Source organism: Anthonomus grandis, chromosome 1, assembly GCF_022605725.1.
Source record: "Anthonomus grandis grandis chromosome 1, icAntGran1.3, whole genome shotgun sequence".
In the NCBI taxonomy this organism is placed as follows: Eukaryota; Metazoa; Arthropoda; class Insecta; order Coleoptera; family Curculionidae; genus Anthonomus; species Anthonomus grandis.
The window spans coordinates 44809774-45047344 of record NC_065546.1 but is presented as its reverse complement, the minus strand read 5'-3'; the positions used below and the strand labels follow the sequence as shown (position 1 = coordinate 45047344).

Below are 237571 nucleotides of genomic sequence, written 5' to 3'. Positions count from 1 at the left end.
AAACAGTCAATAAAAAATTACTAATTTACCAAAAAAGCGTATTGGTCTACGCTGTGGACTGTTACACATCACAATGCCAACCTGCCCCTTATGTCAAATATCCACGGTCTCCAAAAATTAAACATTAATCGTTTTTTAATGAATTATTCATCATAAGAAATGTAAAAACTAACCAGACAGATTTTAAAAAAAAAATCAAAATTCCGAGTACAATTTTTCCTTCGCAAAATCTAATAATAATCTAAATTTGTTAAATTTAAAAAAATTAAAAAAATAAAACATGGATACATTTATCCACAAGGCGTAATGATCATTTTCGCAGTGGGCACACATTTCGTACTACACCCATAGTTTACCTTTCGTACCCTCGACAAATTCATCATCTCGTTTTTACCGAAATGGATTTTTTGAGTCGAAAACGATGCTGATGTCATACCCTTTTTGAGATCATTCTGATTCTTCTTTCTTTTTTGATCTACTCTTTGTAGGACTTTTTTGTTCAATCTTGCTTATCCAAACTAGGTATATAACACAAACGAAATATTAAGGTTAAATTATTAACAATAATTTAATATTAAAGTTTTGTTTACTTAAATCCTGCTTTGTGTCATCTTTCTACAATTTTTTCTGCGTTACTGGAGCCCTTCTTAGTGAGCCTTTTTTTAAAGTTTGGTTTTCTTTTTGTCACTTTAAAATTCTAGATTTGATATCTAAAATGAATATTGAAAATTATTCGGTGTATAATAAATTCTTAATTTCTAGAAAATGTTCATCAATAATAATAGGGCTTTTTTACTTATAATTATTTATATAAATAGATACTTACCAAATCTTTATAATGAAATTTTCAAATTTCGTTAATTCATTTAAGATTTCTAGCAGGAATCTCATTTGAACTACTTGTAAAATGTTAAGATTTTGGATTTTTATGGGGTAATTTTTTCATTGAATTCTCATTGGGACGTACTATGATTACACTAGCACTGCGTTTGTTAAAGGTGTATCCAAGAAATACTTACTATTCAAATAGTAGGCATGCAATTTTTATTTGCTTTATGATATAAACATTTATTCTTAGTGATGCGATCTTATATTTATTTTTAATAAGGCAGCTGGTCTCTTAAGTTTGTTATTGTAGTTAATAAAAAAGTTCTTTAGAAGCTTTACAAATGTCAAATTTTTGTTTAACAAAAAAACTCTACTATTACTATTATTGCTCATATAAGATAAACTAGAGGGTAAAAATGTAAATCTTTCAAGTTTTTAGATAGTTTTGATACACTATTAGAAAATATAATGAAAATGGTTTGTATATATTGTAAGATAAATATATAATTTGTATTTTTACATATCAAAGATATATTATGCTAACTACTTTTGCGCAGCCATATTTATTAGGAGATTAATATATAAGAAAAAATTATTTTTGGAAGTGTCAGTGTGTAGGTGACTGTTTCAAACTACAACAGTTGTTTTATTGATTATTGTTAATGTATCATTTGGATCGATTGTTAAATGATTAATTTTTATCCGATCAAATAGTCGTACTTATAATTTCTCAATTAAACTTGATGTAAAAATATTGTTATATTGAATCAAAACAAACATTTTAAAAAATAACTATTTTGGTAGTGGCAGTGTAGTTAGACGAATTTGTATATAAACTATAATTTAATAGATGTTAAAAGTATTAGTTAAATTGTAAAGAAAAATAAATGGAATATTTTATTATGTTCATACTTAATTTTTATTTGTTGAAGTTTTAAATAAAACCACATAATTTACTAATAAACGTGTGTTTATTATCCAGTTTTTAAGGCATCACATTACATAATGAGAGGGTTATATTATATTGAGGCTAAAATGTTTAAAAATATGTATATAAGAAAACTGATTATTGATGTTCGTACGTATAACGCTGTAGTAGAAGTGAACAGTCCTAAGCCATAAAAAATTAAACATTGGCCGCTATTTACACTATAGAAGCATACTTATCACATAGGTTTTAGCTTAGTTTTAGATCCTTTGTATTATGCTATTGAACATTCTAACTTGACATGCAATTTTGTAACTCGGCTACCATACACTTTAGGCTGAGGACTTCTTCATCGAATGAATATTAGTGGTGTAATTTTTGTATTAATGTTGATTTTTCGCTTGTATTGCATATATAAATTTGGGATCAGTTGCTAAAAGTCCTAAACCTCCTGAAGCCGAATTCTAGGTTCAAAAAGTTTTTTTTTAACTCGCACATACATTTTAAACTATTTCAAGACATAATAATGCGAAATTATATCTACGTATTATTTCCTATAAATTTGCAAAAAAAAACAGGCTTACAAAATACAAAAGAAAATTTAAATAATGGATTTCTCAAAACAGTTAGTTGGTAGGATAGAACCATTCACTTCTACGATATGCTAAAAAGCTGTTTTATTAGTGCAAATAAAGCAGAGATTAGAAAATATAATTTTTCTGAATAAACTGGGCTATTTTTCAAAATTTTTGGTTGATACCAGTTGGGTTGGGATACCACAGGTTGAAAACAGTTCAACCACATTTCTTCACGACAGCCAAACCACTTGCCATGTAGTTGCTATTCTTCAGTTTAAAATTTATGGAATTTGTATAGTCTTAAGTCCAGGCATCTGACAGAACACCTTACTTTCTTTGATTCTGGATGAATTTATTGAATTAAAAAAAAAATCTTATTCTACAATCATTAAGTAATTAAGTCTGTTGGTCTTATTCGGACCAATGACTTGCAAGCCCTCTGATTTTTACTCTCTGGACTTTTCTCTCCGGCACTAACTTAAATTGTATTTTCGAATGTTAGGTTAATCGAATTTATCATCATGAACTTTTACCCTAATACACAGGCTACTTCGGTTGTTGCTTCACCACTACTAAATTAAAGTTTAAACTATTGTTTTCCACATTTTTGAACAGCATGTATATCCTATCTAATCGCAACAAAAAAGTCCTAATTTTCCTTCTAAAAACTAGCTAAACTTTGAGCTACCATAAGATACATCTTTATAAGGCATCAGTTTTATACAGTGCGTTTTAAAAAGTTCGATTTCTATTTTAGGAACGTCATCAATATATTTTGATAAATTTGAATCTTTAGAGCTGTCGTTGAATGCAACTTTTTGTAACACACTGGACTAATAACATTTAATGTACGTATAGTCCATAAGTCATTATAAATTACACAATTAGTGACTTAAAAAGGATATTTTTTTACCTCTATCGTATCGATTAACCATTATAGTGACTAAAATTATGACATTATTAATTCCACTATAACTTAAACAGTAAAATCATAATTTTTTGACTGATAAATTTTTTTTTTGTTAGATATTGCAATTATTTCTAAAAATATGAAAAAATACATTAATCTTAAACAATACAGTACAGTGGCACATATAGAACTAACTTATATCAAAACCCCAATTCAAATAATACTATCACAATAATTCTTCTTTCTTTAAGACTAGCAATATTAACTCTAACAATCCTGTAGTTACGTGAACGTTTATGCGCAATAGACTTATTAATACGTAAAAGTTGAGTGCGATTTAATATTGCGAAGTAATTATTTCCATTTAACAAGATTAATACCCAGTCACCAGCATCGTAGTGGATAATTTGCTAACGAGGTTTTCATGAGTTATTCTGTCGAACGCGATTTATTTTGTCAAACGAATTCGAGAAACCACCTGACTATAATATCTAAGAAAATTAACTATGGCGGATATACCAGCAATAAACTCGTGACTAACAAAGAATTTTGGAACTTCGGACTGAATACTTATAAATAAATATTGTTTATTCATAAAACACAAAGATACGATATTGAAGAAATAAAAAATTATTCACTAATGCTGTTTTACTAAACTAGCCGTTCATATATCCCTAAAGACACGTTGTGCGAAAACGAGCCATGGAATACTTTGTCTTATTATCTTTGATCAGGATTAGCTAAAAATATGTGGATGAAACTGTAATGCCATTTCAAATCCATAATTTTTTGAGATCAAACAAGCATTCTGCATAATAGGTATCATATTTTTATGATGGATATCAAGCCAAGGATAGGATATTAAATTACATTAATTAGACTATAAGGCTTATAATAAGCAAATTATTAACTTCGTCACTGTCTATTAGCTTAAAAAAGAATGTATTAGTTGAAAAAGATGAGCGAAATATGTGTTGATCAGGATCGGAAAGCTCATGGCGCAAATTCGTTTTTGTCAAATCTGAAGCATAGATATTTAAATTGCGAAGTGTAGACCATGGTTAACGACTATTGGTGTAAGAAAAATTAAAATTTAAACAATTTTGCTTCTACCTTGCTAATTATAGTAGCTGTTAGGTTTCTAAGGTGTTTATGATTGTGCCAACCATTGAGATTTTTTGAAGATTTATATCTTTGTAGTACTCTCTCTTGGTCATCAATTAACACTCACAGATTAGGTGTAAGCCATTTATCTTTTGGTTTTGTCATTTTACATGTTTATTAAGTAGTTTGATAATGCAGTTATTTAAAATATTTTAATATCCATATTATTTCTATTTATGACGGAATGTCAATCTACCGATTCATGATCATTGTAATTACATATATGAGTTTACAGCGGTAGCGTAACGCTATATAAGCCCCTACGTCACAAAGTGTTAATCTATGATCATGAATTAGATCAGCGTGTGTCTAGTGATTTAGAAATAAATATGGGATCTACCAAAGTACTCGAGGTGGTTGTAATTCATTAATTATTTATGATAAATTATTGGTTTCCAAGCAGGTTAAAAGTGGATTTGGAATATTAAAAAAGTTAATGTTAAAGTCGCTTAATCCATTAGCGTCCAGCCTTCTATTTATAGGACAGTGTTCTATATTTTTTTAAACCGCTTTACCGTATACTGTTTTTAAGCTTGGTTTGGCATATTAGTTGTTGTCACTTCCGTGTTTGCCGATAAACCTGGGTGGTCGCATAATTGTTGTCAAAAATTTCCATGAAAAACATCATGCTGCTAAATCATTTTTGTCTCCCCTGTAAAATTAGGTAAAATGGATTTAACATGTTAACAGCTTAAGGCAACGATATTTATAATTACTACAAGGAATTTGTTAATTATCAATCCAAATATACCGTAAAGAAGCAAAAAAAAAACAGAAACACATCTTACGGAGTATCCCGACAAACTCCGACAACGACAAATCCTTTTCTTAATAAATATACGGACCTCTATTTGACCTCTCGGGATTACTTCAACCTCATACCTCAATACATATCCGGACGTAAAATTTTCCGCTCTTTCAGAATCCGGTGTCAAAAATAGGGGTTCCCATTTTAAAAAATCGCTTTGACCTTCAAATAACCTTGAAGCTCAAGCTCAAGGTCAAGTTTACGGTCACCATCAGATGCACCGATTGATTCCCCAAAATTGTATTTAAAGATTTTTTCTAGCGCCCATATTTCCCAAGATTTTTGGGTGTGTCCATACTTTTGGGACACCCTGTATATAATATTTATTATTAAAGGCATATTTCAAAATACCAATCCAGCAAAAAAAAATGATTTTATAGGTGTCTACTGTATAGTTAATATCGATAGTTCAGTTATTCGTCGCTACACAATATTATAATGAATACTACAAATATTTTGAACACAACATTTAGTGAACACTCATTCTCGATAAAAAACGGTTTCAATCATTGATGACAAAAATTATAAAGAGTTTACTTAAATTTGAATAAAAATCGATTATCGTGTTTACTATGCTATTAATATGAAAAAAATAGCAATTACCTATTTGCGATTGACTTCAAATCCAAGTAAACTTTTTACACCCTATTTTATGCTGTTTAAATTGAGCCTTAACATTCATCCAAGCAAAAAAATCATTTTACACCAAATAATTTATAGCGGTATTAAATATTCGACTCATGTAATTTAAAGTTAGCAAAAATGACCAAAACTTTCACACTTTGGTATTCTTAGAGGGTGAATCCCGGAAATTTCGCATTCAAGGGGTCCTGGATGTCCAACAAAAGGTACATGGGCCCCGAAATCCCTTCGAATAAAGACATCGGGGTGTCTGGCACCTGATCTTCACGTTCTTTGGTGTAATCCATGCAGTATTCGGCAAACTTTATTGCCCTATACAAGTGTTTTTGTTGCTGAAAAAAAATTATTCAAATAAAATTTAATAACTAATAATGATTGACTTCTCGCAATTACTTTGGTGGTCTGGAACATTTCAAGGAAACAATAAGCATTTCCGGCCACTCCGTGACATAAGCTGTAACCTTTTTTTACTAAACCTCGGAACCAGATTACGTCAGCGCATTTCTCCGCAGCATAAAGGTAGTGGTTATCCCCAAAAGTCTGAAAGTATTTTAAAAAAATTGCTAATGTTGCCCTGATAATAGTTTGATTTAAACATCCTATATTATGCAGTAAGTACGCGCAGGTTGGCACAAATTAATTTAAAATTCAGGGGTGTGTTCGAAAAAAAATGCGATTTTTTTGATGATGAATTCATGTATATAGGGTGAACCAAAAAGCAACGACCATTAACTTCAATTTTTTAAATGGAAACACTATTTTTTATTCAATTTTTGAATTCTGCATAGAATTTTTAGTATATTTTGTATACCATGTCTTATACCTAATACTGACATTATTAATAAATTTGCGACTGTTTGGGTCATTTGAGCGGATTCAAACATGTTTTTTCGTAGTTTTTTAACAGGTATATTTGATTGTTGACTTCTTGTCACCATTTAATCGCATGGAACCAGTATTTATTACTTTACGTAAATGTCAGTAAGTGTCAAGTGCAAAGTTTAAAAGTATAGCGCGTTTAACTGAAAAACAAAGAATTGAAATTTTGATGATGGCCGAAGCTTGCAATATGTTTAACAATAAATACCCGGAGAGACCTAATACACGTTTGGTAGTAAGCAAAATTGAAAAAAAGTTTAGAAATTTAGGTCATGTTAGAGACAAATACGCTTCCAGAAAACAGACAATTAATTAATTAAATATTACAACTCGACAAGTTCCTACAGATCAGTCAGTCAGTAAATCATGTGTTCTAAAATATTTGCATAGCAATAAATGGCATCCGCATAAAATTCATTTAAATCAGAACCTTATTGGAAACGATCCCATCCGCAGAATAGAGTTTTGCGAAATAATGATAAATAAATGTAATGCAAACCCACAATTTTTAAGTAAGATTGTTTTTTCCGTCGAGGCAAGTTTTTTTTTTTTTAATGGTTGTGTAAATAGGCAAAATTTTCGTTATTGGGCCCCAGAAAATCCACACTGGAGTATGTCAACACACAATTTTCCAAGAAGTTAAACGTATGGGTACAATTCAATACGATTCCTGAATTGTGGGCACGTCAATTGTGGGTCCCTATTTTAGTGAGGGCACACTTACCTCTGGAAAATATTTAGAGTTGCTTCAAAATAAGATAGTACCTAGTTTAATTGCACTTTATCCAAATGGTGAAAACCCATTTATGCCGGCAGATTCGATATGGTTTCAACAGGATGGCGCCCCCCAGACTATTCGCGAACAGTACGAGATTACCTTACCAACATTTTCCCAAATAGATGGATTGGAGGAGTTTTATTGAATCGCCAGCAAGTTACCCAGATTTAACCCCATTGCATTTTCATCTATGAGGTTATGTAAAATCTAGTTAAAAAGTTTATTTTGAAAAACATGAAAGTTTAGAAGAATTAAAAAATAAAATTAGATTCAATTGACATTCAAAGAGGCAGGGTTCACGGTCTTGCATCTTATAACGAGTATAGAAAATTATGCGGACTTCCTAAAGCCTCTACTTTTTTAGGTTTTCTTGACCATATCTCATTATTAGTAAGTTTCAATTATAGCTTACTTCTGACAATTTTAAGAAATTGTTTTTAGAATGTTCTAAAACTAAAATATCTTTACAATAGTCCTGATGATGTTGATCTAATGGTTGGTGCTACTTTAGAAGATCTTGTACCAGGAGCACTTGCTGCGGAAAAAGAAAGAATAAAACTAAAAACGGATTTTTAAAATATAATCTCCGAACATTCCACTGAAAATTAGCGTATTATATACAGATGCATATCTTATGTTACATGTTACTATTTCTTGTATTATGTTATTATTACGCATTGTTATATTTTATATATCACCCTACTTGAATTAATTGGCAATTCTTTGCTCCATAAGTAGCTTAGATTTTATTTGACCAGAGAAAGCTCCCAGGGGCATTTGCTTTATGTCATTGTTTAAGCCATTCCACATTTGAACAGCTACATACTTAAAGGAACGTTGAAATGCTGCGCTTCTATGCAATGGTACGATAAAAACGTTGTTATTTCGTGTGGTATGCGCATGTTCGAATTCTTGAAACTGACTTCTTAAATTAAATGGTTGATTATTATTTACTATGCGATATACAAAATTATACATATGTAGGTTTCTTCTATTGTTCATATTTAATATTTTATTATTATTGAGATAAGGCGATATGTGGTTTCTGTAGGGGATACCATAAGAGAATCTCATACAGGAATTTTGGACTTTTTCTATAATTTTTTTATTTTGTGAAGATAAAGAATTTCCATAGACTACGACACCATAATCAAACAATGACAAAATAAGACTATCGCACAATAAGTACTTTTGTTTTGCCGATAAATTTCGCTTAAATTTAAAAAGTTTTTTTAAACGTAAATAAGCAATTTTCGTTTTATTTTTTATGTGTAATTCAAAAGAGAGGGAGCTGTCAAATATAACGCCTACATTTTTTGCCTCGGAAACAACAGGAATTGAAGTATTATCAATAGATATAGGATTTAAGAATAAGTTGTGTTCGAGCCTTTGCCTTATATTAAAGTTGGAGCACATAATAAGAATTTTAGATTTTGTGGCATTAAGACTAATTAAATCACTATTAAAATTTTGATAGAATAGATTTATATTATTAATGCGAATTGGAATATAAACTTGAGAATCATCGGCATATTGTTGCAAAGTGGCGTGTTTTATTACTTTGTACATATCAGCCACGTAAATAGAGAAAAGTAACGGCGATACTATAGAGCCTTGAGGAACTCCCTGCTTAAAAGGTGTAAATTCTGAGTAATGCTTTTCAGACTGCCGAACCACCATTACACAACTTTCTCTATTACGCAAATAATCCTTGAAAAAATTTATACCGCTCTCTGAAATACCAATATATTTTAATTTCGCCAATAACATATCATGGTTAATGGTGTTAAAAGCCCAACTAAAGTCCAATAAGGCCATACATGTTGGCTGACCATTCTCCTCATTTACACTAATATCATTTAAAATACCCACCAAACTTGTAGACGTGCTAAAGTTTTTCCTGAAACCGGATTGACAATCGGGGATAATTTTATAAATATCAACAAAATTTGAAATTTGATTAAAAATATGTTTTTCCAGAATTTTAGATGATGCTGGTAGAATACTAATTGGTCTAAGATTTTTAAGCTCTTTTGGATTTGAATTTTTTGGAATGGGTTTAATAATTGCCATTTTCCACACATTTGGAGACTTTTGTTGAAGAATACATTCGTTAATAAGTTAAAAGAATTTGTTCCAACTTGCGCATCCGCCCTGTATATCAAATGGGTGGCAAATTGAAGGAGAATAATTTTTAACATAACCTTTGGCTCAAATTACCTATTTTTACAAAAAATATCTTCTATTATAAAATTATTCCTGTAGAATTAAATATCATACAATATTTATCAAGTACCTAGACGTGGACATACGTATGTGCAGTGTCAAATCATGTCCCTTAAATATAAACTAAGTAGTTTTTTTTTGAGACAGCCTGTATATTAAAATTATTTTTCCAAAAAATCACTGGGCCTGGTGTCTTACCTACTTAAATAGGTTAAATAGGCATGTTTCGATATTTAATAATGTCTAAAAAACGCTTTTTAAATTTTTAATTGCTTAATTTGAGAAATATCAAACGCAGAAAAAATGGTGGCCTACATACAAAACAAATACATTTGAATATCTAACCATTTAATAATAATAATAAATGTCTTATATTACAGAAAAACTGTTTTGGACATTCACTTATGAATTATGTATACTCTACTGAACCACCTGAATATACCATAGAGTACAATAACATTTATAAAGGTCTAATAATATTAACAATAATAGTACATATGTAACTACAAAAGCATTATAAAAGGAAAAGCAATATAGAAAGGTAAAAGTAAACATTATAGTGATATAATGTTCCTATACCCACACAAAAAAATATCAAAAAAGCATACAAAACAACTTATAAACTAATTAAATAACTTAAAGAGTATTAGATGAAAGGTAGGGTAAATTTTTTTAATAAATATATGAATAAAAATAAGAAAAACAGAACATATAACAGCTTCGGTCAGAATATCAACAGGGAAAAAAAGCACTATTTCTCGGTAAATTTTAAAAATTAACATTAAAACTTAAAAATTTGTGACGCTATTGCAGTTATTATTTAAAATTTATGCCAAAAGTAGCATCTTATTAATTAGGTTATTGGGTTTTTTTTTTAGTTTTTAAATATTAAACTTACTGGTAATTTTTCAGGTTATTTTGAAGCATTTTATTTTTCTTTATGGAGGCCAAAAACCATTGAGTGCTGAAATAATATGAAAACGAAGAACAAGATACGCAAAAAAATCAAGCGACAAAAAGTGACATTTTTATTTGGGCAAAATGGAGCAATTTTTTGGGCTAAATGTGAGAATTCCAAGAGATACCTTATAATAATAATTAACAAACTATAAAAATTTCAACATATTTGATAAACGCGTTTTTTAGAAGTTAATAAAAAATAAAAAATCGATTTAAAAAAAAAGTTTAACACTCTGTATCTCGAAAACGAAGAGTCTCCGGGTATACGCTTATATGAACTTTTTTACTTAAAAAATTACAAGGTCTTACAAATCTTTTACAATTAAAATCATCACTTATGTTACACCCTGTATATATTTTTATGCTATTAAAAGCAGGGAACAAATCAGAACCGATTGGTAAAAACCGCATTCAGATATCACTACTCAAACTAAAGTTATTAAAAAATTAAAATTACAAAAATCGTAAATTCCCATTGCCTTAGTCAAGGTGAGAAAACTTGTGTTTAAATGAATATTTGTTTAAAGAAAGAAACTTAAAATTCTAGTTTTTCGAAAATCCGCGAGGCGGCGTTCTTTTATATATTTATTTAGGCGGGACGTTTCACCGGGAATCATCTGATCGATCTAATATGGGAAAATGTATGCACAAGAGTGTTTTAAAAATTAAAACACTTTCAGTAATGTCAATGTAAAGTTCTGTGGATTGCAACCAATACCAAAGAAAACTTCCGAATTACTGCCCGTCTTTCAAGAATTAGGAAAACCCTAACGAATTATAGCTGATAGAGGAGCCGCTTTTACTTGAATGTTTAAAAACATTTTGAATGAAACATCACCATATTGCAACAGGCGTACCTAGAGAAAACGGAAAAGTTGAACGTGTAATAAGGACAGTTTATAATTTATTAAGAGCCACCATTACTGATAAAAAGCAGAATACGTGGACTGCCACTACTCATTCAGTGACCGGTTACGCACCCTCTGTACTTCACCAAGATTAACAGCCACTCAACAATTTTTAAGAGACATTCCAAATAATAGTCTCATCGACCCTGACAAGATCGTCTTACAAGCCAGAGACCGAATTCAAGAAAACGTAAACAAACAAGCTCACAAATTTTTCATCTCGATATTCTGCTTGTTTGGTTACTATTGGTGGTGTGGCTGTTGAGGATTAATTAAGAATTAAGTTAATTAAGCCTAATTCTTAATTAATCTTCAAAAAGGCTAATTAAGAATTAAAATCGAAATACATGGGCCTCCATACTATAAAAGTGGTCCTTCCCAATGAGAGGTATGTGCTACAGAAGAAGGGGCAGCGGAGTATGGTAGCTGCAGTATTGGCCATAATAGTTGGAACTTTTGAAAATTTATTATATTTTCTGTGCCTTTTAATTAGCATTTTATTTTATAAAGTTGTTGTACACGAAAAACTAGTGTTAATTAATTTAAATGTTGACAAAAATTCAGCACCAGTAGCAGTTCGGAATAAAAATTTAAAAAAAGCTGGACAAAATACTTGGAACTAAATGATTTTTATTCAAAAACGACATAAAACATAACTTATTGAAACCATAATATTATAATTAATATTTGGTATGGTAACCCTTAGCATTAATTACTGCCTGCATTCTTCTGGCCATTGATTCAATCAAATTTTCAATTATTTGTCTGTCAATATGAGTCCAGGCTTCAACAAGCTTATGAAATAGTTCATCAGCATTTTTGACTGTTCCAGATGCCCGAATTTTGCGATCCAGATGTTCCCATAAATTTTCAATCGGGTTGAAGTCTGGACTCTGGGCCGGCCACTTTAAAACTGTGATTTTTCTTGGTCCAACCATTCTTTTACCAATTTTGACGAATGTTTTGGATCGTTATCATGCTGGAATACAAAATTTACTGGCATAGACTCAAATGTGTAAGGCTCCATTATATTTCGCAAAATATCCCGATACATAAATCGATCCATTTTCCCCACAATTTTATGTATTGGCCCAGTACCATACCAAGAAAAGCAAGCATCCCCACACTATCACATTACCACCTCCATGTTTAACCGTAGGTCGGATAAACTTTTTCTTGAGTCTTTCACCTTTCGGTCGTCTTACATGAAGTATTCCATCACTGGAAAATAGATTGAACTTAGATTCGTCACTGAATAATACTTTTTCCAATCTTGTACAGTCCAGTTAAGATGATCCATTGCAAATTGTAGGCGTAACTTGACATTTTTCTTCCGCAGCAAAGGTTTTTTAGCAGGTCTGTAGCTGTTAAGTCCACCAGAACACAATCGCCTTCTTACCGTTCTTGCAGAGATATTGGAAGGCTCACCTTCATTTAATTTTTGTAAAATTTTGAGGGTGACAAAAGTGGGTCATTCTGGGAAATATTTAAAATTCGCCTATCTACACGGACAGTCGTGGCTTTAGGTTTTCCAGTGCTTTTACCTGGTACCACATTTCCAAATATACGATATTTCTTAATTATCCGTGACACGATGTTCTTAGGAATGTTTAGTCTTTGAGCAATATTACGCTGCCTCTGTAAAAACACCCTGATTGTAAAAATCTAAAATTCTTTGGCGAATGTCGCTGGAATAGGCCTTGCCTTTTCCCATGGTAACACAAAATAATATAAATAAGAAGAACCCACTTGCACACTGGTGTGTCAAAGACTGCCTGTAAAATACATCTTTTATAAAAAGTTCCAAGCATTTTGTCCAGCACAAAAATTTAAAGTATTTCTTATTGTCTGAAACAAGTTAATAAGGTTGAAATTCTGGTATGCTTTTTTGATACTTATAATAAATATGTTTATTGATAGTATAAAAATAAAATATAAATTTAAAACATTGGAAAAATGTTAAATTTTTAAAAGTTCCAACTTTTATAGCCAATACTGTATACATGACCAGCTAAGAACTTAAAAAAAAGTAAGTTATTTTCAGTTTATTTACTGTTTGAAACTTGTGTTATATAAATTATAGTTAGAGGTAGTGGCATTCCCATTACCCCACCTCATCAAGCACAGTAAAAGAAAAATGAAATAGAGTGGCAGCCCCACTAGGTTTAAAAGAAGGCATTCCCCATCTAGGTCAAAATTTAAAAAAAAAAGATAAAATACTGACATACCCACAATGCAATAAAATTAAAAGAGAAGTTATAAAGGTCCTATTGTTGTTCCTTTTCTGTGACTTATTTAGGGTCTAAACCTTAATTTACCCCTGTGGAGTTAACATTTATTAGCTTTGTTTTGGTTCCTGTTAGAATCGTCCTAGAATTGTTTTGCACATGCGCAGATTGTTTTATGCGTTTTAATTAAATTATAATTGATTCCGAATTGAAAGTTTGGTGTTTTGGTTTTTTTTTGGACCGGTTCAGAATTGTCCTAGAATCGTCCAAAAATCCCTGCTCGAGAGTAGGGATCAATTCAGAATCAGGCAGTTCGTACATGCGCAAAAAATATATCCTTACAATTTTACTCGACTTTACCAAATTTGAGAAGAAGAAGAGGAAGAAGAAGAAGAAGTAAATAAGTATTTTTTTATGCTTTGTTAATGTTTATTGTTTTTCTTGTAGATAGATTTCACTTAACCTAAGAATTATCTATTGATTTTTTTTTTAAATCTATTGACATTTTTATTCCAGTCCTAATGTTTAAAAAAATATAAAAGTCCAAAACCAAAGCAATAAGCAATATTCAAAATTTCAAAACAAGTTGTGTAGTAAATAAACAATCAGAATCAGCTGTTTACTGTCAGCGCGTCAAGCGTTCGGGTTCCATACCATGCAGAATTGAAACGGGAGCGATTCCGGATTTTACTTTATGGCGCAACGAGTTCTGCGCAGTTCTAGAATCATCCCAAAATCGGAACCAAAACAAAGCTTAAATCTATTTATCGGTTTACTACTAAGTTTTAATAAAATTAATAAATATTTTTCCTTATTTTTTGACTTACCCTGAATGCCTCACAGTACATATACAAGAACCCAGGCGCTCCATGACACCACTGAACGTATTTATCCCGATTGCCTGGTCCCAAAGACGATGGAAAATTACCTGTAGGAAACCTGTAATAAATATTTGCCTGTGAGTTTCTTCCCCTCTTTAAAGCAGTTTCTAGTCATTGATATTATGATATTAGAACATAATTTAAACGCACCTTAAGGTGGATAAAAACGCGATAGTGGGCTTAATAAAAGTGTTCAATTCATCTTCTGTTAAGTATTCTCTAGCTTGAAGTAATAAATAAATGATTCCGGACACTCCATGAGCGGCTCCCAAATATTTACTGCCGTGCCATTCGTACATCAACGGACAGGCATCGTCAATTTTCAAGTGTTTCGCTAGTTTTTCTCCAAAATACAGTATTGCCTCAATAATCTGAATAAAAAACATAATTTTTTCACAATACATTCAAATTCACTCAAAAAAATCTTACACTTCTCACAACCGACTGTGAAAATGGTGGAGGTGAAACGTTTTTGTTCACATAGAGTAATGCATACAAAAATCCTGCTCGACCATAAAGATATTCATTAGCCATCTCAGAACCGGTATTTTTTACAACCTTTACAAAAGCCATTAATCTGCAATTCAAATATTAACATACATTGGAAAAAAAAATTTAATCCATACTTTCTAATACAAAAATCAAAAATTTTCTTGTCTTCCAATTTGTGCGACACCACTGCTGCAATGGATAGTGGGCCGGAGTCTCCCAGTAGGAATGAAACCTTTCTGTTTTTTAACTGCTCGAGCTGCAGGTAATTTTTTCTAATTCTCTAAAAAAGTTTATAAGATAAGATACTGGATTGAAGTTATCATTCTGACTTACTCTAAGATTATTGGAATCATTAGGGTCTTTTCTGAGAAATAATAGGCCAACTCCTGCAGTGCCTGTGTATACAGTATAGTCCTGTGAAGTCCAATTTTTTAAGTCTTCTAATACAGATTCCCATTTTGCCGCTAGTTTTGCTGTAATTTTACTTGTTGCTTTCACCTAAAAAATACAGGATTTCTCATCAGTAGAAAAATCCTAAAATATGCCGCATAATTTTAGTAGTCCTATGGTTGGAACCTTTAATGTGACACTCAGATCATGAGACAGTTCTACCACTAATCAAAAATCTTTATTTTACTCTCGACATGTGTTTCCCTAACGATGTTAGCATCTTCGGGAGAAGATTAAAATAAAACTAAACTAAAACTTGGTAGAAGTACTCAAAATTGCAAATCAGAATGGTTATGTAACTGACTTCACTCTAGTTCAAAAAAGGAGTATAAAGAAGAGAAATCTAGGCACAGGTGAAAAATATCCTAAATGTGAAAAATGATAATGTATTTTGAATTATTCGTTTTCTAATAAACGCTAAACACTAACATAGGACCAAGATCTTCAACATGTTATTCTTTTAAAGTTTGGACCCTGATATTTCCAAAACAGCTTAATTAAAGTAGCTAAACTATATATATTTGAAATCAGAAAATTCGGCTCTTTTTAACTATGAGGTCATATATAGGGTATTCCCTAAGAAAAAAATTGACATTTCTAAAAGAAAAGAAAAATTTGACATCGGATTTAAAAATTTAAAGTCAAATCCCAAAAGTTTTGTATAAAATTTTTTTGTTTTCTTTTCATTTAAGTCCTGTAGGGTGGGGATCAATATATGGGAAAAGACCCTGTACATGTTTACATGTACATGTACAGAATGCTGCCTGAATGCTGAAATAAGTGCTGCAGCATGAACAATTTTACTTATTTGGGGCAAGTGAAACATGGTAGTATAAACACATTGTATAGAGCTGATAAAGAATCAAGGGGTGTGTGCTTGTATGTGGCTCAGCGTTTGAAAAGTACAGTGTTGAATTAAAGTCTCTTATAGCAAGAACAACTATCGGTAGATATAAAATATAAGAATAAATCTTTTCTGGTAAGAACATTGTATAAACCCCCACAGGTTAGCTACACTTTTTTGAATAGTATAGAAACCTTCTTGTCTAATATGTCTACTTCATATGACTACATAATCTTAATGGGCAATTTTAATATAAATTTTTTTGTAAAATCTGTTGAAAGTGATTATATCATCATTGCTTGAACTTTTTAACTTAAAAAACCAGTTGTCTCTAATCCCACAAGGATTAGTAGAACTAGTTCAACTTTAATTGATGTATGTGGTGATAAGCAAGTAAATGTCCCACAGGGCTCGAACCTGGGTCCGCTCCTGTTTAGTTTTTTTATAAATGACTTGATTAAGTCACTCACTTGTCATAGGCTGGCTTTTGCTGATGATTTGAAGCTATATTTAAATGTATATGGATTGGAGGATTGTGTTTTTCTTCAGAACTGTCTAAATACATTGGAGGTATGGTGCGCTGTTAACAGGTTAGGCTTGAATGCGGCTAAGTGTAGTGTGGTCAGTTATTAATTAATTAGTTAATTACTTTATTAATGATACTATTTTGAGTAGATTAGAGCAAATTACTGATCTTGGTATAACCTTTGACTCTGAATTTACATTCGTTCCACACTTCAATAACATAGTCAAGTCAGCCCTGAGAAGGCTTGGGTTCATAATTAGAAGTTCTCAGAGTTTTACTTTGGAGTCTACATTAAAACTGCTTTTCTGTTGCTTTGTGAGATCAAAACTGGAGTTTGGCTGCATTATATGGAACCCGCTCTATCAGAATCATGTTGGTCTCCTTGAATCTGTTCAGCGTAGATTTGCTAAGTTTTTGGCCTTCAGGCAGGATGGCATATATCCGGTAAGAGGGTTTGATCATCGGCAACTATTGGAACGCTTCAATCTACATCCATTACATCTCAGAAGAATGATCTTGTAAATGATCTCGTAAAATTCCTGCATGGGTTACTGAATGGATTCATTGATAGTCCTGTACTTCTTTCTGGTGTACGTTTCATGGTGCCTAGGCTTAATGCTAGACATCCCCTAACATTCTTTCTGCCAAGGCCTCATACTAACATCCTGTTGAAATCGCCACTATATACAATATGCGCTATATTTAATCGGATCTGTCACATGTGCGATATAAATTTCTCTCCGGTTCATGTGATTATCGATATCTTGGTGGATCATTACTCTTGGGATTAGGGCCCATGTGTTTAAGTTATAGTTAGTAGGTATATTGCAGTTAATTTAATTTAATTTTGTTGAACATGTGATTATCTTGTTAAATTTTTATAATTGGGTTTTTATATCATATTAATAGTTATTTGTTCTAATTTTTTGGATAACTTTTGAGAATGTGACTTTACTCTTTTTCTTTTCTTTTCATTCTTTTAGGTTTGTTTGTGTGTGTTTTTTTTTAACTATATTTTTCATTGTTTTGCAACTGTTTCCTGTTATTGGGCAAGTTGCCTGTTGGAAATAAAGGCTTATTATTATTATTATTATTATAAATGTCATTAAATCAGGTACTTTAGATATGCTCAATTTGACGGATCATAGATTCCTGTACTCAGTAGAAACAGAAATAGTATCTATAGAAATTTAAAAAACTTTGATAAGAGGACACAGATTGTGGAACTAACTGGAGCAAGATCTGAACCTATTTTTACTGGTTATGGAGTTCCCCAGGTTAGTATCCTTGGACCGTTATTATTTAGCATCTATACACTAGCGATCTTCCAGAGCAGATTCAGTTTTGTTCCGAAAATCTTTATGCAGATGACACATAACTGTTATCCGGATTTCCTCCTCATAATGCATGTCAATGTATGCAGCAAACTAATAAGGACTTAAACTCAATACTGAAATGGTCAAGACAGCATGGGATGATTTTGAATGCTAACAAGAAAACATACTTACTCATATAGGTTCTAATGAAAAAAAACAATTTCTTCAATTAAATTTCACTACTTTGCATGTAAATAACAGTGTTCTTCCTTGGTCAGCAGCAGCAAAAAATCTTGGTGTCATTTTTATTGTTGTTGTCCTAAACATTCATGTACATGTCAATAAAAAATGATCCTGCATGTATGCTTTACTTAAAAGTTTGTATTAATTAAAATATTATTTGCGCAAAAATATCAAATTAATGCTTGTGGAGGCTTTTGTTTGGTCACAGCAAGATTACTCCAATGTTGTTTTTTACATCATTCTTGAAATGAAGAACAAAATTCAGTTAGCTCAAAATTCCTCTATAAGATTTGTTGACATACAGTAATGGCCAAAAGTAGATAGACAAATGGTTTTTTAAAAAAATCAAAGGAAATAAAAATTCTATAATAAAGATATTTAAGTATATTATGGGCAACATAAACATGTATGAAAATAATAAAACATTCTTTAGGAACAATCACCTAATTTGGTAAATAATAAGAAATAACTAAATATACACTGGACAAAAGTAGATAGACAAATTTAAAAAATAACCAATACTCTTTTTTTTTTGAAGTATTTTTTTTTAATTACAAACTAAACCATCTACAATATTAGTATTTTGTAAAATACCCATTATTGTCTATTACAGCCTGACATCTACATGGCATTGATTCAATAAGATTGTCTATGAGTTTAAAACCAATATTTTTCCATTTCTGTTGCAACCGTTCGAATAATTTACCTTTATTTGAATAGTTTGTATCCCTAATATCACGATCTACAATTTCCCATAAATTTTCGATGGGATTAAGATCGGGTGACTGGGATGGCTATTTTAAAACTGATATTTTTTCTTCTTCGAAAAATTGCTTCATAATTTTGGAGGAATGCTTTGGGTCATTATCTTGCTGGAATTGGAATCTTAATGGTAAATTGTCTTCGACATAGGGCAATATAAAATCTCAAATCCCTGTACATAAACCTGTCCATTATGCCCTCTATGCGATGTAACAGGCCCATTCCATAAGCTGAGAAGCAACCCCAAACCATCACTGATCCACCTCCATGCTTAACTCTGGGTTTTGTGTACTTGGATTCAAATGCTGGCCAGAAGGACGTCTAACATATTGAATTCCATCGGAATTAAACAAATTAAACTTCGGTTCGTCGCCCCAGCAAACACGTTTCCATTCATGCTTTGTCCAGTGTATATGCTGACTGGCAAATTCCAATCGAGCTAAGAGATTCTTTTCTAAAGCAATGGTTTTTTTGCTGGCCTACGTGCAAATAGATTCTCTTCTACCAACCTTCGTCTTACAGTCCTTGAGAACGCATTACAAAGCCCTAGAACCTGTAATTCTATCTGAATTTGATGAGACATCATGAAAGGGTTATTCTGGCTAATTTGTTTAAATTTGCGTACAGCTCTAATGTCCATTTTTTTGGTCGACCAGATTTATTTTTTGGCTCTAATGATTTTGTCCTTTCATATCTTTTGATAACTTTTCTTTTAACATCAAATCTACAAACAATATCAATTTGACGATCACCCATGCGCGATATGCATTAATAATGCGTTGTCTTAAATCAAGCGAGAATCTAATTCCGCGTGGCATGTTGCACCTTGAGTTAAAGAGAAGCAATACTATACTAATTTTATTTTATAAATATCTAGACAAAAAAATTATTCCAAAATTGTTTTTGTCTATCTACTTTTGACCAGCTATATTTATATTATTGCTTTATCTGATAGCAAGCACAATATTTAACTGAAATTTATTGGTATCTTTTTATACACCGCCTTACAAATAACAATAATTTAAAATATAGGGGACCTGTGGCTAAATCTTTAAACAATTATATGAAAATAATACTTTGTCTATCTACTTTTGGCCACTACTGTATATTGACCATAAAATACTCAAATTCAAATTCAATAGTTTATGTTAATAACTACAAGAGTAATGTACATACATCAAAAATATAATACAAAAATCAGTTAAGACTAAAAACATAAGAAACTAAAAACAGGAAATGTTAGTTATACATATTACACTGTTACATTTTAAAATAGGTCCACTTGCCACTCACACACATATTAGAATTAAAACGTTAATATTAGATTAAAAAATATTTTAAAATATTCAGCATTTGAATAACATACATTATTTATCAGAAAGTGTTTTATTTTTTCCTATTTCCTTCTAAGAGTTTTATTTCATTTGGCAAGGAATTAAAATATTTGATTGCCCAGAAACCATATTAAAATATGAAGAGAGAGCAGCTTTACATTTTGGTCAGTTTGTTTATAGAATTTACAAGTCAAGGTACCCTAAATATCATTCAGATTATTTCAATATTATTTACATATTCACAGCCTAAGAAACATTATAAGGTTTCAAATATCAATGCATAGAACTAAAGGTTTTAAAACCTGATTTGCCATCATTGCCTATTTTAGTTAAACTCTGAAGTATACAACTTCATAAGGTTATGCTGACTTTTCACTTTCAAGAAATACAGTGCTTTTCTGTTAGATTTGCATATACCTTTATTGTGCTGTTAAATAATTTTAAGAAATGAGTTTAGCATAAAGTAGTGTTGTATTGAAACTGCCCACTAATACTGCATTTTTCAGGTAGCATGAAAGAACACATTATGTGAATGTTACCTTTTATCTAAGATTTTGTTGTTGCATAATAAAAGGTTATTTATCTATTGATATGTGATTCAAAACCATATGAACTCACTGTTGAACTGTAATTTACAACATTTAAGTCAGTAGTACTTAAGAGGTTAATATTGATGTCAGTGGCGGCTCCTTCTTAGGGTCAATTGGTCAATGACCCCCCTAAAATAATCTCATAAAAATACCAATTTTATTAAAAATATCTTTTATGTAAAACTTCATTGTGAATTATAAAATTCTCTAAGCAGTCTGCATTGGCAAAACAAATAATTATATTACTAACGTCGCGCCTCGCGCTCATCACACAAGCCCGTGGCTGGGCCGTATTTTAAATTGTCCCTATACAGTTCTTATGGCTTATGGAGAAATGCATGTAAAATAGAACAAAGAGGGCAGATTCGCATTTCGTGAGCGGGAGTGAGAGTCACCTTTCAGTCCTATCTCGCTAACGTAGTCGACGGCCCGACCGGATGAATGTTTTGTTTTAGTTAGTTACTGTATATTTTAAACAAACTAATCGTCCGTGTAAAATTTTGCGGAGTTTTCGAAATTGCATTGCGCGGTCATGACGAAAGTAACAGCTCCAATAATCCTGGAATTTTTCTGGGCCTTATTGATTTTGTTTCTGAACTGGATTTAATGTTTAAAGAACATATTGAAAAAAGTACAGTATTTAAAGGAACATCAAAAACAATTCAGAACGACATTTTAGAATCAATGTTAGCCATTGTACATACTCATATAATTAAGGAGATTGGCCAGATAAATTTTGTGGCAATTCAAGTAGATGAGACTACAGACAGCTCCAATAAAACGCAGATGATTGTCATATTGCAATATGTATTAACTGGTATTGTACATGAAAGATTTTCGAAATTTGTTAACCCTCCAGCTACCACAACACAACATTTAACTAATGTAATATTGGAAGAACTTCAATTATTAAAAATTAATGAAGCACCTGAAAAATTGATTGCCCAAAGTTACGTTTAAGTTAAGAAATATACCCAAATGCACACTTTATTCACTGCTATGCCCATCAACTTAATCTTATCCTGCAAAAAGCGGCGGGTCAACATAAACCGATAAAAATATTTTTTGCAAATTTACACGCATTTTCGTCCTTTTTCGGCCAATCTTTAAAACGTACGATGGTTCTGGATAGAGTGGTTAAAGTAAGGCTACCTAAAGCTGCACCCACTCGATGGGCTTTCAATACAAAATGTGTTGAAATTGTATATACTTATAAAGATGATTTAAAATCTTGCTTAGAGGAAATTATTGATGAGGAGCATGATGGTAACAATATAAATCAAGCAACTGGCTTAAAAAGACATTTGGAAGATGAGCTTTTTTTATTTTGCATAAATTTTTTCCATAAAATAATGCCCCATGTTGATATATTGTTTAAACAATTGCAAGTGCGAGATATTGATGTCATATCTATCAAAAATTATATACTGTCTTTTAACAACAATATCCAAATAATTAGAAATACTATATTGGAATCAGAAGAACCAAGCACATCAACAGCAAAAAAAAGAAAAAGTACTACAGCTACAGAGGATCCAAAGCGACGAACTGCACTGGAAATTTGTGATATTATTATATCTGAAATAAATCACAGGTTTGGTTTCAATGATCATCTCATGATTTCACAGTTATTCTACGCAGAGAAATTTGAAGCATACACTACCAACTTTCCGCAAAATATTTTAAATATGGTGAAGGCTCATTATCCCACAGTAAATATTTCCAAACTAAGATCGGAACTTGAAGTCATATTATATTGTCGTGAGGATTTTCGCAATAGTATCGGTACAGTAGCCATACTTCAGCTTTTTTATTAACATGAATTTGTCTGAAACATTTTCTGAAGTAGTGAAATTTTTAAATATTTTGTGCACACTCCCTATGACAACCGTGGAAAGTAAGAGATGTTTTTTTACTTTAAAAAGAGTAAAAACATTCCTGCGTAATACGATGGGACAATCTAGACTTAGTGCCTTATCTATGTCGAGCATCGAGAAAATACTTGTCAAAAGCATTCCAAATTTCAATGATAAGGTCATAGACTATTTTGCAGAACTAAAGGATAGGAGAATTCACTTAAAATATAAAAATATTTAAGGTAAATTTCATCTTAATAAATTTACAATTTATTATATAAATATTCCTTTATATCAGTCGATAACCTGTTTATACCCTTTTTCTTATATTTTTATTTAAAATATTTACTCTAATAAAAAGGCAAAGTTAATTTTCGGAAAACGATTTAAGCATTTAAAGTTATTTTTACCCGTTTAATAGGATAAAAATCTCGGTAAATATTATTGAGTTTTATCCAAGTCTGTATTTTTTATCTAAAATATAAATGCTAAAAGATCTTTCAAATACTTTAAAAAATCAATAGTTTGATTTGTTTTTTTTTTTATTAACTATAAGTTTTTTTTGTAAACTATAAGTTTTCAAAACGAAATGACCCCCTGAAGATTGACCCACGAGCCGCCACTGATTGATGTCCCTAAGCATTATTTCAATATTACTTGACTTGTTTTCTGTAAAATATACATTAAGATCCTGTATAAAACTTTCGATGGATGAGTGATGAGATCAGTAGATGCAAGAGATTTCATAGTGCACATTTTTAGGTTCCAGAGTTATGTGACCCACCTTTATTTTAGTGAAATCAAGTTTGAATTTGAATCATATTAATAAAATACTAAACATAATAACAAAATAACTATGCATTATGCTTCGCCCAAAGTTTTCTCCCTTATAAAATGCTTCTGGTAAAAAACTTTGAGGGGAGGGTAGTGATTGCCAAAAGCTTTGAGGGCTATAAGAGCATAAGCATACCAACCAACAGATTAATTATTATAAGGTACTATTCAAATATTACCGTGTTATTTTCGATATGTGGCTTGGCACCATTCTCTGTATAATCGTCATATTGATTTTTAAAGCAGTATTTTTCCTGTGTGGGGGAGAAAGGTTGCGGGGACTGGGGGCTTTGCATTTTTGCCAAATATCGCTTCGAATTATTCCAAATAAAGGCACCGAACGTTGTATTATTATACCGGAATGCCGGTCTTAATATGAAATACAAAATATTCACCATCAACAATCTTTGACAACAAAAACAATCAAAATGTCAATAGTGACAAGTAGGACTGCCAACAGAAGGACGTTTTCATACAGAAAAATAAAATACGATTTGGAATTAACATGTGGTGGTTAAAAGAAATTGTATTCTCATTTTGGGCTAAATAGAAAGCACAAATTGTTATTTACGATTCACAATTTTTGACAACAAAAATAATCAATAATATATTGTGACAAGCAGGATCACCAACAGCTACAGAAAGAAGTTTAGTTATCTACCGTTCAAGCACTCTAGTTTCCTACTTATTTATTGTTTATGTGATAAACAATAAACTTATGTGATAAATGATGACCCTTCAGTTCAGAAGTTTCAGAAGTTTAAAAGAAGTTAAGTCAAATATTGTCTAAAGTACAGTAGGCTCGCGTTAATGTGAAATCAAAAAATTTCGACTTAGTTCGCATTACTGAAAAAATGTTCACATTATGGAGATTATATTAAAAATAGCTAAAATTAAAATAAAAGGGAACTACATTGTACTTTATTTATGTTTGTATTTATTTATAAATTTATTTATTACAGTTTTAAGCATTATACAAAAGTTTTATTAAAAAAAAGATGTAATTTTTGTTTGCACTTTTTTTTGCGACAGGTTTAAGGCTACAGCCTTTTCTTCTAAACCTTTTAGTGTAATAATGTCCTTTATGTCGACATAGTTTTGATTGGCCCATTGTGTGATAATTTTCAAGGCTGCAAGAGCCTCCAAATACGTAACTTTTTTTTCTTCAAAAATTAATATCTCGCAGTCACTATCTTCTGAATCATTGCTATCGAGATTTTCCTCCACTGCGTCTGTATTCCATTCCTCAATGTCTTTGGGATTATAATCAATCTAAAAACAATCATATCTCAATGAAATTCTAAAACTATTACAGACTTTCTTCTTTTAATTTCCAAAAATCGGAAAATTTAAAGGAGTAACTAGCACTAAATAATACCTGTTCAATTGTTTAAAGCAATGTAATGGTTTCATTAACTGCAGCTGCTCTAACATCATTTTCCCACATCTCTTTTAGTCGAGCTAAAGGTAGGTCATCCTCCTCCAAATTTTTTCTCAAAATATTATTCCAACATTTTGAACTTACTGAAGGCTCTATTTTTTGCCAGGCCATTTGCATTGCATAATAGCATCTCTTAAAGTTATAACTTTTAGGGCCTCAGCTACTCCTTGACCCTTTGATACAATTGAACTTAATAGGCCTTTTCTGTAAAATAGTTTGGTTATTCGCAAAACATTTTGGTCTAATGGTTGAATTAATGGTGTAACATTTAGGGGCATGTAGACAACAAAAATGTGTTAAAGGAAGGTTTTTGCTTTGTAAAAATGATTTAACCTAAAAACCCAATTTAGTCTGAAAAAAATTAAAAAGCAAACAAAACTTTCACTTACCTCTGGAACAAAATGCTTAAAAAAACAATTTTAAAAAATTTCCTGCGTCATCCAGGCATTTTTAGTGCTTTTATAGATGACTGGATTATCAAATCCTTTAAAACATCTGGGTGATTTTGCTTTTCCTAGTACTAAAGGCGTTAGTTTGTGTGATCCTGTAGCATTTGTGCACCCCAAAAGAGTTATTCTTTGTTTAGCTAATCTTAGACCAGGCGCCGTTTTTTCAAAAATTGCAATATAGGTTTTATCTGGCAATAACTTTCAATATAAACCCGTCTCATCTGCATTATAAATTTGATCTTCACTAAGATTAAGCTGCTTCATCTTTTTTCTTAAGCCTTCAATAAAGGGATTTACAAGGTGAGGCTGCGAGGACAACTTTTCACCTGCAATTTTAAGCAGCCTTATACCATATCGCCATTAAAATTTTTAAAGCCATCCATCGCTTGCATTAAATTTATCGTTGAGTTTTAATTTTCTATGTAAATCTAGAGCCTTTTCTTTAAGCATATCCCCGTAAACCATTTATACAGCAAAGTTTCCATATTGGTGTTTTCTGCACTTTTTTTATTTTATTAGGTCTTAAACTCTCTCCAACAACTTTTAGAATTTTTTCTTCTTTATTTTTAATTGCACAAATAGTTGATTTTGCTATTTGATATTTCTTTGCTAGTGCAGTAACATTCATACCATTTTTGTGCTCTTCCTAAATTTTTGATTTCTCATAAAGAGTTAAACACTTCTTATTAATTTTAACCATTTTAAAAGGCCACTGCGCAAGATGCGACACTCTCTCTTATCTAATAAACATCAACTAAATAACCAAACAACGTTTCAAATGCGTAAACCCAATATCCACTAACAAGCCTAGACAAGTCTACACAGGATTACTAAAGATTTCTGAAAATTCACATTATCGAAATATGGGTTTGTTCACACTATAGAATTAACATAGAAGAATATTGGTGTTCACAATGAGTTGTTCATAAAATCGTAAGTTCACGTTACCGCGAGTATACTGTAGTACGAGCACAGAACACAAATATATAGTAAAGTACGAGTAAGAAGGTAATAACTCTCTGTTATGCAAGAAGGGTACTGTGAAATTGTTTTTCTACTACCGTCCGTAAAGTACTCACTTTACACACCTCCGCCTCCGAGGGTTTATAAAGTTTCACTTTTTAGGCACTAGTGCCTACAAAAGTCTTTTTACGCAATAGTGCGCAAACTAATTAATAAATATTACATTCAGGATGCAAAGTGTGTTTTTTTATAAGTAAAACTTGTGTACTTTACACGCATAAGATATAGACAGCTAGATGATTTTTATTGTAAAAATTTATTTTAAAAAATATACTTCCACTTTTCTGACTACATAATTACTTTTTATCCAAAGATGTTGGTACTAAATATAGAGATAGGGTTTTCATGAGTATGGTATTATAATATTATATCATAACAGGTATTAATTTAAAAAAAACAATAATAAAGGACATTGAATGTGGCAGCCAAAATCCCCGTTAATAATAATCACCAAATAATAAATGTCAATACCCAAATAAAGAAAATATATAAAATTTGAAGACAAATCAAAACATTTTACCCTTTTGTATCAAAAAGTAAATCTTTAATGCCTGAAGCCTAAAACACCCCACTGATGGCGCTAAAAACTAAACTTATTAAATTAAAATTTTTGGTTAAACTGATTTTACGTACTTAAATCTTATCTTTAAATTAAATATTATCTTGCTATCAACTATCCTGAATTTCTAACTTAATAACACTAAACTAATAAAATTTTAAATACAAATAAATTTTAAGGCCGGACCTGTGCAACTTTTTACGCTTGAGTGGCTGTGACTAGGGTCAGACGTCTAACAAAATAATACGTGGTCGTATGTAGTCAAATTTTACGAATCAAATTTAAAACATTTATTTACTTAATGGAATGATTAAATATCACTTAGAATATTACTTTATGACTTTCCACATAAAATTTTGCGATTTGAACATGCATGTCATGTGACAATACAAGCAACACCGGCACACGGACTATTCGCGGCACATCAAAGAATCTATTAGATCTCTGAGCTGGACCTATTTTATTTACTGATTACCATTTTTTGTATTTTTTTCAACTAATAAATATGAGTTGATCCTTTCTTATTGGTAATAATTTTACATAAAACAGTAAAAATACTTGGGCTTGAAGGTGCTAACTCTATTTTTGTCTTTAAATAGTGAAAAAAACACATTTAAAATCTATAAAAATTAAGCAAACAGACCCATATTTTTAAAATTTCGTTTATTTTTTGTGTAATTACGCAATTTAATTTTAATTTTGTTTGATACACAAAAAGCTCCAACAAGAAAATTTAACTCTTAATTTCTCAAACTTATTAAAAAATTAGTTAACAGCTTTATTCACTAAATTTTATTAAATCAGTTAGTGTTCAATGTTTTCTGAATCAGGGTGTTACTTGACAAGGATTTTTCTATGCAGGACTATGCCCTTTTGAATGAACAAAACTTAGCAGGTTTTCATTTTCATCATTATGTATTTTCACTATTTAATACTTAAATCTTATCTAAACAGCATGCCCTTTTTATCTATGTATACATGGTTTCCCGGAAAATGTGGGAAATCTAATAGTAATAATTTAACTTGATCAACACTAACTAAGGACCTCTTAAAACGGAGTCCTTAAAACACTTGTTTATTTAACCAGGAGCGGACTAGTTGTACATTATAATGCCTAAATTTTTAACACCCAGTATGATACAGACTCTGAAATAAAAAATATGTATAGCTTGAACCTTAAACTAAAGAAAAGGCATTTTTGTTCATTATCGATAAGGTAAACCGTTTTGGAAAAAAAAAAGTTAAGGAATCACTGTTTTATTTTAATTAAAAAGAACCATGATATGTTCTTTTTGCAGCGATGACAGTTATTCAAACAACAGAGAAGTTCCATTTTAAGTTGATTAATTAAGAGTACATGTTTTTAACAATGTGGTGTGGTTCTTAAAAAACAACCTGAAAGAGAATGTAAACGAAAATGTTTTTGCATCTTTCTATCGGCACGTTTCTACTGGTACACAATAAACAAATACCTATCTTTCAAAACTTGCCATCTTTCACGTTGTTATTACATTGATCCTTTATTTTTATAAAAATCTATTGATTTTTAGATTTCTTGGTAAATTTAATTTAATTTACATCAAAATATGGAATTCACGTTTATTGAGTATACAGATATGTATCTTATGTATGGTCTTGCGTGTTGCAATGCATTGGAAGCAAAAGGGTTGTATGAAGAAAGATTTCCTAATCGCACTATTCCAAATCAAAAGACATTTCAACGAATTGACAAAGGTTTAATATTACTTATTAAGGTAATATTATTGACTTTCCTTATTGTAATCTTAGAAAGTTTTGAAGAAAAAAGTACTTATGCTGGTCAGAGAAGAACAGTACCTACGGTACAATTGGAGGAAAATGTTTTGGATGCTGTGGCTGATACTTCTTTAACGAGCACTCGAAAATTAGCCGCTCAGCTTAATACATCAAAAACAATAATACATGAAGTACTTTAAGAACAGCTGTTACATAATACTTATAACATCTACAAAAAGTGCATGAACTAACTCCTGAAGATACATACCTCCTCGTAGAATACAGTTCGTGAACTGATGGCTATTAGATCAGCAACGAACTAATCCAAACTTCATTAGCATTATTCTTTTTACCGATGAAGCAGGGTTTACCAAAAATGGTATTGTGAACTTTTGTAACTTATTTAACTATAAAATCCTCATGGCGCTGTTGTTTCTCACCATCAAAGTCAGTTCTAAGCAATTAATATCTAGAAAGGAATCATTGGCAATTTTTTGATTGGGCCATTCCTATTACCCCCACGATTAAATGGAGAACTTTATTTGGAGTTTCTTCAGAACAAAATAGAGCATTTATCACTTGGGATCCGCCGAAACATGTATTTTATGCATGATGGAGCCTTACCTCATTTCAGCGTTGCTGTAAGAAATTACCTGAATAACGTTTTTCCAAACCGTTGGATAGGTAGAGGAGGGTACATTGCCTTGCCTCCTCGGTCTCCCGATCTAACGCAATTGTATTTTTACCTATTACCTCAAAATCTTGGTGTATTTAACTCCTGTCGAAACTCGGAAATAACTTTTACAGAGAATCAGGATTCATTGTGATCACGTAAAACTTATATTAAGTTATACCAAGTATTTCAAAAGTAATTATTCAAGAAAATCCGATTTCCAGCGGCGCCACAGTGGTAAATTTTTGGAAATTAGCAAGAAAAATAGAATGGTGAGGATTATTTGGCACAAAATAATAATACATGATTGCAACCGATTTTGTACGATAACTTAGTGAAAATGAACTATCCAAATAATTTAAAAAAATCCTAATGAATTAAAAAGTCAATTGAATGACGCGATTTCAAGTGTTCTTTTTTGTAATTTCTCTTTTGCTATTATTTTGCATTTTGATAAGTTATTTTTGACATTTTGGTATGCAAACTCTATATATTTTAAATCAGGAATAATTTGCAGGAATAACTGCATAATGTATTTTTAATCAAAAGATTAAAAATACATTATGCAGGATATTCCATTAAAAAAACTTCATACTTTAATATATTGAAATCGCAACGTTCAATTGTTTTTTACGAGATTTTTAATAAAAACAAATGAAAAAACTTTTTAATTTAAACCAAAGGTCTATCTTTTTAAACAAAATAGATAGCTATTTTAATAAATATAACGAATCACCCGTGTACATTTGAAACAAAATAATAAAGGTTGGTAATACTTAGAATAGGAGTTGTCAGTACATATACGTAAGTTTATAAATACATAGAAAAATAATCAACTAAGTATTTTTAAGAAAGTACACTAAATTTCTTTAATTTATAATATTGTACTAACATTAATTTACTTGACAATAATTATAAATTAAAATCGGTATCACAAAGGAGAAGCCTAATAAAAACTTATAATTTCGTCAAAACTGTAAATACGTATCAAATTTTAGAACAATCGGACAACTATAACTCATACTTAAAATTCATATTCAAATATAAAATGCATCCATTTTCAATGCGCCATATTGATTTTTTTAAATCTAATTAAAAATTCAAATTTATCATCCTCCAAAACCCCTATATACCAATTTTTAATAAAATCTAACCAAGTTAAGAAGTACCCCCTACCCTTAAAATGTAATATTATATTTTAAGGTATCGAAACATTTTTCAATATCCTTCCTAAACATTTTAAAAGAATTTCCAATTTCTTCAATGGAAATTGAATTACAAGCATCTCTAATTATTTGTTTTATTAATTCCCTGTCATTTGGTAATGGCTCGGAATAAACAATTTGCTTGAGCCGCTAGCCGGCCCCATAAATAGGAATCAGAAATGGTTAAATCAGGCGACCTTAGTGGCCACTCAATTGGGCCGCGTCTTCCAATCCATTGATTCGGAAAAGTTCTAGTCAACCATTCTGCTACTCGAATAGTGGAGTGCGCTGGACAGCCGTCGTGTTGAAAATAAAGATTTATTCTTTGATCAACTGGTAAAGGTTCTAAGTATTCTTCAAAAAATCTTTACAAAATTTGAAGATACGTTTCTTGATTAAGAGATCGTTCAATAAAGTATGGTCCAATAATACCTAAATGGTAAGATATGGCGCACCATACGTTGACTTTTTGAAAATATTGCCTCTTGCCATGGATTACAAAGTTTGGCGTTTCATTGGACCAAAACCGACAATTTTGAGATGAAATTATACCATATGTCGTGAAAGAAGATTCGTCCGAGAATACAATTTTCTTATGAAAATCCCTGTTCTCTAAAATTTTATGACCTAACCAATCAGAAAATAATAAACGGCGCGCTTCATCCCCCTCTTCTAAAGTCTGCAAGTACCTTGGTTTGAATGCTTTAATATTGTTGGCATGATAAATTCTTTGCAATTCAGATTTGTTGTTTATGTTCAGCACCGCCGACCTAGCTTTCAATGACATTCGAGGTTCTCAGTAATTGACTCCAAAGTAAGTACAATCCTTGCTTGCAGCATCGTTGTCATCGTATCTCTTTTTCTGCTTTTTTTTCATCTCAACACTACCCGTGGCCTCAAAAAGTTTAATTAGTCATCTCGCAGAAGATATTGTTACTTTACGATTTGCGGATATTATGCACGAAAAAGATTCAAAACGTGTGCACAACGTAACGATTGCACAAATCAAATATGCCTCATTATTTAGGTGTTCATATTCAAAATGAATTAATTTTCCTTCTGGGAGAGGAAATAAGACATGACATTATATCTATGTTAAATGCTAGTAAATATTTTTCAATTATTTTGGATACGACTCCTGACGTGAGTTATCAAGACCAACTAACTATTGTAATAAGGTTTGTTTTATTAAATAATACATCAAAGCAAATCGAAATTAGAGAGCATTTTTTGGGATTCATTTCAATATGAGATTCGACAGGCCAAGGCTTAACTAATGTTTTATTGGATTTGTTGGAGACTCACAACATTTGTTTAGGCGATTTAAGGGGTCAGGGATATGATAATGAAGCGAATATGAAGGATCGCAATAATGGTTTACAAAAAAAAATTATTGAATTGAACCCTAGAGCTTTTTACGTGCCTTGTGCAGCCCATAGAAATTACAAGTTTCTTTGCTATTGTGCAGGAACTTTACGTTTTTTTCTCCGCATTAACTAAACGTTGGCAAGTTTTAAAAGATGAAATCCCAACGTTAACACTAAAACCTCTTTCTAGTACTAGATGGGAAAGCAGAATAGATGCTCTGAAAGTTCTTAGACATAATTTAGGAAAAATATACGACGCTTTATTTGCACTTTACTCTGATAATAACAGGGACTCCGATACCAAAACTATGGCTAATTCATTACTCTTAAACATTTAGTCGTTTAAATGTATTTGTTTCATTATTATATGGTATAATGTGTTTAAATAAAATTAATATTGCAAGTAAAGTGATGCAGGAATCCGATGTTGCCCTACCTAATATTATTTTAATCTTAAAACAGACTAAAACATATATAACTAGTATTAGATCAGATGAAGGTTTCACTGATATTTTAGAGAGGCCAAAAAAGTTGCCGATGATATTGATTGCGACCCTTCGTTTCCTCCGATTAATATTGTTAGACCCCGAACAAAAAAGCGTTTATTTGACTATGAGTGTGTAGACGAGGCCCCTAAAAATCCAGTTGATCAGTTTAAAATTAATTTTTATTTTGTTTATTAGATACTACATTATTAAAATTGGAAGAAAGATTCGAGCAAATGAAGCAACATGATACGTTGTTTAATTTTCTTAACAACCTACATAGCTTTCTCCAAACAGAAAAATCAATTAGGTTTGCAAAATGTGAAGCTCTTGAGAAAATTTTATATGATCGATCAAAAAATGAAAAATATATTTTAGCTCAAGATTTATCTGATGAAATTGATAATGTTGCACCCTATATTTCCCCTGAAATGAATGCCTTAAATGTTCTTACCTACCTATTTGTAAATAACCTCATCTATGTTTTTCCCAATTTAGTAATTTCCATTAGAATTTTCTTATAACATTACCTGTCACAGTAGCTAGTGGAGAAAGAAGCTTTTCTAAACTCAAAATAATAAAAAATTATATACGATCCACGATGGGTCAAGAGAGGCTTTCTGACTTATCAATAATTAGTATTGAAAAAGAAATTGCAGAAAATATAGATGTGTCTAACATTGTTAAAACATTTGCATTAAAAAAAGCGAGAAAAGCAAACTTTGTATAATCATTGGATATGTTAGCTACCTGTCCCTTTATGTATACATATACATATTATAAAGTGCATGTTGCGTATGTAAATAATATGTATGTATGTATTTAATTACAACTTATTTGTAAATATACATTACATTACAAATAAATTGTAAATAAAATTATGATTTAATATAAAATAAAGTGTTTATGTTTCTAAAATGTTGTTTTTTTTTAACGTTAAATTATTTTAAGTTATTTATTTACAAATGTTTATCAAAAGCCGGATTCGGTGGGGTAAAGGAGGGGCGGCAAAATTTTTTTCGCAGATACCCTAGGAACGGCCCTGTGCACAATGACAATTTTCTGCTCCAAATTTAACATTTTTCTCTAAATTTTGATAATATTATTAATAACTTTTATAAACTTTACAATAAGATAATGACATAAGTACGTTTTTTTGTGCATAACTTTGACAGTGACAATGTTTTGCCCCATTTAATTGAGAATGTTTACATTTAAAAAGTTCGACAAAAACTCTAAATGCAGCAAAAAAATAACCCAATATAATAAGCGGCATGCATTCCACGAGCAAAAAATTCCTACCGACCGAAAAAAGTATTTATTTGGTTTTTGTTAATCAATAAATAATTTAAACGTAAAAATCAAAGTAGGCCTATGGTTATGAAATTCAGTATTCGGGGATAATTTAGTATTCTAAACACCTTTTTCTTAAAAACTTTTTTTATATCTTGCCTAGAAATACTACTTTACCTACTCATAAAATTTAAAAAATGCTCCTAACAAGGCATGATTGATTAAAAAAAAATAAAAATATGCTGAATTTTATTTTTTAACCAAGCAGGGCTGGATGCCAAACGGTCAAATTTCAACTACAAATTTTTTTGTAATTTTGACGTATAAATTCGCTCATCCTGGGACACACTGTATGCTATTAGGGTAGCAACGGCACCATGGAATTACAACATTTCCCTTCAATACGGTACACGGCGATTATTGCGAATAATTATCTAGACTGATAATTTAATTTAGATAATTCTCAAAATCCAGTAGATCATCTTTATCAATAAATCAAGATCAACCAAATTCCTTTATCAATATCAACACCGTTTTTTATAATAAAACATTACAAAACACACCTATAGCAATAGTTTCTGAAGTATCAAAAGATGCATTAGTTTCTTTAGGAAATATTGATGTAGTTTCATTACAATTTATTAAATTACCTACTTAGAATCTTGTCATCGGCGCACCGCCCGCCTTCCTCATCTTTCGGTTTCGTTCAATGCAATAAAAAGTCCAGCCAGCAGTCTCTATCAGTCGTTTGTCGAGTGAGCCGACGAGTCGACGGCGTTTCGTTTGTGTGCTATTCATTTATCAGTGTTTACTATATACTTATTTAAAACGATACAAATTGCATTTCCTAAAACATTTTTATTAGTTCGGATTGGTTCTTGATCAGATTTACTGACCGAATCATTACAAGACCGAAATGAATCACCGTCAGATGCCGATGCAGCTTTTATTGAATCTCTGATTGATGATTAATGGAAAACTAAATTGCTAGAATAAATTTCATAAGGCAACAACACTTTAACATGGAAAATCAATCCAGTTCATCAGGTAAAATGGTGGACTTAAATGCGATTTGTCGCCTCTGCCTCTCGCATCAACCAGATACATTAAAGTCGATTTACGAGGAGATACTGACGAAAAATCAAGTGCATCAGAAGATCGAGCTGCTGCTTCAAGTGAAGGTAAGAACTTTTATCGGAAATTTAGTTTTTTCCATCCAGATTTAATAAAACCTGGTATTGTTCAGTTGCAATTCTTGCAAGTGATCGTAAAGGCGAGATTCGCGGGACCGCTCAAGCGATACTCGACCTTCTCGACTCGACTTCGATTCTCATTTTGATGAGGAACAACGGGCAACCGTGTCTCTCTGTGTGTGTGTTTCATCGGGTAAAATGGCTGATGGAATAACACCGCTGGCGTACGTTGGGCACGGATAATGGCATCATTTACGTTTAACCGTTTGATTTTGATAGAAATATTGTTGTTTATAGGTGGAAAATTAGGATTTCTATTGGAATTTTCATGTTTTTGTTAAGTTTTACGTTGGACCGGCACTTAAATGAGGACTGATAATTTGTGTCATTATCAAGGTTTCTTTCACTATTACTTTTAATGCTATAATATAACACTTTCATTAAGTCTACCTGGAAGTATATCTTTCTTACTGGTACTGGTACCTAAGGCAGGTAATTTAAAAACCATAAGACTGATGCCATATACTTGTCCATTGATCACCATCAGTTTTTTTTGTTCATATGGCCTATTTCTTGAAGATGACTTGCCTCCATATTGAGCCAGCATTCAAATTCTTTATTAATATAAACAATGTTTATTTCAGAAAAAAATACAACAATAATGCTACACATAGCCTGTCTGGATTCTACTTAATTATTATAATATAATTAATTTTATCAATATATAATTATATTTATAAAAGATAAAGTACAAAATACAAATTTAAATGGAATTATTATACTATCAACTAAATTTAAAATAAAAGAAAAGAAAAAAAATGCATAAGATAAAGTTCTGAAAATACAAACCAAATTAACATAAAAGTAATGTACTGGTGAAAAAATGTACAAAAGTCCATGCCGAGTTTCCCCGAATTTCTTGGACTGATAAATTGCCTAGAACTTCCTAAAGTATATAATATCCTGAATTTTTAAAATTTAATTTCTTAAGAATATATATTTCTTTTATTATATGCATCAGTAAAACCCAATTTTAATCTTTACCTAAATCTCTCAGAGGGACGAAGAACGAATCACATAAGATAATGAGTCAGTAAATTCTATATGCTTTAATAATATCTTGCATCAACATAAAATGAAGGGTTTTGTAAAAAAGAATAAATATGCTGTAATTTCAAAATGCTAAAGTATCCATATTAGCTGGTGATTCCAATACTAAAGAAAATAAATTAGAGACATTTCTAAAATATATTTTTCGAATTGCTCTAAACAATCGTTTATTCTATATTAAATTTATCAATGAAGAGAATTGAATAGATTATAGAACAATTTAAAGAACCGTTAAAAAGGTTTTTTTTTTAAATTATTTTTGATACCTAAAGATAGTGTAACAGTCACAGTAGTCTTTCTCAGTTGGTTTTCTTCCAGAAATTGTATAGAATATACGTTTCGCTTAATGGGTTTTAATACCTTTCCAATATACCATTGATTGTCATAAAATGTGGCATAGAAATTTCCTTTTTTCATTTCTCATTGTGGATGTTCCAGGTAAAGCTTCTAAATCATCTTCAAACTGGTCGTAGATATTCATTTGATTATCGCTATTATCGTCTAGCTAGTTCAGGCTCGTCGTGTGTCTCACCTGTAGTGTCACCCGATTTATTTTAATTTTCTGATAGACGAGGCCTTTTATATTTTATTGTTGTTACATTTCTTTTTAGAGTCGGATCGTGGGGTCTTCATAATAAACCGTATAAGGCGATCGTTGCTTACTTTTCCGTTTGCTTCATCCAAAAGTGAAATAAATTGTTTGCTGGTTGACGCAGGCTTAAATACGGTAGAAGATTTTAAATTATTGCTAGCATCACAGCTAGTTTTTGATGCTAGGCTATTAAATTTGTTAGAACTCGGTCGACCAAAAAAACCAATATTCTTGACTTTCCTCAAAACTCGCATCTCCTTTTTTATCTTTTATATCATACGTATAAGCCTCGTTGTTAAAAATTTCATTTTCGTAATCGTTATCTCTATACTGCTTATATCCACAATTTCTCCCCAAAACTCGTTATTATATTGCAAACCCAATTTGTCGCATTATAATAATACATCTTTAAGTAGTTTTTAACCGTACTCTTAATTTCGCTTTGTTCCAGATAATCATCAGTTTCAATTTGACCACTGTCCTCTATTTTTTTGGCCTCTTTCTTTGGGAAATATAAAAGTACCTTGCATATCATGTATAATAATAATAATCGTCCTTATTGTTGTTCTTATTCGAAATAAAATATCTTTTTGACTAAAATTAATTACGGTTGAGAAGGTAGATGTCCTGAACGAACAATTCTAAAAAGTTTTTCGCAACTTTGACTACTATAAATCCAATGAAAAAACATTTTGTTCATTTTATACAGGGTGTCCCAGCGAAAACGAAACAGAGGTATTTTTGGTATAAAAAAAAAATTTTTTTTACAAAAATCTCGAACACGTCGATTTTATTTTCGAGGGGGACAACTTTTCCTTACCAAGGCATCCTGTTGTAAGAAAGGGTTTTAGGCATAAAGGTTTATTTAAAGCATTTTTCCAGAATTTTATTTGGCTTTCATATCCAGAAGAAATCCATCAGTCACTCAGAAGTCACCATTTAAATTTAAAGTGAAAACGCTTTCAACACAGGGTATAACACGATCCCTCTTTCTATTTAAGATTTAAGGGGTGCTTTCAACCCCTCGTAAAGGATTCTAGGTATTAGGGTGGCCTCTTAATTAATAAGTGACCCCTTTGAAATTAGGACTTCCTTATTCTTTTAAAAATATTATCCAAAAAAGAGTCCATAATACCGTTTTCATTTTCGCTGTTTCCGCAATTTTGACAAGCTGTTTTATCCAGAGAAATAATTTTAGCCACTTCAAATTTGGCAGTTATATTCAGAATTAAAAGACCTTTAAAATAAGGTATCATACGACCCCTCTTTCCATTTAGGATTTTAGGGTTGATTCCACCCCCTCGAAGGGGGTTGCTGGTATGAGGGTGCCTTGGTAAGGAAAAGTTGTCCCCCTCAAAAATAAAATCGACGAGTCCGAGATTTTTGAAAAAAAATTTTTTTTCATACCGAAAATAGCTCTGTTTCGTTTTCGCTGGGACACCCTGTATATTACTGTGAAATGCGTGAAATCATTTGTACTTTGCCACCAGAAGTCGTAATGCTATACGCATAAAAAAATATTGTCTTCGGATTGTTTAGTGCAATTTTTCTATAGGACGTAAAACAAAAAATCTGGTAGATACTTTTTTTAGTCAGTATTAAGGATTTTCTGTCTGATTTTGATAGAAATGCTATAACATATTTTTAATGATTTCTAAATTAACTTATCAATTTCACTCATATGTTTATTTCATCTTTAATGTTTCTACTTATTTCTTTTAACTTTTCTTTTTTGGATATCTGCAGAGCTTAAAATTGTGAGCATTTGACTCTATTAAGACATAACAGTTGTCAGTAATAAAATTATCCTTTACTCATATCATTTATATCATTATGATTATTTATATCATATCACAACACCAATAATTAATAAATAATCACCTTAATTGTACTTCCTGAAAAGCCGCCAATTAACTGTATTATCTTCTTATAACAATATGAGGTTAGGAAAATTAAAAATGTAAAGTTGTAATCGTCTCAATATTAGGGTAAATTTACATTGCGCGCGCAATTGTACATATAAGCTAGGATATCCACGGACCTTAGATTTCCCTGAAAACTTTCAAGACTAACATCGTAACATTGGAAGAATTGAAAATATTTGCTGATCTTTTATCCAGGTAGAAATTTTATTTAAATAACTAGAATTTAGTCTAGGAAAATTTTTTAATTGTAAGTGGTTGTAGATTTTTGGCCCAATGAACATTATATGTCTTGAAGTACGCTAGTTACCCCTCGAGTTGCGACACGATCAGCTGATCGTGTCGCAACTACATGAGGAGCAGACTTGCAAAATGCGGTTTGTCCAAAATTGTAAATTTTCAGGAAACATCAAGAACTGGTGCTACGAATCGGTCTTACTTACCGAGTTAGGACTTACTTACCAAAAAATTAGGAAAATTTAGGATAAGTAAATACTAGAATGACATACTAGAAGAAGCAAAAGTAACTTTTATTTTAGAAAAACATATGGACAAAATGCTATTTACATGCCTATAGTGGACAAAATGCATTTTGATTGTTATTTGGAAAAACTTTTTGGGTAAAATTACCACCAAAAAATAAAGAACCATTTTCTTTAAGCAGTATTTTTATTTTTTAACAAACTCAAATGAAATTAACATCTTCCGTATGGTTACAGTCACAATCCTCAGTTTCTTCAACATTGGTTTCAACCTCACACTGGTCTTCTAAAATTGGAACTAACCATTCCTGGATCCTGATTCCAGTTTTTTTCAGATAATGATGCCAATAATTTTTTTAAACTATCTACTTTTTTCCCTTTATTTTATCACCCAAACCTAATTCCTGTAATTCTATTTGATCGAATCTTGCTCGTGGTTTTAGGAGTGATTGAAACTTTTTTGTCTCATCTGTTTTGCGATATAGTAACTCAGTTTTCAGCAAAATATTATGGCTTGAACTTTTTTTCTTTAACAAAAATCTTCGACAAGAATGAATGCCAGTCACTTTTTTCAGATGCAGCAAAAGTTTTTTTATGTCAAGTAAATGCCAGTCAGTTCCAAGTTTTTGTACACCGCCCACTTTGGTGTAGTTATCCCAATATTGATCTGGAGTTTTTATAATACTATGAGACCTCTAATTGGAAATATAATTTCTATGTCCCTAATCTGCTCATATGAAAACGTTTGAACCTAAAACATTAAAGCATGCACAACATGATTATTGTTATTTTGTCCTCCACACCCATCTGCAAAAAAACAGATTTTCGTCGCATTGCCTGGAAGTGTAAGTTTTTTCAAAAAATCGATAAGAGCGGAAGATATCTCAGTCGCTCCTCTATCTGTTTGGTGCTCCATCCTTGTATAGAATACTGGGTCTTTACAATTAAGTTTGGTAATGCAAAAAAAGTATATTGACAGCTGTTGGGCGTAAAATGCCTCCTGAATAGGGACCTTGGGTAATACCTGAACTTGTTCCAGATCCAAGCAATATGAAATGGTATTGGGATCTTCAACTTTCATTAATTTATGAAATTGCGATTCACGGAATTTATGCACTTTTAGTTCAATAGATAACTTTTGTTTTTGTGTAGCAATTTGAGACATACCAATTTTGGTTTGTGTTCTAACGAGGTAGCTACAGACATCAGTAGCGGGACTACCGAATCCTATATTAAAGTATTTACTAAACACCCGGCTAAAATATTTGTAATTTACTTTCAGATTATTTGGTGCTTTTTTGTTATGTAATTGCCAAAGTATAGAAATGTTTTTTTTAAATAAAAATAAATGTATATAACAGCGTGGGGATTTGAGCACTTTTATTCCCGAAGTTTAAATACATCTTCTCGACTCACTTGCTGACATTTTAAATTTGAATTATTTTTATAGTTGCAAGCTATATCAAATTGCTCTAAATCGGGATCATGGTTTGAATACCTTAAAATAGTATAAAGTCGTAACAAAAAGAAATAAGTATTAAAAAATAAATTCATACCTCACTCGTTTTTTTCTTTTCCTAGTTGTTAAATTAATTTGTCGCTTTCGGCTATCCCGGTCACAATCACCAACAATGTGCTCACCATCTACAGACTCCATTGTGATTTAAACTTCACGAAAAAATTATGAAACAAACACAAAATACTTGTACATAAACTAAAACCACACCGACAGAAATTAGGTTATGAAACAAACATGTTTACATCTGGACCAAACGCGATTTGTTTGTCTTGTGGACAAAATACTTTTTGTTTGTGTAAAGGTGATGGACTAAATGCATTTTGCATGTCTAGGGGATTTTCGCAATATATTTTAAATGATACAAAATTCGATTTGAACGTCCAAAGTGATGTGAAATGATAGAAATTCGGTTAAATAATGTTTGCGCCACCTTTAGTTCAAAATGTTAAAATTTGGACAAACTGCGTTTTGCAACTCTGCTCCTCACATGTAAAATTGATTGTTGATATATTTCTCTCTTTTTCATATATCGAAAAACATTTTTAATATATGGTTTGTTGATTTATACAGTAAGTCTGATAGAAATCTTTTAGGTTTAGGTTGTTAAATTTTGATAATATATTGTTGAGAGATGTTTAAATGTTGAATACCCCATAGGCTAAGGCCATACATTAAAATTGTCTCAATTAGTGATCATTTTTAATAATTTCAAAGATAGAGCTTCAAACATCCAAATATCTGACATATGATTTCTGGCCAATATGATATGATACGATCACATTTATACTGAATAGTTTTAGTGTAACAGGTATACTTATCTACTTTAAGACCCGGAAAATTGCTATTTTGGTTATTATATATATATACTCTTTTTCTCACGTTCATTGTAAGAATATGTTGATTCATCCACAGTATACAAGTTGGAAATCTATATCGGAGATGGCAGGGAAAAGGTCGTTTATATACAAACAGAAAAGCGTAGTAGTATATTGTAGGATTTGCTGTATACATCTTTTATTTTTACCTTTTATGTTCTTTTATTTATTGTTCTACGATTAAAAATAATGATATCCCAATGTTTTCAATTTTGTTGAGTAAATTTATATGAAGTACAGTGTCAAATACAAGGCATAAGTCGACAAAAATTCCAACAGTCTTAAGTTTGTTATTAAAATTGGTTCCTATATAATCTGTAACATGCAACATAGCGTCTTCTGCATTTAGTCCCGCTGAAAATCCACAAAATTTCATTTTCCTTTTAAAATTTATCCAATATCAATTTTATAGCCTTTTCAAAAATTCTAGAAATACAACTAGTAATTAAAACCGGTATTTAATTTTCTTTGTTCAGTATATGTCCTGATTTGAAAACAGGGATGACAATAGAATTTTTTAATACAAGTGGAGAGTGACCTTTCCCAAACATTAAATTTATTAGGTACTTTAAAGGCATCAATAAATTTTTACGATTGTCTTTTATTATTTTTGGTATAATATTTTCATCTCCCATCAGTGATGAGCTATTTTTTAAGAAACTACCTAAACATTCCAATTCAATATTAGTTATATGTTCCAGAAATAGCGAGTTTCCATTTTCTTTGAATCTTTAAGTCTATATATTTCAAATAAGTTAAATTATTGTTGCTAATTTTACCTGCAAAATCTTTTCCAATAGTTTTAAATTAGTCAATCAAATATTTGCTATGTGACCTCCATTATAGACAATACTTTCCCCTTCATTAATCGTTTAAGTATGTTTTTTGGTGTTATTTTCATTTGGTATGCCTTCTATTACAAATTTTGTGTACATTATTATTACACATTATTAAATAAGATAATTTAATAATTTAATTAAATATCTTTAACTAAATAATCTCTCTCTTTTATGGAAGTCACTATCCGTGATGTGATCCAATCATTCTTTTTTTTAACGTTAAGGACGGTTTGCGACTTTGTGCAGTCTGCCGATGTTGTCCTTAAAATATTAATAAATCTTTTTGTACCCTCATTAATGTCATGGTCATAAAAAAGGCCTACTTCTTGATTTCATTTTGTAATTTAACATAGTCTATCTTGGTATATGTATGCAGAACATCATTTCTAAAAACCGGACCATCTTTTGGTAAAGTTAAGATACTGATACAATGAGAAATAGTTTGGTAATTTTGAATTTATTAGATACCAAGAAAAAGGGTTTCATTTATTGCTCCAAAAGTGGTGTGTTACTAATGGATTTATTTATGCTCATTTAGGAACAACCCTAATGAGAAACATTAAAAGTTTTACTATTTATATCCTCATTAACCTTTGAATCGAAATTCTTCATTTTTAACCACACAAAAGAAAAATAAGGTTAAACAATATTCCTTTTACTATTAATTACAGGTTATGACATGTTCTAATGTCCTTAATTAGAACTGTCTGAAAGAAATACAAAATTAATCAACATTGCTTTTATTATTATTCCTGGCAGTTCTGTCTAAATTTCAATTAATTAAACATTCTAGTATAAAATTATTTAGTAAAAAACTATCCTTTGTAAAAATATTATCAAGAATAGTGAAAAATTGTTGGGAATATGATTAAAGAATAATACCCTAACCAAAAGTGTCCTCACTACCGAAATCCTTAACCCAGAATGACGTGTTACCGTCAAATTCGTCCTCAAGAACTGTTTTATACTATAGTGAAATTTTAGACGCAATATCTTTTTCTGTATTTACCAGTAATAGTATATTAGTTATACAGGGTGTCCGGAAAAAGAAGGCCAATCCGCCGGCCACATATAGGCGGCACCAAAATAATGCGACTTTTGTTATGCCACTTTTTAATTGGGCGCTCGGTATTCAATATACAGGGCGTTAAAATGAGAAATATAAAATCGTTTTTTCTTAATAAGTCGAGTGTTTCATAAGATATTAAATTAAAATTTGGTGTGAGGGGTTTTTTTGAAACGAGAAATTGAAATCCGTTCACGGATTCGCTATACCTCGCAGAGGGCGCCACCTGCGGTATATTGTATGTGTTAAAAATGCTAAAACTTTTTTGTACCCCTGTATAATAAAGTTCTAGTAAAAAATTCTAATTATCCAATCTTTTCTTGTAAAAAAAGGATTCTTTGTAAATGTCGGCCTGAGAATCCGTTTATTAGATATCTTAATTTTAAAATCTAGATACATTTTAACAAGTTAACAAAATAAACGTAAATTAATTTTTCTAAATTAATGCTAAATTACTTATTATAATAAAAATCATAGAATAATCACCCTAAATTATTTCTCTACGTGACCTCCATTTCTTTGTATACATATACGAGCCCTCTTTATTAATGAAAATCTAAGGCTTTGAAAAATATTCGGTTTCAACCTGAAATACTCTTTAGCTGCAATGATTCTTTCCCTTAAATTATCATGAAGTCTTTCATACATCCCCAGACTGAAAAATCCAAAGGTATAAGGTCGGACGAATGGGGTGGCCACGGAACAGGAGTATCTCGACCCCTACCAATCCAGCGGTTAGAAAATACTTGATGTAAATAGTTCCTAACATTTATAGCAAAATGAGCCGGAGCACCATCGAGTTGAAACCAAAGATTTTGTCTTAAATTTAGAGACAGATCATCAAGCAAATCGGGCAGTATTTCTTGTAGAAACAACAGAAATTAATCACCAGTCAAATTACTTGGTAAAATGACAGGTCCTAAAAGAAAGTTATCCAGAACACCTGCCCACTTGATGATGTGTCTCAACTATGGCCCTAGGATTTTCTTCAGCTAATATGTGTGCGTTATGGATATTTGTCATGCCGTTTCTAGTGAACGTGGCCTCTTCAGTAAACAGAATCGCCCTTATAAAATGCACATTTCTATTATTCATTTCACATAACCATGTACAAAAAGTAAGTCTTGCCTCAGGATCGTCGGGTATTCGGGTGAAGATGAAATGGGTAAAGTTGTTGAACTCCGTAAAATATTATGTGTCTCGGTTTTCTCACCCGTTCAGCCAAAACCCTAGTACTATTATTTGGTGATTCTTCGACAATTCTTAAAGTTTCTTCCTCTTGCCCTAATTGCACCGCATGAGGTCCGCCGCAATTACCCTTCTGTCTTTCGCTGAAACTTCCAGTCTCCCTTAGGCAGTTAATCAAATTTAAAAAATATTTTCTTTTGGGATGAAATCGATTTGGGAATGTCTGGGTATAGCGTCTAGTGGCTAAACTAGCATTGGAGTCACATTTTCCTAGTTAAGAATTGACCGATATTTACCCTTTATAATAATATTTAAAACTTGCCAAACATCAAAAACATATCCACCATTTCGGAAAAGGGTACATTTCTTGGTCTATGAGTCATTATGGTTTTATAAGTTGTAACAAAACACACCAAATACAAATATGTAATTAAAAAACGTAGATTTATTTTAGGAGTAATTGAGAAGGTTGTAAAGAGCGTCAGAAGCGTTTAAATTTGTTACTTTGACAGTACGTAAAAAGTTACTGGATCCCGAGGTCAGCTAATTTGTTTAGAAAGAAGTATCTAGATTTTAAAATTAAGATATCTAATAAACGGATTCTCAGGCCGACATTTACACCGACAATACTTTTTTTACAAGAAAAGATTGGATAATTAGAATTCTTTACTAGAACTTTATTATACATGGCAACAAAAAAGTTTTGGTACTTTTAACACATGCAATATACCGCAGGTGGCGCCCTCTGCAAGGTATAGCAAATCCGTGAACGTATTTCAATTTCTCGTTCCAAAAAACCCCCTCATACCAAATTTTAATTTAATATCTTATGAAACACTCGACTTATTTAAAAAAACGATTCTATATTTCTTATTTTGACTCCCTGTACATTGAATACCGAGCGCCCAATTGAAAAACGTCATAACAAAAGTCGCATTATTTTGGTCCACCCCATATGTGGCCGGCGGATTGGCCTCCTTTTTCCGGACACCCTGTATATTATTTACTTATTATTATTAATACGAGGGCGGGTTAATAATTCCGGGACTTTTTGAATTTCTTGCCCTTTAATGGAAATGGCAACTCTGCTCCTGTCAACAGAGAACTATCAGTTGACGCCTGTCAAAATTTGAACAAGCTGCGTCATTTAGTTTGTGTTTGACAGCTGTTGATAGCAGACTACCATTCGTTTTGAGAAGAAAATGGAAAAAAGTGAATTTCGTGTGCTCATAAGCATTATTTTTTACGGAAAAAAACCATCACTCAAACCAAGGCTAAGCTTGATAAATATTATGGGGACTCTGCACTATCCATTTCCATGGTAAAGAAGTGGTTTACTGAATTTCGATGTGGCCGTACAAGCACGGAAGATGCCGAACGTTCTGGACGCCCAGTCGAGGTCTCCACATCCAAAACAATCGAAAAAATTTACGATATGGTTTTAGCCGATCGGAGATTGAAAGTGAGAGAGATTGTGGAAGCCATAGGCATCTCACATGGTTCAGTAGTTTCAATTTTGAATGATCATTTGGGTATGAGAAAGCTTTCCGCAAGATGGGTGCCGCGTTTGCTCACAATCGACCACAAACGCAACCGTGTGACAATTTCCCAGGAGTGTTTGGCGTTATTCAACCGCAATATGGACGAATTTTTGCGTCGTTTCGTCACCGTGGTCGAAACGTGGATCCACCACAACACGCCGGAGACTAAACAGCAGTCAAAACAGTGGATTTCTCGGGGTGAATCGGCGCCCAAGACGTTACCGTCTGGTAACGTCTTGGGCGCGTTACCAGACGTGTTACCAGTAGGTGGGCTTGTCAGCCAGTAAAGTCATGGCGACCGTTTTTTGGGATGCACGCGGTATAATCCACATTGACTATCTTCAAAAGGGGAAAACAATCAATGGAGAATATTATACCAACTTATTGGATAGATTCAATGAGGAACTGAAAGAAAAAAGACCACATTTGGCCAAAAAAAAAAATCTTTTCCACCAGGACAATGCAAGGGTCCACACATGTGCAGTTTCCATGGCAAAAATCCATGAATTAGGTTACGAACTACTTCCTCATCCGCCCTATTCTTCAGATTTAGCCCCCAGTGACTATTTTCTATTCCCAAACTTAAAGAAATGGTTCGGCGGAAAGAGATTTGACTCCAACGACGAAATCATCTCTCAAACAAATGCCTATTTTGATGACCTCGACAAATCATATTTTTCCGAAGGGATAAAAAAATTGGAGAAACGTTGGACTAAGTGTATAGAACTCAAAGGAGACTATGTTGAAAAATAAAATAACTTTTTATATAAAAACCTGTCTTTTATCCAAAAAGTCACGGACTTATTGACCCGCCCTCGTATATTTCTTATGTATCGCGTAAATAAATAATAATAGTATACATGTATGTATGTACGTACCTATCTTTTTAGAAATAGAAAATTGGGAAATAAAAAATAAATCAATTATCTAGAAAAAATAAATATTCTCACAATATTATCTAAAAAAACAAAAAAAAATCTCAAAAAACAACCTATTTTTGGAAACTGGAATTAAACTCAACTGCCTGGAAAAATATTTAATTTAATTATATGATTAATATACCATAAGAAAAATGTATTTCTATCTTTTGAGAAATAGAAAATAACTGATAGTTTAATAACTTCTCTTCTGTTGAAGATACAACTATGAATCAAAGGTTGTAGGGTAAACCCAAGCATTGAATAATACATTTTTATCCATAAAAACACTGCTTTTAGGACATTGAAAATAACTTTAACTGCCTGGAAAAAAATAAATGATGACACTCTTATCTAGAAAATAAGAAAAATTGATTTTCTAGAAAAAGCTGCTCGGAAATTGAGCGGAAATACAAAGTAACTTAACTGCATAAAAAGAAAATTCATTATTAACAAAAAAAAAACATTTTTGCTATTTTCATGCTGTTTTACAAGAAGTTTGATAAATTCTTTACTGTTAAAGATAGATCCATGAATCAAAGACAGCGATGTAAACCCAATCATTGAGTACGTTTTCTTTAAGAATGTAAATATTATTAAGGTACTGAGAAAATTGCTTGTAAAAATCCAAAGGAAACAGCTCCATTTTATTGATTCGCATAATGGAAACAATAATTTTGCATACTAATTTAACACAACAAAAACCCCTCAAACTTTAATAGAAGCCTTATATACCCAACACTTATTTTCTAGCTCAAGATGTTTCTCAAAAGAGTCAGTCTATTGCGCCGTATCGTCGTCATATTCCTTGTTCCTTCTCATCTAATCGGCCAATGCCGATCGACAAATTCAGTCCGAGTCCAGCAGTATATGAACGAAATCAGCGAAAGCTTCAGGCTTTTGCTTTTAATAAACATTATGACCTCGACACATTCATCAACTATTTAGTTGTTGCGGTGTTCGTTATCAGTTTTCTGTACTGCTAACTAGTTTAGAATTTGTGGCTTTATCGACACTCTCCTTATTCACCTTCTGGTTTGAATCAGTGGATTGGTGGATGTATTGATCGCAGGCATGAGTGGACGACTTATTGATCTTAAAACGTTATGTAGACTGTGTTTCAGTGATAAATCAGCTGATTTGAGGTCTGCTTTTGCTGAGGATTTACGGTCTGCTTGTTTACCACAGAAAGTATCTTTATTGCTACAGATACAGGTACGGAAAACTTAGTAAAAAGTAGTTTTCAGTTGTAGTTTTTAGGGTCTTGATGCGTTTATTAGCATTAAAAGTTCATGCATTTTAAAACTTTTGTGATGTTCTCATAACACGTACATTTTTATATCTATAAGTCTTGATTGGTTTTAATAAGTTAGCTTATCTTTAATTATTTTTATTAAGCCTTTAAATAATATTGGCAGTGCACATACTTTTGTTGAATGTTTTTTAATAAGGTTTTGCTGGTATAAATATAGATGTTAATCAAAAGCTGTGAAGCAGAAATATCGCTTTAACGAAAGATGAAGAGAATAACCTTTGAAAGCAAAAATATGCAGGCAGTTAGTATCATAACTCGGTTTGGCCAGGCAGTCGAATTAAGTTTCTTATTTATTCTAGGCACTTAATTTAAAATTAAATTTTTATATTCTCTTAAAGCATCACTTTTACTCCCTCAAAAATGAAGAAAATCTCATTTGAAAACAAATATATTTTTTATCGTAATACAGGATTTTCATGCATTTGAAATAGTTTTCATATTTCGTTTTGAAATACAAAATTAAAATATTTATGTATTTCAAACAAGTTTACAATAATTCAAAAGATATCAAAATAGGTACACAATGAATTCTTTGCATTTTTAGCCAAAATGAATTAACCTAAGTTAGATTTTCTAAGAAGGATATGGTAGTTTTATGGCTAAGTTTAACTTAAATATCTCTATGTCATTATATGATCAGACTAATATTTTTGTTATGACAGGTTTACCAAACTTTTCACAACAATAATATTGACTTAAATAAAATAATTCAATGTAATTATGGAAAATCATTACGATTATGACCTGGCTGATCTATTACTCTTGCACATAAATAAATATTTTAAGAATTCTTCTAATAATTTGATTGAGTTTCAAAATACTTCTTAACTTTCAGTCAAAAACTGTGATTCCTTATATGTGAAGGTCGTAAATGTGACAATAGTAAAAGTGCGACAATAGTACAGTAGAAAAAACTCTTTGTATGGAGGTCCTGGTATTTTGGTAAAGCACTCTATTTATATGCAGCAGCGGGATTCTGTGTCGTATAGAATTCCACTGATTGATTCGATTCCACACGTCCAGAACTCTGTCTGTGCTTGATAAATGCCGCCAAAACGCGACTTTTTTGATCGCTTTGAAGCGATACGTCGAGACCGTCTGGTTTTAGGTTAGGTACATGTTTCTAAACTACATGCACCAAAGATCAAACTAAAACATGTAAAAGTAAAATAAATCTAAATTTTGATATATTTATCATATAATTTCTTTGTTTAGTCTAAATAGCCGTTTAAATCGTGTGTCCTTGATAGAGAAAGGATTACTTTCTACCCTCGGTTGACGTCTCCCAATTTGCTGCTCTTAAGTTGTCCAACCGCTCCTCCTCTTCAGCAACTAATATGTTATCTACATTTATGGGCAACATGGAAGAAAAATACCATAAAAAAATAAGCACTGCAAATAATATACAAGCAAGGTTCTCTCTCTATACAAGGAAAAACAATTATCGAAATAATAAAATATAGTAATAAGGTATACCTACCTAGGTCAATTAAAACAGATAGTATAGCTAATAATAATAATAAAAAGTTTAATTAGTTTTTAAAGAAAACAAATGTCTATCTGTTTAAAAATATAAAATAGATAAGATTCCTAGTCGAATATCCGAATATATCCGAACGGCTGTCGACTGTGACACAGAGTACAAACCACAGAATAAACGATCTCATCATGAGATCGTTTATTCTGTGGTACAAACCCACTGAACTGTCGCCAAAAAATACTGATCGCGACTATCGAAAGCAAGGGGTTGATATCCACTTAGCACGTAGTCCTGCTGCTGTATTGTTGATAAATTTAATAGTTTTTTAGTGTAGAGTTTTTGAGTTTTCAGTGTGTTTTTGTAGCCTTTCTAGAATTTACGTTATTTGTGGTTATCGCCCTCCATCCGGTGATGTTGGTGTATTTTTAGACATGTAGGACTCTTCGATATATTTCTAAATCACGCAAACTTATAGACAATTATGATATACCTATCATTAGAATTATAGAAGATTATATAGAAAACTAATTAAAGTCGCCAAGGAAAAATACTACACAGACCATTTAAGGTCATCTAGAAATAAACAGAGAGTTGGTTAACTATGAACCATTTCAAGTGCGCGCGTCGCCATTTTGTTGAACTTTAGTTGGAACCTAAGATGTTCAATAATTCTTTTTGTAAAAAAATGTAGCAACAAGGACCTAACGGATTATCTTCAACATGCAAATGTCTTCTGGGTCTGATGGAATATTTAGTGCGGTTGTTGTTGGGTTTACTTGCAAGTGACTTGGATGCTTTGCTATTTGCTATAAATGATTCTTGTTAAAAAGAGCCTATCGTCATTCCACTTTAGATGGGTGGGGACTTAGATCAGCCTTCTAACTTTAGGCTAATATCGATCTTGTCTACTCTTGCCAAAGTTCTTGACGAAGGGCTTTCAGGACGGAAAGAGGACACGCGATGCCATTTTTGGGTTCCTAGAGAGTATTTATCTGTCCTGAATGATAGGGAGGCGACGGTGGCAGCATTCTGCCATCTATTCAAGGCCTTTCATTGTGTAGGTCATCGTAAGCTTATTGTCTCATTTATTGTACTTAAAGTGTTGCTACTCCCGGGTTATTTTCGGAGACCATTAATCTCGAATGTGGTGTTGTTTTATACGAATGACTTGTGCTCCTTACAACTCTTCATTCTAATTAATTTGTGGATGATACTAAGCCTCTTTGAACCTAAACTACTTTAGATCTGTTATGGTTCAGTATCTTTCTGTAGTATTCAATGTGGACTGGTGCAATGTTCATGGTCTTTTATTTAATGACTTCAGCCCTTTACATAATAAAGAAAAATGTCAATTTTTAGGTCTTGTTATTGACGGAAATCTAAAATTTGAAAACGAGTTCTTGACTCTTGCGTCCAAACTCTCCTCGAAATGTTTTAAAGTTAGTGTATACAGAAACTGGGAAGGCTGATTACGCGCTCAGTGTTTTTGCTCTGACTGAGTCGAATTCCCGGTATGGACTGCCCTTTTAAGGTCTGTGTACAGTGTTGTTCTTTATATTTAGATAGAGCCTAGCTCGGTTATTATACGGAAAGAAAAAAAACTTAAAATATATACGTTGTAGAGTTTACCATAAATTGCCAGGAAATGTGCCAACGTATAATACAGGGGTATCGCAAAGTTAATAAAAAATACAAAGATTGTATTTTTTAAATGGAACAGCTTGTATATTTGTGTATTAAATGAAAGATCTTTTTCTTCTGATTTCAAAAATATATGTCAACGATTGGTTTAGCCGTTCTCTAAATATTTACATTTTAGAAAAAAAAAATAATAAAAAATATTGTTTCAACTAAATCCCTGTTATACTATGATGTTAATCGTTAATAATAAAGTAAATAAAGTTATTTGTCAGGCTGTCACTGTTAATATTTTATCTATATCTTTTAAATATGGGTTATATGAAAAAAGAAAAGGTACCACCACATTCATTTCGAAATGGGAATTCATGGTAGGTCCCCTCTTTTATTAAACTGATAAGAGTATGAGAAACCACCAAAATCTACAGATAAAAAACCGGACAGTTTTAGCTAACACGGATGAAGAACTGACAAACAAATGTCATTATATTTTGAAGAGAAAAGATAATATAATTAAAAATCCTATTTATTAGATTTTACTTTCATGTTCATGTAATTTTATCCCAGTACAGGATGTATAATGGTAGAAATAATTTTCAATTATTATAATTACAATGCATCGGTCAATATTCCAACGAGGCAAGTTTGCATTTTATCATAAGACTGTAAGAATCGACTAGCTTTTAACAACTTATATCAGTACGCCATGTAACCAAAATTTTGCGGTAATCTCCCCTACTAAAAAGTTGCCGAGGGGTAGAACTCGAGTCATCGAACCCGAATGACTCTTTATTATGAAAATCACAGCAGCAAAGAAATTTGAGCTGCGGAAAATTCAATCAGAGTTATTTGTCCTATCATTCTAATGGCGGAAAGAGTCCGTACGGCGTGACCTGTGAAGTGCAGCAAAACCTGTTTACTGCCCAGTATGTTCTGGCACATTGTGTGGTTAAGGATTTACAAGTATCTAGATAAATATCTGAGGTTTTCCATAAAAAGCTCGGGAAAATCAAAGTGCTATTTTGGTTAAATCCTATAGAGTCAAGCAAACATTCAAGATAACCGAGAAAGAGGCTAAGAAAAAGATTTTTTACCTGGCTTACAAAGAGGCTTCACATCAGAAACCATCTTATAAGGACGATTGGGACGCTCTGTGTTCTCTAAAAGATGAGTTGCTTGCAGAGGATCTGAGAAGCGTAACAATTCTCAAACTTGCATATGAACTTTCCAGTTGCAAGAGAGGAACCTTCTACCGATATCGACATCTATCATCTTTGGAATCATTTCGGGACGAACTTAGCTAAGGAAATGAAGGTCGAACTGAGCTGAGGTAGTGCACCAATACTGGTCACACCTCTAAAACCGCCTGTTCTTCGTCATTCCGAAATCACAGCCAGGACATCGCACGACATCTCTACAGACGCATGGAATGTTAGCGAATCTTCCAGACAGCGTTTTGCTGTAAAATAATAGTACAAAACAAGACAAACACGACATAAATAATAGTAAATAAATACCGTGAAAATAAATATATTTAGTAAGTGAGCGTGTTTAGTAGTGAATGTGTGTAAATTAATCGCTTGATTATTTTCGTGCTTATCGAATGTTTTAATTTATATCTAACGAAAGGAAAAACCCTTATAACATTGAATGCACTAACATAAACATTGGCTGCTTTGGATTCAGCACCAACATCTACACAGGAGGTAGGGGGGATATTTTGTTGATAAACATGCTTAGAATTCCATGTTACCAGTGATTAGTCAATTTTAACAGAAGAAAATAAAGCGATATAATAGATTATTATAATTAGCAGAAACTGAATTGCATTCTTTATTATAAAGCAAAAGAAAGAATGAAATTCGTTTAATAACCAAAATTATTTTGTAATATATTTACACTAATGACTAATCATAACTAATATTTTAAATTTGTATTCTTTAAATTGCTAAATTTTAATGCAGAATGGCAACGCTGTAAATTTCGCCCAGAAATATTCTCGCGATAAAGGTATTTGGCAACTGCGCTCGTTGTTTACTTTTAAATGGTGCAGCTTTCGTAGTACGAAGTAGTGATACGAAACTCTCGATAGTTGAGACTGTCGATACTTGTCGGTAGTTCACTCAGAAACCATCGATAATTATCGATAGTTATCGAGAGTTAAATATTTTTTATTACTTGTAATTTTTATAAGGTTTACTATAATTTTTATAATACTATGTAATTTTTGTAATTATTATCTTTTATTTTTATAATTTAATATTTATTTATATAAATTTATATGAAGTCTAAAGAACTATTCTGTCTTTAAGGCGGAGGCATTTTTATTCAGAAAAATCAGCATATCTACATATTTTGCTTTGATCCTAGATCTTCTGTCGCTTATTAAAAGTCCAACTGAGCTGAAATTTCTCTCCGACTCAACGGAAGAGCCTGGTATGCAAAAATACTTCAATGCTAATTCAAGCATTGGATTTAATTCACAATTTTTTACCTAAAAATAAGAAGTGTGTATATTTATTATAGGTATCACCAAAATAAAATTAAAAATTACCTTCCAGAATAATAATGGGTCACTTTCTTCTGACAGATTTTGTCTTTCTGATTGAGTATTGACATATTGAAGTATTGGCTTTTGATAATAATTGCATCAGCAATATGATTTCGTGTCTTTTGTTGTATTTTTTCAGCCATAAATCCAAAGAGGCCAGAATTTGGAGAACTCTTTGGCACAATAGACATTGCTGTTTCACTGTCACTTCCTCCAGCTGCTTGGTTTGCTTTTGTACTCTTGATCCATAGACTTATTTCCTGCTCCAGAAAACAAGAAGCCTGATTAGCATTCTCTAAGCTTCGGAACCCCTTCTTTTTAAATCTTGGGTCCAGTATAGTGCTAATCCTGGTGACCGTTCTAGACTCGTATGGAAATAGTCGAGTTCTTGTGGAATTAATCAATCCTTCGCAGAACATTTTCCCTGGGTCCGTACACATATCAGCAGAATGTAAATAATTATAAATTCCAAATGTTATAGGAATAATTAATGATACAGTCACATACTTGTTTCCTGAGATTTTTTCTGTAGCATTATTAAATATAGTGAGGCATTTTTCCGAATCTTTCAATATATCAATGTCTTCAGCAGTCAGTGGGGCAGGGTGTAGCATTGAGCGCATTAGCTGTTAGTAATATTCTTTTAATCATTTGATAACAGCTATTCCATCTTGTGGGAACTTCCTGTATTAATTTATATGGAATTTTATTTTCGTCAGCAGTTCCTCTCCATAAAAGACGCTGTTCTTCTTTAAATTAAGTAGTGGCTAGACAACTACTTTTAAAAAATGTGATAATTTCTTTAAAATTTCACAAGCCTTTACCATATTCGGTGCATTATCTGTGACTATGCATGATATTTTGTCAAATATACCCCATTTCACACAAATTTCCTTTATTACTTTAGCAATATTTTCTGCAGTGTGGGATTTATCCATTTGTGTAGTTGCTAAAATTGCCCGACCCACAGTGAAACTCAAGTGAATGAAGTGACAGAATACATATATAGGATTCAATATAACGATAATCAATATAACGCCCGTATTGTCTAGAATCTCAAAGAAGTTTTAGTAATTTTTTATCTAGATATTAATAATGAATAACTAAATCGAGTTATAGTGGTTACAAACCTCGACAAACTAAGGTTTTTTTGTGAAAATTAATTAAAAAGTTAACGTCCAACGGATTTGAATTAAACCTTTTTCTGTAATATTATAATAAATATCTAAACGGATTTGAGATGGTTGCAAACCGCCAAAAAACCAAAGTTTTTTAACCATTTTTTAAATAATTTTTAACCAAAAAACTTTGGTTTTAAAAATGATTGAGTTGTTAGATGTTATAAACGGCTATAACTGCTAAAGCATTTGTAAAACATTTATTTATAGCCGTTAGGACTAATAGCCCGTTCTATTTGTTAGCATCTAACAATTCAATATTTTTTACTTATTGATTATTAATATGAGGACAAAAAATTATTAAAATTCCTCGGGAATTTTTATAATAGACTATAAATAGGTTGCTGGCAAATGACATAGTTTTTTGGTTAAAAATGATTGAGTTGTTGGATGTTATAAACGGCTCTAACTACTAAAGAATATTTGTAAAACTTTTCTTTATATCCGTTAGGAGTTATAGCCCTTTCTATTTTTTAGCATCTAAAAATTCAATATTTTTTACTTATTCATTATTAATATCAGGACAAAAAATTATTAAAATTCCTCGGGAATTTTTATAATAGACTATAAATAGGTTGCTGGCAAATGACATATGCTGCGTTATAGATTTTGATTGCTGGATATCGATAGGACGCCAGCTTCACACATATGCAAAAATATCTAAAAAAAAAACACAAAGTGGCAACATCAAATACATGCCTGGTAAGCATAGAGGCGTTGCCAAGCTGCTCTTTTTTTCATTAACTTTTTTGTTAAGAATCTTTTTTTTTTATTCTAAAAAAAAATTGTTGATTACTCTTAAAGTATATATAATTCGTTAGCAAATAAAGGAAACTTTTAAAACTTTTGTAAAGAAACTTTTATAAGATCCTTTGAAAGCAAACATCTAAGCATGTCATAAGTTAGTTTCTACAGGTAGTTGAATTCATTTTCATATTTTTTCCAGACAGTTGAAAGTATGTTTTTATTTCTACCAGGGAATTCTACTATCTTCTTTGAAAGAAAAAATCCAGGCAATTATTCTTATATTTAGTTTTTCCAGGCAGAAATATCGAAGCAGCTTTTGTCATCATTTAGTTTTTTAGGCAGTGGAAGTATCTATTTTTTCCCAGGTAGTAAAAAAAGTCTGTTGTTCTTGCTTAGAAACTGCTTTGAAGAAATAGTACAACATAAGTCCAACTGTCTGCAAAAAATTAAAAATTATTTCAACTACTTTAAATGGCTGAAACTTATTTCTCATTCATTGGAACAAGAAAAAAAATAAGAAAGAAGTTAAAAAAGAAATTCTCTGACTTTTGAATTAACTGTATGTGGGAAATAAAAGAGAAGTCAACTCCATGGAAAACACTAAATAATGATGAAGTTTTATCATTTTTAATTTTTGATGTTGAATATGGAAACATGAATCAAATACGGGTTTTTATCACGGGTTTTTATGAAACATGAAAATGTTCTGGAATTTTTTTCATTTCATGCGAGATAGTGCCGTGAATCTAAGACCTTTATATAAACTTAAAACACCATTATATTTAAAACAACTGCAAAGGTTCAAAAAAGTATGTACAAAATACTTGCTTCAATCAGTTCTATTACATTTAGGAGCGTGCCCTTCCATAACAATGTATATCGATCCAGTACGCCAATAAGAGGGTGATTCTTGCCTTTGAAAAGGATCGTAATTACGGGTAAATGTAAACGTAAAGAATAATTTGTTGAAATAAGATTGACTTTAAGACGAACTATGTTAAAATTACACCCATTTCTGTAGGATCATATTATGAATAATGATTTATTGACTTTCAGATAAGCCGACATGACAAGCTCTCTCATATGGTGTGTAACGAATGCATAGACAGATTAGACAATTGGTTTGTTTACAAGAAACAGTGCCATAAGAACCAAGTTAAGCTCACTGAGTGGCTGAAGATTAGCGAAGCAGACCAAGGAGATTTGAAAGATGGACTTGTAAGTTCTTCATTGTCTCTTACTATTAAAAATATGGAAGTATAAAGATAATTCTGTTAATATTATACTCTATTTCAGAAGTGTGTAGAGCAATAAAACCTCATTAGGTATGCAAAAGTGGTACCTGGTGATCCACCAATATTTTATGCCACTACCTTAGTTGGGTATTAGTTTCAATGTAAAATTCTTTCTTTTCGTTGATTGCAGGTAGTGCCACCCGGTTTTGGGTCAATTTATGAGTTTTGCCCATTGTTACCCACTGATAAACATTGAAAACGGTTCGCCAAAGGCGTGCCACTGGGACTTGTTTTTTACCTTATAATTAATGTACTTAAATGCTATTTTATTTTAGAAAGTTACTTTTGTTTAAATGGAATAATATATTTTTTTCACAAATTTATTGAACATAATATGTAGAGTAAAACAGTTGAAAATGTCACTTTTGGATCTGGCACTTTTTGAACAGTGTATAACAATTTTAAATTATAATAGATTGTAGTCTTCTTCATCATCTGACGAACTGTCATCACCTCTTGACATTATAATTAAAGGATCGACTGTCTGATCGATGAGGTTGTCAAGATCCCACATTTTGTCCTCTTGCTTAATTACATGCTGGACTGCTTTTCGCCAATTCTCCGGTGTCGCTTCCGTAATGGCTTGATCAAACAGTAGCTTAACATCTTTCATTTTAAAAGTCGTGTTTTGTCTTGCTACAAATCCTTTTACCTGCGCCCATATCAGTTCTATAGGATTTAGTTCGCAATGATATGGCGGTAAGCGCAGTACAGTTATATTATATTTTTCGGCTATATCTTCCACGGCGTATTTCATGAAACGAGTTTTGTGTAAGTTTGCTATTGCCAGCAGTTCTTTTTTTATCAAATTTGCTTCAAACGCAATACCTTTTGCAGTCAGCCAATCAATAATTTCTTGCTTTCTTCAACTTGAAGTTGGCGTCTTCTCTATTCGCCGTGAATGATAGCTTGCGTTATCCATAACCACCACCGAATTAGCCGGAAGAAATTTTATCATTTCACCAAAATAGTCCTCGAAAACGTCTGAGTTCATGTCTTCATGGTAATCTCCTGTGCGAGTCGACTCAAAGGTTAGCAGACCTTCTTTTAAAAATCCCTCTTCGCTTCCAATATGTGTGATTATAAGTCTTTTTCCTTTTCTCGAAGGTACTTTAATACCCGTAGACAGGCCTTCTATGAAAGCTTGGTGAGCACTGGTTATATTTTTGTCTTGCCACATTTTTTGGACTATATAACCTTCGTTAATCCACGTCTCATCAAGATAAAAAACTTTCTTTTACTCCCTGCGGTACTGCTTGATACTTCTCAAGTATTGTCGTCTCCAACAAACAATTTCGTCGCTCTCCAGTAAAAGTGCTTTGCGGTTATGCTTTTCCCAGGCAAAATCCATATTTTTTAAAGTTTTCCATAAAAGTTTTCTACTTATCAACGGAATACTGTCATCTCGGCCAAGCTCCATTAAAATTTTGTCTAGGGTGGGTATTTCCTTTTTAAAATAAAAAGAGTGAACTTTTCTTCGAATTATACATTTAGCATTTTCATCAAGGACTTTTGTAGGTCGTCCTGGCTTTTGCTTGGGAGATTCCACTTGACCTGCTACTTTTCTTTCCCGCAACAATTTGAAAATGGTGGACTTTCCAATTCCACTCATTCGAGAACATTTTTCAACAATTTCTTGCACAGTAAAACTAGGGTAATCGTGTTTTATGCAATCATGTACATTTAAAATAATAACTTTTTCACTCAGCGATAGTGGAGAATTTTTAGTACTCTATCTTTTCGTTGGACTGAATACCTCCATTTTTTAAATATTGGGATAATAATATTGTGATTACACTACAGCGTAGCAGTGACTACTAACGTTTAAAATATGATTTATAGTCTGTATATATTACCTGACCCCATTTTTGCATGTTACAAAGCGTTAAAAGATAGGTACCTATACAAAAGGATTAAAAGTATTTATTTAGTATTTAATCTCTTTCAAAATAAAGGCATTTAATTCGTGAAAATTTAATTCATAAATATTATAAGTACCTGCGCCTATGAACTACCACGAAATGTAGCCAAACAGAACGGAATTCCCCAGTTTATTGCTCTATACACTTCTGAAATAGAGTATAGTTAGTTATATAGTTAACATGGTTTCAATTCAACGATAAAAGTTGTAATAATTAATTAAAGGAATCGCGTGATAATTCTAGGGCTGTGGCTTTTCATAAGGAGTTTTTTGTACAAATTTTTAAATAGTCCGTACAAAATTCTTTTAATCCTTGTAAACGCTTAGGAGATATTATCAGGGATACTTCATTTTAGGTGCTTTCAAATAATCACTTTATTTATACCTTATTCCAAAACTTTCCTAGAAATTTAATGAGACGGATTATGACCCATCGAGCCAGGGGACCGGCCTTCTACCTGTTAAAGTGGAAATAACCGACGACGGCGAGGAGTTTGACGTGAACGTGTTGAACGGACTGCAAACGGAAGCGAATGATAATATTTTCCTTCAAGACTTGGATTTTGATCTTAGCATCGTTGAGACGGACGGTAAGTAACGCCCTGTAGTTGTATTTTTTTGTCAAATCACAATTTTTGTATTCGTATATTTATTTATTTATACGGGGTGTCCGGGACTAAACAGTCGATCCTGAAAAACTTAAAATATAAATTGTTTAGCCAAAAACGGCCGAATACGTCAAATTTAATATTGAGGGAGACATTTATTGACAAAAATTGCGTTTATCTGACGTCATCCCCTCACCCCCCAGAGCCACCATGTCAATTTTTTTAAATGGGAATAGTGGTCGAGTGATGACCTTGAATTAAAGGTAATTTTATTCTTTACATAGCCCTATTTTTATTTTATCAATTCGTTCTCAAGAAATGGACGTGGCTGATATTCTTCAAAAGTTTAAATCTTGCAATTTTGTTGCCCCCATATATTGTTTTAATTATTCAGGTGTTATCTCTAATTAAGAAAACAAATACATCCCAAAATTCAAATGTTATTTTGACAAAAAAGTCAAAATAGGCACTAAATACCTGCACATCTCAACGTTTTTGTTGGTGTAATAATAGTAATAATAATAATAATAATAATAATAATAAGACGTTTATTAGTCACCAAGAAATTACACCAATTAGGCATAAAGAATACTAATAGGTTGGTGTATTAACTTTTATTACAAAATTGTAAATATTACAAAGTTCCACTAAATATTGAGTATCTCATCATTTACCAATAACAAAAAAAAAATTTGAATTTGTAACAAAATAAAAAAGCCAATAATGCAAGGTGACCAACAGGCCATAATATGCAGATTTACAGAGATATCCCTTACACAAAAGGCTCCCTGAATTCTGTTGAGGCCAAGGCAAGAATTTAGTTATTTTTATTTTGGTATCGGTATTTTGTTGAAGTGAGCAATAACAACAATAGCACGAAGTATTTGCTTAATCTAGTTTTGGTGATATTGATATATGAGTTTTAATAACAATGGTTTACACGCTGCAAGAGAGAATTGAGTTGGTGCTAGAGCGGCAACACGTGTTTTTAATGGTAATCATCATGGATAAAAGGGTAAATCATAGTTTATACGCATACTTATTATGTAATGTGTAACATTACGTAATTATGTAATGGATTTGATGAGGAAGTTTAAAGGAACAGGGTCAGTACAGAAAAAATTAAGTTAAGCATTGAGTGAGAAATGAAGTGGTAGAAATTGCAGTGTAGGATCATGTTAAGATGGAAGCTAACACATACCGTTTCTCGGGCGAATGCTCCTTTTTTCTATATGGTGAAGTCAATAGATACAACTGCCAATACTAGAGAAAAACTAATCCGAGAAATACATACGCAGCAATCTCAAAAGCCTAATGTATGTATTGGTATCCTGGAAGATTATATTGTTGGACCTTTTTTTATTATTACAAATCTTAATGCTTAAAATTACTTGGAACTTCTGCAGAACGCTATCAATCCCAGAATAAGTTAGTTATTTTAACAAGATGATAACCTTCTAGAAAATTAACTGATGTTTTAACAAGAGGGGCACCACTACATTATACTGCTGCCGTTCGCTATTTTTTGTATTTCCTGGACAATGGAGTGACCGGAAAGGTACCGTAAAATAGCCTGCTAGAACTCTCGTTCTTACCCCTTTGGATTTGAAAGTTCTTTCTACAAAGCCTTTTTCTTGGAGATTCTCTTCGTAATATAACTAATGTCGGTTAACGAATGTCTAATAATAACGCCCGAAATATTCACTAATGTGCGCATACATTTTAAACAACAATTGTGTTTTACGTGGAGGTCAACGAAGATCATCATTTAATAAAATAGGTGTTAGATACATTTTTTTTCATTTAAAATAAGGTTTATTTTTTGATGGATTTACACATTAATTCCTATTTCTTGAAAACGGATCGATAAAATAAAAATAGGGCTATGTAGAGAATAAAATTACCTTTAATTCAAGGTACCATTCAACTCTTTTAAAAAAATGACAGGCCCAGGGGCAAGTGGAGTGTTTTGTTTGCAAACATATTTACCGCTTCTCTATTGTCAAGTTTACATACAATTTTAAAAGACGAAATTTTTAGTTATATATTAACATACCATATAATGTTCATTTAACTCAGTGTTAGATTTTAGATTAAAAATAAAAATAAATTTTCTCTTATATACGTTATCTGAATTAATTTAATTTTGATATATTGACTTACAAATTTTATTTTAAAAAATGCTTTATATTTTATTGAAGAGGAACAGTAGCATTGTTGTGTGCCTGTCAAAATAAGTGACAAATTGCAATGGTATTATACAATGTTTTTTGGCCATTTCTACATTAGCATTTGGCATCATTGCATCAGAGATGTTTTTGCAAACAAATAAACTGCCCACAGTTTCGAGGCAATAGCAATTCTAGTCTTTCAATGTTCTAAGCATTTAGAGAAAATATAGAAATATAAATAGAGTGTAACGTGCTCGTACTGTGGTTACTCGTGTTTTGGTCGATAGATTAATACTTCTATAACAGCCAATAGAACATTGAATCATTGTTGAATGTTACGCCCTCTGAATGTGGAAGAGGCGTACTAACCGGAAACGAAAATAAGTTTGGGACGTCATAGTAGCAGAAAATTTAAAACTTCATTATGGCGTCAAATCTGAATTTTGCTCTACTACACCGTCACCTTAAAATGAGTGGGAAATGTGTGGTTCCTTCAGAAACTATAATACGCAAAATAGACAAATTTAAATTGGGATTTTTTGTCTTCATATTAAACAAAGTCATCCATTTATCACTTTTTCTATTTGCGTACTACAATTTCTGAAAGACCCATATATTTCCTACTAGATACATAGGTCTGGGTTTTAAAAATTAAAAAATATTTACAAAATACATTACTGTATAGTGAAATATTCACAAGTTATAAAAATATAAAATTTCGTCCAAATTCCGCAATGTATAAACTTACAAGGGTGTTGCTTGTAAATGAATAAAGGCCATAAATAATGTTAATAAAATCTCCAAGGAATTACCAACTATCATTCACTAGTAACATTTCTCAGTAAATATTATTAATTATATAACTACCAACAAATTAGCAATGAAAGAGGCAATAAGGAAATATGGTAAAAGTAAAATTTACAGAAGTTACCATTTTTCTATTTACATAATTCCATCAATTACTGTCAGTTAATCGTTGGATTTGATTGACACGAACATTTTTTACTCTCTGCAGAAGATTTTATCCAAGATATTGTTGTAGTCGAATCAGACAAAAAGAATACGAAAAAGGGACGATTTTTAAGGGAGGACTATTCTGGTTTTTACACAGATAAGCTAACTGTGGACATTGTCATGAGTGCCTGTAGAAACAATATGTATAATATAGTTAAATAAATGAAAAACTGTATATGAGTTTTCATACTATCGATTTATTAATCCCAGAGAAATACTAATCTATACTGTCTATACTGCTATTTTCAGTTTCAAAAACAACCAGAGAAGGGTGGTATTCGCATTTTACATTCTTGTGAATATTTGTTAATAATAAGTTTTTATGTTGTTTAATATATCGGATATATCACACCATATACAGGGTGTTTCAGAACTATGGGATCAAACTTATGGGGGTTGTTCAGTGCAACAGAAGAATCCATTTAAGTATAGGAACCCATGTCCGGAAATGCGTCACTGTCAGCAAAAATTTCACCATCTTTTGCTGAACGAGACAATTTTCGTAATAAATTTCTAAATTTTTTAAATGTTGAAATGCAGTGAAACTATTTTTAGCAAATTTTTTCAATAAAAAGACTTCAATTTCAATTTCAGAAAAGTTGTCAATGGCATTTTCTTCTGTTGTTATGTTATTGTCTAAGGCCAGGAAATCATCTACTTTCTGGGGGTCTGCTACTCCTAAATGTTTGGCATGTCGCAGTAACTGAGCAAGTGTCGTTAATCAGATCGCCTTTAGCATCGCAATAATTTTGCTCAGCAAATTCTGAGCTACATCCACTTTTTCTGAATCCAGCTTTGCCAAAACAGTTCTTAATTGTAGAGGAACTTACTTTATCCCATGCTGTTTTTATAAATTACAAAGCTTCTAACACATTAATAGACTTTGTAAGCTCAGATAAGCTTTGGACATCGTCAATTTTTGTCAAAATATGTTTTAAAATCAAATGCCGATAATAAAATTTAAAGTTCTGTATAATACCTTGATCCAAGGGCTGACAAACTGAAGTTGTGTTTGGCGGTAAAAATATAATTTTCACATTTTTCATTTTCAGATCACGAGGATGAGAGCATGCATTGTCTAAAAATAAAAGAACTTGCCTTTTTTAGATTCCCATTTTCCGGTCGAATTCCAGTAACCACTCAGACATGATTTCTCGGGTCATTCATGCCTTTATGTTAGATTTCCAAGTCGCTGGTAAATCCTTAATAGCAACGTTTTTTAAAGCACGGGGACGAGCCGCTTTCCCGATTACAATCAAATCGCATTTTTCACCGGCCATATTTGCACAAAATAAAATGGTTAGTCTATCTTTAGACAACTTTCCACCCACACATGTTTCTCCTTTAAGGGACAGAGTTTTGTCGGGCAATGCGCGAAAAAAAAGTCCACTTTCATCTGCGTTGTACACGTCTTCTGGTTTGTAGCCAAGCAACATGGACGGAAGTTTCTCCAAAAATTGTGACACATCAACTTGATTTACTGCAGCAGCTTCGCCAGATATGCATTTGAAACTCACACTATGTCTCTTGCGCCACTTTTGCAGCCACCCGTCGGACGCACTGAAATTATTATAGCCCAAAGTAATGGCGATTTCTTGACTTCTAGCTTTCAGAAACCAGTCAAAACAAGTTTTTTCTATAGCAAAACATTCCTTTTTTAAAAAACCTTCTTTTGATTTATATTAGTTCCTGATTGCCATTTACTCCTGATATCTTCCTTATTTCTGGCAATTTCAGCTGCTTGCGTTTTCCCAATATTAAACCTCTTTGCCAAATGACGAACTGAAACACTTTCTCTGTCTAATACGTTAACAACTTCCATCTTTTTCTTTAACGAGAGCATCCTTTTTTTTTTGGTGCCATTTTACAGTTACAATAATAAAATATCTCAATCAACTACCTTTGCCTGAACTGAAGATAAACCACAAGATTACATACTGGCTAGCCAACGAATCACGTAATATAAATCGGGGAATTACCGAATTTTATGTATGTAGATATGTGCATTGCAATAAGCGGAACTAAAAATCGTCCGGGTATTAGAGTTTCGCGTCCGCTTATCGGAATGCATTTAACATTGAAAATGATATGCTGAAATTCGGTTCCAGGAACTTTGTCCGGTTAAAAGGGATGTCCGCAAGGAGAGCTTTCACTGTATATCTATAAATGCATCATTAGGACTTACAAATGTTTTCAAATACAATTAATAAAAAATATGCTGCATCACTGATTTATCGAAAATGAGTCAAATATAATAACTATTTCTATTGATTCAAAGCTGCATGTGATAATATTTTGGTAGGAGTGTCCTTAAAAGATCCAATTAATTAATATTGTGCAATTTTATAAAATTACTTTGCAGCTTGAATTTTAATTAATTCATATATTTACAGATGACCGCCGATGTCCGGACTGTGGACGAATGTTCGGTTCCGGCCAGAACCGCAGACGACATCAGAACATGTTGCACGCGAAAAAAGAGCGGCGCGCTAAAATGGCGGAGATCCGAAAACAAAAGAAAAATTTACCCGAATCGAACAATAAGCAAGAGGTTAACCTATCGGATGATAATTCAACAAAAACAGACAGTCAACCAGAAAATAATGTCGAGGACAATAGCGAAATAAAGTCGACGGAAATCACTTCTACTTCCGACTCTGGGGTATCGAAAGAGCAGCAAAATGATGATGAAAGTACCGCAACTGAAACTACTATTGTAGACGATAAAGAAAAGGATGACGTTAATGAAGCTGTTTCTAAAAATGTCCCTGAAGATATGGAGATTGATACATTGGGTTCTGAAAAAGGTACATTTTTAAATTTAAATTTTTTCCTTCAACCCTTATTTGGAAAAAGCATCCTTGTTTTAAGAAAGAAGATTAATCCTTGATTTATATTCAATCACCGAAATAACTAGGACGATTCTTATAAGTTTCCATTAGCCTGAAATTAATTAAATATTGATTATAGTAATTAACACTGAACAGGTTCATCGACTGATTCAGATAAACTCTTACAAAAATCTCATCCATTCGTATCACAGAGATCAACGTATACAAAATTGAGGCAAAACAAAGAAAACACAAAGTCACGTATACATAAAATAATACATAACATATACACGTGTTTCGCTCTGGCTAGAGCATCATCAGATCTAAAATCAAAAATATTAGTTAAAACAAAACTAAAAACCAAAATAAAAAACCCTATAAAACCTTTAAAAGCTATACACAACCTTCACACTACATAAATAAACAATAATTTTTAGGTTTTAATTGTAAAAAACAAAACTAAACAATTTAAAAAGAATGCAACAATATAGATTTATTGAGAATCGAACCCGGTACCACAAGATTAGAATTTAACTTTTGTCTTATCCATGAACGTCCATGTGAGCTTAGAATCGATTCAATTTTTTTTATTCAAAATTTATTATTGATCTTAGCTAGATCTAGTCTTGACAACAATGAAATAAAAAACATTGAATCGAATCAATCATTTTGATTGATTGATTTGATTTTTATTGGTTGGTATATTGGTATATTGAACCAAGATCAATAAAATAATAATTTGGAATTTATGAAATATTCAATATTATTTAAGTCCATTCTGACCCTAGAATTGATTTTTTTTAAATATAAAATTAATAATTGATTGTTGTTGGCTCTGGACTCGAATCAATAATTTCAATATTGCTGTTGAAGCTATATTGAACTAAAATCAATTACTAATCGAAAATTGAGGAAATATTTGACATAAATTAAAGCCATGTGGTCCTAAAACTGATAAAATATTTATCATTGTTTAAGTAAACATGACTCTAGAATTGATGTTTAAGAAATAATAATTATTGTTATTGGTTAAAATCGGCTTCTGAAATTGGTGAAAGTGCTAGATGGCATTTTCCTAAAAGAATTATAAGTCTTAACTAAATGTAATCTTGGCATCAATCAACTAAAGGGCATGGAATCAGTAACTAGAATATTGATTTTGAAGGTATAATGAACTTAAATCAATAAAATATTAATCTGCAATTGACAGAATAATTAATTGTTTAAGTCTACGTGATCCTAGAGTTTATTTTTAAAAAATATAAAAATAATTATTATTTGTCACTGGTCCAAAACTCAATAAATCAAAAGCATTAATAAGAAGAAAAAAAATCGATTGATTAATTTGAATATTAATTTTGAAAATATATTCAACTAAAATTAATAAAATATTAATCTCAAATTGTGGATTAAAAAACAAATTGGAAAAATTTTCAATTTTAATTAAATGGAACCTGGGCATTAATTAAATAAAAGACATGGAATCAAATCTATAATAAGAATATTGATTGAATATGATTTAGAAGATATATTGAATTAAAAACAACGAAACATTCATATAGTATTAATGAAATATTAACCGTTGTTTAAGTTTACTTGACCCTAGAATTTACTTTAAAAAAATAATAAAATAATTATTGATTGTTACTGACTTAAGACCCGGCATCAATTAAAAGAAAACATCGAATTGGATCATTAATTTAAATATCGATTCCGAAGAAAAACTTAAATCAATAAAACATTATTCTGTAATTGATGGAATTACTAACCGGAAAACAATGTAAAGAATTATCGATTTTAAATAAATGTAACATAAAGCATAAATAAAAAAAACATGGAATTGAATCAATACTTTTAATATTGATGTGAAAGTTACATTGAACTAAACTCTTTGAAATATTATTCTGCTTGTAAAATATTTATTACAATGATAATAGAAATTAAATAATAGTTTTTATTTATATGAGCTTAAAATTGTTTTGCTTCATATGCTAGTAATATTGATTACAATAGGCAAATGCAATAATTCCAAGCCCTTTGCATTCATCATTATTTAAGTCTATGTGAACTTAGAATCAATTATTATAGAATTCAATTTTTTTAAATTAATTTCAATTAGATCTAGCCCTTTTGAACTGAAAAATATGGCATCGAAGTATCGAATCTAGAATTTGAATATTAATTTTTAAGATGTATTGTAAGTAAAGTCAATTAAATTTTAATATGAAATTGATAAAATGGCTGACTGGAAAACAATTTAAATAATTATTGATTTTAAATTAAACATAATCTTGGCATCAATCAAATAAAAAACATACAATCGAATCAATAGTTTCAATATTGATTTTGAAAATATATTCAACTAAAATCAATAAAATATTAATCCGAAATATTAATAAAGAATTACTGATTTTAATTAAATATAATCTTTGCATTAATAAAATAAAAAAAAAAAAAATCGAATTAATAGTTGATATATGGGCTTTGAAGATATATTGAATTAAAACAAATAAAATAATAATTATTGTATTTATTATGAAAAATATTAAGGAATTGTCGATTTTAATTAAATTTGATTAAAATCGATTGGAATTAGAGTCAATCAAATAAAAGACGTGGAATCCAATCAATGATTTAAATTTTGACTTCAAATGTAGGTACATTGAACTAAAATGCCTTATCAGTTATCTATTTTTAATAAATAATCTTAAAATAAATTAATACTTAAAAAAAATTGAAAATTGGTATACAGTGTCTAAAATATCACGTGACTGTTATTATCCCTAACCTAGTAGACGCTCTGACTAAAACAAAAATTCAATCAGTTTTGACATTTATTAAAGATTCTGTTATAGTGTTGCAATATGCCCATTGTTCCTGTTAAACACAAATTTTATTTAGATAGTTGCATATTTAATTTTGTGCTCTTGTAGATCAGAAAATAACAGGAATTTTGCAACACCGCGAAAAATTTGTATGCTGAATTAAACTATACAATACTAGTACAATGGCATATCCTAATAATTTTATAATTGCAGGTCAAAAGATTGGTGAGGACAAATCAATAGCAGAAGAATTAGATTGTGCAACGCCAATTTCTGAAGAACAAGAAGAAAATAACGAAGTTAACCCGGAGAACCAGCGAACTAACGAAATAAAAGTGGAAAAGCAGGAAAGCAATGTAGGGAAAACGGAAACCAAGTCGACCACATCGAAAAACGATGAAAAGAAGATCGAATTCGCGGCGGGTCTTCATTTGGTCCAAAAAGACACAATGGGAACCGCAAAACCGTCACAATTATCAAAAATTGAACTGAGTTACGCGGAAAAGTGCAAAGCGATGATTTCCATGTACCAAACGCTGCAGTGCGCCTGCCATAACGTCCAGCATAAGCAACTTAAGCACTTACTACAACATCTTAGGGACACTCGTTTGTGGTTTCCACTGTTTACCTGCATGAACTGCATGATATCCTTGACCGATCGTTCCAGTTTCACAAGGCATCACTCCAAATGCCTTAGGGAACCGTTGGAAGTACTAAAAAAGCTCTCGGAGTTAAAGGAGAGAACCGAAATAAAAACTCGACTGTATCAAAACTTCAAGTGTAACAGATGCCAATTTTTATTCAGCTTCCATGAGGACTTTTGCAAACATATCGACGAGGACCACGTGTATGGTACCGCTCCATTTTATTGCTCTTGCCGCTGCATTTTTGACTCTATCGAGGACTACAAAATGCACTCATACACTTCTTGCCTGATTTCGTACTATTGCGACATTTGCTTTGTCACCACTTCAACAATTGAGGAGTTCATTCAGCACGCCCAGGCTACCCACGACGATTCCGAAGGCTTCGTTTTGCTCCAGGAGAACGCCTACATCTGCCGCGCCGGCATGTCCCGCCATAAGGAAGCCGACGATCCCAATAACGTCGTGGAAGGCAAAAGAGAACGGAAAAAGTCGCAAAAGGAACCCATACTGATCCAAGTGTATGACGATCAAATACCGCAGAACATAAAAGATATTCCTAACACAGTTATCAAGACAATGATTCAGATGGAGCCAGAGTATGCCGATTATGACAAGTGGAGTCCGGAAGTGAAAAGAACGCGCCAGTGCCGCTGTCCTGTTTGCCGGAAACAGTATTCGAGTATCGGAAATATGATAAGGCATTACCGGACCCATATAGAGCGGGGCGAAATCGAGGTGCCGTGCATGGAGTCGGAAAAAGAGGATTTGTACACTTGTCCAGAGTGCGGCGGCGTTTACCCGAAATCGAAATGGCAAGAGCATTTGGACGAGAAACATCCCAATTTGCAATGCCAAGATTGCGACAAACAGTTTCAGTTTAAAACCGATTTGGAGCAGCACAGGAGCGTGCATCTGAACTTAAAAGTTTATCGCGATTCAAAAACGGACTCTTACAAGTCGGCGATGCTCAGTCCCACTGCTGAAGAGCTGAATCCTTTAATGGAAAACGGCTTAATGGCCTGTGAAATGTGTGACGCAATGTTTGATAATCAAGAGGACTTAAAGGAACATAAGGATACTTTCCATCAGGTTAAATTAGAAAACCCTGAGGAATATATGTATGAAAATGACGCCTCTGAGATGATTCTTCCGTTGATGGTCAATAATGAAGACTCCAAGTCGCAATCTTCTATGACTGATTGTATGGAAAAGCCATTTTGCGACCCTTGTAATAAATATTTTTCAAGTTGGAAGGCTGTAAAGGATCATTCTTTTCATTACCACGGCAAAGAACTATCCAGAAAGTGGGAATATCCGCGCAAATGCGATCATTGTAGTAAAGTATGCTCTACGCCAAACGGTTTTAAGCTACATATGCTAATGCACGACAGAAATCGAAAAGGGGAATACCCGAAACAGTGCATTTATTGTGACAAAATGTGCGCCACTGGCGCCGGATATTTTAAACATGTCCAAGCCCATGAGAGAATACAAGTGGGCGACGTTAAACCAAAGAAAGAAAAGAAAGAGGAAGTTTTGGGGGAACCACCAGAGGAAGAAGAGGAGTCTTATCACACGTGCAAACATTGCTTCAAAGTGTTTGCCACTAAAGGCCGCTTAAAAGACCATATGAAATGCCACGTGGGCAATAAAAAGACGAGAAAAGTCCTATGCGATCTCTGCCATACGGCTTTCGATAGTCATGAAGACTTAGAGGAGCATAAGGCGACCGAGCATGCGAATTTAGACGATATGCCCATGCTGGACAACGAATACGAGTTCGAAGCCAAAGATTTAGTCAAAATAGAAATGACTCCCGATATAATATACGCCTGTGATATTTGCGAAGCGATTTTCAATACGAAGCACGACCTCAAGGACCATAAAGAGACACATATGCCAAAGAACAAACCCGCGGGACTCACGTGCAAATATTGCAAGATCACGTTCACTTCCGTACGAGACTTGACGAAGCATATGCACGTGGAGCACGGGGAAAGTTCGAAACCCAAACACTCCAAAGCGAGATCAAAATACGTCGTGGACGAAAAACCGTTTAAGTGTCCGATTTGTAAAAAGGCGTTCGCTAGTAAGCAAGCGTTAGTGGGCCACGTCGGCTGGCACAAAAGAACCAAAACGCAACTCAAAACCGAACTGATAGAGAACACCCCGCAAGCCACCGCAGAAGCAAAACTGTACAATAGAGAAAAAGCTCTTAATAAAACGGCGACAACCAGGAAACAAGAGCCTATAGAGCCTCCCGAGTTCCAGTGCGGCACCTGCCTAGTAGAACTACCGAACGATATCGCTTTGCAGATTCATATCCTCGAGAAGCATGGCAATTTGGATGCCACCATGCTCATCCCGAAATGTCACACGTGCAATAAAGACTTTGAAACCCAAGAGGAATACGATCAACATAAGCGCTTCCATGACTTCTTGGAACGACAGAAAAAGCACGACAAACAACAGAAAATCCAAACGCCCGTCATACAAAACATCCAGAGCCAAGGGCTCGGCGACGGCAACTTGAAAAAGTATCCATGCAACTGGTGTAATTCGGTGTTTAGTAAAGCGGAAACGTTGAACACGCACATAAACAGTCATCATAAGGATAATAATGGAGGGGGCGAGTTCAAATGTCAGGAGTGCAGCAGGGTGTTCGACAGGCAAAGTTCCTTGAACATTCATATGCAAGTACATCGGAAACGGAAGAACGCCGCGGCCCTTGAAGTCAGCCCGGGGGGAAGCAAACTTTACGTCTGTTCGTTGTGCAACATGGGATTTAACTTTCCCAAGGATCTTAGGAATCACACTTTCCACGCGCATCCGTTTTAGCTTAATTTTAGTTTTATGTAAACATATTTCGGTGCCAGCCGTCGAAATAATTATTGTAAATAAATTAAAAAAACCCCTTTGTGTTAGTGATTAGGTTTATACGTCGTCGTTCTTAAAACGAAATAAGTTTCTCTTTTAACTTTTCCGGTTTGTTTTTTGTGTGCAAGTAAATAATGTCATAAGTTTGTAGTTTTATCCTTAGTAGCATACTGTTGTATTTTATAAATGAATAGTCATTTTCAAGGACTACGGATGTTGCTGATAAAATGATGAATGTTTTTAAAGGGATGATTATAGAGTGGATGTAATACAAAACAGCTATATCTTGTCAAATTAATGTTTAGCCTTCACATCTAACCCTAGATCGCCGTCTAAATGGGTGCAAACAAACAGTTTGTGAGTTTATTCTGAAAGGAGAATATTGACTATTTAAGGAACAAATCAATTCTAAAATTAGTTAAGTTTTAATCACATTGTTTCTCAAGAAGGGTATAAAAAATATTTTACAAATAAAAAAAAAGGGTGTAATTACCGAATTTTTGCCCCATATAAAGGTTTTGGTATTAAAGCTAACCCCATAGTGTCATCTATATAAATGATCCGTATTAATTCTAAGTTTTTAAGCAATAATACCATAAAATGAGTAATTATTGAAATAAATTGAAATTTCCATGTTTGAACATTAGTCACAGTGCAACATAAAGTGTTTGTTTTATAGTAGGACGAACAACTAAATATTGGTCTTTTGTCTTCATAGTCTTACAAGACTTCAAGTCCCTTTTTAAACAAATATATCTTTAAAAAATGACTATAAATAAAACATTGTGTGCTACTGGGGATCTTGAGAATAATAATTACGTTGCTGCTGCAGCCTCTATTAGTTATATATATTTTGAGAATTTGTTTTTATTTTTAATGTTTTCAGGATGTATACGGTTACCGCTACTTAATATCATCATTTGTAACGCATTAAGCGATTTTTATGGACAATTTATTTTTAAAACAGTAATGTTTTAAAAGTTTGCTGAAAAGTCGATATTTTAAACATCACTATTTTAAAGCCAACATTTCAGCACCAGGGTCAGACTGTCTTATTTATAATTTAAAAAAAAAACACTCTAGATTTTGAAACTAATGTTGAAACGTTGGATTTGGAGAATTGTCCAAAAAAGACTTTGACCTAAAATTTACTTAAAGAATACTATATTCGTTGGTTAATTCATTATCTTTTGAAGAATCTTTCTGTAAATTGTATTTCTGTGACTTTCATTCGTTTTTATTGGTTTACTATTTTTATAATAAAAAAACGACATACTTGACTTCAAGCAACGTTTTTCTTTAATACCTAAATATACTTTCAACCCCTTAAAGATGCAAATATATGTTACTAACCACCGACAAGTTGAAGCAATGCCTAGATGTTTTAAAGGATATTATCAATGATTCGTCATTTCCAGAACTTAAACATTATTTACAAATAAAAGATATAGAAACGCTCTAACTTCGTGTGAAACTGAAAAAGCGATTTTTTTTATACCAGATTTGAAAAGTGTCCAAAAATATGTGCTTCAAGGTCAGTTTTTAATTAAGGTATTAGCTGAAGAAGTAGCGTATTTATTGACCAAAAACCCTGGTCCTAATGTGGTCCTAATGTATATAAGTTTGAATTTGACCTTGATGTAACCTTTTATTGACCTTGAAACCTACGGCGCAAAAAGGAGAGTTAGTTAATGAATAAGAGGAAAAATTTTTGAAATATTCAGAGTTCATTTTATTCCAGGCATTTTAGGTTATTTCTGATGATTAAATTATATACTTGGTCTGTTTAAGATATTTGAATATTTTAATCTTTTGGAGTCATTTTGCATTCTATTCCACGTAAAATTTATTTTAACTGCCTAGACGAAATAAATAAAAAATTGAATTTCCAATTGCATGGAAAAGTGATAAATTCGTGTATTAGGGAAGAAATTTAACCCAAATACATCATGGAAGCACTAGTGATTCCTATATTCAAGAAAAATAGTCCAGATAAAGCAGAGAATTGCCTATCTGAACAATTGTAAAAAATTTAGAGGAATGATTTGTTTATTACAAATCAGTTCTGTCAAGTCTGTTTCGTTACAAAAAAATTGAAGTACAATCTTGGATGTCCTTAATCTTATGTCTGATATTATGAATGCTTTTGATGGTTAGTGTTACAGTTCTGTTTTGTAATCTCACTACAGCTTTCGACTGTGTCAACCAGCAAATATTTCTGTGAAAGCTTGGCTGCATATAACTTCAGCCATAGGAGTGTTCGACTCTTAAGGTCACACCTTACAGAGAGTTACGAAGCTGGGCAGTATGGTGGTGTGACGTCCAAGCAGAAGATAAAAATTGGGCTACCCCAGCGGCTCTATGTTGGGACTTGTTCTTTACCAGGATAAATGATTATCTCTTGGTTCAAACAGGTGTACCTCAGCGAAACTTACTATTGTATACTATTTAGACTTCACGTCTTATAGAATCTACAGTTCTGTTTATATTATCTGTATGCCAATGATACGCAGCTCTATTATTCGTTCTAGTTGAGTGAACTTGATAATAAACCTTAATAAATTTAATAATATTTTCTTTAGCAACTTTCTAAAAATCTAGTTTTAAATAGTCTACATTTGCTTATAGATCTGTACTTTGGTAGAATAAAGGCCAATGTCCATTTCAGCTGTTTTGAGAAAAACAGGGTTAATGAGATGGATTGACTTTATATTTTTATAAATTGTGACCCTTTTTTCCTACTTTACTTATTTTTGGGATTTTAAATCTTAAGAAGGGATTCTTTTTGAAAATGTATTGTTAGTCTTCTAAATTGCAAAAAAAATGGACATTGGCCCCAAAATCGAAAAGCAGTACGGACATTGGCCCCTAAGCGCGAACATTGGCCAAGGCGGTATTAAAGAGCTAATGGACATCGGCCTTTTTGCTATAATAAAACAACCTAATTACGAAAATAATCTTTATTTATACACAAAATTCGTATTTTTTAGCATTAAAAAATTAAATTTCTGTGGCCATAAATGTTTACTGCTTATGATACCTACACTAAACTAACAGAGAAAGTTAGTTATTTTCTTCATGCTCAGGGTCTTGTATATCTTCAACATTTAAGTCGGAAGATCTTTATAAGTTCTCATAAAATGGCTTGTTATAATCGCTAATGTAAGGCAGCAAATCTAACAAATCTTTGATTTTAAGATCTGCCAATGCTAAAGGTTCTTGATTTATAGGTTTAGGCACATCAATATCCAGAATCGCAGGCCGGTTTCGTACAGAACCTCTTCTCAGGTCAACAACCTTAAACTCTTTACTATCGTTACAGTTCGTTTTGTAAAAAATCTGAAACTGGTGTTCAACGGAGAACTTCATCCATTTAATCCGTATCCACGGAACAACTTCAGCAATCTAATTTTTTTTTCTATGACCCTATTTTTCCGTCAAAAAGCTGTTAAAATTTAGGAAGTCTTTTTGTAACATTTCCTTAACTTGTAGGGGTGGATTTCGGCGCACAGTTCTCTGATAAATTTAGTCCAGTCATGGGGGACTTCTATTTCAGCAGTCGTTTTTTTCTTGCATATTTCGATTGCTGGATGGATTTTGTCGGCCTTCATATCAGTATGACCAGGCTCCATAAATTTGTGGTTGATTTCTTGCAAATTATGTCCTAGATCTTGACATTCTTTCAAGACATAGCTCATCATAGTACACATAAAAATATTTCTGTTTTGCTCCGAACATGAATCACTATAAAGATTTAAAACTTCCGTTTCCTTTGGTAATGGCAAGATGTATTTTCGGACACATGAAGCAATTTCTTGACCTCTACGAGCAGCAATTGTCTCATCCCATAAAAAGCAAATTCCCAAATTGCCGGCAGTTGAAGTCTGATGAACAGTTAAATTATAAGTCCAGAGTTGTCTTTTATAAAAAGAAACGCCATTACGCAAATATGGTGTAGGTAAGCACTTTTGTAGGTCGAATGATGCAACAATAAATTTGATGTCTTTCTTGCTGTTTTCTTTATCTAGTGACTTAAGTTGTAAGCCATTTCAGAGAGGTTTAAGTGAGCGTTTCTTTGTTCCAAAACTTCAATTTTAGTTTTTTCTTCTTCTTCTGTAAGATTTTTACCATCAAATGTCTTTAACTTTACATTTAAACTGTCACATTTAGAGCAAGTGTCGTTCGCAGGGGCATGAAATGAAAAGTTGAATTCTTCATTAAAAATCTGTCTGTAAAGTGACTCTTTTTCGGGGCTTATGTTTTGTTTCTCGCAATACTGAATGTAAAGTCGATACATTTGGGCAATTGAAAGATCGGGACTTAAATATTTTTTTGATGTCCTCTCTCTAGAGTAATGACTGCTGGATGTAGGAAAACTATTAATATGTGATTTAATAAAATCTCTTTTTTCCTCGGTAACTTTATAATGATTTTGATGTTTTCCCCGACCGTCTGAAGAGCAAATATTTCATTATATCATTATATATAAGGAGAATATTTGACATTTTTACGAACAAATTCTAAAATTAGAAATTTGTAGTATTATATAACTTTAGTATTATCTGTGATCAGTATTGATTTTAAGCAGCATTTTTCAGCGATAATACGGTAAAATGTGAGTAAATATTGAAATTTCCATGTTTGGATATGAGTGCCAGTGCAACATAAAGTATTTTTTTACAGTATACTAACAACTAAATCTTGGTCTTTTGTCTTCACAATCTTAGAAGACTTAAAGTCCCTTTTTAAGTAAATATATATTTAAAAATTACTATAAATAAAATATTATGTGCTAGTGGGGATCTTGAGAATAATAATTACGTTGCCGCTGCTGGCTTTATTATTTAAATATATTTTTATTTTAAATGTTTTCAGGATGTATACGGTTACTGCTACTTAATATCATCATTTGTAATGCATTAAAGGACTTTTATGGAAATAATTCTTAAAAAATAACTGTTTTAACCCATTTGACCCTGAAACTATATTTTTTCGAATTTGTATATTTTTTTCTTAAAAACGGTCAATAGAAGGTCCCATAAGTCGAGAAAAAATCTAGATTTTTTTTTTCAATTTCCAGTTTTGGAAAAAACGGCGGTCCTTTTAAAAAGACAGTAGGATAAAGAGCTACTATTAGAAAAATGAGTAAAGACTTAAGAATATGTTTATATATCTTACTTATAATGTTTACAAAATGCTTAGCAAAATACTTAAAACTTAAAAACTAATTTGTATGATAGTCCACAAAACAGTTTTTTGGGTGAAGACCAACTTCACATTTTTGGCACACAAAATTTGCTTTTTTGTGGCACACAGCACATTTCCGCTGACTCTCGTGATATGTAACTAAATGATCTAGTCTATCGTAACGTGAGAATTGGAATGCAGTTTTTGGCAATTTCGAAGGTCCTCTTTTAGTTGTTTTCCTGTACGTTTCGAGCAGCTGTGTCCCTAGGTCCCTTCTAAACTGAAGTTGGTCAAGAGTACCACCATTATTCCTATGGAGTTGCCACGAGTTTTGTGAGGCCATGTCTACAGAGTGGGAAAATAACGGAAAATACCACTTTTTACCTCGTACTAAAACTCTATATTGGCTTATGTTTTGGTCACTACGGTCTAAACCTCCCATATTTTCGTTGTATGCCTTGATCAATTGAGGCTGATCTATATAAACATGCTTTTTTTCAGCCTGTGAAAATCGTTTGACCTTATTTACTTGCAAAACTGAACATGCATTGGTGGCTAAAGTAACAACGCTGTTTAAATATACCTCGTGTCTTTTTCTTCAGAACTGCCGAATTGCTAAATGGAGATTGTGGGATCCGGTTTTCACGTATAGTACCAGTTGCCTTGATGTTCCTCAATTTTAGCTCCTTTAGAAGTGACAAAGACAAAAATTGTCAAAAAATATGTGAAAGGGCTGGTAAGGCATTTTCTGTAAAACATCTGCATATTGGAGAACAACTGACACTCCCAAACCCAGGTGTTTATATTTGTCCGGAATTGTTGTCGACGCACCTTGGTAGGGATCAAAATGAACAATGTATCCAAGGCGTAGGGTACCTACCCAAAATTTATATCCCCATCTTATAGGCTTGCCTCGAATAAATTGCTTACCGCTAAAATACGGTATCATGGCCTCATCAAGACTGTGATTTTCTTCAACTGGGGCATAATCAAATTTTTTTTTATTTAGTCTCTTGAAAAGAGGACGCAGTTTAAAGTACTTGTCTTTTTTATCAAGGGTAAGTATTATCACTGCAATGAAGATTACTCATTATGAATTGAAATCTATCTCTGGAAACAGCGGCTAATATAAGTTTATTCTGGGTATCGTTGCAATTTTGCCAATACATATGTCGCCTTGGAACAGTTGTATATCCACTGACACGTAACAAGTAACACCCCTATGAAGTATTTCTAGGGGAATGATTGCTTTGTGCAGTTTGAACTGATTGCCATTGCATAAACGTAGAGTCTAAATCTTTATTGAGAGTATAGTCAAACGTCTTCTAATCTCTATGTGTTTAGGTCGCCTTTCAACAAAAGTGGACAGTGGTAGATCGTCATCACTGTCCCAGTCGTCTTCACCTTCTACGTCAAATTCAATTTCCGCCGGGGCCCTTAGTTGCACTCCGGGTAAATTATTTGGTAGTACATCGTCTTCAGCCCCAGAATCTTCATCGGTATCGCAGTTTTCGTTGGCATTTTCGGGTGGAAAAATTGCAATGCCTGTAGGAATGTCCGACGTAGAGTCCAATTCCTCTAAGATTTCTGCCATGGTTAGTGGCTTTTTCCAATACCTGTAAAAAACCACATAGTAGTATATAATCCTACCGTCCTTTTAAAAGGACTCGTCTAATTGAACGCTCTTGGATTGATCAAGAAGTGTGAAACATAACCACAAATATATAAAAAGGTCAGTATGTTATGTTATTTATTAAAAACAATCAAACCAAGAACGAAAAAATAAACGAGTTTTAACATATCTTACCTTGAGTCACTCATTGCAAAATCACTAGAAACACATCGTGTTTTATTCGTCACTATCGATCCAAAAATTAACAAAATCCTAACGATCGCGATTGACCTTGTTTAAGATGTTAACTAAATATAATGTGACACGGGCGAAATCTTCAAACCGTCAGCTAAATCAGAAAAATACAGGTTTCTCTTTGAAATCCTTTTAAAAGGACGGTAGGCGTAAATGGGTTAAAGCACAGATGTAAATAGCTCCCATAGATAAACAGTTTATAGGGGTTATAGGTTGATAGCTCCGCACTGCGGAGTGGTTAAAGCCAACGTTTCAGTACTAATCTTTAGGGCCAGATGTCAGAAAAAACCACCCTATAGTATAACTTAATAAACTACATAATTAAAATAACATAATAAAATAACAAATACAATATTACTTATTCATGATAAATTTTCTCAAGAGCCCTCTGAATTGATTCAAAGTAATACAATTTTTGATGTTAGCAGGCAAGTTCTTAAATAGAATTAAACCTTTGTAAAAAAAATATATATAGAACTGTATTATGCATTTGAGTTGTGTTACCTACATCTGTCGACCAGTATGAAGTCTATACGATTTCTCGTATTATAGTTATGTATATCTCCAAAAACTCTTAATTTATTACAAATATAATCGGGAAGCATCTGATGTTTTAATTTAAAAATAAACAATACAAATTATCAAACTAGATCTATTCAGAGCAATTTATATTTAAAAGCTTAGCAGAGCGCTTTCGCAGAAGTTTTCCACAGTGGAAACACATTTGATAGTATGAAAATTATACATAACATTTAGGCACACTTAAGACTGTACATAACACTAAACAGGACGAACAGTATTTTAAAAGGGGAGCATGTTAGTCTCCTTTGTGTTTTGTTTACATTTTATTGTGGTTTCTTAGATGGCGGGAAATACTATGTGAAATTAGGTTAACTTACAGTTAACTTCACTTTAAAATCAATATTATGCGAACCTACCAGAGTGGTAGTAGAGACAGATCGGTCAAGATGTCATTATCGTAAATGATGTGCGGTAGTGCGAGTTGGTTATAAGTTAGTGGCACAAATTAGACTACAACAGTGAATTTTTGCATATAACACCCAACTCATTTCAGTTAGCACTGATGATGGCTCATACACCGAAAGCACTCTACTAAGCTTTTAAAAATAAATTGCTCTGAATACATCTAGTTTTAATTTGCTACATTAACCTACATCTTTTGAACTATTACTTTTAATATCTCTGTCAACTTAAACTTATTAGTCTGCAGCTAGCTCTGTGTTGGGCAAATTGATAGGATTTCTACTGTATACCCATTTTTTTTTATATGTCCTTTAAATATAGTCTTATAGTGTAATTACCTTTGTATTGCTGTTTTTGTAAGACATTTATTGAACAAATATATAAATAAATTTGAAGCATTTGGACAAAAACAAATAAAAACTAAATTTACAACTGCATGGAAGTTAATATAAAATTTCTTTCAGGTAGTTCAAGTCTTATCTGAAATCTAGTTTATTTAAAAAAAATCTTTAAATGCTTAAGAAGTGGGTTCAACTGACTGGACAAGAGACTTCAAATGATTATATCTTATTTCAAACTCGGTTTTACTCAGAAATCTGCTTTAAATAATATTCGGTCAGGTTATACTTATACAAATTAAGTAAACTGAAGAATGGTTACCGGTAATAACAAATCCTTTAAGCATTGTTGCCATATGTTACGAAAAGTCGTAAAAAAACACTTGAAGGGAACAAATAAAACAACTCAAAATACATTTACATAATTTATTGATAAATATTACATATTCTACTTATTACTAAATATTGAGCATCCGATAATATACAAAAACGAGTCTGAGCGTTCAAGCAGCAGAAACCGTGAAAAAAATACGTTTTTTTTTTAAATATACTACGATCCTTATAGTTAAAATTGCTAATGATTAATTATTGAATTTCTACCGGTCAAACAACTCAGACGTGTGTCGGGATACGCAACACTGACGACGGTTGATCCAACGACGGTTTAAACCATCGTTGAACGCACCCTTTTTTAGATAATTTAACAAAACAAAAAAAAACACTACTTTAGCCTCCGAAATATAATTGATTGGCTTATACAATAAACGACACTCCAAAATACTCTAAATATACATTACAAAAGTGTAAAAAATTTTCAGTTTTTTTTATTCAGTCGAGTAGTCATTATTACACAAAGTCGAGTATACAATTTGAATGCTATGATTGTAGCGCGTTTTTTTCCAGGAATATTGAACGGAAATGTACCCATTTCAACATGAAAACTCCATTAAACACTGTTTTTTTTGGCAATTAATACAATGTTCTTGAAATATTCCAAAAAGATCTTAGAATCATCCAGAAATGTATCCATTCCCGAGTATTGATTGTTGGTACATTCATGGGTATTTGATAATGTTCTGTTAATGTATAAAAAATTTCTAGCACATATTGGCTTAATGGTAAGTAACTTGCCCAATGAGTACATTTCTTTTGTCATAAAAGGTAAATATCACATAAAAACAGCCAAAAAAAAATCAAAATACAAATTTCAGTGGCGCATTCTGTATATTATCCAGAACACCCCACCAAGCAATCCCCATTATAAACACCATAGGCTGTTCGATATTCACCTTTATCCAATTCCTGCGATGACTTACGTTGTGACCAACCTACCACAAAAGATGTCCGCCTAGCCTGTATAGCTAACTGTAGCCTATTAGCAACTAACTGTATTGACTAGAAAATCATCTCTTGCGCAGGCCTCCCACTTCCTTTCATCCCTTTAAAGGAACACTTTATACCTAATTGTCCAGTATTTTTATTATTTTTTTATTTTTGTTTGGCACCCCCAGAATCCGTTTTCAATTTCAATAAAATGTCTTTTTATCACTTTGCACCCAATCGTTGGCGCAGTTTATGTCACTAATTTACATCCGACGTAAAAGCAACATCTCATCTTCGTCGCCTTAGGGCTGCCGCGGCGATCATCTGTCTCAACATCGGTTCTGGACTGCATGGTTTTGGATCGCATTTCATTTGACCATCACCGCCGCATCTGCAATGGAGGAAAAAGTGGTTTTTATTATGATGAAACTATTGCAGAAGGTTACTACTGATGAAATGAAGAATACGCAAACTTGCTACTAGTATACGGATATTATAAATGAAGTGGTAGAGCAGCAGTGGTTGGACTAGTACTTGGGAGAGTTTTTAATCAACTGAAAGTAACAGTATCATTTCCAAATGCTTCTATCATACATCTATCAGCAGCTGCCCAAGATGTATTAATAATAAATGTAATGTAATACTGAATACTGTTGAACCTCTAGAATTTGCAGAATATCACGTTGCCCTGCAAGAAGAATGCATAACCTTTGGTTTGTACCTATTTCATCTGCAACAAATCAGTTCTGCAAATGGCTCATTGCCCGTCGTAATTTGGTTAACAATATTTTGTTACGATGAGGCTAAATGAATATGATCGGGAGGAAAAAATGAATTTAAAAAATGACTTTTGTTTGAAAAATAAAGTTTTTTTGCCGGTTGTAGATTTGGATATTTTAAGCGACTTAAAGGAGTTTTAAAACTTTTAATAATACTATTCTTTATTACATTTTGCGTAGTTTATGAAAATGAATATGATTTTTGAAAAAACATCTTAATTTTTGTAAAAAGTCGCCCCTTTCAAAAATCTAATTTGCTCCTAATATGGGGTACCTATAAATTCCTAATTTGGTGTACCCCATATTAGGAGACAATTATTTACTTTTTGATTAATACCAAATATTTTATTTTAGATGCCTAAAAAAAGGTTTGGAACAAGCAGAAAATGATTTCAGCAATTTTAGCTGTCAGACAAGGTCAGATGGTTACAAAAAGAGTGTGAGAACCCACGATGTGCCCTAAACAACCTTGGAAATGTACGTAAAAATGAAAGGCAATCCTGAAGATATTGTGAATTCTTCTCTGGGACGCAAAATTGTCTTTTCACAAGAAATGGAATCGCTGGTCGCAAAGCACTGCTTAGAAATGGAAAGAAATTTTTTTGGTATTACACAAAAAGATGTGTGCAGATTGGCATATAGCTTATGCAAAGCTAATAATATAAAAAATCCATTTAGCGTAGCCCAAGAATCTGCTGGGAAGAAATGGTTTGCCAGCTTTCTGTCAAGACACAAAGAATAATCATTACGAACTCCTCAAGGAATGCATGAATTAAATCCTTCACTAGAGAAAATGTTGCAGCATTTTTTGATTTGTATGAGCCACTTCTTAAAAATAAATTATAATCCAGCTAGAATTTTTAACTGCTATGAAACTGGCCTCACCATAGTGCAACACAAGCACGTTAAAGTCGTGGGAAAACAAGAAAAAAAACAAATCGGTGCTATTACCTCCGCTGAGCGTGGGTCTTTGTTAACCACAGTTATGTGTTTTAGTGCAACAGGGGTATACATACCGCCCCTTATAATTTTCCCACGAAAAAACATGAAAATGGAGCTTATGAATGGCACTCCTCCAGGATCAAAATATGCGTGCCATATATCTGGCTGGATACACCAAGAAATATTTGTGGAATGGCTTGGCCATTTTATTAATCTGACAAAGCCTAGCTCTGATGATCCAGTGGTTTTAATACTTGACGGCCATTATTCCCACACAAAACATTTGGAGGTCATAACTGTGGCGCGAGAAAATTATGTTCACATAATATGCCTTCCACCACATTTAACTTATCGGATGCAACCATTGGACGTTGCTCTTATGTCTCCGTTTAAAACGTACTACACACAGGAAATTACAAACTGGCTAAGGTTGAATCCCGGACGTGTAGTAACAGGCTATCAGATAAAAGAACTTTTTGGGAAAGCCTACATAAAAGCGGCCACCATGGACACGGCCATCAACGGCTTTAGGAAAACTGGAATGTTCCCTCCTGACAGAAACATATTTAAAGAACATGACTTTGTGGCAGAAGTGCAGGATATGTCTGATGAAGAACTAGTAGAAGCAGAAACAGTTTAGGAAGAAAATATAGAAATAGAAACAATAGAGGATGAATTAGATAACAACGAGCCAAAAGAAAAAAGCACTGAAACACGGATTAGCCCAGAGACAGAGATTACTGCTTTGAAACAGGTTACTCCTGCAAATTTAATGCCTGTTCCAACTACTTCTAAAGATATTATTTAAAAAAAGAGTACAAGAAGTGGTAAAGCTACGGTTATAACTAGCACCCCCTACAAAGAAAGAAGAATTGGAAAGCAGCATGGAAAAAAGAAAATTACCTTCAACTTCGGACACTAAAAGAAAAATTGGTTATTTAAAACCAAACCAACAGAAAAAAAATAAATTGTCAGTGGCTAAACAAAAACGAAATCAAAATGGGAAATCAGTATCCTGCTGTTCTTCTTCTTCAGACTCGGCTCCTGAACCGGAATATCAAGATTCAGATGACGAGGTAGAAAACTTTGAGGAAGATGCTATTTGTATGTTTTGCGAAAGTCCGTTTTCTGAAGATGTCAGAGGCGAGGAATGGGTGAAGTGCCAAGGCTGCTTCAAGCGGGGTCACGTTGAGTGTGCTGGTTGTGAAAGAAGCCACTATATTTGTGACTTTTGCGTTACAAAATAGATTTGTTTTGTCTTTTTGGTTGCATGGAACTTTTAGGTATTTACTTTAATAAATAATACGTATTATTTTTTTAGTTTTTTTAAATAAATAATACATTTATACAAAAAAAAACAGACATATTTTGGTTATTTTTAGTTTCTACATATTAAATTGGGTACCCCATATTACGAACTTGGTGTACCCCATATTAGGATACCATGGCTCCTAATATGGGGTGGTGCAACTTTTTTTTAATGTTGCATGTTTTCTTCTGCATTTAATTTTTAACATCTTTCTTTTTATCAAATCCTTAAACAGTGTAAAATGAATCGTAAAATATGGAGGTAGTGTTTAAAATTAACTTCGTTTTTTTATAACAGTGTTTTTAAAAAAAGTACCCCATATTAGGAGACTTTCCTCTAAAGGAATCATTAGGAGCAGTCACGAACTTAATAAATATACCTGGACTGCCAATTCAATGAAAATTAAATGACCACTACTAGGTGGCCGCCATTTTCCGTGATTGTGTCCTTTCGATGTTGGTCACTCTGATAAATTTCAGTTGTGCTAATTGTAGGGAAACAAAACAATAAAAGTTTCTGGGACGTTATATTTACAAAAACAAAATAGAAAGTTACATTTAGTTAAGAATTTAAGATACTAGATAGATTTAAGATACTAGTAGTTGCGATAGATCTAAGATTTTTCTTGTATTTTTTTAAGAATTTCGTTAAAATTTATGAAAAAAGTAATCCGCAGCTAAAACGAGATAAAATGTCAATTAACTTGGTTTAGATGTACGCACTTTAAAATATTTGTTTTATTATTCTGATTCCATTTATTATCTGTTTCTACATTCATATATACAACCGTCTATAAAAATAAAAATATAGATGATTTTATTGAAAGTTTGTAATTAGCAAGGGTTTATATAGTAAAAATAAACAACTCTATATATTATTCTATGATAAACAACACAGACAGACAATAATTCGGGTTTGAGTAACAGTGAACGTTTAAATAAGGATGCTGATAATTATCTACATATTAAATAAGGAGGAAACTATATCGCCTGATGCACACGATATATCCAATATCCAAGCGTGTCGTTTACAAAGCGCCAAAAACTAGGCAATCCGCTATACTCACATTGAAAATGTTACTTAGAATCAGCCATGTCGAGTCGTGATTTTACAATCCCCATAATGGTTTAAAAACAATGTCAATGAAAGAAATAAATTTAGTTCGTAACAAGTCTCACGTCAAACGTGAGCGTCATCAACTTCATTACCTTTATTTAATATATTTTTCGTTGGCAACACTGAAAATGTTCAGAGTGACCAACATCAAAAGAACACAACTACTATAAAAATGGCGGCCACCAGGCAGTGGTCATTTTTGGGTATATGACATCACGTCAACGTATAAGACTCTTCCATATGTCAGAAGGAAGCTATTCAAGCAATTATAAACAATAAATTGATCTCAAATGTTTGGTTTTCAATTTTTTGAGTTGAGAAGCGTTACATTTTTTGCTGTTAGTTTATTTAGTTTCTCTATGTTTATCGGTGTCGAGAAGCTCTGAGAATGGGAAATTCGGGATAATCATTAATTACTGCGACTTTTGGTTTTCCCTTAGTAAAAGTAATTTCTATAAAAAAAAAGTATCAGTAAGGTTATTTTTACTCCAGTAACTTTTTTCTTGTTAATATTGCCTCCTGGGCAAGTGTTTTCTCTTTATAAACGTTTTCACAGAGAAATAATTTGGATATCGTTACGATCTAGATTGCATTCTAATAACGTTTGAGGTCGAATTTAGACTCAAAACGTTTGTCTCAGAAATGGACGTCATTTGAGTGCCAAAATATATGATGACGTAACGCTTAAGACTTCGTAAGGTAACCGAGTAAGCGTTTTTCGCTAAAAAATGACTTAAATTGACTTTTTCCATTGACATTGTTTTTAAACCACATTCTAAATTAAAACAAATGTATCAGAGATTAGAACTGTTGAAATGGGTATAATAAAAACTAAATGAAAGGATTTCAATAACTTTTGTTTTTAGCTATGTTTGTTTAAGTTACTAATTTGTAAGCAAAAATTTGAATGAAATCCATAATTTTCCTGGTAAATTTTAGGATTCGCAAGATTCAAGTTTATGAGACATTAAATCTTAAATTCTTATCTAAATGTAACTTTCTATTTTGCCTTTGTAAACATAACCTCCCGAAAACTTTAATTATTTTGTTGCCCTACACAGTTGGCAACACTTAAATCTGTTAGAGTGACCAACATCGAAAAGACATAATTATGCAAAATGAAGGCCACCTAGTAGTGGTCATTTACTTTTTAATGGTTTGGCAGTCCAGGTATATTTGCTAAGTTCGTGGCAGTAGTAGGTACTACATGAAAACGAAATTAAAATTGTACAAGTTTTTGAAAGAAATAGTAAATTTGAACCTTCCAGAGAGGAGACGTAAAGAACTCTTGTGAAATGATCATCAGCAGCAGTACTACGTGATAAAATAAATTGCGCAAGTTTTTGATACAAACAATACATGGGAGCTCTCTGGAAAGATAATATGAGAAACTCTTGTAAAATGATCATGAGCAACAGTATTACATAAAGAATTAACCCAAATTGTACAAATTTTTACAGAAATAGTAAAGCTTCTGGAGAGGAGATTTGAGAAACTTCTGTGAAAGGCCCATCAGCAGCAGTACTATATGAAGAAATATCTAAAATAGGTGCCAGGGTCTTATTCGCGATATCGTTATGATAAATTAATATACTTAGCTTAAAAGAGCTATTCGGCTGTAGCTTTAAATATATTGAATTTAGACATAACTGGATTTAGTATAAAATAAGAAAAGTATATTAGAGTTAAAATTTCTCCCGTTAGAATATAAGGATCTTCTACGGGTCGAGCTCCAATTCAGGTTAATAAAATTACAATTGAGATTTATGATCAAAATATAAATTTATTTTAATTATTATTATTTTTTATTTATAATTTTATTGCTTGATTCAACTATAACCCTTTCTTCAAATTCTACTGGAGCTCTTATTTCTTCTTGATCTGATAGTGATGGTAATCATTCTACTGGAGTTCCAATTTACTGCTTCCTACAAAAACTTGTGCAATTTTGGTTACTTTTTCATGTAGTACTGCTGCTCATGATCCTGCTACAAGAGTTCCTTACATCTTCTTTCCAGAAGGACAAAGAGATACAATTTACTGTTTCTTATTTATTATTTAATTGGAACTTGAATATCGGGGGTAACAATTTTTTTTCCTAGTAATCACTACTGCATTTTCAAGATATGTCCCACTATGAGGGCAAATATCATTCTGAGGAGCAACAGCTATTACTAATTTAGTATCAGCTATGTCAGATATAGGAAGAATAATTGTATATTCTTCTTATATATTGTACTTCAACTGCTAAAGATATTCTATCTGAACAGAAGAACCGACTACTACAATTCACACCCCTCACACTTCAAATTTCATTTTCACCGAAGGATTTAATTTAAAATACTTACGTGCAATGTAGACAAGGCCCACTCGTCGACCGTATAATCTCTCCCACTTTATACGCTTTGCCAGCGATCTGGCAACCAGTCTTCGTTGCCCTGCCCTTATACGCGTGCGCTAAGAAGTGTGGTGGCAACGTGGTGGTCGTGGTGGTGGTACTGGTGGTGATGTTCAGAGTGGTGGCCATGTTAACTGGACACTCGTATCTCGGACAGCAGAACCCTCTGATCGGTTCTTCGTGGCATTTGGGTATTGGCGGAGGACAGCTCTGTTGCAAACAGATGATGTCGCTTCTAAAGCAGAAGCAGAAGTCGCATGGATCGTCTCGGGGTATTTGCTGAGCGGACACGTAAACTTTGCCGCCATATCTGAAATAAATACGCAACATTAAGTCATATTTCGATAGATTCAAGTTCAGAAAACTCACCGGCAAGTTCCGGGTCCAAAGCTGGTTTGCTCCTCGTCTTCATATTCATCTCCTGCTGGTTGTTCATAATCAGATGGTTCTGGCACCTGTTCTCCTGTAATGTGAGCCGGAGTGAACTCCGTGGTGCTTGTGGTGGCTGGCAAAATGGTAGTTTGCTCGCTTGAATGGGGTGGCAGTGATGTGGATAGTTCTCCTGGTATATGTTCTTGTGTGGTGGTTTCTTTTTTAGGTCCAGAAGTAAACAGCTCCCCAGCACGGGCAGGAATAGAAACAGTTTCTCCCGGCGCTTGAGTGCCTTGCTCCGGTGAGGTGAACGTTGGGATTTCTTCAAACGGTTTGCTGGTTACTGGAACTTCTTCTGGAAATACGATGGGAGCTTCAGAGGATGATGGAACAACTTCTGTCTTTGGTGATTCTTCTGCGGGTAAACTAGTTGCAACTTCGGGCTCGGACAGAGTTGGAATTTCTGTTTTATGATCTTCTACTTCCATTGGCTTAGGTGTTTCTTCTTCAGGTTTAACAGTTTGGAATTCTTCAGGTAAAACCGATTTTTCTGTTGCAGAAGATGGTGTTTCACTTTCCTCTGGTGCACTCGGTTCTTCTGTTTCAACTGCTGCAGTTTCTTCGCCAGGTATTTTCTCTTTTTGTTCTTCCGCTTCACTTGCTAGGGTAGTTGAAATGCCCTTTTCGTCCCCTGAGGGTTGTTTCTCAGTTGGCACAGCAGCTTCACTCTCTATTTCTTCTTCAATTGGTTGTTCCTCGGGCAAAACAGTTGCAAGTATACTTTCATCAGATTCTTGAGATTTTTCAGTTGTAAACTTAGGCTGTTGTTTTACAGGCTCTTCTTCTGGCTGTTTAGTAGGCTCCTCTGGTGCAATTTCCCCTGATTCAGAACTACTTTCAACTTCGCTAATAACAGTAGTTTCTTGTACAACTTCATTTAGTGTTACTGGTTGTTCAGGTATAACATGAGGTTCTGAACCCTCAGTAACCGGAGCAGTTTCTTCAACTTCTGGTTTTCCAGTAAGCTCTATTTCTTCTTCCGGTTTCTCAGTTGCTTCTTGTTCTGAACGTTCAGTACTCTCAGGAATTTCTGGCTCGCTCGGAACAATATGTTCTTTGCTTGGTTCAGCTGTAGTGATTTCTTCAATTGTTGCTGGAGTAGTGGTACCAGCTTCTCCCTGTGATACGGCTGTAGATCCCTCTACAGCAGCTCCTTCGGTCTCCTCTCCAGCGTTTTTAGTAACTGTGGATTCAGTTGGAGATTCTGGCAAGATTTCACTACTGGAAGAAACCTTTTCTTCTTCACTTGGTAGGGTCTGAGCAGTAATGTATGTTACAGGTTCCAGGATCTTCTCTGTTACACTTGGAGCAGATGGCATCTCTATCTCAGAAGATGGAGTTACGGTTTCCGCAATAGGTTCAGTTATTTTATGGTCTTCTTCTTCTCCTACGCCAATTTCGTTATCCTCTACCTTTACAAACTCCGTGCTTTCGGCATGAGGTTTACTGGATTCAGTCACCGATCTTTCAGGTGTTGCCGTTACTTCAGGAGCATTTGTTTGAATTTCTGCGTCAGGGATTTTAATGGTGACATGAGAATCAGATTCGATTGGTTTAGCCGTAGGCATTTCCTCTTCTGTAATATGCATAGATACTTCTTCTTCTTCAATTGAAGGTGTTGTTGGTTGTTCTGTAATTACTTCGGAAGCTTCAGTTCCTTCTTTATCTACCACTTCCTTTGATGGTTCTTTCTCGGGTACACCTTCTTTATGTATGCCTTCAGTTACCATTGGTTCTTCTGCAGAAACATCAGTGGCTACAGTTTGTTGCTCAACAAAACTAACTTTTTCTTCTAAAGGCTTCTCGGTATAAGTTGGCAATTCTGTGATCTCTACTTCTTTTTCTGGTTTTTCAGAATGGTCAGTTTTCTCGACCTCTCCTTCCTTTATTGGTTGTTCTGGTAAAACTGTTTCCTGTTCAATGGTTGCTTCTGTGGGAGCTTCAGCTTTCGTTGGCACTTCAGTAATATCTTTCCTGACTGTAGTTGTTTCTTCTTTTTCTGATTGCTGAGTGATGACTTCAGGAGTTGCGGTAATGTGCTCTTCTTGAGGAGCGGCCTTAGTTATTATTTCTGGTTGTTCTGGAGTGATGGTAGCACCTTCTGGGAGGGCAGCTTCTTGAGCCTCAGATGTCACTTCAACACTGGGCTGTATGGTTTGGACTTCTGTCTGTCCAATATCAACAGCAGAAATTGTTGTGTATCTTACTTGAGGTGCTTTCGGTTCTTCTGTTCCTACCTCTTGTTCTTGAGTAACTTCCTCAGGCTGTGATTTGGTTTCTTCAGTAACTACTGCTTCACTTGTTTTGCTGATTTCTTCTGTGACTTGTTCAGCTTCTTCGGAGGTGTCTTCTGCCTTTGACACTTCTGAGGGTTGTTCAGTAGTTGACTGGTCAGGAAGCACACCTGCAGCAGATGTTACTTCTGTGACTTGTTTTTCTGTAGATCTTTCTGCTGAGAGCTGGGTGGTGAGTTCTTCAGGTTGCATGGTTGGTCCGGTCTCTACAGGTTTTGATGGTTCTTTCGCCACAAGGCCTGATGTTGTCATCTCCAGAGGGCTTTCAGTGTCCAGCGAGCTGGTTACTTCAGGTCCAGCTGAAAAAAACATTGAAACAATTAAATTGATAAAACATGATGATGAAGTAATACTTACTGCAACTATATGTAGGACAACAGCTTTCAGGGCTAACGAAGTATGGCAGACAGTTTTGAAGACCTGCTGGTGGTGGGTCACAATCAATGGACTCACATCTTAGAATTGAACTGACGCATTTGCAAGAAGTCTGACAATGATTAATTGGTGGTACGCTGCTGTTGTTTTTGTATGATTGTCCGTCAACCAAACAGTTGCCTTCTCCAGGAATTTCTCTATCAGGCAATTCGGTTTTCTCAGGATATTCAGTTGTTCCTGCTTCAGTTGGAATGGCTTCAGCTGATTTTTCTGTGGAACCAATAGATTCTTCTGGAATTTCTGCCTTCGTTGCAAGCTCTTCAGGTTCAGATATTTTGTGAATTGCTTCAGAAGGAGTAGTAAGTTCAGCATCACTTCCGCTACCCTCATCACCAGATCCTTCTTCTTGTTCTTGAACCGGAGCTTCTGTAGTTTTCTCACCGGAACTTTCCTCAGGTTGCTTGGAAACTTCCTCAGTAATACTCTTAGGTATTTCATTGGTTTCTTTTGTATGCTCTTCTGGAATTTTGTTGCTTTCAGTGGTTCCTCCTGAAATTTCACTCTCTTCTTCGGGCCTAGCGACCTCTGTTGCTGACTCACTTTCTGGTACTGATGGAATAACAGGTTGAGCGCAATCAGTATCAGAAGTACATACTTCCGGAATAATTGTTTTTTCAGTAACTTGTCCTTCTGGAATGAATTCTGGTACTTTCGTTGCAGCGGAAGTTGGTTGTTCTTCAGGTGCTCCGGTTGTTTCACTAACTTCAACGTCTGTGATGTGCTCTTCTTCTGTATCCTCTGTCTCATCGTGGGCAGGAATTGTTTCCCCTGCACTTGGTTTCGTTGGTTCAGTAACTTTGCCCTCTGTAATATGTTCTTCTGCACCAGTTTCAACGTGTGTGGGAATTGTTTCTGTTGATTGCTCTTCAGCTCCTTCAGTAATATGTTCTTCCTCTGCTCCAGTGATTTCGGTTTTATCGTGGGAAGGAATTGTTTCTGTTGATTGCTCTTCAGCTCCTTCAGTAATATGTTCTTCCTCTGCTCCAGTGATTTCGGTTTTATCGTGGGAAGGAATTGGTTCTGTTGGTTGTTCTTCAGCAGGTTTGGTCGGTTCAGTAACTCTTCCTTCAGTAATATGCTCTTCTTCTGCCCCTGTAATTTCGGTTTCATCCAGTGAAAAGACTGGTTCTGTTGGTTGTGCTTCAGCTGCTTTGGTTGGTTCAGGAACTTTGCCTTCAGTGATATGCTCTTCTTCTTCACCCGTAACCTCTGTTTCATCGTGTGAAGGAATTTGCTCTGTTGGTTGTTCTTCAGGTACTCTATTTGGTTCAGTAGTTTTGCTTTCTGTAACATGTTCTTCTGCACTGGTAACTTCTGTTTCATCCAGTGAAGGAACTGCGTCTGTTGGTTGTTCCTCGGCAGATTTGGTTGGTTCAGTAACTTTACCTTCAGTAATATGCTCCTTTTCAGTACCGGTGACTTCGGTTTCATCATGTGACGGAATTGGCTCTGCTGGTTGTTCTTCAGCAGTTTTGGTTGGTTCAGTAATATGCTCTCCTTCTTCACCTGCAATCTCTGCTTCATCGTGTGAAGAAATTGTCTCAGTGGGATATTGTTCTTCACCTGCTTTGTTTGCCTCAGTAATATGTTCTTCTTCTTCCCCTGTAACCTCTGTTTCATCATGTGAAGAAATTTGCTCTGTTGGCTGTTCTTCAGCTGCTTTGGTTGGTTCAGTAATGTGCTCTTTTTCTTCACTTGCAACCTCGGTTTCATCTTGCGCAGGAACTGTCTTTGTTGTCTGATCTTCGGACACTTTGTTTGGTTCAGCAACTTGACCTTCTGTAACATGTTCTTCTTCTGCGCTCGTGACTTCATCATGTGCAGAAATTGGCTCTGTTGGCTGTTCTTCAGCCACATTGGTTGGTTCAGTAACTTTCCCTTTAGTAACATGCTCTTCTTCTTCTTGACCTGTAACTTCTGTTTCATCGTGTGAAGAAGTTTGCTCTGTTGGCTGTTCTTCCTGCACTTTGGTTGGTTCAGTAACTTTCCCTTGAGTAACATGCTCTTCTTCTTCTTCTTCTTCTTGACCTGTAAGTTCTGTTTCATCGTGTGAAGGAGTTTGCTCTGTTGGTTGTTTTTCAACAGTTTTGGTTGGTTCAGTAATATGCTCTTCTTCTTCTCCTGCAACCTCGGTTTCATTATATGCCGGTGGAACTGTCTCTGTTGGTTCAGTAGTACGTTGTTCTTCTGCGGCTGTGACTTCGGTTTCATCATGTGAAGGAATTGAAGAAATGCGTTCAGTCGACTGTTCTTCATCCACTTTGGTTGCTTCAGTAACACGTTCTTTCTCTGCGTCAGTAACTTCATCATGTGCAGAACTTGGCTCTGTAGGCAGTTCTTCAGCCACTTTGGGTTTTTCAGTAACATTTCCTTCAGTGATATTTTCGTCTTTTTCCCCTGCAATTTCAGTTTCATCGTGTGCAGGAGTTGGCTCTGTTGGCTGTTCTTCCGCCACTTTGATTGATTCAGTAACTTTGCCCTCAGTAATATGCTCCTCCTCTGAACTCGTAATTTCTGTTTGAGATTCTGGCTGTCCTTCAATTGCTTTGGTTGGTTCAATAACTTGACCTTCCGTAACATGTTCTTCTTCTTCTGTTTCATCATGAGCAGGAGCTGCTGGTAATGGTTCTTCTTCAGCAGCTTTGGTCGGTTCCGCAATTTTACCTTCAGTAACATGCTCTTCTTCTGCACCGGTGACCTCAGCCTCATCATGGTCAATTTCATTTTCTTCTTCTTTAGGTAATTCAGTTGTGTGCTCAGAAATCCTGATGTGATCAGTAGGTTGGGATTCTGTAGGTACTTTAGTTTCTTGTTCCGGTGTAGCAGAAGGTTTTTCAGGTTCTTCAGGCGCAATTGTGGCTGATACTTCGCCAGATATTTTAGTGCCAGTTTCAACTGCCTCAGTAGGTTTAACAGTGGTAGCTATAGGAGCTTCTGTGGCCAGCACAGTTTCTGAAACATGATCCATAGATTCTGGCACCTCAGTTTTTCTTGTTGGCAGTTCAGTAACGATAATAAGTCCTTCTTCTTCGCTAGGAGTTGTTTCTATTTTAGGTACCTCAGTTTCCGGACTATGGTCTGTAAGAGCTGATTCTGTAGATTTCTCTGATTGCTCTTTGCTGACGGTCTCAGATTCTGGTATGTGTTCAGTAGCCGATTGTTCCGTTGGTGCAATTCTAACTTGAGTGGAAGATGTTTCAATAGCAGGTTCAGTGACCTTTTCTTCAACTTCTGGCAATCCTGTTGGTGCAATAGGGGTTCTTTCGCATCCTTCTTTGTCACACTTGGTGGGTACAATTGGCTTTTCTGTAATTTCTTCTAGTGCCTCTCCAGGAATCCTGCTTGGTAAATCAGTGGCGATAGGTGTTTCACCTTCGGATACTTGTTTTTCAGTTGTAGCTTCCGTAACCGGAGATTCCTGATCAGTATGAGGTTTCACATGTTCTGAGAGTGGTGATTCTGTTTTCTGTCGCTCCTCCTCCTCCTCTTCCTCTTCTTCTTCTTTGGGAATTTCTTGTTCATGTGTGTCTTCCCCGTCATGAGCTACTGGATATTCTTCTGAATGATCTTCTGTTTCTGGTTCTTCTGGTTGTTCAGATTCTTTCTCTGGTAACACTGCTTCAGTGGTTAGTTGTTCCGCTTCAGGAGTTTCAGCTTTTTCTTTTTCAGAAACGACTGGTGTCTTACTGGACTTATCAGATCCATATTCCTCAGTTGTTTCTTTTTCAACAGCTTCCTTATGTGGTATTTCTGTGTGTTCTTCCTTAACTGGTTCAGTGACTTCTTCAGATGCCTTTTCAGTTTCACTTCTTTCGCTGCTAGATGCTGCAATGGTACCAGTAATAGCTTCAACCGTTTCAGTAACTCTCGAGGTAATAGATTCAATGACCTCAGTGATTCTGCTGGTAATAGCTTCTATGGGGCTAGCGGTTGTTGCTGAGATCTCTTCAGTAGCAGGAGTTTCAGCAGGTATTTCCTCAACCTTTTCAGATGAAGTTTCTTTGGGACCTTCTGGAGTGATGAGTGTAACTGGTTCCTCCTTAATGGATTCTGTGGTTTCGCCTACCCGGGTAACTTCCTCGATATCGGGTTTTTCAGTTTGTTGTGCGGATTTGGTTGATTCTTCGAGAATTTCAGGCAGTATTGTTGGTGATGTTTCAGATCCTTCGGAGATTCCTGGAATTCTAGTTTCTGTTTTTTCACTAGGTTGAGCAGGAGATACTGCTTCTTCTGTTGCCTTTGTGATTATTTCAGTAGTTACTGCTTCAGGTTTAACTTCTGATTCTTCTTCACCCTGAGCTGTCGTCAAAGGTCCTTCAGTGGCTTCAGCCTTTTCTTTAATTACGCTAGGGACTGTGGTAGGTTCAAACTCATAAGAAACAGATGATAGCGTCGTAAGCTCTTCTTCAAGGACTCCAGCACAATCATAAGTATCTGGACAGCATTGACCTTCTGCAATAGGTAAGGCAGTGCAGTTGACTTTATCCAGGGGTGTTGGTCCACACTCTTGAACAGCACACACAATATCACCTCGCATACAGTAGCATTTTTCGCATGGTATGTCATTTTTCACCAATTCACCATCGTTGTATTGCTGACCATCATATACACATTGGTAGGAAGGTAGGAGAGTGGTGGTAGGTGCTTCTGTTGTTGTGGTGGTGGTTGTGGTGGTTGTAGACGTAATCAGTGGGGTCGTAGGGCCTTCCAGGTATTCGGGATGTTCTGAAAATCGCATATTTAGGTAATCATGGTGGTGACTTTGAAAAGAGTACGTGTACATACCACAATTGTATCGAACAGGACAACAGACGCCTTCCTGGAAGACTGGCCTACAGCCATCAACGTTCAAAGTACATTCCTGCATAACACAAGCAGTTTTGTTTCTGATACAGTAGCAGAGTTCGCAAGGGTTTTCTGGGTTTGATGGTACTCTCGCTCCGTCAGAATAAAACAAACCATCAATGGAGCAACCGTATTCATTCAGGTGGCCTACAGCGGTTGATGGAATAGTGGAGGTGAGCAACTGAACTGGAACTATAAGCAAATTTTCATTATCAAATGTTTTAGGAGTGATCATATGTGACGTACCTTCTGGACAAGTGATGGTAGGACAACATTGGTCTGGTCTCTTTTCCACTTTACAGTTCGCTCCGATCGCTTTGGTGAACGGACAGACCCGCAGGTAACACATGAGCATTCTGTTGTGGCAAGTGCAGTTCAGGCATGGCTCGTTCGTGATTATTCGGTCTCCTTCATTGTAATGTTGGAAGTTGTAATAGCATCCTGTTGCGTCAGCAACTAGAAGGAAAAAACCAATCAGGTTTTAATCAGCAAGTGTAGAATAAATAGTAGATGCTGCTCAAGAAGAAGAAGGAGAAGGAACAGGAAAGGGAACAACTATTTGGTCTTAAAAATCTAATGTTTGAAAAAGGCCGAGAAGTGATGGTGAAAATGCAAGAAGAATTGTTGAGGCACGGAAGAAACATCTTTATCTCCAAGTGAAGAAGAAACATTGTAAATAGTACCTACATATAAGGGTTATTTTTGGTACTACTTAGATTTTTTTCCTTCATTTGCTTACCTGGATAGTATTCAACATCTGTACTCTGCTCGGCATCGCTTTGGTCAGGCAAGGTGGGAGCTGTAACAAGAAAAAACATGAAATTTGATTTCGGTGCTTTATAAATAATTGTTTACTTAAGTTATTAAACGTTAATAAAAGATATTTCTATCGGAGCTTTAGTAGAAGAACCCCCTAAATCCTGCGCCCTCTGGAGGAGCTCTCTCTTTATCTGTGTCATCACCCTCTTTTGCTATTTGAGAAAAGACTATTTTCCTGGTTAGGGTGGAATGGAGTCCAATGGGCAGTAAAGGAAGGAGTTCTTTAAATCAATTAATCATATATGGTTCGATAAGGAGCTATAATAGGCTTGGCTAGTGTTATTTATAGCTAGGCGTAACTATCCATACAAAAGGTGTTAAGTACCACCGGGCAATTAAAAGCGAATCGGCCCTATTACACAAACGTTTAGCGGTGACCCATGCCGTCCCCCCTGATGATGCATTACTATTGAAACAGGTACCACTCGGTCTTTATCAGGAAACGCAATTTATTACGTACCGGAGTACCACCGATGGCTCGCTACACTAATAAATATAAATCTTTAAAGCTGGTTAAGCGTTTATTGTTTGTGCGCTATCAGTTTCCCATAGATATTGACAGATGTAGAAAATAGATTGGGATAGTAATGCCTGAGAAACTTGGTGGGTACGTAGGAAGATGGTTCGAGTCCCACTTGGGTTCTCACACTTAGAAAGCAAAAGTTCAGTTTTTATCGTGATTATTCATCTCTTAATCAAAGCAATTTGCCTTCTTCAGTTTTTTGAACATTGTTACGATTTGGCAACCCATTATTGGACATGTTAGATTAAATTTCAGGTGCTTATCTGGTTTTGAAAGGATTTTACGAATTTCCATCCAAACAATTGGGCGCCAAAAAGTTCTTTTGTTGTCTCAACAAATAAAGCCTAAGAAGAATCCGATAAAGGCATAGTAATTAACGGCCAACGTTTGAACAACATCAGATACACAGACGACGCAATGATACTTGCAGACAGTCTAGAACGCTTACTAATACTGATAACATGTATAACTGAAATTATCTAAGAGTACGGATTAGGATAATAACACAAAGAAGAGAAAATATATGGTCATTAGGAAATGTCTAGTTTTAAACACACAGCTTACTATCGACTCACAGCCAATTGAAAAAGTTGAAAGCTATACATATCATGGCATGAAGGTAAACAGTCACTTCTTAAGTGACATGAAAATAAGACAACATATAGCAAAACCTAGAGTATTATCAAATTTTATTAGTATTATTATTATTATTAAATTGAGCACCATCTTCAAAAGCCGTGATCTGAAGTCCAGGATCCTCGTACTACATGCTTATTTATATGCGTTATGCTTTTCCATTTCTACTATATGGAGCGGAGACTTGGACGCTTGGACGAAAAAACTGGAAGCGTTTGATGTATGGTGTGGATGCATCCTAAAAATCTCCTGGATCGACCGAGTCAAAAATATTGTCATACGCAGAATAGGAAGTCATTACCACAGCTAAAAAACGCAAATTGGAACACCTATGCCATATTATGCGGAACGAACAACAATATGCCCTCCTCCAATTAATTCTACAAGGAAAAGTGTACAGCAAGAGGGGATCAGGACAAAGATGAACCTCAAGGCTTCAAAACCTAAGAAAATGGTTAAAAATGATTACGACTGGATTGTTTCTAATATCCGCCAATAAAGTAAGAAATATCAATTTGCGTTTATTCTTTGTGCCCTATTAGTTTCCCATAGATCTTGAGAAATGTGGAGAATAGATTCTGACAGTAATGCCTGAGAAAGTTGGTCAGTAAACAGGAAAATGGTTCGAGTCTCACTTGGATTCTCACAGTTAGAAAGCAAACGAAGCAACGAAGTTTGCCTTCTTTAGTTGCTTGGATTTATCCCATATGACACCCCATTGGACTTATTGAATTGAATGCCATGGATATTTTTATTACTTACTGGATTCAAGAGGTGCTTATCTGGTTCTAAAAGGATTATAAGAATGTTCATCAACACAGTTGGGCGCCAAAAAGTTCTTTTGTTGTTTGGCCATACCACCAACATTTTTCCTTTAGCATCCCAGTGGACATACTGGATTGCATGCCATGGATTTTTTATTGGTTATTAGATTCAAGGGATGTTTATTTGGTTCTGAAAGAATTGTGAGAATTTTTGCTCCACACTTGAGCGCCAAAAATTATTCTGTTGTTTGGCCAAACTATCAACATTCACTTTTTGCACTCCCATCAGACAGATTGGATGAAATATGTAGAGGAAACATTTAGAGATAGAACACGGCATAAGTAACATGGACTGTATAACTGCACCTTTGATAACAACCGGCGAGGTTACCAAATAAAGGTGGAAAAATAATAGGATCTGATGACAGAATTTTTAAAGTTAATGCCTAGGCGAACTTCCAGGTTCAAAACCTTAAATCACAAGGCAGTTTTACCACTAACCAAAACTCTTTATTTTGAAGATTTAAACCCAACCCAACTCAACAGTTTCAATCTTTTCCCGAAGATGCAACAACATCGTGAGCGAAACACGCGAGGAGCGTAAACTAAAGAGTTTTGGTTAGTGGTAAGTCTGTCTCGTGATTTAAGTGCCTTCATAACAAAGGCTCCAAACATAAGACTATTCAAAACCTAAGAAAATGGTTTAAAATAATAACGACTGAATTATTTCGTACAGCAGCTAACAAAGTAAGAATTTACAACTTACGTTTATTGTTTGTGCAGTTATCAGTTTTTTGCGTTTATTAGTTTCCCACAGATATTGACAGACGTAGAGAATTGATTCTGATAGTAATGCCTGACAAACTTGGTGGATATGTAAGAGGTTCGAGTCCCACTTGGGTTCTCATAGCAAGCAAGCAAAAGTTTAGTTGCTACTGTAATCATATATCTCTTAATCAAAGCAGTTTGTCTTTTTCGGTTGGTTGTTGCATGTCACATTGGACATATCAGATTGACTACCATGGATAATTTTATTGCTTATTAAACTCAAGGCATGTTTCTCTGGTTCTGAAAAGATTGTGAAGATTTTTTGCCCCATAGTTTACAGCCAACATTTTTTCTGTTGTTTGGCCAAACCATCAGCATTCTCCTTTTACACCGCATTGGACATTTTGAGTTGAAAACTATAGACATTTTTATGGTTTATTGAATCCAAGTGATGCTTATCTGATTCTGAATTAATTTCTTCATCCCACAGTTGGCCGCCAAAAATCCTTACAAATTTCTAGCAACTTTGGCGCCCAACTCTAAGACAAAATATTAACTTTGTCCTAATAATCGATCTACTTAATTGCCCTCCCGGGTTATTTTTTCGAAACTACGTCCCTGACACTAAACAAAACACAGTCTAGCCTATGTAGAGTCGGTTGACCTCCCGGCCTGTCTCCCACGCCGCCGCCTTGATACCGCTGGACCACACTGCAACTTCTTATGTTTATTTTTTTCTTGTTCTTTTTTCCACCGCCATCTTGTATATGTAATACAGGCTGTCCGCACAATGGACCGTCCCAGCGGCGAGGCGCATTTTAACGTGTAATTTTTATCCGCCGTAGATATGATCGGCGAAAAATGGCCGTCGTCAATAATGTACACGCACACCACTGATTTACATAATACCTGTACTTGGACGGTCAACCAGAGCGCTTAAAAATGTTTCGAGAGTATAAAATGGTTAAATGCACTTATATTTTATTAAGGATTTAAGGCTAGACTAGCGTCAGTGTGACGCCACATCCTGTCAGCTTTTCAGTTCTTTAGTAGTCTGCTTCTTAGCATATAGTCAATTTATAGAAATGACCCTATGTTTAGGTCAAGTCAAAGGTTTTGTCCAGAGCTTGCAAAGTCTTCTCCATATTGACCACAAGCTTGTAAGAATCCCTTTTTATTTATTTTATGTAGTAATATAGGCACATTGGACTCTTTTCGACCTGTTTTACATCAAACATTCAAAATGAAAAAACCTTTTTCCTTCCAAATAACGAAAACGGTCATTTTTCCAATTTCTTTCACAAGTGTCGACCTAACGTAGAAATTATGCCATATGTACTAAGCCCACGTAATAATATTCGTGTGGATATTAATACCATTTTTACTACTGGCGGAATCTTTTCTCAACAAATTTTCATCGGCAAACTATCGGCATAATTCACAGGCTCTCAAAAGAGCATGTACAGTTAGTTTTAATAGCAAATAGTTTTAAATAAAATTAAGTACATACTAGGTAAAATCCTGCAGCTGGGTGTGTTTGGCTATCGGTCATAAAACCTATTGCGAAATACTCGGAACTACAGGGGGTCATGGTAGAACAACCAATAAAATATTAATAACTCGCTGTATTTACTTTAATTATTGTCGATAGTAAGTAATACGTGCGCGTTGACCCATTTTGGGAAGCGTTTTTTTATTATTTATGGCCTCCTTAGTCTTTTGAGCTGTTTTAGTACCCTAGGAGAAAATCACAAGATGATAAATTTAGATGGTATGATGAAGAATTTTTATGTGCCAAGAATTCAATTTCATGATACAGTAGACTAGTATATTATTCAAACAGATTATGGTCAAGAATTCATAAATTTTATTGGAAGATTTCAACAGGGAATTAGGAAAGGTATCGTGTACGAAAGCAACAGGGAGTAAAGACAAAAACTCGTCTTAAGATTCTCAATGTTTTTAGAATAGAATGCTTTGTATAATGCTTACCAGTTCTGTAAGTTTCGCATATTTAGGGCTAATTAGCCAAAAGTTATTTGAGCCAAAGGTAGCAAGGCACTTGAGCTGTAAGCCTTTTGTTCTAAGTTATTTAAATTAAAATCAATAAATAACTTCAATCATATAAATTAAAAATTATTTACGCCAGAATAATTACATTTATAATATAAGTAGCTTAATATATGGTGTAATAATAAAGTGTAAAGTTTCAGATTTCTAGGTCTCACCGGAGGAAAGCAAGGCAGGCAAGGCACTTCAGGTCCAAGTTGGTTTTTAAATTTAAGAGCGAATGAATCAAAAACAAAATTTACAGGAACACTAGCGCAGGGAAAATAGCTTGTTACGTTTACTACAAATCTCACAAGTTTCACATTTTTGGGTCTCATCAGTTTGATTATGTTACTGGGCCGATTTATTACTTGAAATGGTTAAAGTTATCGTATTTAAATAAATTTCTGCTATATACTTTATTATATTACCTTTTACTAAAAATAGTCCAATATGTCTAGTCAAAAATATCAAACGCATGTTCGTAATGTTAGATATATTATTTTAACTATTTGGAAGATTTTATACAAATAATGCTGTCAGTCTATTTAATGCCTTTCTGCCTGTGATAGTTTTTATATTTTTAATAGAAACTTTAATAATTTACTTTTGATGGAATGATATAGGTAAACATATAATGTTAAACACCCAAAACATGAAACTTTAAGAATTTTTTTTTCAAATTTAAGACTAAATAAATCAAAAAATATTTATGCTAACAATCTAAAATTTATAAAAGAAATAGCCAAGTATTCACTGATTTTCAAAGTTTCAATTTTGTAGACATCATGAAAGACTTTCCATTGGTGAAAAGTTATTAGAGGCAAGTAAAAGTTTTTTTTTTAAATTAAATACTATTTAAGCTGAAAATTTAATATTCACAGAGAGCATACATAAGCAAGTTCACTACAAATCTTGAAAGTTTCACATTTTTAGACCTCATCAGTGGAAAGTTATTTGAGCCAAAGCAAACAAGGGACATAAAATGTAAAACTTTTTTTGCAAGTTTAATGCCCAATAAATTAAAAACTAGTTGAGCTAAAAAATTTAAATTCACAGGAATAGTAGCCGAGTATAATGCCTAGTAATGCTAAAAGTTTCACGCTTATAGGTCGTTTCAGTAAAAAGTTATTTAAGTATGTACTTAAGTTGTAAAACTTTTCTTCAATTTTAATTTTAAGACTGAATATTTGAAATACCATTTAGGCTGAAATTTCAAAATTTAAAAGGCAAATAGCTGACTATGTTGGCTACTAGTTTTAATAGTTTCAGCTTTATAGCCTTCACCAGTAAAACTAAATTGGTTTTTACCTCCTTTGTGGCTAATCCAATTTGTTATCCGTCAATACACGACTGTTACGTAAACATAACAGGATCTTAAAAGGTTGTGGTCTGCGGTGCCTCGTACAAAACATTTGCGAACATTTACGTGTGACCATTATTACATTATCATTTATCTCTGTGGTCAGAATTATATCGTTTCTTCGCAATCTAGATTTTAACCCAGTTTACTGACCAGGTTAACCCACGCCTACACACTGTGACTAGGATAATAAATGAAAATTAAATGATATTTGTGACCAAAATTAGTCAATTTCGACGTATCAGACCCGATAATCTTCGTAACCGATAGTACTAGAGAACCATCGAGAATCGTGGGCAATATAAACGGCTTAAGGGTAAAATTAACTTGAGGCTCTAACACAGAAATCCAGAATGGCCGGTCATGGGAGTGAGTAAGTAAGCCACGAGATTTAATCCTGAGATATGGTCATGTGAAAAAGCCCTGTGGCCACCGAGACATGCCTTTATACAATATAAATTGTGAGTTTCGCGTACAGGATGAGTCTCGGGTAATCAGGAAATAAAATATACCGATTTAGCCAAACATACATGATTGGAAGAGTTAGTTGTTTAGGAGTTCATGGGTTTTAAAGTTTTATTTTAATTTTTGCCTCCGGAAGGAGTGGGATGGAGCAGCAAAAATTAAAATTTTGAGTAATAATAATTTAAATTGTGTCAAAATGTAATTAACTGAGCATCATAGCCATTTAAGTTATGCATTTTTTAAATAAACTCTTTTTCATTTTTTGACATATAAACCCATCTGAGGCCCAAGATTTTATGTGAATCACAAAGGAAAATTATAATTTTTAAATAATCACGCAATTGGTTAGGGAAAAATGAAATGCGGTAGAAAGCAAAAAGTGGACTTTTATTTATTTTTTTGGAATGTAAACTAATCTAGTTCAGGCCATATCCAAATTTAAAAGTGTCACCACGTAATCATCCACTTTAAAATGTAAAAAAAATAGGAATTGATACAAGTACCTTGAATGAATGAAAAGAAAAATGAAATTGTTGATAATTCCAAGGAACGAAATATTTTAACTTTTTGAAGCTTGATGACAACTTCCTCTGTATGTCTTTAGAAACTCTAACCGATGTTCTACAAGATTCCACGTCAGTACTATCAAAGGCTCTTTTATTGATTTCAATACTATATAAATCGTTGGTATAGGATAATACAAAAGCTCTGGATCGCTATTAAATGAACTTTAAGTCTATAAAGATCATTATTACATAAGAAAATTATTATTTTCAAATAATCAAGGACATTAGCTAAAAATGAAATGCGGTAGAATGCCAAAAAATACTTTTTACTCGTTTTTTGGCATATCAACTAATATGAGCCTGTTATATCCAGGCCATTTGCAAATCCAAAAATAAGTGTCTGAAATTAATGGAAAACGACTTAAAATACCTAAAAAAGTAGCTTTAACTACATGGAAATAAAGAAAGTTTTAATGTAAAAAAAAAATAAAAATTGCTTCAAGTAACTTCAGAAAAAAACTTCAGATACTTGTAAGAAACGAGTTGCTTCAACTCCATGAAGCTTGGTGAAACTTCCTCCGTATGACTATAAAAACTATTATCTAGTATCCTATAAGATTTCACTTTCAGTACTATCAAAGGCTGTGTCATTAATTTCAATACTTCTATAAATTGCTAATACAGCTAAAAACTCTGGATCACTATTAAAGAACCTTTAAGTCTATAAAGATCATCATTTTGTAAGAAAATTGTAATTTTCAAATGATCGAGGATGTTAGTTAAGAATGAAATGCAGTAGAAGTGGACTTTTTACTAATTTTTTGACACAGAAACCCATTTGCAACGATCGATATGAAATGATCTTTGACGTTTGTAAGGATCATAATTGCGTAAAAGAACTATCATTTCCAGATGATCCAGAGGGTTTTTCAAAAATGAAAAGCCGTGGAAAAGTGGACATATAAACTAATCTGAACATGAAATCTGCTATATCCTATTTTTGAAATTAATGGGAAAGGACTTGAAATTCCTGAAAAATTAGTTTCAACTACCTAGAATTAAAAAAAAGTTTAAATACGTTCAAACTAGGAAATATTCCACTTTAAGGGCTTAAAAGAATTACTTTAAGTATCTTTAATTAATGAAGAGTAAACAACTTCAGTTAGTTGGAAGGCACGATTTGCTTCAACTTCCTGAAGTTTAGTGACAACTTCCTTCGTATTCCTATAAAGACAGATACTCCAAGACGTTCATAAAGAATGAAATGACGTTAAATTCTACGTCTAAACAAACTTGACTTTTTACTCATTTTTGTACATTGACTTTGTGTTTTTATTTTATTTTGTATTAGTGTACCCATCTCAGTAATTTAATCAGGTGCTGGTTAATGAATTTCCTATATCAATCTTAGTATCACAATCATACTTTTAAAATTCAAGTATTATGAGATTATAAGACTTGTACTGTCCATCCTAATATTCCATTCATTCTACAGAGAATTCTAAAGACTAACAGAATTATTATGTTTAACCCAGTATTCCAATTACTCTAGAAAAACGGCTGGATCCAAAAAGCTTATTGTTCCTAATTCGGTATTCTTATTAATCATCTAATGCCCAAGATCTTTTGACGATCGCTATAAAGTGATCTTCAACATTTGTAAAGATCATTACTACGTGAAACATTATTATTTCTAAATCAGGACGTTATTTAAGAATAAAAGGCTTGAATTAGGATTTGCTTTAGGTACCTTGAATTAATGAAAAGAAAACAACTTCAAATACTTCCACTTCTACTACAACACTTTTCTCAAAGCTTCCTTCCATTTCCACATAATTATATAGTTACTGAATATCTTACTTTTAAACTCTATTTTCTTCACTTTAATTCATTTTGACTTCTTCTGCATAGTTTCACCATGGAAATAACACAATTAAATATTAGATCTATTTTTAGAGGTTTTAGTGAATTTTATACTTCTTACAACACAATTTTGATGTAGTTGTGGTAATAGAAGCTTGATTACACCCAGAGATCCCGAAGTTCACAATAGTTAAATCTTGAAAGGCTAAGGACTCAAGCAATGCCTTTCTTAAGTTTAAATTTCAATATTACCGATTATAATACAACTTTGAATTATAAAATGTTTTCTTTCTAACTTCAGCAACGTGACGATCAAACTTTAGTTGTAAGTCCAATACTAGACCCAAATTGCGAGTCACGTTCAAATACTCAAGCTGTTTGGAATATAGTCAATACGAATTTTTATATTTTTTTTTCAAAAAGTCAACCTTACTCTTACAAATAACATCACGTTAGATTTAATAGAGTTTAAGTTAAGGAAATCCTATTTCGAAAGGATTGGGACAATTAAACCCTTTTTTAGACGAACATGGACTTTTTAGGGTCGGCGGTCATCTCACAAATTCGACCTTGTCGTATGATAAAAAATTCCCTCTTTTATTGCCCCAAAGACACAGGCTAACCGAATTATTAATAGTAGATATTCACGAAAAACATTTACATCCTGCCTTGCGAACATTACACTCCTATATAGTGCAGCAGTTTTGGATATTGTCCGCAAAAAGAGCAATAAATCGATGTCCATCTCAGTGTTACAGGTGTTTCAGGGTCAATCCCCAGTCTATTGTTCCCTATATGAGCGATCTACCTGCGTGTAGAGTGCGTGTGGTGTAGTATCTCAGTTAAAACCCTTTGAAGAAATTGGTGTTGATTTTGCTGGGCCATTTTTAGTCACATTAGGCAAATCTAGAAGCATAAAATCGCGAAAGGCTTATGTCTGAATATTTGTTTGTTTTGCAGTTAAGGCGGTACACTTGGAGCAGTCTTGGTCAGATTTGAGCAGCATTGCATTTCTCGGAGCCTTACGTCGATTTATAATACATCCACCCGTAGGGTGGATGTAATAAAATTAATTCTGATTGTGGTACTAATTTTGTCGGGGCCAATAGGCAACTTTTGGATTTGTTTAAGGATGCCGCGATCAGTGAAAGGATTGAATAGAGTTTTAATCCGCCGGCAGCACCAAACTTTGGAGGCTTGTGGGAGGCTGGTGTGCGCAGCATGAAAACTCATTAAGTAAAAATAATAGGAATGCAGGTTCTTACTTTCGAAGAGATGTATACAGTTTTATGCCAGTTAGAGGCCGTACTTAATTCGAGGCCATTGCATCCTGTTAGTAGCGATCCTAATGATATTACGGCTCTAACGCCCGGTCATTTTTTAACATTAGAACCACTAATTTCTCTTCCTTTAAGGGATTTTTCCAAAAGGAATATTAATATCCTACAACGTTGAGAACTTGTGCAAAAGATCCAGATTGATTTTTGGAAGCGTTGGCACCGGGATTATTTGCATACGTTGCAACAACGGTCGAAATGGACAAATAAGTATCCAAACATTAGGGTCGGGGACTTGGTTGTCATTAAGGATAATTTGCGGCCGCCATTGCATTGGTTGCTTGCACGGGTGCAACAGGTTCATCCTGGATTGGATGGCACTTGCCGGGTAGCAATGGTCAAGACAAGTAGTGGTACTTTACAAAGGCCCATCTCTCGTACCTTTGATAAGAGACATCAAATTATGTCTCTTACCAAATATTAATTAAATTATTCTTATAATAAATTCTTAAGCAATTTATAATTTCATTTAATTTGATTTTTTTTTGGCATTTAGTTAAAATAAATGGTTATTTTAAGGTCGGCGGTATGTTCTGTACAAATATGACCTGTATTATTATCCTTATACCCTTTAGCTTATTTATGTTTATTTTATTGTTGCAATAGTTTGGGAAATAATTGTATGTATGCGATCGCGTCAATCTATGTATAATTTGTTATTTGCCTATTCTTATTACGCCTTTTCATGATACGCAGTACCATTTGGCGCTCCCCACCAACAAAGATATATATGGATCGGAGAGCGGATATAGTCGCCCGAATTTTTGGCAACAGAGAACACCAATTAAGGTAAATTTCGCACCTTTTCCTAACAATTTTGGTTTTACGGTCTTTCGAAGTTGGAAATACATATTCCTACGCGATAATTAAACCTCGCCGGATAAGTGTAAAAACAGATGATAAATGTTCAATATGAGAAAGTTTGTTATTAGCCACATTATTGGCTTTAATGAAGTTATTAGGGTCAAATGAAAAATACAATGGCCTATCATCAGTATAAGCAACAATCTTGTAACTTTTTGAAGAGGGTATAGATAATAAAAAGTAATGGACCCAAAATCGAGCCCTGTAGAACTCCAGATAAGATTATACTTTAAATCATACGCTTTGAGTATTTTTGAAATATGACACTAATAAAATGTATATTATTTTTCAATCTGAAAAATGTTTAGGTTCCTTACATTTAGATAAGAAAATATCTTTGTACTTTTCCCAGTCAGAGTAAAATAACTTCTTTCTATACAACAATAATTGATTATATGCGCTATAAATATATCAATTTCGGGACTAAAGACTTAACCATTTTCAAATATACAAATTTACAAAATATAGACTCAAACATTTTTGCCGGGCAAGAGAGAAGTGATATGGGCCTTTAATTTATAATATCTGTCTTATCACCTTTCTAAAACACTGGACATATTTTACCTTCTTTCCATGCTTGGGAATATGTTGGTTTTTAAAGACAGATTGAATAAAATTCCTAAGGATTCAACTAAAAAAACCTATCACACCCTTGAAAATAAATAATGGAAATTTATCCGGGCCAACCACCCTATTAACTCTAAGGTTCTTACTCACAACTGACCTTGCACAAATTCAAAACATCAAAACCCTAATGCAGGCCATCAAAATGTTCAGAAATTTTGCCATTTTACCATTTTGATATTTTTTTACTATTACATAATAAACGTCAGATTTAGTGTCATGAAGATCGCTAAGAAATAATCTCTCTCATCTCTAAAGAACAAAACTGCATAGAGAAACCACCACTTCACACAGGTGATCCAGGCCGTAATTGAAAACTGAAATAGACTCGTCCTGTAACGCGTAGCAACCACAGAACCCGCATTAATAATGCATGATATAAGTGGGCAAGCGAAATTATTCCGAAGAACCCGGCTGGTTCTCGTGAATTAGCGAATGAATGAATCCATCTATCAATGGAAGAATTATGTACAGTCGGTTCTCGAAACAATTTGTTAGTTGATATTCAACCGCATACGACGATATCGGCGAACCGATGGTTATTCATTTGGTCAGTGATGTACCAGTACCGGTATTATCGACTTTAAATTTACTATTTCACCACGAGTCGAAATGGATATTCTTCTTTTTCTGGTAACCTATTTTATGGTTTCCTCTAGACTTTCAGAGACAAGAAGACACTCCTATCCCGCCCTACCATCCACCCAATTAAACGTATTTTAAATTAATTATTTATACATATAATAACTCAGAAAAGCAGCTGAGTATTTGAATGGCGACGCAAATGATGCACACCACGCATATTTCATCGCGAGCCGGTATCATAATACCTTTAAAATAGGCATTAAATTACATTCTACGCCATTATTAGGTACGGGATCATAGAATTACTGCTAAAAGCGTTCAATTTGCATCCCAATCGATCTGCTGCCATAAATTAATTTACCTTTAAATGGCCGCTTACGTGAGCCGAGACGAGAGAAATTTTATAGTTTCAGAACGGACTTAGGATTAACATATTCATACATATTCGAGTTAAAAAATGAATTCTAAAGTAATTGTAAAGTGGAAATTTCTTTTAGATCTTTAGAGAAGTATGCCTATTAAAATCGGCACTTTACGCATTTAATTGCTAGTTTTATTAGCGTTTTTGATGCACGTGTTTCATTTTTTTCAGTTGTCTTGTTTCATATTGTTTATTAGTTTTCTTTCTTACTTTTGTAAATATTTTTAATTTTTTTTCTATATGTAATATCATTGTTTTTCAAGTCCAATACCCTTTTGTGTGATCTTTTAATATCTTTCCCCAAGACACCTCGTCCTTCTCCCCCGGGATCCAACAATTGCAATGTCTCAGTCGTGAAATGCATAACATGTTATCGGCAGGTAAAGCAGATAACTGTAAACCCCGGTACATAATCACGATTCTCGTGGAGATATCGTACTTCTTCTTCTTCTTCTTATTCTTAATATGACTCGATGATGTGAACGCGAAAAGCGGGATTGTTTTTCGAAAGTTTATTGGGGGGGCCCTCCATCAGCTTTATGAACGTGCAACCATTTTTTCTTTTTGTCGCCTAATGCGGTCACCGTATCAGTGTTTGTCTGGTTAACTGATTATTCGTGAAAGAGTGATCGCATTTAGGTTTTTGTGTTGGATTAGTAGTATATAGGGTGAGCCATTAATATTGCACGAAAATTTAAGGGCGTATTCCTTAGGTCAAAATATTGAAAAAACTTCTCATGTCCGAAAATGCTTCCCTGCGAAGATACAGGGCGTTGGAATTTTAATTTCGTTTTTAATTTTTCGAAGTAATTTGAAAGTATATAAACGAGAATAACTATATGAAATTAGGTATAGGGACGTTTTTTAGGGCGCTAAATTAAACTTTTTTGATAGTTTTGATGTCACTAATAAGGCTTCACGCATTACATTTTAAGTTTTTAAATGAAAACTTTTTATTCAATTTAATTATTATAAAATCAAAGGCTTTTACAAAAGCAAAAAGTGATTAACATGACTTAAAGCACAAACTAGGAGTAGGGCTTATAAAGGTTGTTGATAGTGTTGCCCTCCAATTTCAATAGTTTTTTGGCATGTGTTTCTTCTAACTAATTTAGGTAAGAAAACCAGTAAAAAATGTTTAAGGCATCCTATACAGAAGCCAAACATCAATTTGTGTGATTAGCCTTAGTATCTATAATTTTTATAAGCTGAGCAGAAGGCTGATTAAATAAATTAAGTATTTGCCTGCTTCTATACTAGGTCTTATGAGTATCGACTTATTTATTTCCTGTTTATATTGTCCTGAAGAAAGCAATGAGTAGATGTGATATCTAATTAAAATGAAATCTAACTAATAAGAAAGTTAACATGTTTTTTAAGGTTGTTTATTACCAGTCACAGCAGAACTAAATATAAACTGAGTTATTTTGTATGGAAATCCTTGAAAGACTTTAAATGGTAAAATAAAAAGCCCAAACGGATAAGAATGAGCATTTAATATCTGTAAGATATTAAGAGAGAATTTAAAGGCCACGGTTCTTCTACTGCAGTTAGAGGAATCTGCTAAGAAAATAAAAGTTACAGCAGCAAATTCGCTTCCTAACCAAGAGCAGAATCCCACACTTATTACTTAAAAAGTTGAAACGACAAAAAAGCTTTAAACAAAAAAACCAACAAAGCATAAATTTTAAAAAAAATGTAGGGCGGTATTTAGGAAAATAAAGTTGATGGTGACAGCTCAAATACGAAACATCAGTTTGAAAATCTGTTATCATTTTGTGAAACGACGAAAGTAGTAAGGAGTCATAAAAAAATTAAAATGAAATCGAGAATATTCGGGGTTTTATTCGAAATTATTTGGATTGATGGAAGACGAAAAGTGCTTAAAAGTATTGAATATTTATTACTTTAAATTAGAGTATAAGACTCTCTTACAGTTATTTTTTTTTTTTTTTGATAAAACTTAAATCTAAATACCGATTTATTGGAAGTGATTTTGCTATGCTAGACAGGTAATCATAGACCACGAAGCATCCTCCAAGAACATGGCAGTCAATTTTTGATAATGCACTTTTGCTTTAAGTAATATTTAGGGGACAACAAGCGAAGGGTTAACCATCCATGTTGTTAAAATAATTGAGCTCAAGAAGATGCTTCGTTGATTTACAAACTATAATTAAAATATTTAATAATCGAACATGGCATATTCAATAAATTATAAGCAGTTAAGGGAGAGTACTTAAATTGCATTACTAAGAAGTTGTTAATTTTTACATATTTTATAGTTAATGTAATATTTGTAACTATAGGAAATTTACCTTATTATTTATAGTTTATTTCTTTCAGTAAATTTTGTAAATGATTTCTCCATTATCCTGCTTTAAAAAATGTCCCAAATGTACCTATACATTTTAAAGTTAATTTTATGCCTCATGCATGTTCAATAGGACCCAGATCCATTTTTTCAAATGCATCAAAGTTTATATGGTTTTTTAAAAACGTCTATTTAACACTCTATTATAGGAATGCGCCTTATTTAAATAAGCGTGGTTACCACTACGATCACGTCCGTGTAAAACACACTTCGAAGAAAAAATCGTGCCATTGTCACACGCTAAATGAGACCTCGACCATTTGTTATCCGCCTTGTGAATTTACACTTTTAATTGTTACTAGGGACGATTTTAGAATTTTAAGTTAGAAAAACTGTGTCTAATTAACCTTAAGTATCACTGCGGCCAATAAACCAAAAAAAAAAAATCATAAAAATTCATAATAGTCAAGTGACAATTCCTCTTATGAAAATATTTGAACAGCGCGGGTATACAGTTATAGCAGGAGCGGTCTCGCAGTATTTTCGTTGGTATTTCTATCATTCCTATACCAATTAGTAAATAAATACCGAAACGGGTCTTTTCTTTATTTCTAAAGTACCCAGACCACCTGGTTGAAGTACGTATGTACGTACATTCTTCCTTAAGTTTACGTAGAAGTTTGCATAGAACGCTCCTTATTTGCTTAAAGCGATTACCGAGTTTAGTCGATTCAGAGAAATTTATAAGTTTACGTATAAACCAATTAATGCCTTAAAAACTATTCGAAAATGCGTGGATTTTTTAAGTGTTAAAATGAATTGCCCTAGATCGCTTGACCTAAGTTTTGTCGAAGGTAATTTGGAAGGTAATAAGTAAGTAGGAAAATAGCTAAATGATGCTCAGTGAAGCTATGCATAATTTACGCTATCATAATGACGTAATTATTTTTTTATAGTTGTATAGGATAAATATATGCCATGTATCTAAGGTTTCAATAACATCAGTAGAGGGTTTCGACACTGCACCAAAAGAACCTTGGGTTCCCGTAAAGTAAAAGGGATGTCTTCAAAACGATTTTTTCTTGAAAATTTTCACAAAGATAGTTGAGTTTGAACATTTTATTGGTACAAAAGTGAGGATAAACTAAGAAAATACAAAATTACAAAGGATTTTCTACTTACGTATAATTCACAATTTCACCCGCACTCTATTTGAAACTAGCCAGATTGTTCAAATTTAAAGCCATAATTAACCAAATTCTGTAACTTTTACATCACTTCTTTAGGTCATGAAGACAAATTTCCACACGCGAATCACGAATATCAAATTACATATTTAAGGATTGATTCATAAATAAAAAAGACTCAAATGTCATTCACAAATATTACTTTATTATTTATTAGGAGTGGCTACTCTACTACTACGATTATCGTAATTTTATCTAGTTTTTCATTACAGGTAAGTATTTGTTGATTTATATAATCAAAACATATTTATTTTTTAAAAGTTATTTTTGGTTTTCATTAAATTATACAGGGTCCTGCAATAGTGCATGGGTCTTTCATAAAGCATAAAACAAGGGTTAACATTTTTCTAACCTTTAAAAAATTTGATGATAGCGCATGTCTGAACCATATTTTGAAATATTTGTTTTAAATGGTGTGCTATTCTTTTTGTTTCATTTTTGGGAACACCTTAGGCTACTTAGTATATGCGCTTAATAAAGCTACTTTGTCATGCGCAGTTTAACTGTAATAATTTTTTCTTAGAAAAAAAAATCACTACATCATTTAATTTCATTCAAGCAAAATATTTCAACTATTTTTCTAAATAAATTTTGGATACTATTGTGTAATATTTTTTATGACAATACCATTTGTGTTTCTTATCAATTAAGTATTTAGTTATTTGAATTTTCGTAATTTTGTTTCTAAATGAAAATGGCATATGAAATGCATTTTAGCAATGACGGACTTATTGATATGATATTTATGTTGGATGAATGCGAAAGGAATTGCCTTTTAGCCTCTCAAATGTATGAGGCGCGTTATCCGGTAACCGAAGATCCTCATCTGAGTCAAGCAAATATCGGAAGAGCAGTTGGAATAAGTAAAAGTAATCAGATACTAAATCAGTACAACGAATTTTAAAAAGTCACCATTTTCATCTATGAACATCAAGCATTTTTTGATAGGGATATACAAAACCGACTTGAATTTTATACTTGGAGCAGCTATAAATTTCCTATTTACAGATTAGGCAACATTTAATAAAAATGGATCAGTAAATAGACTTAACTTTCACCATTATTCGTTCGAAAACCTCAATTTCATGCGGCAGATCGACTACCAGCATATGTGGTCATTAAATGTGTGGGGTGGAATTATTGGAAGCACTATTATCGGTCTCTATTTTCTTCATGGTTATTTTAATGGAGGAAAAGACGTTCGATTCTTATAAAGTGAACTGACTAGATTACCTGCGAATACATTTAAATGTAACTTTTGCAGGAAAACGGATTGGAAGAAATGGACGTATTAATTGACCAGCCACATCGCCTGACTTAACAAAATTAGATTTTTTCTTAAGTGGTTTTATAAAAGAAGTGGTTTCTATAAATATAATATATAATATGCTATTACATATTAGCAATCTACCTATAATAATTTTTTTAATGTAAAATCGCATTTTTTTATTTATAGGAATTTTTGATTATTTTACGCACTTGTTATATGATGCTTTCATTATCTAAAATTGAGTCCGCAGCCAACTCATCTAATTAAAAAGTATCCCAGACAACAGCAAAAAATACTAGAGGGTCATACTAAAGCCACACCCATTTTTGTCAATAAAATCGTTTTATTTTTCGTGTGTGTAAATTACAAAATATGTGATTATAGCGGTACAAAGCGCTAACAAATCCTATAAATGTTCAATTTTAGCTCTCAAAAAGTTCAAAATTGTCTCAATATATGTATTTTTTAATTACAGCAAAATCAAGAGCTAAAAAACCTTAAGTAAGCCGGCAATAATTTTATGTATTTAAGTAACGTAAGTAGAAAATTCTTCATAATTTCTAATGTTTTGTATTTTTTTCAAGCATCCTCCTTTTTTTATCAATATTTTGGCCTCACTCAACATTCTATGTAAAAATTTTCCAAAAAAAAATCGATTTTTAAACGTCCTTTTAACTACCGGACCCGAACCTGAAGGTTCCGCATCACTAATAAATACTCTAGAAAAACAAATTTAACTATAAAATATGTGCAATGCAAATGTGTACTTAAGTACAATTATGCGGTTTGTAACAACCCTGGATTGACCACGCCAAAAACCAATACACCCAAGCGCAGACGCAGAAATTGAAGAATAGTTAATGACGTACAATACGATACGCAGTGCGGATAATGCCGTTCATTGCCAATCCGGGGTTGTTACAAACCCCATAATTCGTTTCGAAAAATGTCTTGGAAAAAAACAAATCTTAACGATATGAGCAGTTTTTTCACATTTTTATGTTCAGAGAGTGTCATCTTCTAAATATAAAGAAAGTCGATGATTCTCATAATCGAAGGCGACCGACAAGCAACGGCGAGACCTGCACATTCCTCCAAAGTCAAGGGGAAAGGATATGGTCAAGTTCATTACCTGCGCCTTCCCATTTCATTACGTATACGATTCGCACAAGTCAATGATTTATGAATAATTAAAAGATTGCATAGGTTTCCTTTTTGCCTTTTAAATATGCATGAATGCAGTCTAGTGGCTGACTGACTCGCTGCAACGTCTCAGTTTTACACGATAAATACAGATATTATATAAGTGCTATAAAACTACTAAGGAGATTCGTCATTCGAGATTGTTTAATAATTGATTTCTGCCTTGAACTCTTTGCTGCGGTATGTTCCATGAATGTTATTTGATGAGCTTGTCAAAAAGGCAAATATTCTGATAGTTTTGAACGTATGTACAGAGTCATTCCTTATAATTTTCCCACCCCTTTAAATTTGTAAAAATGGTAGGGTTTGACATGTAGTTTTTGGAAAATATAGTATTATGTATACAGGGTGTTCTACATACAACAAAAGAAACATTTCTTAAATGGAATATTCGGTTCAGCCGTTTATGAAATATTTGGGCTTAAAGATTATGATTTGGTTGCGAGACTGGAAGCCATTAGTTTGTTTACACTACACTTTCTCGCTATCTGTCACTCTCAGGTGTCATTTAGAACCTTTGACATACGTCCATTATGAGCCAATGTCATCAAATAACTTGCTATGTATGCAATGCTAGCTGAGTTTCTAAAGAGCATAGGCATCAGTGGTTCGGCTATCCATGTATCCAAACTTAAGCAGAGATCAACTAATATTAGACAGATACTGCTAACAAGAATTCAAGTAAACCAACAACTAACCAACATGGTTAGTACAGCTCAATGTTAAGTTTTCAACTATAGTCTCTGGATTTATTGTCACATAAAGGGACTCCTGGGCCAGGAGGCAGGAACAGGAGTCTCCTGCTCCTGCTAAACCCTACAAGTCCAGTTTTTCCTGTATCAATGCACCACTATTTTTGTTTGTTCCGCAGGTGATGTGCATTTTTGTGATAGAAGGTTCAATGATGGTTCAAATCCTGTAGCCGAGCTGTCATTTGCAAATTGACATAGTATATCAATTAGGATAGATTTATTGTTCACGTACGACAGAAACAGCAGGAGGCCCAAAAATGGACCCTTGAGGCACACCCTGCCTTAGAAAGTCAAGCTCCGTATAGCACTGAGTACCCTGTGTTGTAATACATAATACTAACTGTTTTCTATGTTGTAAGTATGACTCGAGATTAAAGCAAGAACCCCTAAACCCGTAGAGATAAAATTGCTCCATAAGAATACCGTGGTCCCCTGCAACTTTTTGGTTTCCAACAATTTGTTCTATTAAAAATTTTATTGGATTGAGTACTGCTAATTTAGCGGACTTTGACTGTCTGAAATTGTATCTGTAAAGGTTTTTTTTTAATTAAATCTATAAGCCGGATGTAAATCGCTCTCTCGAAGACCATTGACACTAACTGGAGTAGTGACACTGCTCCATAGTCATTTAGTATTTGAGGAAAACCCTTTTTATAGATTGTGTTCTGCGAATGTTCCTGACTCAAACATTTCATTTATAGTAATGCTTAGGGGCTTGCACATATTTTTTGCTGTTTGCTTTATAAGAAATAACTGAACTTCTCACGAGTATTTGTTAAGGACTTCCATTAATATGTCGTAAATTTCTTGAGAACTAGAGAGATTTAAGAAAATACTATTCGGCGGCCTTTCAGACAAGGAATGCCTTCCCAATTGTCCTGAATATTCGAGATTAAACTGGTCACTAAAAACCTTTGAAATCTCTACTGGCTCACTGATGGTTTACCCAGTATTATCTTTAATGACAATTCTTTGGACGTTTCTTTTGTTAATATTAAAAAAGAAGTTAAAGGATTCCGCACATTTATTGTATTTGTTGTATCTACACTTCCTTCTTTACATCACATTATGCCATGTCTCCTTATCCAAGTGTGTGATAACACTAGAAATATTATTATTTGTCAAAAACGTTTATTTGTGTATAATATTGAAATGACTATAATAGTCTGTAATGCCATTGGTATATATGTTGGAGTTTGTTGTATAAGCGTTCTAATGGATATCTGTATAAACAAATTACATTTACTTTAGTTTTGTTGATCTTTAATTGTGACAAACAATAATCAACTTCTTTTTCATTTATTTCTTTGTTACAATTAACTTTTTCTACAATCAGGTCTTTTCTGCTGAGAATTAATGTTCTTCGATCTCGATTTGCTTCTTGAGAGCTAAAGCTCTGTATAATGTAGTTCGATAGGTACAATTTTTCAATAGCATTTTCTTGTTCCGATACGCAGGGAATATCGGAGGCAATTGTAAGTAAAACTTCTAGTTCTAAAGTTGTTTTGTTAACACTACGCATGTTCTGATGATTAAGTAGGTATATATTCAGTTTTATGTTGTCATTGTAATGTTGGTTCATTATTATGTAATAGTTTTTATAATACGACGTAGATGTGGTAGTACTATAGATGATTCTTCTTTGTATTGAAGAGTGGCTAGGGAGATTATATTGTATGTAATGATTTGGTTATAAAATAATAAGTTTAGTATTTAAAATAATAATTTAAATATGCACTGCATTTATCTATTTTTTAACTATACATAATTTGTTCTTTTCATTCATTTAACCTTATACATTTCATAATTGTCTTCTTATTAGGATGTTCTTGTTAGACAATAAAATTTTGAATTTGAACTTTTTTACAGGGTGGTTGAAAAAAGCTGGAGCTGAAATGATAGGTGGGAAAATATAATAAATGAACTTGTAGTGGTGGTTTATTTGTAATTTACCGCCATATAAAATTACTCTCGAATACTGTTGAGAACCTCTGAACTACCATTTATAAATAAACCTGCTATAGATGAACTAGTATCCATTCATACTGGTTTAGATTCTTCGATACGGCGGCGATGTTCGCAAGAGCTGTAGGAAGTATAATGTATGCGATTAGACTGTGGGAACGAATATTATCATATTTTATATATAGTTGGACGTCCGGGAGACGACATTAAATAGTCGCAAATACTTAAATTTACGAAGATTCATCATGAAATCCGAAAAACTAGTAACCAGTTTACAGTTAAACCTAATATTGTCCAAATTTGGTAAAAGGTCCCACGCCTAATTATAATTTTAAATTGTTAACGGCGATCAAAACTCCCGTTAAACTGAAAACGACCATAAGCGGAGATTTTTATTGTTTTAATTTGGCAATTTGCAAACAAATTGCTTGAAAAGTACCTGTAAAAGTAACCAGCGTTTTATTCTTACATACATTACGCATTTGGTTTCCAAAACAATAATTTTTCGGTAATACTTTTTTATTAAATATTTGGATTGGCATAGAAACTGATCTTTTAAGTGTTATTCTGAAATAGCAAATAACCTTAAAATCTAAAATTATTTCCCAAAGTTTAATAATCCGAAGACCCAGATGCACCCATAGTATCCAGATAATTTAATTTTTTAATAATGTTCAATGACTTACCGGCATGTACTTGTGTAATCAGGACTATGGCTATACAGAGTGTCGTTAACGCTGGCCCCGGCTCCAGAAATTGAGACCACGCCCTCATGGCGCGTCCTGGAAATAGAACAAAATTGAAATTGATAAACAGGTTGTACATGTAATCATGTTACGTGCTTTATGGATACTAATACTAAATGATAATAAAAATTTAAACTTAAAAAGGTCCATTAAGTTAAAAATTGAAATTTATTTAAATTATATGTGGTGTTTTCTGGGTAAATTGGTTGAATGCTTAAGAAAACTATTTGTTTTTTGCCAACGTTTAGAATTATATTTAATTCATCCTCAGGGCTCGAAGTGGTAGTTCTTTTGCGTAACTTATAATAGGACATATTATTACAGGGATAAAAAACGTACATTAAATTTTACAGGCGATTCTTTGAACAGGGTAGGGTGTCAAAAAAATGGGGCTTTCTTGAATATTCTAAATAGTCTTACGTCCTAATTTAATTGCATTTTCTTAATTACAAGTCCAGTGGCGTTCTTGACGATATCTAAACGACTATTTTTGACTAGAAAAATGAACGCCACTGACTTTTGCCTCTTTTTTGATTTAAGGCACGACTTTTTTGTCTATTAATTTTTGTTTGTATTTCGCTTAGTTTTTAAGAAAAAAAATTAAATGCACTTTTTTCATATCACTGGACCACACAAAAAAATTTGAAGTTTTTTTTCAGAAATAATTTTTTTATTAACAATTACAACAACAATAAATAAGCACTAAAGTAAAACAGGTAATTCGTTAGAGTGGATCCCCTTTATGCAAAATTGAACTTTTTGAGGTCTGAATGAATAGAGACCATCTCTTCTTGTAATGGTCAGATTTATTTAAAATGTCATATTTAAAATTAATCATAAAACTAAATCAGGGTCGATTAAAAATGTAAAGTCATTTCTTACAGTATAATATACTCATTAAACTCTTGGTAATATTTTAATTGTTTTCATTGTTAACTGTTTATTAGTAATCAGAAATAGACCAAAAATGCTAAATCCTGCTCTGGTGATTTTTCTTGTCCTTCGTTTTCTTTACTTCTTTAGGTCTGATTATTGTTGTTGGTTGATCGTCTGATCTTGCTCTTTGAACATTTCTTGTCTGAGAGATCAATTAGAAGAACACCTTTAATATTGTGAATATTTGTTGATCTCTCGAATCCTTGAAAACTAGCTAAAAATATGGTACTTTTAGAATAAGGAGAATTACCATGGATAGAACTTACCATCATTTGCCATTTTATGCAAAATGCAAAATAAACAGTCATGCTTATTGGTCATTATTTATTTTTGGATTAACGGTCGAAGTATTAGTTGACTGATGGATCTCAACCTAAGGCCGATTGTGGACGTCGCCGTTACGCCGTTTTTTATTTTTCGGTCATGAGTTCATCACATTTGATGTTTGTTCTGTCATTTGTCTTTTAGTTACTTGAGCATTCTATGTGAGGTTTTGGCAGTCAAAAAGATTCTAGAACATTTTCTTGTTCGTTATAATTGTAACTGCATGTGTCAATTTTTGGAAATTTAACCCATTATAGGGGATAAAAGTGGTTCAATTACATTCGAAATTTCGGTATAGCTGTACTCTTGTTTGGAACCGTAATTTCGCCCTGAAGAGGATTTTATAACAATCTTCCAGGGGTTTATTTAATATCAAAACCACTGCGTCACATACCTTTAGTGGCACATTTTTGGAAATCCTCACTGGTTTGCGAGGTGGGACCTAAGGTTACTAGTTGATCCTATTTTAATAGAGGCTGTTTCTTTTTAGGGTTTTAGTTTCAGTTTTTTGAGTTTCTGTTTGACTTGATTTCTTGATTCTGTTCGAATTATCCTGGACTCCGATTTATCCTTTGGGTAACGCTTTGTCTTCTTGGATTCGAAGATAGATACCTGATGTAACTCGCTTGACTGGTGGTTGAGTTGAACTCAGGCCTTTTATATCTTTTGTTTACTTAATATTCATTAAATTAATACTCTTACACTTCTGCTTTATTAAGTGTAGTTTAATTTATGAGGACGACTTGTCAAGCACGAATGATCATACTCGCTACGAACTAAAGGGTGTTACTAGACCAATCTACTTTATAATTTGTTATCGTTTTGATTTAGTTACTACATTGGTACTTATATCTACAGTAATGTAAAGCAACAGACATATATGTATGTTCTCCCAAATATAGGTATATACATATTCATTTGTAAGTGTAATTTGATTTGATATAGGAACTTCATGACATTAAATGTTGAGCCTATATTATCCACTGACTTTTAGTTTCGTGTTTGTGACCCAATATCTTCAATATTGCGGAGGGTTGTTGGGTTATTTGTTGTTTATTATAAGTATATTGGTTGTTTGTTTATTTCTGACCCCACCCAACAACCCTCCGCAATACTGACTTTTAGTTTTCCGTATTTTTGCCCTTTAGTAACTTTTTTAAAAACGCTCAGGGCCTATTGGTTAAAAATTCCATGGCGTTCCATCCTATTAATATTTTTTTATTTATTTATTAATTTATATTTTTTTATTAATAACTTTCTAGTTAGCTTTTGTTTAATTTAAATTTAGATCAACTGGCAAAATTTTGGACGTAACAAACTCACTCCTAAGTGGAGTTGAATATTAAGTGGTTGAATATCTAATTTAGTTGAGCACAACAACGACCATCTGATCCTTAAGATTTACTTTGTAAATCACAACCCTCAACTCAATTTGTTAAGTTAAATATTTTGAATCGTGAATTTGCGATTACGTAACATTGACACCAAACGTAACATCCTTAATATTTTGTGAACTATATCTTTTTGAAAATGAAGTTGGGATTCTACAATTCGATGACTTGTACTTGGTTCGGCCTCCACAAAGTCAAGATTGTGCTTTTCTTGAGCAACGCTTAGTATGGGTGCACCTGCCTCATTTTTCCGGAGATTCAAGTTAGCTGTTTCCAGCAATCTATCTCTACTCGTCTTATGGTTTTTGCATCAGGGTACCCCGCTAGCACGTTACCAAACGTAATGTCTTATGATACACTGTTTTTGTTGTTCTAGATATATTTGTTTGTAATTCGTAATCAACATACAGGGAATGTACTAATCCTGTTACAAAATAATATTAAAATCTCATAAACGACATATTGATGACGATATAACGACATGTCAGTATGGCACATTTAACCAATCTCAAAATATTTAATGAATTCTATTACAAGGAGCTTACGACTTGCCGTATTGCAACCTCAGTTTGACATTTGAGTGAAATTTTTAGAATCGGCAGTCATATTTTATGCCTGGTCGTTTTCGGTTCCTGTTTTGTTGGTCCAATGAGTTTGTTTCCATCATGTTTTACAGTTCTTTGTGCATGTTTTCTGTTTATGTGTCTATATTTCTGGACTTTTTGTGTTGAATAGTCCCTGTACCAATCCCTGTCTGTGCCATATCAGCTGGTGAAAGTTGAAGTTATGTAATATAAAGGTAGGTATTTTAAATATTGTTCCCAAGCATTGTAGGTATTATATAGTTTTTATAAGTATAAGTAAGTAAGTAATAGATTGTTTTTATATGTATTAGATAGTTTTAAACATTTTACACCAAAGCAAGTAGATACGAAGTGGAAAGGTCTCAAGAGGACCTACAAGAAAATCAAGGACCATAATTAAAAAATTGGAAGAAACAGAAAAACTTGGCAGTTCTTTGATATTATTGGCGCATTCCTTGACAAACAACCGGATATAGAAGCACCGGCAATATGCAGCTCCGAATGTGGTCTATATGGAAATCCAGAAAATGATGCGTATTCAATTCATTATTTACCTTATATTCTTTTAGAAGCTGTAACTCTTTTAGAAGATGACCTCACGAGATGCTGATAATAAAAAACGAAAACTTGAAAATTCTTCTGGGAGGCGGCATAGAGAAAAGACGAATACAATGGATAGGATTTTAGATCTTTACCAGCTTTCTGTAGAATAGCAGATTGGAAAGAAGTTAAATGGCAATTATCCAAAAGAGAGTTACTCTAGAATTTAAAAGCGGGCATTAAAATGAAAGGTAAGAAAGTTTTAAGATTGTTTGAAACTACATTTTTCGTAAAAGTAATAAAAGTCAAATAAGCATTTGGAAGTTAATAAAAAAATCAATTTGTTGAGTGTTTTTATATTATGTTTTAATAATAAATCATATTAGTCATTTTTGTTTTATTTGTTATGAAACTTGTAGCATTTCCTTTAAAATCTGTAGATTCAACCTCAAATTGTAACTACACCTCAGTGTGCCAAAAAATTAAAATGCTAGTTTAAGTATTGGTTATTGTAAATGAAATAAATAATAACTAAAAATAACTCTTTTATTAGTTACTTTATCCTAAAAATACGAGATTAGCAATATTGTTCCTCTTGTCAACACCCATTCGGTTATACAGTTTTAGAACAATGTTTCCTGGCCGCATCAACATTTTTTCTAAAATTAGTTCATATAAATTAATTTCAAGCCTATCATTTGTATCTCTGCAAATATTATGTAGAATGCAGCGTACCATTATTATTTGGGGAACTATCTAAAATCTTATTGGTGCTTCCAATAATTTCAGTCTTCCAAATCTTCCTTTTAATAAAGTGTGTTCAATAAATATTCTGGCTTTTGAAAACAACTGGTTATTACAAAGTTAACCTAAATATTTGTCAAATATTCACTATCTTTAAAACGAATCAGTAAATAATTTTTTAAAAGATAGGCCGAATCCCCAATAAAATGCCTATCCTCTTGAATTTGCTGGTTGTCTATAGCATATGAACCAAATCTGATTGTCGAAAAAGACATGCATCATATTTTGAACCAACTTCACCACAGTAGCCACGTATGCATTTTTTCCAATTACATCTTGCAGAATAACCGAATGGTAACCCTTACGGTTGACATAAGACACTAGGTTTTGCTTTATTTGGGTATATGAGAATCATCAATTATTCCCACAATTCCTAAAAAACAATCATACCTTTAATCAATAAATCATATTGCATGACTGAAAAAAAAGCTAACTTGTTACCTAAAAAAAGAGCAGTAACATTAAAGTCTGGCACTTTGAGGGCTATATGCTTTTGATTCGAAAAAAGTAAATCGCGACATATTTTATTTAGATGAATCAATCCCAAGCAGTTGATCTGCTGATACCAAATCGAGCAGCAACACAGCTAAAACATTATAAGCAAGATAATTACTAGTGTCCGTTAGTACTATGTATATGTTTTGTGGATGTATGTTTTGTGTCTACATAGATATAGAAATGTATATTTTTTATACATTAATGTCTCATAGCGACATACCTTCAATATAACTTCTAGAATGCAATTGCGGAAATTCGCCGCTCGTGAATCTGTTTATTTTACATTAAAAGTAGATCGCACGAGAGGTTCAATATCCCCAAATTTACATAACATTACATTACAGGTACATATCTGTGCTAGCTGGGTACCGACTATTTGAAAACGGTTCCGCATAGGTCCTAGCCGCGGAAGTGTTAACTTATCTACATATTCTCGATTACTAGCTACGTTTACAACGCGCGGATCTACTAGGTCCATGGATCAAATGTTAGACTATTTTTATTTAGTACAACCCTGTTTACAAGGATTGATTTTGAGGGTTAAATTAGTCCAGGATTATCTTTAGGATCAAAATGTCAGTTGAAGTGAGTTTAGACGAAGAATTATAGGACACAACCTCTAAATCTTGAAAAGTCCTATTGTTTAAAGATAATAAAAATAAACTAATAATTTCTTTTTTAAGGCTTAAGCTTGTCCTCTGTATTTTCTTGTTTATTTTTGTGTACAAAAATAAAAACCTCGTAAGCTAACGTCCAATAAATTGTCAAACTTGTCATTTTGGTACTTCAAAATAGGTCGAAAAAAACTAAATTTAATCTACCCTGTTCGGGAAGCATTAAATTCGCGTATCAAATTTTAGTGCGCTGCCGTTTACACCGAAAAAGTAGTCCTCGTAACGTCGCGTCATTTGATCCAAGTATTAAATGTTTGGTACCCGTTGTAAACGTAGCTACTGTAGTACCGTGCCATTTCGATTAACATACAAAAAATGAAAGAAATTATTATATAATCCAAGTATAATTATTATTTATTCTTTTTAATATGACATAAATGATAAATATATCGCTATAGCAACGAAATATTTATGTTAAATAAGTAAGGAGGCGATCTTAAAATGAAAAGTTTTTTTTTACATTTCAAGCTATTTACTATAATGAAGATGGGAAGAAGAATCTTATTTTTTTCACTCTTACTTTTCAACTTGTATATACACCCCGTATAAGGAAATGTAATCAATTTAGCGGTAACATTAATATCGGGTAAAATCTTTGTTGTTGCTATTCATATCAATTGATGATTGTTCAATAGATTTTTGTGATAATAAAGTTTTTTAAAAGGAAGTTCTCCAAGCTGTGTTTTTAATTTACTATATACCCAAATACCTTTCTAGAAACAATAAATCTATTAAGATAATTTATTTATTTTTTCAAAATCTAAAAATACCCATTCAGTCCGCATCTGTTGGGTAATTTATTTCTGCCGGTGGCGCTTTCACTGATGTGTAATCGCTTATACAACGTCGGTGTGGCCGTGACATTGACTTTCTGGTTCACACATGTGACCGTCAGAGGTTTTATTACGGATTTAAATAAAAACGATAATTTTTTGGCCATTTCTTCTTTAATTTCGGCCGGGCGGAAATTATCCGTTTTAATTGTTAAAAATTTACATAATAAAACCGTTTTTGCCTGCACTTAACGATTTCAACGAGTCATTTGATAATTACCGCCTAAATTAAACTGATAATGACGGGTACCTTAAACCGCAAATCGGATCTCATCTTCTGTTTTATGAGAGTTTAATTAAGGTCGAACGAGGAAATGAACGTTTAAATAAAGTCGTGAGCCGTTAAGTTTTGATTGCGTTTGATTTTTTTTTTGGGGAAACGTTCTTAAATTTAAGTGAGTTTTTTGTATTTTTTTGCTCTGATAATCGTTTAAGTATCTACTCCATCAATTCAGAACGAGACTTTTCAAAACTGGATATAGCACGCATAAACAGAATTTTTCTGGTTTTCTTGTCGCTTCAGTTTAGTTGAAGCTGGACGTGCTCCACCATTTTACACTTTATATGACGCTAGGCACCTCGTAAAAAGGTAAATTAGGTTAAGTTAGGATCAAGGTCGGCGAAACGCGTAAAATAAGGATGGGTAGTTTCGATAGGCGTAAAAGTAGGAGGCAGAAGGAATAATATCTTTAGGATGTGACGAACTGTTTAATTTAATTTGTAATGACTATTTAATAATCTTTCATCTTCGCAGGACAAAATCAGACGTTCGTTTAGGGTTTCGAGCAATGAATTGGTCCATCAATATTTCAAGGTCCAGATTGTCACAGTATATAGGTACGAGTACTTGGTTAAGTCGTTCCTGCACCATTGTTGAGCGCAAGTAGTTCTTCACTCTATGTAACACAGAAAAGCTTCTCTCATTGGAGCAAGACGATCCTAGTATTGTGATAAGTAACCGAAAGAAGCGCTCATATTCAGGCACAAGTCCCTTGAACCACTTGTTGAACAACATCAGAGCTGTCGGATTCGTTTTTTTGAGTCTCATGATGTTTATAGCCGAATTTCTATCTCTAGTCAATTTGAATTCGTCAAATCTTTTGACTCACCAAGAATGAACTTCTCCGAACTTTTGTAAAAGTGAGCTGAATTACTATCAAATCTACTTTTAGGTTAGCTTAAAACTTGATCAAAAATTTTTATAAGAAATTTGTCTGTAATAATCTTTCGGTGTTTCATAAACACGATTTTCAACATTACCATCGTCAATCCGCTTAGAATTTTAGGTTGCCGGCAAAATAGGTTCATCAGTTTCGAATTTTTAAGGTAATTTGTTGCTTTCGAGCCAAATTGATTGAAATTTGGAATCGCGAGAAGCTTCGAAATCGAAAGTAACAGCATCTATTTTTCTATAAAAATCAACTACGCAAAGGTAGGACCTTTGGAGATCTTTGCTAAGAATCTCGATTCGATCAAAAATTTCAATGATTGCAATAGAAAAAAAAATTAAAACGATTCAATGCGTTCCAGGAAACCTGTTGCAGCTTTGTCTGAAATTAATTAATTTATTTATTATTTACTTACATCACTCAACAGAGAAACTTCAATATTAGAGTGGAAACAATGTATATAAACATGAAATCATCTTATCAAAAAATTAATATTGCAGACATGATAAATTATTAATAAATATATAAAAAGAAGAAAACAAGATTCTCTAAACTAAGCGAATTCTTTTAATGTCGGCCAGGCAACAGTTAAATATATCACATCGATTCTGTATAGAGTTGTATGTATTGCAAGTTCTACGTATAGGCGAAAATTTTGTAATGTTGGTTCGAGGTATTGAAAGGTAAAAACTGCGAGCTGATTTAGAAGTTGCAAAATCTCTGGCGAGTCAATTACGTCATTAATTAATTTATGTAAGAACTGTAAATCTGCCGAATCCCTTCTTTCCTGTAAACGTTTAACCTGATATCTTGAATGACCATGCAAATTTCCATGTGAGAAGCCGATTTCCGGGTACACTCTTTCGCATTTAAACCATAGGAATTTAAGAAATCTTCGCTCTAAAATAAGCTCTTAAATATGGTTCTGATAATGTGGCGACCAGACTTGGGAAGAATATTCTAAAATTGAAAGAACATAGGTACAGTACAGGAGTTTAATGCTAGAGATATTCTTAAAGAATGGAGAGTTCCAACAAAACTTAGCAATTTATAACTTCATTTTATGATATCTACCATATGAAAACTAAATGAAAGTGAGCTATCAAAAAATGACTCCCAAGTCATTGAAGTGGGTTGATCTTGGTAGTATCACATTATTAATTTTGTATTCGTAAGTCACACAGTTCTTTTTTAGGGAGTAGGGGACTACACAGCATTTAGAGGCAAGTTGTTATTCTTGCACCATTCATTCACTCAGTTAATGGCTGCTTGGAGTTTAACGCAGTTCTCAATAGTATCAATTCTATAGTATAATTTTTTATCGTCACAGTATAATAAGCGGTTTACTTCAAGGTCCTTAGAAATGGTTTTTATAAATGAGTTGAAAAGTAAGGGTCCCAATATGGAACCTTGTGGTCCTGAAGGATCGACTATTTCAGGTGAGCTGTGTCCAAAGTCCAAAGCATTTAACATGTTGAGGACGTTTAGTGAGATAAGAAGAGATAAGAGAAGTTAAACGAGATGAAAACCTAAATTGGGCAGAAAGATTTGATATAAGAATGGAATGGTCAAGACGGTCAAAAGCTTTCGAGAAATCTGTATAGACTACATCAACTTGAGAATTATCATTTATAGTGTCTAATATAAATTCCGTAATCGTAATAAGATTAGTGCTAGTGGATCTACCCATTATGAAGCCACGCTGTCTAGTGTCTATAAGTTGTTTTATAGGAAAGTATAATGCTGAATGAAGGACCCGCTCAAAAACTTTAGAAAAGTTGTTAATAAGTGTAACTGGCCGATAGTTATCGATAAGATTTTTATATTTTTTTTATGTACAGGAATAATTTTAGATTTTTTTCAGATCAGAGGAAATTCTCCAGTTCTGAAGGCACGATTAAACAATATTGTTAGGGATTTACTGAAAGCTGAAAGTAATGATGCTGTCTAGCCCTTGTTTCCTGAACAGATCGTCAGAAAATTTCATCGAAATCTCGTAGTTGGCAAGAACGCTTTTTAGAGATTTTATCCGTACAACCCATATCTGAAACCAAATCAAAATAATTAAAATAACGAATTAGTAATTTTAAAATGTCATCCCTAATAGTCAAGTTTATGTAAACATTGTGTAAATCGTATATATGATTATGTACATTTACATAATTTTCAAATCAAAAGGGTTGCTTAATAGTAAACAATTTTGGCATGTAGTATAATTGTAAATTCGTTCACATTTTACATTTGTATGCGTCCGAGTTTTTGGGTGGTTATACTATTTCCAGGGTAGGTAGTTCTACCCATCATACCGGCGCCTTCCGTCGGCCCTGGTTAGGATACGAGCACGTTTATTTTTGAAAGTTTTTTTTTTGCAAGAGTAGTTCTTGTTATAATAACTATTTACAAGGGTAAGAAGGATGAATTTGGTAGGGCGGAATAGTTTATCATCCAAGATGGCTCGATTGATATACATATACAATTTTTGATATACATCAAATATGATAATAATGACGTTAACGACATTTTAACTGACGTTCATAGTTCAGGTCTAGGTTGATAAATTATTTTACAACGCGTGCAAACAGCCAATTATGGTGCAACTATACAGAACAGAGGATAGGTAAATTTTTCAATTATATTATACCTAAGTGCCTTTTAATATTGTTGGGTTTAGGTCAAAGCTTTCGACACAATACCACAGGAAAGACTTATTAGGAAACTGGAAGATATTGGAGTAAGAGGTTTGGTGTCCCGTCTTTTTGCTGATTATCTCACAAACAGAGAACAAATGGTAAAAATTGGTGAAAGTACTAGTATAAAAAAGCGAATCTATATCAGAGTGCCTCAGGGCACAGTTCTTGCACCATTGATATTTATAATATACATTAATAGGATATGCTCGTATAATTGGAACTCTCATATCTTACGCAGACGACACTGTAATTTTTTATTGAAGTTATTGAGATATGGCCAAGAGTAGCTTAAATTAGTATAATAATTGACGAAAATTTCAAATGGAAAGATCATATCTGTTACGTTACAGACAAGCTTCGCAAATTAATAAACAAATTCTACTCACTTAGAGACGTATCTTTTCAGACCTAAAGATCAGTCTGATTAGCGCTTATCAAATAAATTTTAATTAGAATTTATAGTCTGATCTATATCCTATAACAATAACTCAGAAATTTTTTTATTCGAATCATATTTCATAAAGTTAAATCATACCCTAGTAATGAATTTATTAAATATGCTAAATTACTTATTTTTAGGGAATTACATGTATTTGGGAGCATTGCTTATATAAAAAGACACGTTGATGAATATGAAAATCCTTTTTACAATTATTTCACGAGGTTGATTATAAATAGCAACATAAAAATAAATCAATACTCAAAAATTCATCTTACAAATTCGCTTGAATTTTTGGCTACATTCTACTATAATCAGATACCAAATGTCCTCAAACCTACAAATAATATTAAATAATTTAAACATAAATTGAAACTAACCTAATATTAAATTATTCTCTATCTTTTGAATGTTATGTGTGTATCTGAATGGTCCTTTGAATGATGATAATCCTCTAACAACAATTTGGATCAGTTTTTGCTTTTTTTCTATAATAAATAAAATGCATTATATTTACTTTATAATTAATGGTTCTAAGTTATTTAATTTGAATTTTAATTGCATTATCATTTTCCAGGGTATAATTACAGATTTAATCCTATTTTGAACATATCTATGTTCATAATTTTTACAATTCAATTTTAATTCTTAGACCTCATCCTCCACCAATCAAAATGTCGGGAATTTCCATTTTCTTGTCTTCATCTAAGTTATTTGTGCAAATATCCTTTAAGCAATAGTTTGTATATTAGTAATTGCTTATACAGTCACACAGATCATAGACTTTTTGAAATTGCTATCGAATCCATCCTTACCAAAATCTTGGAGGGGGATTTTGTCATGTAAATACGAGTAAAAATGGCACCAATTATCAAATTCATTCCAACCACTTTTCTGGTTCCAATTTTAACAACCCTGATACAATTATACCTGATACTAGGTACAATTTCTGTTGTTGTTAAAAGAGTTTATAATTTGTTTTTTTTTTAAATATGTAGATATATATTATTTTGTTATAATTGTATAGCTTAAAAATAAGCTTAAAAATGTATATGTTTAATTTTTTTTACTTACATAATGGTGAATTCCGAGGTAAAATCTTTTTAATATTATATTTTTTATTTAGGTGTGTTTCTAATGTTTTTAACACTTATGAAAACAAAAAAAAGGTTTAGAAATCATTAGGAATTTCAGTTAATATGCTTAATTTTATTTCAATTCATCCTTAAATAAAAGATTTAAAAGGCAAATTAATCTTGTTTTTTTTTACTTAAAATTTGCTCTTATACCTATGCTGCTAATTTATAATTATTGCTAAGTCTCTCTATCTAAATATCATCAAAGTGCACACTTAAATGTCTTAAATAAACAATTTTTTGATAACTAAATTAAAATCAAAAAATATTTTAGTTGATTTGTTAATTCTTAAAGAAAGTGCTGAGGCACGTCTAAAATATGCAATATTAACATTTATTTTTCTTTCGCAACTTTCGAGTTAAAAATCAAGGTATTTTTAAACTGATAAGCGTATTATTAATTTTATTATAAAATTAAATTATTTTTAAATATATCTCTCATCACTCTTCAGTTAACGCATCAACTTCTGTAATTCTGCGAATATTAATTGCAGTTTTAAATTTCCCGCTAGACGTCACCCAATTTGACCGCCCCCCATCCTTGTCAACAATGTCAATACAGCTGTCAACGGAATTCTGTCAGATCATTAAGGAACACGCATTTCTCTATATTTGTATTCTGTGACTAAGTACCCAAAAATAAATACATATTAAAACTGTTGTGTTGTTTGTTTGAAACATTAAATTATGTTCTTTGTCTCTCTTAGCAACATTCCCGCATAATTTCTGCAAAATTCAAACGGTTGTTTGTTGTCCAATTCCAAATACTTGAGGCCAATTTTATAGGCAATTATCATTAAATTCTTAACACAAATATTCAAATATTCGCTTAATTATCCTAACGAATATGCCATTAATTAAGCAGTTATTAGCAGAAGATGTTTGAATAGTATTTAGGTCAAATTAACCACCGTTACAAACGATGATTTCATATACGTTTAATTTTATAGAGCTTTTTTTTCAATATAAGCAAGTGCCCTCATGTACCATAAATCTGAAAATGGGTGTTTTACATAACCGATATTGAATATTTTAGAATAATTTACTGTTAGTGTCTGAGATGGCGTGTATATGGTAAGATTTGTAGACCCGAGATCAGCCACGAAACTGGATATTTTATAATTATTCATGGGGTTTTTATTATTTTTTATTCAACGTGTTTAGACGTTTATGCTAATAAATTGTTTAATAATATAAAGTGTTTGGTTTTATTACTATAAAGCCCTACTTAACTTTGGACTTTCCTCTATAAAATTGTTATTTCTGATGTACCAGGTCAAATCATACCTGAATTCGTTGAACTTTGAAGTTGGTTTTATCCATGACGTCAAAAATGCAGCCTGTTGAAACCGCAAGGGTACAAGAATTGCATTTTTATCGGGTCATTGTCATGAGGTAAAAATAAAAATTTCGTTTTGTTACCAAACCTCAATCTGCGAGTATTAATTGCAGGCAAGTTTAACTCTTAGAATAGATTTAATTCAGCAGTAATACTTGCACCATCTATTAGCTTGTAATAAGTTAATAAGAGTGTTAGTGTGCTGACGCCACTGGTAGCAAAGCTATATTATTTTTAGGGTTTTTCGTATTGGAACTGTGTTACCAGTTTTAGTGACTTTTAAGTTTTTTTCCTATACTATAACTTTTAGAGTTAGTCATATTTGTCAATTTTATTAAACCAATGTGGAATTTTTATTTAATTTCCACAGGTTATGAGCTCAGTATGTTAAAGGGCGAATTGTCGGTGTAAAGTGGTATAAGTTGCGTCGAAAAGTAAGGTTAATGAACTGTTGACTTTAGTGTCATACAGAGTAGTTTAGTGCCCCATTAAGTTCAGGAAACCTATATAAAATGTCAGATAACAGTAGGTTATCCTTGGGGTTTAAGAAGTTAGCCGAAAGGGAGAACTTTAATAATTGGAAATTTGATTTAAAAACGGCACTAATTCATGAAAATTTATGGGTCTGCATAGAGGATTATTCAGAAGGGGATACAACCAAAGTTGAGGTAAAACAAAGGGCTTTATCTAAAATATGTCTGATGAAACAACCTTGTGCTTATCCACATATAAGAAATACTGCTTGACCAAAAGAAACCTGGCAGAATTTAGTAAATGCTTATGAGGATAAGGGTTTATTAATTAGGCAGTTAATTAGAATTAAGCTAGAAGATTTTAAAACTATTGAGTTATATGTGAATAAGGCTATGTCTTTGGCTCAGAAACTAGGGGATATGCTACATCCACGAACTTAATAAATATACCTGGACTGCCAGCCAATTCAGTGAAAAGTAAATGACCACTACTAGGTGGCCGCCACTTTCCGTGATTGTGTCCTCTCGATGTTGGTCACTCTGACAAATTTCAGGTGTGCCAATTGTAGGGAAATAAAACAATTAAAGTTTTTGGGAGGTTATGTTTAAAAAAATAAAATAAAGAGTTACATTTAGTTAAGAATAGATGCGATAAGATAGTTGCGTTATTAGATCTGAGTATTTTTCTTGTATTTCTTTAAGAATTTCATTTAAATTTATAAAAGAAAGTAATCTTCACCTAAAATGAGATAAACTTTCAATTAACTTGAGATAGATGCATGCACTTTAAAATATATAACCATTTATAAAAATTAAAATATAGATGATTTTATAAAGGTTTGTAATTAGTAAAGGTTTATATAGTAAAGATAAACTCTATATATTATTATATGATAAACAATACAGACAAGACAATTCACAATAGTTCGGTTTTGAGAAATAGTGACCCAAATACGTTTAAATAAGGAGGAAGCTATATTTCCTGAAGCAAACCATATACCTAAGCATGCCGTTTACAAATCGCCAAAAACTAAACAATCCCCTATACTCACAATTGAGAATGTTATTTAGAATCATTTAGAATTATTTAGAATTTAGTCATATCGCGTGATCGTGTCGAGATTTTAGTGCCTCAGTTTGGAATCCCAATGATGGTTTAAAAACAATGTCAATAAAAAAAAAATTTGTTCGTGACACTTCACACGTTAAACGTCCGCGTCGTCAACTTAATTACTGTTATTTAACATATTTTTTGTTGGCAACACTGAAAATGTTCAGAGGGACCAACATCAAAAGGACACATCCACTATAAAAAAAGCGGCCATCAGGCAGTCATCATTTTTGGGTATGGGGGCCATATGCATTAGCCGTTCAGATATATTTATTAAGTTCGTGGCTAGATCCAATTGACGATGAATTTTTTGGACTAATTTTGTTAAATGGACTTACTCCAGAATATGATCCTATGGTCGTACCTATAGAAAATTCTATGCAAACCATTACCAGTGAGTTTATAAAAGCTGATTTATTAAAAGACAATAAATATGAGGAAAGTCATGAAGTAGCTTTATTGACTCAAAAGAAGTTTTTTACTAGTATAGTGTTATGCATGTGGTGGCTTGAAGTCTACAAATAAAAAAATAAAAAATCTAATGAAAGACATCGCAAGTACACAAGCAAGTATCATAAGGATAAAAAGGAAATCAAGTTGAGAAGACGTTGTAGGTATTTAAGGATGGCTGCATTATACAGAGAGAAAAAAAGAGTTTTAAGGTATTTAACGGGCACTCCAGATCAAAGTTTAGTTTAAGAAAAAATGATTTGGAAATTAAGGGATTTTGTGATGTCGATTGGTGCAACAATTTGATAGATGGTTAATTATAGACGGGCTATCTGTTTTTGTGCTCTAGTAAGGTGATTTCTTCGAAATCTGAAAACCTAGCATCAGAAAGTTTGTCTATTGAGATAGAATATGTTGCTATTTGTCAAGGAAGTAAAGAGCCTATATTTTTAAAAGGGTTTCTCAATGAAATTTTATAAACAGAAGTTGTAAAATGATAGCCAAAGTGCTCAAAAGGTGGTCTCTAATCCTGTGTTTTACAGTAGAACCAAACACATAAAGTACCACTTTATTAAAGAGGCAGTAAAAACAAAAAAGAAATTGACGTAAAATATATTTTAACTGACGAAATAGCTACCAGCTGATAATTTTATCAAAGGTGTGCCTAGGTACCTAATTATTTGTGAACAAGTTTTTGTTATGTTAATACAAGGATTGATATTACACTGAGTCTGTTAGAATAGATTTAGTCCAGCAGTAATACTTGCGCCATCTATTAGCTCGTAATAAGTGTTTTAAGTTAATATACAGTGTTAACTATAGCTGGCGCCACTACTCGAAAATTAACACTTAGGGTTTTTTTATTGGAACTATGTTACCAGTTTTAGTGACTTTTCAATTTTAGGTTTTTTTTTCCTCTACTGTAACTTTTAGAGATGGTCATATTTGTTTGTACATCAGATTTTACTTTTCTTTTTACATGAAATTTTATTAAAGCTATATGCAATTTTTATTTAATTTATCTACATTAACTGCTATTCCATCACACTGTAATCAAGGTTGTAACACCCTCATTAAAAGCACATGATCTAAGGAACACGCTCTAAGGAAACTCTATGTGATTTTGAAAATATTGTGACGACAGACCACCTATTTCAAAGACACTCAGTATAAAAGCAGCATGGCGTCCAAAGGCGTACGTGGATGGAAACCGCGACTCAGCACTTCGATCTCATTACCTATTGTATTTGCACAACGATAAAATGTACTTAGTTAGTTGTCACGTAGACACCAGACTTGTAACATCTAGGCAACTCAATAAACATCCTAAAGTCAAACCCACACAGTGTGTCTTATTTTCTACCTCAACCCCCAGAGAAGATAGACTGGTGTCACAATATCACCACACAACTGAGCATTAGCAAAGATAATTATACTAACGAATATATAGTTTACTATTATTTTCTTTGGCATTAGTATTCCAAAACAGGCCTTACTAACGCAAAGTAGACTTCACAGAAAAATACTGGAAATTTTTTAGAACAAACCCAAGTATCTTTGAGCTTCTTATAGATATGGAGTTGATGTGGTCAACAAAGGTTAACCTGCTATATAAAAGGACATCCAGATCCCTAATAGTAGTGACACACTAAATGACCGTATTATTGATAGGAAATACCAGGAACCTGTTCACTTTGTGCGTAAAATTCATAAATACACATTTGTTTATTTTCAGAATCAGCTGATTCTGTGCAGATCTTGTTGCAAAAGTTCCTGGTCTAATGGATCTATAAAAGATCTCCAAAACAATTTCAAATCATTAGTAAATTTAAAACATTTATTGTTCTCCAAATAATAAGACATAGATAGATAATCATATTATATAAATAAATTAAAGAGTGCAGGCAAAGAGTGTCAGCCTTGAGTGTCTGAATTGACGTATATATTATCAGACAAGAAACCACCAATTTTAATATGCTTTAATTTTAATATGCTTAATCGACAACGAAAACCCAGTTTGACCAATTTTCCCAACAGAATACGAAGGTTAAGACGATCAAATATCGTGGAAATGTCAGTATAGATAGTGTCTATCTGTTCATGCCATTCTATGAAGATTGGTAGATAATCGGATTCCCAAAAGTAGACTTGTTTTGACTCAAGGCACATTGATTTTTATATATTAAATTTGTGCATAACCAGCAAAACTGTTGGGTAACTGGAGAATGGATACAGACACTGCGATAATTTTAAATATTATCTTTAGCTCCACTCTTGAAAATTGGAATCACATAACTAACCTTCCAGGCATCAGGAACCATTTCTAATGATTTATTAAAGAGAACATAGAATGGCAAGGTAATTGTGCAAACACAATGCTTTAAAAAATCGTTAGGTAGACCAATTTTGTGAAAAAACACCGGGATCCTAAAAAATGCTAGTTTTGCTAAACTATAAACAAAATTCGTCAGTAAAACAATTCATCTTTTTCCCATATACTATTATTAATAAAATATCTGGTTGATAAATGAGTCAAAGAAATTAGAGAAACTGAAAAATGGAATAATTAAAAAAAGCAGAACAATTTTGAAAAAAGGCACATATAAGATATTTGAAATTAAACAAATTATATTTTGATATCCAGGAAGTTCTTTCGGAAGTTAATGTAAAACCTTAGGCATAAATTAAGAAAACTAATCACAAGCTCATCAAGAAACCTTAATTTGACGTAAATTTGTCACATTAAAATCAATTACCGGATAGTCACGCGATCGAATTTAACTACTCCACGACCACGACCAGATCTAGTAAACTTATTACATAATTCAAAATCATTAAAATAATAGAAAAAAAAATTACAGAAAAATGACGGCATCAAACCACAGTTTTGCTTATTTGTCTAATTAGCGGCTACGACTGGGTTTATTGCCACCGATAAAATTACTATCTGGGATTAAGTGTCTAATTGGATAAAGAAGGAATCGGTATTACCGAAGCAGATCCTTAGAGTAAATTAGATCTGTGAGATGAGAGAGATATAATGTCAGGGTCGGATTGTACAACGTTGAACCCATAGTATAGCTATTCATGAGAAACTTATCAGATTTAATTTCTCAGTGTTCAATTATCCATAATTGCTAATAGTATCTAATTTAATTGAAGAAGCTTAGAAGTTAATTTTTTAAACATTTTCAAGAACCTATGACACAGAGAGAACACAGTTAAAGAACACAGTTAATAAGAAAGTTTTATAAGAAAACATACATATCATCATAGGAGATGACAACAAGGTCGTTAAATTGTAAATAAATTATAAACGAACGTATTCAAAGCCATTTCAAGCTTTTTTGCATGGTTCATGGCGATTATTATTATTATTACAAGGCGTTTTGTTGCTCATCGTGTGCATCATGCAGAAAACCGATCTTCTGTTTTATCTCAGTACAGGAAGACTGGCGTCAGCAAATAAACAAATTGTTTTTAAAATTTTTTTGAATAATAATTTTTTTCTGTAATTCAACCTTAAAATAAGCAAGAAATACATTTTTCAGGCAGTATATTATGATGCCTTACTGACGTGATTCTAGAAGATAAATATGAGGTCATGCAGCAAAAATGTCTTTTTTCAGAATGAAAAATTAGCATTTTTCCGCGGATAATTGACATACTGTTGACATTATTCCAAAGACAAAGTTACTTCTTCGAAAAAAATTAGACCTTATATGATCAGTAAAAAACGTCATATTTTACCTTTTTTCCACAAATGTTTGATCCTATTATAAAGTCAAAGTATTTATGTCCTATTGTTTTATTCTGTAGGCCTATTTTGCTATCGATTATCTGTGTTTACTTCTGATATGCTTAAGGATTTTTTAAATTATTGCAAATTATAAACCTTTGCAGATAACTTTCAATTTTATTTTCAGCATTAGGATTATTTAAATACATCCTACTTATTGCATCAGGATATAAATGTTCTTAGGCAAAAAATCATGACTTCACGTTATTTTTATCTATTTATTATGTCAGCAATGTGCCATAGTTTTTCATATTTTTTACAGCTGTTGTTAAATTCCGGGAATTTTTTTTACGCAATTTAATATTTTTCAGAAATTATAAATTTTAAAATTTGCCAAGCATTTTAATTCCTCTCCAGAAATGGAAATAGTAATATACACATTAATCACAAATATATTGTAATATATTTGAGACCTGCGACTTAAAGATTAATTTATTACTATGTAATTATTTATGTTTTTAAGGAATTATAAATTTTTATTTTTTTCTGCCATTTGAGTTCATTTTTGGTCTTTAAAAACTGGAAATATTTTCATGTTTTTCATCTAATTTTTGGTTTTATTCTAGGCATCTGACCAGGAATTTTTATTATGTTTTTCAAGAATTACCAATTGTTAAATTTTCCAGGCATTTTACGTAATTGACCAAAGGAAGCCCAAATTCCAGATTTGGCAAATATTTTTTCGTATTTTCCCGGTTTTTGATGAATTTTTCTAGGGATATTTGACATCATTTTGATATTCCAGAAATTAGCATCTTTTACGTTTGTTTCAGGCATCTTACAAAATTTTTGAAATTCCATTAATTAGAAATACATTTAGCTCTTAAATTAGGCTTTTACAAGAATTGGTGTCATTTTCATAACTTTCAAGAACGAAATAATTAAATAATTCAGGTTTTTTTGGAATTTCAGGTAATTTTCAAAATCCCTTACAAATTCAAATTCTAAAGTAATTTATTTGCCATAAAGAGTCAATACATTGCTAGAAACAAAATGAAGATAATATACCTACATTTTAAATTACATCGTTTCTTGGCAAAAAGGTCTGTTCGGCGATTTGCACAGACAGACAGTCGCTAAAAAGTGCGGCATCGCAATTTTAGCTACTGTTAAAAGAAGTCAAGAGTGGGACAAGCCCGTTGACCTAAAGTTAATTAATAAGGAAACTAAAAAATATCAAATTAAATAAATTATTACAAAAAGAGCAACAAAAGATTTGCACGAGTGCGCTAAAAGCCAAAAAAGTAATTAATAGTCTTCTTATAATAATTAATTAGGGGCTAGAACTAAATAGGAGCAGATTAAATGATGAATTCTTGACGCTAAACGCAAAATCAAAAAACCTAAGCTAAGGGCTAAGCTACTATATGAATCAAAAGCTTCAAAAAAATCTATAGATATCGACATCACACATACACATCCCATTGTTCTCCTACAGTTTGTTTGTCATATTGGAAATGCCGAGAATATCAGCTACTCTTCATCATTCCTGAATGACACTAGGGGTACACCGCACGATGTCTTTGGAGACGTGTGAAAGGTCATCGAATCTTCTGGAATCATGGTCAGCCGAGTATATAAGGAGCCGCATAGCCGCTGGGAGTCACTTGACAGTTTAGACCGAAATATTGGCGCAATATTTAAATCGAACATAAGTATTAGTAAATAAATATTTATAGAAATCTTAAATGACCGTGTTTATTAGCGTAAGTACGTAAATAACTCAGTTGACTGTTTTTATGCAACAAGTATTTTAATTCACACCTTAAGGAACGGTAAAAACGTTACAATACGTCTTTCTTCTTTCCCGAACATCTGGTTAACAAACCACATAACAATATCTTCCTAATTATCAATACGCATCTTCTTAAGCGGATCATAATGAAAGAAATGCTCCAGATACCCGAACCTCTGCAGCAAAAATCAATTAGCTACTCATGTATTGTGTTGGAATCTCGCGGCTCTCAACAAGAGAAGAAGAAAAAAACAATTAATTTTTCAGTTATGTGTTCCCAATTTTAAAGCGGTTATACCCAATATAATTTAATATAGTAAGGCGTTAATGTCTCACGATACCAACCTGTGATTTAGTAGGCTGATATATAGATGAAGGTTGATATACAGACGAAGAAACTCTAACTATTAACCTCATTTTTCAATTAGTCAAAAAAGAAGCGACTTCACTAGAACGACAACAAGAAATTAATAGGATCTTACTGCTGCTGACGATGTCCTGGTCAGAAAAAAAACAAAAAATAAAAGTCAAATTACAACAATTAATAATAGTCACAGCATAAGACCGTGAAATCTGTTCAAATCGATGTCGAACGGTTTATACCAGAAGAACCGTTACCAATCGAACAACATCTTCTTGGCCGTTCTTCGGTGATGAATTGATACACGCGTAGAGATCAGGAAGGAAGGTGTAGAGAATCTTTTTCTTTTTTTTTGTGATCGACGACGAAAGGAATGCTACTGGGTTGCATTAGCCCGAGTTTGTTCACTAGGTGGTCATTATTTGCTGATGCGACATAGAGATTCGGTGTAATATTGTAATTGAGTACTGGGTCGACATGATTAATATCCGAGGAATATCAGGGTGTTTTTTTTCTGTTTTGTTTGGACGGAACTTAGCGAACTGGTTTAAAAAGATGGATCGAACCCAATGGACTTATAGTGCGGTAAATGTAGAAATCGCCTAACCCAATCTAGTACTGCGAGAGCCCTAGATACAGCATATCTACTCGAAACATAAGAAAATCATCATAATCATAAGCGTAATAAATTTATTACTATTTGGTAAGGGATTTTCAGCGGCCATTATGGGTTGCCACGTGAAACTGTGGGAGAAGCTTAATTATAGCAATTGAATCACGTGACCGTCTGTTTACTCCCGCATAATTCGTCACGTGACGTAAGTCAACTGACAAAAATGTGTGGCTCTCTCTTGATTATTACATGAGCTTCTCAAAAAGTAATTCTAGAAAATTTAAAGGTCAAGCAGGGTTTTTTTTTAAATTATTCTTTATGTCAACAAGAAAAACCGCCACCATTTGCTTAAAAACAGATTTTTTTCTAAAGTGATAACGAAAAATTAAAATCAGTAATAAAAATTGATTTTGACAACAAAATCACATGATAGCTTGTTGGATATTAGATGATCGGATACGTGGGTCGACTGATTCCAGGTGTCTTTCTTACAAAGATTAGTTAAAATAAAAATAAATAATATGTTTAGGTTTCACTTATTCAATAATCAAAATTCAGCTAATTTTTTTGCAAAATAATGAAGAAATTTATTTAAAATTTTTAAATAAAAATCAGCAGATGGAAAGAGCTTTTTGCCTTAACCCGGTATGTGACTATCAGTGGCCATCTTGGATTGCTACGTCAAACTATAGGAGGAGCTTAATTTTGAAAACTGAATCACATGACCGTTTGTTTATCACTGCATAATGCGTTACGTGACATACGTCAACTGACTAAAGGATGTGGCTTTATCTTAATGATTATAAGGGGTTCTCAAAAAGTATTTCTTGGAAAGAGAGGATTTTTTAAATAATGGTTTATGCCAGGATTTAGTTAAAAATTTATTTTCTTCTTAATTGAAAAAAGAAAATTAAAAAAAGTGTAGCAAAAATTGATTTTGACAGCAGGATCATGTAACAGTTTGTTGGGATTAAGTAAGTGACTTGAGGCAACTGATTCAAAGACGTGGCCTTATTATTTGTTCTTACAAGCGTTATTCGAAATGAAGCTAATAATTAATAAATTCAGATTTCAGTCATTCAATTAAAATTCACGTAAACTATGGGAGGAGTAAGTATAGTTTTTGTTCTTAATAAAGAATCAAAAATTTTAATATAAAGCAAAAATTGATTTTGATAGCAGAATCATGTGACAGCCTGTAGGTTATTACTTAATTGGACACGTGACTTGGCTCAACTGATTTAAAGGCGTAGCCTTATATTCCTATAAACTGAAGGCAATTATTAATTAATTCAGCCTTTAAATAATTATTTCTCTTGCAAAAGAAAACCTTTCAAAATTAACTAGTAAAATTGAATAATTAAAAAACTAAATTGAGAATTGAATCACGTGACCGTTTGTTTACTACTACATGATTCGTTCACGTGACGTACATCAACTGACTTAAGGCGTGGCTTTAACTTGGATATTACAAGGGATTCTCAAAAAGTCATTCTTGAGAACTTGAAGGAAAGACAGGGGTTTATTAAAATTATACTATATGTCATCCTGAAAAACCGCCAGGATTTGCCTAAAAATAGATTTTCTTGTTAAATGAAAAGAGACAATTAAAAATCTGATTCAAGGACGTTAAATAAGTTCTCTTTCTGACAAGGGTTAATAGAAATAAAGATAATAATTATTAAATTTAGGTTCTACTCATTCAATCAAAATTCACCTCATTTTCTTTCAAAAGGATTAAGAAATTTATTTAAAATTGTTAAATAAAAATTAACTGATGGAAACAGCTTTTTGTCTTCCCGCGGTATGTGACTCTCAGTGGCTATCATGGATTGCCACGTCAAACTATGGGAGGACCTTATTTGTGATTAACGAATCACGTGACTGTTTTACTACTATATCATTCGTCACGTGACGTACGTTAACTAAATAAAAGGCGTGGCTTTTTCTTAGATGTTACGAGGGCTTTTCAAAAAGTATTCTTGGGAGAAAGTTTTAATCCTAACGGTGCGGAGAATTTTTACTAATGTCAAGTCCACATTTTTCTAAACGAAATAATTTTATGGCCATGTTGAGTGGTCGTGAATATCGGAATTGCATAAGAATTTTGTTTTATTTAAAAATATAAATTAGGATAACTCATATATGTATATTTCTACCACGCCATGACTCATAACTTTACACAGTTTAGGCTTGTGATCATATAACAGAAAGTATTTAATTTTGAATTCAGAATATTAGGCTGTGCCTTCCAGTTTTGATTGACGTCAGTGTTAAGCCTAAAAAAGTATATAAATTTTGGATATTTTGTGCAGTATGAAATCTAAAATAAGTGGTTTTTGAGATATGCAAATTCAAAGAATTATCACTGAACAAATTGAAAACCATTCTAAGGCCCCTGTAACACAACCCCTAAATCTCATCATTTTTTGTTGACACAATAAATGTTAACAAAGCAAGTTGTTAACTCAGCAGGGCTTTTATTCAAGATGGCTTATCTCGTAAGAATGCTAAATAGTCGTCATAGTTGAACAATTCCTTCTAAATCGAAAAGGGCATGCTGACAGAATTCTTATTTATCAAAAAATACTCTGTACGGTTTAAAAAAGAGTATTCGATGACGGTCTCCTTTTTTATATAAAGCTATTATTTTTTTTAAATAGAATAAGAAGAATTAAAACCGAGAAACCCGATATGTCAGATAATTTTTTATTATTATTTATTTATTTTAATTTTTTTTAAAGCTATTTGGATTTCTGGCTTTATAAGACTTTGATTCCAGATCTTTGCTAAAAAAATTGTTTTAATAGTTGCACAGTTTCTTAGAATTTTCCTCCCTGCAGCCATTATAATATTAATTTCTAAATTATTATCCGCATTTTTCCTCAGAAACTATTCGTCATGCCTGATCATACTAATTATATTTATTTGAGGATATGACGACTTTAGTTTATGAAGTTCTCTTAAATAGAAATTATATTTGGTCATTTCAGTATTAATCCAGTTTTCAGTTTTCAGTTTTAAAATAAAATAAATTTTGTAAGAAAAGATCCTGAAAATTATTAAGACCATGATTAACATAATGTTCTTGCAAAACCGATGTCCAGTATAATGTAACAAGAATAATTGCTAATATTTGCTTAAAAATATTTTTTTTCTTAATTATGAATTAATTCGGTTTTCATTTAAATAAAATGAACGTAATTAAAAAACTAAATTTAAATAACTTTTTATATATCACTGGTATGTGACTGTCAGCATCTTGCCACGTCAAACTGTAGGAGGAGCTTAATTTTGTCATTAAAGTCACATGACCGTGTGCAGACTGAACCACGACTGATCACGTGATCAATAAGGGGCGTGACTCCGTTTCGATTATTACGAGGGCTTCTCATAAAGTTAATGATGGTACAGTTACGTATTATATACGTGAGAACGTTAAACAACCGAAGCTATCAAACCCGATATACTAATAAACATCAAGATTAAAACCTAACGGGGCATCTCTTAAGCTTCTGCATTATTTACCAGTTTAAAAAAAAATTATATACGTACGATAGTTCTGATAATGTCCGAAACGTAATTATATTGAAATGATTACCGATGCCTTAATAGAGGATGCGTGCTTTCAAGTTTATTATACATGCAAGCTGGAGGAACCGTTTCAAATTCTATTTACATCCATTTGCCAAGAAACCGTATTAATTATGTAATTCCTTTCGGGTTATGTGAAATGGTTATTATTGGTACTTACGACTGACGGAATATGGTAAATCGAAGTCTGATGATCAAGATGCGTACCTGCAACAAATTTATCTTATTAGAAATCAACACAATCAATAATCAACAAAATGTTAGACGTCCTATCATCTCTTAAAAATTTCAATCAAACCAGTCAATAATTAACAAAGATATAAATAAATATTAATGGTATTAAAGTATGGCAGACGTTCGTCTCAAATATCCCTAAAAATACCCGAACCTATTAACCTTCATACTAAAACTAACAATTGGCACACGCGATACCTATAATAGCACTTATAGGTCCATTATCCTACAGTCAAAAGCTTTTAAAACCGAAACCCTGTGCTTTTCGAAAGCTGCTACAATCTGGCGATGCCAGGTGCGAAATACGACCCGACCAGAGAACACGATACAATGGCAGTTATTGTTAGTGTTATTTGAACATCTCTTGCAACTTCCGGAAGTTTTCTGTGGGCTCATTTTTCTGGTTGATTTGCAGATTCAGGTCTTTGATATACAGGGCGATCCGAAAGTGAAAAGGGTCTGACGTACTGAAATCAAATATTCTGAGTTAATAAGCAAACGACTTAAAGTACGTCCACAATAAAAACCTTTTAAAATAAATAAGCAGAGACAAAGTAGGTTCTCAAGAATTCCAGCTATTAAATTTACTATTTGTTTCTGGGTTTAAAACGGGCTCTCGTAGCCGAGTGCACACAAGGTACCTACAAGTAGAAAACAGAAAGACATAAAAGGTGATAAAAAGCCGATGCTAAAACTGTGCAACGGTAAGACCAGATTTTCAAGAGACGGCCTGTGTTCGTTGTTAGCGCTAGACCAGATAAATCGCGAATTTATTTTATTAGGCAAATGTTGTTAGAGCTCGGGCTGTAACGGTACGCCGGACAGACTTGATGAACAGAATTTCAAATAAATACGCCGATTTGGTAATGATCTAGGCAGGAGTGGACTAAACTTTTTTTACCAGAAAAGTTTGAACAAATCTTTTATTTAAAGTTAAAGTTCATATTAATCCTTCTGATAGATTAAGGGCTCTATTATCGGTTGAAAATTTCATTCAAATCGGCTCATAATTAACGTCGATACGATAAATTTTTATTTGAACGAAATCAAAGTTCCACATGGCATTTAATTGATTTTTGAATAAAACGCCATGTAATGTAAAAACTAATAAAAACCATTCTTTTAAAAAAATAATTAAACGCCCTTTAATTTAGCGAACATATTAATAGACTGATAACTCCCTATATTGTGAAACTCCCTATATTGTGAAAGACCCTCTGAACATGTTTATATTAAGTTCTTTTTTAAATTAACCTTTCAATTTACGAAAAATTTTAATTAAATAATATGATAATTAACGAAGATATGCCTACCTACTTTATAACCATTTTTATAATAACCTTTTTTTTTTGAAGAATTAAACGCCTTTTGTTTTACTGAACATTTTAATTAGTTTGATTGATAATTAACAAAGCTATGATTAAATTAATTAAGGTAATACTTAGCACTTAATTGTCTATCTTTGATTATAATAAAACTCCTTGTAAAGCAAAAACTAGTCACTTTGAACGGTTTTATAATAATTAAAAAAAAAATTAAAAGTCCTTTAATTTATCAGATATTTTAATTAAATTGGATAATAATTACCGGAGATATGATTAAATTAATCCAAGTAATACTAAGCATATAATAGTTTATCTTTTATATGAGTAAAACTCCCTATAAGGTGTAAACTAGTGATTCCTAGTGACTTTGTAAAAATTAAAAAAAAAATCTTTAAGTAAACGTTCTTTAATTTATTAAAAAAATTAATTAATTCGCATAACGATTAATGAAAATATGACTAAATTAATCAGAAGTAATACTTGGCACTAAATTGTCTATCTTTTATTTAAGTAAGAGTCCCTGTAATGTGAAAACTTGTCACTTTGAACATTTTTATAATAACGTTTCTTTTAAAAAAATTAACTTCTTCTAATTTACTAAAAATTTTAATTAAATTGGCTAATAATTATTGGAGATATAATTAAATTCATTAAAGTAATACTAAGCATTTAAGTATTTATTTTTTATTTAAGTAAAATTTCCTGTAAAGTGAAAACTACTCACTTTGTAAACATTTTTATAATAATCTTTCTTTTAAAAAAATTGAATGTCTTTTAATTTACTGAATATTTTAATTAAATCGAATGATAATTAAGATACGATTAAATTAATCAAGGTAATACTTAGGCACTTAATTGTCTACCTTTTATTTTAGTAAAACTCCCTGTAATGCAAAAACTAGTCATTTTGAACATTTTTAATTTAACGCCTTTTAATTTACTAACAATTTTTTAAAATTAAATTGAATAATAATTAATGCAGATATGATTAAATTAATCAAAGTAATACTAAGCATTTAATACTATATCTTTTATTTAAGTAAAATTTCCTGTAATGTGTAAACAAGTCACTTTATGAAAATTAAAAAAAAACTTTCTTTTGAAAAATTAAACGGCCTTTAATTTATTAAAAAAAATCATTAAATCGTATAAAAATTCAGGAAGATATTATTAAATTAATTAGGGTACTATTTTATTTTCTATTCTACATCTAATCTTGCACTGAATTGTCTATCATTTATTTGAGTAAAACTTCCTGTATGAATAAATCAATCAAGCAAGGCAATAGTTATCATTTAATTGTTTATCTTTTATTTAAATAAAACTTTCTATAACGTAAACACTACTGATTTTGTAAAAAATTCTATAGCAACTATACTTTAATTCACTAAAAAATTTAATTAAATTAGATAATAATTAAACAAGATGTGATTACATTAATTAAGATAATACTTATTTGTTTATTTTATATCTAATTTAGCACTTAATTGTCGGTCCTTTATTTCAATAAAACTTCCTGTAACTTGAAAATTAATTATTTACCTTACTAGAAATTTTAATTAAATCATATGATAGTAAACGGAAATATAATAAAATTTATCAGTCTCAGCTGGTATGCTATTGGATCTAAATAAACAAAATTGCCGATAACATAAAAACCAGTAACTTTATATTAACTTTTTGGTTAATAATTAAACACCTTATAATCTGCAAGATATCTTATTTGAATCGAGCAATGTCTTACGAGGTAATTCAGGTCATAAACATTTATTTTAACCTTTTTTATTGAGAATTAAATGCGTGGCAATCTGTTGAAATTTGATTTAAATCGGTCCATAATTAACTGAGATTACATTACATTAGTTAAAGTCTCACCAGACTTATCCTGTAACTGAACAAAATGACCGATACGATAAAAAACAATCACCTGCTGAAAAAATTACATTATTCTTTTTTGTTAAAAGTTAAAGCACCTGCATCTACAAAATATTTTATTAAAATGAAGCAAAAAACAACGAAGATATATTAAAATTAACCTTGACAATTCAAAGCGTCTGACCAAGTTAAACCCTGGAAGAGACTCGTGTCAGGTTGCCCTGACAACATTCCGGAGCGATCTTTACATCATTACACAGTTCTTCTTTACTCGTTCATTAATTTTTTTTTTTGAAAGCAGAAGCAACGAGTCATTGACATCGGTGCTGCCATAGCCGCCTCTTTCACAAACACCTAATGAACAGGTTGCAGAGATGTAAATATAGCTCACCAGATTTTCTGCTTTGCTAACTTCTCTCTCGCACCGTCGTGGCTACTTCGGACATGACGAGATTACTCGGGTATGAAATACTCCTCTGCAAAACGGAATGCATATTTTTTTTTTAGGGAGGTGTTGTTGCGATGACCCCTTATAACGTTACCGACAAGAATCGTTCAGGGCGGGCCATAAATAGAAGTGATATCTTTAAAGAAAATGACATTGGTTTTTTATCGTATTTTTAGTTGAAGTAACTAGTTGTTGCTTGGCATGAGAAGCTGTAAGGTGTGTAATTACATATTATTATGATGAACTTTTTGGTCAACACGTTGTGTATTCTTCAATGCTATCCTCAGTGACCACTCACTGTGAAATCAAAACTCTAATAAGATGAGAAACCTAATGAAGAAATTAACAAATTCTTTTACGCAGTAAACGTACTAAGAAGAGCTTGTGTAAAACAGGAGTTGTACAGCTTAAATTCTAATGAGAAACGACGAAAAACCCGGTTCTCATTATGCCATTTCAAACGTAAAAAAAACTGAAGCAGAACCGAATGAGATGCATTGTAATTTAACCGCCATAAGAACCAATATTAAATGCCGCTAGACGATTTCTGAGCTGAACTATTAAATTAGCAAAACACTGCTTTGTCTCGCAGATAAAGGAAAATGCATTTATTAAATGCAACGGCTCTAAATGTCTGCCGATTCGTTTTACTGTTGATTTCCTGGTTTGTCTTCGGTCGTGTTGCTTTACTTTTTTCCCATGGCGAATCCTCTGTATAACTTTATGTTGATGAGAATCAGCAGTTTTTAATGTGAAACAATCAGTTCATGATTTGACCTTGTCAAATGCCTTATATGTATTTTTTAGATTTGAACCATTTTGGAGAAATCATTATAATCCGCTTCGATCATAACCCGGTAGTTTTATGATCTATTTAGTCTATTGAGGTCATGAACTTTGGAATACTTTAGAAGACCTATGAGGCCTCCTACCTGTTATAGTTTCTTTAGAAGTTAGTTTTTTTAAGATATTAGATATTTTATTAGTCCAAGAAAATCGCCTTAAATGGCCAATTTCGCAGTTTTAGTCGAACGTTGGATTTCTGAATTAAAAAGAAAAATCACTTCAAATTCTTGGACTTGATGAGAAAAGATTTCAAATACCTAGAAAATATAAGGAATTATATTAAATTTCTGAAATGAAATAGAATATCACCTAAAATGCTTGGAATATATGAAGAATTATTAATATTATTAGAGGTAAAAATTAAAAAATTGTTCAGTATTTTTATTAAGAAAAACACTCAATTTGCTAATATTCAATTATATTAAAAAATAGCCTGAAAAATATTAAAAAAAAAAATTTAACAATAATTAAGTATTTTTTACAAGTATTTTAGTGGTTTTCTTAATTAAAACTAATCAATTAATAAGTTTCTAATCTATTTTTTTTGATAGAAAAATAACTTTCGAAAATTTAGGGTGAAGCAAGGGTGTGATCCAAAATTAAGTGCATTTTATCGTACAGAATCAGTTGTTTTATTAATCAGCCATTTTGGTGTGAAGGAAAGATAAATTTATCTAAATCTTTTAGGTTCTTAGCTATTTATACCAAATGACTAAATAAATATGTAAATGCCTGGATAAATCTGAGAACGTTAAGTGAACTCTGTGTATAAATGAATCAGCATCTTAGTTTGGATATCATATTTTAGTTAGTTTGTATATCATATTCTAAGTTACTTTGATAATAAGTTATTATATTGTAAAAGAAAGATGAATTCAATTTCCAACCATTTTAAAGAAATCAGTGTAAATTGAGTGTGCTCTGTATACTACAGAATCAGAATCCCAGTTTTTTTGTTAATCAGTCATTTTGATGTGAAGAAAACTTGAATTGATCTCAATCTTTCAGACTTTTAACTATAAACGTCGAAAGTGTAATTTGTGTAGAAATTAATTATTGAATCTTAACTATTTTGGCCTTCAAATTCTAGTGTTCTAAGTTACATTGACAATCAATTATTTTGTTATGAATGAAAGATGAATTCAATCGAATTTTTCACATTTTTTACCATTTTGAATAAATCTGTCTACATTGAGTGTACTCTATATAGTACAGAATAAGAATCCCAGCTCATTTGTTAATAAGTCATTTTGATGTAAAGAAAAAGTGAATTAATCTGCATATTTTAGATTCTTAACTATATCAAATGCCTTAGAGTAATCTGAGAAAATGAAGTGAATTGTGAGTATATTTTAAACAGATTTTCAGTTTTTTTCTAATCAATAATTTTGACGTGAGCTCAATTGAATTTCAGATACTTAACAATATCAAACGCCTTAAAGAAATCTTGGAAATGAGGGTGTATTTTGATAATAAGTCATTTTGATATGAGGAAAATACGAATTCAAATGACTTTTACAGATTTTTGACCATATAAATGCGTTGAAGAAATATGAGAAAATGAGTGAACTCTACGTATACATAAATCAATCAATCAGAATCTCAGTTAGGTGGGACATAATTTTCTAAGTTGCTTTGTTAATAAATAATTTTGGTATGAAAAAAAGATGAATTCATCTGAATTTTTCATATTCATTATTCTTAAATAAAACAGTGTCAAAATTCGTCTTTTGTCTATTAAACTTAAAATTCAGGACAACAAAATTTTAAAAAATTCAAAATTCGACATTTTTCCTTTTTTTTTAATTTGATTATTTATCTTGAGATTTACCAAAATTACATTAAAAAAAAAAAAGAAAAATTCACCAAATTTTGTAAAAAAAAACAACAATTTGCTATTTTTTCCAGTATGACTGTTGAATTTAAGTTTCACCAAAAATAAATTTAAAAAAATGACAATTTATTTTCCAGATCCAAAAATTCACGAAAATTTGACTTCATGTGTTAATGTAAATTTAAAAGCCAAGAATTTATCAACATTTCCAAAATTCGATTTTTTTTTCACTATTTTGATTATTGAATTTGAGATCCTAGAATTTTACCAACGTTTTCAAAATTAAATAAAACAATTGACAAAATTTGACTTTTTTTATTTCTTTGATATGATGTTAAATTTGAGATTCAGGTTCAGGTTTAGATGATGTGAAAAAGAGATGAATTTGACTACATGCTTTAGACTTTTAACCATATCAAGCGCCTTGGAGAAATCTGAACAGATTAAGGGAACTCTGTGTATATGAATAGAATCTCAGTTATTTTGGATATCAGTTTCTAAGTTTTAGATAATTAGTAGAAAGATGAATTGAATGGGACCTTTCAAATTCTTAACAATTTATTATTTTTCACAGTTTCTGAGTCTTTTTTTCCCAGTGATAAAAAAATATGATAAATCTAGTAAAGTACAGTTGCATATGCATAAATCCAAAAGTAGAGCATCAGATATCAGACTAAAACCACGAGTATACTAAAACAACGCAGACAGCTCATTTGAAATAAAATATTTAGAATTATTTGCTAGGTTCGAATCTATGTTATGTTCTTCTTGGGGCGACTGTACGCCCTGATTTCGTTTTCTGCTTTTGTGGGCGTCCCAACATCTGCACGGATTATTTATACCGAATGATTCCGGTTCAACATTGGCTTGCGGCGAAGAATTTTAACATTTCTGACACTCTTAGTTTTAGTAAATTTCTCTTAAGGATACCAATAGGTATTTGGATTAGAAGCCTTTCTGTAAACAAGATTATATTTTTATTTATTCCAAGGAATTGAATCATTTCAGAAAATTGAATAAGTCGATTTTCTCTTTTTTCAAAAATCAGTTTAACTGTTAATGGTTAAAATGAATTATTTGTTTCTTCCAGGCAGTTTAAGATATTTATCAATTAATTGAAACTATTTTTAAGGGTTTAAAGGAGAATAAACTTGATTTTGATAATAAGATTAACTGTCTGGAAAAAATCTTAAAGAAACGTTCAAAAGTAGCTTGGACAAGAGAACCAAAGTAATTGCTAATAAAGGAGAAACCCAAAATCACTATCTGAAAAGCCAGGAAAATATTATTTCAATTGCTTGAACAAAAAAAATAACTCCAATTAATCAAGAGAGATAGAAAATGAATTATTTCAACTCAAATGAACTGCCTAATTAGACGAAGACACAAAATGAAATGCTGAGAGCTACTACTTGAAATTAGGTTTAATGTAAAATGCAGTTTACCACAATAACTTATACTGAAACCGATCAACTGCTTGGAATAATTTATTACTGAAATTTGGCAATGATAGTGGCTTCCATCTAGAAAAGATGCTTTTAATTTAAAATTTTTTAGAAGCAGTTCAAGATATACTTCAAAAAAGATAGTTGGATTTTCCAAACAAAAATACAACTACTACATGAAAGGAAAATAAACTTAGTTTGCTGAAACTTTGGACACTTTACCACAATAGTTTACTGTCTATAGATTATTGGCTTTCAAAATGATCCCAGTTTCTCAGCTTCTCGTTTATATTTATAAATGCAGTCCAGCTTGTCTCTTTGATACTGCTTTACACCAATGATCCTAAACATTTCTTTCAAGTGAACTCAATTACCGACTGCTTAGTACTGCAAAAGGATTTCGATACCTTAATCATCTGGTGTAATACAAACAACAATACATATTAAAATCATTTAAAAAGTAAAAATAGAGGTAGCTTCGGTTGGGCTCATCCTTAGTCCATGTGTAATGAGATTGATACGATGGGTAATTTTCAATAGGTCTTCGAACGTAGTTCGTTTGTTCTTCAGATGTTTTGTTAGCACTTTACGTTTACAACCAACAAATTCAGGCCAAAAATAAATAATATTTTGGGGAATATTCAACCTGTATTGGAACTTTTTTGGATAAATGATTACTATTATCCTAACACTGTATGACAAAAGAAATTTCCACTTCCATAATAATTATAATGTCGGCAATTGCAGAGAATATATGGGTGTTCTCTAAATCTATCCCAGGAACAAACAGCTAAGCAAGTCAGTGATACTTTATCATTTTTCGAAATTATTAAAATACATTTTTAATGTCTTCCAGATAGTGAAAGATATTTATCAAATTCTCTTAATGAGTTAGAGTTACTTTTGTATCTTTTTTAATGAACTGAAACCAAGTTCCGCACTTCCTAGAAGAAATGTTAATGAAAGCAACTGTAAGAAGGAACTCAAAATCACAAAGAAGCCTAGGAAACATTAGTTCATTTGCTTAAACAAAAAAATATCTCAAACTGATCAAGAGTGATTGAAAATGAGTTATTTTAAGTATCACAAAGTGATCTGCTTGATAAAATGCTAATGTTTGCACATCACATAAAAACCTTAAAGCTAATACAATTCAACCATATCCAAATCGCCGATGAAATGTGCAAACGAAAGAGTGCAAGAGTCAGTGTGCAACAAAGACAGAAAACGATAAGCTTAATAAAACTGTAAATTTCTATGTTTTTACTGAGTTTATACTTTTTAAGTTCTCCAGAAAATTGGAAAAACCTTTTAATAATTTTGTCTAATTTATCGAAAACTATTGGGAATATAAAAAATTCAAAAATAGAACAAATCATAAAAAATTACATTTAGTCGTAAACGTTATAATAAAGAAGTTACGGAGGATTTTTTAAATATTGAATAACTTTCAGTTGAAAAATTTAAATAAAAGTTTTTACAAATTTAATTTTTTTTTATAAATTTATTAATGCCTCCATAAGCTTCAAGATTTATAAAAGATTTTTTGAAAAATGTACCAGAGAAAAGTTATACAGAATGTTCAAAGGGGTACGTACAAAAAACCCATCGGAAAGTGTTCATAATTCTGGTTTTAATTTTTTTTTTCTGGAAAACTATTCATTGGAAAAAAAAGTCATTTGGAATATTAATGCGCATTAGATGCCATAAAAAAATTATTTTTAAGTTCAGTAGTTTTTTAAAAAATTGGGAAAAACCTCTTAACAATTTTTCCTCATTTTCTCAAAAACTATTGAAAATATTGAAAATTTTCTATTAGCATTAGAATTATAATTAAAAAAAAATAGAACAAATCATAGAAAATAAAATTTAGCCGTAAATCGAAAAATAAAAAGTTATGTCATAAATTATATCATAAATTTTTGAGTAAAATATTTGAAAAAATTTGTTGCTAAAAAATTGAATTTTTTTTGGATTTAATAAATTGTCCAAAAAGCTTTAAAAAAATCAATCCTACAAACTTTTTTAAAAAAATGTATCGAAGAAAACTTATTTTCCCAAAAAAAGTCGTCCGCAAAAAATCGTAAGAAATAATAGAAATGGGTTCATAGGTTTTTATTTTTTTGCTAGAAAACTATTGGATAGGGAAAAATTGTAAAAACCAATTTGTTTGGAATATCAATGCGCATTAGATGCAATAGAAAAATGATTTTTAAGTCTAATAGTTTTCCATAAAATTAGGAAAAACCTCATCCTCCTTTTTTCAAAAACTATTGGGAATATTTTTTTTTTGGTACTGTACTCCTAATCAAAAAAAATGAATTATAAAGATAATATTTAGCTGGAAATCAAAAAATAAATGCATTATGGAAGATTTTTCAAAAATTAGATTATTTTTGAGTGAAAAATTAGAAAAATTAATTTTTGAAAAAAAAATTTTTTGGGAATTAATTGCGCAAAAACTCATTATAAAACTTATTTAAAAAATGTACCCAAAAAAACTTATACACAATTTTTCCAAAAAAAAGTCTTCCTCAAAAAGTTCAAACTCACGGGAAACTATTGGAAATATTTTTTTTGGCACTGTACTCCTAATCAGAAATAAAACCAATTATAAACATAACATTTAGCTGTAAATCAAAAAATAAACGCGTTATGGAAGATTTTTTAAAAATTAGATTATTTTTGAGTGAAAAATTTAAACAATTAATTTTTGATTTTTTTTTTGAGATTTAATAAATTGCTTAAAAAAACATTATAAAACTTATTTAAGAAATGTACCTGAAAAAAGTTTTACCCAATTTTTCCAAAAAAGTCTTCCTCAAAAAATTCAAACCCATAGGAAAATGCTCATAATTTTAGTTTTATTTTTTTTTCTGGAAAATTGGAGCAAGAAATTATTAAAACAAAAGTTATTTGGAATGACAATGCATATCAGATGCAATAAAAAAAAATTTTCAGGTCCAATAGTTTTTGCATAAGAACCTCTTAACAGTTTTTCCTTATTTCCTCAAAAACTATTGACAATATATAGAAACTTTTCTTTTTGTATTGGAATTCTAATCAAAAATAGAACAAATCCTTAAGAACAAAATTCAGCAGTAAATCAAAAAATAAAAGAGTTATGGAGGATGTTTGAAAAATTGTGGCAATGCACAAAAAATACACCACTATCTTAATTGATCTCAATTATAACAGTCGGCTATAATATTGCGATGTCAACTGACAAGGCTTTATGACCGGAGCTCTTTAAATGAGCTACGGTCTTCATCAAAAGGTTTTGCCACTGCCTATCCTAATTTCGTCAGCCACTTGGATATCGTTGAGTTGTACTTGGAAACGTGTTTCAAATTTCTTCTAGATAGCTGATGTGAAAAACCCACTTTATAATAACAATTTATTCTAACACTGATCAACTGATATTATTAAAATTTGACAGCGAAAATGACTTGAACTACCCGGAAGAGATGATTTTAATTAAAAGTTCTTAGAAGCAGTTGAATGAAGCCTTACTTCAAATGGAATGGTTGGATTTTTTGCAAAAATTTGCAACTAGCTGAAGGAAAATAACACTACTACAAATCCACTCTAAGAATAAATCATTTTTGGAAACTTTCCGGATATTCAATTATTTGGATCAGAACTCTTTTGAAAAACAATTACTATTATTATAAATCTGTAGGCCAAAAGGAATTTCCACTTCTATACCAATTACAACGTCGGAAATTGCCCAGTTTAATATATGGGTGTTCTCTGGTCCCATCCCAGGAACAAACAGCCTAGCAAGTCAGTCATACTTTAATGTTTTTCAAGATGCCCGATAGTAAAAACTGAAAATTAAGTGAAAGAAAACACCTGCAGAATTAACACTTCGCCGCGAAATTATACGTTTGGCCGTAGTTGCTGGTCGCTCACGAAGAAGAAAATGGTTCTTCTCGTAGTAACGCCGTTAAGCCGTTGTGTCCAGTGCACCGTGTAAAATCTCAGCTTTAAGACAAAAACGAGCGATCGTCTTTCTTTATTTTTTTTTCTCTCTCTGCTGTTTCTAGACGCTTACAAATTGCAGTAAAGTGAGCGCAAAAACGTTTTATTTTATAGATCGGAGGTTTTTTTGTGCAATATTTTGCACCAAAAGAACAAGAATCGATTTCGTTAGAATTTTAGTGATAAATTGGATTTTTCATAGCTCTTGGCCATTTAAAGTCATTATTATTTCTTTCAGACCTTAGAAGTCACTTTTTACATCATCGAAACAAATGTTCAGTAATTGAAATAAACCGTCTTGAAGAGATTCTAAGTAAAATTTCACACAGCTAAATTTGTACAGATTAATAACTGGTAATAGGACCATTTTGAAATAAATGTTATCCAAGAAATTTGCATGAAAATACGAATTTTTTATTAACATCAAAATGAAGCTTAATACAATCTGAATTATGTATGGAAAATGTCATTAAGATGGTAGCCATTAGGTTGTATGCAGTTTTTATGGAATCCTTTATAACACGCTCTAGCATCGCTCGATCAATAGGAAGGATTTCCCGGCGAATTGCTTTCTGCAACTCGATCAAACTACGAGGCATATAGACGACTCTTTAAATACCTCCATAAAAAGAAATCACAAGGTGACAAATCTGGATACCTTGGAGGCCACGGCACATCTTCGGAACGTGAAATGAGTTTTCCTGAGAACAGGTTGCCGACAACATTCATTGAAGCGTTTGCACTATGTGCCGTGGCACCATCTTGCTAAAACCACACATCCCTTGAGTTTATCACTTTTCTGTGTACAAATAACACATCATATATTATTATCGTTCAATATATATGTTTATTCAACGATTTTTTAGTGAATTTTTGGTTTTAGTATATTTATCAACCGTATATGGTTAAATTACTAAATAGTTTTATCTCTAACCAAAAGAATCCACTATTCAGTTTTAATCTTCTCCAGAAGATGCTAACATCGTTAGCGAAACACGTGTTGAAAGTAAAAATAAAGAGTTTGACACCAAAGGTTCCAACCATAGGACTATCATATATGGTAAAAATATATTTATTAAACTGTAGAGCAATCTTGCTCCTTTTTTGTTTTTCATTTTTATCAATGACATATCTGTTCCGTAACATTTTAAGCAATAGTCTTCTGTTTCCTGACGACCTCAAGATATTTCGCAATATAACTAATTGGAATGACTCTTTGCTTCTCCTAAATGATATTAATTTAATCTACAACTGGTGCAAGATTAATAGGCTTTCTCCCAATATTGAAAAGTATAAAAAGACGTCTATATCTTTTTTAAAAAATGACATTAGCTTCGACTATACATTAAATGGTACAATTCTTTCTAACTGTAATTTTGTTCGTGATTTGGATGTCACTATTGACAAGAAGCTTAATTTTTGCAATTTTATAGATAACATCATTGAGTCATCTTTAAAATCTCTTGGTTTTATTATAAGAACTACATCAGACTTCACTAATATATCAAATAGAATCATCTTATTTAATTCCCTAATAAAATCGCGATTACTTTATGCGGCTCCACTATGGTATCCAAACTATACTCTTCACATTGTTATTTGAATATGTTCAACGTAAATTTCTCAAACATATCGCATTTAAAACTGATGGAATTTATCCCGAACAAGGATACGATCAGCACTTGTTACTCAGCTGATTCAATATGCTTTCCTTTCATCAGGAAACCATTTTTTACTTACAAACATATAGCACAAATTTAGCAAAGAAAGAGCCTTTATACAGAGCATGCTCTTGGTTTAAGTAAAGTCTGGATGTCGATCTCTTTAATATATGTTCTCGTCATTGAAAAAAAAATTGTCTTATTTATTAATTATTTAGTTAATATGCCTCTTATATTTATTTATTTTTTTCTTGAACATATTTTATATTATATATGATTATTTTTATTGTTCATGATGTATGCATTATTATTACTTATATTTTCATATAATTATTGTCTTAGTAATTAGGATTAGATTCCTGTTACACAATAAATATATTTGAGTTTGAATATGCGTATATCAAATACTGTTCTGGTTACAAAAAGGAGAAAATTTCGGCATTTAAAAAAATTGACACGGGATTTTTTAAACTCGATTACTACACCTCGAATATTTGATAAAATGATATCGATATCACAAATATGCCACTGTGTACCATATTATATACTTTTTCTTAAACGTACATATCTTATAGTATAATAATGGAATATCTTAAACAGAAAAATATATCTATGAAACACAATAATAATTATACTAAATAAACTCAAGAAATACAAATTTTCCAGACAGTTGAAACCGACTACTTGGACACTCAAATATTTTTATTGTAATATTGAGTGTATTAGACCTAAAAATAGTAAAATAAAGAAAATCCAATCGTAAATTAATATTTTAATATAAATAAACAATTATTCATTAATTTATCCAATCTCAACAATAAGATCCGGCATGAGTCATATTTAAAAAAGAATAATTTATTGCTTAAGGTTTTGTGGTTTATGCCGGTTAGTAGTAATATATTTTGTGAATGAAATAAATCAAAGATCGATGGCATAATAGGGTATATGCTTCTTTATTATACGGTATATTGAATAATACAACAATGACTGGATTCTTGGAATAATTAATTTAGTAAATGGATTTTTAGCATAAGAGAATTTTCGCATATCTATCTATAGTCTTATATATAGTCTATATATAAGACCCAAATTATCACTCACGTTTCTGCGAAATTTATTAACATAATAAAAGAAAACTAATTCTATAATATTACGGATTTAGTTTACGTCATACGCGTGGGCTTCCCCAGATATACGAAGTAAGGAGGCCACTTTTTTTTGTATTATAGACAATCGGGTCAAGTCTGAATTATTTGCCAAATATTCCAAAAAGGTCGACGAAATTTGTTTCGGGAATCTGAGTCAGAGCAAATAGACGAGTAGGAATTTCATATGATGGGTTATTGACAGTAATGTAAAAATCACGGCATTTTTTTTTCAAAAATTATCAAATATAAATAATTAACCAAATAAATAAAAATACTTCATGTTCAGTAGCGGATTAATGGTTTCTTAATGCAAACATATAATAAAATACAACATTTATAACACGATCAGATAAGTCATGATTTCATACCGATATCATCGGCTTTCAATATTGAATTTACTGTAAACTGTAGCTACTGTCGATAAGGATCTTGCTGTGCAGAAAATCTGCTTGAATGACATGAAAATTATATTATAGTTAATAAAATATACCGGGTGACACAAGAAAAAGGAAATACTTAATAATTATTTAACTCTTTAAGATAAACAAATGAAACTTGGTATATCTTTTGACATATTCAGTTGATTTCCGTCACTTGAGAACAATGATACCTTATTTGCTACTTTTTGTTTTATACTCGTAAATAAAAAACGAATTTTTACATTTTAAAATAGGGTGCCATGAATTCGTTAAAAGTTTTAAATTTAATCAAGTAATCATGGAAATATTTGAAATTTCAAATATTTAAAACGCGTTTTAAAATGCTCAAAATTGCGCAGCTTCTTGTTATTTAAATAATATTGTATCTTTGACTATTTTTGAGAAGAAAATTAAAAGCTTGAAAATTACTTTTTTTTTTTAAATTTAATTTTTTGTTAATATATCCGTATCAATTTGAAATATTTCAATTAAAAAAAAAAAGATTTAAAAAGCAAAAAATTTTTCAGCTCTTTTATAATTTAACTAATCTTCTTTATATAATCGTTCGTAGTAGTCCAAGCAGTTAACACGCATGATAGGCGATCCATAGTTTTTCGCGTGTTTCAGAGGGTTAAAGTACAGTTTTTGATTAATAATTTATATCAAAAGAAGTGTTTTAAAAGTATTGACTTATTTTAAAATCACGGTTGCCATAAATCAGTAAAATTCAGTTTTTATTTCTCCAATTTGTGTAATAAGTATAATATAAATATAGTGCACGTACGTGATTATTACAGTGTTTACATTAACAGGTTTTCTATTGTAAACAGTATTTGTCTGAACTAACTTATATTTATTTCATATACGGGGTGATTTTGAAATTCTGATTAACTAATGTAATAATGGCTGGAGGAAGTACTACGGATGACGGTGATCCAGGAAGTAATTGTGCAAAATGTAAATTAGTATTTGATGACATTAAGTCGATAATACAATGTACCAGGTGTACTAAGTATTATCATGGAAAGTGTGTTAATGTTGACATGCGCGGTTTTCATTTGAGAAAATCGACATGGAAATGTGAACAGAGCGCGCTAGGAAAAGAAGTCGAACAGATGACATTGTTATTGATTTAGATAATGTAGGAGATATTATGGCCACCTTGCAGCTCTTAGTCAGTGAAACTAACGAGTTAAATCAAAAAGACGATCTGCTGTTAAACGAAAACCAGAATTTGAAACGTGAAATTGCCAGCCTGAAGGAATGTAAGCCGTTAACAGCCCCGTCAAGTGTGAACTCCAAGTTGTCATATGCTGCAACAATAGGCACCAAAAATGACAGCAAAGTTTTGGTTGTAAAGAAAAAGTGTCCGGAGAAAGACGTAAAGCAAGTGAAGGAGGATTTGAGAAAGAAAGTCAATCCTACTGTTATTGGAGCCGGTTTATCTCTAGGAAAAGCAACTAAAAGTGGCGGCGTTATCATTAAGTGTGGCAATGAGAAGGAGCTAACTTCGATTCAGTCGCAGATCCAGAACAACATGGGTGACAACTACAGTGTTGAGGTACCAAAACTTTTAGAGGACAGGATTAAGCTGGTAGGCATTAATGAGTCTGAGTACAACCTATCAGATAATGCAATTTTGGCCAAAATAAAGAGTCAAAATAATGTTCCAGAATCTCTAAACCGAAAAATTCAAATTGTGAGAAAAATTAAAAACGTAAGCAAAAAGTTCAATATGATCTTGGAAGTCGATGCTACCACGTATGCAGTGTTTATTGAAAAAGAGAAGATAAACATTGGTTGGAACCGTTGTCCTGTCTTCAACGAATATGGTATCCGAAGGTGTTTCAAGTGCTGTCGGTATGGTCATTTACTGAAAGAGTGTAAAGAAAATAAAGTGTGTGCAAAGTGTAGTGGACCTCATGATGTTAAAGAATGTAATGTAAGTAGCGTTAAGTATATCAATTGTGTAGTATCTAATGAAAGGTATGGTCTTAGGCTAAGCGTCAATCACGTTTCTTGGGATGTAACTAGTTGTGATTCCTATAAGCGAATTGAAGAGTTACAAAGGAATAAATATATTAAGTAGCAATTAGACCTAAATATTGCACTTAACACCAACATTGTTTATTTTAATTGCCAAGGTTATCTAAACAACAAAGATAAAATTATTTTACTAGTAAATGACTGAAGGCCTAAGATCTTGCTTTTGAGTGAGACTCACGAAACGCCGGTTATTGAACCATGTGAGTTGATTATTGATGGGTACAATTTGGAGCAATGCACTAGTAACAACAGTAGAACATGTGGGGTCTTGGCCCTTATTAGAAACGATATTAGATATAAGGTGGGGTCTGTATTGTCTATTGATGATTATGTCTGGTTGTTGTTTTTTGAGCTATCTATGGGTGGAGGTAAATATTTTTGCTCTGTTTTGTACCATTCGCCTCAGAAACAAGATGCCAAATTTATAGAGTTTTTGGGGGGATATTTAGAGCAAATTAGTGGATTTAATAGCACCAACATTATCCTTGGGGATTTTAATTTTAATTTATTAAAAAAAGTTTTTATAGTAACAAATTATTAAGTATCATTTATACCAATGGGTTTAGTCAAATAATTAAGACTCCAACTAGAATAGTCCAAAGAAGTCAGACTCTGATTGATTATTTAATTTCCAATGACAAATCTCTTTCGCATAAAGTCCATCAAACTCCTAAAATTAGTGTGCATTCTATTATATCAATTTCTATAAATCAATCGAAGGAACAGCCAACGGATATAGTAAATTATACTAGGTCTTCTAAAACCTACAAATGCAATAAACTTCAGGAAGAACTGCTTACATGCAATTGGAATAGAAATAGTTCAGATGTTGACTTACTAGCTAATACTTTTGTCACAGATATTAGAACAATAATTCTTGACAGTATGTGCCCAAGGATTAAAATTATGCAAAAATAGAAATATGCTGATAAAAAATGGATAACTCAAGATATAAGGGAGCAAATGCAGGAAAGTGATCGATTATATAAAAGGGCTGCCATAGAAAATAACGACAACATTTGGAATGAATATAAGGCTATAAGAACTAACATAGTAAGCAAGATAAGAGTAGAAAAGGATAGATTTTTTGCTAATACCATAGATCTAAATAAAAATAATCAAAAAGAACTCTGGAAAAATCTGGAGACTCTTTTGCCAGGAAAAAACGAAAACATACCTAATGAGTTTGAAAAAGTTTGAAAATGAAATCATTACACAGGAGGATGATCTTGCACATAGATTTAATAATTATTTCGTGAATAGTATTGATCTTATTCTTGCAGATATTCCACCAGCAGCAAATGGTCAAACATATTTCATTGAACCACCTTCAGTCCAGAATACCTTGACACAATTCAATAAAGTTTCGGTGACTAAAATGAAGGATAAAAAACGTTGGTGGTGGGGAGAGTGGCATCTCTAAGCAGGTTCTTTGCGATGTTGCTTATGTTGTGGGTGATCTTGTTTTGGATATTATTAATACATCCTTAAGTACTGGGGTTTTTCCGCAAGCCTGGAAACTTTCTACTGTTGTTTCTGTTCCAAAAGTGCAAAACACTAAATTGTGTAATGAATGTCGGCCAATTAACACCGTACCTATTTATGAAAAGCTCCTTGAAGTATGTGTTAAGGAACAGCTACTCGAACATTGTAATATAAATAAAATAGCTGTACCTAACCAATCGGGATTCCGTGAGAGTTGATAGTTTTCTCAGGGCCCTTGACTCTCATAATCTAGTACTTGCTGTGTTTTTGGATTTTAAGAGAGCATTTGAAACCGTGAGTGGAGAAATGTTAATTAGGAAATTAGAACGGTTAGGCCCTAAACATAATGTATTAAAGTGGTTTCAATTTTATGTGAGTGGTAGAGTTCAGCGAGTCATGTACAAAAATAGTTCATCTGAAAGTGTTAATGTAAAGCATGGTGTGCCACACGGAACGGTCTTGGGCCCTTTGCTATTTTTATTGTATGTCATCGATATGGTGGAGGTAGTGCGGGGGTGTAATGTGGTGTTGTTTACGGACGATACAATGTTATATGTGATGGGTAAAGATATTCATCAACTACAACAGATCATGAACGTTGAACTCAACAACTTATTCATCTGGCTTTGTTGAAATAAACCAAGTTTAAATGCAAGTAAATCCAAGTTTTGTATATTTGTCAAGAGATCTAGATTAAGTTCTATAGACTTGGGTAATATTCAAATTTCTGTGAATGGGGAAAGTATTTTCTATGCCAAAGAAATTAAATATTTGGGAACAATTTTCGATGCCAATCTGAATTTCCATGCTCATGCAGATTATGTAATGAGAAAATTTTCAAAAAAAGTTGGATTTATCACAAGAGTTGGAAAAAATTTGTCAATGTACATCAAATTAAAACTTTACAACGCCATTGCTCTTCCTCATTTACAGTTCTGTTCAACATTATTGTTTAACTTGCCACAGTATAGAATTGAACAACTGAAAAGAATTCAAAATAGGGCTATGAGACTGATTCTAAATTGTAATCGTTACAGGCCTGTTGTCCCTATGTTGGGTGTTCTAGATATGTTGTCTGTACATTAAAGAATTTTGTATAACGTCTATTTGTTTATTTTTAAATTAAAACATCAGATGCTCCCCAATTATATTTGTAATAAATTAAGAGTTTTTGGAGATATACATAACTATAATACGAGAAATCGTATAGACTTCATACTGGTCGACAGATGTAACACAACCCAAATGCATAATTCAGTTCTATACAAAGGTTTAATTCTATTTAACAACTTGCCTGCTAACATCAAAAATTGTATTACTTTGAATCAATTCAGAGGGCTCTTGAGAAAATTTATTATGAATAAGTAAAATTGTGTTTGTTATTTTAATTATGTAGTTTATTAAGTTTTACTATAGTATGCATTGTTTCCGCTCCAATCATCATCTTGATTCTGGGTTTATCTGTTGACTGGGTATTTTTGGGCCAACCGGGATACTGGTTACAGCTTCTTGGAACTACCAAAGCATTTCTAAGTGTTACACGGGGGAACCAATGTGTCTGGTCAGCAAGGTCAACCAAGTTCCAAATGTGTGTCATCGGCTGCTTGCAACCGAACCGACTCGATCAACCTGAGTCGACATTATTTTTATTATTATAAGGCAAACAACAATTAACTGTGCTTTTAATAAATGGGGCAAGGAAATAATGTTTAGGTTAAGACTAGTTTTAATTTATGGTCTACCTCTGACAGGATATTTCTGGAACCGGGATGCTGTTTCTGGATTACCGAGACCATCCATGGACAAACCGGAGTGTCCTGATACAGTTATGGCCAACTTTTACTTTATATTTCATTTATGTTTTTGTTGAATGTAGCTTTTGCTAAATAAAGATATTATTTATTTATTTGGCTTTTAAGAAAAAAATAAAAATTAAAAAAATTAATTTAAATTAGTTTTTAGCAAATATCTTCGGATCTACATGGAATGTATAAAAAAATTAAAAATCATTTTAAATATTATATAAACTTTTTCAAAACACAATCCATTTCGAAAATGTATTTTACTATTTTCAAGTAAAAAAAATAAATGCTTACAATTCTTAATTTAAATTTTATTTAAAAAAAGTAAATTTTTCCAATTTTTTATTCTATATCAAATATATCCGGATATATTTTAAATTTTTAGAAAGCATTTCCAAATACATAAAATTACGTTTTTTATGATAGAACCTTGCCTATATATTTTACGGTTTTCGGGTAACAAAAAATCAAAAATAGACATTTTTGAAATTAAAAAAGAATATTTAAAAACATTAAAATACTTTTTAAGATTGATTTTTAAAAGGCAGTTTTCAAGAAAAAAATACGAGCATTTATTTTCTTTAAAAATTATTGGAATATTTCTAATATTTAAAAAACTATTTATAACACATACATTTAAATCATAAATGTTTACAAATTCTTTGTGAATTTAATTTTTGTAAATACATTTTTCCTTTGTATTTTTTTTTTAATTTTTTAATGTTTTAGTATTCCACAATTGCATTTATATAAAGTACATTTGTCACAACTCAAAGGCATTTTATAAGCCATAAAATTATGGCACTATTTTGTAAGGTAATTGTTTATTTTAATTTAATTGTATAATGTATTTTTAGACAATATCATATATATTCCGTATATATTCCATATTTTCTTTAATCTATTTGAAATATTTTACATTTATTTTAACAGAGATTGAATCTTCTTATATATTTTAATATTTCAGAGTTAAAAAAAACCCTAATTTGAAAATATATTTTTCTAGCGACAGACTATATAAATATTATAAAAGAGGCATTTAGAAGTGGAATATTTAGTGGACTATTTCTATTTTCTTAATTTTGAAAACCCACACCTTATGTGATATAACTCAATTCGTCCTAGATAATCAAATAACATTAGAAGTAGCGCACTTAAAATATTTAAAAAGAAACTTTTTTGTTAATTAACAAATTCGGTAACCTTTACTGCTTTCGAGAAACAAATTAAAAACTCATAATTTTTTTCCCTTTTTTAATTTAATTTTAATCTAATTTAAATTTTTTTGCAAATATCAAAAAAGAAACATTTAAAAGCATTTTATAAACCATTAATCGGTTCGACGGTTTTTCCGAAAAATGGACGAATTTTAAGAATTGATTTTTTTGAAAGTATCTTCGAACAGTTTCTCGTAAAAATTTTTTTTGTAATAACCTAATATCGTATTTTTTACTGCTTTATACAAAAAAAAACACAGCAATAAAGTTTCGTTAAAATCCGATTTTTTGAAAACACCTTCTAAAGTATTTAAAACATTAAATATTTTAAAAACATTATACGAAACATTAAAATACATATAACTTTTGTAATATGCGTATGCGTAACGCCTTTAAATAACCTAATTCTTTAAGAAGAAAAATTAATATTTATTTATTAACAAATTTATATAAAAAACCCAAATAAATGCTCTCTTAGTTATCAACTTACGATTTAACTGCTAATCTTCCGCAATAACGTACCTGAAAATAAAACAAAAATGTTATTTATCTATATTATTAGCATATACATATATTATATATTATAAGCACAAACAAAAGACAAAAAATACTTGGAAAAAAAATAAGTAAATAAGAGCAGGATCTTTAACTATAAGGAAAATGATTTCAAGTGTATTCCAGATAATTGCCTTTTTTTGGGATAAAAAACTGTAAACAAGCAATTTTGGACACATTTTTAAAAACGATTTACAATATATCATAAATGCAAAAATACACACTCTTTTATAAAATTCCATTGGATTCTGAGCAATACAACAAAAAAATCCGATATTTTCCGTCACATTTTCCATGTAGTCTGCACCTCTTAAGACGTAAATTGCACCTCTCAACTAACCAATATGCATAAACATAACAATTAGGTTAAACGGCCATAAGCCATAAATCCAAATGATTTGAAAAAAAAACACGGCATGTATCAAAAATGCACATAACTTTTAACCGAGTGGTGTTTAAATTGCATAGAAGAGCCATAAAATCCAACTGTTCGAACATCTATATCTGATTTATAAGCGATCGAATCCATATAAATTGCACTGGTTGCATCGGGAAAAACTAATAAATTTAAAATTAAAAACGGGTTACCCAGATTCTATAATTAATCCGAAGGCGGATGTGTTTTTTGTCTGTTTTCTCTAGATTAATAATAATTACTCGGCAAATGATGATGATGATGATGAACCTAAATAGGCGGTGATGCTATTTTTAAGCCGTCTTCGGTTGTTTATATTGTTAAGTGCAAAAGCAGACAATTTAAATTGAAAACTACTTAAGGATTATTCATTTTTGTTTAATATGCTAATAATAAATAATATGAAAGGACTTTTTAAGAATCTTTCAAGCAACTGAATATGTATTTATGATTCATTCCTTCTAGGCAGTGAAGTTCTTTCTCTTTATCCCTCTTAGATGCAAAATTTGCAAAAATATATTTGCTGTCGAAGAAAATCAAATTTTAGAAATTTATGTCTAAAATTGCTTAAATAAGTAACGAAATTAGTGAATTAATTATGCCTTCTGTAGCCTGAAACTAAGAAAGGGCGAAAAATAGAAAAAAATTCTTCCGAGTAGTTAAGATGCCAGAAAAGTATAATTATAGTAGAGAATAATTTGTCAATTCTTCACGAGGCAGTCTCAAATTCTTCTGGTCTTCTGGCCACTTTTTTAATCAATATTAAAGTCACTTTTAAAGCATTTGAACTAGGTTTTTGAAATAAATTGAATTTATCCCTTCGACAGCCTAAAATTAATATTAAATTCACTTCCAGGCAGTTTAAAGTTCATTTCTCTTTTACTTTTCTAGGCAGTTGAAGTAATTTTTCAAATCCTTTTAATTCATTTTGGTTTCTTTTTTAAATAATTTAAGTCACCTTTTAGGCATGAAGAAGATTCTTGGAATAAATTCAACTTTTCTTATAATATAGAGTTCAAGCGCCTGGAATAAATTTTAAATTGACTTCTAGGTAATTCAAAGTTCATTTTTCCAGACAGTTGAAGTCCTTTTTCAAATTATTTTGGTCAGTTTTTTAATCAATTTAGCTTTTTCAAGCATTAAAAGAAGATTTTTTGATATTGGACTTCTCTTAGCCCAGATAAGACTTGTACTACCTAAAATGAATTTAAAATAAACTTCGAGGCAGTTAAAGTTTATTTCTCATTAATTTTTCCTATGGTAGGTAATTTCTCACTTTTTTAGGTTATTTCAGACCTTAGAACATTGAATACACTAGAATAAACATTGGCTGCTTTGGATTGAGTCTAACATCTACACAGGAAGCAGATGGGATATTTTGTTGATAAGCATGCTTAGTATTCCATGTTGCCAGTGATTACTCAATTTTAACAGAAGAAAATAAAGTGATATAATAAATTATTATAATTAGCAGAAACTGAATTGCATTCTTTATTATAAAGCAAAAGAAGGAGTGAAATTCGTTTAATAGCCAAAACTATTTTGTACTATATTTACACTAATCAGTAATAATAATAAATATTTTAAATTTAGATTCTTTAAATCGCCAAATTTCTACACAGAACGGCAACGCGTAAATTTCACCCAGAAATATTCTCTCAATAAAGGTATTGGAAACTGCGCCCCTAGTTTACGTTAGGTTGATATTAGTATTAGCATTGATTGCATATTTGAATATTCAATCAACGGTATTAGTATTAAAAGGAAATTTAAAGTGGTTGCAGTGCGTTTTTTAAATTGATAATAAAACCAAAAACTCCCTTGTTGCTGACAAATGATAAAGAAGTCTGTAATGGGTCACATATAATGGGAAAAAAGAAATTTAAATCGTTTCTTTCACAGACGAGTTAGAATATTATGAAAGACGACATATTTGTGAAGTACCTGATTATTGGATACCAAAATTAAGCTTTTGCCCTTCATTTCTTTTAGGAAAATTATAATAAAAATGTGTAATTAAGTAAGTTATTATAATCTAGCAAACCAGTAAAAGCCGCAAAAATAATGTGTACAAAAATAAGCTAGTGTCCGGTCGATATCCAGTAAATCAAAATCGAGAACGCAGCATATCTCATTTGCCAGCGCCCTATTTATAGTCCGCGCCCGCTGTTATTTAATCGATATAATGCTCGTATCCTCTGGAATCGACTAATCGGCCTTAAATTCTCCAATTCTTTTGCTTTTTTCCACAAAGTTGGAAAATATAAATCCAAAATACAAGAATTAATTATGTTTATTAATGCATCTTCGCGGAAAGACAGGTACAATTTAACATCCGCTATTAACAATCGATCTTCCTGTGATACATTGTTTGGTGTATTATCTATTTCTGAAAAAAATTGTGGATTTTAAAAGCATTATTAATATTTTCCCCTATGTATGACTGATTTTAATTGTAAGTTAACTTAGATATTGAGGCAGTATCCCAAAACTATATGCCTTTACTCTGTGAAAAAGTATTAAAGTATGTTATCTTTTCCTGAATTATTGCATGTTGGGTAAAATTTCTTAACTCTCTATAATATTGTAAATGTGCAACTTTATTTTTAAAAATCTTTGGTGAGCCCTATCTCGTAACCTCATTAGTTTTTTAATGTTACTGGTTATCCATGGCAAATATGGTTTTTCATTAAAATTTTTAGTTTTTACAGGAATATGTTTGTTTAATGCTTGAGACAGGTTGGAAGGTAAAATATATAATTTTTTCGCAATATTATCAGTTATAAAAAGTTGCTCCCAAGGGCATCTGACCATCACTAACAAACGTATTTAAACGTATATTTTTGTAGTTTTTATAAATGATAGTTCCTTCATACCATTTAACTTTCAGAATTTTAAGTTCTGTGAAAATGAAGGTATGGTCGGTAATGCTCTGAGATACATCCAATTTTTCTGATTTTATAAATTGCATAATTAGACTTATAATTATTAAATTGCTAAGGCTAGAAATGCGAGTGACAAAATTATATCTTGTAGGATCTTGAATTCGTAGTGAAAATTGAAGTACATTCTTAAGTTCGAATTTATGGTATTACACAAACGATTTATATGAAGGTCGCCAATTATAATAATATTTTCATAATGAAGTTTTATGTTTTATGAATAAATAAGTAGGTTTTTCGAAATGATCTACAAAGGTCGGTTCGCTAACAGAATGTGGTTTGTAAATATTAACAACTATACAAAGTGTTCCAGTTTAAACGTCATTAATTTTAATACTTGATAGAGAAATTAAAAAGAAATAGACTTTCATTACACATTATTACAGACTTTTACTGTTTCTAAAATATTTTACTTTACTTGTTCAGAAATACCTGCCAAAATGTTTAAAAAAAAAGGAAATTGGGCTTCGATTTCTAAAAAAGTTGAATATAAAAGATGATTAAAAGTTACCTTAAGTAATTATTTAATTTATATAATTATCACCAATTAACCAAAAAATTATACAAATTGAAGTAATGATCACCCCGCAGATTTGAGACAAAAAAGGACCACTGGAAATTTTTGTGAAAATTGACTTCATCAGTAATTTATAAGTTACTACAATAACATGCATGGGAAATTTAAATAAAATTGAGCTGATAGTTTGAAAGTTAATATAAATAAACAATTAATTATTCTTAACTTAAACACCCTGTATCTTTGTTATTATGCATTTCCGAGAAAAATTTTATAATGAAAGTCTATTTCTTTTTAAATTCTCTATCACGTATTAAAATTAATGATATTTAAACTGGACCACCCTGTATAGTTTTTATTATTGATAGTAAATTGTATAGATATGTGTTGAAATAAATCCTAGTCAAGAATAAATTTTGAACAGTGATTATTATTCCTAATATAGAAGGCAACCTCCCATCCCCTTGTTGGCCTATCTTGTCAGACAAACTGATAGCCAGGGATATCAAAAGAGAAAGTTGGCGTATCTGGGTTTAGCCAAGCCTCACTTAGACCCAACTATATCAAATGTATAGACCATTAAGAGGAACAATTAATAAATTGTGCTCATTGACCATCAGCATATTATTATTTTGTTCATTAGTAGTAATATTTCCCAGATGTCGACTACTAGTTAATAGTTTTTACTATGATAAATAATTAATTGGTTTTTAATATCCAAAACAAAAATCAGAGATAGAGTCTTCTTAGGTAAATAAGCTTATTAGGTAAATGAAATAAAAAGCTTGCTTAATTTTTTTTGTTGTGTGTATATTTGTAAAAAAACTACTTTAGAAAATCGATTTGTATATTGTGGTTGACGTTTCGATCTCTATGAGATCATCTCCAGGACTCTAAAAAATAGACAAAAATACAATTCTGGCGTAGTTACAAAGGTTAAATTTTTGGTAACAGTAAAAATAATAATTATTTTGCATAAGTTTAATTCTTTTGAAAAATTGATTATTAAAGTGTAAATCACAACTAAATTTAAAAAAAAAACAGCATTTAATATATTGTATGTATTATTTAACTTTACTTAAGACTTGTTGGTAAAAACTTAAAAAAAATGAAGACTGGAAATATATATTTACATATATCGCAGATCGTCTTCGTTAACTGTAATAATTGTTAAACCACAATATATACAAAGATTTATAAAATTTAAATTAGGTATAAGTAATTGTTTATCACTTATTTGGTCCGACCGATCATTATGAGTGAATTAAAAAAAAAACACATGCATTAATCAATTATCTTTTTTCAAACGATACATTGATGACTAGCATGCTTGCTGAACAAATTTGTGTTCTTCTTAACACATTCAATAGCTTTTATTTAAAACTACAGTTTATCGTGGTCACAAATCTCTACAAACTAAGGTTTTTTTTTACGAAAATGAATTAAAAAGTCGAATATTAAAGAAATCGAAAAGGCTTTCAAAACTCCCAAATTAAGATGGTCTCTTTTATCATCTAACAGTTTAATAATTTTTTTCCAAAAAATTTTCATTTGTTTGAAGTTGAGAAGTTTGCCACTATCTCAAATCCGTCTAAATATTTATTATATATTATAGAAAAAAGTTTGATTCAAATCCTTTGGGAACATATATATAAACTTTCTGGTAGAAGTTTAACAAGTGTAACAAGTTTGTAGAGGTTTGTACCCACCAAAAATCGATTTAGTTATTGATTGTTAATATTTGGACAAAAAATTATTAAAATTCCTCGGTAATTTAAGGAGATACGGGCATTATAACGATTAAATAACAGCGGGCGCGGACTATAAATAGATGGCTGGATATCGATCGGATGCTAGCTCCATACATATGCAAAAATATTTCGAAAAGAAACACAAAGGGGCAACATCGGATACTTGCATTGTAAACATATAGCTATTCTACGTTGTCAAGTTGGCTTTTTTTCATTAATTTTTTTTTACGAATCTCTTTTATTCTGAAAAATTTGTTGATTAGTCTCAAAGTATATAATATAATTAGTTAGCAAATAAAAGAAAATATTAAAGAGTAGATTTTTGACGTGTTACAAAATACACCACATTAAAAAAATATTCAGTGGATTAAGAAAAATATATATTGTATGAAAAATCGAGTTGACATCATTGTTTGAGAGATGGTGAACTCAAACAGGCATTCAATGTTTTAAGTTTTAGACTGTTTAGACGGTCTGAATAAATTTAAGTAATGCTTTAGGCAGTTGAAAAAGATCTAATTGAGAGTTGAATTTAATTTATTTGAAAAGAGTTGATTTTTTGGGATCCTTTAAAATTTTCTCATTTTAAATAAGACTTGAACTGTCTGAAATAAATTTTAACTAAACTTCGAGGCAGTTAAAAGTTTATTTCTCATCCATTTTTCCAGGGAGTTAAGGTAATTTCTAAAATTCTTTTAATCTTAAAATAAACGTCTAGGCACTTCAAGTTTAATGTTTCTTCCAGGCAGTTAAAATTTAATTTCTCCTTGAAATTTGTATGAGGTAGTTTAAGTTATGTCTCCAGTTTTTTGAGTTATTTAGACTTATTTTGGCGATTTGACTTTTTTAATCAAATTCAACTAAGCATTAGCAGAAAATCTTCGGGATAAAATGAATTTTTACTTATCTCAAATAGGACTCTAATTGCCTGCAAGAAGTTTTAAATAAACTTTCAAGCAGATAAAACTAAATTTTTAATCTATTTTCCAGTTAAGTTAACTTCTGTTATTTTTTTGGACTTTTGGTTATTTTGGTTACTTTTTGTTATATACGTAAGTCACAACAAGATTTTCGAAATAAACTTTTTTATTATCTTAAATAAACTTCTCGAAGAAGCTTTAAGAAAACATCGATCAGGCATCACAAGTTTATTTAATGTTTCTTCCAGGCACTAAATTTTTTTCCGGCAGTTAAAATAATTTTTCTTCAATAAGTTCTCTTCATTAAGGAACATTTTGATGACTGCTTTAATTAATTTAAGAAAAGGTAGAAGAATATCAAGAATATTTTTGGGAGAAACTGGTTTTTCTTCTGTCAAATAACACTATGAAATTTCTTTCCGACTTGTCTGGACGATATTTCAAACAAACTTCCAAATAGTTAAATTTCATTTCTCATTTACTTTTTTGCAGGCAGTTAAAGACATTTTTCAAATTATTTTGATCAGTTAGAGTTAGTTTGGGTATTTTTTTAATCAATCAAAGCCACTATTTGGGTTTTAAAGAAGCTTTTCGAGATAAATTTCAGTTAAAGTTTTATTTTAAATAAGACTTGAACTGCCTGGAAAAAACTTTTAGGTAGTTAAAAGTTAAATAATAATGAAATAAACTCTAAGTCACAGGTGTCAAATTTATTAAATTAAAGTCAAAGGATTACACGTGTTTCGCCTATACTAGGCTTCGTCAGATCCACTTGTGTATTCACTGATAAAAAGAATGAAAAAAGAAGCAGAGAACAACACTACATGATACAAGTCAAGGATAGAAATTAAGTTAAAATTGGTAAAATCGGACGGAGATGGGAGATATTATAATTTTAACTTAATTTCTACCCTTGACTTGTATCATGTAGTGTTCACTGCTTCTTTTTTCGTTCTTTTTCTCAGTGAATACACAAGTGGATCTGAGTATGGGCGAAACACGTGTAATCCTCTGACTTTAATTTAATAAATTTGAAACCTGTGACTTAGAGTTTATTTCATTACTATTTAATGTAAGCCGGTCTCGTTGAGAAAAGATGGACTATTTCTTGGAAGATAAAAGTTAATTTTCCAACTATTATGGGTATTTTACATTCATTTTGGTCACATTTTTAATCAATTAATTGATAAATAAAATTTAATAATTTCTACTGATATTCAGTTCTACTGCTAAATTAAAATTTTCTAAATGTAGCGTATAGGCTAAATACGCTAAATATTATATATTACGAAACTCCATGAGGTTTTCCCATAAGAAGAATAAAATAAGCCTCAAGACTTAATAGCCCTCCCTCGACCGAACGGACCAAATACAACAGATAATTTGTCTGCAAGTATGCGCAACCAATAAAAGAACACTTAAGTCGTAATCTTTTTCTCAGCATCTCGTTGACACCTCGGAGCCCACTACCACAATGTTTGTCCATCTCTTTGCAGTCACTTGTGACCGATCATTACAAACACGACCCGTTCCCACGACGACGAGCGCACACACAAGCAGGAATCTAAGAAAATATTGAAAGTCCCGCTCGTACTTAAAAGTTCAAACAACACCAACGCACTTTTTCGATTTTCGTCCATTACTACACTATTTGATTTCAAAGAAATAAAGGAAAAAATTACGTGTAACTGCACATGGCCAAGTGAGACAACTGAGAGGGTGTGACATGTTTACTTCTTTGGGAACAGATTGTTATATGCTCTTGCAATTATCAGTATTTATCAAATGGATTATTAATATTCAGGTTGGAATGCGATGATGAGGATCGTAGAACCGTTATCCATGAGAGATACTAGATTTTTGTTTGGTTGTTAGAAGTGTTGCTTGGGTAACTGTTCTGCTGTATATAGAAAACCATTATCAATCTAATGAAGTAGTAATCAAGCAAAAAAGTCCGAGCTTGAGGTAGTAAGAGTCTGAGTACGTGAAATTAAAATGGTCCTATCTCTTAAACCATTAATTGGATCAAAACAAAAATAGCAGAGTCTTATAAGTAAAGACTTTGATTATTATACTATTGACTCTAATTCAATTATAAAAGAAGATATGAATGATTGTCTTATTGATGCTTTAGTGGAGATTAAAATCAATTTAATTTTATCGAATGCCATAAATATTTCCAGTATGATTAGGTTTAGAGATGTAGTTTTGATTGAAACGATGCCCGAAGACATCCATTCCTCGAGTGTATGGTGTATTCAGAAATTACTTCCTAATAAAATATTCTCCACACAAAAGGTAATAAATAATGGCCATCTAGAAGTCCCGATTTATCGACATTTAAAAAACTTCTTGGTTATAATTATTTTGATACGATGGAGAAATAGTAGTAGAATAATAGTACCATACTAGAATTCGATAAATATTTCCAGTGTTATTAGGTCTAGGGATGTAGTTTTGATTGAAATGTAATAATAAAATATTCTTCACAAGAGGTTAGTACTCTCGATTTATCCACACTTGAAAAAAACATTATTTATAATTTTTTTGATACCTGACGCAATTACACAAAAAAAAAGAAAATTTCTTTTTATTTATAAGCAATCGATGAAATAAAGCAGATTTTATCATTTTAGCTTCAGTAAATCAAAAGGAATTAATTAAAGTACTCTGAGCTTGAGGCAGCAAGGGCCTGAGGACGTAAAGCAAAATTCATATTTCTTAAGCAATTTATTAAATCAAAAGAAAACTAGCAGATTCTTATCGGTAAAAACTTGGTCCTCAGCTTTAGTTATGATACTATTGACTCTAATTTAACTATAGAAAAAGATATCAAAGATTTTTATATTTATGCTTTGTGGGAAGTAAAATCCATTGAATTTTGTTCATAAATATTTCCAGTATTATTAGGTCTAAGGATGTAGTCTTGATTAAAATGATTCCTCAACGCAAATGGTGTACACTAAGTAGGGCACTTGAGGCTATTTAGAAGTTACTTCCTAATAAAATATTCTTTACGAGAGGTAATAAATAATGGCCACCTAGTAGTCCCAATTTATCGACACTTGAAAACCATTTTGTTTAAAATTATTTTGATACGTGACGTACTTAGTCTAAAGAAAAGCAAATTTCTTTTTATCTTTTTGCGACCAAGAAATACTATCAAATAAAAAAAATTTAAATATACAGAATCTAACTGGATGGAACAAGACTGATATTAATAACAATCATAGATGATCCTGATAAAGCAATGAACATTTTTCTTAAAGTCTACACCAACCATGTAAGAAGCTCAAAAAAATTAAAAATTGGATTACAAGTGATATTTTAGCTTTAATCAGACAAACTTAAACAAAAACTGATAAAAAACTATAATATCGAATAAATATAAAAATTACAGAAAGCATTTAAATAAAATCATAACAACTCAGAAAAGAAATTACTATAGAAATAAAATTAATAAAAACAAAGACAATATGAAGAAAATGTGTGAAGCAATAATAGAGGCGACTAACCAAAAATACACAGAAAAACTTCACATTAAAATAAAAAATGAAAATGCGGTAGACTTCCAAGATGAACAGGAAATGCTATGTGATCTTGTTCTAACCCACTTTACCTATTGCGAGTTTCTTTACGGGCCTTGCCTAAACTCTATTGATAAATATAGAATACAAAAGGTACAAAATAAATGCTGCATTTGTTTATAGAATTCGCAAATATGACTATGTTTTAAACTTAATATCTGTAAGTAACTGGTTAAATATGGAAATTCGTCAAAGCCATCATCAATTAAATTTTGTTCATAAGTTGCTTATAATGCCCTTAATGCCCCTGGATCCTCAAAAACTTTAAAATCTTAATTTTAACCTAGGACAGTAATATATAATAAAAATATCAGAAATGTCCTATACCACAACATAAAACTGCAATTTTTGAAAGATCATTTATATATAACGCTATCAGCATATATAATGTAATTCATAATAAGTAATCAATGAAATCAAGTAGATTTTATCATTTTAGCTTCAGTAGACTCTAATTCAACCATGAAAGAAGATATGAATGATTTTCCTATTGATTCTTTATGAGAGGTAAAATATATTCAGAAATATTTCCACTTTTATTAGGTTTAATGATGTAGTTTTGATTAAAATGATTCCTCAAGGCAAATGGTGTATACCAAGTAGGGCACTTGAGGCTATTCAAATATTACGTCCTAATAAAATATTCTTCACGAGAGGTAATAAATAATGACAACCTAGGAGTCCCGATTTATCGACACTTGAAAACCGTCTTGTTTATAATTATTTTGATAAGTGACGCAATTGGACTACGTAAGCTTTTAGCAAACTAAAGTAAAAAAAAGAAGAGGCAAATTCCTTTTTATTTATAAGCAATTTTCGATTTATAGACATGCTCATCATCTCCGCACTTCCTACCTGGGGAACTATTTATAAAAAGCCGCACAATACCGCCGAAAATCCTTGACGAGGAGTCATCTTTTTTCCGATTTTTTTTCTCTCCCTGTCGACTCGCCAACACACACTGAAGATTAGGTAATTTTCGCCAAGGTTAACATCGGAAGAACTTAAGTCTGACCTCGTTAAAAGATACTTAATATATTTATGGCTTTTCGCCGTCGATTGTTTTTTTTCTCTCCCTCTAAAAAACGTTGGTGCGTCGAGTCTATTTGAGTTATGCCTAAGAGTTTCTTTTAAACATAGAAAAGTCCCGTTAAAGGTAAATCTAATGTTAAACCAGCCTTAAAATTCAATCAAAATTCAAAAGTTGCTTTTACAATAGGCCGAAAATCGCGCCTTTGTATGAATAAAGAATGAGCTGAGCCAGTTCACCTGGTGACATGATTCATGTCGCGATATCGGGCACGAGAAAGAGAAATTTTCGGTATTTTTATTGCTTCTTGTAGATCAACTAGTTTTTCCATGAAACGAAACGTTAATGTAAATGTTACTAGGCGTTAGACAATTTTGTTGGTGGTACTACTGACATACTAGATTTTATCGTGGCATTTTTGATTGTGGTTTTTTATTAGACTGGTTTGAAGCTTTTTTTTTTTGGTAAAATTGACATAGTTTATATTATATTGTTGTAATTTTTAAGGTCAAAAAGCCTCTGAATATTTTGATGAAGATTTACCATTTAGTTATTTGCATAGAATTAGTACTATGTTCAGTTAGTTGGACAATAAGAGCTAAAAATTAGTCTATAAGTGCATTTTTTAATTTTAGGTTTTTTTAGATTTTACTATTCAGTTAGTTGAAAATAAGTACCATGATGATTGCTTTATTTTTAATGCTCAGAAACTTTTTTGATTCTAGGAGACTAGTCAGGGTTATCAAAAATTGTATTTTACCTTTGAATTAGTTGGAAGAATTTAAAAATTAAAATTTATCAATGATTTAATTGAAAAAAAATAGTTAAAAATGATTGCCATGTTGATGGACCTATTTTAAATTTTGAAAAGATTTTTTTTTGAAGATATGAGATAGGAGATAAGATACAGGTATCAAACTTTTCTATTTACCATTAAATTACTTACGAAAAATTAGTTGAAAATGAGTACTATAATAATAAACTTATTTTAATTTTTGAAGACTTTTTTTGATTTTGGGAGATGTGGGTATCAAAAATATGATTTTTCCATGGACGAAATTAGTTAAAAATATATTAATAATAAGTACCGTGTCAATTGGTTTATTTTAATTTAAAAAAAAAAAAACATTTTTGATTCTTAAGAGATTAAAATTCTAAGCAGAATCTAAAATTTAACAATGATTTAGTTGAAAATGAATACTATTACCATGTTTACACACAACCGTTAATGCGCATTAGCGAAATACGAATTAAGATAAATCGCATTTGTGTAACTATAACTAAACCGTTTTAGCCTTTTTAGTTCGCATTATTTTAAAACGTTTTAAATATGTGGATGATCTCGCTGTACTGCGCATTAGGGTGCCGTGTATACAGGAAAAGATCAAAATACGCATTCATTTTGTAACGTCAACGTTTTTTTCAGTGCTGCCAACTAAAAAAAATTGGAAAAAACCGAAAAAGGGAGAAAAAAATTTCACTTTGATTTTGTTGTGCTGTGCTTTATCGTATTTTCGCAAAATTTAAGAAATTATATTATTTATTAGATATATTTTACCTCAACCCAAGTAATTTATCAATAAATTATTTGGGTTGGCAATAAAAAATAGCTGTTTAACGTCAAGGTTACAACCTCTTCTTAATCCCGTTGTGTAAAAACATGCCAAAGCGTTTATGCTCTAAATCGCATTAATGCCACATGTAAACTTAGTACATGTTGACGAGTCTATTTGGAGTTCTGAAAAGGATTTTTTGATTTTAAAAGATACAGGATCTACATATAAAAAATTTAAATTTACTATTGATTTAGTTAAAAAAAACTAGCTGAAAATTACTAAGTGCTATCAAAAATCTACCATTTAGTAGTCAGATAAACTTAGTCAAAAATGAGTACCATCTCGATCTATTTTGAATTTTGATTTTGGAAGCTAGGTTAACTCGGTCACTGTGTCACCAGTCACATGTGTCCGGTATCGCGTATTTCGTTGCAGCGGAGTACATTACTGCCATCTATTATCCAGGGGCAAAGACAATATTAAGGCAGCAGTCCGATTTTAAACCTACAGGTACCTATTTGATTAAACGTCAAGATGCTCTCGATGTTCTTAGGATGTGTAATACATCCTGCACTTGCGACCGGTAAAGCCCCGAGAAGAGCTATATTGTTTGTTTCATACTTGACCGAACATATTTGGTAAACACGATCAAAAACAGTTGTTTATTTATTTATATTTGATGTTTATAAGAAATGGCGGCTCGCGTAGACATAAAAAGAGTTTCTAGTAGCGATGACACAGAACCAACTTGGGTGAACCACTATAGGTGAAAATCAGGAAGTTTTTTTGTATTCTACTTGATATAAGATAAGGTTAGAGGTGCTTTTATTAGATAGGTTTGAGCACCTATCTAGGTAATGCTACGAGATAGAAATTGATATTGATAACGATTCTTAAAGAAAAAAAAAATTATAAATAAAAATACATTAAGTAGAGCCACAACGTTTGCGCTTACTGGCGAAAATCAAATACCAAGTTAAAATATATCAACTAATACACCACGAAACGAATTTATACATTCCAAGCAGAACAGGGCCCTGTAAGAACACGTAGAAGAAACTGTGTTATAGAAAACTTAGAGTCACCTTAACAAGTGAAGACGCAGACAAGAAATTGATAAAAGTATTAGCATTTTGTGCTGATTGTGACAAAAAATCAGCCATGTGTCTCTTTTGATTCAACGGAAAAAAGGCTAGCTTGTCTAAAAGTCTCAATTAAAATGTATATGCCAAAGTTGCTATAAGCTTTTTTTACTAGTTTTATGGGCGGCATCAATATGTATACATTAGGGATTTACTGAACAACTTATTTAGAAAATTAAATCACATAAAAAGAAAATCAGCAAATTTTGTCAATTTTTAAAGAGTCTGTTGATGGTATAAAAAATATAAATTTAACATTCAGTTCGTTAGGAGAAATTTCGTGAGGTTATTTTAACTTTTTTTTAGTTTTTTTAAAGTTAGTTGGAATAAATTATGTTAAAAATGGCTACCGTATTAATGGATCAATTATAATTTTTGAATGATTGTTTTATTTTGAAAAATGAATTAACGGTATTATGTTCCCGTCGTGAAGTCGTCACTAGACATCCTTTTTCCTCTCATACTTCCACTGTATTTATGTATTCTTTTTTCCTTGCCGTCTTCAATTAAAGTTAGCGAGCACATTGGCAAATGCGTGCCTATCTCTTGCAGTTCTAAGGACTTGCTCGAAGCTCAGGCCGGTCCAGTTTTTCATGCCTAAAATTATGTTTTCCTTAGTGTCGTTATGATATGTAGGTAGCCTTATTTACAATCTATTCTCTCAAGCTCATCTAGTTCTAGTCCTTATTTCGTTGTCGGGGTTTGCGTCTCTTTCAACCCAGGAACCCAAATATTTATAACGATTTACCATTTCTAGACTTCGTCATCGATTTGCAATAGAGTTGGTATAATCTGATTTTTGCTAATTACTATTGTCTATGTTTACTCAATGTTGGTCTTCATTCCATAGCGTGGAGAGACTCTTTGAATAATAATATTCTGAAGTTAAACGTCTATGATGTCGAGCATTAGTATCGTATCATCAGCATATCTTATGCTGTTGGTTCTCCATTTACTTTGGTTCCATCTGAAATATTCTGTAGTATTTTAACAGCACATTCCAGAAATTATTAAAAAGGACCGGTAACAAGATGCATCCCTGTCGCACTCATTTACAAATCTCTATTTCCGCAGAATTAATATTCTTTGTTCATATTTTTAAAAAATTTTAAAAATCCTTATTAGGATATCACTTCTATCGATTCTCACGTTGACAAGATAGTAAGTTTAGGAGGCCTACATGTGGGAGTCTATCGAATACCTTTTCGAAGTCAACAAAGCATGTGTATAGGCTCTATTGATCCATGCATTTCTAAGCTAGAATTTTTAGGATAAACAGTGCTTCATGAGTGCGTTTATCCTACTGGGACCCAACGTTTTCGCATCTCTCCCGGATTAGGGGGTCACGGGAGATAAAGGGTTACTAAAAGGGCAAAGAGATGTACCTGGAAGTAATATGTGTCTTCTATAAACTCATAAACCACATGCAAAGAATTTTTCTCAATTTAGGCTAAAAGGCAAACCCTCAACTACAATCAATGAGATTTTTATGAAATAGTAAATTGTTTTTTTCCAGAATATATCAGCACCACAGAACTATGAGCCAACATTTTTTGAGATATAATCAAATGCTGAATTCTCATTTAATTTACCTATAAGCATTAAACCACTAGAATTTGCAGTAAAGTATAGCAAAAATCGCTCGCCTGGCTCAGAGGAGATTTTGGTTCTAATAATTGCACATTTCCCAATGAGCACCACACAAACTATTGAAATACTATAATTACTTACATCTGCTGCACAAATTCATCCGAGACCTTTCTAATTCCAGTTGTAAAATCTCCGAAACCATATTCTAACTTAGAAAGCTACCCTAGTACGACCCTAGTAACCTTCTAAGTAAAATTTTAGAAAACATAGTCAATTTTAAAATAATTTTATTGATCCAAATCAATGTTTGTCTTTCGCACGAGAACTTTCGAGTTGACCATATAAATGGATTTGCTCTAGATTTAAATGAAAACTTTGTAAAGACAAATCACTTAGTTGCTGCATTCGATACAGCATAAAAATATATTATTAGTAGGAGTCTGTTTTCTTGGGGAAGAAGGGGTTATCTACTAAGTTTCATAAAAATCTTTTTGATACACAGAACTTTGTGCGTAAGAAGAGCATGTTTAAACATTTCATACTCTGGTTATTAAAATCTATAAAATAAATGTTAACTGAAAAATTATACTAATTTGAAAATAGAAGACAAACATAACGAATTTAAGGTATAGTTAAGCAAAATTCTATAAGCCTTCCGTGCAACTATAGACACACCCATTTAAATGTCATTTATCACATATTATTTGAACGCTAACCAAACTTTTATAGTTAGTGGTTAGTGTAAAAAAGAACGACTTGAAAGTAGGATAGATGGAGCGTAGCGCTGGATTCGTTTTCCATAATAAAATGACGTATAATTGGTAAAGAGGAAGCAATGATTGTTCCTCTTTACAAGGGTGGCGATCGCGACTGTCCTTCTAACTTTAGACCTATAGCGTTATTGCCTACTTTAGCCAAGATAGTGGAACGGCTCGTTAAGGTGAGGATGGTTTCATTTTTAAATAGGTTTGGCCTATTGAGTCTTCAGCAGCTTGGCTTTCGTGAGTCTGTGAGCACAAATGATGCTATCTTTAGCTTTCTAGAGCACCTGTACAACCGACTGAATGTTGGTGAAGTTGCAGCAGCGGTATTCTGTGACTTGTCCAAGGCATTTGACTGCGTGAGTCACAGAGTGCTGCTGATGAAACTGGAGCTCTATGGTTTCAGAGGAACTGCCCTTGAGTGGTTTCGTTCCTACTTATCAAATCGTGTCCAGACTGTCAAATTTAATGGTGGTATCTCTAAGGAACTTAATATAAATGTGGGTGTTCCACAAGGATCAGTACTTGGTCCTTTACTTATTCTCATTTATGTGAACGATCTGCCACAACTGCAGGTAACTGGCAAATTTACATTGTTTGCCGATGATACCACCATCCTCTGGCACGACTCTGATGTTTCTCAAATGGAGGCCAATATACGTGCAGATTTGTTAAAAATAAAAGACTGGTGTGATGCAAATTTTTTGGCATTTAATGTTTCCAAAACAAATATCCTTAATTTTAAATGTAATACAAATGATATATGTTTAAATAATGAAGCCATCACCATGCCACCGTTCAGTAAGTTTTTGGGTCTTTCCATAGACAAGTTCCTTAAATTTGAAGACCATATTGTGAATGTATGTAGAAAAGTCTCATCAGGCTGCTACGCCCTAAGGGTTATTGCCACCAGTCTTAATTTCTCCATCGCCAGATCTGCATACTTCGCGATTATCGAGTCGCACCTTCGATATGGAATTTGCTTTTGGGGTTCATGTTCAAATTCACTTTTTAGTTCAGTGTTTGTACTCCAGAAAAGGGCCATTAGATGTGGGGCCAAGCCTCGTGACTCATGTCGCCCGCTTTTTGTAAGTCATAATATTTTAACCCTGTGTTGTATTTTTATTTTGGAAACAGTTTGCTTAGTTTTTAGAAAATATAAACAGGAACTCCACTTAAGAAGCCACTATAATACGCGACAAAATTATTTGTTGAGGCTACCCATTCTTCATTTTGAACTTATCCGTAGCCCTATCATATATGGAGGTAGAAAGCGGTTTAATAAACTTCCACTAGAAATAAGACAACTTAAGACCGAGAAAAGCCTATGTACAAGGACGAAAATATTTTTTGCTAGTAAAGCGTACTATAGTGTAGGTGAATTTTTTAATGATTAGCATTTAAGTATTTTTCAAAGTTTTATATAATTTTATGTTATTTTAAATTAGTTTCTCGTTTTTATTCCTTTAATGTACAGTCTATTGGCTTTGTCTACAACTTCTATGTTTATATTGACAATAAAGTATTTTTGAGTTTGAGTTTGAAAGCCTATTAATTAATAAACTAATTCAACCTAATATCACCACAAGTCTCGTACCAGTGAATGCGTAAAAGTGAAAATTCGCGCAAAACAGCAAATATCCTCTTTTCAAAATTTGTACTGGAAAATGGTATTCCCCTTTACTTAGCCTAACCTTATTTATATTAGCTATAAATATTATAAGATCATCTAACTTCATATATAGGTTACAAAATATTCGCTGATGCTATAGTAATATCTCCTGCAAATAGGGAAATATATAAATTGAAAAAACGTATCAATTATATTACATCTTGGGCATATAAAAATAGATTCACCTTCTCACCAAATAAATCTTATATAAAAAAAAGATTATATATCATTATTATTTTTATTTCATTTCTGTTAAAAAAAGATATTGCCCTTAGACAAACATTATTGAAATACAAAATTCCGAGATTCTTACTATAATACCAAACAAATTCTTAAGCTAAATTTTAGATAATAAAATGACCTGGAGAGACCATTTTAACCATTTTAAAATTAAGTGCACTGATTATATAAACCTAATAAAGATGTTAGCGAACTCAAAATACAACAAATCCAATACAAAATCTATGCCTTAGAGTGTATACTAGAACTTTTCCAACTAGTCCAATAACCGGTTTAAGCTGTATAACAGGAATCAGCCTCTCAACATCAGACGCACTACTTCTAAAATATTTAACTAAACTATGGTGATCTTAAACCCAAATAAGCCATTATAGAAAAAGGATTTTCAAACACAAATACCAGAGGTCTCATACACTCGAAGCAGCCATTATTTCGCCTAATATAATACTGTCGAAATCACTTAAAATTTATGATATAAAGCTCCTTGAGGTAGGCCATTAAACCAACTATAACTTTCCACCCTGGATGTACATTAATGTAGGTATAGACTTAAATCTAACTAAATTCTATAAAGAATCCACACATCATAAAATATTGAGAATAATTACTCCGACCATACTTTTTTCTCAAGACATTTTTAACAAACTTGTCAAATAAATTAAAATAGCAATATACTTGCAGTAAAACTACATACTATTGAAGAAGTAATTATTTTCATAAAAAACATTTTCTTCCAATAAATTCTTAATTGCCTCACACTCTCTCACCTCATTATATACTCTTAGAAAGTATATTTGTGAACATCCAGCATTCATAAATATTCAAAATGGCATAATCAAGTGTAAAAATATTAGTTTTATCTGGATTCTTAGTCTCGGGAATGAAACAGCTGATAATATATTTCCATAAATAAATAATGAAATACAGAAACTAATTCAACTCAAACTGGATTTAGACGGAACTGCCAAGCAATAAACTTCTTGAGATAATCCAAATACAACCTTCGCCTTACTAAGATGTAAATTAAAATAAAAAAGACCTAACAATTATTTGTAGAATTCTTATAGATTTCACAAAAACCACACATAAATATATTTTAAAGAAAGAAAATCAATCAATTGCAACGACTATAATCTTACCATAAAGCATATGTTTACACATTGCAATAAATACATACATTAAAAATAAAACACCAATTACCAACAAGCACTAATCTAAAAAGATAAGTGATAAGTAAAGTATAGAGTGCTAAATGGCCTCAAATGCTGATTGAGATTCCCTATAACCCCTCCAAGTTTGTCCCACTAATTATAAAATATCCTGCATATTTCTTTTTTTAAATAAAATGGTTTTTCCTAATATTAAATATTTTTTCTTTTGGCACCTATAACATTGTTCGGAGAACCCATTCAATTCCTAAATGCAATAATATACTTGAGGTATAATATATTTTTTGATATACCCAGGAGCAGAGCTTTTATTGACGGATCTCTGAGCTCATTTGATCTTTTCAATATTCTACTTTACTTTATTTTTTAAAATAAATATAAAAGTTAAAAATTTTAAAATATAAATATAAAGCTTATAAATCAGCGGTAAAAAAAATTTAATTTAATACTGAGTTAGTTGGAATAGATTAGGTGGAACTGGATACCATGCCTATATAAGTCTATTTTTATTGTTAACTGTTTTCTTACAAATCTGGGAGATGAACTAGGGGCATTACATCTTCCTGCGAAGAGATCTTTTACTTGACATTTCTTCTAATGCTTCTACTATATGTATCTCTAGCTAAGGTTAAATATACAGAATGGCACAGTAAAAATAGTCAACACCCCTCCCCCAACTTTTAACATAATGATCCTAGAAACTACACGCGGCTCGGCTCACAACCAAAAATAAACGAAAACCAGATGTTCCTCTCAATGGCCATCATTCACCCAAAAGCACAATTAACTACCTCCACTTGACAAATATTCTTCCGGTGGTACCAAAACTACGGTTTTTAACACTCACGGTCTGCTATCGGGGCGTCGGCATCAACTTCTGTTTTAAATAACATTTATGAGACATTTATTTTGACTTTATTGCGAGATAAGACACTTAAGAGCAGGTATAGAGTGCGGGTTATTCAACAAAATCTCTTAATAACCCCCCATGGGGTGACGTAAGAGAATTTTTATTAGTGCACTCGTCTTTCTTTAATATCAATTATTTTTCCGTCTATCTTTCTCACATCACATGATTTAACAGCCAATATACAAACATGCTGTTACCATGTAGTAATAAGGCATATTACAAGCATATAAACACTTTGGGAAAACGCCGGTGTACGTTTAGGAATTTATACGTATTAAATTATATGTTAAGGAATAATGTAATAGAATACAAATTAGCGAGAAGAATTGAGAAAGCGTCAGTTCTATTATAGGCATTAGGTTCAGATGACCGACTCAATTGTCATGATTTTATTGTTCTTTAAGCTTTTTTCGGGGTCACAAGAAATCGGTTATTTTTTTTTATACATACATAATTAGACACGATTTATTTAACGCCAATTATGTGCACTATTCAAAAATTAAAGTATTAAATTGATCAATAATTGTATTTAATTTTAGAAAAGTTGTTATAGCATAACTTAATTGGACATGAGTATATTTGTTTGAAAATCCCAATTACTACAGGGCTGGTTAATACTCGATCTTCTAGGGTTCCAGATAATTTTATATTCACATCAGCTGTTTTACCCAGCTGCTCTATTGGCCAACTTTACCGTTATAATTCTTTCCTTTTGCAGAACTATTTCATATTTAAATTATCAACAAACAAGCGAGACCAGATTTAATTTGCATATAAAAACCGTAATTTTTGGGTGATTTTATCTGGGTTTTTTTTGGATGGTTCAAATTCGTATAATTAAGTCCCGTTTAGGCGTTAGGTGACTTTATGAGAACCGTTTGGTTTTGCAAATAAATAAATTAGATGCCAGTTTGTTCGTTTTTTTGATAACCGTGAAAATGTACCTTGATTTTATTGTTTTGATCGCCTCTTACATACTCTTGAAATTTTTCCAAAATGCGTTGCAACAGAATATTAAAAATGGGGTTTATTAAATGAGGCCACGGCCAAGAATCGACAAATACGAACCCAGACGCATACTGAGTGCTATACCGTAAACTTTTCTTTAATTTGTATGCACAAAATGCTTCTTAGTACGAAATCCGCTTAGTATTTAGGCAATTTCAGGGACGTAAATGGACTCGATTTTTGACAAAAATACAACAGATTTGACCGCACGAATACATTGTCGCGTGACCTTTTCCATTAATCAAATAAAAAGTACAAAACGTCACCCTGGTGGTAATTTTTTTCGTCTGGCAGGTTGCATTGTACGAGTGCAATTTTCTGTTTACATTTATGTGCTAATATTTACACATATTTATTACACGTAGCCTTGCCTTAAGAGTGACCGCCTCTAAAATAATTTCTCTACGTAAAGTCTTATGTTTTTTTTTGCTGTACGTCAGCCCCTTATCCTCGCTCATATTTGACTGTCGTGTCTGCACATTCATCTAGAGAGATATTTGTCGATAAACAACGTTAAGGCTGTTTAAATAGTTTAATGTGGACAAGTGGGGTTTACTTTGCTTTATCTTGGTTAAGAAGCAAACACGATACCCATGGGGATAGTATGAGACAAAAGGATTTAATGGTGTTCGATTAATTTAGGATATTTCATGTGTATATTGAGAAAGTTAATCTGGTAAATCGTGTCCAATTAAGTTATGCCATTAAATCAAATTAAATTATTATATAATGTAGGTAACATAATATTTCTTGTTCAACCCTAAGCACTTAGGCAACCTAATACTTGTGCGTGGTTTCATATATAAAAATAATTGTTCCTTAGAAAAATTAGCTACAACAACAAACAAATTAGTAAATATTTCAATATTTAGAATCACAAGTCAAAAAACCACCTATACATCCACAGAAAAAAAAAACAACTACTTAAATGAATTTAGATTAATACCAGTGCAATAAAATAATAATAGTAACAACAAGTAAATAAATAAATATTTTTTGTTTACAGAATGAAAAATATTTAGCCATGATATTGTGTCCCCAAATCAGTTTAGTGTGCACGATGGGAATTTTAATCTCTTTTGTTATTTATTATTTTAATTTACGTTAGCAAGAAATTATAGAATTTGGCCCCCAAGCAGTCTGTTTTAGTTTAGTGTGATGCATAACTTTTTTTATAAATGACCTTTAAAAACCTATTGCAATGTACTTTTATAGGTACCAAACACAAAGAAGGAGAACACAAAGTTTAGTGCTTAAAATTTCTAATTCTTTCAGCAAAATAATTTATGTGTTTTGCCCATTTGAGATATTGATCAATTAAAGCTCGTAAATATTAAGCATTTAAGTGTAATGCTTAAATCTATCACACAAAGCCTCTCTAGCCTCCTGCCATGGTTTGCTAATTTAAAGATTTAAGCAATATCATCATCATATACTATTTAACTACCATTTGTAATCAAACCATTTGACCTGACAAAGGCATTTTTTGAATAGAATAATGCCAACAATAATGGAAATAATTAAATATTCAATTTAAAAAATAAATAACCGTTTTGAGATCAGACACTCCTAGAATACCTAATGCTTACTAACATGGAGATTGCAAATAGGATAAATAATCCAATGTTTTACAACGCCATTAGGGGAGAAGGTTCTTGATCTGACCCTCATAACTAATAAATCTCTTGACATGATCAGTGACTTGAGAGACTCTGAAGAGCACTTTATGTCGAATCATAAACACAATCTTCTTGAAGTAAGGGATTCTATTAAGAGTCAATCGCTCTACAAAAATCCCAGGGCAACAGATTGGTTGAGACACTCGCAAGATCAATGGAAACACATTTTTTCATTCATCACCCGAGGAATTGGATGCATCAGTAGAAAAACTAACTGATAGGATAACATTCGTATTTTAGGACAATTGTCCGGTTAAGATAAAACCTATCTCGAAGAAGGTACCTTGGTAGAATATACATATTGAGACACTGTGCAGCAAAGCAAGATTGGAATTCAATAGAGCCAAAAGAACTGGACAGTGGGAAAGGTACAGGAAGGTTGTAACCACTTATAACAGAAAATGTAAGAAGGCAATCATGAAAACCTCTTTGTGAGAACCTTAAGGACGTCCCAGCCACAGCCAGATTGCACAAAGCCCTTTCAAAGGGGATAGGCACAGTGAAGGGGCAAATAGCACCTACATAAGATACTTTCAATAGGACTTTAGAGCTTCGTTTTAGAACTCACTTTCTTGACTGCAGGTTCGGAGCTTTGGATACTGACACTCAAGGGGCATTGACACATGTTTATGAATGGAGACCAGCCAGGTCATCAGGAAGATAGTGAACTTTAAAGAGAATAGAATGGACTGGGAATTCTTTTAGACCTTACAAGTCATCGGGGTCAGATGGCTTTTTTCTACAGTTGTCAAGAGGTTCTAGCCTCTATTGGGAGATGTTCAATATCTTCCAAACAAGTCTAGCATTAGGATATGTTTCATGGGCGGTAGGGATCATATTCATACCCAAGAGTGGTAACAAACCCCCGAATGTCCCAAGTCCTACAGGCTAATTAATCTATCCTCTTTTAAGTTGAAGACAATGGAAAAATTATTGTACCAATGCCTCAATATGAAGGTATTCTCCATGAAAACGTTGCATGAACTCCAATTCATCTACCAGAAGGGCAAATCAACTATTACAGCATTGCAGAAAATAGTTCGGAATATCGAAAAGGCCTTGAAATCCAAAGAAATAGGAATTTATGGACATCAAGAACGACTCTTTCGCAATTAAAACAGCACCTTCTAATAGATGAGCTGATTCGGCCATAGTAAGAATGGAATTTGCAGAATGGACGCAAGATACCCTGTGAAAAGTGCACTTTGGAGGGGCTATTTATAAACCCGGCGAAGATGACCATTGGTTAATTTACCAGGAAAAGATGATTTTAGTCTTTGAATGAGCGGCATCGAGATCGTTTCCAGGGAGAGCATCTGGGTCTCACCTTTGATTAAAAACTCACCTGGGAAGCACACTTCGAATCATTACATGAAAAGGCCACGAGGAACCTTTGGAACGCAAGAGAACTACTTGGTAGATTCTGAGGTCTGAGCCTTAAAATGACTTATTGGATATAGACCCAGGCGGCGAGGTCCACCATACTCTATGGGGCTCTGGTATGATAAAGGAAAACGGAGCAGAAAACATAAATATCTTGACTGTGCAGGTTACAAAGACTCAGTGTGATCAGCAACAATGTTGTGCATGGAGACTCTTTTAAATCGCTCAATATGCCTGTAAAAATCTCAATCTACAGGAAAGAAAACCTTAAGGTGAGCAACCTTACTGGTCATTTGACAATCCTGACGTGAATGTGGGATATGGATACGGGAATATTAGGGACCACAAATTCCCAAGAGGAATATGGCTAGGAATCGGATCACTCTGGTCTGGGTATGAGGACTTGCGAGGAATGAGACGGTGAACATCTACGCAAAAAAAGGGGCCAAGGAAAACTTTATTGGACTAAACCCATCTTTTAGGTTTATTGAAGTTGTCCTTAAAGGAGGGATCGTGAAACAAACATAGTCCAGGATGATGCGACATTGAAATGATACCAATGGATCGGTTCACAAAAAGATCCTGAGTTTCGAAGCTGGAAGGGCGGATCTAGCTCTAAGATTGGACAGGAAATGCCTACGGATGCTGGTAGGGACGCTCACAGTCCCTATAAGAATGAGCTTATGTGACACAGGCATCTGCAGATTTTGCGGTGAGGAAGAGGAGTCGATGAACACTTGAATAAAAATTGTAGAGCACTAGACAATAGGAAATACAGGATTCTGCACATTTATGTGGTGAGTAAAGAGGATTTGCTGGCACTCTCACTGAAGGAGCTTATCCTGTTCGCAAACGTATTGAATAGATAGAGACAGGAGAAGTACAGTAGATCGCCAATGGGCGCAGTGCAAAAGGCCACCATGTGACAGACCCCACTGCATTACATTACATTACATTTTTTCTTTCTTCTTGATTTACTTAATTACTTATAAAATACTTAAGGTATAATAATTGATATATTATTTTCTGTTTTTTTTTTCTTGACACATTGTGTCCAATTAAGTTATGCCATAATTACTTATCATTTTTCTTTCTTTACTTTTTTTTCTTCCCTTTGACTTAAAGTTGCTCATTTTTTATATTTACGATTTAATTAGTTTCTCGAATAATAGGAAATGGGTTCGAAAAAAATGCGAAAATATTAGAAAAAACTTTGAATTTTTATCGATTTCTTAAAACTTTGTTGATTATGCAGAAGTTTCTAGGAATTTTATGCATAGCTCTTAATAATCATAATATATATTTATCTTGCTGCATGTGAATTACAGAATTTTAATATTATAATAGGGTACAACATAAATATAAGAGTTGGATAACAAAAAAGTAATTATTTTTAGACACCAGGTTTATATTACAAATAAATACATATAAGAAACTATTATATAAAGTGATAAAACTAAGACACTTATCAATAAAACTTAAAAATTAAACGAAGATTTTAAAGAGAATTAAAATAAAAGTAACAACTAATATTAAAGTTTTAAAATATGCATTTTTAATAATCGTTTAAAATAATTGAAATTATCTCAGATTTTTAGGATAAATTATAAAACCTATTGAAATTAAGATAAAATACATTTTAATAAATAATTTCAAGTTTTAGAGACTCCATATCCCAAATTTGAAAATCAACAATTTTATTCAAATACCGGCAAAAGCGTACCAAATTTAGGAAAAAAAATTGAAAATCTGGAAAAGTTGGACGAAAGACCTCAAAATCTCAATATTAGGGCAATTGTTACATTTCTACATTTGTCATAGAGGTAATATAAAGAACCGTCCAGCGTTTCCATTTAGGTTATGCATACTTATGTTATAAATTATGTAGTAAGGTGACTTTTGTTCAATTGATATTAAGATTTTCGTAAGTCATAGCTGGATATTTTAAAAAATTAAATAAAAGAATTTTTTAACAATTTTTTTTCCAAAATCCCGATTTTTTTCAAATTGGAGTTTTGACGACCAAAAAGCCCTTGAATCAACATAGAAATAAACTGATATATAATAATCATTTTAAACAATAAAATTACTGTGCTAAGGCAGTAGCTAAACTCCGATTTCCTTTGGAATGTCCATTAAGCCATCGGCAAGTTTAATAAAATTTATCGTAATAATAGCAAGAGAAAAAATTCAAGTCGCGAATACGGCAGTACCACGCAACCTACTTCCAGCATTTATTTCTAAGTAACTTAATACCTTAACAGGCTCCTTAACGTTTTCTACAACTACGACTCGAAAGGTTAAAGCCACCGAGTACTCACTCGGAGTGTAATAAAAGTCGCGTTTTCGGTATCGCGTAAGAGAAGAGAAATAACTGGCCACACCACGGCACACAATACACCGGACAGACATGAATGAATCGCTTGTTTCTCTTGACTTTTAAACTTGACAATGAAAAAGTTTATTTCCCTCTGCGGACAGATAAAATTTACATTTTACCACATTTTGTGTTTGTGGTACGAACTAATGGGTGTTAATTAGGAGATACGTTAACTTATCTAAGGATCTTTTTTTTATGTAACTGGTTATAAATGACTTTTGTTTTTTATATTATTGTCTCATTGCCTAGTGAAGATTCCCTTAATTTTTTCGAGAGGAATGGATGAGTGGTTCCAGATACTACAGAGCACTCGAATTTTAGACATATCAACCAGTATACGAGAAATTATTAACTCATTGCAAAGGAGCAGCTGCAGAGCGATCGTGATGAAAATAATATAATTGTTTTTAGTCAATCGGGATTTCGAGCAGGACATTCTTACGAGAATGATGATTGCTTTCTGTGAGGAGTTTCTTAGGGCAATTGATGACAATAATCTAGTTTCAGCTGCATTTTTAGAAGAGCTTTTGAGGCTGTCGTTTGGGATATTTTAATTGAAACATTAGACAATATAGATGTAAAACGCTCAGCCTTGGATTGCTTAAAATTTGAATTCTTGATATTGAAAAAACTTTCATGCTCATTGTGGATTTTATAACCATAATAGGCAAAAGTTGAACAAAGTTTAACTTTATTGTTCTGTATTCCCAACTAGAGAATAGCGGAGTTCTAGAATTAAGGCAATCCTCGAAGTCCTAGAATGCAATTGGTTGCACCTGTGATAACAATGTTAAATGTCTTACAAATATTGTCTGTACAGGAAAAAATATCGCTGAAAACTTTTACTTATTTATATTTAAGATCAAAAATAGAATGAAGTTCATGACTATTATACTGGAAACTGTCCTGATTTCATCCTAGTTAATTTTGTTGCAATTCTATGTTAAGGTTTGTTTAATCGACTGCCAAAAAATATTATGGAATGTAATACTGTAGTGTCTGAATGTCTAATTGCTTTAGAATGATTGTTGTTTTATTGTATGTATTTTTCTCTTGTTTTTTTACTAATACGGTAGCTGTATACTTCGTATTATTCAAAATTTCAAGGTAATATGATGTCAGTTATATGTAATGCATAATTTAAATAAAAATCATATGCATGTTTCTTTATATTGCCATTATAATATTGTAATATTATTTCTTAGGTCTTTAGAAAATATACTTAACTTGGCTTAAAATTCATTAAAAAAAAGAGACGTTTTTACGAAATTTGAAAAAAAATTTAAACAATTATTAAATAAACTTAAAAAAGCTTTGCTAGGTTTGATGGGTTTTCAATTTTTTTTGGATTTCAGAAAAATTCTGAAGTTAAACTAAAACTTGTGTTTATAGTTCTCAGTATAACTGTTTTATCCGAAATAAAAAAAAAATTTCTTTAAATCTGATGGTGCATAGAGCTGGCACAAGCTAGCTACTATACCTTTAAAATAAATAATTTTAATATTATTTATTTCAGTATAAGGAGTATTCTTCTGTAGAATTTTGAGTAATTCTTGAATGAAATTACATGCAATATTAGAAATTACTGAATTAAGTGAAAGCAATTTATTACACTGCACTATAAATAATGTTTCGATACGAGTGACTGGCATATATTGTCCACCTTCTGTAAATTCAAATATGTTTCTAATACACCTAATAAATAAAGGATTCACAAATAAAAATAATGATGTTAGAGTAATCATAGGTGATCTTAATATAAATATCCTGTACGAAACTGATATTAGTATAACTCATTATTTGAATATTATAACACAAAGTGGATTTTCATTATGTAAAAATTAACCAACAGGAGCCACAAATCATACTTCAACAGCACTTGATCATATATTTTTGAATATGGCACAATCAAGAAACCAGGATATAACACTTTTAATTTTTAAAAGTTACTTGATTGATCATTACCGAATTGGGATATTAATTCAAAACGAACAAAAAAATTATTTAAAATCAAACAAAATACAACAGAAAATTAATATAACTATAAAAATTTTATAAAAGAACTTACAAGGGAATCATGAAAAGAAGTATTTTCCAATTCTGATATTGAGTCATCATATAATATCTTTAAAAGAAAATTTTACTTGTACTAAAAAACTAGTTTGTTTTGTCGTATGTATTTTTCTCTTATTTTCATACTTAACAATATTATTTTTATACTGAACAATAAAACATACATGTACACAATACTACCGTATTGTGTCCTTACTTGTATTTTGTAAATGTTTATGTATGCAATACAATTGCGAATTTTATTGTTTTTTTTTTCGATGCATAAATTAAGTGAAAGCCTTAAACGTTTCTTTATTTTGCCAATATAATAATATTATATAGACAAAATAATCGCTATATTTGTTGGGATTTTTAATCTTCTTATGATTCTAGAAAAGTTCTAAATTTAAATTAAAAATTGTGAAAAATTACATAATGACACCCAAAATACAATTTTGTTAACAAATTTCAGAAAAAAGAAATCTATTTAACAATGGCTGTTTTATAATCAGATTATAAATTCCATATAACAGAACATAATTACATAAATATAACTTATTTAATATACATAATGTAGAATTAAACTCCAAATTCGAGTATAAAAAAATGAGAATAAATTAATTTTTTTTTTAATTTAATACATTTTTAATAAACTTTGAAAATTTTATTTAATTAACTAATTAGTATGTAAAATAAATATGAATTCTAAAAATTCAACGAAAATTTACCTAAAACTCCGTTATTTATTATTAATGCATAATCTAAACAGAAAGGATGCACGCTTTTGTATAATTTTCACTATGATCTACGTAAAATGAAAATTCTTATCCTTGTATTTATTTTTTTATGAATTTTTTGAAATTTGCTTTAGTCGTACTAGCAAATTCAAATTAATTATCTGAAAAAATATAATTTTTTCAACTTTTACAAAAATACTAAAACCGTTACCAAATTAAGTAAAAATTCCTCTTCCAGAAATCTCATCTATTCAATGGTAAATTTTGCCAAAATTAGAATATTAATTATTATTAAGAAAATTAAATTATTAATTAAATTTAAAAAATACATAAATATTTCAACTTGTATTATAACATATGCAAATAACATTTTTGACACTTTTCTTGGTGATTTTCTATATATTTTCGTAAATTTAGTTAAAGAAAAACATGATCAGAAGCCTTTCTAATAAGTTTTATTATTTTCATTAGAAATGATATAACAATTATTTTATTTAAACTATTACTTATTTTAGCTATTAATTAGGAGGTACATACATGCGTTAACTTTTCTAGGGTACTTGTTTTATGTACCTGGTTATAAATGACGTTTGTTTTTTTATCATTAGCTCACTGAATTGTGAAGATTTATCTAATTTTATCATCTCAGTTTTAGTTTAAATATAATTCCTAATTACAATTAAAATTAATATGATTTCAGTTATTTATAATGCATAATTTAAATGAACATTGTACACGTTTATTTATATTAACAGTATATTATTGTCAATACAGAATAATTATTATATTTATTAGGTTTTTAGAAAAAATATTCTTAACTTGGGTCAAAATTACCAAAAAAACATATTGTATGTCCAAAATTAGAGTTTTTCGAAGAATTTTGAAGAACTATTTAATAAACCTGAAAAACATTTGCTATATTTATTGGAACTTAGAAAAAAATTCGACTTAAAGAAAAATGTCATAAGGGAGCTATTATATAATAATCTTTTAATCGAATTTTAGAAAAAAAAATTCTTCTTCTTTCAATCAAAATTTCTCCTCTACATCTCTTAAGTTTATAAATTTGAAATATTCTACGAAGCGTAACATAACTATGTCTATATACCTTATCTAATATACATATTTTAAATTGAAACGACGGCCATTCTTTTATTTTAACAATTATCTTTAGTTTCAGCAGTTGATTTATAAATTTTGACAATTTTATTCAATTGACTACTTAATACATAAAAGAAAAATCAATTCAAATTCAATAAAAAAAACATGATTGTGTACTTTTTTTATAATTTTTAATACAGTGAAAAATATTCTTTAAGTTGTATTTAATTATCAATTTTATAAATTTCAAAAGTTTTACTGACTTGAATATTGCTAAAATCGTACTGGGTAGTGGGTAAAAGTAAGCTTATAAAAATATAATTTAATTATAATATATACATATATAAGTAAGGATATTATGTAAACAAATAAAAAACCGTTGGAAAACTATTTAAAAATTTTTAAATTAGTATTGTACAGAAAAGTCAATTTTTAGTTTTTTTTCCAGTATTCTTAACCTTTAAATGATTTAATTTATGCTAAAACTATATTGAAATTAAAAAATAAATAAATTTTTCAACTTATATCACAAAACATATAATTGAAATATCTTATATACTTTATTTTTAACTTCCTGCTTTTTTATTAATTTTTACCAAATATATAAAAGATAAATTTCGTTGTGAATAAACTTGAGGATTAGGATAACTTTTAATTTATTTGTTGGTCTATTTTTTCGGTCTATACATTTTTTATAATGAGCAATTTATTATTCCTAACATTTGTTTTAATTCCTTATTTCAAAAACTCGATTTTTTGGTAACTATTTTATGCATTTTTTTTATGCAACATCAAAAACTCTTTCAAGTCCAAGGTTCAATGTGCAGTATCTTATACCATCACTTTATGCAAATAAACCTGTGCGGAAACACACGGTATGTATTGCGGATTCGGAGAATCTCAGGCTTACCATTACCGAGGTTCAAAAAATTATTATTATTTTCTTATAATATATACATTTTTTATATTATTTTTATTTTTATATTAATACTATACTTTTATGTGTTTTCTTTATAATTATATTCTCAATATTTATTTGCTTAAATAAATGTTATTAAGAAGTAACAATTTTATAGGATGCATAACTTTAATGAGGTTGTTGCGCGTATTTTATAGACTTTTTGCAGTTAAATATACTTTAATATTAGCGTTTTCCATAATATACAGGCGAAAACTAAAATATGACTTCAAAAAATTAAATTTTTTTTTTTTTTAATTATAATTGTGTCATATAAAGTATTTCAATAAAATTTGAAATGAAGCTACTATGGTGGTAAAATATTTTTTTTGGACATTATTATGAGTAGCAATATAAACTCCACATACATCAGAGGCACACGATATTAATCAGTAATAAATTAATGTATATAAATGCATAATTTTATTAAGGATGAGAACTTGATTTTTTTGCTAATAATACAAAAAAATTTATTAAATTTACCAATAACTTAATAATGATTTTATAATGATTATCAGATATAAATTTATTTTTATATTGATTTAAGGGCTTTTCGGTCTTTAAAGCTTCTTAATAGGGTCAAGATTTGCATGAAAAATCGGCTTATTAGAAAAAAATTGAATAGTGCTTTTATTTCACGCAATCTTATTACAGAATTTATAACATGATAATTAATAATTTAAACGGAAACGATGGACGTCTTTTTTTGTATTACCTTTATATATATATTTGAGATTTATGTAAATCTTTTACAATTTTTTTATTTTCTTCAGAAATTTAATATGCTATTATTGATTCGATAGATAGAAGCTTTTCCAGGAATTCTTATAGTCCAGTTTTTCATAATTATTTCTAAAAATTATCAATTTTTAAAGTCTGGCTATGTGTCCCTAGAACTTGAGATTTCTGGAATATTTGCAAATTTATTCAAAAATTTTGTTTATGAGTTTTTAAAAATTAGTATATATTAATCTTTTTTACTTTTCCTATTTTTACATTCTAGACTTTGTGTACATTAAGTTTTATTATAAGTTTATTCAGTTTTTCCATACCTTTTTTATTTCTGTTCTCAGTATAATATTTTGAGTGGAGAATAATTATTGGCCTATATTATGTGACTCAAAATTTGTGTTTTTCGAAGAATTTTAAACGATTATTGTACACCTAAATAATAAAACAATCTAAATCCACCTAAAAAAACTTTGTTCTTTGTTAGGATTTTAGGGAAATTCTCAACTTAAATTAAAAACTGTGAAAAATTAAATAATAGTACCTAAATTACAATTTTTGAACGAATTTCAGAAAAAAATTAAGTTTTCTATTTAGGAATGGTTGCCTGATAATCAGGTTATAAATTCCATATACCTGAATAATATGGTCACGTACATATATCTTATTAAATATGCATAATGCAAAATTAAGCAAAAAAACTATTTTTATTTTACCAATTTATTGCAAACTAAATATAAAATAATTGCCATAGCTATTAGGACTTTAATTATTTTTTAGATTTAAATAAAAAAAAATATGTGTCAAACTCGGGTATAAAAACAAAATTAGAAGGTCCTTTGTTCCTAATTTGAGGTCCTTTGTAAAAGTCTTACAATTCTTTAATTTTGTACAGAAATTTATGGTGCTATATGCAATATTTTTAATAAGAGAGATATACCCTATAGAAACTTTTCCAGGACTTCTTATGGTTCACTTTTCATAATTATTTCTAAACATTGTTAATTGTATGGGGTCTTGAACTTGAGATTTCTGGAATATTTCCAGACATTTATTCTAAAATAGAATACAGACTGGAACAGAACTGCTTTATTTATTAGGTGTTTAAAATATAAACTTATAACTTTAGTAAAAATTCACAAAAAGAAAGACTATGTGGGCCAAAATTCGCCTTTTTCCAAGAGTTTTAAACAATCATTGAATACACCTAAAAATAATCTGTTGTTTGCTAGAATTTCTAATCTTCTTAAGATTTTAGTAAAAATTCTCAACTTAAATTAGAAATTGTGAAAAATTAGATACTAGTATCCAAAATACAATTTTTTAACAAATTTCAGAAAAAAAAAATTCTATTTTACAATGGCTGCCTTATAATTAGATTGTAAATTCCATATACCATTATATACATATGCATAATGTAAATTAAAACGACAAAAGTTTCTTTATTTTACCAATTTATGGCAAACTAAAAGCAAAATATAAATCTGAAATTAGGACTTCAATTATTTTTTGAATTTAAACAAAAAAAAATCATAAAACTTTTGGGCCAAATTTAAGTATAAAAACACGATTAGAAGAAATTTTAGGTTATTCCTATAATAAATCTAAAAACCTTATATTTAATGTATTTTTTGGGACTTTCTTTTTTTTTTAGTATTTTTAATTATTTTTAGTTTGTTTAGTTGACTAATAAATTTTGAAAATTTTACTATTGAAATTTTTACAGATTTTTTATTTTCTTCGACAATTTATTATACTATTCTCAATATACTTAAATAGATGCTATACTCATAGAAACTTTCCCGGGACTTCTTAGGGTTCAGTTTTCGTAATTATTTCCAAAAATTGTTAATTTTTAACGTTTGGGTATAGGTCCCTAGAACTTGAGATACCTGGAATACTTTTCTGAGAATTTTTTTTAAGTGCTTTTAAAATTAATTTTATATTAATTTCTATTAATTTTCCTATTTTTCACATTTAAGACTTTACGTTTATTAAGTTTCAATATATATTTATTAAGTTTCTCGTTATTTCCTTTAAAAATTAGTATTTCTATACCTCCGTCTTCAAATTTTTTAATATTTATTTTATATGAACTTCACTAAGTTTTTTAATTTGTGTCCATAGAACTTGAAATCTTTTACAGAAACTTCTTCATATTTTCATTTCCCAATTTTAGGGTATTGATATTGAACTCTTTGCAACATAACATAACACTATAAGGAAATTAATAAAATCCAAATTGAGCAATTTTAAAGGAACAAACCAAAGAACTCTTAGCAATATTACAGTATTATAATATAATTAGTATACATAAAACTCATAATTTTAATAAAGATGATGCACGGTTCTTTACGATGTTTTTTACTCCTTTTCGTAAATTTTGTCAATCTGTTTTTTTTAACTAAACTTTTGAAATAATGTGAAAATTTAGAGTTGTCTTTTAAATACTCTAGTACCTGAATCAGACTCACTAAATAATTGTATTTTTGGCCAAAAAATAATTAATTTTCAATAAAAACTGTACACATGTACACACACAGAGAAACACAAGCTCCTTACCTCTTAACAAACTGCAACTAAAAAAAAACCACCAACAAATACACTTGCCCAACTTCCTTTAGCAAAACGGGTTACAAGACAGTCCTTTGGCCAATTTCAAATAAAATCAAAAAATAAAAAAAAAATGTGTAAAAATTCGAACGTCCGTTTCGCGTTTACTCGGGATACTTATACCCTATAAAACTCCCCCAAATAAGAAGTTAAAATGAAAAAAAAATTAATTTTAATATCAAAGTTTGAAAAAAAAAACGCGCACCGCGTCAATTGGCGTCCCCAATGTTAAGTTCTTGCACAAGGGACGGCCGAGAAATGAACTCGCACGGAGTGTTGCGTCTTCAGTTTAAATACCAGCAGGGGCGGGGATGCGATGTGGACTCGGATGGTCCACCGACGGCGGAGACGCGGACGACGGCGAAGAAGTTGAAGAAGAAGAAGAAGCGACGCCTGACGTCCCGACGGACGATGACGTCGCGCCGTCCATTCATGACCTCCTCCCCCCCTCTAACCCCGAGGGTAAAGACGAGCGAGATTCTTGCAGGAATTCCGCCGGAATCGCTTCGTTTGTTGCTCGGCTCGTTTTCCCTTGTGTGTGTGAGTGAGTGAGAGAATTGGGCTTGGATGGTGCTGCCATCTGGCTTGGAATTACGTTTAAAACCGTATTTTTTTCATTTAATATTTAATTAAATATTTTATAATAATTTTGTATTATTGTCCTATATTATTGTGTCTGGCCTTTGGCCACTCATAATGTTATGGTCTGGTTTATTTAGTATGTTTCCTTTAATTTACAGTGCATCCGTAAAGTAGCGGATAAATTCAATAAAAATGAATTAGATCGTTTTTGAAAAAAATGCCCGAACCCATCGATTTTAATATTGGGTTTAGGGTGTTTCTACGTGAAAATTAAATATACAGGGTGACTCAAAAAAAGATATGACGTTATCAATATGTTTTTTAAATGGAAACTACCATTTTCTAATACAGAATCAGAAAGAATCCATTTTTTTACAAAGGATATTGTCCAAATAAATAGTGGTTACATAAGCAATTTTGAACGAAAAATGATGATAAAATGTAAAATTAATACCTATCTAAATTAAATGTTGGTGTTTTGGTTTTTTAGTTGTTGTTGACGTTGTTGTTGTCAGTGTCAAAAAGTGAATGTATTTTGGTGCAACTATTTGAAGTATTTTTACATTTGCAAGTGGTGTTTATTCTTTTTAAGAGGCGAAAGCAGTGTCATCCTGCGTTTTATTAGTTACTACACTTTATTACCTCCTGTTATTGTATGAAATATGAAAAAATTAATCCAACGTGAAAGAACCGAAATCTTGTGCATGATTAGTTTCAGAGATATGTCGCGTGCTCAAAAGGAAGTGGTTCAGTTTTTTAATGCAACTTATCCTGATCGGTCACCTATTAGCCAAAGCGCATGGTAAGCAAGAGTTAACAACTAAGTTTCATGAATTCGGGCATATTCAGGATACTCAAAAAGCTGGTCCGGGTTCAATAAATGAAGAAGATGAGATTAACGTTCTGTTAACGGTCCAAGATAATCCCAAAGCCACAATCACAGGCACGGCTTCTAATGTTAATTTATCGCGATCTACTGTGCATATTTTTTGCATATTGAAAAAAGTAAAGTAACCACCCTCATAAAATATTCTTACTTCAAGAGCTATCGGAAGATGATTTTGATCGCCGAAATGAATTTTGTGAGCAAATGCAGCAATTATGTAATGATAACAATAATTTTATAAACCGGATAATATTTTCTGACGAAGCAACGTTTACTCTAAACGACCATGTGAACAGACAGAATTGTCGATACTGAGCGACCAAAAACCCTAATTGGATCACAGAATGTCATACACAACACCCTCAAAAAGTCAATGTGTGGTGCGGTGTAGTGGAAGAAAGAGTTTTAGGACCTTACCTTTTTGAATGACACTCTTACTGGTGACAGATATTTTGAATTTTTTCAAAATGATCTTATCCTCGCTCTGATAACTTTGTATCCGGATTTGGAAGAACCCGACAAGCACCAACGTGATCTTTTTTTCAGCAAGATGGAGTCCCGTCGCACTATGCTTTACCCGTTCGCAATTATCTAGATTAAGTTTTTCCAAATCGTTGGATAGGTAGACGAGGGTTCATTAAGTGGCCAGCTAGATCGCCAGATTTAATTCTCGATTACTTTTTATGGGGATACTTAAAAAGTAAAGTTTATGTCACTAAACCAGCGAGTTTAGAAGATTTAAAAAAACAAATACGCCAGAAAATTAGAAATATTATACCAGATACCATTGACCATGTTCAAAAAGAATTTTTAAATCGCCTTGGTTATTGTCAGATTGTTAACGGTGCTCAATTCGAACATTTAATTTAGATAGGTATTTCTTTAATTTTACATTTTATCATCATTTTTCGTTCAAAATTGCTTATGTAATCACTTATCATTTGTACCATATTTTTTGTAAAAAATGCGTTCTTTCTGAATCTACATTAAAAAATGGTGTTTTCCATTTAAAAAACATATTAATGACTACATAGAAAAACCCTAAACCAAATATTAAAATCGACAGGTTCGAGCATTTTTTAGAAACGGTTTATCTCATGTTCATTGAATTTATCCGCTACTTTACGGATGCACTGTACAGTGCTTTTCTTTGAAGTCCCCCCCCCATTTATTTTTTGAACGGGTCAAAAAATTTTTTTGAAACTTGGCATAAGTAAATTGGTCTATAGATACTATTTTTCACTGTAAACTAGGTAGTTGTAAATTTCAAGATGGCGGCTGGGCGACATCTTGAGAAAAAATTTTAAATAGAAAGGGGGGTCGTGTGGTACCTCATTTTAAAGGTCTCAATGAGTACTTTATAACTTTTATACTTTATACTTTATAATCCTGAAATATTAGGCCCATATCTTAACTCGTTTCAAAATGGCGGCCTAATAAAAAAGTATTTTTTTTTATTTTAACGTTTTATATTTTTATAATTTTTGAATAGGTAAAAATCAGTGTACGAAAATAAATGCGTCACTATTTTATTTTGACATAAAAACGACAGTTCTAAAGGTCAAAATAACACAAAAGGGCCATCTTGAATAAATGCATTAAATAGAAATCTTGTGTTACCTCAATTTTTTTGACCCGTTCAAAAAATAAATGGGGGGGGGACTTCAAAGAAAAGCACTGTATAGTACACTATCTTTATCTCAAGAACCCTTGATCTCAGCCAGTTGGGAAAAAAATGCATAACACAAGTGGCAACAAAAAATTGTCCAAACTATAAAATTCCCAAGTTTTATTGTCCAACAGAAGACAAATCCTAATAGTGTATAAATTTGGTAATGTCACAAATTACAATATCAAACTCAATAACTGGTGCAATATAAAACGAATAGTAGGTAATATATTAAATACTTAAAGAAATAACAATCTAATTCAATCTTATATAACAGATTTGAAATTATTCAGGTCATGCCAAACAGGTCAATATCAATCCGTAACTGAACATCATTGAAACACTTGCATGTTCTATATGGGCCCTTTTTTGGCCAACTTGGTGCCATAAGTATCAAGATAAAATACACTGTGTTTTCTTGTATGAATATAGAGAACAGCAAAATTCAAAGCTGATAAGAGATCTGAGCCATCAATTCGATTGCTGCATACTTTAAATAAAAACACCAAAGTCCATAAACAGCAAATTTCTGAAAAGATAGTGCATCAAATCTTGAAAGCAATAACTGCTGACTGAAGCTTTTCTCAGGGTATACATCATCCAGTCTAAAACTAATATATTTGTAGAGTTTTCGTTGAACTGCTTCGAGCTTGTGAGTATGCACTGCATAATTAGGAAATATAGAAGAAGAGAGATATAGTAGAGAAGCCATAATAGAGAAGCATAGAGTAGACATGATTTTACTAGGGAATTAAATAAAATCATACTGAACCAGAATTAGAAAATAGTTTAATGAAGCCTAGGGTCTTTAAAAAAGATTTTATGATGGTATATACATGAGTATTGAAGATAAGCTTTTTATCAACACAGACCCCCATAAACAGAGTCACAATTTGGAAGTATGGTATGATTTATTACGTAACCAAAATCAATTTCATCTTTGAGCAAGGAAATTGACATCTTCTTAAATTTCTGAAGATTAAGTCGGAGTCTGTTAACTTCACACCCTCCATAAGCCCTATCAAGATCAGCCATGCAGCAATTATCCATAAGCCCTAACAAGTCCTGAACGCATGCAGCTGCAGCATGCGTTCATGACTTGTCCTAATAAAACCTTCATGCTATCCGCAAACAGGAGAAACTCACTGCTGATACTCGTAAAAATGTCATTTATAATGAAAAAAAAATGGAGCAAGGTTGTTTTCCTGGAGAGTGCCATTTGAGGCAATCTAAACCCTTTAAATTCCACAAATTTCAGTTTATTTACTAAGTAGTAATTGAAAAACTCTACTAGATGTTTATGAAAACCAACTTATATAAAGGGCAATTTTTCGCTTTTTTCTTGCAATTGATTTAATTCATAGATATGAATATTTTGAGAAGTAAATTGAACTTGCCTGAAATCAGCAGCTAAAGTAGAGCTGTTAAAGACGCTACTAAAGAAGGTTGCAAAAGTATTAACAATTTGCAATATTGGGGATTCTAGATGTGTTTCTTGCTTGTATAAATTTCCAAAATTTTTTGGAATTATGATGTATAGAATTTTAAGTATTTCTTACATAAACCCTATACGCTACATCAATATAAGACTTAATGGATGCCCTGAGGGCTTTATAAGCATTATAGTCAGCTAATAATTTAATTCTTTTTCACCTACTTAAACTTTTCCTTAAGAGCTGGTATAATTTGGGCATTATACCAGCTGGGATAGTGATATTTATTATTTCGACGTCTATAACTCCAAAACACCATAGAAATTAAAACCGGCTTCATTAACATCATCAAATTCATGAAGGAAATTGAATGAACCTCAGAGATATACTGATATTACATGGAAAAGTTAGCCCTTCTATTTTCCACTAAATTACCTTAAGATATTAATTACCATAACCTTAAATTACAATAACCTTCTAAAGTCTCAGCTAAATTATAGTTGATTTAAAGTTGCAATTCTTTTCGGTACTCTACTCCAAATGATGTAGCAATCGAAGGATGGTAAGCATCCTCCAAGACAAGTGAAACACCACCATCAACAGTGCATGAGAGATTAGCAAGTATCAGATCAAGGATATTACCTTGTATTATACGAATATTATTAAATTGACACAGATCAGAAAATGCCAAGAAGTCATGCAGTAATACCACCTTGATATCAACAGTTGACTCTAGAATTATAATATTAATATTAAAATCACCCATGATTAAGTCTTTCTGATTTTGTACACAGTTAAGAACAAAGATATAGTCACATAAAAACCTGTAATATTCAATTGGAGAATTAGGTGGCCCAAGAATAGCAAATGTAAAAAGAAACCTAGAGTTCGAAACACTAATATTGCAGCAAACAACATTCACCCATGGAATCTGATTCTTCAGGTTCATGAGATCAACTTTGATTGAACATAGACCATTCAGCACACCAAGCATTATTCCACCCTACGGGCGACTACTATACCCTTCAATTTCCTGTCTTTGCGATATATAGTGTATTCACTGTAAAACAACTTCCTGTCGTAGACAACATTCTGCAGCTTCAGTTGTTGCGACCACATCATACTTGCCCTTACATACAGGTTTATAAAAAGCATGAATCTTACTGTTACAACCTCAAACATACAAAAAGATTTTCAACTTTGCAAAGCGGCCGCAACTTTCAAAATAAAATATAAATTTAAAATTTGACCAAAATTATTAAATTTTCTATCGATTCGGTTTAAGCCAAAAAATCGCTATATCTCGTACTGTTCTTAACCAATTTTATTGATCAAGGTGTCATATGGAAGATACTTTTCAGCTCTCTGAATGGACTTTTGTAGTGATTTAGCAAAAACCACATACCAATATCTTTATTCGTTTCGATTTAATGATATCTTAATTTTTTTTGAGTTATAGCCAAATAACTGGGCTTTAATAATAGAAGCAAAAACAAAAAATCGAGTTTTATGTAGTTAATAACTAACAAATAATCGAATTATGGAATTAACTGGAGCATCTAAAACATCTGCTTTAATGATCCAGGAAATGGTAAATCATCGTTGTAACATTTTTTTTTTGTTAATAATGCAAGATATATCTAAATATTAAAACTTAATAAATATAAAAAAAAAATTTTTTTGAATATTGGTTAGTAAAAATGCATTCAGTTTTTATGGAAATAATTTTTTAAGGAATAATTTTTTATTGAATTATTTTCACATTCGCTTCAATCAATAACTTTTCCAATGAAACTTTTTTCTCCTGTTAATTTAGTTACTTTACAAAAAATTAAATACCAGATGCAATTACTGTCGACTACTGAAAAATAAATATTTACTTGAAGTTCGCATCACAAAAAGGTGAAAAAAAACTAGCAACGAATGAATCAATAGAAGCAGCTGCTGAGTCAGAAACATATGAGGAAGAAGAAACAAATGTTGATGGAAATTAAAACAGCAATTCAGATTTGCGAGATGAAATTCAACCATCATCCGACGTTTAGAACTCAGGATAGAATGTAATGACGATTTCGACTGGGCTGCACGATTTCTATTCGAATACTCTCGAGGGGGGAGCAACTGCTCGTATACATAGTTGCATTGGCACAGCGGTAGAACAAGCTCGAAAGGGAAATTCGAAAAACCAAACCTCCTTCAATTCTCTCCAATCAAGTACCCATTCTAAGAGCTGTTCGGCTGTGTGGATTTGAGGTTAGGTTACACAGAACCTACCTTATGAGACAGTTCCAAAATAATTGCACTAAGTGCTAGTTTACGAATTTGCTCTGATGCAGCCGAACAAAAAAACCAATTCGCCCGGGTCAGTGCAAAGCAAGTCGAACACGCACTCAATAGTGCTCTTTCTTGGTTTCTACCAGTCGAAATTGTAATTCTGTTCGAGTTCGCATTGAGTGCCGCTTAGTACAGCTAGTCGAAAACGTCATAAGATATAAATAAATAAATCTGGCCTTTATTGGAAAAACTATACAAGTTTATGGCGAAGTCTAGCAACACTGCTATTCTACTTAACCACAAAAATTGAGAAGAATAGAAACAATCTTATAAAAAACTTATTATTAGATAAAATACACACATTCAAAAAAAAAGACAGAAAAATACAGGTACCCTTCTACTAGCTAACCTAATAACATTTTAAAACACATTTCACCATTGTAAAAAAGTAAAAATAATAATCATCACAATTTTTAAATTTTTTTAATTTCACTTTTTCCTTTTTTTCCCTTTTTTTCCTTCCTTTTTCTTTTTTACTTTTATTTTTATTTTGATGGCAACAGAAACATAATTATCGAATCATGTTATCCAAATAATGTTAACAGTCAGTTAAAGCTTTGAGAAATTAAAGAAAAAAAAAACTTTTATTTTAGCCAAGTTGTTCAGCAAATAAAATTTCTCTAAGTTTATATTTAAACTTTAAAATGTTGAAAGACTTCATGTTTTCAGGTAATAAGTTAAGCAAAGTAATTGAATTATACGCAAACGTTTTTCTAAAAACGGAAGTATGGAATTTGGTAAACGTGTATTTATGTTTGCGCCTAATGTTAATATTATGAACTGTAGACCTAGTAAGAAAAAGACAATCTAACTGAGTTCTATTTATTGATAAATTCGTGGTCTTATGTAAAAAACTATCCAAATGAAGTCTCCAACGATTTTCCATTCTGAGCCATTTAAGCTGGTTAACTTTACGTGATATATGATCAGGTCTACTCAAGCCAAATATCAGTCTGCAACAGGTATTTTGCATGACTTGTATCTTATTTTTTTCAAGATAAGTAAGACATGGAAAGCAAATAAAATCACAATAGTTGAATCTTGATAGTACTAGTAATTCAGATAGCATTTTTGCGAAGATTTGTATTGAGATATTTACGATTTGCGTAAAGAAGTTTTAACACCTCAAAAAAGTTAAGTGGCACTTGATTAATAGAAATATTAATATTATTCTTTAGAAATACTGATTTTTTTTAATTTGCAAATAACATTACGTTAGATTTAGAAGAGTTTAATGTTAGATTATGCTCAGTTGACAAATGCTGAATAATGTCTAATTCTTGATTTACTAAGTCATTAACAATTCTATATTCATCAGGTTTAAATTAAATGTACAGTTGTGTGTCATCAGCATAGGTAACCTTTTTACAATGTTTTAAGGAAGCGAGTAAGTCAGACGTATAAATTATAAATAACAGTGGGCCCAAAATAGATCCTTGTGGGACTCCAGTTAAAATATCAATCCTATCGGATTATATATATATACCTTATAAAATATGCTCTGGGTTCTTTCTCATAGATAATACTTTACTAATGGTAATGCTGACGATACGAAACCATAATATTTAAGTTTAGCAATAAGTAGCTGATGATTTAATCTATCAAATGCCTTCGAATAGTCTAACAAAATAAGCAGAATTGCAAATCCCTTATCATAAGCCTCGAAGATATCATTAGTTACTTTTGCCAAAGCAATTGAGGTGCTGAAACCTTGTCGGAACCCACATTGGCTAACTGGTATAATTTCGTTGTCATTGCAGAATTTTAAGATTTGCTGGTATAGAACCTTTTCAAATGCTTTTGATAAGGTAGGTAAAATACTTATTATACGTAAGTCGGAAAAGTTTTTTGGATCGTTAGATTTAGGTAAAGGTATGCCCTTTGCATTTTTCCAAATAGGAGGAAAATATTTCTTAGCTTTATAAAACAGCAATTAATAATATGCACTATACAGATTTCAATGTGAGGGATACAATATTTAAGCATACGCAGAGAAATGTAGTCAGAACCGACAGATTTTTTTTTAAAATTAAGTAGTATTTCATGGACTTCTTGTTTTTCGACAACTTATCCCTGTTAAAGATTCCCTGAGAGAATTCCCTGTTAAAAATTACGAATCGTATATATCCACTGGGGCAATTGATGATGATGGTATATCTGTGAGGGATATTAAACTTTGCTTGCCATACTACATTCCACCCTTATTAAATATAATAAATTCCTGTATTTTAGAAAGTTATTTTCCATTTTCATGGAAACAAGCAATCGTGAAACCGCTAGCTAAAAATACGAATCCTAAAGGACTAAAGGATCTAAGACCGATCAGTATTCTTTCGGTAGTTTCTAAACTTCTTGAAAAACATATTAATAAACAATTGTACGACTTCCTAAATACGTCAAATTTTATCCCATCGTGCCGATCAGGATTCCGATCTGAATACAGCACCTCTACTTATTTAGTTAATCTTTTAAATGATATTCGTCACAGTGAAGATAAGAAACTAATAACTTGCCTGACATTTCTCGATTTCAGCGAAGCATTCGATACGATTAGCCACAATATGCTATTAGCCAAGCTTCATTACTATGGACTTTCTGATAATTCTATAAAATTTTTATTTAGTAGATAGATCCTTTTGTGTGGAAATTGTGAGAGATTTTCAAAGCGTTCGATCTGAATTTGTACCAATTGCCACAGGTGTGCCTCAAGGCTCAATTTTGGGCCCTCTGTTGTTTTCCATATATGTTGCAGATATGAGCAATTCTATTGAAAACTCGAAAATTCAACAATATGCTGATGATTCTCAAATATACACTTAATTTTTTTTAGATTATGTAAACGAAAATATTGACAAATTTAACACGGACTTGAATAATTTTAAAAAAATCTCCGATGATCATAATTTAAAACTGAATTCCTCTAAATCCTGTATGCTATGTTTTAATGCTAAATATCAGATTGAAAGAATTAGGCAATTATTTGGTCCACAAATAGATAATATGCCTTTGGCCTCAGTTTCAGAGGTGAAAAATTTGGGTATACTTTTTGATGATTGGCTAACATTTCAAGCACATATTCATAATAAATTAAAAATTGCTTATATCAGATTGAAAAAACTTAATTATTTAAAAAAATAGCTACCATCCAAAATAAAGTATCAATTATGTGATAGTTTAATATTATCGCTATTCGACTACGGTGATGTGGTTTATGGTTCATCTTTGACGATGCAATTAGCACACCAAATACAAAAAATACAAAACAGCTGTATGTGTTTTTCTTACAATATTCCATTTAGAGAACATATTAAACCTCATTTAAATAATAAAAATATCCTTAATATGAGTTACCGTAGAAAACTTTATTTTTATACTTTTTTAGATAGAATCTTAAAAACTGGACAACCCTCATACTTTGCAGCGTTATTTAATCAATTTTTACATCAGCATCATACAAGATTTGTTAATAAATACAGGGTACCTCAACATCGCACTACAGCTTTTCAGAAATCTTTTACATTTATAGGGTGTAAATTGTGGAATGATTTACCAGATAAAGTAAAGGAATTTACTTATAAAAAGACTCCTAAAATACGCTAAGCAATTTCTTATTAATAAGCAAAAATAACCTACATTTCTTCCGAAAAAATAAAATAAGATAGGAATTAAAATTAATATATTTACTGTTAGCTGCCCTTGTTTTGTCTCGCGCACGCCTTTCGCCCTTTTTTTCTGCCATCTGCTGTTTCATTGAAAATCTTATTGACTTATTTATGCATAGTTTAGGTGATACAGGGTTACCGCGCACAAATGCACATGATTTGTTTATTTTGTGTTATTTTGTGCCACTATGGTAGCGCTGTAGTCCTTTTTGTCCTCGGGTTATATGGTATATAGTTGTAAAATTGATTGTGTATAATTTGTATATGTATATATTGGGCAAATAAAGAAATTTGATTTGATTTGATTTAAACTGTCCAGGCATTCAGAGTAAGGTACATTTGTGACCAACAGCGCCGTTGTGGCTATTACCTGAAACTTGTTTTCGTTCATTTTTGTGTACAAACATTTAGCATACAAATCAGTCTCTTTACCTCTAGTCTCCTTGGATCTATTATTATCAGTTATTTGGCAATACCTCCGAAACAAATAAAGATCTGCAATTTTCGCCAAAATGTAAATGTGATAATTTATTTTTATAATCTGTAAGGTAAAGCATACCGACCTATTTGAAATTTGAGAATAATTTCAGAAAAATTCTAACAACATTGAACAGCGCCATCTAATTTTTTTTAATTAACTAATTTATGTTGCTACCAAAGCCCATTAAGAGAGATAAAAATTATCTTTCATATAATACCTTGTTCATTTAAATTGTTTGAGAAGAGTATACTATGTAGCAACTTTAATATGACAATATTCATTTGTTTCCTCCACCCTTATTATTGATTCAATGAAAATTTGGCTCAAGCCGAAATCATATAAAATTTACTCAGCTTTCCAATGCCCTTATTAAAAAAAAATAATGTTCTCATCAATTTTAAATAAAAAAGGCTTTTTTTTAAAAACCCACTAGCAAGGTCTAAGGACTCTATTTAGACCCCATTTAGGTAATATTATTTTAAATCCTTGTAGTTAAAATTTTTTTTAAAGGTTAAAGTTTTCACGTTGTCAAGAAAAAGTGTGTTCCTGAATTACGTTATAATATTTTATCAATTTGTATAAAGCAAATAATATTATACATATAGGCAAATAAGTATGTAGACTGAAAAATTAATTAATTTAAATAGGACTAAATAATGTTCTCCAATATAGGTATCAACTTTTAATGTTGTAAATTTGTTATAAATGGATGAGGTTTAGAAGTAAAAATTGCCGTTAAGGACTTGATTCCAGTCGATTTGTAAGCTCTGAAACAATATGTTATTAAAAAATATTTTTTGAATTATTGTATATTCTATAAATCTTTATTATATCCCATGAAAAAATAAATAAAATGCATTTTACCCAAGTTATTTTTTTGTTTAAATTACGAAAATTGAAAGACATGTATCATTCTCGTTAAAATTATGCATTCAATTTCTGCAATTTTAAGACACTTTTTTTCACTATTAAACCAATAAAAAAATTCCTCTTTATAATTTAATAAAAAATTTACTTAAAAATAAACTATAAATGAAAACTGAACGAAAACCTGTATTCTTTCCAAGTAATTAATTTATCTCCTTTACTACTTCTTTAATTACTTTTTTAATTAAATCCTCGCGTACATCGGGGTAAACGTAAACGCACAAAAGGGAATTCTCGCTGATATTATTACCTCATTGTCTGAAATCGGATCCCCATATGCGGGACGAACGTGAATTTTTCAAAATGCAAATTTTCAGTAACACAGCATCGCATGTTGCGTTTCGTTAGACGATGTAAGATGTAAATCTTGCACGGTATTATTTACTTGAGAGAGGATAGGTATATGTTATGTATCAGATGAATCTTTTGTTTTTCTTTTTTTTTAATGGAAAATGATGGCCCTGGACAATGGACGTTGTCAGATAAGAGCACAATGTAGAGGCATATGCATGGTATATACTCTGTATGAAGTTATACCTCTTATGTGTGTATAAATGCGTCACGAGACCATTATAGATAAACAAAGTATATGCTTGTGGCTTATGTTATAGTTAAAAATTTAACCAAATGGGGTATAGTCATTATAAAGCGCTTGATAGGCATCTTTCTAAGAATTTGGCTTTAATTTGCCAGTAAAGTGAGTCTTAAATGTTTCAGTTCTTCTTTTCAGTTCTTATTAGATTGGATTTTTCACATCCATTTTATGCTCATTTTCAACGTATTATTCATTCATTTGTTAGTAAATACGGGGTTACCTTTAGTATACGTATATATAAGATTAAATCATAGATCGAGACTAAAAAACTCGAGGTTACACCCGAAAAAACTACTAATGTCGTCTTTGGCTGGAGGTATGTTAATAAAAGGAAAATTATATAAGACTTTAATGATCTTATAATAACTCGGAGTAGTCCTAGACTACAACCTAACATACACTCCCTATATTTCTATCAACGGTTATAGAAGAAAGTAGCAAGATCTTTAAAGTTGGATGCTCTATTACCAAACATTAGAAGATCTTTATACTTAAAAACCAGAATACTAGCAATTACATTCCAATCAATAGTTTTATATCCAGCACCCATCTGGAGTGACAGAAGAGTTGAGACAAAAGGAAATGTGAAGACTCATAGTATGGCAACGGATAGGGGCAATACGATGTTTAAGCATATACCATACGATTTCTGGTTTCAATCTCTTGATTAAGGAAAGGGCTACAATATATAAAAGAAGAATGAACGTCGGACTGATAATAGACAATCCACTGATAAAACAAGGAAAGATGGACAAAAAAGATAATTAAAGACTTTAAAAAATGGTTGAACAGAATCTATGGAAAATTAAATTGTTAAACGACACAGTTTTTTACAGGACATGGATGTTTTGGAACCTACCTGCATAAATGTAATAAACGAGAAAGTTTAATCTGCCTGTACGGAGACTCAAATAAAGATGCAGTGAAACACATGATGTTTTATTGCAAAAGGTTCGATACAACAAAAAGAAACGCAGAGATAAAACTGAAAGTACAATCACAAAAATGATAAAAGAAATTATTAAATTAAAAGAGGGCAGATTGGATTAGGAGTTATAATTTAATTTAATATTTTATATTATTATATTTTATTTTTTTTTAAATTTTAATTTGTTCTAGGCAGTTGCTGAAAAAAAACATAATTTCTTTCGATTTTTTCGCAATTGCCTGGAAGAAAACATTATTTTATCTATTCCAGGCAGTTGAGGAATTAAAAATTTCAACTGCCTGAAAGACAACATAATTTTTTGAGATCTTTTTCAACTGCCTGGAAGAAAACATAATTTTATCTATTCCAAGCAAATGAGAATCGAAAAATTTTAACGGTCTGCAAGGCATAATTGACTGATGCATCCTAGAGAGTGACTGAGAAAAAAACCTGATTTCTTTGCATTTTTCTACATTTGCTTGGAAGAGAACATTATTTTATCTATTCCAGGTAATTGAAGATCAAAAAATTCCAACTGCCTGAAAGAAAACATAATTTTTTAGGTTTTTTCTTCAACTGTCAATGCAAAATTGCGTGTAAAATTGACTGATCAGTAGATCCTGGACAGTTGCTTAAAAAAATACAATTTCTTTGAATTTTTTGGCAATTTCTTGGAAGAAAACATTATTTTATCTATTTCAGGCAGTTCAGGATCAACAAATTTCAACTGTCAAAAAAGAAGACAATATTATTATATTTATTTCAGGCAATTGAAGATACAGACATTATTTTACCTATTTAAAGCAGTTAAGAATCAAGAAATTTCAATGGCTAGATAACATAATTTTTTTGAAACTGTCGGCAAGGCGACAAAATTGACTGATGTATCCTGGACAGTCGCCTAAAAAAATACAATTTCTTTGAATTTTTTGGCAATTTCCTGGAAGAAAACTTTATTTTATCTATTCCAGGCAGTTCAGGATCAACAAATTTCAACTGCCTGAAAGACAAAATAATTTTTGTGGATTTTTCTTCCTTTGTCTGCAAGGCCAAATTTAGTGATGTATACTGGAGACAGTTGCTGAGAAAAAATATAATTTCTTTGCATTTTGTCGCCATTTTCTGGAAGAAAAAATTATTTTATCATCAATTCCAGGCAGTTGAGAATCTGAAAATTTCAACTGCCTGAAAGACAACATAATTTTTTGGGATTTTTCTTGAACTGCCTGGAAGAAAATATTATTTTACCTATTTAAAGCAGTTGAGAATGAAAAAATTTCAATTGCCTAAAAGATAACATAATTTTTTTTGATTTTTCTTTAACTGTCTGCAAGACGAAATTGACTGATGTATACTGAAGACAGTTGCTGAGAAAAAATATAATTTCTTGGGATTTTTCCGCAATTGCCTGGAAGAAAATATTATTTTATTTATTTCAGGTAGTTGAGGATCTAAAAATTTTAACTGTGTAAAAGACAACATAATTTTTTGGGATTTTTCTTCGACTACCTGAAGGAAAATATTATTTTACCTATTTAAAGCAGTTGAGAATCAAGAAATTTTAATTACCTAGATAACAAAATTTTTTTGGAACTGTCGGCAAGACGACAAAATTGACTGATGTATACTGGAAACAGTTGCTGACAAAAAACATAATTTCTTTGGATTTTTTCCGCAATTGCCTAGAAAAAAACATTATTTTATCTATTCCAGGCAGTTCAGGATCAACAAATTTCAACTGCCTGAAAGACAAAATAATTTTTGTGGATTTTTCTTCCTTTGTCTGCAAGGCCAAATTTAGTGATGTATACTGGAGACAGTTGCTGAGAAAAAATATAATTTCTTTGCATTTTTCCGCCATTTTCTGGAAGAAAAAATTATTTTATCATCAATTCCAGGCAGTTGAGAATCTGAAAATTTCAACTGCCTGAAAGACAACATAATTTTTTGGGATTTTTCTTGAACTGCCTGGAAGAAAATATTATTTTACCTATTTAAAGCAGTTGAGAATCAAAAAATTTCAATTGCCTAAAAGATAACATAATTTTTTTTGATTTTTCTTTAACTGTCTGCAAGACGAAATTGACTGATGTATACTGAAGACAGTTGCTGAGAAAAAATATAATTTCTTGGGATTTTTTCGCAATTGCCTGGAAGAAAATATTATTTTATTTATTTCAGGTAGTTGAGGATCTAAAAATTTTAACTGTGTAAAAGACAACATAATTTTTTGGGATTTTTCTTCGACTACCTGAAGGAAAATATTATTTTACCTATTTAAAGCAGTTGAGAATCAAGAAATTTTAATTACCTAGATAACAAAATTTTTTTGGAACTGTCGGCAAGACGACAAAATTGACTGATGTATACTGGAAACAGTTGCTGACAAAAAACATAATTTCTTTGGATTTTTTCCGCAATTGCCTAGAAAAAAACATTATTTTATCTATTCCAGGCAGTTCAGGATTAAAAAATTTCAACTGCCTGAAAGATAACATAATTTTTGTGGATTTTTCTTCCTTTGTCTGCAAGACAAACTTAACTAATGTATACTGGGGAGAGTTGCTGACAAAAAACATAATTTCTTTGGATTTTTCCGCATTTGCCTAGAAGAAAACATTATTTCATCTATTCCAGGCAGTTGAGAATCTAAAAAGTTCAACTGCCTAAAAGACAACATATTTTTTGGGATTTTTCTTCAACTATCTGTAGGACAAAATGGACTGACTGATATCCTGAACAGTTGCTTAAAAAAATCACAATTTCTTTAACATAATTTTATTTATTTCAGGCAATTGAGGATCTAAAAATTTCAGCTGCCTGAAAGACAAAATTTTTTTTTGGATTTTTTCTTCAACTTCCTAGAACAAAACATTATTTTACCTATTTAAAGCGGTTGAAAATCAAAAAAATTCAATTGCCTAATAGATAACATTTTTTTTTTGATTTTTCTTTAACTGTCTGCAAGACGAAATTGACTGATGTATACTGAAGGCAGTTGCTGAAAAAAAACATAATTTCTTTGGATTTTTCTGCAACTGCTTGGAAGAAAACATAATTTTATTTATTCCAGGCTGTTGAGGATCTAAAATTTTAACTACCTGAAAGACAACATAATTTTTTTGGATTTTTTTTCTACTGTCTGCAAAACAAAAATTGACTGATCCATCCTAGAGAGTTTCTGAGAAAAAAACATTATTTCTTTGCATTTTTTTGCAACTGCCTGGAAAAAAATATTAGTTTATCTATATAGGGCAGTTGAGAATTAGAAAATTTCCATTGTCTAAAAGGCAACATAATTTTTTTGGATTTTTCTTCAAGTTTCTATAAGACAGAATTGATTGATCCATTCTAAACAGTTGCTGAGGAAAAACATAATTTGTTTGAATTTTTCTGCAATTTCCTGAAAGAAAACATTATTTTATCTATTCCAAGCAATCGAAGATTAAAAAATTTCAACTGCCTGAAAGACAACATAATTTTTATGGATTTTTCTGTTTTTTTTTTGTTTGTCTACAAAACAAAATTAATTGATCTATCTTAGGCAGTTGCTGAGAAAACAAATATTTTGTTTGGATTTTTCGACAACTGCCTGGAAGAAAACATTATTGGATTTTTTTCAACTGTCTGCAAGACAAAATTGACTGATCCATCCTAGAGAGTTACTAAGAAAAAAAAAAATTTCTTTGCAATTTTTTGCATTTGCCTGGAAGACAACATTATTTTATCTATTCCAGGTAATCAAAAAATTTCAACTGCCTCAAAGAAAACATAATTTTTTTGGATTTTTTTTTAAGTGTCTGCAAGACAAAATTGACTGATATAATATCGGTTCCTTAAAAAAAACATAATTTCTTTGGATTTTTTTGCAATTGCCTGAAAGAAAACATTATTATATTTATTTCAGGTAATTGAAGACCAAAACATTTCAACTGCCTGAAACACAACATAATTTTTTAGGATTTTTCTTCAACTGTTCAAAATTGACTGATGTATCCTGGACAGTTGCTTAAAAAAATACAATTTCTTTGAATTTTTTCGCAATTGCCTGGAAGAAAACATTATTTTATCCATTCCAGGCAGTTTAGGATCAATTTCAATTTCAACTGCTTGAAAGACAACATAATTTTTAGTGGATTTTTCTTCCTTTGTCTGCAAGATAAAATTGACTGATGTATACTAGAGACACTTGGTGAGAAAAAACATAACTTCTTTGGATTTTTCTACAACTGCCTGGAAGAAAACATTATTCTATCTATTCCAGGCAATTAAAAATCAGAAACTTCAACTGCCTAAAAGATTACATTTTTTTTTTTTTTGATTTTTTTTTCAACTGTCTGCAAGACAAAATTGCCTGATATGTCCTGGTCAGTTGCTTGAAAAAACATAATTTCTTTGGATTTCTCTGCAAGTTCCTGGAAGAAAACATTATTTTATTTATTCAAAGCAATTGATAATCAAAAAATTTCAACTGCCTAAAAAACAACATAATTTTTTTTGATTTTTCTTTAACTGTCTGTAGGACAAAATTGACTGATGTCTCCTGGACAGTTGTTCAAAAAAACATATTTTTTTTGGATTTTTCCGCAATTGCCTAAAAAAAGACATTATTTTATTTATTCCAGACAGTTCAAAAAAATTCAACTGCCTGAAACACAACATAATTTTTGTGGATTTTTCTTCCTTTGTCTGCAAGACAAAATTGACTGATGTATGCTGGACAGTTGCTGAGAAAAAACATAATTTCTTTGGATTTTTCTGCAACTGCTTGGAAGAAAACATAATTTTATCTATTCCGGGCAAATGAGAATCGAAAAATTTCAATTGCCTGGAAGAAAATATTATTATATTTATTTTAGGCAATTGAAGATACAGACATTATTTTACCTATTTAAAGCAGTTAAGAATCAAGAAATTTCAATGGCTAGATAACATAATTTTTTTGAAACTGTCGGCAGGGTTGACAAAATTGACTGATGTATCCTGGACAGTTGCTTAAAAAAATACATAATTGCAATTGCCTGAAAGAAAACATTATTTCACCTATTTAAAGCACTTGAGAACCAAACATTTCGATTGGCTAAAGGATAACATATTTTTTTTGGATTTGTTTTTAACCGTCTGCAAGACAAAATTGACTGGTCCATCCTATCGAGTTACTGAGAAAAATATAATTTCTTTGCATTTTTCTGTATTTGCTTGGAAGAGAACATTATTTTATCTATTCCAGGTAATTGAAGATTAAAAAATTTCAACTGCCTGAAAGACAACATAATTATTTTGGTTTTTTTTTTCAACTGTCTGCAAAACCAAATTGCCTAAAAAAAACAAATTTAACTACCTAAAAGACAAAATAATTTTTTTTGGATTTTTCTTCAACTGCCTGTAAGATAAAATTTAATGATCCAGCCCAGAGAGTTACCAAGAAAAAACATAATTTCTTTGCATTTTTCTCCATTTACCCTGAAGAAAACAATATTTTATTTATTTCGGGCAGTTGAGGATCAAAAAATTTCAACTGCCTAAAAGGCAACATAATTTTTTTGGATTTTTCTTTAACTGTCTACACAACAAAATTAATTAATCTATCCTAGGCAGTTGCTGAGAAAAAAAAATTTTGTTTGGATTTTTCTACAACTGCCTGGAAGAAAATATTATTTGACCTATTCCAGGCAGTTTAGGATCAAAAAATTTCAACTGCCTAAAAAACAACATAATTTCTTTGGATTTATCTTTAACTGTCTGCAAAACAAAATTAACTTACATATCCTAGATAGTTACTGAAAAAAAACATAAATTCTTTGAATTTTTTTCTGCAACTGCTAGGAAGAAAACATAATTTTATTTATTCTAGGCAAATGAAGATCAAAAAATTTGAACTGTCTGAAAAACAACATAATTTTTTTTGGATTTATCTTCAATGTCTGCAAGAAAAAATTAACTGATCTATCCTAAATAGTTGCTAAGAAATAACATGATTCCTTTAAACTTTTCTGCAACTGCCTAAAAGAAAACATTATTTTATCTATTTAAAGCAGTTGAGAATCAGAAAATTTCCATTGCTTGAAAGGCAACATAATTTTTTTTGATTTTTCTTCAACTTTTTACAAGACAGAGTTGATTGATCCTAAACAGTTGCTGAGGAAAAACATGATTTTTTCATATTTTTCTCCAACTGCCTGGAAGAAAATATTATTTTATCTATTCCAGGCAATTAAAGATCAAAAAATTTTAACTGCCTGAAAGGCAACATAATTTTTTTGGATTTTTCTACAATTGCCTCTTTTATCTATTCCAGGCATCTAGGATAATCCTAGATAGTTACTGAGAAAAAACATAGATTCTTTGGATTTTTTTTCTGCTATTGTCTGGAAGAAAATATAATTTGATTTATTTCAAGCAGTTGAGAATCAAAACATTTTAACTGTCTAAAAGACTGACCTATTCTAAATAGTTGTTGAGAAAAAACATGATTTCTTTGAACTTTCTACAAGACAGAATTGATTGATCCATTCTAAACAGTTGCTGAGGAAAAACATAATTCCTTTGGATTTTTCTCCAACTGCCTAGAAGAAAATATTTAAGGCAGTTAAAGATTAAAAAATTTCAACTGCCTAAAAAACATTATAGCCTGGAAAAAACAAACGTTTGATCTATTCCTGGCAGTTAATTTTAGTTAATTAAAGTTATTTAGTTAATTAAAGTAATTTTTGTATTTCCTCCAGGCATTTGGCGTTATTTCACTTTTTTCTGTATACTTAAAGTATTTTTTTTAAACTTCGCTATAGTTTCTTCTATGCAAATTTTTTTCAGGCAATTGAGTACTCTTTTAATTTTATTTAGGTAGCTTATTTTAATTTTTTTTCTAGGCGACTGTATAAAACTTTAATTTTTTTTTGTTCAGATAGTTGAAAGAAATTTTTTTGTTTCTTCCAGGTAATTGCGCTTTTTCTCAATTTTTATGAATATGAACAATTTTTCGCTTTTGGACAGTAAAACATTTTTTTTTGTTGTCTCGTTATCTTAACTCTTGTTATTTCTCGCCAAGTTATATTAAGTAATTTTTGTCTTTTACCAGACAGTAAATTCTAAACAGTTCAATCAAAGGTTGGATTGCGATATGTTGGGTTATCTTGAATTGGAGTCCTCTATATATACTTTTTATAGCTTGTTCATCGTACGAATAGAAAAAAATATGGAGGTTACGCTCCTGCATAAAGCATGAATTTTTCAGCGCTGTGTATTGGCTTGTGTACAAATAGTGAAACCTGCTTGCTACGAAAATATGATAACACTGCTTGCATTATAGATTTAGACGTTTTCTGTATTTTCTCTTCTTATATACGATACACTTTTAAGATATGCTTGTCTCTTATTATGTACGTTGGGCCAACTATATTTAATATTTAAAAAAATCCGCTGTTAAATTAATTACTATTATTTATGGGACACCTTATATATGACATTGCCAATTGAACTATTCTCTATTTATAAAAATTCATTCCTTACAACAAAAAAAAACAATGTAAACAATGTTTATCTCCTATCTACAAACTTTCGCCTAAACTGAACAACGTAATCGAACAATTCAAACAGAAACTGGGACTCTGACTGTGACAATTGGACTCGATTGAATCCAGATTATTCGAGAGGCAGGATATTTAACTGGATATTCGGCATAATCCAGGAAATAGCTTACGTCTATGTGCGAGGTATCGGTGCGGAACGGAATTCCACACCCCCCAAACGGATGCGGTCCGAATCACTGCACTGGATACACTTGAATAATTGAAATATTTAGGAGGGTGCAAGACTATTGATTTTAGCAAAAGTAGTGTCTTGTAATTGGGATATATTGTGCTTGGTGCTTAACAAAGGGGAGAGAATTACGGGTGTCTTATTTAGAAACTATTCTGGAAATTTATTGAGCCTATTAAGGTGCTTTTCGAAAGCTTTTTTATGAGTATATATAGATAAAGGTAATTTATTAGTGATCGAAGGATAGGGAAACATCTAATTTGTGATTCAGTCTTGACCAACCTTAGAACCCAGATCCAATCTTAGTGCACGGACTAATAAAAGCTTTAAAATCTAGGTGTGTATCTGGAGGATTTTGGAGGAGTTAAAGTAGTGGAGTTTTCCATGATCAACAAAGAACTGATTGCTCTCTCTGGAAGGCCTTGTATACTCGCTAAATATTTCAAAAATTCCATTAAAGTTCCATCTCAACCACTTTTAAAACTATTAAAAATCTAATAAATAGTTAATATTAACACCAGCTTTTCTATCGTTAAACCATCAATTAACTAAAATCAGATACCGTTTTCAGTTCCAGTCACCTTATTCTCATTAGGAACCTTATCAGCTTTCATTTTACGTTGGCATTTTTTAATTATAACATTTAGGATATTACGTAGGATATTTTAACACATTAAATACACACAATCTCTGACTGCCAATTAATCATTTTTATGCTGGCTCAGAAACTGTTAATTTTAAATAAATTATTTCTAATCTGAGCTAATAACAAAATTTATATTATATTATTTTAATTTCTGTTTCATTGATGCGCAACACATATAGATTCTCAGATATTTCTTTTTTTTTTTGAAGAATTACCTTGGACACGTGACTACCATTGATTAATAAAATCGTTTCTGATTCAGAAACTTTTGGCTGTAGCGTTCTGAATGATTAACAAAATTTGTAAAGAACAATTTTCTAAATATTCCGATACCAGACTTATTGAACCAGTTAAAATGGATTCTAAGATAATTTGTTTTTGTTGATGCATTTTTCTCATTCTTTGACTGCCAATAAATAACTAATAATTAGAATGTTGGATCAGAAACTGTTGATTGTACGTTTTCTGCTCCAGTAATAACATTTGTAGAGAATTATTTTTTGAGTATTCTGATACCAGTTTTATTGATCCACATGAAATTGATTCTGTGATAATTAATTTTGGTCGATGTATTTTCTTCAATACTGCCAATAAATATTTAAAAACTTTATTGTTGGCTCAGAAATTATTGACTGCGGTTTGAGCCAAGACCAAAATTCGTAGAGAATTACTTTCTGATTATTCTGATTTCTGTCTCATTGATCTGCAACACATAGATTCTGAGATATTTAATTTTTCTTCATTGTATTTGCATTCTTGCAATTCAGAAACTATTGGTTGTATTATTTTGAGTCATTAACAAAATTTGTAGAGAACTATTTTCTAAATATTCTGATACCATTTTTTTTAGCAACATAAAATTAATTCTGACTTAATTGATTTTGGTCCATACATTTTCTTTAATCTCTACCTGCCAATCAATAATTAATAATTTTATTGTTAGGTCAGAAACTATTGATTGTAGTATTTTGAGCCAATAGCAAAATTTGTAGAGAATTATTTTCCAATTATTCTGATTTTTGTCTCATTAATTCACTCCAACACAAAAATTCTAAGATATTTAATTTTTGTCAAGGCGTTCCCTTAAACAAGTGACTGCCACTGATAATTAAAATCAATTCTGATTTAGAAACTATTGATTGTATTGTTCTGAGTCATTAACAAAATTTATAAAGAACTATTTCCTAAATATATTGATATCAGTTTTATTGATCCACATGAAATTGATTTTGAGATAATTGATTTTTATCGATGTATTTTCTTCAATCTCTGACTGCTTATAAATTATTAATAATTTTATTGTTGGATCAGAAACTATTGATTGTAGGGTTTTAGGCCAATAACAAAATTTGTATAGAATTATTTTCTAATTATTCTGATTTTTGTCTCATTGATCTGTAACACATAGATTCAGAGATATTTAATTTTTCTTCAATGCATTGCCTTGGACATGTGATTGCCATTAATCAATAAAATCAATTCTGATTCAGAAACTATTCATTGTATTGTTCTGAGTCATTAACAAAATTTATAAAGAACTATTTGCTAAATATCCTGATATTAGTTTTATTGATCCACGTGAAATTGATTCTGAGATAATTGATTTTTGTCGATGTATTTTTTTGAATCTCTGACTGCTAATAAATAATTAATAATTTTATTGTTGGCTCAGAAACTATTGATTGCAGTTTGAGCCAATAACAAAATTTGTAGGAATTATTTTCGGAATATTCTGATTGCTGTCTCATTGATCTGCAACACATAGATTCAGAGATATTTAATTTTTCTTCAATGCATTGCCTTGGACATGTGATTGCCATTAAGCAATAAAATCAATTCTTTTTCAGAAACTATTAGTTGTATTGTTTATGAGTCATTAACAAAATTTGTAAAGAACTATTTCCTAAATATCCTGATATCAGTTTTATTGATCCACATGAAATTGATTCTGAGATAATTGATTTTTGTCGATGTATTTTTTTTTATCTCTGACTGCCAATAAATAATAATAATTTTATTGTTGGCTCAGAAACTATTGACTGCGGTTTGAGCTAATAACAAAATTTGTAGAGAATTATTTTTTGATTATTCTGGTTTCTGTGTCACTGGTCTGCAACACATAGATTCTGAAATATTTAATTTTTCTTCAATGCATTTCCTTGGACACGTGATTGCCATTAATTTATAAAATCAATTCCGATTCAGAAACTATTGGTTGTATTGTTCTGAGTCATTAAAAAAATTTGTAAAGAACTATTTTCTAAACATTCTGATATCAGTTTATTGATCCACATGAAATGGATTATGAGATAATCGGTTTATGTAGATGTATTTTCCTTATCTCCAATGACTGCCAATGAATAATTGATAATTAGAATGTTGGATCAGAAACTATTGATTGTAGTTTTCTAAGCCAACAACAAAATTTATAGATATTTATTTTCTGATTTTTGTCTCATTGATCTGCAACACATAGATTCCGAGATATTTAATTTTTTGTCAAGGCATTCCCTTGGACGCGTGACTGCCATTGATTAATAAAATTAATTCTTATTTAGAAACTATTGGTTGTAGCGTTTTGAGTCAATAACAACATTTGTAGATGAGAACTATTTTCTAAATATTCCTATACCAGTTTTATTGATCCATATGAGATTAATTCTAAGATAATTGATTTTTCAGAATCAATATCTGCATTTTCTTCAATCATAATAGAAACATTTTCTTGAATCTCTGACTGCCAATAAATAATTAATAATTTTATTGTTGGCTCAGAAACTATTGACTGCGGTTTGAGCCAATAACAAAATTTGTAGAGAATTATTTTCTGACTATTCTGATTTCTGTCTCAACTGAACCTGCAATACACAGATTCTGAAATATTTAAATTTTGTCATTCCCTTGAACAAGTGACTGCCATTAATTAATAAAATCAATTCTGATTCAGAAACTATTGGTTGTATTGTTCTGTTACATTACAGTTATAGTGTTCTGAATAGAAAACTATTTTCTAAATATTTTGATCCCAGTTTTATTGACCCACATGAGATTGATTCTGAGATCATTGATTTTTCAGAATCAATATCTGCATTTTCTTCAATCTCATAATAGATGCATTTTTTTCAATCTCTGACTGCCAATAAATAATTAATAATTTTATTGTTGGCTCAGAAAGTTTCTGATTATTCTGATTTCTGTCTCATTGATCTGCAACACTTAGATTCTGAGACATTTAATTTTTCTTTAATGCATTTCCTTGGACACGTGACTGCCATTAATTAATTAAATTAATTCTGATTCAGAAACTATCGGCTGTAGCGTTCTGAGTCATTAACATAATTTGTAAAGAACTGTTTTCTAAATATTCTGATATCAGTTTTACAGATCCAGATATAATTGATTTTGGTCGATACATTTTCTTCAATCTCTGACTGCCAATAAATAATTAATAATTTTATTGTTCGGTCAGAATTGATTGTAGCGTTTTGAGTCAATAACAAAATTTATATAGAATTATCTTGTTATTATTTTGATTTTTTGGCTCAGAAAGTTTCTGATTATTCTGATTTCTGTCTCATTGATTTGCAACACATAGATTCTGAGATATTTTTTGTTAAGGCATTCTCTTAGACATGTGACTGCCATAATTTTACATAATCATTACTGATTCAGAAACTATTGGTTGTAGTATTCTGAGCTCATTATTCTTAGTTCACTGTTCTTGCATACTATAAATCTCCAATTTCTCCTATGCTGTACTTGTTTTCAGCTAGTTTTATCCTCCTATTTGTCCTGATTGCCTAGAACGTAGATATCGTGAATTTTGTTTACCTGTTCTATCAATTTTATGATGGAAAATTTCATTTCCAAATAATGATTTTTACATTTTTTTCAGGATTGTCATGGGGTATCCAAGAACCAAGGCAGTACTCTAGCAAGAGACTCAATAGACCATTACACCCTGAGGTGAGGATCCCAGAACGGAACCCACACAGTTATCGAGTTCGTACGGGTTCTGGTTCTGAAGGAAATTCACAAAATATTTTATGAATTTCCTTTGGCATACAGAAAGACGAAATATGAGTAATTTGGGCCCTTCATGATCGCTATCTTACATATCCAGGAAACATGGTTTACCACAAAGAGAAACGAGGAATACAAAGTGTTTATCTCTTTGGACAACCTTCCAGTGCTAATATACGGAGGGAGACAGAATTGACGAGTTCCTCCAAAGAAACTTTAAGACTCCTTACAGAAGAAACTTCTCTTTAATTTGCCGTAAGCAAAAAGTCTTCAGCAAACAGCAAATAGATGGTAATTATTTTTTTATGTGATTCCTTAAGCCTACAAATGAGGCAATTATCCAATTATACAAAAAGAATTAAGAGATTATCGGTTATTAATTAGTTAATTACCATCCATCTACTAAACCGACATTAGATCAGCTTTGTGCGGTCGACCTTAAGCAAGGTCGGACGTCCGAACATAACATTAAATAATTAAAAAAATATATGAACATGATGATGGCGCATAAATTCCTACTTTAACTAATTTAAATAGTGATTCACTTAATGAGGCATTAACAAAAATATATAAAATTGATGATGGTTATCAAAAGAAAAAAACGTTGGAGAATAAATCCAGTTGATTTCTTTATGGCAATGGACTTTAGTTTTAACAACGTTAAGGTACAGAAGATTTGAATCACATTTATGTAGTGCTATAATATCCGGTTTGCTCCAAATAAAACTTGAGAACAGATTTAACCATTGATGTCTCGGCTAGTGATATAATTTCTAAACAATAGAAGCATCGTCATGCAAACTGTTACAATGTGACCTCTGTTATTCAAATATGACTTAAACCATTCGAGATATATTCTTCTGAGTTCATTAAGTTATTATGACTTACACAGTCTAAAGCTTTGGAGAAATTGCAGAAAATTGTTTCTGTCGACTAATCCTCCTTGTTTAATCAGGAGTATACTAAATTGAGAAAATAGCACATTCTTAGTGCATTTGTTACTCAAGAGTCCAAATTGATGCAAAGTAAGTATTTTATATTTAAACAGAAACTTCTTTTTTAACCAATATCTTAATGATCTGGGATAATGTGAGAAGAAGTACAATTCAACGTTAATTCGAAAAACAACTTTATCAAATTTTAAAGTAACTTCTAAATTCATAAAATGGTGAAGGTGCATCAATTTCCTTGCCTACCAAAGATTCACCAATAGAATCCTTGGATTTAGTATTTAAAAAAATCAAAAACGAAGAATCAACATTTTCAGCTTCAACTAATAAAACTGATTCACGACAATCAAAGGTGACCAATGACCAATTAACTAAGACTACCAAATAGAATTATATAAGATCAAAAACCTTGAAAATGTTATTCAGCAATAGCAAACTTTATTATGGATAGGATGTAGTGAGGAAATTCAAATCGAATCAAATCAAATCGTTTATTTCCATCGGCATTATAATTATTGACTCTACATGGGAAATGATCTGCAGATCTCATGTGGTTAGAAAGATTTTTATGTACTTGACCTGCGTATTACAAGATATAGATGTTAGGTATATTTAAGATTTCTTCTTTTTTAAAAGTGTAAGTAAATAAATTGATTTTTAAAATATTTAAATAGAGACCATTTTTCTGGCACCAACCTGCAATGGGACTAGTAGTTAGTACACGAGACAACTGCGGATGTAACTACATAGATTTAACCAAAGACCTGAAAGGAATGGACTGATCTGCTGTGGCCGACCCAGTAAAGATCTACGGGTTGCAAGTCCTTATTTAGGCACAGATGTAAAGATAATCTTTATCTACCTTGCTAATTTGGATTGTAATAATCTTCAGATTACATTTTAAATATGCTTGATCCAAAATTCAAACATGTGTTTACCGGCAGCATCAAACTCAAGTCCAAGTTTCAAAAACCTGGAACTGCTATCTTTAAACTAGGAGTTCCAGAACACCTTATACATCAATATCTCAATAAAAACTTCCTTGCCTGCAGGATACATAGACATATGTAGCAGAATTTCACTCCAAATTTGGATCACACTCTCACAACTATAATTGAGAGAGGATTTTTCAGAATCGTACATACTTTCAGGCAACAACTTAGGAGTGTTCTCCAACTATACCAATAAACCAAATAAATTCCAGATTTCTTACAGTCCTCTAGAGACATAAGGTAATCACTAGTAATGAAACTTAATTTCCTTATTTGCCTTAACTTTGAAAGCCTTATACTCCTTAGACTTAACATCTGACTCTCAATCAGAAACCTAGTGTCCTCTCCAAAGTTAGCTTTCATATATTCCATAAAATCAGACTCACCAATAATAAGTGAGACTTTTGAGATCGATATTGACGTCAGCGGAGGTGATGCCACCAGATTTCCAGGATTATTGTCAGGTCTTCTTTGGCCAATAGTAGAGTGACTCTGATTTAAAACTATATCTGAGGTAAAAGTGTTACTTCCAGCTTCTGCATGTATTGACTAAGACTTTGACGTTGGTTAGCTAGGCTCATTTCAAAATTTAAGAGTATACAGCAGATCTTAGAGGATGTCCTTATAAAAGTTGAATGGATTCAGTCAGGACAAAAGTGCATACGCTGCAGAAAGAAAAGAATAGTAAGAAGAAATGACAGTTGATACTTCTTTGCTGAAACGTTATTGTGAATTCTTATAAAAAAACTCCATAATCAATGCACAGAGCAGCACACTATAATGCTAATAAATACTGAAACACTAATTAATTGTTACAAAAAGCACATTTTTTCGCCTGAAAAATTCAGAGACAAAATGTAAACAAACATCAGCAACAATAAATTCAAACTCAATATGTCGATTACATATCTGTAATTTATGCTGGATCGATTCCCATCTTGAATCTTGATGAAGAGAATTTATTATCAATATGCCCAATTTAATACTCCATAGTAAGATCACGATGATCAAATAAATCAACACACGTTTAGTGTTGTTGAGGTAGAAATTCTGATAGAAGAAGCATTTGTGTAACAAAAGTTGTGCGAGAACTGACTTCAGATATTTCTAGTACAATTTTAAACAGAAATCGTTGAATGATGATTAAAAATGGAGAAAAAATGAACCACTTAAAGTATTGTAATAAATATAACTTATGCGTGCCAGAGGTTTTGACCCATTAAATAATTTTCCCCAATATCCAACTTATTGTACCTTAAGGAACAGATAACATTTTATTGCCCAAATAACTCAATTACTTATTAATTTTTAGTCACAGACAAATGACCAATTAACGACGCTATAAGAGGAGAGGAAGAGATTTGAATATTCTGCTGATGTGGGCAAGTTGATTTTAATTGAAATTTGGAACTAACGGAAATTTTTTTATGGATCATAATAAACATTGTTTTTTTTTTGCTTTATGTCAGCCTTCGTTTTTACTTACTAAAATTATTTAAGAAAATGAAGTACGGCTTTCGGACCATTACTACTTATTATTTACATGGAAAGCATCCTTGATTTGGTTTAATTGTTTAAATTTTGACAAAAATACAGTAAAAAATTTCATGGTATTGCGAGGTTCTTATTTTTATCCAGAAATCAAAATTGGTATAAAACGTTATGCAATTAAAAAGAGTGTACTAAAACTATATTGTGCGTGGCCAGAAGCCTCGTATCAATATACAATTTAACCGTGTTTTCAATTTTTTGGACCTACATTTTAACACATTGAGCTCCGCGTGCCCACCGGTGGGCATTTCGAGTTTGCTTTCTGGGACCACATGCCCACCGGTGGGCACATCGCATCGCTTATTCAGGGACCGCGTGCTCACCCATGAGCATGATTTACATTGATTCAGCCTATACCAAACGACGGTCTGTCCCAGGATGAGCCGAAAAATATATTGGGTTGGGCAGTTTGGATAGTTTAGGTATTTAGTTTATGAGAATAGAAAAAAACAACATATGAGTTAATATACCATGTTATATTACCTTAAAGCAGAAAAAATACTCTTAAAACTTAAAAATAAATTGTCATAAATAAACAGTCGTTTTCTTATGTAACCAAAACTTAAAATACCATAAAAATGACTAACCTAAATATAATAAAACTTACTAAAACGACCTAACGTTTGACGAAATACACACTGCCCCAAAGAAACTGCTGACACTAAAGTTTTAAGCCAAATATTTTTGGAAGCAAGTAATACAAAGGGGAATATTACACGGTACACAAATTGTATTGACCTTTTTCGCATTTTTTCGGGCGTACGCAGCATTGTGAGCCATTGACATGGTGCTGTAGCATTTAGTGCATCTCTTGCGAGTAACTCGTTTTTGGCCTTCCACTTCCTTCAACGTGCAGCGTTGCGTTCTTGACGTGGAAGGACGAAAAACAGTATTAAGTTTTTCGTCGTTTTCAATGAGACCTGAAACTACCTCTTCTTTGAAAGTGGTGATGCTGATTTTTTTCTTGTTTATTTTATTGTAAAGATGTAACGCGTTTACTATTATTGTAGCAGTAATGAGATGAAACACTAGGCGTTTGTACCATTTTGAAGTTCGCCTTAGAAAAGGCGCGTATGCTGACATTTGATCCGACAAGTCGATAAAGGCCTTGCCCTGATTATAGTCAACAATTACTTTCGGTTTAATAACTTCCTTTCCTTTCTTTGCTAAAGTAACGGTAGAATCATCGTGTTTGGTGCTTAGCATGATGACGTCTCTCTTATCCTTCCACTTCAGGACTACAGTTTTGTCATTATATTGCCGAGCTACAATTCCACCTCGATTCAACTTTTCCTTTATTACTTCCTGAGGATTACCTTTGCGGTTTGCTCTAATTGTACCAACTAAATGCGTTTTTCGGTCAATCAGTCTTTTGGATAATGATACGCTCGTGTACCAGTTGTCAGTGTAAAGTGTGCGGCCACTGTCCAAAAGACCTTCCATCAATTCCATGACTACCTTTTCAGAAATTGCAAATTCACTTGATTTTTCTCTGCCGGTATATATTTTGAAATCCCAGGTGTATCCTCCAGATACACACAACTTGAAAAGCTTTATAGCGTAGCGGTGTCGCTTATTGGGTATATATTATCTGAAATAAATGCGTCCTCGAAACGGGACGTTATTTTCGTCGATACAAATGTCTTTTTTGGGCATGTAGGAGGACTTAAATTTCTTTTGCAGCATGTCAAGAAATTTGGATATTTTGTAAAGTCGGCCATCCGGAGGGTCTGTCCTTCTCATTATCACTTACATGGAACATGCCCAAAATACCTTCAAATCTGTTTCTACTCATAATTGTGGGTATGCGATTTTGGTACAACGATTTGGTTGACCAATAATCCCGTAACTGAGGCATTGGAAGAAGGCCTATCCATAAAACAATGCCAAAAAATTTTCGCATTTCCACGGGATTGGTATCCACCCATTTCGGCACCTTGGCCTTCCGATTTGGATCTGCTATTGCCGCAGCAATTCGCTGTGAAGAAAACCTATTGGTTTCAGTCACAAATAGATTAATCATCTCATCGTCGATAAAGTAGTTAAAGAATTCAGTTGGTTCTTTCCCTGCAAAGTCTGCACTAACAGTTGGAACAACACCAACATTCTGAGGGCTTTCACTGAAAGACAGTCGGTCTCCTTGAACGTGATCCCATTTTTGCTTAATAGTTAAAGTCGCTAGAGGTACGTTATCGTCTAGATCTTCGTCTTCGGATAATATGGCATGATTATCTGGCAGAATTATCTGAATTATTACCGGATGAATCGTTATCGGATGATAGATCACTTTCAACAGGAATAAAATCTTTATCTGAAAATCCGGTAATTTCGTCTTCTATTATATCTCTTGACTCGTCGTCGGACAGATTCTCCAGCTCCTTTGCCAACTCCTGATCCGATAGATATTTCTTAGCCATATTTGCTTAACTCTGAAACAAAAAAACACATTAAAGCTAGTGTCCACGGGTGGGCATTCGGTCCCAAAATGTAAAATAGCATTCTGGGACCACGTGTTCACCCGTGGGTCACCGCAAAAAAATTATAAAAACAGCCAAAAGTCGACAGTATTTATCCACAAATAACATAAATTGCAAAAAAATAACTATTAAAATAAAATATCCAGAATGAAAATTTGGTCGGGTGGGCACGCGGGGCTCAACGTGTTAAAGCCTTAAGATCTTTTTAGTAATATGTGTTTTTAGTAAAATTTTAGCCGGAAATTATTGTGACGCTTAAAAATGGTTTAGAAACATAGTACTATCTCAAAAATTGTACTAAAAATAGCTTGAGTGTAATAACCGCAACATGTAAATTAGAAATTAAAACTCAGAATCCAACCTTGATTATACCTTGACTTTGGCATTATAGATCAGCCAACTAGAAACTTTTAAAATAGTTCCTTTGCTCGTTTCCTTGAAGTGATGCCTGTTTCAGGATCAATGATCCTTCAACGTGTTCGAGCCATATTTCAGAGATTATTTTGGCAGGTATGGAGACTATATTCTGAACACATTTTTTTACACAGAAAACCGTAATTCGATAAGAAGTTGCATCAAGGCAGTCAAAAATGCTGCTTATCGTAAATGGCGGGAAACAAAAACCGTACAAATCATGCCAATTTTGTTGCCTTGAGAAACGATCGATACCTGTTGTAAAGAAAAATATAATGAGAGGGTGAAGAACAAACTTCAAACAGATCAAAATCATTCTGGTTTGTAACAAAAGCAGTTGGTCAGGGTTTCTGTAGACCAAAAATTCCATCATTGACTAGGGAAGATAGATCCATTTCATGAAGAGGCAGACTTGCTGGGTCAGATGTTCACTTCATACTTTACCGTAGACCCATAAGGCAAAACGAAGAAGCTTTTTTGACAAAGTCGGTGGTACGTTGCCAAAAAAGTTTCTTCAATGCCAGAAATAATGCTTTCATCATACAGATCTTAAAAAAGTTCTGTTCCGAATGAGGATGAGGCTGATCAATCATTGAGACTCAACTTTATGGGTTGATAAAGCAAAAGTAATTGAACATCAGTCAAAGATGACTGATATAAGCGGCACTGTTGCTTTCAATTTTCAATTTTTTATTCATTTATTCATGCCAAAAGTCAAAATACAAACAGAAAAGTATTACAATTAAAATTACAATAATAAAATAAAACCCATCCAGTAACTATATAATAAGATAATCCGTAATTAAAGGAAAAATACATCAAGGATCAAGCGTTAAGCACTAAGCAAAACTAACAAATACAAAGCAGCTTTAACAGAAATACAATATAAACATGAAAAACACAATTCTCGTAAAAAGTCACAGTGGAGTGAAGAAATTTATCAAATGACTAAAAAAGGTTATTGATTAAGAAATATTTAACGGCATTTTTGAATATACAAAGTGACAGACCCTTTACAGAGGCTGGCAAGGCATTAAAAAATTTCATTACGTAGTGCGAAACTCCAGTTCTTGATCTAGAGTGTCGATGAGAAGGTGGAATTAACGAGTCATTATTTCTGGTAAAGTGCCGGTGGGTATCAGCATATGTCGTATACTCAGTCACATTTACCCTAACTTAAAATAGGCACACTAGAATAAATGCACAAGGTAAAGTAAGAATTTTCAATTTTCTGTGTGACTTACAACACACTCTGTAGCCCAAACGAGCAATCATCCTCACACATTTTCAATGCAAATATCTTAGACATGTGCACCGAGTGTCCGATAAATTTAGCACAAAACTTTTGAGATATGCGAGAAATATTCGCTTCAGCAGCATCAGCAATTAAAGAAGTTGTGTCATCCGCATAGAAATAAAAAACAAAGCCAGTATGGCAAATAGGCAGATCGTTGACTCACACTCCCCAAACAATAGATGATAAGACTGACCCCTATCATTCAAATAGAACCGAAGTAAATGAAGACTACTGGCGTCAAATTTATAGTAATTCAATTTTTGTAGAAGAATTTCATGCTCAACACAATCAAAGGTTCTAAATAAATCATAAAATGTGGCATGATAGTGTAAGCCAGCCCTCAAGCACCTTTTCACATAAATCCATAACTGCCAAGCTGGTTGAATGCGATTTTCTAAAGCCGTGCTGTTTTTCATAGAACAATGAGTTGAGTTCAAAATATTATTCAATCTGTGTCTTAAGCAAAGATTCAAAATCTTTTAAAATATAGGAATTAGCGAAATAGGGCGATAATTTTCAAAAATAGACTTAGGCCTCTTTTTATGAATGGGAATTACCTTGGCAGTTTTAAGGCAATTAGGAAAAAGTCCTAATGAAATTGCCAAATTAATTAATTTGGTTAGTGGTACTATAATTCAGTTTTTATGGTTTTTATACCTAAGTGTAGTATTTAGATCAAAAGAATCCGTACTTTTTCTATTTTTCAGATCATCAATCACCTGACGAATTTGATCATGGCTCACCTCAGTAAAAAAAAAGAGTAAAAGCCTTTATATTATATCATTATATTTTTTCCCAAATATTTTAATCAAATTTAATTTAATAAGAGTAAAGGGATATCCTGGAAACATTTTCAGAAAATTACAAATTGTTTCTAAGGCGCATATTCCTGGTTGCATTATCAGGGAGTAAGTCAAGAACGTACAAGATAATTTTAGAATATTTACAAAGAATATCTGCTTGAAACTCATAATAAATTTAATTGGTATTATATAACACCTAAACCATAACATTTCATTATTTTTCATATCACAGGGCGCCCCTGCTATCTCTTGAAGGTATGGGGACGATAACGGACCACTTCCCTTTCTGCTTCGCTTGCTGATGACGTACTTGTCCTCCCTTATATTGCTTTATCCCAGGAAATGAAGTTTTGATTAAGAGCCGTTTGCTTTCATTGGTTTATGATGTTTTTCTTTGATAAAAATGGGGATCTCGCATACTATTCGCCCTATTAATCAATATTGTGAAAGAAAGTCATAATTTGTAGTCTATTTCAAATAGGTAGAGAGTAATAAATCCTTATTAAATATGCAAAAGGGGTAGAGGGTAACCCTCCAATAATTTATGTCCACTTCCATAGTTTGCATGCCGAAATTAATTCTTCCTACGGAGTACAGGTATTACCCCGTTTTGA

The 237571-nt window shown here is 31.8% G+C and overlaps 3 protein-coding genes across 5 annotated transcripts; 1 reads left to right on the top strand and 2 right to left on the bottom strand.

Moving 5' to 3' along the window:
• Positions 1–5941: 5941 nt before the first annotated feature.
• On the bottom strand, positions 5942–24396 carry LOC126736850 (glutathione S-transferase LANCL1). The gene is made up of 8 exons (XM_050441413.1): positions 24145–24396; positions 15544–15708; positions 15345–15490; positions 15148–15295; positions 14869–15089; positions 14665–14776; positions 6252–6398; positions 5942–6190 (listed from the first exon to the last, which is right to left on the bottom strand). Exons 1-8 carry the CDS (start codon positions 24361–24363, stop codon positions 6008–6010), a joined length of 1341 nt encoding a protein of 446 aa, XP_050297370.1. The 5' UTR covers positions 24364–24396; the 3' UTR covers positions 5942–6007.
• Positions 24397–34944: 10548 nt separating this feature from the next.
• Positions 34945–73619, top strand: LOC126736794 (zinc finger protein 62 homolog). Of its 2 annotated transcripts, none has more exons than XM_050441343.1 (5): positions 34945–35396; positions 57425–57586; positions 59991–60174; positions 65771–66184; positions 69247–73619. In XM_050441343.1, exons 1-5 carry the CDS (start codon positions 35238–35240, stop codon positions 72516–72518), a joined length of 4191 nt encoding a protein of 1396 aa, XP_050297300.1. In that variant the 5' UTR covers positions 34945–35237; the 3' UTR covers positions 72519–73619. The 2 variants fall into 2 exon arrangements, with proteins under 2 accessions (XP_050297300.1, XP_050297309.1); XM_050441352.1 differs by lacking the exon at positions 34945–35396 and adding an exon at positions 48442–48674.
• A 7726-nt stretch (positions 73620–81345) lies between these two features.
• LOC126735237 (titin) lies at positions 81346–202799 on the bottom strand. 2 transcript variants are annotated; one of them, XM_050439190.1, is made up of 9 exons: positions 202499–202799; positions 119831–119926; positions 97546–97605; positions 97053–97262; positions 96747–96998; positions 91884–96686; positions 89170–91825; positions 88751–89110; positions 81346–82647 (listed from the first exon to the last, which is right to left on the bottom strand). In XM_050439190.1, exons 2-9 carry the CDS (start codon positions 119916–119918, stop codon positions 82545–82547), a joined length of 8532 nt encoding a protein of 2843 aa, XP_050295147.1. In that variant the 5' UTR covers positions 119919–119926; positions 202499–202799; the 3' UTR covers positions 81346–82544. The 2 variants fall into 2 exon arrangements, with proteins under 2 accessions (XP_050295147.1, XP_050295154.1); XM_050439197.1 differs by lacking the exon at positions 202499–202799 and adding an exon at positions 145544–145590.
• Positions 202800–237571: the final 34772 nt, after the last annotated feature.

Bases quoted from the DNA above. Each gene is read 5' to 3' on its own strand.
- LOC126736850 (XM_050441413.1), bottom strand. From the start codon at position 24,363: ATGGTGAATATTTTGTATTTCATATTAAGACCGGCATTCCGGTATAAT. The intron at 15,090-15,147 runs GTAAGATTTTTT...TTTTTTATTCAG, and splicing joins CACAGTCGGTTGTGAGAAGT to ATTATTGAGGCAATACTGTA. The intron at 14,777-14,868 runs GTGCGTTTAAAT...TATTTATTACAG, and splicing joins GCGTTTTTATCCACCTTAAG to GTTTCCTACAGGTAATTTTC.
- LOC126736794 (XM_050441343.1), top strand. From the start codon at position 35,238: ATGGAAAATCAATCCAGTTCATCAGGTAAAATGGTGGACTTAAATGCG. The intron at 35,397-57,424 runs GTAAGAACTTTT...ATTGACTTTCAG, and splicing joins AGCTGCTGCTTCAAGTGAAG to ATAAGCCGACATGACAAGCT. The intron at 66,185-69,246 runs GTACATTTTTAA...TTATAATTGCAG, and splicing joins TACATTGGGTTCTGAAAAAG to GTCAAAAGATTGGTGAGGAC.
- LOC126735237 (XM_050439190.1), bottom strand. From the start codon at position 119,918: ATGAGGGCGTGGTCTCAATTTCTGGAGCCGGGGCCAGCGTTAACGACA. The intron at 97,606-119,830 runs GTAAGTCATTGA...TTCTTGTTACAG, and splicing joins GATTACACAAGTACATGCCG to CTCCCACCTTGCCTGACCAA. The intron at 91,826-91,883 runs GTAAGTATTACT...TGTTTTTTTCAG, and splicing joins TTGTCCTACATATAGTTGCA to CTGGACCTGAAGTAACCAGC.